The sequence below is a fragment of the Lepisma saccharinum genome, chromosome 7, assembly GCF_977018435.1.
Source record: "Lepisma saccharinum chromosome 7, izLepSacc3.1, whole genome shotgun sequence".
NCBI lineage: Eukaryota > Metazoa > Arthropoda > Insecta > Zygentoma > Lepismatidae > Lepisma > Lepisma saccharinum.
Window position 1 is genome coordinate 10,470,099 of NC_139235.1, and position 246,265 is coordinate 10,716,363.

The 246,265-nt window shown below is 39.3% G+C and overlaps 3 protein-coding genes across 3 annotated transcripts in view; all 3 read left to right on the forward strand.

Moving 5' to 3' along the window:
* LOC145989728 (uncharacterized) overlaps positions 1-1,579 on the forward strand; it is a 36,258-nt gene extending 34,679 nt beyond the window's left edge. Inside the window, exon 8 of the mRNA XM_083124994.1 lies at positions 1-1,579. This exon is cut by the window's left edge and continues 6,717 nt beyond it. The gene's annotated coding sequence lies outside the window, so the exon portion shown is untranslated.
* A 30,935-nt stretch (positions 1,580-32,514) lies between these two features.
* On the forward strand, positions 32,515-33,345 carry LOC145990085 (solute carrier family 2, facilitated glucose transporter member 12-like). Its single transcript, XM_083125738.1, has one exon. It carries the CDS (start codon positions 32,515-32,517, stop codon positions 33,343-33,345), a length of 831 nt encoding a protein of 276 aa, XP_082981864.1.
* Positions 33,346-57,005: 23,660 nt separating this feature from the next.
* LOC145990134 (TBC1 domain family member 30) lies at positions 57,006-242,483 on the forward strand. Its single transcript, XM_083125797.1, has 7 exons — positions 57,006-57,567; positions 125,915-126,079; positions 203,678-203,805; positions 228,752-228,877; positions 233,949-234,134; positions 236,064-236,232; positions 242,308-242,483. The coding sequence occupies exons 1-7, from the start codon at positions 57,006-57,008 to the stop codon at positions 242,481-242,483; spliced, it is 1,512 nt and encodes a 503-aa protein (XP_082981923.1).
* The last annotated feature ends 3,782 nt before the right edge of the window (positions 242,484-246,265 follow it).

The window sequence follows — 246,265 nt, forward strand, 5'->3', positions numbered from 1 at the left end:
ATTTTACGTTCCTGAATTTTACATTTACCCACATTATACATTTAATCTGGGTGGCGATCAAGTTTTTCTGCATTTTAAGTATTCTCATCTTCGTCCCCTGAAAAACGTGAAATTGAGGTTTCACTAGCATCTTAATTCTGCACTAATGCTATGTTCCTTTTTAAGATCCTTTTTAAGAAAGCAATTTCATATTATGTTTCATATAAATTGCAAACAGTTCAGTTAAGTGTAGTTAGTTTTAGGGAGATTTCAGACTGAAGCGACAAACGAGATTAGCCAGTCAATAGCAACATTTCACACTATAGATGCTTGACAGGCTGCACAAGCTTATGTTCAATTGGTGAAATCCTCAAACAACATGTGTCGTCTGTCGCTTATCGCTTCGGTGTGAAATCTCCTTAGTTTTTCATAGATGCTGTCCATATAGTTGAGGTACAGAGTTTACATGTTTGGAAATAGTTTTATTTAAATCATGCTCTCCTAGGATGAGAGCTCACTTTTAAGAGTTCAGTTGTCGTGAAGCAAACCCATGTCAGAATTACTTCTATTTCAGATTAGTTATATGCTGTAAAGATATATTAATTGTGCATCTTCTCTTGCAGAAGACTATGAAAAAAAACTATCTATATGTGGTTACCAGTGCATCTCCTATTTACTTGTAAGAAATTCCATGTCCGTGAGAATGCTACTTTCTGTATGGTTTATTATAATATGCTTTCTTTTTTATTTTTATCAGATGCACTCATTTTCTGTAATAATACATTAATTTTACAGTTAAAACTATTTTAAATGTAGAACCACCTGTTAACATATGTATGTTATCTCTCTTTGTTATATCCTTTCGCTATGCATATCTTGTTGGCTTGTACAGTGGGATGCACAAGTATTGCTTGGAAAATTGTCCAGTAATATTTTTATTAGTTCTTCTCTTGTATTCTACGTATTTGTAGGTAATATATATTTATGTAGAAGTTGCCAGCATCCTTTTCCATGTTTTGTTTCAGTTCTTGAAGCTCTCATTGCATGAAACAAAAAAAAAAATAACATGGCCAATTTGCTTGGTAAAACTTATATATCCCACTGTACCTGAGCGAATGAGTTCTCCATGTAATTTACAATTGATGTGTAATCCCACTAGTTCGTATTTTGTCTCGAGTCATTTGCAGTTAAGTGCGGTAGTGGTGAATTAAAAATGCCATCTTCTTCGCAGATTAATTTTTTGTTTACTAGAACTTGTGAGATCTAGCAGTGACTACTGTTAATCTGTTTGTAACCAATTGTACACCTAGTATGAGTACGGTGATGTATGTTGTTTAGGGTATTTTTTTCCGTATGAAATATTATTCATATCAAGTGGTGAGATGATATCTGTTTTATAGTTTTCACTAATGGAAGAAAAAAGTGTTTGCCATGCAAATACAAATTTTATGATGTGCGTTTATAGGCACTTTTGTAGTATTGTCATGTATGTGTTCAGATTCGACATTAATTTTTTTCTCCCCTTGAATCCAGTGCATTCTTAACAATTTTATTGAATCAGTAGAGGTGGTGAATAAGTTAATTAAAGCATGTTTCTATTTATAAATGTTTGTTTTATTTAATTTATTGCGTGATTTTTTTTTGTGTGCACGGGTGATCATGCATTGCTGAAATCTTACAAAATTGTGTGTTACCACAGATATTTTAGAAATAATAGTGCAATTAGTGTACTTAAAAGTGCATATGTAATACCGTAAGTAGGCCACAAACATTTATTAAAATAATACAAAGTGAGATACTGACTTGAAAACAGTTTTTATTTTGCAACATGATCTCCACCAACGTTGTTACATTTATCCCATGGCTTTATCAGTCTCCCAAAACCTGCTGCATAAAAGTCTTTGGGCTGCTGTCCCCAGCAAAAGTCACACCTTTTGGAAATTCATGCAAATGATCATGCATTATGCTGTAGGCTAAACCATGAGAACAACCTATTGCAGTTGCTATGCTGTCTATTGTCACTTGCCTGTCAGCTTCAATCATCTCCTCCACCCATACGATCTCCACGTACAGTCCTCGAGCACGGTCGCCATTTTTAAACTGAGCTGCCCATGTGTGCGTCTGCTATCTAGCGACTGCTAACTGAATATCAGCAAGCTGTGTTGTGCTGACTAGTGTTGGGCGAAATATCATTCACACGATATATTTAAAAATTTAAAAAATATCATCCAGGCAATATCAACTAGGTGATATATTGTCACAAAATTTTGGCGGCATATATTGTGTCGGCAATATATATCGACGATATTTTAGTGATATATATCATGTCAGCAATATATTGTCATGATATTTGGCAATATATCACAATATTTTAGCGATATATCTTCACGATATTTTAGTGACATATATATCGTGTCAGCGATATATCTTCACTATATTTTAGGTATAGTCTCAATATACCTAGTCTTACCATAAATACTGTCACAAATTTTTAAGTAAATTGACACAAAATGCTGAGATATATATTTTAATATCCTAATAACATTACTGAAATGGATGCATGAAAAATCACAAATCGTTATTCAAAATGGTCACCATTAGCAAGCCCACAGTCCTTAAGTCTTTGTGGTCACTCATCAATTGAATTACGCAACACATAGACTGGAAAATCAGCAACTGCCTTCAGAAGAAACTGCTTGAAACTTTCAATATTGGGATGTCTCTTCTTGCAAGGCATCTCCTGAAGCTTGGACCACAATTTTTGTCCAAAGGGTATAGGTCCAGACTTGCAGAAGGCCAATCTGAAGGGGAAATGAAGTCTGGAACATTTGCTATGAGGGCCGAACGGAGCTGCATTTCTGTGAAAAAAGAAGTAAAAACATCGGCCAAAGTGTACCAGCAGACAGTGTTTGAGACACTAGTCAAGAATCTCAACAACACTCTTCCATGGGCAGAACTGGAGCTTCCAGCAGGATTCAGCCCCAGCACATAAGGTCCGAACAATACAGCAGTGGCTGGAGGCAAATGTTCCAGACTTCATTTCCCCTTCACATTGGCCTTCTGCAAGTCTGGACCTAAACCCTTTGGACTACAAATGGTGGTCCAAGCTTCAGGAGATGGCTTGCAAGAAAAGACATCCCAATATTGAAAGTTTAAAGTGCTCTTCCGAAGGCAGTTGCTGATTTTCCAGTCTATGTGTTGCGTAATTCAATTGATGAGTGACCACAAAGATTTAAGGACTGTGTGCGTGCTAAGGGTGGCCATTTTGTATAATGATTTGTGATTTTGATATTTCATGCATCCATTTCAGTAATGTTATTAGGATATTAAAATATCTCTCAGCATTTTGTTTCAATTTACTTAAAACTTTGTGACAGTATTTATGGTAAGACTAGGTATATCTTGATATTTTAGCGATATGTATCGTGTCAGCAATATATCATCACGATATTTGGCAATATATCTCGTGGAGACGATATGTCGCCGATATCATGATACAAGGAAAATATTGTATTGTCTGTGACGATATATCGCGATATCAAATTTCTGATATCGTCCATCCCTAGTTCTGACACCTTTAGAAACTGCTTGCTACTATTTCCAGCTATCCCACATCAGTTTGTGACCTATTTATTTACGGACTTCCCCTTGTACATGTTCATGGCTCTTTGCTTGCCTATGGCTGTCCATAAACTAGAACTGATACCAGTATTCAAAAATACCAGGTGCCTGTATTAGCAGTATTGAAATATCAATACACCAAAAACTGGTAATCCCAGAACAATGGTGCCTTGCATAACAAATTGCTACCCCCATTTGTGCAAAGGTACATAAATCTTAATTTTAAACCTCAGCTAGAATATGTACAGGGTAGGGTTCTTTGTAAACAAAGAAACCTGACAGGATGCCTTCCAATGGAGACGTTTAAACATATATATTATTCAAACACAGGATACATGGAATTAGAATATTTGCATGATAAGCTACATTTGTCCGTAATTTTCATTCACAGTCTATTTTCATCTCAATATGTTTTTGATTATTTCTTTTCTCGATTTGAATATTCTTCTATATGGACTTCCTTCTTAATGGAGGCCTCCCTGATGTTGCAGTGGTAGCGTCGTCACCTTGTAATCAAGGGGTCCCGGGTTCGATTCCCAGTGGAGGCACATAGTGGTTCGGATCCCACTTTAACTTTAAAAAATAAAAATGTGCATTAAAAATGAGAATCTTGTATAAGACGAAGAGTAACATGTGAGTTATAGAAATGAATAGTGAAAATGCAAGATAATTATAATGCAATTGTCAATGATACATGAGATGATGATGATGCACACACGAAGGTCCCCGAAGTAGAGACAGAAGAAGTGAAAAATGTGCTATTGAATTATAGTAATTCATTTATTAAGAGCATAGACCTCCTTAATCTGTGTTCATCATGTACAGTAAAATACTGATATTCGCCGAAAAGAAATGACTTGGGTGTTACAGAAACCATAGAGAAATAGAACATCTTAGGAGAGACAAACGAGTAAAGACAAGCCAGTTCCTGAAAAGAAAGCAAAGAAATAGAAGCCAAATGAAGATGATGCAAATGCTAAATAGAGTTTGTGAAAAGGAGAGCTGTGTATACATAGGAAGTTTTGTGAATCTAATGTGAAGATCGAAGAAATTTAGAGGGAAGATCTAAATATAGATGTACATACGTGTAAATTAGGAAAAGAAAAAAATGTCTATCTTCATATATGTTACAATGAAAATTTTTTATGACCAACGGGGGGAATATTGTATTACGTACCCAATAGGACCAAGTAATGTAAATAGTTTGCCAAAGAGGAATAGAGATGGCAGCACCAGGCATGCAAGATTAAAAATTAGCATAATATATGTGAATAACTTTATAAATAAGAACAAAGCAAATTGGAAAGATGAAAAACAATAGAATATATTATAAGAAGACAAAGAATAAATATAAAATAAATAAATTAATGTATATACTTGATAAATCAAATTAGTGATCATATGTAAATTGATCAGAAAACTACAGAAGTCAAAGCACTGATAGAAATTTGTCTGAACAGATCTTGAATCTGTCCAATTTGATTTACCTTTCCAATAGTGGAAATTTTGTTTAATCCAGTGGTGGCGCATTCCAGTCTGACACCCCACAGCACTTTTGGTTGCGAGTTTCAGCCGTGGCACCTCCTTAGATGCACCTGCCAGTCGTTTTGGCACCAAGTACAACATAGGTTGGACATATTTAGTGTTGGTGCATTCCAATCGCAGCCACAAGGGAGGAAATTATACCTGCCGCAAAATTAGTTTGGTATTGAGAGCTGAAGGAACACGCGTCACGGTGTTGCCATATCATGCGGTACAGTACGCACTGCAGCCGTCTGACGCTGTGTCGAGGAAAACGTGTTATGAAAAGGAACAACAATGATGAAATGTGTTATTGTTTTTCGAGGAAAATGGAATAACAATGATGACAACAATGATGAATGTGTTATTGTTTTTTCTATTCATTTCCATCTCCCTTACAACATGAACGAATTAATGAAACGAGCATTGTTTACAGGTTATCTTTCCAATCCATTCTGTATATACACTCTCAATAATCATTTCTTTCCAAAGTCGCCGTTAAAGTCTGCCCGTCTTTCAATTATACCGCAACTGAAGTGCACAAAGTCCAGTTGGTGGGGCGTCTGACTTTCACGCGTGAGACCCGCGGTAGTTTGTGGAACTTTTTCAAATATCCCGAGTGACTCCGGGGTCGACTCAGCCCAAGTGAGTACCTGGGGCAAACCTGTGGTAAAGGCGGTTGGTGAATCACATCACCGCATCACCTCCATAATATGGCCTAGGTCGAGGTCGATAATGTGTGGAGCTCTACCTCCACATCTCCATATGCCTCGATGCTTTATTTTGGGTCCATTATTTTTATCTTTTGTATGAGAATCCCAGATATTTTATGACTGTCCTTAAAGATGTTTCCCCACCTTGAAAAAATGCCGAATCTTTCAACGAAACGCGCAGTTTCCCAACAGTGGGATGATCTTTCCTCCTATAATAAGAGTAAATATGGCGAGAATAGCATCTTGCTGAAAAGTATCTAAATTTGTCACGCGTTTACTGATAGCTATTCCTCTTCTTTCCTGGGGTTTCCAATTTTGAAGCCTCGCATTTATTTATTTATTTATTTCTACCACATTATATTTTTCTTTCCCTATGGTAACAATAGTGTTCTTAGACACGCTGACAGCAGCAGCAGTCCTGTCCAGAACTTTGTTTACAGAAATGATTCGACCCCCCATTGTTTTTCTCTTGCTCAAATTATTTGCGCTGAGAACAAACCATCTGCCGCGTTTGGCTTTTGAGAGGAATTCCTTTTTGTTTTAGTGCATGGCCGCTTTGGTACATTGTCATCTCGAGTATTGCCTCCTGTGCTTGACATTCTTCACGCAAGCACACGACACACTCAAGCAGAACACAGAAAATTATGTACAAAAAATAACACATTAAAACAACACGCTATATACAACAAAGAATACTCTAAATTCAATAAACACTGACTGGTTAAAATATCACAGTAACGCAACGCAACGCAACAAACAAACAACACGTCCTCTCCCAACAACATGAAATCTGACCGCAGGAAGAATCGCCCGATAAGCGGCAACACCGAGAAAAACGTTTTCTGTTGCTAGGTAACCAGGGCTTGGGTGAAGCACTGGTAAGATTTTGATTGGCTCGCATGCCAGCAACCCACCCTCCCGCAGTGACGTAGACCCGATTTCAACACGTGGTTCTCAAGTGTCAATACCAAACTAATTTTGCGGCAGGTATAGTATAATTTCCAAAGCCTAAGGGAAAAAAGCTGTAAGAAGGATAATGTAATCCCCAAATTGTAGAAAAAGTGGAATTAGATGGAAATTAAGACGGAAGTCCATATCCAAACCATCTACGAAGAAGGAAGTCCAGATCCAGACTGTACATTAAGAAGGAAGTCCCGATCCAGATTGTCCATTAAGAAGGAATTCCAGATCAAGATCATCCATTAAGAAGGATATCCCGATCCAGATCGTCCATTAAGAAGGAAGTCCATATAGAAGAATATTCAATATATATATGAAGATAGAAAAATTTTTCTTCTTCCTAATTTACACGTACGTACATCTATATTTAGATCTTCCCTCTAAATTTCATCTTTCCTTCATCTATTCTTCGATCTTCACATTGGATTCACAAAACTCCCTATGTATACACAGCTCTCCTTTTCACAAACTCTATTTAGCATTCGCATCATCTTCGTTTGGCTTCTATTTCTTTGCTTTCTTTTCAGGAACTGGCTTGTCTTTACTCGTTTGTCTCTCCTAAGATGTTCTACGAGGGTCACTATTTATATTTTGAGCCTAACAATGAAAAAACAGGAATTTGGCATTGAAAACTGCTTTATTGTTTTTCGAAGTATTCTCCTTTATGGTCAATACACTTTTGCATTCGTTCGAACAATTTGTCAAAGCAGTTTTTCCAAACTTCTTGAGACACCTCCATAATATGGTTTTTGAACGCATCAACGGCGTCTTCCGCCGACGAAAATCGTTGTCCACGCAATTTATTCTTGACATTCGGGAACAAGAAGAAGTCATTGGGTGCCAAATCAGGACTGTACGGCGGATGACCCATCAATTCGATTTTTTGACTGTTCATAAAGTCGGTTGTTAGACGAGATGTGTGACAGCTGGCATTGTCTTGATGAAGAATGATCCGACGGCGTTTGTTTGTTTTCCGTATTTGACCGAAGACCTCTGGCAAACAAATTGTTGTGTACCATTCAGAGTTGACCGTTCTACGTTCCTCTAAAGGCACAGTTGCCACATGACCAGTTTTCCCGAAAAAACAGGCGACCATTTGTTTCGATGTGCTTCGAGCACGAACAACTTTTGTTGGATTGGGTTCATCTTGAAACACCCATACCGTAGACTGCTGTTTACGTACCGGCTCATATACATATATCCATGATTCGTCACCTGTTACAATCTTATATACGTCTTTTGAAGCACCACGATTGTATTTATTGAGCATTTGTTTGCACCAATTGACGCGAGCGTCTTTTTTGAGTTTTTGTCAAATTGTGTGGGATCCAACGAGAACATACCTTTCTCGCAGCTAAATGATCATGTAATATTTTATATATGCTGGTGGAACTAATGCCTATGGTTGCCTCAATTTCACAGTATGTCACATGACGATCTTGCAGTATTAGGTTTTGCACAGCATCAATGTTTTCTTGAACAACAACTGATTTTGGACGACCTTCGCGAATCTCGTCGGTGAGCGAATGGCGGCCACGATTAAATTCGTTATACCAGCGTTTCACAGTGGCAAAGGATGGGGCTTCATCGCCAAATGTGGAAGTAAGTTGATCGATGCACTCTTGTCTTGATAATCCACGTCGAAAATCGTAAAAAATCATCGCACGAAAATGTTCACGAGTTAATTCCATTTTATTGTTGTCGCGCAATCTCCAAGGCAACATAAACAACACAAATGAAGCTATTGACAAAACATTTGAAGTACGTTATGGTCAATAATGCCAGACGATTCCGTGCAAACGTCAAATTGCGCCTAACTTCAATCAGTGTTGCCAAGGCTCAAAATATAAATAGTGACCCTCGTATGTGTCTTGACCTGTTTGTTTCTGCGACAAATTAGTTCTTAATAACTAATTTGATGTGCAAAAGCAAAGAGATGTAAATGCAATGAACCATAACAAGTAGAGCCTCACTTTCCGCAAGGAAATTCCCTCTCGCTGAATCTTAACAAATGGGTGTAATGGGTGCATGGTTACAGTTGTGGCAGTTGCCGCAAGCAATTTTGGTTTCAACTGATGTGTCTATACTGACATTGGACAAAAATGCTGCATACAGAAACTTGAAGCAGCGCTTCCTTTTAACTGTTCACCATTGAAATTATCTGGTAAAGGAGACTTTAAGCAAGTAAGTCCATAGTGATCTTGCAAGATTTCTTTTGAAACGGTTTCACTACGGTTATATACTGCTGCGCTGAATTGTCCCAAGTAGAATATCATCATTGGTTTGAGATGAAATATTTAAGTGAAAAGAAACAATATAAATGTCAGTACCAACATTATCAACATGTTTAGTGAATATTTGTTTCAGAAAAAAATGATGTTTGTGAGCGATTTTATCAGTTGATGATGCAGATTTCTTGCAGTGGGAAAACACTAGTGTATTCTATTTCTGGTTTGATGCCATACCCCAGTTTTTGTCTAATGCTGCTAAATAATAAATAATAATAATAATAATGTTGGGAAAAAAAACATGTACGAGGGTGGTTCAGCATGCTCCGCCCCTGCCATAGAAGGAACCCTCGTAGGAAAACCGAATCACTGTCACTTTTCAAAATAGTCCCCTGCAACATTAACACACTTTTCCAATCAGCCTTCCAGTGCTTCAATCCCAGCAGAAAAAAAATTCTTGTGGTTGGTCCTGCAACCAAGCATTCACAACATCCATAACCTCGGAATCACTGGCAAAATGTTTTCCACGAAGGTGTTTCTTCATGTTGGGGAACAGGTGGAAGTCACTGGGGGTCAGATCTGAAGAATAAGGGGCATGAGGGACAATTTCGAACCCTGCTGCATGAATTGCAGCCACCGCAACTTGGAAGGTGTGGGCGGGAGCATTGTCACAATGGAACAACACACCACGGGCCAAAATTCCGCGGCGTTTCTCCTTGATGGCAGTACGTAATTCTTCAATTAGGGTTGCAAAATAAACACCTGTGATTGTCTTTCCTTGTTGGAGATAATCTATCAAAATGATTCCTTCTGCATCCCAGAACACTTTGCCCTTTGATGGTTGAACCTTGAATTTCTTTGGGGGTGGAGAATGGGGGTGTTTCCATTGCATGCTTTGGCGTTTACTTTCGGGATCGAAGTGGTGAACCCACGTTTCATCCATTGTAACAAATCTCTTCAGAAACTTTGGCTTGTCAGCCTTTATTGTCTGCAACAGGTTCTGACTTGTCACACGACGTGTCCTCTTTTTGTTGACCGTCAGCATTCTCGGGACCCAATGTGCAGAGATTTTTTCATTAACAAATGATGATGAATAATTGAATGCACACTGCCAGTTGAGATGCCACATGTGTCTGCTATATGGCGGACAGTCACTCGCCGGTCTGCCAAAATCATGTCATGCACTTTTGTAATCATTTCTGGTGTGGTCACCGTTGCAGATGAGCCACCACCATGCTCATCTTCACAGGTCTGCCGACCATATTTAAATTCACGGCACCATCTCTTCACTAGATCATATGAAAGGCAAGAGTCTCCAAGAGTCCCCACCATATCTGCATGGATGTCTTTCCGTGTTAGATTTTTCTTCAGTAAATATTTTATCACTGCCCGGACCTCAGATTTTTCCATTGTTTCACATGTGGCTACACTTCTTACTGATCATCAACGTGTAATAAAAAGAGAAATTGTTGTAAATTCTTGAAACTTTGTGGATATTAGTCTAAAGAATGAACAATGTTACATATAAAATTACAGGTCTCTACTATCACTGTAAATGGGTCAGGGGCGGAGCATGCTGAACCACCCTCGTACTACAGGTAGGTTATGTGAAAACAGTCCAGGCAGAAAGAGCAGTGAAAACATTTTTCTCCCCAGTGAAAATAAGTATGTTAATTTTCCCAGGTTTTGAAAATGATGTGCGAATGGTGTATGGTGTTTACCCAGCATTGGGAGGATAATTGGTTTCTCCTTTAAATCAATAATATTGAGCATTGGTCTCTGAAAGCCAGTTAACAGCAGTGATGGGTCTTGATACACTGTTCATGTGCTACACAATGAAAAGCCACTTGGTACACCTTGTTTTTCGAAGGACTGTTTTAGTTTATTGTGTGTGTGCATGAGCACATATTTGCAGTTTGATCTGGTTTCAAGTACCTTTCATGAAATTATTTTACTGTAGTTGCAGTTTTTCATTCTTTCACGTAACCTTTCTACCTGCGTTAGTTGAGAATTTAAAAAGATGAGAGAATAAATACACGGATGCTTTAAACCTGCTTCTCATTGAAGTGTAATAAACATTTAATTATGAGGAGTTTATTGTTGAATGAGATAAAATTGGATACATCTATCTACATCTCATATTTCTACTATCTTTTCTTACATAGATGCTTGAAAATTAAATATTTATTTATCGCCTGAGGCTTCGAAGTATATATTGCACTATGTGAATTGGAGGATTTATTCCTTTCTTATGTGTGTTGAAATAACTATTGTACTTAAATTCTGTGCCCCTATTCTAAAAATAAAAGAAAGTCTAATTTTATAATGGTATTTGTTTTTTCGTAAGTAACAGAAAGTTGAGGCAAGTGTATTACTATTTTTTACTGATAACATGAAAGTGCAGCATGGAACTACAGTAGAGTACTGCATTGAACCACTTTCGCTTGCTTAAACTCGATCGAATCTCGCACACTCGAGCGTGATTCGCTCGAATATATAGAATATCAAATATAATTATAATGTGACAATAATCGTACAAATATATGTACAATTCGTGCTGGTAGTTTCAGCCCATAATCATCTATTCATTCTCATGTATTGGTAAGATAGACTAAATTACATTTTAACATTGAGATGATGACTATGTTCACTTGAGTTTCAATTTCACTGAGTCTTTCACTTCACGAAGCATATTTGAAGGCCTACTGCCACAGACATATTACGGTTGTACGTGAACTACTGAGCTTCGAGTGAATACCGATCATTTTCCTGTTCGAGCGTTATTCGCTCGAGCGAAGTAACAGTCGATTTTGTAAGCCATCTAGTGTCATCCATGCGAACTATTAGACGATCGAGCAAAAAAAGACTCTATGCAGCACTAAACTACAGCCACCTTATGTTAAACACTTATGGAAAAATGTACTATTTAATTCGCTGTTTTGGCACACAAAACCAATAAAAAGTACATTTTTCCTTATTGAATTTTTCAACCAGTTTGGTGATTATCACTATTTTAAAAAGTAGTCTTCCACAATCTAAAAATCCCCAAACATAAAACCGCCTCCTATAACAAGTCCATCATTGTTACAGGGGTCAGAGAATGGAACACACTGGCTGCACCATTGACTAACTAAAGAACTTACTTTGTCCCAACAACAATATTAACCTTCATATGTTAAGAATTGCACCTGCACTACAGCGCCTTGAATAACGTAGTGTGGAAAACGGCACAGTTCTGCGCGCTCTGGCTGGTTCCACTCGAAAATGATCCGCTAGAGGCGCGGGTGTTGAGCCCGGTGCTTGGTATTCGTTTGCTTATAATGGAAGTAAATGGAGTTTTCGCTGCAACGTCTGATTCTTTTACATGAAGCATTTCTATGAATGTGATAATTGCTATGATATTTGGTACAGTGGTCGCGAAGATATTAACGAACATTCTAGACAGTCGACCATGTCCTGTTATCGTCATACTTTCGTTAATAATACGTGAGAAAAAATACGCGTGGAATGCTCTTGGCAACTAAATTTTTGTGTATGAATTAGGTTCATTATTATCATCATCATCATCATTTCTTTTAAAGATATACACACTGAAGCATTTGTATTTTTGATATTTACTGTCTCTTTTCTTCCGCTTTAAACTACTCGCGGCGATGATGATAATGATGATTCCATGAAACGACAAGGGGAACCCCATAAAACTTTCTTAGTGCCATCGACATGAGTGTAAGGCAACTTTCAAACCAATGGGACAAGCGACACGGGATGTTCACACTGTCACATTAGTGACACACACTTCCAGACTGTAAAATAGCATTCATTGCACGTGAGGGTCCAAACAGCAAACGACACGTTCATATGGTGTATTCGCGTACTACTTCGGTCGGAAAGCTCCTTAAAGGAGGGTGCTGAGACCGAAGCGACGCGCTACAGGGGGAGTTCCCAACTAAGTGACAAGCGACATGGTGCCTTCAGTCTATTGGCAAGCGTTCGCTGCTAATTGTGCGAACAAAAGATAGGCGACACGAAAAACCGCACATTACAACAACAGATCTAGGCGACACGATAAGTCACACGTGTTGCTTTGTCGCTTGTGCGTCGCTCAAACTGGGCCATTTTCTCAATAGCTTGCAACATGTTGCCGTGGTTTGTTGTCCGCGCATGCGCGATGCAATGAGTGTCTTGCTTTAGGGAGATTGCGCACCAAAGCGACAAGGGGAACGCGACACTTGTCGCTTGAGGATTTCACCAACCGAACGCTGGCCTGTGCTTCCCGTCATGCCGCTACGATGTGAAATGTTGTTCTTGATTGGCTCGTTTCCAAGCAACATGTGTCGCTTCGGTGTGAAAGTTGCCTTGGACCGAAGGACCCGTGTCGCTTTGGTGTGAGATCCTCGTATCGTTTGTCGCGTGTCGCTTTGGTCTAAAATCTCCTTGAGGAAACTGTGCAGTCAGAGCTTGTGTCCCTACGGTTCTAAAGGCTGCATTGATTACGGACTGCTCGCTTCAAAGCGACACTTGTGGTTTGTCGCCTCGGTATGAAATATCTCTCAGGATACTATTTATATTCTAATAACATAGAAAAATAAAACTCTAGTACACAATCCAACCCCTGACGTCCGGAATCAATTTGCGATGTTTCTTCTTGTGTTACGCATGCTATTTATTTATTAATTTTATTTTACTTTTCTTTCCAAATTAATGTCATTTCGTGACTGCATATCACTCCACAAATATAACTGTTTCCATCAATTCACTTACCGCCTTTCTAGAGAAACAAAGCTACACAATATATTCCAAAAACTAACTAAGCCGCATTACTTTCATAACAAAATTAGCACCTGGGTCGATCGCACTGCCATCTACTTGTCATCGTCTCGGGGAACCAGTTTCTTGGGTCGTTTTCCACACTACGTTATTCAAGGCGTACCTGCACTTACACATCAGACAATGCATACTTATAATTTACCTTCTTTTCCGGAAGAATTTTCTTCTCCAGCTTGCCAAATTTGCACCATCTCAAGGTATCTGCCTTGATATCCTCAACACCTCTCAAGGTATGTTGAAACATATCACCTGGAATACAAGAAAATCGATAGAATAGATGGTAGGAACAAGACTACATATTGGCAGTTTATGAAAGCACTATCAGTAAATTATTGGAGATTTGTACCAATCTGATATTCACATATTGTGTAATATTATTAACATACAGTTAAAATACATTTCTAAATACAAAGTTTTTTTCCAAGATGTTTTGGTTTGGAACAGGGCTTATTTCTGACAATTTTAGAAATGTGCATGCATTGATGATGCCCTAGCAAATTATATTGTTTTATCGGTTGAAATGGTAAGCAACGTCTACTGTGGGTGTGTGTGGTGCCAAGTTACAATGCTGTCTATTGTTTGATAGCCCGCCAGTCCTCCGCCCCCGGGCCCTGTTATGGAGGTTTGAGTTAAACTGACGTGTCGGATTCGGTAGTCGGAAATAGAGCTGCTTTGTTCTTTGACGTGTTGATCGCGAAAGGTGGTGATGATAGGTATTGCCGAATCGCGCAAGACGCAATAGTAAGTACGAATATCCGCTGTTTTTGTCGTTGCTGGTTGCACCTCATTTACGATCTTGACGGTGAAACGATAGTGCAGTTAGTGTATGTCGTGTGTGAGAACGCGTGCGCGTTTGAGTGTGACAATGTATTGAGAGACTTGTGTATTTGTGCTGTCATCAAAACAACTGGTTTGTCAAGTCGTAAGAGATTTAAAGATTATTTGTTGCACTTGTAACTGTAAACTAAGGTATGTCTGATAAAAGAAAGAAAAAAACTCTCGGGTGCAGAATATCGTAAACGCAAACGAGATGAAGATGATTCGCCTTCACTTGAAGTGTTGCACTACATTATTGACAATTATTTCGCTCCAAATGTATCCCTAGCTTTGAGATTACGGCTTACTGTGCCGGTAACAGTTGCAAGTGGTGAACGTAGTTTTTCGAAACTGAAGCTTATTAAAACTTATTTACATTCAACAATGGGCGAATCGCGATTAGAAGAACTTGCCATTATCTCAATTGAACATGAAATTGGTCAAAAATTAGACTATGGTTGTGTTATTCCGACTTTGCAAATAGAAAAGCTAGAAAAGTTCATTTGTAAGCTTTCCAACTTAAGAAGGGGAAAGGTACAAAGTGAATAGTGTAATCATGAAGAAATCGTGGTTTACGAGGCGTACATAATTGTACATACATAGTTTATTGTAAATAGTGATGAAGTGAAGATATGTTACTTCATATACCTGGAAAATGTACATAATTATGTACAGTATAAATAGTCATGAAAAAATAGTGAAACAAAACAGGAGCTGAGAGTTCTGTACGTCGGCAGAATGTAAATGCAACAGATATTTTATTATTATTAGGTTTAAATATATATTATTTTTTTATTTATGAATAACTTATTTTCCCACATTATGTATTCTTTCATTTTATTATGTTAAAAATTGTTTATACCATGTGAAATTGCCACGGATAACAAGTTAATTGTTCATACATTACGTTCTCCGGCCGGTTCAAATCCGGGAACTTTTCTAACGATGGAAGCGGCCCCGGCGCCCACCCAGCGTCGAATAACATTGGTACCTGGGGGAAACCCTGGGGGGTAAAGGCGGTCAGGGGCGTGATGTTGATCACATCACCTCCACTCACGACCGGGATCAAGAAAGTGTGGGGCGTTACCCCCACACCCCCTATACGCCTTCATGACGTGGTGCTATGCACAGGGGAGCACTTTACCTTTTATATATATATATATATATATATATATATATATATATATATATATATATATATATATATATAAAAATGGATGTATGTGTGTATGCGTGATTGTTCCAGCATAGCTCTCGAACGCCTGGAGCGATTTCAACCAAACTTGGTACACAATATCACTTGCAATCAGGAAGGAAATACTGTGGGGATAAGACACCCCTAGGGGTGAGGGGAAGGGGGTGACATGTAAAGCAACCGATATTTCTGTGGAATCCATAGTTTTCGGGGTCGCTAAGATGAATGATGACACTCCAAATGCCGTTCAACTCCAAGACACTCCTGCCATCCCTAGGGGTGGGGGTGGGAATGGGGGTTACATTTAAAAATAATTGAAAAAGACCGATATTAGTTGGAATCCATAGTTTTCGGGGTCGCTAAGATGCATAGTGACACTACCAGTGCCGTTCAACTCCAAGACACCTCTGGCACCCATAGGGGTGGGAAGGGGGGTGACATGTAAAAGGACCGATATTCGTGTGGAATCCATAGTATTCGGGGTCGCTAAGATGAATATTGACACTCCCAATGTCGTTCAACTCCTAAGTTCATTTTACACTATAGTTAGAATTCATTATTTTCCTGTCTAATAGAAGATTGGGATAAATAAATACACGGGCAACGCCGGACAATCAGATAGTCTAACTATAAAAAAAACAGCTTTTTGTCAGTATATTTTAGCTACTCACCGGGAATTCCTTGAATTCCGGGAATATGCGTGAATTATTGGCTCCGGGAATTGTGCGTGAATTCTACGTGAATTTTTCTCCGTAGACGTGAAAAATTGCAAATTTCATTAATCCAAATCTCAATTTATACATATTTATTAATGCCCTGAGGCAAGTATTTCACAGTTTATTTTTTTACCGAAGAAGAAAAAGAAAAGAAAGCTGCATGGAAAATAAATCAGAATTCTCTAATTTCCTTTGCTTTGTTAGTGTCCTTTGCAGAACAATCTATCTGACAGGCGGAAGATTATTGCAAGAAATCTTGAAGTTGATAGGTAAATTTGAGTTTGAAATTCATATACAAATAACAATTTTTCATATATTACTATATCCCGTAAGTCCATAACGTTTGGGACTTGTGTTTGTAAATGTATTTCGATTATAACACCGTTAAGCCTTGTTTCCATGATATGAAAAACTCAATATGCTGACCAAGGCAGAAATTTATTTTATTATAAAACATAAACTAAACGTAACGTTTCAACCTTCTAGCAAGGTCTTCTTCAGACTCTGCACCAAAGTACAAATGTAACAAGGTACAGAACAGGACGATATATATGCACAAACATTACTCCCCTCCAGACTATTAGGAAGTTGTTTTCCTGGAACATTCTAGCAGGTGGCCTTCCCTTGTCAACTGTACTTTCACCTGACAGGCGATTTAGCTAAACATTTTCTTTCATCTGGAATGTGGTTGGACTCTATCTCAAGCTCTTTTTCCTTTCGCTCTTCATTCTTCTTCCTTCTTCTTTCCTCTTTCTCTATTTTCCTTTCCACTCTTTATAACACCTTCTTCCATTATTTGTTTATCTTCAGTCCCCATTCCAGTTTATTGTGTCTTCTTCACCTTTCTTCTCTATTTCCTTGGCCTCTTTCTATTTTCTCACTACCATTCTCTTTTCCCATCCTATCTGCTTAGCCTCATCCCACTCTATGTCATGTCCTGTTTCTCTCGTGTGTTTAAATATCGCATTTCTCTCTCTCTTAAGTCGTACATCATCACTGTGTTGTTTCAACCTGTCTTTCAGCCTCTTTTTCGTTTCTCCTATGTACACACTCTGACATTCTTTACATTTCACTTCGTAGATAATCCCTTCCTCTTCCTCTTCTCTATTTTCCTTTCCCTTGCTTGCATTCTTCACTATTCCTAAGATGCTTCTCCCTCCCTTCCTGCAAGTTTTAATGCCCGCTTTCCTATGCACTTTGCATATCTTTTCTGTGGTCTTCTCCTTATTCCAAACCTCCTCTTGTTTTCTTTCTCTTCCCATTCTGCCCTGCCACTTTAGGTGTTAGAAAGAGTGGAAAGGAAAAGAGAGAAGAGGAGAGAAGAAGGAAGAAAAATGAAGAAAGGAAAAAGAGCGTTAGATAAAGAGTCCAACCACATTCCAGATGAAAGAAAATGTTTACCTAAATTACCTGCCAGGTGAAAGTACAGTTGACAAGGGAAGGCCACCTGCTAGAATGTTCCAGGAAAACAACTTCCTAATAGTCTGGAGGGGAGTAATTTTTGTGTATATATATCGTCCTGTTTTGTACCTTGTTACATTTGTACTTTGGTGCAGAGTCTGAAGAAGGCATTGCTAGAAGGTTGAAACGTTACGTTTAGTTTATGTTTTATAATAAAATAAATTTCTGCCTTGGTCAGGATATTGAGCTTTTCATGTATTTCGAATGGATTGAGTATGTGACATGGCAAATATAAACTATGCACCTTAAATTAAATATTTTAAATAGTATATGAAGGGCTCGGTGCAATAAGGAGCTAACCCTCACTTCTGTCAAATTGAGATACACCGTGCAGTACGTGCGGCATGAACGTCTGCTGCATTCGCCAAGATGTGGTGCTGGTGCTGTGTCACATTCGCGCGCAATCACATGGTACCCTTCTTCGAAAGGAACGTACGAACGGAAAGTTCTGTGCAACAAGGTGTCAAGCCACAGGAAATGTCGGATAACGAGGAAGGTCTGCAGAGCACCTCCTCATATATTTGTGATTCTGATGAGGAAAATGGCCCTCTGTGCGGTGACAACAGCTTTGATGATCCAAACTATGTGCGTGGAGTGTCGAGCAGCGAAAGCACCGACTCTGAGGTAAGAAAGAAGTTTTTATTTTTGGTATTTTTTGAAAATGTTGGTTAACACCTTATTGTCTCAGACTTGGGCACGGTGAAAACGGTTGGTAAGTGTGCGTCGTGATGTGCATGTTAATGCGCAAATCAGCTCACTATGCATTCGTCAGGCCTCTCGCAAGTTGGTACAGTAAAATCATGAACTTATTCTGATGACAACTGCTGCTAACATAATGAATGTAGGTTAGCACCATATTGCTGAAATGATTAATCACGAAGAAATCGACATTACACACCTACATGGTTCCCTAATAATGACAAATTCTGACAACGTACCATCAAGGACATTGCGATAAATCGTATAGAATAGGAAAGGTGGCCTCCCAGATGGCGCAGTGGTAGCGTCGTCGCCTTGTAATCGAGGCGTCCCGGGTGCAATTCCCGGTGGAGGCACATAGTGGTTCGGATTCCACTTTAAACTGTAGGTCCAGTCCCGATTAGCCTTACTCTGCATAAAGTAGACTTAAAACAACAAATCAATCAGTCAATCAACAGAAAAGGTATTGTAGAAATAATGTAAAGATAAATAATCAGAATTGTTTTGTCATTTGCAAAAATGATGTGTTTCGGAAATTTCTGTTTGTCGAGTGGATTGGACTGTTATTGATTAGTGCTAGTTTGCATTTTCAAATAAATGTGTTACTCTGATCCATTTTAGAATGACCTTCACATCACAAGGACGACAGAGCGATCTCCTGTGAAACATCCTCCAGGGGAGCAGTACACATCCGGGTACACAAAGGATGTTGTTCCAGCCAGGAAGATAGGTGAGCCATGTACTTGTCCAAAGAAATGCTGGAACAAAATTAAGGGGGATGCAGAGTTCATTTTTCACACATTCTAGGACTTGGTTGATTATGCAACACAGAACACATACCTCATGCAAAATATTAGAATTCAGAATACGAAACGTTGCTACACAAAGGGACAATCTTCCAAGAGGTCATTCACATTTTCCTATAATATACAAAATACAACAGATGAATGGGCAGATATGATCAGCAGTGCAAATAGAAAGAAGAAATTTCATGTAACGCGCATGCAGCAAACCGACTTCAAGGATCTCACACCACTTGGCATCAATTACCAAGAAAACCACCACAGATGGTAAGGAGCCCCTCAAGTTTAAAGAGGCTGCAGTGTTCATGATGGAATTCGCAACTCGCCATATTCTGCATGAGAATTATTCATACCAGAAAGAAGCACCAGTATGGGCTAGGTGCACCGTAAAGAAAAGAGGCCGTCCACTGCCAGAGGTACCCCTAAGTGATTTACCATGCAAGTACAAGGAAGAGATTCCTATAGATGTCCGGAAATATTCAGATATAATGTCCCTGTTGGAATGGATCCTTCCAATATACCATAATTTTTATCTCAGCCTTGTTCCGACGGAAGTAGCTGCCGAGGAGAGTGCAGAAATTCTGGACCTGCATTCATATGCCACTATTTGGTGTCAGTGCTGAGAATATTTCGTCTGACACTGAATATGAATTAAACTTGTATGCCATTTTTTTCTCCCTACAAAATTAACTTTGATTTTTCATTCTTATGTATATCTTTTTGTTCACAATATAATGGTCATGCATTCCTGTTTGTTGTTATTCCACAGAACTGACAATGGAGATTGTGATGCAATAAGGATCTAACCAACAATGGGAAACAATGAACTGAAAAAAAACTAATTTAATCATCTTTGCAATAATTGTACCTCATTTGAATGAGTCCATGTAAACTGGAAACTTCAGACATGCTTTTGAAATCAACTATACGACAATACAAACAAAACTCAGATTTATGGATTTTTTCAAACTTTCAAATGCTAATATCTCGAAAACAACTTTTTGAGGGTTAGCTCCCACCAAGCCCTTCATATATACCGTTTAATTGAATTGAATTAGAATTTTTGGATAGGCTACATCGGAATTACACAGATTTGTATTGCTAATATATTCGTGTGTATGGGTGGTGAGAGGCGGTAATACGTAAGGTTGAAATAGAGAAAACGTCTGCTTGTAGCCTTGAATTTGTGGAAAGTTCGCCTTGAAAACCTGGAATTATACTTGGATTTTATCAAGGTCCTAGAGTAGCCACCCTGAGTTATGCAAATTGTATATAGATATACAGAATATGGAAATTAAAAATGTATGTATGTAATTTTAAAGAAAGAAGTAGTAGTAGTAATAATAATAATAACAAAAATAATAGCAACAATTAAAAGTAATAATAGCAATAATTATAATAGTTTCTATGGCCCTGCCTCCCATGAGAGAAAAATCCTGCGGGCTCTCATGTGCAATGCCACTCCGATTGCCAAAATTTTGCTCACGATGGCGAAACATGTATAAGTATAAATAATTTATATACATATTTCAGTAATCTATAATTTACACTAGCCGGCCCCCGTGGCGGAGCGGTTAACACATCGCGCTACGAAGCCAGGGGTCCTGGGTTCGAATCCTGGCCTGGGCATGGATGTTTGTGTGTGTCCATTCATCAATTTCATCGTGTCATCACTCATCCTCATCTTCGCAAATTAGCCAAAAGTGGCACAAAAGCGAAGTAAAATAAAGCAAATCAATAATTTACACTCTTTTTGGGAGGTGGGGAAGTGACTCAAGGGAGGAAATTTGAAAAACTTATCAACTCCCTTTCTGAGGATACTCCAAGCAGGCTCGTTAAAGGTCCAGGAATTTTAAATAAATTCAATTCCGGTCCAGGAGAGAAAATCAGCAACCGTAAATTGGTTCTGAACAGTAAAGAACCTTTTTATCTGTAAAGTATTTCAATTCGGTCCAGGAACCCTTTTTTCCCGATCAATTTATATACGGTCCAGGAACCTTTATTCCAGGATCAATTTAAATACGGTCCAGGAACCTTTTCTTTTGTCCGAATCAGTTTAAATAGGGTCCAAGTTCCGTATTGCAATGAAACAATAAGCAACATGGATCGAATACGGACCTGACGATAAACAATTATCCATTTGTGAGCATGAAAGACTAATCCAGGTGCTGGCTGTCTCAAGAATCTAAGGTACAAGGTAGAAATGGGCGAAACGCAAACGCTGCAGTCACGTTGTCCCTCTCCATGTAGCCCCATTCTCTCGCGCGCGTTCCTTCACTTGGTTGTAGCAGCACTGCCGTTCCCTGTTGTAATATCTGCTGGGAACACAGTAGCCTCACGTTACCTCATCGACGTCTCCCATTGGCTGTGTTCCTGGATCGGATGCCGGAGCAACACGTGACCGGTTTGTTTGAACTCAATGTGACGCCATATAGTCCATTGCGTTATGTACAGTAAATCTTCGACAAGGGAGTTTTTGAACCTGGCGCACGAGAGAACAAGAGCGTTTTGATTTATTCCCTGCGCTACGTTTTCTAAAACCGCAGTGTGACATTCCAATGTAAAACGTAAACCTTTTTTCAATGAAGCAATACGCAAGTTGGACCGAATTTAAATTGCGCGAGAAAATAGGTTCTGGTCCTGCAACGGAACCCAATAGAACCCATTTAACCCTTTAACAACTCTGACTCCAAGGAGCGTGTTTATATTCTTCTCTGGCAGCGAGGTTCTGTGGTTCCACTCCTGTGTTATCCTATTTCATGAAGCTTTTGCAACATATAGTCTCCCCCCCCCCACTTCTTCCAATGGGTGGTGTAGTTCTCAACATGGACTGTTCGTTGCAGCTGTTCAAACCATATTGTGTTGTTGGATCCCACCTGTAGCGCCAGGCTTGGCAACATTCCCTTCTTCAAGCATAGGTTGTTCACCCGTTTTTCTGCATTCATCTGTTTACCCTTGCACAGTTAAGTTTTCTAATGTCAGGTCTCTCTTCTGTGCAATAAAACTTTGAGCTCGTTGGCGGACAGTTTAGATAAAGATAATTTTCGCAACGTCACCAGCTAGTGCGCGAGTCTGGCTAACGAAACTACCAACAAAGTGTAGCATAGAATACTGCATTGGACCACTTCCGCTCGCTCAAATTGCATATGCACATGTCACTGTACAACGTCAACAAACTTTCACATCCTGCAGAGAACAGCAAAGCATGCGTGCGAACACAATAATAAGTAACGGTCATGATTCCACTGCCAACTATCCCAGGTTCGAGTTCTTGTGTGGGCATTGCTGTTCCTTGGTGAGTACAGTATCCCTCCATCAGTTGAAGAGACGAGCTATGTGCCCTCAAAAATCCTTACTTTATTATGTTTGTATACCACCACGCTGCACAAACTCAGGGTTGTTTTTCCGTCATGAAACATATTGCAAGCGAGAGTAGCTTATTGAAACAGCTGAAGAAATCTCAAGAGTAATGAAAATTCTGTTTCAGAGCCTTGTTATATTGCAACAAGACCGTCCAGGAGTTTATTTTGTAGCTGGAATTGTAAAGGTGGCTATTGCCTAGCTGCTTTTACGGGATAGGATACACAATAAAGTGTACGGAAAGTTATTCGAAGACAAAAATGGTTATCGGGGGTTATTGTAAGGGAGTTTTCATTTATAACTTTGGTTTTTCACGAGTTTCCTTGCTGCTTTCATGTAAAAATTTTGATTTTCTAAACTCGGAGGGAGTTGTAGGGCATGAGCTCCCCTTGCATAGTTCCATGTAATACACCTTCGACTGGGCATTGTGCAGACTAACGAGGCTATGACGTCTCGACTCGCAGCCAGTATATTTCTTTGTTCGGCTTGTGTCCTCCCCTGTTTGTCATTTCATCTTATCATTCATCCTCATATTCGCGATTGGTCAAAAGTGCCAGAGAAGAACCAAATCAATCAATTATGTACATTTTCAAATATCATGCTAATGTATTGAACGAAGTCAAGAATCTCGAACATTACGTTTCAGTCTCGACTAGATTTGTGTTTAGGTCTGTCTCGTTCTTAGTCTCGTATGGACAAGGGATGGCCAATCCGAACAAAATTTTATCTGGATATCGGATATTTGAATTATTCGAATATTCTGATTATTCGGATTATCCGAAATGTCCTGATATTTAATTATCCGGATTATTCCAAATATCTGTGCATAATTGTTCAAGTTGTTTCTGTTGTACCCTTCTAAATATAATTACTTGGACATTTGATACTATCAATAATTGGAAAAACAGGAAGAACAACAATATCCGAAATATCCGAATGTGTGTGCATTATAGCTACGGTCCGCATATTCTTTTATTCTTCATGTTTGTATTTCTCTTGTACGGATTCTCTACAAATCGTTCATATAATCTGTTACGAATTCTCCGAATATATATTTTTAAAGTATTTACGAATTTACAGATCTCTGCATTACCAAGGTTAGTGAAAATGCACAACGTTTTGCACCGTAACAAAAAAACGTAAAAGAGTTTAGAATATAATATTTCTCATCTTTATTCGTTAATTATTTCCTTAACCCTTATCCGGGCAAGCTATTATTGTAACGTGTCCGGGTAAGCAGTGTCTGTCGGACACTGCTCTGTTTTAAATGGACCTTACCCTTCCAATACGAGATTTTTATGTTCCATCGCTGTGGAAAGAAGCGAATAGCATGATATTTAATCTAATCATCATTGTTATGTCCATAATTCTGGTAGTCATTTATTCATCATCATCATCACCGTAACTGCATTTTTTGCAGCATAGTATATGAAACATGTTAGGCCGGAAGGTAGTGTGAGGAAATTGTTTTATTTGCTCATATATTTTTATTTTTTTTCTATTTTTCTGTTAATAATATTTTTATGTGATGTCTTATTAAATACTTTATTTTTTATTAAACATTTGATAATACATAAGGTAAAACGAGGAGAGACGCCGCAGGCGGAGAGATGCCGCACATGCTGTAGCTTGCCTAGTACACATCAGATGGCAGTAACATTCTGCAAGGATGTGTAACTGTCGTTCATTCCACCACGCCAGTGCAGTAGAGAGCAGTCAAGTGAAGTGGAAAGGAGTGGGGCGCCTTCATATGAAAATTTCCTGGTGAATTTACCGTCGAAATTTTATGAAAGGTAAGTGTGATAGATCGTAATAGAGCGCACGCTAGTTTCTACGTGACAAATATTTTATAGAATACTTTTTAGAGTATTGCGATTACCTTTCGCACGATTTTGCACCGAAACTACAAAACCAGTAAAAAGCAACTGGTGCGGCATCTCTCCTCGAGAAAAAGGATTGTTGCCGCAGTTACACAAAGGAGAGATGCCGCACATTTTTCTGTTAGGAGAGATGCCGCACTTTTCTCACCCTCATATTATCAGGTGTACAGTGTCATTTATTTCACCTTTTGACACATTGAATATTTTGAACACAGTGTTACATGTACTGTAGGCTATATATTTTAACAAAGAATGCAATACAAACACAACATTATACACATGTTATTTGTGCTTGTATATAAGTTATGTAAAATAGAGTGTACTTAAATATTAAATTGTCTAAAAGTTTCTAAGCACTCGTTTCTTATTCTTTTCAGAATTCAAGATGCCCAACACATACAGAAGAAGATCTGCAGCTTCGTGGTCTGATGAGACCCTGAAAGAGGCATGTACCAGAGTGCAAGCCGGGGACATAGGGAAAAGAGAAACTGAACGATATTACGGCATTCCAGCAAGAACCATATGTCGAAGGATTGAAGAAGGCGATTTCTCCAAGAAGAGTCTTGGACCTGAAGGTGTTTTCGGTGCACATAATGAAAATAAATTAGTTTCCCATATTCAACGTCTAGGTGCAGCAGGTTTCGCTCCAGACAGACAAGCAGTTAGGGTGTTGGCGTACAAATTTGCAGAAAAATCAAATATTAACCACACGTTTTCGCATGAATCGCAGATGGCAGGAAACGTATAGTTAAATTCCTTCCTGAGGAGAAATCGTGAACTTTCTTTGCGACAAGCTCAAGACCTCTCTATCAACAGAGCTCAAGGAATGAACCGTGAAGACGTGAGAAACTATTTTACGTTGCTAGAAAAGGTTATGAAAGAACATGATCTAATGAATAAACCAGGTAACATTTTTAACGTCGATAAAACAGGATTCCCACTCATTAACAGACCTGGAAAGGTTGTGACCTTTAAAGGTTCAAAGACTGCGCCCACATTGACTCCAAAAGAAAGGGGAGAAAATATAATGATGATAGGGTGTTGCAGTGCAGAAGGAACACTTCTTCCTCCTGTTCCTATTATGAAAGGTGTGAATAAAAAACCTGAATTCGTTGATGGACTTCCTGCAGGATCCGATGTCTACATGAACCCTGAATCGTCGTACATCAGTGCTGATCTGTTCATGAAATGGTTCAAAGAACACTTCGTTCCCAGGAAACATCCAGGCAAAACGCTTCTACTCCTAGATTGCCATTCATCACATGTCCATGCATTAGAGCTTCTGGAGTATGCGGCTGAAGTTGTTGTTATCGTTTTGTGTTTGCCAAGTCACACTACACAAGCCCTTCAACCCTTGGACCGATCTGTATTTGGTCCAGTACAATCATATTACAACAAGGAAGCAACATCATGGATGAGAACCCATAAAGACAGGAATATCACAAGATACCAAGCAGGCTCTCTCATTGATGCGGCGTGGAATAAAGTTGCTTCTGTTAGAAATTCCGTTTCAGGTTTCTGAGCCTGTGGCATTTACCATTTGAAGTCAAATGCTATTCTCGACTACTTATTTTCCATTTCTGATGCTTGTCAATCAGGTCCTAGTCCACTTTCATCCACCCGCACCAAAATATCTGACCATATTGATTCGCAAGATCTAGAGTCACCTCCATCGAGTACCTCAGGAAGTCTCTCACCTGTCACAGTTAAACCAACAACCTCGCAAGCAACACAACTGACACCAAAAGTACCTCAACAACCTCCTTTTGTGCCCCAGAATCAATTACCAGGAATAAATTCAAACCCTTCGACATCTACCTGTAGTTCCATGCCCACGGAAAGCCCCAGTAAGTACCTCCGCCAGCTGAGTCGCATTCCAGAAGTTCCTCGCCAAGGTAAAAGGTTCGAACAGTCAGCCGAAGTGCTCAATTCCGCTTCCAGACTTGCAAATATGAAACCAAAAAACTCGCAATCAACTTCCAGGATCAAAACAGGACAGAAAGAAAAAACAACCGGCACAAAGCAACCTGCGCCAGATGCTACAGCGAGTGGATCTGAGCAAGACATCAACAATTGTGTGGAATGCTTGGATAATTACTTCCTCGCGGCTTCCAAATCTGACTGGATCCAGTGTGTTACGTGTTCGAAATGGTTACACGAAACCTGCACTGTGTATGGAACAATGTGTGTGGACTGTGGAAGAAAGAATGTTCGTGAGAAGAACTTAAAGAGGCAGAAGTGAGTCAGTGCGGCATCTCTCCTCGTGTTTTTCATGACACTCAAAATTCAATGCTTTTGTAATTTGAAAAAATATCCATTTAAATTCTTCCTAATGGATGCCATTTATTTTTTTTCTTAAAGTGCAAGGACTGTAGTTAAGTTTTCATGTCAATAAATTTCCACAAAAGCAGAGATGATGTTTTTCTATTCAGTTATGAAAATGTGCGGCGTCTCTCCTCGTTTTACCCTATTCAAGTAATATTATAACTTTTGTTTGTACACTGTGTCCGACAGACACTGCTTGCCCGTTTATGTAAGTGAAATGGAAAATATATTTTAAGCCTGACCTTCTTTAACAAACAAAGTCAAATATTATGAAATAAGAAAAAGAGAGAAACAAACAAAGTCGAAAAATATGTTCGCAGGAAGTCAGTGATGTGCCGTAGACTATAAGTTTACGTCTACATGCGTTGTCTACACGTAATCTACGCGTAGATTACATTGGGTTGTAGTTTACATAGACTACGTAGACAATCTAAACTGCATTAAAATTAATTTTCAAGGGTTTCATGAAAGGAAAGTGACATTTTCAACTAGATTGGTTCCTAAGGAAATGAGAAGAATCCTATTTACAACAAAATTTTTCTTCTCTTCTATCATCAACTATGGAAGAAAATGAATAGTATGGAAAAAAAAAAAAAAAAATCAGATGGCAGTCGTGAGGCAAGAGTGGTGTTTTTCCCATAAAACACTAGAATATTTCCTTTATTAGGTTTCTTTCTAGGTGAGAAATTGTTCCAATTTGGAAGAAAGAATATGAAAAGTTCTTTTCACACATCAGCAACTGATACGCAATATAATTTTCTTTTAATTCCACGGCGCCCTTTGTTAAGTTATCACCTTTTGCCATGTTGTTTACACAGATTACCTAATGTATAATGTATGTATAAAATAGTCTACGTGTAGAATATAGACTATCGTTGTTTACGCGTAGACGCACATCACTGCAGGAAGTATCGTTTGGAGTAAGTGACAAAAAATATAAGCAACAGTGTCTGATAGACACTGGTTGCCCGGTTATTCAGTTAACCAGAATAACTTACTCAACTTGAAAAAGTATCGGTAGGTTCCGATTGCAATAGTTCTTTAATTCAGAGACATTTTGGAACTATATTTTGTTATTTTCTGTCGTCCATAATCCTAAAAGAATGAAGAAAATTCTGTTACACAACCATTACTTGCAAAATGTCTTTGAATTAAAGAACTATTGCACGATCTGAATAGACAGAATATTTGAATCCTCGGATATCAGGAATAGCCGTATTAATCTGATATCCATATATTATCCAGGTATCCGTACTAACAGGATATACGGATATTCGAATTATCCATTGAATCCAAAACGGATATCGGATAATTTGAAATCCGGTTTCCCGTTATCCGGATTTTGTGAATATCTCTTGTATCGACAAGTCTCTAAAGAACTTAGGAAAATAACAGATCAACCACGCCGAGATAAATAGTTAATCTGCTACTGATAAAATTCTGCCTTTCATTGTTAACATAATCTTTTATTGCAATTATGTCTGGCTTTACTTGGACTGACTTTGTGCTTTTGTATGCAGAAGATAAGGGAATCCAAGCCTGGCTATGAGCATACAATAATTGAAGTCACGATCGCCAAAATAATTAAGGAGCAAGCAAGCACGATGAGGTTTTATGACGCTGATTAAGTCGAAAGAACACAGGATTATGATTCCAGCCGTGTAAATTCCAGGCTTGTTTCGAAGGTAAAAATTATCCTAAATATAGAAAGGATGACTCATGCAAGCGTAAAATGTGTTACAACTTCGGATATCTGCGCAAAGGAGAAGGAAGGCAAGCTGCTGTCGTGGTTCGAAGAATCGTCGAATGCACCATTTCACAGCGCTGCACGAACTGCATGCTTCGCAGCACCAACCGAATGCAGTGTTGCCAAATATAGAGTGCTTAAAAGCAGCTAGGTTTATGAAGGTGCGGTCCAGTAACGTGTAGCGAAAAAGCACAGTCTATTGATTTGATTTGATTTTTTTTACTTAGCTTTCTGACACTTTTGACTAATCGTGAAGATGAGAATGAGTTATTATATGATCAAAATGATGAAGGGACAAACACGAACATGCATAGACGATACAAACACGAGCCTCGCTAATCTGAAAATTGCAGGCCACATGGGTGCCCCCCCCCCCAAGACCCATGACGCACTCCCCACAAAATGGTAGAACATTTGCCCCCCCCCCCGTTTAAGCCGAATTAATTACTCAAATTATTTTTGTCGGACAAAATTTGCTGAAAAATATAATACCGGAGGTCCAACCACGAATTTTTGGCTGGGGGGGGGGGGGGCAAGTACCAGGATAAACGTACCAATAATAATAATAACATTAATAATGGCTTTATTACTACTACTATTTTGAATGGCAGAAAATGAATGATAAATGCATTCCGAAGATACATGTGTAACTTTCATGTAAAGGGTCTTTCATTAAGAGTGATACTTTTTAAAATGTGAAAGAAAAATAAACCACTCAACGTATCAAAGTAAATTGTGCTTTATTTTGAAGCTTAGACATTGCAGTTATGTTCTGAACAAAATACTGTTCAAATGTCCACCACGGCTTTGAACACACCGACGCACAGGATAGCTCCACTGATCCTGATTTCAGTGGAAAAATCATCTTCTCAGACGAGGCGCATTGTTGTCTTAGTGGATTCGTCAATACACAAAATTGTTGTTATTGGATCGAGAAGAACCCACAAGTGGTCCATGAGGTGCCATTGCATTTAGAAAAACTCACTGTGTGGTGCGGTTTATGGAGTGGCGGCGTCATTGGACCTTATTTCTCTCCAGATGATGAGAGAAGAACAGTTACCGTCAATGGCAACCGCTACAGATCCATGTTACGCGAATGTCTGTGGCCAGAACTTGACACCATAGATATTGAAAACATGTGGTTCCAGCAGGATGGCGCTAAGTGCCACACAGCTAAATGCTACGCTCGATTTGCTGAGGGAGAAGTTTGGCAACCGGATCATCTCAAGACGTGGATGTGTGAATTGGCCGCCACGGTCGTGTGATTTAACACCCATGGATTTTTTTCTTTGGGGCTACATCAAAGTCCAGGTCTATGCTGACAAGCCATGAACTTTGGAACATTGGAGGCGAACATTCGTCAGGCTATCGCAGACATAACGCCACTAATGTTGGCCAGAGTGATTAACAATTGGAGCTTCGTGTGCGTCAGTGTGTTCAAAGCCGTGGTGGACATTTGAACGATATTTTGTTCAGAACATAACTGCAATGTCTAAGCTTCAAAATAAAGCACAATTTACTTTGATACGTTGAGTGGTTTATTTTTTTAAAAAAAATTAAAAAGTATCACTCTTAATGTAAGACCCTATTGTTACCCTGCCCCGTGTCAGGGCAACAGTGTTTTTTTTCTCTTATTGAAATAATTATTAATATGTTAATTAATTAGGTAATTACTTGTATAAACATATATGTGTTATTAGTGTAAATCAATTTATTATGCATTTTAAGCTCGTATATATTCCATGTATAAAAACCATGTAGCTCTCTGTTCTTTCTTCGTGTTTCGAACGTTCAAAAGAAAGGCGGGCAGTTTAGCTGTTAAAGATTAAAAATTTTGAAAGAAAGGCGGTTGGCAACAGACGCCAACCAAACGTATATAAACTCCCAGATGAGAGTAGGGGTGGTCGGCTGTTGGAACTGAGACTTGGAAGGGAGAGGCTGTTTTTGCTTCGGTTAGCTAGGACCGGAGGACAGGTCTCCCGAAACGGATGCTGTAAGAGATTGGATTGCCGGGCAAGCTAGTGCCTTGGTGTCCAGTTTACAGGTAAAAAGGTAGTTGTACTGGATGTTATTTTGAAGTAATTACGGTGCGCCGGGCAGCCTAGTGCCTTGTCACCGTGGAGGTTGAGAAATGTACACGTCGGGCGGCCTAGCGCCTGTTAAGACGTTTCTTGGAGTAACGCGAGTCTACCTTGTGACAAGCGTACTTCAGATGTAATTCATAAAATGTAAAGCATCCAGGTACAAACAATAGAGATTCCAACATCAAAAATTAGAGTTTTGGCCCGATAAATAATTAGAGAAATGAACGTTCGGAAACGACATGTATATACTTTAAATTTTACGTTAATTAAACTATAGAAATTATCCAAAATTTCCGTTTTTAATTTCACACATGCTGGACAAGGTAATTTATCCCCCTGATCATAAAGGTTTCGCAAAGGTTATCCGTTGTCTCTTGTAGTTAATTATATAATTATGTTGACTTGTAGCAACCCACGTGCACTGTCGTACAAAGAAAGATACCCCTAGACAAATCAGAGCCGAGTACGAATTGCACCGAACCTCGAGTGCGGAGGTAAAGTGTGGGGGGGCCAGGCGAGTAACACTATATAATGTATGTCTTACACATACCTATGCAACATGGAGCGACATAAAATAAGAAAATACATATGCAACAAACTAACACTAAATTGCTTACGTATTCAAAGCTTATTCAATGCAAGGTTGGGGAGGAGGCAATGACCCCTGCCCTCCCTGTGGTTGCCTTGCTGTATAATACAGACATGTTTCAGCAATATATGTTTACTTTAGATACTTTAGGTTCACTGAAATTGTTAGTCAACCTTATTCCGCACAGTTTGTCTGCTCGACTAACCTTGTATTAATGCGAATACCATGCTCCTCCCCCCTCCATCCAAACTGATTCTAAAGGCATAAGAGGTGGTGTTTCATTTCAACCCTATCACCGCGATCACCCACAGGTAGGTAGAAAACTATACATAATAACCAAAACTAAAAATCAATAACAAGTCAAACTATACGATCCCCCCCATTTTTGTGTGACGATATATAGAATTGATATAAAATTTTGTCCCCCCAAAATTCCCATGACGCAGGCGCGTCATGAAATCCCCCTGTGGACACGTAGGGTGTGCTACGTGGAAGAGAGGTTGAGATTTTTGTGTCGGTCACACTTGTCGAAGTTCGGTAATGGGGTAGTTTGGTTTGAGTAGATGTTTTAAGTCCACTTTGTGCACAGTAAGGGTAATCGAGACTGGACCTACAGTTTAAAGTGGAATCCGAACCACTATGTGCCTCCACCGGGTATCGAACCCGGGACCCCTTGATTACAAGGCGACTACGCTACCACTGCGCCATAGAGGAGGTCCCGGTAATGGGGTAGTTCTCAAAATATTCTCTTTTTTAACTCCCTTAAAGTACAACTCTTTAAGTGTGACTCTTTAAGTTTATTTACATGAAGATATGATACGATTGGGACGAACCAGTTTCATATTGACAGTTTCTACCAGTGGCGTAGGGCAGGAACGACAGGAAGGGGGTTAAAAAGTTAGAGAAAATTGTTCTTTAAAGTTGCATGAGGGAAACAAGGCGTAAAACGAACACGGAGGCTGTTTTCTTATACAGGTTCTGGTGAAGAAGATGTCTGATGAAGAAGACACAGTTGTACTTTTAAATGAAATTAGTAACAAGGAAGATGAAGCCATCGAATCACAATCTAACGTGCCATCCAATGATGTCCATAGCAATGCAACGACCAACAGAGATTCATCCCAGCATTATGTTGTGGTTGCATCATGTGTGGCTGCCATTGGAGGAGTATTATTTGGATATGATATTGGGATAATATCTGGTGCCATTCTTCAGCTCAAGGAAACTTACTCCCTGGATTGCTTCCAACAAGAATTAGTTGTTAGTATGATGGTGATTGGTGCTATTCTTGCATCTTTTTCTGGAGGTCTCATAATAGACTACTGTGGAAGAAGATGGTCTATTTGCTTCAGTTCATTCCTTTTCTTGATTGGTGCTTGCACTCTGGCATTATCAAACTCCTATCAGCTTATTTTAGTGGGAAGGTTCATCGTGGGGTTCGCAGTTGCATTATCGTCCATCTCAGAGTGCATTTATATTTCTGAGATTTCACAACCAAGTAATCAAGGGATGCTGGTGTCGCTCAATGAACTCGGAATCACTTCAGGATTTTTACTGTCATACCTTGTGAACTATTTATTGATTTCAACAAAAGATGGCTGGAGACTGATGTTTGGTGTAAGTGGAATACCGGCTGTGCTGCAAGGAGTTGCAATGCTTTTTCTTCCACAAACCCCTCATTTCTTATTCGTCAAGAGGAAGGATCAGGAAGTCGAGAAAGTAATCAAGAAATTATGGGGTTCGGAAGACGTGAGACAAGAGTTGACCAACATACGCCTGTCTTTAGCATCTGAAAAAGACACTTTGCGGATCGGTGGATAATATGTGTGAAGAATGGTCATTGGAATGGGTATAGTTTTTTTTCCAACAATTTACTGGGCAGCCAAATATTATGTTCTATGCGTCTAAGATCTTTGCTTTGGTCGGCTTCTGTGGTAAATCAGCTTCAACTCTTGCAACAGTTGGACTTGGAATAATAAAGGTAGTTGCCACATGCCTATCTTTGTCAGTTATTGATGGAGTAGGCAGAAGACCTGCTCTAATATTTGGTGCAACATGCATGATGACAAGCATTGCATTATTAGGAGTTTTTTCAACTCTGGAAGAGAGGAGTAAGGCATTTATCCAGTCAGAACCCTGTAGCGAATACCTGAGCTCTGTTGACAGCTCGCAAGCAACCCACAAGTTTCACTATGCAAGCTCATGTGTTCCCACCCCTGATCTCCCTGAAGGAAAACCACCCTTTGTAGTAACGCCTCCACCTTTCTCAGATGGTAATGGTACAATTCTTCGAACAACAAAATATCCACTACTGCCAACACTACTACCTTTCAGGATGGCTAGTCCAAGGAACATCAGTCGTGACAATCAGAAGGTTCAATCTTTATTGGCAAGTGAAGATTCATCTTGCCCTTCAGATGATCGCCATGTTGGACTTCGTTCCTTGGCTATGCTGACTCTAATGTGCTACGTGGCTGCGTATGCATTTGGATTCGGTCCAGTAACTTGGTTGGTGCTTACAGAGATTTTCCCGACATCTGTGAGAGGTCGAGCAATGGCGGCAGCGACATCTTTTAATTGGGTGGCTAATTTAATAGTCTCGGCAACATTTTTGCAGTTTGTGGATGCTTTTACCATTGGTGGGACATGTCTATTTTATAGTGTTATGTGCCTGAATTCCATCCTCTTTGTATTTTTGCTTGTGCCAGAGACAAGAAACAAGACTTTGCAGCAAATTTCACAAGAGCTTAAGACTGTGTCAGCTAAATCGAGAATGCGGCAGAATTTACAGGGACTACCTTTCTTCAAAGATAGTAGGTGGACGTTAAGAACTTCAAGGAGCTACTCGCATGTATCTTGCCACAATACAGACATGTTGGTGGAGAGCACTGTAATATGATGTAACTTCAGCCAGTTCAGTTTTGAACTTTTATGTGAAGTATTTGCGAACAATTTGTATTACTCTGTGATATTTCTATGGGTTGTAAATGCAGAAGTATTTTCATTAATAAGTGATTGATATTTTTGAAATCAAAGTTTCTAAGGATTTGCCTGTAGCGGCTGCAGATTCTGAAGGTACAAAGTTTTCTTGTAATTCTTGATTGCTGCTCCAGGTAAATGAAAAGTATCATGGTGCCAGAATCATAACTTTGAGGCATTTCTATGCTGCCATAAAATGTTATTGTTGTTATAACATTGTAGTACTCTCAAAATTTTTGGGTGGGGTTACAGTACCATTGTAAATAAGTCCGAATTGTAGCCCCTTTCACCTCTCACCAAACAATTTGATTTTTGTTAATTAGCGTCGCTTTTCTTTCAAATTTGGCTAATCACGATGATGAGGATGAGTGATGAGTAGATCTCGGATTTTTAGGTTCCTAAAATAGGCTCTAAAAATCCTTAAAAACCTTAAAATAGGTTCTAAAAATTCTAAAATGGGTCCTAAAGTTAGGCCCGAAAAATTGTGAAGTAGGTTTTAAAAAACTTAAAATAGTTCAAAATTCCTGAAAATGCTGATTAGGTATAATCACCTATATCCTGAAATACGCACTATCTTGCATAACGTTACGTGTGTTGCCTAACCACACGGCAATGGCAGAATTTACCATTGGAAACTTGCTACTAAAATCCATTCTTCGCTGTATAGTTAAGCAAAAATCTTTTTTCATGTTTTCCAAAGTCAAACTCCGCAATTTTGTCTGTAAGGATCATCTTATATGCTGAAAATAATCTTTCAACAAAAACATAGTCAGTGGTGCCAACTTCAATGCTGAAATGTTAGTTTGCCACAAAGCACCGAAGTGACGCGAAAGTGAGCAAGACCACACAGATCAGACAACTTTGGATGGTACAGATAACAGTGGCACCAAACATTTTGCTTTGTTTAGAGCTTTGAAAAATCACCATCCACTTGTAGGAATGGAAATCGACAGAGAGTACGATTCAAACACGTTCGTCATTGAATTTTTTCGTGTCCAAACAAAGCAAATACCTCTGTGCGACATAACAATTCTGTAAAACCTTTAAAAATATATAAAAACCTAAAAAAAAGGCTTGATTTAGGCGCAAAAACCTAAAATAGGTTCTAACAAGCAAAATACATTTTTAGGCACTATAAAACTTCATCAGTCGTTGCGTTTTTTAACTAAACGCTGACTAACTAACTAACTCTCTAGCCTTCTTAAACCCGAAGGTTCATGGCTGCAGCAACACAAGCCTTCCATCTTTCCCTATCTTGAGCAAGTTCTATATACTCTTTTCCATCCCTACCGATTTCCCTTAGGTCCATCTCGACGTTGTCCCTCCATCTTCGTCTTGGCCTTCCTACAGGTCTCTTACCATCAGGTTTCCCAACAAGAATCCTGTAAACTCCTCTTTCCTCTCCCATTCGTGCCACATGGCCTGCCTACCTAAGTCTTCTTGATTTAATTATTCTAATAATATCTGGACATGAATACAAATTATGTAGTTCTAAATTATGTAACCTTCTCCACTCACCTGTCTCCTCATCCCTTTTAGGTCCAAAGATTTTCCTAAGGATCTATTTTCAAATAACTCTCAATTTATGTTCCTCTTTCAATGTAAGGGACCAAGTTTCACATCCATATAATACTACAGGCAAAATTACTGTTTTGTATATTTTAACATTTAGTTTCTTAGATATTAAACGAGAAGACAAAAGTTTATGAAGAGAGAAGTAACATGCATTTCCTGAATTAAGCCTACTTTTTATTTCCTCTTTAATATAATTTTCATTTGTTAATATTACTCCTAAGTATTTGAATTTGGAAACTGGTTCAAACGAGTTGTTATCAATAATTAGATTTTGATTATTACCTAACACTTGGTTTCGGCCTGTAAGCATATATTTAGTTTTCTCTTTGTTAACTTCCAAACGTATCTCTTCAGCAGTTTTGAAAAATATTTTAGCATTATTCTTAATTGTATTCACATCATCCCCCAGTAAGTCTACATCATCTGCATATGCATTTAATTTTAGTCCTTCTTTAGTTTCTTTTACCTTCCTAACAGCATATTCTAAGGCAAAATTAAAGAGCAATGGAGATAATGCATCTCCTTGTTTTAACCCATCATGAATTGTAAATTTGTCAGACATATTAATACCTACACGAATTTTACTTTCTGTTTCACTGGTGCATATTTTTATCATACTAACAAGCTTCTTAGGTATTCCAAACTCTACTAATATATTATATAATTTATCTCTTTTGACCGAATCATATGCTTTTTTGAAATCAATGAATAGCCGATGGACATTTTGATTATATTCCCACTTTTTTTCAAGTGTCTGTCTGATGTGAAAAATTTGATCTGTAGTTGATCTGTTACGTTTAAATCCACATTTATAATCACCTATAATTTCATTAGCATATGGTGTTAGTCTTGTTAAAAGAATGTTAGACAATATTTTGTATGTTGTTGAGACTAGAGAAATTCCACGGTAATTATTGCAGTTCATTTTATCACCTTTTTTAAACATAGGAACAATTATGGATTCTTTCCACTGTTGAGGGATTTCTTCTTTATTCCATATTAAACTAATTAATTTATGAATTTGACATATTAATGAATTTCCCCCATATTTAATTAACTCAGCTGGTATTAAATCAATGCCAGGTGCTTTGTTATTCTTTAGCCTTTTAATAGCATCTTTAACTTCAGTCAAGTTAGGTTCTGGAACTAAAGGTTCTGCTGTGTGGACTTCATTTACTTCTGATTTATCTCCTACATGGACATTTAAAAGGTCATTAAAGTAGTTCTTCCATCTATTTAGAATATCGCTTGGGTCAGCTAGAAAATCACCGTCTTTATCTTTTATCAAGTTTACTTTAGGTTGCCACCCCTTTCTAAACTCATTTGCACCTTTATATAAATCTCTGATATTATTATTTTTGCTGTTTGTTTCAATTTCGTTAATTTTGCTTTTCAAGTAATCTCTTTTTTTACTTCTAAACGTGCGGTTAACTTCTCGCTTTATTCTATTATAATTGTTTTGATTTGTATCATTAGAGTTATTTAACCACCTAAGTCCAGCCTGATTTCTTATTTCAATTAGATTATGACATTCATTATCAAACCATGGCTTACTTTTTTTCGGTTTATGGTATCCTATACTTTCTTTAGCTGCTGATTCTATTGCATTACGTATGTGCTCCCAATTCTTATTTACGTCTGTTTCATTTATATTTTCATCATCATTTAAATCCTGCAAAATATCAAATCTATTTGACATTTTAATTTGGTAATCTTTCTTAATTCTTTCATCAGTAAACTTTCCTGTATCAAATTTTATAACTTTTAGATTTTGTTGCTTATGATTTATCACTGCGAGTCTTTCTCTTAATTTAGCAATTACTAAATAATGGTCACTGGCACAGTCAGCACCTCTATGTGTACGAACGTCAATTATACTAGTATGCCTTCTCTTATCAATGAGAATATGATCTATCTGATTATGAGTTTTACCATCTGGAGAAGACCAGGTATATTTATGGATATCTTTATGTTTAAAAGTGGTACTTTTCACAACTAAATTCTTTGAGGTTGCAAAAGTAATCAATCTTATACCATTATCATTACTTAATTCATGAAGACTTTATTTACCAATCGTGGGTTTAAATGCCTCTTCTTTGCCAATCTGTGCATTACAGTCACCTAACAGAATTTTCATATCATACTGAGAAAATTTATCAAAGACCTGTTCTAACTCTGTATAAAAATCATCTTTAGTATTATCATCTTTATCTTCCGTTGCTGCATGTATGTTTATTAAAATAATTTTACACCACCTACCCTGTAAAACTGCATATGATATCCTATCATTAATAAATTCTACTGTTTTAAGAGCCGAGATAATTCTATTATTTATGAAAAAGCCTGTTCCAAAATTATGATTTTCAGTACCACCATAGAGAAAAGTATAATTTTTAGTTTTACAATTCCCTTCTCCTGGCCACCTAACTTCCTGGACAGCTACTACATTTAATTTATACTTAACTATCTCATTAACTGTACACTGAAATGCCCCAGGCCGGTAAAGGCTCAGAGCATTCCAGGTGCCTAATTTAATATCCTTATTCCTAACGTAGATCTTATCCTTAGTCCAGGGACCTCCCAAAGTAGTCCCCACCCGGAGATCCGAACGGGGGACTATTTTACCTCCGGAATATTTTACCTTGGGAACATCCATGGCCTTATATTGCTGTTTCTTGACATGTCTTTTTACAGTGCAGAGTTGTCAGCTCTACGCCTAACCCCCAATATGAATGGAGGAACTACTACACAAGACAAACACAAACACATTAGACAGCACAATTACTACACAAGACAAACATAAACACATTAGACAGCACAACTACTACACAAGACACACATAAACACATCACAACTATAACACAATATAAACACAAACACATCACAACTACTACTCAATATAAACATAAACAAACTACACACCGCAACTATTACACAAGACAAACACAAACATACTAAACAGCACAACTACTACACATACTAAAATATTTTTAGGCTGAGTGAAATTATTAAATATAATTGATACGTATATACAAGGAACAATTTCCGACTCCAAACGAAACAAATTTCGTCGGTTATGAAAGCACATCCAGATTCTCAGGAACATATATTTCACATAACTAAATGCTGACATAACTTATTATTTCTTACATGCCTTTAAAGGAAAAAATAGGTTAAAAACCTAGAATCCGAGGTCTAGTGATGAGACACTCTCAAGGACCACCCATGTCTAGGCCGGGATTCTAAACCGAGACTCCTAACGTTGTAGCGCGCTATGCTAACCACTCCGGCACGTCCGCCCAAATAATTTGAAAGATGCAAGATAGTGCCGGAAGACACTCAAGTGTCAACGTCACTCTGAACTGCATTGTTGTACACTAACGAGGTTCTGGCGGCTGGACTCACAGTCAGTATTGCTACCTCTATTTGGTGCAAGGTGCATGAATCTTAATCTTAAACCTCAGCTAGAATATCTACAGGGTAGGGTTCTTTGTAGACAACGAAACCAGACAGGATGCCTTCCAATGGAGACGTTTAAACGAATATATTATTTAAACACAGGATACATGGAATCAGAATATTTATATGATAAGTTACGTTCTTCTATAATTCTTATTTACAGTCAATTTTCATTTCAATATGTTTTTTATTATTTCTTTTGTTGATTTGTATATTCTTCTCTCTGGACTTCCTTCGTAAGACACGATCTGGATCTGGACTTCCTTCTTGTCTTCTTTGTGAACTTCCCTCTGGATTTCCATTTATTTATGTTCTTGACGATTTAATGAATTCCTTTATCCTTTAAGCTTTGGGAATTATACTAATATCCTCCCTTGCTGCTGCGATTGGAACGCGCCAACACTAACTGGGTACAACAGAGTATATACTTGGTGCCAAATGACTGACACGCGCATCCAAGTAGGTGCTACGGTTGAAACGCGCAACTAAAAGTGCTGTGGGGTGTCGACTGGAATGCCCCGCCACTGATGTAAACAAAATTTCCGCTATGTGAATGGTAAATCAATTGGACAGATGCAATATCTGTTCAACACAGATTTGTAGCAGTGCTTTGACTTCTTTAGTTTTCTGATCAATTTACGTATGATCAATAGTTTGATTTATCATATACTTACATTAATTTATTTTTTATATTTATTCTTTGTCTTCTTATAATATATTCTATTGTTTTTCATCTTTCCAATTTGCTTTGTTCTTATTTATAAAGCTATTCACATATATTATGCTAATTCTTAATTTTGCACGCCTGGTGCTGCCATCTCTATTCCTCTTTAGCAAACTATTAACATTACTTTGTCCTATTGGGTACGTAACAGTATGATCTTCTGCGGAACTTTTGATTGTCCCGTCATTTGTATTTCATCTTCGCGATTAGCCAAAAGTGGTAGAAAAGACAGAAACAATAAAATCAATAAAATAATATCGTTTAGTTGGTAGCCCAACGCGAGGAATTTCCTTTTGTCTACATTATCTCCCTATTCAAAATACGCGTAATCCAAACCATTGTCAACCTATTACATTGATTGTGGTACTAGTTGCATCACCTGGTTTGTGCTCTTCAAAAACTATATAAAGAAGTAAAAACTGTTTAAAATGAGTGCGAAACGATGGAATGAAGCATAGAGCTTATCATATTGACAGTCTGCCAGTGAAGTAGGAACTATTTTTGAATTGTACATATTTTTCAAACCCTGTTATAAATTACCTTGGAAATAGTCATAAAACTCGAGATATTCAAAATTATTTTCTCAATGTTGCTTTTTATTGGCAGGTCATGGTTATGCAAATTTGATCTTAGAAATTGGGAGGTATGTGATCTCTTCTAATACGTTAACTTAATATATATACTGCTGGACAAAAAAAACCGGACACTTGCATTTTTTGTGATAATGCATAAATTCTGATTCGAAGGTTAACTAAAGGTTGCAGAAATTATTGGAAATAAGAAAACCTGAATATATTCAACAGAAGGCAAATTAAAATGTATTGCTAATAAGATAAATTAGAACAAAAACGAAAGTTGCAGAAAACTACCAAAGAAAAAAGAAAAAAGGAAATCTTACCAATATTTTTTTTCATATTGTTAACTGGTACTGTTGGGGTATATAAGCTGTCTAGTAGCGGGTGTTACCTCCCCTGCCATCAATTACAGCTTGTAACCACCGTGGCTTACTTCGAATAGGGTTGGCAATCACTTCTTGGTCCAATTGCTCCCATTCTTCTTGAATAGCACGTTTTAGCTCTTCAATTGTTTCTGGAACTATTGCGCGGTTTCTGATATGTCATTTCAGTTCATCCCAGATGTGCTCTATCGGATTTAGGTTCGGACTTTGTGGTGGCTATTCTAATCGCGTAATCGCAACTTCGTCCAAGTACTCCGTGACAATATTCACAATGTGAGGACGCGCATTGTCATGCATAAAAACAAAGTCCAGACCTATGGATGGTGCATATGGTACTGCATGATCTGCCACACATTCTGTAATATACCTACAAGCTGCCAGTGCCCCATTCTCTACAAACCAACTCTGTACGTCCTTGTAAAGAGATACCTCCCCAGACCACATGACACCACCGCCTCCAAAGGGTGTTATTTCAACGAAACAACATTGCGCATAATGCTCATTAGGTCTTCTATACACATGTTCACTCTCGTCTGATGAACGTAGGTTGAATTTTGACTCATCGGAGAATAAAACCTTATCCCACTGCTCCACATTCCAATGTAAGTGTTTTGTAGCAAATTCCAGTCTTCGCTTCCGGTGACGTGCTAACAACCTGGGACCTGCAGCTGGCCTCCGAGATGATAAACCACTTTCATTCAGTCTTCTATGAACTGTTCGTGAAGAAACCACAGCTCTATGAACATTTCTCTAATGCTGTGCCACAATATTTGAAGTCGTACGACGGTCTCTTAAGACTATGATACGCATTAAACGATCTTCCCGTGCTGTTGTGCATCGTTTCCGACCAGAACCCGGTCTTCTACCATAGGAACCAGTTGCATCATACCGTCTGAGAGCTTCATTGATAGTACTTTGTGCTATATTTAGCACCCTAGCAATATACGACCATCATCGCGAAGAGCTACTGCTTTTACTACCTCTTCACGTCTCATTTTCAAGCTAGCAAACTTACAATACACTTGCAAGATAAACACCAGAAATGACAATATCAATAATATCTGTTACTATGGTTACTATGAACCAAAATTCATGCCTCTCTAGACATTAAACAAAATAATACCAACAGGAATTGAAAATCAATAAATTAAAACAAAATTCCATGAAATTGATTTTAAGCCTACTAGGTGTTCCAAATAAGTAAATACAAGTAAATAAATAAATAAATAGATAAATAATAAACGGAAAAACTATGGAAAATGTTCAATAATGAATGTTCAATTGTTCAATACTTAACTGAGAGCGTAATTCATAAGTAATTGCAATTCAGATGTCAAATATTAAGGTGTCCGGTTTTTTTTGTCCAGCAGTATATATTGAATTTCGAATACAATGACAAAATAATGCTTACTACTAATAATAATAATCGGAGACAATTTTACATCAACTGGAAATAATGTTGTCAGAAATGGAAAATTTTCTATTTAATTTTCTTTTATTTAAAAAAAAATCATGCATATATTCGTGATCCTAACTATCAGTAAGCTAGATAATGAGTAGATGCTTTTATATTACTATTGCTACGCCATATTTTCTTAAAAATATTGTTATCATTGATAGTAATAAACTATGAATAATAATATGGCAATTAATAATAATAAAATAATAATAATAACTTAATAAAAATTAGGGCTCAGATAATTATGTAATTGCATTTTTTTGTATTAACATATACGTATTAAATCAAATCACTGAAATTTTGGCGTCTCATGACAAATTGAGCCTAAAAACATGCATTTTAAAGTCTATATATATATATATATATATATATATATATATATATATATATATATATATATATATTCCTCATACGTACATCCGTAGGTCCCGACATTTTCATGCGTTTTGTAGCTAAGCATCAATGAGAGAAAGCGCCACCATATCTTGATCCAAAAGAGCCACATTGGCAACACTGGCCAGCTGCTCTTCCTGTGTTCTAACGCCTGCCTCCATGCTAGTGGAAACGTGTGCTTGTAGTGTTTTGTGAGCGGCGCGTTTTGTGAAGTCTGCGAGGTTTGTTCAAGCGAACGTATGATAGCTGTGTGTCTGGGACCAGTTGCTGTTACAGACGTTCGTGTGCGGTGTTGGCCATTTTGAAGGAATGGTTCGCGTCAGTTTTTGGATTCTCTGTGGAAACACTTGCTTGGAAACAGGTAACAGCATAGAAACAGTGGCGGGTTAACGATCTCTCGCAAGGGAGTGCAGTGGTGGGCTCAAGGTGAAAATGTAGCGATATGTTATTACAAAGAATATTGTTTTCTGTTATTTGCAGGTTGTCAGTTACAGCAATTAAGAAATTTAAGTTTTCTTACCTTTCTCTCATCTCTCTCTTTTGTTCTTTCTTTCCCTTGTCTCTTTCTTTCTACCATTCTCTATTTTTCTTTATCCCACCTTTCCTTCTGTCTTCCTCTCTGCCCCTTTCTTGCTATCGTTGCATCTTTATCATCATGAACGTCATGAACAAATACAATAATGAGCAAGGCCGTATCGGGGAGGGTTTTAGTCAAAACCGGCCAAAACTCTTCCCATTAGTTTAGTAAAACATTTTGCATTAATTACATAATCAAATGAACAACATATCGTATCATATATTACTTGGAAGAATTTTCTAAAAGTTATTTGTGGTGTATTGATGGTCAAATATTCTTAAATTACAATAAATAATGTTATTTTGTTCATATCCATGAATGTCTGTTTCTTCATTGTCTTCTCTCCATCTTTCTATCTGCCTCCTTTCTACGCTTTTCTATGCTTCTTTGTTTCCATCTTTCTCTCTGCCTCCTTTCTACGCTTGTTTCTACGTTTTTCTATGCTTCTTTGTTTCCATCTTTCTCTCTGCCTCCTTTCTACGCTTGTTTCTACGTTTTTCTATGCTTCTTTGTTTCCATCTTTCTCTCTGCCTCCTTTCTACGCTTGTTTCTACGTTTGTTTTTCGATGCTTCTTTGTTTCCATCTTTCTCTCTGCCTCCTTTCTACTCTTGTTTCTACCTTTTTCTATGCTTCTTTGTTTCCATCTTTCTCTCTGCCTCCTTTCTACTCTTGTTTCTACATTTTTCTATGCTTCTTTGTTTCCATCTTTCTCTCTGCTTCCTTTCTACACTTGTTTCTACGTTTTTCTATGCTTCTTTGTTTCCATCTTTCTTTCTGCCTCTTTTTTTGCTTTTCTTTCTACGCTTTTCGATGCCGCTTTGTTTGAATTTTTCTCTCTGCCTCTTTGTTTCTACGTTTCTTTAAATCTCTCTGTTTCATCTTCTCTGTCTCTTTTCTATATTTCTCTATGCTTTTCTACTTTCTATGTTTATATCTGTCTTTCTAAGTTTCGTTACGCCTCTAAGACGACTTAAAATTAACCAGATTACAAAAAAATGACCAATTATATTCTTGGATCAAGCGTTCTATATTTATTTCCATTGGTAAGATAAATCACCGCAGTCAGTTAGATAAGAAAAATTCCCCATTTAGTTTCGTGACACTGAACACATTTCCGTGATTGAATCCGCCGGAAATATTTTTTTCAAGGTGACGCTGTGTCACGTGTCTACATTTCCTACCCCCTTCCTCTTTCCTACAAAATAACTGTCATTCCACACGGCATTTTTTAAATCACAAGTTCATATTTCACAGTTCAATTCGATCCGTTAGTTTCTTTCTTTCAAGTTTGGAACATGTAACGTTGTAACCTGAGTCGAAGTTTTGTAATGCATGCGAAAAGTAGTAATGTTAGTGTTAATCCACGATGGCTGAATGTTTTTTTTTTCTTTCAATTTTTCTTTTTTTGCCCTGGTTGCAATTTTCTCTCAACAGCTAGGAACGGATTTTGGTTCATGAACTCGTTGTTTTGTTTTTAATGTGCCCTCTTTCTTCGTGTATTGCACCGTTGCGCAAAATGAAGGCGCGGAAGTTTGTGTGTGGGTATCAAGGCCGCCCGCAGAGGGGGACCAGTGGGAGGGGGTCGCTTGCTCCCCATGAGATATCTGGAAATACTATATATAATTCAAATTTTTGGAATTGTAGCTTGAAAACCTGAACATCGAGTAGCCTTAACGACAGCAGATTATTTGCCAATGCAAATTATACTACAGCTGGGGATGCTTTATGAGAATTCTCTAAACTGGTGGGCGGACCTTCCCGATGGCGCAGTGGTAGCGTCACCGCCTTGTAATCAAGGGGTCCCGGGTTCGATACCCGGTGGAGGCAGATAGTGGTTCGGATCCCACTTTAAACTGTAGGTCCAGTCCCGATTAGCCTTACTGTGCATAAAGTGGACTTAAAACACCAACTCAAAAGAATCTGAACTGGGGGAAAGTATCAGCTCACGTTGCCCCCACTTTAAGCAATGCTGCCCCCCCCCAAATCTTGCGGGCGGTCTTGGTGGGTAGGGATCCATACATTGTCGATCTCGGACATGCAGCATGTGTTATCATGAGCACCTCATAAATGTATATATCTGTGTCAGTGACGGCGATTGGGTTCCAAAACCGCGGGGGGGGGGGGGCAAGGTGCTAGAACTGGGGTGGGCAAATACAGTATATTTCCCTTTGTATATAAGGTTTTGCATAGTGCGGGGGCAAAAGTGAGAGGCGAATGCCCCCCTCGCCACCACTGATCTGTGTCTGTAATAAGAACTTTTAAGGGGGGAGGGGGTCCGGACTCCCCCCGAAAGACTTACAAGTACTAAAATTAAATAATGAAAATGTACTTCTTTATCATTTGTTGTTTATTTATTTCCATCGAATTTTCTGGAAGGCAAGGATTAGATTGGGATCATGCCGCTTTGAATGACATCTACCAAAGAATATTTATGTACACTAGTACTTATAATAATATGCACAAGCCCAAAATATTAATCAGGAATTTTACTTTACGTCATCTGGATCTAACACCCATTTTTGTTATTCAATTAATATTCAATTTTATTTCATTTCGACATTAATTTCCTTGCCAGGGTAGTTGTATTTATACAAATTGTGGTGATCTTAACTGCATATAAGCTAGATAATGAATACGTGCTGTTACATCTGTATTCTAATACAGTCTTTTTACATATTATGACTAGACCTATAAATTACATTAACTTATTAATGTAAACATTATTATTAGTAGTATTTCTGTGACACTCTGTTCGGACCCCTGCCGAAATATATTTCTAGGTACGTGCTTGTTTATAACGTAAACATGGACGTTATAAACTACACCCAAGGAACTTGTCACGTGGCTACCACATAACGAGAACAATGTATTACATACGAGAGAAATGGAAATATTACCAGACACAAGTCGATCGTTTTCTAGGCCATTGTGCGTATCCAGTGCGTGTCCTGACGGTGCGTTTCCCTTCAGAAGAACTTTTAATTTCTTTCACTTCCTCTTTGTCTGTCGCCATTTACCCGCCTAAATTCTTGGTTTAATTTATCCTCCCACCTAGCGGTGCGAAATTAAGCCATTATAACCCACTTTGTTATCGGAACAAAACAAAAACAGACAGCTGAAAGGTAAGGACGTTTTATACTCGTTTTTTCACAGTCACTTTTCCAGTTAGTTTTTGTTTTCTTCATATAGCTACGTTTGAACAGCATTAAACCAAATTGTTGATTTGGTTTATTTTACTTCGCTCTTCTGCCACTTTTCGCTAATCGCCAAGATTAGGATGAGTGATGATATGATGAAATTGATGAAGGAACACTCACGAAGAACAGCCATAACCAGAATATTGCTAAGACAAGGAAATACTTTTCTTTGTATTTACGTGTAATTTTATTTAGCGTCACGATTATGACACTTATGGCTAATCGCGACGATGAGGACGAGTGTTGATTACGCGAAAGTGATGAAAAGGCCGGGACTCGATCCAGGGATCTTCGGTGGAGAGATCGAAAGTCTACCACTTAACCCTCTCGGCCGTCAGCCCCCAAATCTTCTTTCTGTCTCTTTATATCTTCCTCCGTTTCTGTTTAGTTTTCTGCATCTTTCTTTCTTCATTGTTTCTGTATCTCCGTTTTCTCTCCTTTTATCTTCAGTCTTTCTTATTCGCTCTCCCTCTGTTTCTTTACATTTTTTTATCTCTTCCTTTCTTCCTGTTTATCCACCTCTATTCTTTTCACCATTCATCTCTCTCTCTTTATATCGTTTTCTTTTCTATCTCTTTATTTCTTGATCTGTTTCTATATACAGTAAAACCTCGTTAATCCGGACTAATGGATAATTTGACCGGTTTAACGAAAGTCCGGATTAACTGAAATAACCTAAAAGAACAGTAGAAAAAGCATTAAAATTCCGTTTATAGCAACAGAACATGTTTATTATGGTGTATTTATAGGCCTAAATACACTATACAGTACAGTAAAATGTAAAGCAATACTGTACATACAATGCAGTACGTACGACGAATGCGATTGTTGACTTCTAGCCACATTTTAAACCTTGCATTCTGCTTTTTTTTGGGGGGGGGGCTGTCCGGATTAAGCGAAGTCTGGCTTATCAGGGTCAGGATTAACGAGGTTTTACTGTATTTTTATTTTTCTGTATTTTCCTTTCTTTATTTAATTTTCTATCTTCCTGTAATTTTTCTGTCTTCCTTTCTATGCCACTGCTAAATTCTCTTCTCTCTTCCTTTCCATCCTTCCTACTCTTTTTCCCTCTCTTTCATTTCCTTTGTCCATCTCTTTAATTACTTCTTACTCCTTACTTCCTCCATTTCTTCGCCAGTTACCCATTATCTTTCTTTATTTTCGTTCTTTCTTCATTTTCTCTCTATTTTCCTGTAACTTTCTCTTGAATTTCCATGTTTCGACCTTACTGATTCCTGTTCTTTTTCTCTGTACGCCCGCGAGATTTGTGAGTATATCCTTTTCCACTCAACACAGCGAAGTTGCTAATGTGCTGATGTCACATTCTATTGCGTATGTGGGTTAATTACATGTCCTGTACTCGAAGCGGATGTAATGATGGCGATCATTGTGGGCTTACGAAGCTTCTGGAATGACAACGAGAGTTTCTAATAATCCAAAATGTCCACGAAAAATAAGTGTTTTATACGCATTACACAATTACTTTCAACACAATTTACAATCAATCTTTATGATTGTCTCATGTATCTTTTTATTGCCTTGCAAACAAGATTAATGATTGATTGAATGAAATACGTTTTTTGGGTGCGTCAACACTTGGGCTATTTGCACCCCGTCATATCAAACGGGGTCCAGCCCCTTATCGTAACTAAAATCACACTCTCTCTGTGAGCACTGAAATTTCCTTATTTGGTTAAAAGCTGAGACTAAAGAGGCACATGTAAGGACAAAGCACAAGATAGCACACAACCGTACAAAACAAATATACTGGCCGTAAGTCCAAGCGCCAGAGCATCGTTGGCCTGCAAGACTGGGGCGTACCACGTGGAAGTGAGGATGACATTAGGGTGCTTTATCAAAAGGCCACTCCTTCCTTACATCAAAATTAGGCCCAGTCCAGATTTGTCCAGATCTGTGCATAAAGCACAGAACTCATCCATCTTATCACCATTCACCTACATCGTCGCGATTAGTCAAAATGGGAAGAAAAGCGACGTAAAGTAAAACAAAATCAATCTACTTCAATCAATAGCGCGTAGGAATGACAGTGTTGCAAGTCTACACTCAAAGAGAGAGCGACAGAATAAAGACAACAATTACTATTTTGGCTGTTTAAACGAAATTACCATCTTTTTTTTCTAATTTTAGCAGTGTTCCGGACCAAGAATGCTTTCAAATTGATATTCCTATTTTGTATCTGCGAAGCAGAAGCTCTTTCAGAAGCAGATTTTTGCGCACGACAAACCACACAGGTTGCCGAGTTCGAAATTTTAATTAAACACTCACCGACTGGATGTCAATAATAATTTCCTTCTCACTTCCGGAAGACCGTAACTTCTAATCCACAGAAACCCATGCTTCTGTGCCAAGAGTTCTTGAAAGGCACTTGCATTGACTTACCAACAAATTCTATGACGTGAGATGCTACCCTGAATTACCATCTGAAGGGTACGAATTCCCCACTCCATTGAAATTGGCATAGCTCATTTCAAGTTAATAAAACAAAAAGCAGAAAGCTTGTTATGTTTTCCGTCAATAAGATAAATAAAGTCCAGTTAGTTCGTCTAACAGAATAAGTAAAATAAAAGCTAAGTTAGATCGACAAAAAATTAATGTACACTCACCGTCAATAATAATGGGACATTTAGATCCTTAATTGCTCGCTTCGTTGCGTGTGTTGCCTAATTCTCCGGCGATAAGTGGATTTTAATACCAAATGGCAACATCTACCACCGCCGTAGAATTATGCAACACACACAACACCTTACAGCGAAGCGAGCTCTTACGGTGAAGAGGGACAATTACGCACGGGTTGTGCATTTATTTCAATATCGTCGGATTGTGCACTGCTATTTAAAAAAGGGATTAGTATGCAAGAGAGTATGAATTTCTCTCTATGTTGCAAGTGGAAATTGTTTTTCTACTAAGCTAGACACAATTTTTGAAAAATATGATTAATAAGTATTTACAGAATCCCGTGTATTCCTTATGGGAAATCAACTTCAACTTCAATTACGGCTAATAAAATGGGAGTTTCGACGTTTTCTTCTATCGGGTGTTCCATTTACAACGCAACCTGGAGTTGGGAATAGTACGAGTTTTGAACCGGAAGTGGTATACATATAATCCTTATACCAAATTGAAGCCTTGTTCATGCATATATTTTTAAACAGGGGAACAACGATTGGATTTCATTTGAGTCCATGCAGTGTTGCCAGATGTAACGGGAAGTGTAAATGAATTTTTTTACAAAGCATGCAGCTGACAACCATGCGATAAGTTTGTTTTTTTATCTGAATATGTAATTGCTGTCGATGTTAATGAGAATTGCTCATTGTGATAAATTCCTGATGCATCGCATGGTTGCTAGGTGCATGTAAGTAACACTATTTCATGAAAATGTCCAAGTTTCTTTTTTATTGTTTTCAGTAATTGCATGATGTATACATTTTTAAAACACACCTTTTGTGGCACTGAAACACCAGCAGTGTTGGCAATGCACAGTCTTAATTTCTAAAAACAACGATTTTTCTACTTTCCCCTTAAAGACGCCTCATCCGATTGGCTATAGGTAGACATGAACTTTTCTTTTTTCACTGCCATAGATGCCGAGCTAATCCACCTAACCAAACTGAAAATTACCGACGGCATGTCCGTACATGTGCGTTATGTGCGATTTTTCATTCTTTGTAAAAAAAATCATTTATACTTCCCGTTACATCTGGCAACACTGCGTGGACACTAATGAAATCCAATCATTGTTCCCCGGTTTAAAAGTATATGCATGAACAAGGCTTCAATTTGGTATAAGGATTATATTTATACCACTTCCGGTTCAAAAGTTGTACTATCCCCAACTCCGGGTTGCGTTGTAAATGGAACACTATGACATAATTAGTTCAACGTGTCCTTTTTCTGTCCATGTACTTTTCTACGTCATTGGATGTTTGATATTCCCGAGAGAACGAATAAAATAATGGTCCCATAAGCCTAATGCATGTCTCCTTGCCTCCTACGGCCATCCTGGCAGTGTTGCCAAACCTGATGTGCATAAAAGAGCTAAATTTCACCATTAATAGAGCTAAAGATGACCTTCAAGGAGCTAGATTAACGAAGGCTGCATAAAGTGCCTCCTAGAGTAATTTTAGGTGTCAAGAGGGGTGGGGCCGCTGCTATTACCGTTAGCTTTAAAGTGACGGCAATTTATTCTTAATTTTCACCGCCTAGATTTGGCGGCATCACCCATCTTAATAATCCACTGATGCTGATATGAAATCGAAAATATTGTCATCTTCACCTTAGCTGGGAAGTAAGAGGGGGCGAGTGGCGCAGCCAATATAACAATATCACGTCACGTGCAAATTCCACACTCACGACAAAAGTTGGTCTTTGTTGGCCGGAGCCAGTGGTGGCATCATAGTGGGGCAGGCGGCGGGTGCCATAGTTTACAGTCAAACGAGTGCACGAAAGAGCCAGATCTGGCTCCAAAAGAGCGAAGTTGGCAACAGTGATCGGCAGCTGTTGCAGCGAGAGAGACCTAGGGGAAATTGTTCCTCTCCCACTTAAGGATCTAAATGTCCCATTTTTATTGGCATTGACTGTACAATACAGGAACCAGGTTGTGGTTTCATAGCCTAACATTTAACCCAAAGAACAAACGGTTGCACAGTTTTAAAAATTCCGAAGATTGTAGTTTTATGTGCGAGTCACACAATAAACTGTAACTGATCTCCGTGGTGGAGTGGTTAGCACAACGCGCTACGACGTCAGGGGACCCAACCCCGAACCCCGACATGGACATGGCGTTCTTTGTGAGTGTCCCTTCATCAATTTCATCATATCATCCTAACCTTCGCAATTAGCCAAAAGTAGCAGGGAAGCGAATAAATCAACAACAATAAAATCGTATGAACCCGATTTAATGCTTGCCTTCCAATAAGTTCAGAGGAAATTCAATAACCATCAATTACACGACAGATGCCAAACAAGTATATTTTCATTATTTAATTTTAGTAGCCTATTTGGTATGTCTTTCGGGAGGGGTCCCGACCCCCTGGACCCCTCCTAAGTACGTCCTTGATAATGTCTAATCAACATCGCATGCATTGTTTGATGTTTTAAGCCCACTTTATGCACAGTAAGGCTAATCGGGACTGGACCTACAGTTTAAAGTGGAATCCGAAACCACTATGTGCCTTCACCGGGTATTGAACCCGGGACCCCTTGATTACAGGTGAACTTGAGAACTCGAGCAGTGCGTAGAAATCATCTTTCAGCCAAGTGAAACTGTCGAGACTTCCCTCATCGTGTAGCAGATGCAATGTGACTCATCGGATCGGGCAGGTGGCTGAAAAAATAAATAACGGGAAACGCACCACGTCGAAAAAAAGCTGCGTCCTTGACAGAGGAGATAATGACATTGGTTCCCTCTACGTTGCAACACTTCTCAGTTGTAGCTTGTAGCCTTAGAATAAAAGCAATTTGGTCAGTAAAATTAAGCCTTATGAAGGAACATGTTGGTTCTAAAATCATTGAGTAACTGTCAGTAAGTTGCTTTTCCAAATAACTGTAACTGGAGTTACTGTCACTAGGTTGCTTTTCGGGTAACTATCAGTAAGTTACTTTTCGGGTAATTATCGCTAAGTTACTTTTCGTGTAACTATCACTGTTATTTTCGAGTAACTATCACTAAGTTACTTTTCGGGTAACTATCACTAAGTTACTTCCGAGTAACTATCACTAAGTTACTTTTCGAGTAACTATCATCACCACGTTACTTTCGAGTAACTATCACTAAGTTACTTTTCTGGTAACTATCACTAAGTTACTTTCGAGTAACTATCACTAAGTTACTTTCGAGTAACTATCACTAAGTTACTTTTTGAGTTACTATCATAAAGTTACTTTTCTGGTAACTATCACTAAGTTACTTTTCGAGTAACTATCACTAAGTTACTTTTCTAGTAACTATCACTAAGTAACTTTTCTGGTAACTATCACTAAGTTACTTTTCGAGTAACTATCACTAAGTTACTTTTCTAGTAACTATCACTAAGTAACTTTTCTGGTAACTATCACTAAGTTACTTTTCGAGTAACTATCACTAAGTTACTTTTCTAGTAACTATCACTAAGTAACTTTTCTGGTAACTATCACTAAGTTACTTTTCGAGTAACTATCACTAAGTTACTTTTCGGGTAACTATCACTAAGTTACTTTCGAGTAACTATCACTAAGTTACTTTTCGAGTAACTATCACTAAGTTACTTTCGAGTAACTATCACTAAGTTACGTTTCGAGTTACTATCATTAAGTTACTTTTATGGTAACTATCACTAAGTTACTTTTCGAGTAACTATCACTAAGTTACTTTTCTAGTAACTATCACTAAGTAACTTTTCTGGTAACTATCACTAAGTAACTTTTCTGGTAACTATCACTAAGTTACTTTTCGAGTAACTATCACTAAGTTACTTTTCTAGTAACTATCACTAAGTAACTTTTCTGGTAACTATCACTAAGTTACTTTTCGAGTAACTATCACTAAGTTACTTTTTCGAGTTACTGTACCTAAACTGCTTTTTCGAGTAACTCTAGCTAGATACTTCTCAAGTAACTGTAACTGAGTTACTTTTCAAATACCTGTAACTGAGTTACTATTCAAGTAATTGAAAGTAAGTAACTGTCATAAAGCTTCTTGTTGAGTAGCTGTAACTGAGTTACTTTCGAGTAACTGTCACTAGTGACTTTTTCGAATGAATGTAGCTGACATTTTCAAGTAACTGTCAGTAATTAACTTTTCTAGTAACTGTCAATAAGTTACTCTCACTGTAACAAGACACTTTTTCGAGTAATTGTAACTGAACAACATAAACAATTCTTCCTCGTAACACCCTGCGATATTCTATATTACAAAACGTTTCACTTTTGAAACTTACAGAATGTGTACCTCCCGATGAATGAACATTTGAAGATTCTATATCGTTTATAATACTGTATGAACGAACAATTGAGCATAAGGAATTTAAGAAGATAAGAACAGACACTCGCAAAGATAAGAAAGAAACTTAGTTAAAGTTAGTAATCTATGTGAGAGCATTGTTCAAATTATCCATTCGAATTTCATTATCTTTCTTTCACTAATCTTCTCATTTTTTACATTGCTTCTTTCTCTTTAACTTTTATTTCTTTAATCTTGTCTCTCGTTTTGTTTCTTTACTGTTTTCTTCCCCTTCTCATTTTCCTCTATTTCTCTCTCTCTCTCTCTTTTTCTTTTTATCATCTCTCTCACCCCTGTTTATCGTTTTCTTTTTCTTTCTCCTTTTCTCCCATCTTTTAATCTCCCCCTCTCTCTGTGCTTCTTTATTATTTTCTTCCTTCTCCTTTCTTTTCAACTGTTTCTCTCTTTCCATTTATCCTCTCTGACCCTCTCTCTCTCTGTTTGTTTCTTTATCGTATTCTTTCTCTTTCTTCTTTCCTGATTCTTTTTAATCTCTCTCTCTCTCTCTCTCTCTCTCAATCTGTTTCTTCATAATTTTCTTTCTATCTTTCTCTTTCCTCTGTTTCTCTCTTTATTATTTTCTCCCCTTCTCTCGTTTTGATATTCCCTTCCTTTTCTCGTTCATTTCTCTCTGTTTTTCTGTATCATTCTTTCCTCCTTTATGTAAACCATGTCCCAGCTAACTGTGCAGCAGGGTCGCGCATAGCGGCAGAGGAGGATGAAGGAAATCGAGTGGTGAAAGCGCAGTGTTGCCAACCGTACGGTCCAGACCTTAGTCCGTACGCTAAATGCACGGCTTGTCAAAATTTACTCTTGCAGTTTCATCCCTAATATTTCCCTAAGAAATTCTTAAACCAATCGTACGGACCTGGAGACAAAATTACGGTCCGTTTGCCACGTGCGTACGGTATTGTCGCTTTCAAAAGTTTGCAACACTTCCAGAGTGAAGCAGTAACTCCAGTCGCCCATTACGCAATCCAGTTTCTCTCACTGTTTATTGGTGGAACCGTCTTGCGTCACTACTTGCGCAGAGACTTGCTCTCGTTCGCCCGGTCTACAGTTAGCTGGTACAGGGTATAGTCACTCGATTGTCGAGGAAGATTTACAATAAACGCTTAACTGAACACCGTACTGCATATAAATTAAAATATAATATACTGCAAATGAAGAAAGAAATTGCTGGCTACAGCGCTGCAATGATAGTCAGCAGTGTTGAAAGATAGAAAATGTCTTCATAAATTTTATCTCTCTCGCTGCAATTCAATTTCCAGAATCGCCACATACAAGCACGGAAGGACCTTGATGTGCATTCGATCTGCGTTTCTATCTATCTCTAGGTAAAACATATATCGACCCTGCTCTTCTGCTAAAATGGCCTGGAATTCATTTTTTATCTTACAATTGAGCTACTTTCCGGTCACATAGCGTAACACTCGAATTTCCATGGTTGAAATTTCCTTGAATGACTCCATTCACAGCATCCTTGAACCACAGTTTCCTACATCTCTTGTTTGCGGCTGTTGCTGCGGTTACCGAAAAATATCCAGAGATCTTCATCTTCTTTGTTATTTTATCGGATTGCAGATTTGGTGCCAACCACACAATCTTATTTGCTATTGTTGTCCAAAGAAGGTCTTGAAGTCGGTAGAAATCTGTTTGTGGCTCAGCAATATTATGGACATAAAGGAGGCTTGGGGGGGGGGGGGGGGGTGAGCATTAGAATCGCCAGAAAATTTTGATTGGGTAGTTTCGAAGGTGAACGACATATTTTCAGAAGAGCTGTGGTTCGGTGACTATGGCTGCTGAACTTCTATTCTCTTCCAATGCTTCTATATTTTTCTTTCTTTTTCTTTTCGTCTGTTTCTATATTTTCATTCTCTCTGTATCTTTAGTCTTTCTATATTTATCTCTTTTTGTTTATTTTTTCTATCTCTCCCTTTCATCTTGTTTCTTCACTTCTTTTTCTACTTATTTTCATCTTTCATCTCTCTCTTTGTTTATTTATCTTTTTCCTCTCTCTCTCCCTTTCTTCCTGTTTCTCTATCTCTTTTTCTCATCATCTTTCTCCCTCTCTTTTTGTTTCTTTATCTTTTCTATCTCTTTATTTCTCTATCTACATGTATTTATTTTGTATCTCCCTTTCCTCATTAAATTTTATATGTTCCTGTAATTTTTCTATCATTCTTTCCATATGATCGCTAAGTTCTCCATTCTCTCCTTATTTCCAACTTCCTTTTCCCCTCGATCAGTGGCGGCGATTAGGGGCGGTTATCCCCCATTTCTTGCCCCGCATAGTGGTATTTTAATGTTAACCTTGTTTACCAAGAGAAAGGAAACTGTTCCTGCCCCTCCCTCCTGTTTTGACACCCTATCGCCGTCACTGCTCTCGTTCCTCCATCTTTTTTTTCTCTCTCTTCCTCCATTTCTTCACTTGGATGCATAAGTGTTACCAAGCAAATTGTCCATCACATAGTTTATTCTCTTTACGCCATGAGAGCTTCAAGAAATGAAACTAACTCTCTAGCCTTGTTAAACCAGAAGGTGGCTGCAGCAACACAAGCCTTTCATCTGTCCCTAGCTTGAGCAAGATCAATCCAATCTTTTCCATCCATACCGATTTCCTTTAGGTCCATCTCAGCATTATCCCTCCATCTTCGTCTTGGCCTTGCTACAGGTCTCTTACCATCAGGTTTCCCAACAGGAATCCTGTAAACTCTTCTTCCTCTCCCTTTCGTGCCACATGGCCTGCCCACCTAAATCTTCTTGATTTATTCATTCTAATAATATCTGAACCCAAGAAATGTAACAGAACGCCAAAGAAGCTGTTGACAACCTCTATGTAAAACTTGAGTCCTGAAAATCACGTAGGATGAGAGAAAAATTAATGAAATAATCACTGACATTTATCGAGCAATACTTGTGCATCCCTCTGTACCTAATTGTTAGCATTCCCATTAAACAAGACCTATAAAACACGTGAAGGAACATTCAAAGCACACACTGCGCATTTCAACTGTTGTTCTTCGCATCGGAATGAAAAAAAGCAGACCTCCACCACTTCCCGCCGTGACAACGTGTACTTATCAACTCCTGTGTAGTTGTGCATGCTGATAACACGCCAGGCTGCCACACAGGCAGAGTGGAGCGTGCAGTGCAGATATGGCGACCGACGAAACAAGGTCGTTCAGCGAAAACGAGTCAGATTCTTCTAATCCTGACGGCGAATTCTCTCCCCCCAGGTTCAAGAGGACCAGCCACTGGAGGTCAATATCGTTGTGCGAAACGTCCCAGACCGAAGATCGACACATGGCAAGATGCATCGGCTGCGACAACGTCGAGACTTTCCACGAGGTGAACCAGTCCGATCGGGAGTGCAGTGATGCGTTGTCCAACGGCTCGGTGCACGTTGGTGCGCGTGGTGGCGACGGTGCGTGCGGTGCCAAGTGCTTGAACGGACGTCCAGGGTTGTCGCGGCAAACGTCCCTGGACGAGGAGGACTGCCGAGAGCGGGTGTCGAACAGGCGAGTGTCGAGTTTGGTGGACGATTTGCTCCTGGAGATCTACGGACGGTGGAACAGTTCCAGAAGATTCTCGCATAGCCTGGACTCGGACAATGCGACGGAGTGGTCGACAGCGTCGGACACCATCCACAAGGCCCACCGCCAGGGGAGGCAATCCTTGTTCACGGAGTCGCTTCACAGATCAAGGCTCATCACTAAAGGTGAGTAGCTTATCAAGTTCCTATTATGCCATACATCTTCTTTCCATTTTTCCGGATCAATCTCGTAAATACAATCCAGTAACCTTTTTTCCGGATCAATTTAAATCCTGTTACGGAACCCACTAGAATGCATGGTTTCCTGGATCTTTAACAACCTGAGGGTTGCTAAGGTCCAGGAATTGTAAATAAATTCAATTCCCGTCCGGGAGAGCAAATCAGAAAGTATAAACGGGTTTTGGACCGTAAAGAACCTTTTTATGTTGAAATTATTTCAATTCAGTCCAGGGACCTTTTTTCTTTTCGGATCAATGTAATACGCTCCAGGAAAAATTTTTCCGGATGAATTTACGTAAATATGGTTCATGAACATTTTTTCCGGCTGAATTTACGTAAATATGGTTCATGAACATTTTTTCCGGCTGAATTTACGTAAATATGGTTCATGAACATTTTTTCCGGCTGAATTTACGTAAATATGGTTCATGAACATTTTTTCCGGCTGAATTTACGTAAATATGGTTCATGAACATTTTTTCCGGCTGAATTTACGTAAATATGGTTCATGAACATTTTTTCCGGCTGAATTTACGTAAATATGGTTCATGAACATTTTTCCGGCTGAATTTACGTAAATATGGTTCATGAACATTTTTTCCGGCTGAATTTACGTAAATATGGTTCATGAACATTTTTTCCGGCTGAATTTACGTAAATATGGTTCATGAACATTTTTCCGGCTGAATTTACTTAAATATGGTTCATGAACATTTTTTCCGGCTGAATTTACGTAAATATGGTTCATGAACATTTTTTCCGGCTGAATTTACGTAAATATGGTTCATGAACATTTTTTCCGGCTGAATTTACGTAAATATGGTTCATGAACATTTTTTCCGGCTGAATTTAAATACGATCCAGGAACATTTTATCCGGGTCAATTTAAATCCGGTCCAAGTTCCGTATTGAAATAAAACAATAAGCAACTTGGACCGAACTTAAATTGTGCGGTCCTGTTGCGAAACCCAATCGAACCCATTACAATTTATGCGTTCCTGGGCTTTCAACAACCCTGCATATGTATGTGTGTGTAAACATACACCCCAAACTCCCCCACCAAAATATATGAAATATACACGAGTTGTATCTAGTCTGGAATAACGTAAGTAAAGTAACTTAGTTATTTTTAAATTTACGGTTACTTCCCTTGTAACCTAGTTACTTTTTGAGCGTTGTAATTATAATCATACCTATTATTTTTAGTAAAGTAACTATTCAAACACTGACCTTGACTTACACGAAATCATTATTGAAATAACTCAGTTCGAAAAGTTTCCCGGACACAGGGAGGTGTGTTCTATGGGCTTACACAGACTTTCTCGATAGAAAAAAGTAGGGAAGGGGGGGGGGTGATCAAAACTTTCCCCCCCCCCCAAAGGGCTAAACAAAACTTTACCAAGGAATATGTGCCTCAAAATTGTGACAATGTTTTAATTTAAAATATTTGAATAACATTATCTTACTTCCCAACGTAAAAAGCCCAATGAGCCAAATTATATTTTTTTCTAATTTTCCAGGGGTGCTGCCCTTCCCCCCCCGGCTGGATTCGCCCATGACGTGTTCCACTTGAATTGTACCTAATTCCTTTACTGATTGATTGATATGGTGTTTTAAGTCCACTTTATGCACAGTTAGGCTAATCGGGACTGGACCTACAGTTTAAAGTGTGCCTCCACCGGGAATCGAACCCGGAACCCCTTGCTAATTCCTTTAAAATAAGTCAATAGTATAGTGGCGATGCAAGGGTAGATGCAGGTTGGCTGTCTTCATTTATGCTCTCATCTTTAGGCATGAAATAATTTTGCTATCAGTATGTAATGAAATTACTAAACAATATATCACCACATGTTCTGCAATAACATTTCAATTTCTAAGATAATGATGCAAGTAAACCTCTTATGATGAACTTTCATAAGTAGGAAAGTTGTTTTCGATATATTTTTTAATGTATATAAGTGTTTATTTCTTCCAATGCTTGCGTATATTTTATACAACGCTAAGAGGGGGCAGTGGCCCACCAAAAATCAGACTGTTCCACCACCTGACCCACCCTGTTATAATGCAATAGGCGAATCCTCGACGAAAGTAAAATGAACGTACACACTTATATACATATACACAGATATGTAATATAAAATTATGAATATGTTAAACCTTTGAAGTGTTTCGAATCAAAAACCTCCAAGTTTCGGAACGTGCTCGACTCCTCTCTGACAATGGAAATCTGTAGTATAATATAAAACATTAATTCCCATATTGCTCATAACATATTATACTGCTAATTAGTTTATAATGATTACTCTATTGCATAATTACTTTTACTTGACAACAGCCACTGCCTTCTGAGTTTCTGATTGGTTCGTGAATCGCCAGTAATAGCACTTCTCAGATTGGCTTCTATTGTAACATAGGATCAACTGTGCATGATTTCTTTAACCTATATTCTTTGAAATAAAAGGAGGCTTCGAAGATATACAAATACTTGTACCGGACTTTCACAAGTAGGAAGTCATAAAGATCTTTACTTTTGCAGTAATAATAAATAATTAAATACTTCAAGAAATGAAAATGATCACAGATTATACAGATGAATCAGTTTCAGTTATAAAGTGCGTAGTAGTTGAGACGACTACAGCGACACCTACTCCAGTACTTAAAGTTCCGAATATTGGTTAATATGTCCTTATTTGTATCTCGTAATAATAATATGTGTATTAAGGTACGTTTTTATTTGAAAGTGCCACCCACCTACATTTTTGACAGGCTTCCAGTAGCCCACCTACACCAGAAAGTCTGACGTTACCACAGATTAATTAAGATATATTTGTCAGCACAATATATTACCTTGGTTCGATTACCAATGTAAGTACAGTCCAGTTTATCCTATCTGGTCATGAAGTGAGCTACCACTTTTCATTATGCTTGTGCAGAACCCTTCGCTTCCAAGTTTTCAAATAAATTTGACTCCTACTTAAGGTTGGGGTGTAAGGAGTGACCCTTCAACGTAGTACACCCAAATGCCAACCTCACATCCACGTAGTACACTGTGGACTGCATTTGCAGACTAACGAGGTTCTGGCGTCTGTGACCATGACCAGTATAATAGGCAATGGAACTTGTGCTGTCCTTATGATTTTGTCCCTTCAACTACTTCATTTTATCACCATTCATCATCATCTTTCCGATTAGTCAAAAGTGGCAGAAAAGGGAAATAAAATACAAACTCTGATACTTTTTGTACCAATCAATCAATCAAATAATCCTACTCAGAGTTTTAAACTTACCATTCCTCACGTTGGAAGCGTGAGACGAGATGAAGTCGGGACTTTCCCGGTTGTTCAAGAGACATACCTATTGTCTGTCTCATTAAGAATTTCTAAGATATTGCCCCTTCAGTTCGATAATTTCACCATAAACTCAATATGCTGACCAAGGCAGAATTTATGTTATTTTAAAACATAAAAGTAAACGTTACATTTCATTTCAACCTTCTAGCAAGGTCTTCTTCAGACTCTGTGCCAAATACAGATGAAAAAATCTTTGGTACAGAGTCTGAAAAAGGTCGAAACGTAACGTTTAGTTTCATGTTCTAAAATAAAATAAATTCTGCCTTGGTCAGCATATTGAGTTTTTCGTTATCATGGAAACAATCAATTTCACCATACCTACAACCATCCCTTGATTTTGAAATTCTTTTGTGGGGGGTGTTTGCCCCTGGTGTGCACCTCCCGGAATTGTGCTGGTGACCCTCCGCACACCCTCGAGAAAGTGGAAAATTTTGCATTCTTTATGACGATTGTGTTTAAAATAACGTTTTCTGTTTTATTTACCGAAGTAATGATTGGTTTTATCTGGTACGTTTATCACATCAGTTGCTGACAGTAATTACACGTTTTCGTTACGTTAGGAGCGTTGGGGTTAATGCTGTTAGAATTTCTACGTGCTCTTTTTTTTTACTTAGAAAACTGAAGTGCTCCGACGTATGACGAATTGGACGAACTCTGGTCACACAGACACTAATGTGTTCACGAATATCCCTTTTCTCCACTGCAAAATAGCATAGCGCAAAATTAATATTTTCCAGATACACGTGTATATTTTTGAACAATGGTTTTCTTTTAGATGCGATTAAATTGGCCTTAGTTGGTTATGAGCAGACCTCGGTTTTTGGGTTTTTAACCTATTTTTTCCTTTGCAGGTAAATAAGAAATAACAAGTTATGTCAACGTTCATTAAAAAACGAAACAACTGACGAAGTTTTATAGTGCCTAAAATAACCTATTTTGCTTGCTAGAACCTATTTTAGGTTTATGCGCCTAAATCAAACCTTTTTTAGGTTTTTATGTATTTTTCAAGGATTTCTGTATCACACAGAGATATTTTCTTGCTTTGGTACCGAAAAAAGTCAATGATTAACGTGTTTAAAACAAACTTTCTGTCCATTTCTCTTCCTTCAAGTCCATGATGTTTTTCAAAGCTCTAAACCAGTAGTTCCCAAAGTGTACACCGCGGTGCCCTGGGAACAGGGGTTCCGCGAAATGTTTCAATCAATGATATGATTGTTCGACATATATGCTTATTTAGTACTTTTACACATAAAATATTTCTGAATTTGAAATATGTGTTTAATTTTGGTACTAGTTCACTATGGGGGTGACACCTACAAAACACTTATTTCGCACTTTTTTACATTGCTAACGTACTATTTTGAAATGCGGAACATTTCCTAAGGTGAAATAATGCATTTCTAACTAAGATAATGTCTATTTCTTACAATTACGAGTACTTACTGTTACTTGTTATTTCCATTCTGCAACATACGTTATGGCGATAGTGTACTGGTTCATCGCGCGTTGTGTGTGTTGCAACCTTGTTCACCGGAAAATACCTACTTTCGTGCCTGGATTTGAAATTATGCTAATACCTCGCAAACCATTGATGTTAGCCTCACAAACCATTGACGTTAGCCCCACAAACCATTTACGTTAGCCCCACAAACCAATCACGTTAGCCCCAAAAACCATTTACGTTAGCCCCACAAACCATTTTCCATAAGGTTAGGTTAGGTTAGGCAAGCATAGTTAAAAAGAAATATTAAAAAATTAAAAATACTCGACACGTCATGTTCTAGTGAAAACAGGGCGAGTTTGAAACACTGATTACGGGGTTTACGTCATCTAACACACCGAACATTGTGCAGAAAGCAAATGGCGGCAGCATAAACAGCGTGTCGGACAGAGATTTTCGCAGAAAACAACATGTATTCGCATTAAAATGGATCAAAACTACATTCACGAACTTCCACAACGCTACAGAAAATGATTTTCATAAGTACTTTCTCCTGTAAATTTGAAGAAATCCGTCACCCCCACAGTGAACTGTTACCTTAATTTTTAATTTACGGCAAGCAACCGAACCACACTAACTGAACGCTTCAAGTGTTACACAAGGCTACATTCTGACTTGGGCGCCGTGAAACAAACAAGTTTGGGAACCCCTGCTCTAAACAAAGCAAAATGTCTGGTGCCACTGTTACATGCACGATCATTCTGTGCTTTGTGGCATTCATGCCTTGCAAACTAACGTTTCAACATTCAAATTTGCACGACTAACTGTTTTTGTTGAAAGATCATGTTAAATACGTAAGATGATCCTCACAGAAAAAAAGCGAAGTTTGACTGTGGATAACATGATTTTTTTTTATGTATTCAGGGTGGTCACTCTAGGACCATGATAAAATTCAACTATACGTACTTCCTGGTTTTCAAGGCGAAATTTTTAAAAAAATCAATTGTACAGGCAGATATTTTCTCTATTTCAATTTTACGTATTACCGCCTCTCACCCCCCGCCCCACAGAAATATATATTAACAATATAAAGGGTCTGTGCGATTTCTATGTATCCAAAAATTGAAATTTTGTTTTTCAACGGTTGCATCTAATCAGCATTTTTCCTGAATTTTGAACCATTTTACATTTTTTGGAAACTACTTCAGGCTTTTTTGAGTATAATTTTAGGATTTTTAGTACCTATTTTAGGATATTTAGGACCTATTTTAGGATTTTTAGAGCCTATTTTAGAAACCTAAAAGCACTCTTTTTAGAACCAAAAAATCTGAGGTCTAGTTATAAGTGTTAGATTTAATGAACTTCGTTATTGTACAGTCAGCGGCAAAAACCTGTGACACCTAGATCCTGCAGTGCATTGTGTATTGCCTAACTATACGGCGCTGAGCAGACTTCAACAGCAACTTTTCAACAGGAAGTTATGCTACCGCCTTAGAGTTAGGTAAGACACACAACGGCTTGCAGAGGTATTTCAGGATCTAAGTGTCCCATTATTATTGCCGGTGAGTGTACGTTGTTAGGTTAGGAGTGTTAGGTTTAATACCAGTAGAATATCGGTGGCTTTTATGTGTGTGTGAATACAATTCACTGGGTTACGGGGAATTGAATATTTAGGGACACTTCTCGTCACATTTCGAGGGTGAATATCTGTTATTTGTGGTTTCCGCAACTTGAAATATATTTGATGATAGTTTTATCACTGAAATATGTGGATTAAAATTAAAAAGAAGTGAAATTTTAAAGAGATCACGTGCGGGAATTGCCCTCCTAAGGATTTCCTCAACACACTCGTAAAAGTTTTCACAAATGCCCGATTTATGGTTATTTTGGCTCCACATCTTCTGTTACAACCCATAAATAACGAACTTGCATCCTCCTAGGTGCAAAATTATGAATAAACCCTGGGTGGAAGGGATGGTCTTATGCTTGAACATGGCGTCAGTGTGCAAATTAAAGGGGGGCGGATGCCACGGATGTTTCCCCCCTAAAATGAAATGGAAGTAAACAGGTACCGTATGGGCTTAACTATCTAAATTGGGAAATCATTCCTGTCCATAATAGTCCAATCGTCAAAGATTTCTTATCGAAAAGTATGCAGCCTTGTGGATTAGAATAAAGGACATAATTCTGCAACTGAACAACGTAACGAATCCGGACAACAGTAGGCTGATTTCTACTTACGATTTCATGGCATAGTGAAGATAATATTATTATTATTATTATTAAAGTGTTCACAAAACTTGTAGGTAGGATAAATGAACATTAAGTTTGAACTTGGTAATCGGTCAAGTTTTCTGTGTTACTGGTTCGATGGCTCTTTTTGTGAGTGAGTTTGGGTTTTCTTAGGATGTGAATATATGTACGAAGTGTTTCTAAATTACGTTTAAATGATATAATAAGATTTTCTGACCTACAGGGTGTCTACCAGTTAAGAGTGTCAAGAAAAGGTCAAGAAATTATTCTTTTGGTCAAGATTTTTTTTTACGGTATAGTGAATTTACATTGTTATATACCTGTACTGAATATTTGTATAAAATCTTTTATAACATCCCAATACAGGTACATAACAATGTAAATTTTCTTAATTTCCAACTGTACCTAAGTAGGGGGCGATTAAATAAATGTTAAGAAAAAAGGGGGAAAAGAGTTGAGAAAAATAAAAGAAAGGCCAAGAAAAAGTCGTGAAAAAGTCAAGAATTTTTACACTGTTGAGCCTTTTTTCCATGTTAATAAAACATTAAAAAATGCTGACCAAGGCAAAATTTATTGTCATGAAAATAATCACTAAAAACGTAACGTTTCCACCCTCTAACTGGGTCTTCTTCAGACGAAGATTTACAATAAATTGATGAAAGATACAACCATCATCTTATACCGGGTGAGTTTTTTAGCTTGACACAACGAAATATCTCGAAAAGTACGCATTTGATAAAAAATAAGTTCTGAATGAAATTTGTTCGTCACGAAGGGGCTCATCCAATGATGCCAAACTCCACCCCCACCCCACCTCCGGGGGGTGGGGCGAGGGGCAACTTTAAAATCTCAAATGGGAACCCCCATTTTTTATTGCAGATTCGGATTCCCTAGACAAAAATACGTAGGTTTTGTCTTAAACCTGTTTGTGGATTTGTGATAGATGGCGCTGTAATCGCAAAAATGAAATATTGCGGAAATGGTACAAAATGCAGTTTGAATCGCAAAATGACGTGAGGCATGTTGAATTTTTATAAGAAACTGCATTTAGCATAACCCAGGAACAACGACGTGGACGTAGCAGTATTTTGTTTTGCTTTTAAGGTGAGTCCCCTCGCCTCTCACCATCGGGGTGCTTGTTTGTAATAATTATTTTACAAAAAGTGCTCGAAAATGTCACCACCCACTTCGATACACTGATTTATCCGCATTTGGAATGCTTGGACACAACTGAGAAGCGTGCCCGGTGTAATCTTTCGACGTGCATTGGTGATTCGCTCAATCATGTTCTCACGCGTTGTTGGCAGTTCATTATACACTTCACTCTTCACGTAACTCCACAAACAAAAGTCAGGCGAAGTATGATCTGGCGATCTTGCAGGCCAAGACACTGGACCACCTCTTCCGATCCACCGACGGTTGTAACGCGATCTAATACTTCCCGTGCTGCAACGGAATAATGTGCTGGACAACCGTCATGTTGAAACCACATTGTTTTTCGCACGTCTAAGGGAAGGTCTGCAAGCAATACTGGAAGTTCGTACTGCAAGATGTTTCGATATTTCTCACCATTTAAGTTCCCATCTATAAAATATGGAATAATAATGTATTGCCAATTATTCCACACCAAACATTTACATACCAAGGGCGCTGATGTTTAACTTGGCGTAACCAATGCGGGTTTTCGACACTCCAATAATGCATGTTGTGTCGATTAATCGTACCGTGGTTTGTAAAAGTCGACTCGTCAGAGAACAAAACTCGATTAAAGAAATTGGGGTCTCCTTGTATTTGCTGAAGCGCCCATTGACAGAATGTCACTCGGTTCTGAAAATCATCGCCATGAAGTTCTTGATGATATTCCTGCCACTTTCTCCATAAATGTACACCATTTCAATTTTCTCTTACATCGTTATAGCCTGCATTATAACCACTAATGGAGTCAAGGAAGAAAAACACTACTTCCGTCCTCTTCTCCAGGCTTCGTGGCAGATTATGCCGTGTCTGTTTGACTAGGAAACAATGGGCTTTAGGAGAAAACATGCGGTCTTGAAACATGCTCGGCAATCTGTTCAAAACGTTATTAACCACTTATAAAACTATAAAACCTTGAAGATTGCAAAGCTCCGTAAAAACAGTTAACCATGTGAAAATAAACAATCTTACTTCCGCGGAATGGATCGTCGAGTTAGTCGTCTTCACAGCTAATGTTGTGCTGCTGATGTGCTGCCGATGGCTGGTACTGGCCCCGCCCACTTGCTTCCTCCCTCCTTTTCCCCGCTATTCCTGCATTATTACGTCATCCCTCCGCCTTGGAACTCCTCTATCATCATGAACGCTCGTGTCATTTCTTTCGTTACATTAAAGCCTATTTGTTTTTATCTTCTTCCATTTTGTTAACATCTTTACCCATCTTTCCTCTACATTATCTTTCTTCAACGTTTGCAGTTTTATAATTGGTTAACCTCGTTGTTAACAGATGGCCGCATGTTTTATCTTACAAACCATTACACTTTGTTTCCTGGTCAAACAGACACGGCATAATCTGCCACGAATCCTGACGAAGAGGACAGTGTATTTCTCGAGAATTGCGTCAAATCTTACTTTTTGCGATTACAGCGCCAGCTATCACAAATCCCAAAAACCGATTTCAGACAAAACCTACGTATTTTTGTCTGGAGGATCCGAATTTGCAATAAAAAATGGTGGTTCCCATTTGAGATTTTACAGTTGCCCCTCACCCCACCCCCGGAGGTGAGGTGGGGGTGGAGTTTGACATCATTGGATGAGACACTTCGAGACGACGAAATTTCATTCTGAACTTTTTTTGATCAGATGCGTACTTTTCGAGATATTTCGTTGTGTCAACTACAAAACTCACCCGGTATATACACTCCCAGAACAAGGTCCAGGTTTGTTTTGTATAGAACAATTCTTCTAAGGTACTTAGAACCTCCAGGAAGTGGTTTAGTTTACTATATAAACATATACAAATTTGCATAACCCCCATGAAAAAAACTACCCCCTCCACCGAGGATGAAATCAGGAATACGCCACAGAGTGAGCACCCACCCCCCCCCCCAAAAGCAAAAATCTTCGCACATTAAATGGTGCCCATCAGATAGATGGGGAATGTTTTGTGCAAGTTTTCCTAGCTGGGTGGCAAGATATCATTCCCCGCATCCCATCATTTCTACCATTGCGTTCAAGTTTTGTAATTTAGGCAAAAATGAACGTTTCTCATTTAACTACTCAATTTCAGAACTCTGTAGCACATTTTCAAACTTGCAGAAAACATTCAGCCTACAGAATTAATTCTCATCGTAAACGTTAATTCCACACACAGATCTTCACTGTGTATTGTAAAACAAAGGTTGCTTTAAAGCCACTTTTATGCTCAGATAAGCTTCTTTGTTCTTTATCTGCTATTGCAAGTGGGAATACAGCGCATGTGATACCACCCAACCAGGAGCGTATATTGTAGGCTAGCTAGGCTATCTGCGAAGCCTGAAGTGTCGAGAATAAAATTCAGGAGAAAAATCGATCAGAAATTGTAAATATCATTATTCATATCAGTGAGATGATGATGCTGATTCTGGAGTTGGCAACCTGATTTCTTACGAGTTGGCAACCTCATTTTCCTATGACTTGGCAACCTGATTTCCTATGAGTTGGCAACCTGATTTCCTATGAGTTGGCAACCTGATTTCCTATGACTTGGCAACCTGATTTCCTATGAGTTGGCAACCTGATTTCTTATGGGTTGGCAACCTGATTTCCTATGAGTGGGCAACCTGATTTCTTATGAGTTGGCAACCTGATTTCTTAGGAGTTGCTAAATGTATTTCTATTCATAGCCTAGGATGACGTGACATAGTGATATAGCCCAGATCTTGGACTCAGTATACTCCACTGCACCCAACGTAGTAGTAGTCTGGTCCAAAATTCCCTAAAATTGGAGAATTTAGCAATTCCTCCCCTCGATCCTTATTTGGATGCCAACGGACCTAAAAACACCCCGCACGAAAATTGGGATCTGAGAGACATTTTCTGGTGCCCCACAAGTTTTTACTTTTCTTATAAGGCTGAGAATGTATGCATCCCTGCCGAACCTGTTCGACGACCCTCAAAGTAACTTGAGCTCAAAGGTATGCAGAAGGTCATGTAAGAGTCAAGAGACAAGAGTCAGAGAGTCACAGAATACATATTCATTGCAGAAACATTAGACATTTATATATATCATTATAACAAGATCATGTTAAGAAATGAGTACAAGTCACAACTTGAGTACTTGCTTAACATTAAAAAAAAGTACAAGTCACAACTTAATTGTTAGGCAAGTACTTAACACCATACTCATGAAAGTTGTATTCTATGTACAGGGTGAGTGAAAAGTCCCTTAGCGCCCCCTATAAAAGATAAAGAACTGATGCTGGTTACAATTAGTCATGATAGAAACAGGTCAGACCTAGGGGGAACCATAGTTGATGGTTTTGGCTGATGTGATCAACACCACGCTCTGGTTCGGTTTACCTCTTACGGTTCCAATTAATTAGAGGCTTGGTGAACCCCAGAGCCCCTCCTTTCGGGGATATTGCTGATATAAATCCCCAACTGGAAATAACCGCCTGTCACGGTGACATTTCGATACCATCGTCTGTCACAGTGACATTTTGAAATCACCACCTGTCACGATGACACTCCGCGTTGTAGACTTGCACTCTGTCCCTTCTTGCTTCTTCGCCTGTATTCACTCCATGTAGTCAGGCAGAGTGGAGAAATGTAACGAACACGTGTAGTCCGTGTTTACTGTCTTATGACACAAAATCTCATAATTGCTCTTATCTTCGTACAGGAGGAGGGGCTGCGAATATAATAGACCTCGGTCAAGGAATACTTTCAAATAGTAATGGGTAGAAACAAGAAGCTTTACGTATATACGCATTATATATACAAGGTCTCAGTGGCGGCGATTCGGGGGGCAGTTGCTCTCTCCACTTTCGCCCTGGCACTATGTTAATCCTTATCTACAAAGGGAAATGTACTATTTTTGGCCCCCCAGTTGTGGCACCTTACCCAAGCTCAGGCTTCAAAATACCATGCATTTGAAAAATGTTAGAATATGCTTCCTGTCTGAAATTCTCTCTATATATAAAAATGGATGTGTGTGTGTGGGTGTGTATATTTGTTTGTTCCGGCATAACTCTCGAACGCCTGGAGGAATTTCAACCAAACTTGGTACACGCATCACTTGCAATCTAGAAAGAATACTTTGGGAGTAAGACACCCCTGGCACCTCTAGGGGTGAAGTGGGCATGGGTGACATGTAAAAATAATCGAAAACGACCGATATTAAATTCCGCATAGACAGACATCCGTGACTCTATGCAATCCCGCACAACGATAGTGTTTCTCGGGTTGTCTAACATTTAGGCTGATACGATTTTGTGTTGCGAAAACGTGTGGAATCCATAGTTTTCGTGACACTCCCAATGCGGTTCAACTTCAAGTTCATCACCTATAAGCATGGGGGGATGAGAGGTGGTTAAAAATAAAATGCCACAAATGACCTTCATTAGTGTCGAATACATAGTTTTCGGAGTCGCTAAGCTAATTGGTGAAATTCACGATCACATTTAAAATTAGTTACATTTTACACTATAGTTAGAATTCATTATTTTACTGTGTAATAGAAGATTGGGATAAATAAATACCCGGGCAACTCTGGGCAATCAGCTAGTCTATCTATATATATATATAAGAATGGCATAACTCTCGAACGCCTGGAGCAATTTCCACCAAACTTGGTACACATATCACTTACAATTTGGAAAGAAGTACTGTGGGGGTAATACACCCTGGCACCCCTGGGGGTGGAAAGGGGGTGACATGTAAAAATAATCGAAAACGACCGATGTTAATGTGTAGTACATAGTTTTCGGGGTCGCTGAGCTAATTGGTGACATTCACGATCCCATTTAAAATTAGTTACATTTTACACTACAGTTAGAATTCATTATTTTCCTGTCTAATACAAGATTGATGATATGATCCATATTTTTGTGTGACGTCATCAGTAGAAAATGTGTCACTAATATATTTATTTTGTGAAAGAAAGCGTAACCTCCTTGTTATTCTATGTAATATTGCGCCTTATTAGTCATTTATATCTTTTGTTTAATGTTTATTGTATTTTATGCTACATTATGGGTAATTTAATGTATCTTCATGTTTGCGAGAGTTCACTATACGAATTTGTATTTCTAAACATGTATAGATGTCAGTCTTGTTGTAGTATCCTTTTGTAGATAGTGAGTGATTCATCTGTACTTTAATCTGTGTTCTCAAAAATAGTATAAAAGCGAGGATATCGCGTAAGAATCATCACACTTTCGCCACGGATCGTCGAAGCTTTTTAACTTAAAAAGAACTCCTCGGTGTTGTGCATACATCCTGGTATGGTAGTTCGGGGCGCAAGCTAGGCCTATGTGAACATAGGTACGCCGATAGCCATGCATTGATGATATGCACAATACTGAAACCATTCTACGTTAAACAATAAAGCTAGCCTAAAGATTAATTTGGAAATAAAAGGCTAAAGAGCAAATATTGGCTCAGTTATCATTGCATATCTCTTGGTGTGGTAGTTCGGGGCGCAAGCTAGGTCTATGCAATCATAGGCTTGCCGATAGCCACGCATTGAGTTTATGCGTTTTAGTTGAGTCAATTCATCGACAAAGCGAAATCCTCGCTTTCATCTCAAGTATATTTGCATTATAATTGCCATGAATAAAGAATAAAACCTTTCAGTTTATATATACTGCAATAATTTGATTTTATTTCTCTGTGCTGTGAATATTGTCTTTGCCTAACACTACCCCTGTACCTGAGAGGAGTCTGTGTACTTCACCGAGTCTCATCGTTCACCGCTGAGTATTATTAAGTTAATATTAATAGTAAAATAATACGACGCGTCTAAATAATTGTGCGGTAGAACGTATCAAGTGGCGGGTCAACGTGTTGGCCCGATTTTGTAGTGTACAAGGGCAAGACAATTGTTTAAAGTTGAGATTAATTGTGCAAGAGCACTGAACTTTCATATTTATTGAAAAGCACAGAGTTATTTTGTTTCGATATGGACAAGAAGCATTTGCGTAGCGCAAATAAAAATCTCACTTCGAGTTCAGGACTTAATGTTCCCGATTGTTGTCGGGACATTGATAAAGATAAAACCACATTTCTGTGCAAGAAATGTACAAAGCTTCTACATTTTGAATGTTGTGGCTTAGATATTCGAACTGAAAGCCACGATGCTACCGATTTGGTTTGTAAAGATTGTGAATCATTGTCTACGGATAGTTCATCTGATCCATTAAATATGTTTAAAGCATTAAAAGCCATGATTGAAGGAATTAGCAAGCAACAAGTCGAAAGTATGGAAAAATTACAGACTGATATTAAACAGCAAGCTGATTCCGTTACCAGCTTGAAGGCCGATATCTGCAAACAGTCTGAAACATTGCAGGCTGATATGTGTAAACAGTCTGAAGCACTGAAAGCTGATATTAAACAGCAAGCTGATTCCATTACCAGCTTGAAGGCCGATATCTGCAAACAGTCTGAAACATTGCAGGCTGATATGTGTAAACAGTCTGAAGCACTGAAAGCTGATATTAAACAGCAAGCTGATTCCATTACCAGCTTGAAGGCCGATATCTGCAAACAGTCTGAAACATTGCAGGCTGATATGTGTAAACAGTCTGAAGCACTGAAGGCTGATATCTGTAGACAATCTGACATATTAATGGAAGATATCCTCAGACAATGTGCGTTGCTAAAGGATGATATCGGTAAGCAGCACGATGAATCTATAAAAGTATTAAGAGCTGAAATAGGCGAGATGGCCTGTGAGATTCAACAACTGAAGTCTGAGAACGAGGAAACTAGGGCTCGATTCTCTGAAGAAATCCGGCAGGCTAGAGAGATAGACTTTGATGACTTCCGGCGCAGCTTGGCAGCCGATGTAAATAAAGCCACGGAAAATGTTCGCACAGATGTGGAGGATATTAACTCGAGATTCACTGGAGAGTGCAATAGGATTATCGAAAAACAGCTGACAATGGAACAGATGTTGGCCGAGGCCGAGACTGACAAAATACAGTTCCGGGCTGAGGTCCAAGAAAATATTAGTCAGATTTCAGTAGTTGTGTCTCAAAGAAGCAAGGACGTTGAGGAAATAAAAACTCAAGTAGAACAACTTACGAATCAGTTAGAGACCATGCACGTTACCCGCCAAACGGAAACAGAAACTGGATCTCGAACAGCTGGTCATCCGTCTGCAGTTGCTGAGAGTGCAGCGTTGCCAACCATGAACATTGAACTAAATGAAGCGATGGACAGAGCCGGTGGAGAGAGAACTAGAGAAGACAAACAAGTCTGTCGCCCACGAGTTACTGCTGATTCAAGAGCTAATGAAGTGGCGTCTGCTGTTCCACCTACCTTTAGTCTTTCGGGCGATGACAGAGGTTACAGAGAGCGTGAATCTCGCAGGGCCCGGCACAGTCTTTATGAAGAAAGGACAAAGAGGAAACGTCTAGAAAGGAAGAAAGATCGCAGTTCCTCCTCTTCCAGCACCAGCTCTGACTCTCAGTATCAAGCAAAAATCAGGAAGCGAACACGAAGGCATGGAAATTCAAGGAGCGGGCCAGATGAGTCGCCGCCAACAACTCAGCGATCAGCAATGACTGGAACTCCAAGGATGGCAGACCTTAATTCCTTGTCGAAGTTCAAGGGAGACCTGGAAGCCCAGAATGCTGAGCAATACTTAAAAGAACTTAATATCAATTTTGATTTAATGCAGATTCCATACGAATACCGATTGGAAATTATTCCTCGGCTTTTCAAGGGCCAGGCTGAGCATTGGTTTCGAGCAAACCAGTTAGAGTTCAAGTCCTATTCTGATTTCTGCCGTCGTTTTCGAAAACAATATGCTTCAGAAGAGGCCAAAGAGAGGCAGCTGACAGCAGTGAGATCTCGCCGATACTTAAAGCAGTCTGGTATGAGCATGGAGGAATATGCCTGGTCTATTTACTCAGCCTACCGCAATCTGTCTGCCCGTTACATAGAACCTGAGATTGTGAATTTAATCATCTCCCAGCTTCCATATAGAGCTCGCAGTCTGAGTCTAGCTAATTCTCCTCAAACTGTACGGCAGCTAGCCGACTTTCTGAAAAGGTTCGAGGTGCTTGAGGAACAGGACAGTTGGAAGCCTGTGTGGAATAGGGAAGGTGCAGGCCAGGGAAATGCTCCCAGACAAAATAGAATTGGAAACCAACAACCCAGAGTCAGACAAGTAATGCAGAACCAGAGGAATGGATATTCCAATTACAACAGGCGGCGTAATCCTCCGAGAAGGGATGGCAGGAACAACTACGCACGTGGGCCGCGTCGTTCCAGATCTGATCCAGAAGAACATTCCCGTGACTCTTCACGTAACGCCTCTGAACCCAGTAACTTCAGAGCGACGGCGCCTCCGTTTGAACCTTCTGCTTCACGTTTGACGAACGAGCAACGTCAAAGCGTCGACATGACAAGAGACTTTTGTTGGGCACCATCGACTAGTGCTAATCCGAGTGGTATGCAGTCGGATTTAGCCAGTCGCCCAACGTGAATTCTTCGTTCCCGATCACGGTTGGGCTAAAATCTTGGACTTCTCTGGGAACAGATGACAGCGTTATAAATAGTAAAGACAATCATCTTTTTGTTGTGCTGACTCTCAATGAAGGAGAACAAAGTTTTGATAGAGCACTACAACAGGCAGTTAGAAAGGAAAATTTACCCAGGGCTCCATTAATTAAGGCAACTGTAACAGGCGTCGAGTTTATTTGTGTTCTGGACACTGGCAGCGAATGTAATCTCATGAGCTACGCCATTTGGAAGAAGATTAAAGAGAAGCTGCCGTCATTGCAGTTACAAACATGTCCAGATGTTAGGCTGACTGATTTCACTGGGATAAACAAAACTAGAGTTGTGGGATGTAGACAAGTATATCTGGAGATTGCTGGAAGAAATTTATTGGAGGACATGTTTGTCTTGAGAGGTCTCGAAGCTGACTTTATTTTGGGCTACCCATTCCTCAGGAAATATGAAGCAGGAATTGACCTACAGCGCGAGAAGTTATCCCTCACCGTAGACGGAGTTCCGGTAGAGCAGGACCTCGTGAATAATGGATCTTCGAAAGGGACGTATGTACGAAATGTCCGTGAAGGTTCCCATGTCGATCAGTGGACGGCTAGTCCTGACGACATTCTTCAGAAGGTCAATGCGAATGAGATTTTATGCGAATGGGGTAGATGCCAATTGAAGGAAGTCTTACTGAAGCATAAAGATGTATTTTCCGAGAGACCAGGTACTATTAAAAACTTCCAGTGTGAGATTGAACTCACCACCACAGAACCTGTGTATCGATCTCCATATCCCATACCTATAGCAAAAAGGAAACTCCTGGAGGAAGAATTAGAAAAGTGGAGACAATGGGGTGTTATAATGCCTTGTAATTCCCCTTACTTGAACCCTTTAATTGTAGTCGACAAGCCTGACGGTACAGTACGCCCATGCATTGACTTCAGAAATTTGAATAAAATTGTACGTGTTCCACGAAATTCAGTTGAGCCCATTTCGGATGCCTTACAAAAATTTAAAGGTGCTCGTTATTTTACAAATCTGGATCTGGCTTCTGGATATTTACAGATCCCTGTAAAAACTGACTGCCAACCATGTACTGCCTTCTCCTATAAAGGACGTCAGTGGATGTTTGCTCGAATGCCTTTTGGTATCTCTAGTGCTGTGTCAATTTTCATAGCTGCCATGCATGCTGTATTTGGTCCTGAAACCGAAGAGTATCTAACTCAATATATGGATGACTTGCTGATTTTCGACAAAGAATTCTCCAAGCATCTCGAACATCTGGACGAAGTGTTGCAGCGACTCCAAGAAGTGGGGATGACTGTAAAGCTGCGAAAATGTGAATTTGTCAAAAAGGAAATTACCTACTTGGGTCACATTGTTTCTGGAGATGCTATCAAAATCCAACCAGACAAAAATTCCGCCATTAAGTTATTTCCTAAACCTAAAACTAGAAAGGATGTTCGGAAATTTCTTGGCCTCGCCAACTGGAGGCGGAAGTTCATTGAAAATTTTGCAGCTAAATCTGAACCGCTCACCAAGCTGTTAGGTAAAAATCAACGTTGGATTTGGCGAGACGAGGAAGAACAAAGTTTCCAGCTACTGAAGAATGAACTTGTAAGAGATGCTGAATTAGCACAGCCTGATTTTGAACAGGAATTCTGTATCCAATGCGATGCTTCGGGGAAAGGATTGAGTAGTATTCTTTTCCAAATGGATGGTAAAGAGAGGAAGGTCATTCAGTATGCAAGCCGAAAACTGAAGGAGAACGAACGCCATTACTCCATCCATGAGTTAGAATGTTTGGCCATAATCTTTGGAGTTGAGAAGTATGCTGTTTATTTGAAAGGCAGGCCTTTCACTATCTACAGTGATCATAAAGGGTTGGTATGGTTACAAGACGCCCGTAACTGGAACAGTCGTTTGACTCGCTGGTCTCTAAAACTCCAACAGTACCAGTATAAAATAGTATACGTCTCTGGTCGTCAAAACGATCTGGCAGATATTTTATCTCGGTATCCTGCTGATGATATACCCCAGATTCAACCTGAAAATAGCCAGCAGACATTCAGAATAAACTACCTGTGGGCCTAAAGAGGAGAAATAGATGACGTCGACAAGTGGAGACAGGCACAATCTGAAGATGAATTCTGCAAAAATTTACTCCAATCTCTAAATTCTCAGGAACCTAACCTCAGATTGCATCGTTCCTATCGCATTCAAGAAGGAATTTTATTTAAGAGAGGATCAGACAATCAGTCCCTTTGGAAACTGTGTGTTCCGGTGGTAATGAAGCAACCTCTCTTGAAAGTAATTCATGATGAAGCTGGACATTTTGGAGTATCCAAGACATTGAAGCGACTTACAGTACGATACTTCTGGAAAGGCATGAAGGATGACGTGATACAGTACATCCGAGATTGTGAAATTTGTGCCCAGAGTAAACCAGACAAATTAGGGATACTCAAGGAGACCCTTCATATCAGTCCCAAGCAACCTCATGAGATGCTTTCTCTGGACTTGATTGGGAAGCTTCCTCGGTCTAATGGATACCAGTACATCTTGAGCCTTATTGATGTGGGTACACGTTTTGTCTCCGCATATGCTTTACGGACTGCCAGCACCACAGAAATTATAAACACGCTTCAGAGAGGATAATTTGCTCACTATCCAAACGTTACGTTTACCCTAAGCGACAGAGGAGCTCAGTTTACCTCGAAGCAGTGGAAGGAATTTACCAAAAGCCGTGGTATCCATCATGTTTGCACAACAGCTTACAATCCAAAGGGGAACATGGTAGAACGAGCAAATCAAGAGATAGTCAGATTACTTCGTTTATTTTGTTATCGAGAACATCAGACTTGGTCGCGATACATATCAAAAGTTGTTTGGTTAATTAATTATTCTATTTCTGAAACAACTGGATATTCACCTGCTGAACTATTCTTCAATCATCCTATACCCAGAGAGATCCTAACTCATTTCAATTGGCCCGAACGGGAAGAAGCCCAACCGGATTGGAAGTCCAAATTATTCTTAGCCCAAGTCAGGGAGAAGAAGAAGCTGTCGAAGGATTTAAAACAGAAGGGAAACGCCAAGACAGTGACAGTTGGAGACTTCGTGATGGTTAAAAAACATTCCTTAAGAAGCTCCTCACTAGATAGGACCATTCAAAAGTTATTTATGTTGTGGATAGGACCTTATCTAGTGGACAAAGTGGAAAATAATGTTGTGACATTGCTAATTCCAAGGACTAAAGAATTATATGATAAGGTTAACTTGGATAACCTAAAACTGGTGCGTTTTTCGGAGGATAAAAAGAAAGAGTTTGTACTTTAAAACTAAGTTTCCTCCAGGTAGATAACTTCCTTCCTGAAACTTAGTTTTCGAAAGGAAGGGGCAGATGATATGATCCATATTTTTGTGTGACGTCATCAGTAGAAAATGTGTCACTAATATATTTATTTTGTGAAAGAAAGCGTAACCTCCTTGTTATTCTATGTAATATTGCGCCTTATTAGTCATTTATATCTTTTGTTTAATGTTTATTGTATTTTATGCTACATTATGGGTAATTTAATGTATCTTCATGTTTGCGAGAGTTCACTATACGAATTTGTATTTCTAAACATGTATAGATGTCAGTCTTGTTGTAGTATCCTTTTGTAGATAGTGAGTGATTCATCTGTACTTTAATCTGTGTTCTCAAAAATAGTATAAAAGCGAGGATATCGCGTAAGAATCATCACACTTTCGCCACGGATCGTCGAAGCTTTTTAACTTAAAAAGAACTCCTCGGTGTTGTGCATACATCCTGGTATGGTAGTTCGGGGCGCAAGCTAGGCCTATGTGAACATAGGTACGCCGATAGCCATGCATTGATGATATGCACAATACTGCAGCCATTCTACGTTAAATAATAAAGCTAGCCTAAAGATTAATTTGGAAATAAAAGGCTAAAGAGCAAATATTGGCTCAGTTATCATTGCATATCTCTTGGTGTGGTAGTTCGGGGCGCAAGCTAGGTCTATGCAATCATAGGCTTGCCGATAGCCACGCATTGAGTTTATGCGTTTTAGTTGAGTCAATTCATCGACAAAGCGAAATCCTCGCTTTCATCTCAAGTATATTTGCATTATAATTGCCATGAATAAAGAATAAAACCTTTCAGTTTATATATACTGCAATAATTTGATTTTATTTCTCTGTGCTGTGAATATTGTCTTTGCCTAACACTACCCCTGTACCTGAGAGGAGTCTGTGTACTTCACCGAGTCTCATCGTTCACCGCTGAGTATTATTAAGTTAATATTAATAGTAAAATAATACGACGCGTCTAAATAATTGTGCGGTAGAACGTGTCATTGGGATAAATAAATACCCGGGCAACGCCGGGTACTCAGCTAGTACTAAATAAAATGTGTCCCATCAATATGGGCCACCCTGTATTTAACAATATACATATTTAAATATTTAATGGTTTAATTTTATATGTAAAAATAAATGTGTATTATAATAATTCATATGTAGCAAAATATAGGTATATTTTTGTGTATGTGTGTGTATGTATGTGAAAATTAAGATCTTCCTCCCTCCACCAGCCCCCAATGATTTCGTACAATACCAGCTGCAATATTCTATAATCTCCCTTTTCAGCAAATGTTAGCATGCTGTATAATACATTGTCTTTAAAGAACATCCTTGTGGATTTTCTGCGCTAGTGTTTCGCGCACGGGCTTACAATACGTGAGTTTCCCTACCTAGCAATTTTGCCAAGCAGATAATTGCAAATATTTGCTTTGTGTCGAACCGTTTTAGCCAGCGGCTGAACTTCTTTGTCCGTTGTAGCCGGAAATTTCAAAAGGGCGCTGCAAAGACAAAGCTCACAATTACTAGAACTGGAATTTCGTATGCAGCGGTATCTTCCAGCCTGGAATATCGTTGTCAGACGCAGCGGACGGAGGACTTATATGTCTAAAGTACAACCTCTTTGTAGAAGAACGAAGAAATGGCCTCTGGGTATTCTTCCAAGCTGCATCAAAGCAGAGTAACCTTGGAATATAAATATTATAAAGGAACTGTTTTTTAATTCATGGTTTTAACTGTAGGGGCGTACTGGACGTCATGATAGGGAGGGGGAGGTTCAACTTGATCATTTCTTATGTAGTCACCGGCAATGGATATGGTCCACTGTTTAGAAGTGACTCAATGTGTATTTCAGTCTGGAAATGCCAGGGAAATTTACTGTTTCTGGAAAAAAAATAATAGTGGAAGTGCACTAAAAATAGGTTCTTAAACAAAGAAGAAATATTAAATTTGATGTGGACAAACTATTCTTCAGTTTGATGTACTAGGTATTATTGGTAGTTATAGTAAAATTGTATATTAAATACTCTAGGAAAAGGGGTCATACTTTGAACTAATTTCAACTAGAAATCTAGTGCAGTAAGTGGCTAATGGCATTTATAATTTTTTCTTGTTGCAATTGTTGGTTTGTGTTTGGTACATTTTTCGATTAATACATAAAATACAGAAATACATCACTAAACTTTATTATAATTATGCATTATTTATGCTGTAATTATGATTTTTTGGCTACAGCCGGATTGCGCACACTTTTCCGGTTTTATCAGTGGCATCTGATAAGCCGTTGACAAGCTGTCACAATGTACAGGATTGCGCACAAACAAATGAGGCGATGTTTTCAGATGTAAAAATTCTCAAGCCGTTCTCACTTCTGTTGTGTTTGTTTGTGTGTGGACTTACACGTATTTTTGCAGTCATTAACCTAACCTAACCTAACCTAACTTTTGTTTGAGCGAATTCGTATGATTTACTATTTTATGTCTAATTTCTCTCTCTCTCTTCTTGTCTAAAGAAAAAAACAGTTTTGCGCACAGACTTTAAAGCTATGAAAGTGGCAACGTTCGATCAAAATCTGTGCGAAAACAGGTCAGTGAGATTTGTGCGCAATCCTGGATGTAAAGTGTGCGCAATTCGGTTGAGGCGGATTTTTTATATAAAAAAAATGTTTATCATTAGTCAATACATGGCAAGTATTACATTATTTGTGTTCAGTTCTCCGTCATATTACTTTTAACGTTGTTTTGTTGGTTTCTACGGGTGGGGCTTAGAAAATGTTTGTGTCCTTCTTGTATAAATGTGTAAATACATGAATTTCCCTAATGACTTGGTGTGAATAAAATGGAAAAGCCAGGGAATTTTGTTATCACGAAATTGTAGACACCCTGTAACTAGTAATACCAGCGATTGGGTGCCAAAACTTTGTGTGTGGGGGGGGGGGGGGCAAGGACAGTTTGCTTTTGCTTGGTAGACAAAGTGGGGGAAAACGTGTCGCTCGGACTCTGTTGTTTTCTCAATCCTGTCGTCTCGGTTGGTTGTTTGCGCATGCGCAGTAAACGCTCGCTTGTAGACTGAAGCGAGCCGTGTCGCTTATCACTTCGGTGTGAACCACCGCTGTCGCTTCGCTCTAAAAACTTTCTTAGCGTTAGACAACACACAAGACACATTGCAAGTTCAGTCCGGCTGCCTTAGCTGAAATCATGTTCAGAATTGCGCATGCGCGAACTGGACTTGTTCATTGTCAAAATAGGGGTGTTAAGTTTTCATTTTTGTGAGGAAATTATTTGTACTCACTTGTCGGATGTAATATGTAGAGTTATATACCTCTTAGTAAACTTAAAAATTACAATCTTGTGTGGTGCAATGACTCACAATCTTCAATATAGTTGTTACAAATAGAAATATGAAGGTATGCTCGCCGCCATGATAGTATCGCCCTCTCTACGATATTTTTGACTTAAAGTTGACCCATAAAAAAGGGCTCACGTTTCCGGTCTAGTACCTGGAGGTCTGTGGCAGTAATAACATTTTGGGCAGGTAAAGGTTCTGTGAAAATCGTTTGCTGTGGAAACATCAATGAAGTAAGTAAAGATATATGTTCCAAATTATGGAAGACGAAATATCACAGCGTAGTTTGGCTAGTGCTTCTACCTGCTTCCCCTCTCACGTTTGGAATAGACCTTTCCAGGTAGTTTTGTCTTTCCTGGCTGAACTGTAAGCGTGTATTTCAGGGTACGGGTATCCAATTTTTGATATGAATTTACAATACCGGAAGTATCTTCAATTACTTTCAAATTCTGCATACTCGCTTATTTCGGCCTCGTAATCACGAATCTGCGGTTAGAAATTGCAAAATAACCTTGTCAATTACCGCTATGATTCTGCATACATTAACATGGATACCATGTTTTCTGATATGAAGACGTCTTCCTTTCCGCACAACGGTTTTGCTACCTTGTGTTCTGACGTAGTTACAACACAATGTTGCTCAAGTGTTGTGCAATAAGTGAGGCCCGTTGCATGGAGCGTTGATTTGCATGTGAGAAAATGGCGTCTTGCGTAAAGGTGGAAAACATGTTTGCCCCACGAACCATTCACGGTAAGGTTAGGTTAGGTTAGGTTAGGCAAGCATAGTTAACATTGAGGGTCATTGCAAACATAGTTTTGAAACGCTAATCATTGCAAAAGATAGTTGTTTTCTCCATAAATCAAGGGTGTGTACTCCGTTCACGGACCCACTTTTTTTTAGACTTATTTTGCAATTTCGAGACGTGACTGCCAAATTTTAACTGTAGATTCGTGATTACGAGGCCAAAATTAGTGAGTATGCCGAATTTGAAAGCATTTGGAGATACTTCCGGTATTGTAAATTCGCTCCCAATTCTTAAGTACCAATTTGTTCTTTATATCTATCTTACAAGTTAACCGCCTCTAAATACTTCTGTTTCCAGAATATGTTAATATGGCAACATAGCACTTGGGCGCTGGAATATTTACGTCTGGTACTCTCGGCTTTTCCATGCGTGTCTTCACGCATGTTTGCTTCTCTTTGAGCAAACGCACAACCAATGAAATGACGTTTAGCAGTAGTTAATATAAGATCACGTGAAGCGGATGGATATTTTGTGAATCTAACGAGAAATAAAAATGATTGAAAATACATATTCATTAAGCAGCTTACTAGAACGACATGGAACGTTTTGCTTCATGCAGCCTGATAAGAATAACATATATTAACATTTAAATAAAGGAACCAAGTGTTTGCACGGTATCTAAGCAGCTTAAGCAATAAAATTAACGACGGAATAAATGCTATAGGCATAACTGTTTTCATTGGACAGATTAAAGAAATCCACGTGTTGTTGTTGTGCCTTAACTAGCACTCTGTAGGGCCATGTGCTGGAGGGGGGAGGAGTTATATTTAATATGTGTTTTAATGTTATTTTTGTGTTGTTATAATAATGTAGTAATATTATATTTTTCTCTCCCTGAGAGAAGAAAGGGAAAGAAGGAAGTGTCAAAGAGAACAGAAAGAACGAGGTAATGCAGAGAAAACAGAGGGGGGAGGGATAGAGAAAGAGGGGAGGAAGTAATAAAACAAAGAAATGGAAAAGAAAGTAAGAGAGAGAAAGATAAGTATGTCAAAGAGGGAACAGAGAGAGGAAGAAAGAAGTGAAAGAGAAGAGAACTGAGAGAGGAGAGACAGAGAAGGAACTAAGTCAATGAGAGAGAGAGAGAGAGATACAAGAAAGTGAGACAATATAGAGAGAGGGAGAGAGATAATGAAGTGAGTGAGAACACAGTGGAAAAGAAAGATGTGATTAATTTAAACTTTTTGGGTGGATCGTATGTCTATTTTGCACCCTTCAATGTATACGGGGAAATATCTGAAATTCTTACTTAAAAGTTTAAAACAAGAGGCGTAAGAAGACCCTTGAGAAAAGCTAAAAGTGCAAGGCTATAAAGGGACCTGCATAAGACAAACACAACACATTAGAAAGTAAGAATCAATAGAAACTTCCTCGAAGGCAGTGGAGGAGACCAGCTCTTCATAAAAAGCTAAAAACATTTGTTGAAACATGTGAAAGAGCGAGAAAACGGAAGAAGAGGTAGAGAAAAGGAAAAGGGGAAGAGAAAATGAATGATAAGCGAAGGAAGACAGAAAGAAAAGTAAAGGAATGGGCTAAGAGAGAGAAAAGAGAAGAAACTTAAGAAGAGAAGAAAAGCTAAAGAAACGAAGGGAAAGAGAAAGAGATAATGAAATGGTGGAAGGGAGAAAGAAAGAAACATAAAAGGAGAAAGGGAGATAGAAAGATAGGAAATCGTGTAGGGAAAGGTTAGCTTGTGTTGAGTTCTGTTAAATCCGGTTCATCTGTGTTTCATCAAGTTTACATTTTGTTATGTGAAAATAAATATTTTTGGACAATTGGAATACGAATTTTTGAGGTCAGGGTTGCTACGATTTTGTGATTATGAAATTCCCTGACATTTCCAGGTTTTCCAGTCCAAAAATGATTTTTTTCCACACATGTTTATCATCATGATTTTTGCTTTTGAACCTTGTGTTTTTCAATGAAATATATAATCCGTTAATTATTGTCAATATTCCATTTCCCAATTTTTTAATTGTTTTATAGCAAATTTCAGTCTACGCACGTGAAAATTCGAAGAGTAAAATGTAAAATTACAATCGGCATCAAATGTATTGGGTGCTACAATCACGTGCACCTAGCCTTCAGGTACACTATTTCATCATTAACAGATCTCCACAATATATAAGCAGAAAGAGTTCATAAAACATACACATTTTTTCTTTTTTCTTGGCGGATTTATAGTGTCGTAGATAATACTACTTTTTTTGCTTACATTTATAAGTACACAGCATCTGGAGACATTTTTGTTGCATATAGGAATTCTATAGGAAATGCCAACAAGACACAGATCTATAAAATAATAGACGATAATCTCATCTTCGCCAACCTTTCCGATAATTATGATCATATTGTCAATTTACTTTAGTTATCAATGAGATATCTGACTGCACAAGACTGAGAATCATAAGAACGAAAGAAACAAATTTCTAAACTGAATCCTTTTTGGAAGTGGAATCACAAGAACCGAATCCAGAAGTGCAGACTCTTGCAGACTCCAAAATGCACGTAAATTCCAGACGATCTGTAAAATTCCCTGACATTTCTCTGATTTTTCCCTGACAAGTCAAATTCCCTGTTTTCCAGACGCGTAGCAACCCTGGAGGTACGTTGTAGCTGTTAGAGATTACTTCTCGATCATACATACGCTGCCGCTCTTTGCGGCGACAACATAGACTCGGATACGTAACCACCAGTAGGTAGCAGAGTCATTATTTTCTTTTATAGCCCGTTATCTGCTCCTGCCATATTCGCTCCTGAAGGTTGAACATAACCGATTAAAGGAAGCTCGTATTGTGCTGACTGCGGCACCGTTCAGTCTCCGACCTGCGATAAACACAAGCCACTTGTCCATCCGGTTTTGCGGCAAGCGCAGTCTCTTTTGTAACCACAATATTGCAAGTGACGTTTAACAGTCGTTCATATCTCAGGGAAGCAACGTTCTCATGTGCCTCTTCCGTGAAGCAACCGAATTGAGCAGAGGATGTGCTTTGGCCCCATTGCCAAACCAAAAAGCTTAGATGAGAAAATTTCAGTATCGTTTACAACAAAGCAACAGTCACACGTACAGATAGCGTAGTGGTAACGTCGTTGCCTTGTAATCAAGGGATCCTGGGTTCGAATGTGGAGGCACATTGCACAGTGGTTCGGATCCCACTTTAAACTGTAAGTCCAGTCCTGATTAGCCTTGTGTGAATAAAATAGAATTAAAACAAGAAATGAAATCAACTTACAAAGAGAAGAATAAAGATAAAGAAGCAACGAAAGAAAGGTACTGAAAAAGAAAGAGGAGAGGAGAGAGAGTGAGAGAGAGAGATAGATAGATAGAAATGGGGAAGAAAGAAAGAAAAGTCGCAAATGGATGAAGGAAGACAAAATAACGCAGGAAGAGAATAGTGAAGAAAGCCGGAAGTGATACATAGAGGCAATAGAGAAAATGACATGGAGAAAGAGAAGAAAAGATAAGAAACCTAGAGGAGATACGGGCAAAGATGTAGAGCATCATAAGAAGAGAGCAAGAAAGGTTATAAGGAAGCGAAGAAAGAAAGAGAATGAAGGAGACAAGGGAAAGGATGAACAAAAATTTAGAGGAACGGAAGAAGAGGAGAACAAAGGTGTAGATAAAAGAGGAAAAGAGGAAGTAATAATTGAGAAACTTAAGATGAAAGATAGAAACAGAGAAATGTATGTAGAAAGAAAGGTGAAGACGAAAAACAGAGAATCGAGACAAAGAGCAGAAAGAAACTAGAAGAAAAGTGGAAAAGAGAAGGATAAAGATATAGAGAATGAGAGAAAGGGAAAAACAAGATCTAAGGAAACTGAGAATAAAAGAATACATACAAGAATATGAAGGAAAAAGCTACATTGCAACGGAGGGAAGGGAGAGGAAGAATGTGTAGATAAAGGAGAGCGAAGGAAATATATAGTGAAACGAGGAAAGCGAGAAAGAGACGAGAATTTTAACAGCCATGATTCCCTGCTGAGAGCCCACCTGAAGAAAAAATCCCTGGGAACGCTAATGACTACAAAAGTGCACATTCGAAAATTTGACTTAAGTTGAGCCACATATTTCAGGATTGTTTCATGTCTGGGCGTCGCTTAATTTTTGACTTAAATAAGGATATACAGAGGTAGGAAACTTCTTTATGAACTTCATAATTTGTATTCATCTCCAGATATTATTAGAATGATTAAATCAAGAAGACTTAAATGGGCAGGCCATGTGGCACGAATGGGAGAGGAAAGAAGAGTTTCGGGGATTCTTGTTGGGAAGCCTGATGGTAAGAGACCTATAGGAAGGCCAAGACGAAGTTGGAGGGACAACGTTGAGATGGACCTAAAGGAAATCTGCAAGGATGGAAAAGATTGGATTAATCTTACCAAGACTAGGTACAGATGGAAGGCTTATGTGCCTGCAACCATAAACCATTGAGTTTAAGGCAGCTAGCGAGTTAGTTAGATAGTGAACTTTATTATAATTTAATGAAAGTTAATGTAAATTTTGTATGGTTAGCAATATCTCATTTGTTCAACTTGTTTTGTCATCAAGAATAAAGAAAATGTAGTTGAGCAATCTTTTTAAACACTGCATGAAATTGTAAGATAGATTCAGCTCGTGAATATCACGAGGAAAGATGCAACGGGGGATAAAGAGGTATGTGATAACAGCATATAAAACCACGTCCTTGAATCGGAGTAAAACATGCGGAGTAATGTAAATAATGTGTGCTCATGTGAGGAACAAAGTAACATAAAGCATAACAATACCCTCTTAAATTACGAAACAATGTATTGTAAATGTACTTCGCAAATGCGTTCTCTCTGTATCAACTTGTTCCATAACTGAAACTCCCAATAACAGCAGTTACGATAACTGTGTGTTTGCCGAATATGACATAACATGTTAACTTACATCGAAATCAATGAGAAGGCTGTTAAAACTGAGTCCAACAAAGACCGAACAAGGACTAGATTTCTCTCTGTGGGGAACCCCATCGCATTCCAATTTGTCACGAAGGGAGCTAGGGACCCGAACATTCACAATAGCCTCAACTTCGTGGAGGTGATGTGATCTGCACCACGATTCGGCTACCTTTATCTCCTTGGATTGCCTTGGTGAATCACAGAGCTGCTCGATGCAGGGACACTGTTGAAGTTTCCACCTCAAATCCTCCACCCAGGGAATCGACCCCGTGTCTCCCGCGTGGCTTTCACACGTCCTAAGGGCTGGACCGACCACCCTGCTCCTTCTCTCTCTCACATACACAGCCGACCTCCGCGGCTGAGTGGTTAGCACAGCGCTCTACTGGGTCCCGGGTCCGAAGGCCGGTCTTGGCCTTTGTGAGTATCCCCTCATCAATTTCATCATATCATCACATCCTCATCGTTGCGATTAGCCAAAAGTGGCAGAGAAGCAAAGCTAAATAACAAAAATTAAATTTCTCTCTCTCTCTCCCTCAAACACACACACACACACACACACACAATTAATGTTTTACGTTGCAGAAAACAACGATAAATAACCTGCAATAAATTCGTATACCGGTAATTTGATGCGTGCGAATATGAAGCAGAAATCTATAAATCAAAGTCTTCAGTAATTTTCATTGAATTTCAATTCAAGGAAAAGCTACTCCGAATTCCAAACCCTTCTTTCCTGATCTATCGAAAGGAAGGGGGTGCAGTTATTGATGACCTGCGTAACTGCATACTTTTGTGAAAAATCAGTTTTTGATCATCTTTACCTTACTATTACAATACATTTGAGTATTTTTAGAAATTGTATAATTGTAGGAAAAGACTCCTTTTTGGGCAACTTTAAATATACGAGGGGAAGTCAGTAAATAGGTCACGAACTAATGTGGGACAGCTGAAAATAGTAGCGAGTAATTTCTAAAGTTGTCATTAGGTGGCAGCACAGTCCAGATAGATAATACCAGCGCTAGATAGCAGACGCACACATGGGCATCTCAGTTTAAAAATGGCGACGGTACTCGAGAACTGTACGTGGAGATGATTCGAGCTGACAGACGAATGATGAAAGACAGCATAGCAACTGCAATAGGGTGTTCTCATGGTTTACCTACAGCATAATGCGCGAGCGCTTGAATTTCCGAAAAGTGTGCGCACGGTGGCGGCAAACGTTTCGTAGATGAAGAAGTTGAACGTGAGGTGCGACTGTGTCTGGGACAGCAGCCCAAATTCTTTTATGCAGCAGGTTTTTGAGCACTGATAAAGCGATGGGATGAGTGTATCAATGTTGGTGGAGGTTAAGTTGAGAAATAAAAACGTGTTTCAAGTCAGTATCTCACTTAGTATTTTTTTAAATAAACGTTCGTGACCTATTTACTGACTTACCTATGTACTTGATCGACTTCAATTATATTAAGACCTAGGATCCTCAACGAGAAGTTATATTAAAGGGGGGAGGAGTGAGTGGTAAATGGCTACCAAGTTTGATGAGTGACGAAATATTCAAACCACATACGTATATTTTTTCCCCTGAGAGTTGTACAGAATATACTGTAAGCATAGAAGATGTAACTGTGAACATTTAATATGCAGATGTAGTGTAAGGGATAACCTTTTTGACTAGTCATCCAAACGTCAACCTCGCTTCCACGTAGTACACCCCGGTAATTGCAGTCCAACAGGTCAACGAGGCTCTGGCGTCTGGACCTGCGGCCAGTGTAATCCTCTGTAGGGATAGGGTAGGTAGGGGGAAATCGGATCACTTGTTTAAAAAAAACTCTATTTATGTGATATCAGGCCCTTTATTACAATTGAAATTATATGTATAACAACAAGCAAACCTTCAGCTAATAGACTAATATAGAGATTATTTTGATTTATTTTTATTTACCCAGATATTATAACTTTAATGCAAGTGAAGCATTGATCCGATTTCCCCCACCTCAGCGGGGTAAATCGGATCAGCTGTGGGGTAAATCGAATCTCACAGATTTTGTTAAACAAATCCCACAAATGAACTGCTTTTTACCAAAGGCGTTTACACAGCGCTCATGGAACCACTCTTTACAAGCCTGGCACTGTATCCAATCTCCAGCCTGGTGACGTTTTTCATGGTAGTACGAAATACGGTAGAATCCACACTTCGTTGTTCGCACTTTTTTATACGTTTTACTGCTTGCTTAACCTGTCTCTATCCTTCTCATTCTTCCCCTTATCCCCAGGGTTGAGATAAGGATCATTTTCAACTGATGTCAGACGAAGTGAGGGAAAAGATTTTCGTGTATTTTTTTTCTGCGGCGACTCCTTTGTGGGAAAAGTAACAGCTTCTTCCAAGCAAACAAAGAGAATTTGAATGATCCGATTTACCCCGAAATACACCTTATTAAAAAACCTTTATTTTGTTTGCACTGATTTATGTACTTTGCTTAAAATTATCACAACTGATGGGGTATGCTTAATACAACTGAAAATCAAATATACTTAACAAGCAATGAAAAGAAGCTTATTCCACGACAACGAAACTTACATTTGCTTATAACACCATTAAGCCTTGTTTCCATGATATGAAAAACTCAATATGCTGACCAAGGCAGTAATTTATTTTCTTATAAAACATAAACTAAACGTAACGTTTCAACCTTCTAGCAAGGTCTTCTTCAGACTCTGCACCAAGTACAAATGTAACAAGGTACAAAACAGGATGATATATGTACATAAAAATTACTCCCCTCCAGACTATTAGAAAGTTGTTCTCGGAACATTCTAGCAAGTGGCTTTCCTTTGGCAACTGTACTTTCACCTAAAAGGCTAAACATAATTTCTCCATCTAGAATGTGGTTGGACTCTTTAAGTAGTTGTATTTGTGGTGGGATAAACTCAATTTTAAGTGTAGAAAAGGCGAGGCTATTTGATTGAACAATCAGATTTGCTTACACTTAAAACAATGCCAAGATGGGGCCTGTACCCCAATTCTTCAGGTGTGATATGCTCTGATTTTTAAGAAATTCTGAATTTCTAGTGTAGAAAAGGCGAGGGCTCAACAGATAGATTTACCCATACTTAAAACAATGCCAAGAGGGGCCTATACCCCAATTCTTCCAGTGTGATATGCTCTTAATTTTAAGAATTTTGAATTCTAGTGTAGAAAGGGTGAAGGCCTCTCAGACAGATTTGCTTATACTTAAAATTATGCCAAGTTCCCATATGATCTTATTGCTTATAGTGTGTTTTTCTGTCAAAATCCCGGGAATTGAATTTTAGTGTAGAAATGGTGATCCCCCCCCCCCTCAGATTGATTCTGCCATGTATATTAATATAAAGCTTATAGTTACTGGGTTCTGAGGCCCAGTGGAGTGTGGTGCATAGCCCCATGGTTTTTATTGCCTTGCAATCAGGAGGCCTCTGGGTTTGAGTTCTGATAAAATGTGAAGCCTCTCTTGATGGCAAAATGTTAATATTGTTGCTTTGTAAGCAAAAGGCTCGGGTTTGAGTCCTGATAAAATGTAAAGCCTCTCCTGATGGCAAAATGTTAATATTGTTGTCTTGTAAACAAGGGGCTTTGGGTTCGAGTCCTGATATAAGATTGAAATATATACAACTGCCCATACATAAGATATTCACTGCTAGCTGATAATACAGTTGAGGTTTGTGTGTTGTACAACAGGATAATAGAACAAATATCTTCTAGAACTGCTCTGTGACTCTCTCATTTCTTACATCATAAACATATGATTTTTCACCTATGAGAATGACACTACAAATGGTGTCTTCAGGTAAAGCCTCGTGGAATTCACAGATAATTTTAATGTTTGTTCTGTCATTCACCACAACTTGTTTCCTTTTTGAAGCATTGATGACAAACATGGGTCTCCGTGCTTTGAATTCATCTGGTGAGTAATACATATCAGTACTGCCAGTAGTGACCCTTTTGAAAGCCGAAAATGCCTCATATAATTTAAGGAAATCATCCTTGGAAATGTCTAAATTGTAATTTTCTCTAGGAAAGACCTCATTTCTGCCATTTTTAAGATATATGTTCTTGATGTTGCAGTTATCAAATCTACTTGAATTTTTTTCCTGATTGTTGTGTCTTCCAGTCTGAAACAGTACCACTACAAAATCAGGCATGTCATATTGAATACTGGAAAATGAATTTGTAGCATCAAACTCATAATAGGTGCCAGATGCGGGCTTCTGTACGCATTGATATGTGTAAAATTGCAGAGGAATCTGTGGATTTTTTACTATATCAGCTTTGTATTTAAGAGCGTAACTGGCCTCATATTCAACAACCGGGATTCTTAACTCCATAGTCTGAATAATGCATTTGCCCTCATCAGGTAAGGTATTAGGCAGAGCTTCTCCTGTAGTGTTTAATGTGCTGTACCTCATCAAAGCATTATTATCATTTGCAGCTCTTCTAAATGTAATTCTTAACCCGCCCTTCCACATAATTTCTTTGTAATCCGAGAAGAATCCTGGCAACAGGCGCATGGGGAACAGCACTGTGTGGTTTTTAGATAATATTTTATCACCAGCTTCAAATCCACCGATTTTGTAGTATGATGCTTCGGTTTTGGATAATTTTAATGTAGCCAAAGCTGTGGAGGTAATGCCGGGATAATCTATTCTGTTTATAACAACGCCATGCTTTCTGATCTCAATTTCAGAGAAGAGATGCGGCACAAAATTGTCTACAAGTCTTATATTTGAATTTGCCGGGTAATCTGTTCCATCGAGCTTTACAACATCAAATTTGATGTATAGATCTGCTCTGTGGGGGTGTATAAAGCCATCCCCTACATCAAGATCAACCTCAATCTCTGTGTTGGGTTGATTTAAATTTGCAAATGTCCTCCTGTTTGGGGGGAATGATTGTAGCTCATAACTCTCAATATTTTCCATTGTATGTATTTTTATTTAAATATTAATCTCTATGATAGCAGTTGTTGTGGCTCCAGCAAAATCAACTAATTCTTCTTTTTCATTAGTGACCATCAATTCAATGTAATCTATTCTGTTATGACACACAGGAAAATATAATGTTGGGGATGGATTGTAGATGATTGGCTCCATGAATTCGGAATTAGGTTTGAATGTTGCAATGATGCCAGTTTGTTTGTGAGTGCCTATGCCATTTGATTTGGTGATCATACCCTCGGCCACATTACAGTGAATATTCAGAGTCTCTATGGCTAAGAATTTAGGTATATTAATAGCAGTGTGTTTGATGGCTGGTTCAAGTTTTGTGTTGTTCTCAAAGCCTAACAGCTCTCCTATAGTACCCAGATCCACTGTTTCTGTAGCAGATACAATCTCTACTCTGTGAGTGACAGAATTTTGAGTTAATACTATACCTCTGGGTAATTGAGCATTTAGAGTGGACAGATTATATTGCCCTGGAGTGATGACAATTTTTTGATCCCCTACTGCAATTTTGTTGTTGTGGTGTGTAATATTAGGGATCAAGTACATGCCATAAAATGCTCTGAGAGCTATTGTTTTGGGATACACTATGTCATCATGTAATTTGAGTTTCAATATTGAATTTTGGCTGGTGAGATGGAATACCCCCATGATGTTTCAAATACCACAAGGCCTTTTGAAAATTTTCAATTGATGGTTTATTTATTTGAGACATATATCTAAGAACAGATAAGCACAAATGTCCACAATTAACATCTTTGAAGTTTTGAACACGGGCATTATTGTAATAAAGATTAGCTGATTGTAGATATTTTACTAAATTTTCAGGTGGATCACCTCCAAATGAATCAAACACAAATGCATCATCTTTTAAATATTTAAGATAACAGATCCAGTGAGTGCCCTGATTTTTGTACTCATCCAAATTAACAATGCCACACTCTTTGTTGAGTGGTTGTTCTGGTAAAGAATCAGACATGTACACACCTCTAAAATGTTTGATGCCCAGTGGCTTGATCAAAGCTTCAATATCTTGGTTTGTAAGCGGCTCTTGTTTTTTTTAAACTTATTCATGGCTCTCTTAATACCTTTGCCTTTTTTCTCCATGGCCAGGTTATGGCGCCTCTGCTCATCTAATTCTGCCCTATTTTTCTTGGCATCTATTACTGTTTTTGCTATGGCAGCTGATCCCCCAGCCAAGCTCCCCACAGCCCCCAGTGCTGCTAAGATGGCAGGGATGGTAAATATGAAACCCCCTGTATGCAATTTTTTCCTGGATTGCTGTAATTTTTTTAATTGGGGGGTACTAAGCAACAATTTCATACCATGGCCCTTTGCAAGACAAGAGCTTTTTTTCTTGCGCTGCTTTTTGGTCAAAAGACTGTCAATAGTTTTAAGAGATTTAAGACCTGCATAAGGTATTTGATACATAACACCCTTGGCCTTCATCGTAGGTTTATTATATACATATTCACAACCCCCACCCCAGTTTTTGTTTGGTGCTCATAGCTATGGTGGTTCCCAATGCTGCTATTTTTTCACTCAAAGAAGCATCTTTGCTTACAAATCTACCAAATGCAGCCTCTTCTAATTTCTTGTCTGCAACATGTCTCTTGTCAAGATCAGAATGTGTGTTGTATGCTATGTCATGGTCTCTACAAGCAGCATCTAGAGGATTTACACCAGGATCCCCTCTGTTTAATCTATGATCCAGTTTTGTGCCTGGACCACAATACTGATAGCCTGGAATGTGTAGTTCAAATGGCAGCTTGTTTATAATGTCATTAACCAGTCCCCGGCCCTCAGAGACATTCCAAAATTTAGGTGGTAGAGTATTAATAATTTTTATGAGATATCCAATCCCCTTAGGGTCATTCACTATAAAATTAGACAATTTGGTGCTTATCATGTCCATAATTCCAACCTTTTCATTGTAAAAATTGTGGTTGCCAGCATTTTCCTCCCCAGCTATTACCAATAACCTATCTACAAGTTTCCTGACATCATCAACCCACACAAATTCTTTAGGCAGGGTGTTGTATTGTTTGATTCCACTACCTGTCTTGATCTGTGACCATATGGGCTTGATTAAATTATTGTATTTTGCCCCACTGCTAGACTTAACCCTTTTTTGTGTGGGATCATTGTTCTGGTATAGAGCATCTGATTTTATTAATATTTCTTTGTAATGTTCATAATCTTGATCTGTATAGCTGCCAGGCCTTTTCCTAGTTATCAGTTCCCACAACCCAGGTGTGCCGGGATATTTAACAAAACCACCTTTTTCTCCGAGACGAGATTCTGAATAAACAATCAGATCATCTCCCATAAATGTTACTCTGAAATTGCCAATTCTATGTATGATGCTCCCATCAAGCTCTGTGTCGGCATATAAGCCAAACACCTCATCTTTGTTGTCTTTAGGTGTGGTTAAATATTTTTGAGCAAGAAGACCCAATTCAATAGGATCCTGTGTAGCTTCAATTCTTCTAGGAGCAACAGGACTAGGTGTTGAATACTGGAAAGTGGGGTGAATGGATAATCTAATATATTCCTAGCAGCTACAGGTACAAGCTCTGTGATCAAATCTTGATTTTGCTCTGTAACAGTTTTGATATTCTTACCTAAATTATTAATAGCATCAATTACAGGCTGTTCTGTTTGTTTGTGTTTTTCATAAATTCCCCGGTTCTCTGATTTCCATCCCTTAAATCTTTTTACAAGATAATCTCTTAACTTAAGATCATCAATGATTGGCCTTTTCATGGTTATTTATATATGTTTCAACGTCTAGAAAATCGTTGATTTTATTTCTGTATTTGCCAGTATTAGGTTTTCTTGTCATATCAATTGTGACAAACCCATAACTGTCCTGGTTCCAGCACCTGCTGCAAAACTTGGAAAAATCATTGTAGCTCAAGTCCCCACCTACATATTCATCATGTATGTGTTTGAGGTTGGTATGATCTTGATGAAACACACATATAAAATTGCTGTTGTCTCGGATCAGCTGCTTCGGTATTTTAGAAAAAGTCTGTGCCAGGTAGAAACAATCAATGTTTTTGTGTCGGCCCTGTGTAAAGAAATTCCTAACCTTGTTTTGATTATCCAGTATAACATCATCAAACACAACAACAGAATTATCGAGACATTCGTGAAGTGGCTTAACATCTGATTCAAAAGTGGCAATATCCAGTCCATCATATAGCTTCATCAGCTGCTGATATTTTAATTGTTCCAAGCTCTTAGAAAAGATATACAAATGCCTGTTTTTCCAGTCTAACCAGTTGGGTGCCAATAAAAAATTATCAACCATTAGTGTAGTTTTACCACAAGCAGATGGCCCGACAATAAGACACCTAATATTATCAGGCAGCAGCACTCCATTTATCTTATTCTGCTGTTCAGGTTCTGGCAGCCTTTTTATAACATCCCAGGTGCTCATATTATTATTTTGTTTGCATCGATCCAGCTGTTTTCCGGATGACCCAGCCATTTGACAAATAACTTGTTGCCTTTCCTGCGGATGATTTTTTCTATGAGATATGTGTCAGGCTGTTTAGTTTTGCTGAGTTCTTGTTCATAGAATCTGCCTTTGAGAATTTCTCCTCGGTGATCTTTTATTATATATGTGTTAAGGGTCCCGGGTTTAACTTGAACCACTGTAAATAATTCGGTGCTCCAGTTTCTTGTAAAGCCTCTTTTGAATAAGTGCTTATATTTGCTGATTCTTACTTGATCACCCACCCTGAATTTGGCCTTTCTTGTTGTTGGCTGGTATTTAGGATAATAAACAGTCCTGATCAATTTTTGCTCATCAGATGAAGTTACTTCAGAGGGTTTCATGTTGATTGTGGAATGGACCGAGTTGTTATATTTATGTAGAAGTTCTGGAAGAATATTAAGCCATTTATAATTACCTTGGAGGGTAAATTGTTTATACATAAGATTTTTTAAGGTTCTGTTGAATCTCTCTACAATTGAGGCTTTGAGATCACTGTAACTCGAATAATGTTTTATTGACTGGCTTTTAATAAATTGTTGAAACACTGAATTATAAAATTCTTTGCCATTATCTGTTTGCAAATAGCGCGGTGATCTTCCTGAATGATTGATGATTGTCCTGAAGGCTTCTGTAACACATTTTCCAGTCTTGGATTTGAGTGGAACAGCCCAGGCAAATTTTGAAAATGTATCTATCACAGTGAGTAGATACTTGTAGCCCTTGTTGATTTTGTCTAAGTTTTTCAACTGTCCAGTTGCCATTTCAATCAAGTCGCTTTGCCATAAATCATCTATGCCTTTTGTGACTACTGGCAGTCTCTTATAATTATGTCTGGCTTGTCTGTGTAATTCATCAACAATAATTTGTCTAGACATAATATGTAAACAAGAATATTGCAACTATCGGGTGTTCAGCAGCTGATACTGCAGGATTTTCTAAATATAATTTGTCTCCAATATGTATTTTAAATTCCAAAGTGCCATCATCTTCAGTATAGGCTGTTTCTAATGTATTGGGGTCTGTAAAATCCTCTAACTCTACACTGGTGATTTTCACTTTGTTCTCAGCATTTGTTATTGATAAGGTGGGGTAGTGGTGTGCCTGTGGTTGTAGCCAATATTTGATCTTGATTGGTCTCAGTGTGCCCCCAACAAAAAATTGGTAATAAAATTGTGCAGGGGACAGCATATATATTTTGCCACCTGGTGTAAATGGTGAATCATATTCTTTGTTGGGGATGCTGTACAATTCAAGAATTACTGTATGTTTTTGATTCTCAATTATGCCTGTTATTTCTTTTTCTGCTGTAAGCAATCTGCTTGTTACAGATTCAAGGTGCTCATTGATGGTCCTAACAACATCATCATGGCCTGGCTTGATTTTTATGTCCACAATAAGTTTCTTGTATTGTTGCACAATCTCTTGAAGCTGGGTGGCAAAAACAGACAGAGCATTTGCTTGATTGGATTCCATGGTCCCTAGCTGCTGCTTGATATTAGCTACAATTTGTTGCAAATTTTCAACAACTGCCAATTTAGAATTTTGAGCAGTAAGATCATGGACTTGCCTTCTGATATCATCAAACAGGGCATGCAGTTCATTAATATGTTGATTGGTTGGTAGAGTGGCCACTGTCTGAGTGAGTTGTTTGATCTCTGTCTGGATATTCTTGATATCTTCTGATTTCAATATCCTATTCACAGCTCTCTTAATGTTTTTAAGTTCCTGTGATGTGGGAAGATTTGATACTGTATTTTGCAAAAATTCAAGTGCCAATTTTACATTGTTTAATTCAGAAGCATCAGCCACATTTTGCATAGCATTTTGGAGCAGGGCTATATCTGCCTGAGTGGGTGTTGATCGTTGTAAAATTTCAAGTTTTGTTTGGATATCATCGATCAAGTGATGAAAATGAGATAGTTCAGATTCAGTGTTGAGGTTTTCAAGCTTTGTGATCTGTTGCTGGACACTGACAAGTGTATCTACAATTCCAGGCAGGCGAGTTTCTTGTACATTTGTCAAATCACTTTGCACTGCTGCTATTGTACCTTCAAGATGGGTTATGGTACTTTGAATTTTTCCAAAATCTTCATATGTTTCAAGTTGCAGCTTAATGTTGGCAACACTCCGAGTTATTGCATTCAAAGCATCAGAAGATGGCAAGTTGTTCATAAAATTTTCAAGTGTCTCAATTTTTTCTTTAACCTCGGCTATGGCATTGTGCAGAGGATCCAGATTAGGTATTTGGAGGGATTGAATCTGTTCTTTTAGAGTGGAAATGACTAGATCAAAATCTTCTTGTGATTTTATGCTTTTGACAATTGTTTGGAGCTGTGCCTGGACATTATTTATTTGCTCTTCCAATTGTTGTTTCAATTGCTCAGAGTTGGTAGCCTGGGTCTTAAATTTGGCTTGAAGAGCTGCTACAGCTTCTTCTAAACTTTGAAAATTATCTAATGTTGCCAGATCAGTATATTTCTGAAGCAGCACTTTGAGTTCAGAATCAATTTTGAGAAGAGGGTCCATGCATTGTGATTGCAAATTTGTAATTTCTAATTGAAGACTGGCATTGAGTGTGGTTTGTAAAGCTTGTAAATCACTTCTTAATTTCTTGACTCTGACATCAAGCATCAGAATCTCATCACTGTGATCTTCATGTCTTGTATGGCCAAATATATCATTAGGCATTTTTGTTTTAATGGTTATTTATTATAGAGTATCTGATTCTTAATTCTATAAAAAAGGGTATAAGCTTGTCATAAGATCCAGGGACCTCAATATATAAGCAGTCACCAGCAGAAACAGTATATACAGTGCCAGAAATCATGTTTGAGTGCTTAATTCTATAAATATTTCTCCCTACTGAAATCTTGACATCACCCTCAGGAGTTGTAATAAATTGCAATTGCCCACCTACAGGTAATTGGTAATGATTTAAATTATTGTTAAATATGTACAATGTTTTGCCTGTTTCATCATCATTATCTGTAAGTATGCTGTTCAGATGAATAATTAACAAGCCACTCAGTTTAGACATTACAGATTGTAAATCAGGAGAGGCTTGTGGTGTTGGCAGGTCCATAATAGCCTGTTTTTTGAACCCAAATAAGTTCATAGGCATGTTTATTTATTTCAAATCATGCTCTGGAATTGGGCATTGATTTCCATTTTTCAAATCACGATGCCCCCAAGGTAAAGTATGCATGCCACATGATAAAATGCATCTCTTGTCATCATGTGGGTCCAGAGCCACTTTTCTTACAATATTTGAAGTCAGCAAGTGATTCTCACTCTGAATTCTATTTTCTGATGTTCTGATTGAATTCTGGGATTTGATGCAATTTTTATAATCTTCAAATACAAGCTCTTTTTCAACAGTTACTCTGCCAATGCCCTTGGCCTTTTTGACAACAGCACTACATGTTTTAAAACTGTACATCTTGGCACTTAACCCAGCAAATTCCACAATAACATCACCAAGTGTCTCATCTTTTAACTTGCCAGGCACCTTTTTGTTGTGGGGTTGAATTCTTGTATGTTCACTGGTATCAAAGTATTGAAACAATTCAGGCTGTAACATATCTTGATAAACATCTTCTGTTTGAATATCAAGAATAAAACTATCCGTGTCCATGTACAATAATTTTACACGATCACCATAAAAAGGTTTCAGCACATCATAATACAATGTTAACATACGTAATTTGGACAATTCCAATATCGCAGCCCCTTCATAAATAGGTTTATCAAACTTGATCTTTGTTTTCATCATGTTGAAAAGTGCCATGTGCTCATCATAAATTCTTCTATAATTGAAGTTGGGCTTTGCAACCAATTTTTTGCTCCGGCTGGGGTCAGTAATTATTTTAACATCGGTATGTTTTCTGACATTTTCAATAGTTTTGCCATACACTGAATTCACCATCAATTTAAACAAGCTCTTATCAAATTGGCTTTTTGCAGATGTTCGAAGCTCCGTGTTTGTGTCAATGTATGGTTTCAACCATTCTGAGTGCCTGAACCTCAAGACTTTACCAACTTTGGTTACTTGAACACCATGTTTCATCAGGAACTGGAGGTTTTTATAATATATGACATAACCCTGTTTTGGCTCCAGAGTCATCATGAGCTTCTTCTGTTTAGAGCCAGGTGAGCACTTAACCTCAGGAATTGGGGGCAGATCAGAAAATTTGTTGTGCAAATGATCTGGAAATATCAGTACAGTCTCTAAGAAGAGGCCATATTCACTGTCATCAAAGTCCTGAAGATCTTCAATATTGAAATCTTCGACCCACTCAAGCCCTGCATATGGCAGTTTTTGCATCATGGCATAACCATAGAGGTTGTTTGCATCCACATAAAGTATATAATTTGATGGCCGTGCTGGATCATAATCAGGCATATACTTGTTATTTGCTCTGGCATATCTCTGGGAACATTGCACCATCCCTCCTCTTATACATTTCTCCATAAACAGATACATATCTTGATCGTGGATCAGATCCAATGGCTTTTTGGTGTTGAAAAACATTGCAGACCATGCTAGGCCCGGGGCACTGTAAAAATACACTGGGTCCAGTCCATAATTTTGCATGGAAGATTTTCTGAATGCCTGTATTATATCAGCTGAGAGGGTCACATCAAGTTTCAAATAAGCCATGTGGTAATCACCAAATGTCTTGCATTTTAAACTCTTCCACATCAATTGGGCATGGTGATAATCTTCATCAGTGATTCCAGATCCTCTGATTTTGCTGTAAAATGCTTCTTGTGGTGGCAGGGAACACTCATCAAATTTAGAAAAATCTGTGACATGGTCGTATGGATATACACCCTTCCGCCTAATTAATTTCAGGTCCTGATTTGGAAACGAGGCACGTGTGATTTTCAAGTCATCATCAGATAATTGAGAGGCCAGTGTAGCCAGGCTAGCAGATAAAAATCTGTAAGAATCAAGAAATCTTATGTGAATAGGAACACCATCAACTTTAATTATCTTGCTAATAGATATATATTTCTCATCATTTTCAGCTAAAATATTTAAATTCTGCTTCTCAAACCCCTCGTACCTGATCAGATGATGGAAATCATAATTGGATGCTCCATGGCAAAATATGGGGACAAATCTTGGTCTCTGGATCTTAATATTACAGCTATTACACAGGGCCTGTTTATATCGACCATCTGTATGAGAATGGTGTTTCACCTTGATATTTGTATCTGAAAATTCACAATCACATACCGGGCATTTTTCTGCATTGTTGAAATCCTCAATCTGTTCCTCTGTTAAAGGCAACATAGGTTTTGATTTTAATAAGATGTTAGATGCTATGTCACGGCACTCATTTTCTATTCTTTGTGCAAATATTTTGATGGCATTTGGTCCCATGTATAAGTATGGCTCACTAACAACACCATCCCGTACAACTACATAACAAAAACTGGAAGGTTCATGTAGCTGGTATGGTGTACTTGAAGATTCTTCTGGATCTGGGCTACAGAATGCAAGAGATTTGAGATTTGATTCAGAATCCCAGACAATAAATGCTGGGTGTTCCAACAAGGCTTCATACTTTTTGAATTTGCAATTTTCACTTGGATTGGGCATCACCATATGAACAGGTTTATGGTTCCCACAGTATTTCAGATGCTCAATTAACTTGTTTTTAGCAATTTCTGCACTCTCTTCACAAACACCATTCACCATTTTTCTACCATCAAATACAGTTAAGCATCTTCTGCACAACTTAAATATTTTTTTATATTTGTCTAGTTGTGTTCTCACTAAAGCTTCAAGATTATGTATCAGAGTGTAATGATATGAGCCATCCCCTTCAATTAAGAGCAGATCAATCGGAATTGCAGATTCATCATCAATTGTACTGATTCTGAGAGGTGCTATCGGACAATTGCCAGTGGAACAAATAAATACATTAATAGATAATTGTTTGCCATTGATGTGCCTGGCCCTTTTTTCAAATTTATCAATATTCTGAACTGACATTGGATATTCCAAACCCTCCATTACATCGTCAAAATCGTGTTCATGCTGTTTGTAATAAGTTATTCTCTCAGGATTCCTTGAAACTGGAAACAAAGCAGCTAATATACACCACAAAAAGCATTTCTGGTCGGTGTTTTTTATATTGACCACGGCTCTTTTGTTTTTGATATTAGCAGGCAATGGCGCATAAGTGGATCCTTGTAATGGAGTGAATTCAGAAATATTAACATAGAGCTTGTGTGATGAACCGCATAGGCTCCATCCTGACTCTTTTGCTGCAAATTCAGAGTGTTTAATGTTCAGTTGATTTATCAAATTGCCTATTATTTTGTCTGAATTTGCATTTGAATATACAGGTACAGTTTCTGTTATGTGGGGCTGTGTAAATTTTGTGCCATTTGGCTTCTTATATTGTACAAACAATTTGAGGGAGAGCTTATAAGAGCCATTTTGTGCATTAAGAATTGCCTGGAGATTAGGATTTATACTGTTCAAGAAATTCTCAATGCCGCATCTTGGCTCTGATACAAACCGGTGATCCCTAAGTTGGGCATTAAAACTGCTACGGATGGGTTCATAGCGTGGCTGCTTTGCTGCTCTGGTATTAAGAGGTGCTTCGTGCCTTCTTTTCAGACCAGATGTAGATGGTTGTAAGGGCAATGCTGATGACTGTACATAAGAATTACACTTATGCCATTTGTAATATGCCTTGCTTAATATTTTATGGCATCTTGGACACATTTTTGTGGCTTTTCTGCATTTCTTAGAGTTACAAATACGGCAATGCCTAGCCCAATGAGAACTAGATATATTTTTATTGCATTGGTCACAATATTTTTGATTCGGCATTTTTTTCTTGTTGTTTATTATATACAATTTCCTGGGCTTCAATTCAAAACTTTATACTGAATAAAAAATATCAGTTGGGTTCAGCAGTTAGTGGCTGAGCTGGTGCTTTTATACCCAAACAACAGCAGTAACTAGGTTTTGGTGATAGTTTTGCTGATGTACAACATACAAACCTCAACTGTTTATCAGCTAGCAGTGAATATCTTATGTGTGGGCAGTTGCATATATTTCAATCTTATATCAGGACTCGAACCCAATGCCTCTGATTACAATGCCACAATATTAACACGTCTCCAAATGGAATATGCCCACATTTTACTGGGTTCTGAGACCCTTATGCAGACAAAATTGGATTTTGAACTGCCATAATATTTTCTAAGTCTTTGCCTAGGCTCATATTATCAGAAGAGAATTGCTTTCAGCATGAGGGGGGTACAGTTCATTGCCACTGTGTGAAAATATGTTTTTATCTCAATAATCTTTGTTACATTTTCCTTGTTACAGACATGTTACACGCACAGAAAGATTAATGACCCCTTCAGTGAATCATACAGAAAAATCATTAATGCTCCCTTCTAGCGTGTCTCTTGCGTGCCGGCAAGGCACGCAAACAATTAATTATGCTTACCCGCTCTTCTCCTATTGTATTGAGGAGGTGGTTATAAAACATGAGAAAATAAGAAAATTCAGTTTTTTGTACAATATATTATTGTAAAACACTTTTTACCAGGTTTTCAGATCTGGGAGTTGTATATCAACTATTCTCAAAATCTCACTTGTGGACATATTATTTTGCCACATGTTTTCAATCTTAAATATTTTATGAGGACTCGAACCCGGAGCCCCTTGTTTACAAGACAGCAATATTATCATTTTGCCATCAGGGGAGGCTTTACATTTTATCAGGACTCAAACCCGAGCCTTTTGCTTACAAAGCAACAATATTAACATTTTGCCATCAAGAGAGGCTTCACATTTTATCAGAACTCAAACCCAGAGGCCTCCTGATTGCAAGGCAATAAAAACCATGGGGCTATGCACCACACTCCACTGGGCCTCAGAACCCAGTAACTATAAGCTTTATATTAATATACATGGCAGAATCAATCTGAGGGGGGGGGGATCACCATTTCTACACTAAAATTCAATTCCCGGGATTTTGACAGAAAAACACACTATAAGCAATAAGATCATATGGGAACTTGGCATAATTTTAAGTATAAGCAAATCTGTCTGAGAGGCCTTCACCCTTTCTACACTAGAATTCAAAATTCTTAAAATTAAGAGCATATCACACTGGAAGAATTGGGGTATAGGCCCCTCTTGGCATTGTTTTAAGTATGGGTAAATCTATCTGTTGAGCCCTCGCCTTTTCTACACTAGAAATTCAGAATTTCTTAAAAATCAGAGCATATCACACCTGAAGAATTGGGGTACAGGCCCCATCTTGGCATTGTTTTAAGTGTAAGCAAATCTGATTGTTCAATCAAATAGCCTCGCCTTTTCTACACTTAAAATTGAGTTTATCCCACCACAAATACAACTACTTCTTTACCTTACGCTCTTTTTCCTTCATTCTTCTTCCTTCTTCTCTCCTCTTTCTCTCGTCCTTTCCACTCTTTCTAACACCTTCTTCCATTCTTTGTTTATCTTCAGTCTCCATTCCAGTTCATTGTGTAATTGTGATTCTTGTTTTGTGTAATTCAGATGAAATGTGTAAATATCTGAAAATTTCTGTTGTCAAAGTTAAGCAGTAAACCCGTTCTGTCACCAAGATGTATGTATATATATATTATGTATTATCTGTCTATGTTTGTGAATATATGTGTGTGTAAAGGAGGAAGGAGGGAGAATGTCTATGTGCGTACATACAAGTTTTAAATGAAAATGTAATATTTTTATATTACCTTCTGTAATTGGAGACTTATCTCTGGTGCAGAGTCTGAAGAAGACCTTGCTAGAAGGTTGAAACGTTACGTTTAATTTATTTTTTATAATAAAATAAATTTCTACCATGGTCAGCATATTGAGATTTTCATTACATTTGCTGGTTTTTTGTCGTCACAAAAATACACTACTTCAAACAATGTAATCTAGAACTCTTCTGGTGCCAACCAAACAATGGGTTCTGGCAATTTCCATTTCTTCTGAGACGTGGCAGCACAATGCACACAGCAATAACGCACAAACTTCAGTTCTTGTGTTTGTACGACTGAGTTGTTTTCGGCCGATCCGATTTCCCCCTACCTACCCTATGTGTTGTCCTGTGTTCTGTCCATATATGTACTGAGTGTCCCTTTACAGCCTCAGCTTTTAACATAGGTAGAGAGTGTTTAGTCCTCAGAGACATGCTGTTTCCAGCTACGGCAATGGGTTTGGTCCCGTATAATGTGGCGGCTACCTGCACTTGTATATACTAAAACAGCCTAATAATGTTCACATCAATAAATTATAAGAGTTCGTTTCAAGTCCAGTTTGTGTTCAGATAAATTCATCTGGATAATTGAATTCGAATAACTATACAATGTGCCTGCACCAGGAAACAAACTGAGGATCCTCTGATCATAAGATGATAACTAGGGAGCGAAAGTTGATGACCTGAAAAATATAGGTATATGACCTTTAAAATGTCCTAAAAATTGGAAAATGACGTAAAAAATGCAAAAATGACCATAAAGTTTGTTAGTTTCAGGTTGAAAATTGAAATGAAAAGGAAATTAAACAAAATGCAATCTTGCTTTTTTTTAAAGAAATACACCAAATGATACCACATGCACATTCAATCAAAATATGCAACGAGGATGTCCAATGGAAACAACCGAATAATTTTTAAACAATTTAATGAAAAAGTCGTATACACTGAATGAATTGGTGTAAAAATTCATTAATCTCCCGCATCTGTGCTTGTAAATTTCAATCTTGCGAGATCTATATAGGCCTATGTTCACCTTGGTGAAAAGACTCAAGAATAATACCAAAATGAAAGAAGGGATAAAATATGACGAAACAATACACAAAATATAGCGAAAAATGACAGTAAAATGCCGAAAATCGGGGAAAATTACGTAAAACCTGAAAATTGGCAAGAAATGCAAAAAAATACTCATTAAAATTACCTTTTTGGGTTCTACACGAAGTGCGATATTGTGTATATTTAATGAGCATCGTGTCCGAGATGTCAGAAAAAAATGATATTTCATCAACTTCCGCTCCCTAATGATAACATTAGCAGATTTTTATGAAATAGAAGTATTTCTACGTTATTTGTATTGACATTGACAGAAAGAAATATATAAGTTCGAGACTTCATATCTTCTGGGGAAACTGTCATAAACATGGGAATTGTTTGACCTAGAATTTTCCCGCTATGTGTTATCAGTTAACCAGTAAACGTTATTGTCTTGTAACCAACAAGTTCCGTATTGGATTTCCGGTTAGTGTTGCCCACGAGACGAGACTTTGGCCTGTCTCGTCTCGTGGAAATGCTGTGAAATGCTGTCTCGTCTCGAAAATATTCGTTTGTCTCGGGACACATGATCAATCTCGTCTCGTCTCGAATTTTTAAAAGCCTGTCCCGTCTCGTCCCGTGGGCAACACTATTTCCGGTGTCGACTTATTTAAGTGTTTACTAAATCTAATCTTGATTCATATATTTGTGTTAGACTTTGTTATGCTTTTAATTTCTCCAAAATGATTGTTGGAACTTTTCTTTTCTTTGAAGTATGCTACAAGGTACTTTTACTCGTTAGAATACTCAGCGGGGGACTTATTTTAATAGTGGCACATGGTCTTAGTAATTTCTTTTGAGAGGGGCTTCATACCTTCCGCTAAATCACTGTGGCAATTAAGCTTTTGGCTTTGGGCGGGATGCCTACTTAAAGGTGTATTTGTGACATCAATTTGGGGGTATGTACTAAACTTAAGTGCACGAAAGATAACACTGGAAACTTGACCAAATTTCTATTACCAGGTTCAAACTTAATGTTCATTTAACCTACATACAAGTTTCTTGTGAACACTTTAATGCTAACATTGTTAAGCCTTGCTTCCATGTTAATACGTAGAACATTAAAATACTGACCAAGGCAGAATTTATAGTATAAAAATTACATACACTAAAAAGGTAATGTTTCACCCTCTAACAGGGGACGAATATTCACAATAGATTGATGGAAGATACAAAAATCATCTTATATATACACACTCCCAGACAGGGTCCATACACAAAACTACACGAAGGCACTTCTCCATATCTTAGAACATTTCCTGTCAGGAATTCCTGACCGTGGAATCTCCTGACAGGTAATTGACACTACCTGACAGATGATGGCAGGTACCTGGTGACAGTCTGTGACTTATCAATTCCTCTACTAATGGACCTAGACTGGGCTCCTCACCTTCTTTCTTCGCTATTCTTTCTTCTTCTTTCCTCCTTTCTTTCTCTCATCCTTTCCACTCTTTGTAGCACTCCTCTCCATTCCTTGTTGATTTTCAGTCCTCAATTCCAGTTCATTATTTCATCTTCTCCTTTTTTCTCTATTTCCTTGGCCTCTTTCCACTTCCTCACTATTCCTCTCTTTTCCCTCCCTACTCTCCAAGCCTTCTCCTATTCTATGTCGTGTCCCGTTTCTTTTGTGTGCTTGAATATAGCATTGTTCTCCCTCTAGTTGTACGTCATCCTTATGTTGCTTCAACCTGTCTTTCAGTCTCTTTTTTGTTTCCCCTATGGACACACTATCACATTCCTTGCATGTTCGGTGAGGTTGGTCAGTTGCAGGATGGTGTTCTTTTATCCACAAGGCTGCATACTTTTCGGCAGGGAAATCTTTGATGGCTGGACCAATGAATGGACACGAATGATTTTTCAGTTTTCCATAGTTAAGAAATGGTATATACTCGTATATACTTTCTATTTAATTTTCTTTGAGGGGGATAAAACATCCCTGACGGGGATAATAATAATTTTCTTTTGCCGGGGATAAAACGTTTAAAAGAGGAACATAAATTAAGAGTACTTCAGATTAAAATACTTAGAAAAATATGTGGACCTAAAAGGAATGAAGAATAATTAAATGAAGGGCAGGCAATGTGGCACGAATGGTAGATGAAATAAAATTTTGCAGGATTCTTGTTGGGAAACCTCATGGTAAGAGACCGGTAGGGAGGCCAAGACGAAGATTGAGGGATAACGCTGAGATGGACCTAAAGGAAATCGGTAAGGATGGAAAAGATTGGATTCATCTTACACAGAATAGGGATAGATGGAAGGCTTGTGTTCCTGCAGCCATAAACCTTCGAGTTTTAGAAGGCTAGAGAGAGAAGGGATAAAATGTTTTGTGGGGGGAAGTCTCCGGCATCCAAGGACGTATTTAAGGGGGCGGACCCCACCCGAAAGACTTACCAAGTTCTAAAATTAAATAATGTAAATACACTCGTTTAGCATTTGTTGTGTAATAGATAGTTATTAATGGCCTCTGAACTTATTGGAAGGAAAGGATTAATTGAAATCATACGGCTTTGAATGACATTAGAAAGAAGATTTATGCACACTACTACTCGTAAAAATATGCATAAAATATTAATCAGAAAATTTACTTTTCTCCATCTGCACCTAACATTTTTTGTTATTCAACAAATATTCAGTTCTTTATCTATTTGACATTAATCTCTGGGCACTTGTGTTGATGTAAATTATTCCGATTTTTTATATATTGTAGTTATTTTTAATTTATATATTGTAATTAGTATTTGATTCAATATAATTATTTTAATTTAAACATTATTATTATTCCTGAAACACTTGGTTCGGATCCTACCCCGTCCGAAAAACATATTTATAAATACGTGCCTGCTCCCCCCCCCCCGTTAATTCGCAAACTGAGCTAAATCCGCCAATGCCAAACCGCAACCAAATAGATTAATGATATAGTGCTCGCGTCTTGGAGAACACGCTGTATCAACACGATCCTGCATCGACCTTGTAGAGACACGGCTCTCGAAATGCGCAACATTGTGTGGCCGTGGTGGGCGGTTTCCTCAATCCGTTACGCCATCCAGCTTTTACTGCGAGAGTCAATAAAACAGGTCTCCTTCTATTGTGCGACGGAGCGTGCTTTATGTCTTCTTGGCTGAGCTTCGGAGGCCTCGCAAATCTCTCGACGTGCTCTAACTGTGCACAGCGTTAGCAACACTCTATGCTGTTCTGATAACTGCAGAGTCAACACGCGGGATTTACATAACGCGTGTGCGTGGATAAACGAATTATCTCCGCTTATCGCACCGGAATGAATATTGCCTCATTCGGGAATCGAAGTTATGAGTCGTTACCGTACAAACTGGAGCCTTTATGTTGCGAACTGTCCCTTTATCAGTGTGCGATTTAACGGGGGGTGCCAGGCAGGGTGCGAAATCCTGGGGGGGGGACATGGGGATTTCCCCCCGCCAAAAGTTTGGGCTTCAAAAATCCCCCCCACTAAAACTTTCCGGGGGGGAGAGTGTTTGTTATAAAAACAAAAGGCGAGCAATTAGTTTTTACATCAAATATCCTTTACTCGAAAACACACACAAAGTAATCTGGTTGTGAGTGTTGCATACTTTCTCTCTCTCTCTCTCATCCAAGAGACTATTTACAGATCTTACACCAATAACAAATATTATATTGATATAATATATTCATATTTGCAAGACAAATATAACTATAAAATCTAATTGATTTATACTAATAGAAAGCAAAAACTAAACAAAACTTAAAAGATAATAAAAATATTTAAACTATTTTGTTATTTATTGACATCCTTAACCAGTCAGTATAGGAATTAGTTTGCTACTTTTTAAATATCTGATATATATATATATATATATATATATATATATATATAAAAGTATATGTATATACTTAATAACAATAATAGTAATAATAATAATGTATTTTAAATCTTAATTTATTTGTATATTTATTATTATAAATATGTACAATATTATATGTATAAATATTTATATATTTGTGCATATATATGTGTGTGTGTGTAGATTAAGATCTTCCTTCCCCCCACCAATCTTCAATGAATTCGCACCCTGCCCCCCCCCCCCACCCGGCAGAAGAAATATTTTGTAATCGCTGCCAGGATGTTTTTATCACCGCCAAAGATAATGGAATTGAAAACAAATTAAACCATATCTTGACTATGGTACAAATACCACTGATAAATCATTCTGGGAAACAATTAATTAACAATTGCATCATGCTTAAAGTTCTATTTTTAAATAGCTCATTGTTTATTGTCGTCGGGTGCAGAGATTTTACAAAAAGCTCCCAGAGTAACGCCGTTCCCCTGTCCATTGTTAAATAAACTACGACAGTCCACCATGGCAAGAAGAGCTGATTTCGTCAGCTTTATTCGTTGGAGGTTCGTAGATCACGTATCTCGCCGCACGCCGTCATTGAGTTGAATGTGCGATAGATATCTGGTCAAGTTTTCTCACTGTTACTACTTTAATAGCTCTTTTCGTGTATGGGCTTTCTTAGAATATATGTATAAGTACAATAGAACTCGTGACCTTCGGTATAAATACGGAGATACGTACACCGACCATTACATTCTAGTCCACCAATCAGGTTCATCCTCTATGCCTATCTAATGCTACCCTTCCAGCAAAAACACGTGTAAGTCCACACACACACACACAAACAAACACAACAGAAGTGAGAACGGCTTGAGAACATTTTACATCTGACAACATCGCCTAATTTTTTTGTGCGCAATCCTGTACATTGTGACAGCTTGTCAGCGGCTTATCAGATACCACTGATAAAACCGGAAAAGTGTGCGCACTCCGGCTGTAGCCCAATTGAAGATATTGCTTAAATTTGTTCAAAACTGAATCTTGCCTTTTTGAGTGTGCGGATAACTGACGTTGCGCATAATTGACGTGCGGATAAACGACGTTCTACTGTATATATTTATATATATATCATAAGATTTAATGACCTAGGTACTTAGTACTGAAGGCAATTACGTATATAGTTTACTACCTGGTAATATGTTCAAATTTGCATACCTAAAAATAAAACTACCCTCCCCCCACCCGGAAATGAAATCACAAATACGTACGGCACTGAGTGAGGATCTCCCCCAAAGCAAGAAGCTTAATAAACACACTGCTCTTTATATTCCCTGACTTGCAGATCTGTAAACTTTTCCACAACCATTAAGTTTGTGCAACAGCCATCCAACGTTAGTCATGACTAATACAACTCAGGCAGTCACCCGAGGCCCGGACTTCAGGGGGCCCGCACCACATAAAAAATAATTGTTTGTGTACTGCTTATTATGAATTATTTATTTATTTATTTTAGAAATCCTGAGTACAGAGAGAATCCATTTTATATCAGGATATCAACAGAGAGAGAAATAGAAATTAACAAATAAGAAGGACGCACACACATGTAACAAGAATAATAAAATAAATAATAATAACAATAAAACAATAACTAGGGTATAACATATATTAATTTCTCTTCAGCTGCTTGATGCACGCATTTCTGATAGCCTGCTTAGATAGATGGAAGCCTGGAGGACCATTTAGTGTATTGTACAGTGGGATCCATGAGTATTACCGTGCAAATTGTCCATCACCATGTTCGTGCACTTTATTTGACCCACCAAGAGCTTTAAGAATTAAAATAAAACTCAAAACAAGCTGTTGACAACTTCTGCACCATCATGCATAAAAATCCATCGCTTAAAAACAAATCGCATGTAAGCGAAAAATTAATGAAAATAGTCATGGACAATTTGGACGGTAATACTCAAGGACCCCACTGTACCTTGTTTGTAGCCTATGGAGAAATGACCTTTGTTCTACGGATAGCCTTGAGGCTTTTGTGTAAAAGGAGTTGTTGCATTTGCTGTTGGTACGTGGGATCCGGATGTGAAGATGTGGCAAGAGTTCGTTAGTGAAAATTTGTCCATTCATGATTTTGAAAAGAAATGTTAGATCTGAAACTTGACGGCGAAGGGAAGGATCGCGAATTTGAAGAGTGGACAGAATTTCATGTTTGGAAAAGTTTGCAAGGGCTGGACATCTATGTTTGACTATTCTGATAAAGAAATTTACCATGTTTGTTCTCTTTATATTGCTATCACAGGCCATTGACCAAATACAGGAACCATATTCAATAATAGGTACAACGCACGTTGTAAAGTAGGTTTTGAGGGCAGAAACATGTGTGATATCTGTAAATCTGTAAATTAGCCCAAGGGTTTTCATGGCTCTCGAAGTTATGTAATCTATGTGGTGGCTGAAAGTGAGTTTGCTGTCGAAAATGACTCCAAGATCTTTGTGCTGTTTTACGAACGGGATGATTTTGTTGCATAATCTATAGGATGGTGCTGTAAAATTGGATTTGAGGGTAAACCTCATAAAAACGGATTTTTCGGGATTTATTTTCAGATTCCAGTCTTGGCAGCAGCGTTCAATGTGTGCGAGATTGTCTTGTATGGAACATGTGTCTTCAACTGAAGCGATGTTTCTAAATAACTTACAGTCATCAGCATACAATAAAATTGAGCATTCTGGAGAAATATGTTCATAAATATCGTCCATGAAAAGAGTGAAACACGGGGGCCCTAGAGAACTTCTTGAGGCACACCGGAAACTACAGGGAGCCATGACGAAGAGCAACCGGTTATGATAACCTTTTGCTTTCTATTGTGCAAGTAAGATGAGAGTAATTTAAGAAGAGGTTCGTGAATGTTGAATCTGTTTGAAAGTTTATGGATGAGTTTTGTATGAGGGACAGGGTCAAAAGCTTTAGAAAAATCTAAGTAAACGACATCCATGTTTTGCTTGGCACTCAGGCAGTTAACCGCGTTGGTGAGCAAACAAGCAAGGTTTGTGTCACATGAAGCACGAGGAAGAAAACCGTGTTGAGTGGGAGAGAGGAACGGAGTAGCATGCGCAAGGATACGATTGGAAATTATTTTTTCGGCTAGTAGTGGAAGTGCAGGAAGTAAGGAAATCGGACGATAAGAAGTAGCGTGAGTTTTGTTTCCGTGTTTGAGTATGCGTTAGCTTTAGAACATGAAAGAGATTTTAATAATTCGTGGACTTCATTGCAGTTAGTTGAGATTTGAGAGAGTGTGTAAGGAGTGATGGGCTTGACTTCAGGCAGTGCAGTAGCGGTATTATTTGTAAAGTTGCTGTGAAAATACGAGTTAAAAAGTGATGTGCGCTCCTTCTTTGTAGCAGACTTACCGTTCCAGGAGACTTGAACGGGAATACGGTCGTGTTGTCGGCGTGAGTTAATTAGCGTCCAGAACATTTTGGGGTTTTTAGCAGCACTTTCCGTCACAGTTTGAATGTAATTATTATAGTCTCTTTGCATTAAGTTTTTGCTATGTTTTCTTAATTGAGTGAACGTGTTCCGTGTATGAACGTTTGGGACTTGTTTCCACAGGATCCACGAATTCTTTTTCTTCTTCAGCGTAAGTTTCGTCTCTTCACTATACCACGATGGGAATCGGAATGTTTTTTTTTTCTTTGGGGCACGTGATCTTTAGTTATGGCTTGCACACAGTCCACGAGGAAATCCACTGCTTCTTCCGCTGGGAAGGGGTCCATCATTGTCCACGGTACAAGGCTGGTGACAAGAGAAAGCTGCTACCAGTTGACTCTTTTCCAGTTGTAGACTGGTCTGGAGGAGGGGGAGGGCCTGGGGGCTTTTCCAGGGACTTGGATTTCGGCATGGACGGGGGTGTGGTCCGAGGCGATGAATTGCTCACCAGGCTTGGCCTTGACCTTTGTGATCGAAGACTAATCTAAATTTTCTGACTTCATATATTGTTTTGACACACTTAAAATTATCCGAAATTACTGAAATTATGTTCAACGAAATATTTCATAAAAGTCATGTTCAAATATTTCAATAAATAATAATTAGTATACACTATTCGTTTAAGTAGCAATAGAACGAAACCATAAAGTGAAAATATTATTTTGTGAACGAAAATATAAACTCACCACAGCGTCAAACATTTAATGAAAAGTAAACAAAATATTTATTGATTTAGTTTATTTGAAGATGAGAATCAGTGGCGGCGATAAGGGGGGGGCCGAGGGGCAGTTTACCCCTACTTTTTGCCACTTTTGCCCCGCACTATGCTAAACCTTATGTACCAAGGGAAAGTAAACTGTCCTTGCCCTCTCACTTTTTGCACCTTGCCCCCCCCTAGTTTTGGAACCCAATCGCCGCCACTGATGAGAATAAATGGCGGTAAGAGGAAATGGATGAGAAGACAAACACAAGGGACTTACCATAACACAGACCCCACAGAGGATTATACTGGCCGTGAGTCAAATCACCAGAGCCTCGTTAGTCTGCAGAAATAAAGTCCAGGGTGTACTACGTGGAACTACGAGGGGGTATCAAAAAGTTTTGCCTGTTGAAGTATAATTTGTTTAATAATGGAAAGATTGAAACAATGAACATACATATAGTTTGCTTCTAGTGTCCTCTACAGAGGCGCAGGAACGGGGGGGGGGGGTAAAAGGACCCCCTGAAATTTTTGAAGGGGGTACTGTACCCCCCTTAACCTTTTGATTCCCAAGGCCATTTTGCCATGTAAGTCCCCCGGGACCGGGCAAAGTTTAAGCAAAATGCAGAGTTTCATTTAGACGATTGTAGATCGGAGACTAATTGCCCTAGACAGACGAATGAAGTAACGTTATACGCGGAATATTCCATAGATTCAGACTACATACAATTTATGCACATTGAGTGTATATATGGATGCGGAGGAAGGAGAGGAACCGGAAAATTCCAAAATTTCTGAAGAAAAATGCCCCTTCCCTCCTCCGCCCCTGGAGAACAAAGTACAGGATATTGTCAAAATACACATGTAAATGATCGCTGGCATGTCTGGAACAAGAAAATAATTGCACTATTATGATATGAACGATACAACACGACTTGTACCTCCAAAACGATGTGTCTTTACGACACTGAGCCAAAATGCGCAGTTACCTTGAAACGACTGTAGGTCCGAAGCTAATTGCCCTAGACGGTTGAATCAAGTACCGCTATACGCGGAATGAAGCATAGATTGAGACTACATACAATTTATGCACATTGAGTTTATATATGGATACGGGGGCAGGGGAGGAACCGGAAAATTCCAAAATTTCTGAAAACAAAAAATGCCCCTGGACAACAAAGTACAGGACATTGTCAAAATACACATGGAAATGATCGAAGCAAACTATTCCCAAATCGAGGTTCAACTGCACTATTGGCACTATTGTAGTGGAACAAATATTCCGGCCTTTGTTGGGCACAATGCTTTTTTTTTCTTCTTCAGAAAATGAAAAAAAAAGAAGACGTGAAAAAGTCCTTACGGTGCAATATATGTGTTAACAATAATATAAAAGAAGAAAATCGCAATTCCAACTAAATATAGCGACATTATGACGTAAAAACTACGAACATGACAAGGTATCTTTTAAAAGATAGATGGTACCCCGGCGGTTACCGGAACTTACCTTTTAAAAGATAGGTGGTACCCCAGGGGTTACAGGAAGGTATCTTTTGAAAGATAGGTGGTAAACAAGAGGTTAAACCGTAAATCGAGTTGTACCCCCTGTACCCGCTCCCCCACCTCTGGTAATTTGACAGCAGACGCAAGGGGCTACTGTTAAAAGAACATATTTTCAATTCGCCCATAAAAAAGTGTATATTGTTTATAACTTACAAGCTTTATCTTCCTTACCACAGAAATTCAAACCATTGTAAACTTATTCTACTACATTGTGCTTGCTACTAGTTAATTCATTGACCTATATTCTTGAAAACCTCTTTAAGGAGATGAAAATTGTTTAAAATGTGTGTCGAACGATTGAAAATCAGATTTGCCATCAGAAAATCACGCTGCAAACGAATGCTGCTTTGCGTAAGGGAGTACACTTTTCTAAAGATGTGGTTGAGTCGATTCGAGGATAATATACAAATCTTCATGGTAAGAGTATATTATGACTGATCCCATTTTCTTTTGAATATTTAAAATTGGATTTTCGAAACGAAATACTTAACACGAACGAGACGAGACACGAGAGACCAACTTGGGGGGGGGGGGGGTACAATGTATTCCTGTACCTCACCCACAAATTTCATAACTTTGTAAGAGGGTGTTCGGAAAACTATACTTAAACCTATATATTAAAACATTTTTTTTTTTGAAAATAGTGTCGAATAGCCTATCTGAGCATGAAGTGAATCTATAATAAGTTTTAATAACTTCAGAGTGGAAACCGAAACAAAAATAAGCACAAACAAGAACGAGAAGGACCTCACCACACAGGAGACGAGATGAGGCTGTGACAATTCTCGACTCATCGCATCGCTATATCATTCCTAGGTGAAATGAAATTTTTCCTAGACATTTAACAGGGTGCAATTTGCGATATTATCGGTGGAGGGACTTATTTTTACCTATGTAGTAGGTATACTTATAATTGGACATTAATTGCTTAAAATCTAATTTTGATATCGAATGCAACACAAACACAACACCATTTTAAGTTAAACCCAAAAGTCAAACTGTAAGAAAATTACATTAGTCAGATGAACGCACGAGATAAATGAGACTCACTGCAGGTTATATTGGCAGATTTTGGATTGGATTCACAAGGTCTTTGGGGAGTGAGATGGGAATGTTTGATTGTTTTATTTGGTTTATTTTACTTCGCATTTCTGCCACTTTTGGCTAATCGCGAAGATGAGTATGAACCTCTGGCGTCATAGCACGGAGGCCGGCGAGGTGGGAATGTGTTTTGGATTTTCTTTGTAGATGCGAAAATCTTGAACTGTGACGCGCACATGCTTTTGCTTATATTACAGTTTACCTTTTCACATAAACGAGAAATTGAGATGTCACTCTAAAACACACCCATGTATCTGCCTTTAATACCTTTATATACGAAAAAACACCTTGGTCGGGTCTTCACATTGTCCACCAAAGATTGAAGAGAAAAAAAAAAACTTTTGAGCGTATGGCTTTCCTTGCTTCCTCTGAGATCTGAAGAATTTCGTTTTTGTATATGTACTTTCAGTGCTTGAATAGTGCCATTAGGTACAGCTAATTACATAACAAATAAATGCTTTGCTAAATGTTTCACAAATATTTCAAAGTTTGACTTCCTACCAGTTGATCGGGAACCATCTCAACTCAGTTTTTTTATTTTTTAATACCACGGCGTATAGATGTCTGAGAAAGTACCAAATGCATGGCTTCTAAAAGGCATTGGATGTGGTACACATCTGCCATAAATTGATTAAATATATTTTTATGCGTGCGCTATGAGACTTGAAAAACAGAATGAACTGAACTGGAACTCTATAAGTATGATATATTAAATAATGTGGTTTCTATATCCAGTGGGTGGGAGATGACTGGGTTGGGGTGACTCAAGATCCTCCTCACCCCCTGTAATCTCAACCTGCATTAAAATGAATAGATGTATCTTTGTTCGCAATTTTTACATTTCGAACTCCTGATATTCCATTCTGTTAAATCAAAATAAACCCAGAACGAGGTCCAGAGATTTATATGTTTCAGAATGAATACCTGGTTTTAAAATATGTTAAAAGAAATTCTAAGAATAACAAAGAAAAAATAATTATGCAAATTTTGCATTAAATAACAGGACATTTGTGTGTTTCTTGTTTTTATGCAAATCTTGGCGATATTAACTATACGTAAGCTAGATAATGAATGATTGCTGTTATATCTCTATTATTTTTCTATATTTTACCTAATCATATAATAATAACAATATGAATATGAATTACAATATGAATTAATTTACATATTTAATTAATATTTTAATTAAATATAAGTATTTTAATTATTATTATTTATTATGATCATTATTGCGACACTTGCTTGGACCACCTCCGAAATGTATTTCTAGATACGTGCCTGCTAGGTATAGGTACCCGTGAAGTAGTATATATATATAATATGGGAGGCTGAATTTTGTACCCCTCCAAATGTAAAACGTTCCTGCACTACTGTACCCTTACACATAGTTCCCATCACGGTCGATGCATTTGTGCCAGCGTTTTATCCAACCCTCAAAACCAGTTTGTGCTTCGTTGCATGAGATTCGAGGACCTATAGGAGGTTAAAACAGCTTTGAAACGGTGAGGCAGGGAGTATTCTGTGGAATTCTTCCAAACAGGTTTTGAGGGCTGGAAAAAACGCTCGCCCAAATGCATCGAACGTTATGGGAACCATGTGTAAGGGTAACTCTGAGTAGAGGACGCTACAGGCAAACTATATGTATGTTCATTGTTTCAATCTTTCCATTATTAAACAAATTATACCTCAACAGCAAAACTTTTTGATACCTCCTCGTATGATTCAGAATGTTATTTGCTATGATTATTGATTACCACTTTAAAACGTAAAATAATAGTTTGATATTAAACACATCCAGTTTCGTAATTAAATATGATGATAGTTGCACCATTAGCACATCGGAAATGAAAAGAAGCACAGGGTGTGAAATCGTGGGGGGGACGGGGGGATTTCCCCCTACCAACAATCTTGGCCTCAAAAATCCCCCCGCCAAAAATTCCAGGGGGAGAGTTTTTGTTACAACAAACAAAACATAAACAATTACTTTTATTTTTAAATATACTTTACTAAGAATAATATCGAAAAAACATACAAATTAGTGTAGTTATGAGTATTGAATGCATTCTCTCTCAAGAGATCATTAACAAATCTACATCAATACGCACAATTAAAGTTAAACAAGAATGCAAGACATTAATAACTATGAAATCTAATTGATTTATATTAACATAAAGCATAAACAAAACCAAAACTTACACATAATAAAACCACTTCAACTATTTCATAATTTATTAACATATTTAACCAGTTACTAAACGAATTTGTTAGCTGGTTTGCAATATCTGATATGTATAAAAGTAACAAATTAGTTTCCTTTATGTAATTAATAATAATAGTAATAATAATATATTTTTAATTGAGTAATTTATTTTTGCTTTTAATAATACACATATAGGGGGGAGAGGGTTTGTAGATTAAGAACGTTATCCCTTCACCAGTTTTCAATGATTTCGCACCCTGAAGAAGCACTAATTTAGGAACACTCATGAGTCTCCCAAAATTATTAGTTTTACCTTCATCATGTTCTGCTTATTCAGGGTGTCTACTAGTCATGACAGTCAAGAATAAGTAGAGAAATCAACAAGTAGGTCAAAAAGTCAATATAAAGTCAAGAAATTATACTTACGTATGGTCAAAAATGTTTGCTATCTCAATGACTTTCATGCCACTTTTGCTTAATCCCGAAGATGAGTTGAATGGTGGTATGGTAAGATGGACGAAAGGAGGATCACAAATGTATAGGGACGACAACACAAGCCCCACATAAGATTATACTGGATGTGAGTCCAGATGCCAGAGCCTCGATAGTGTGCCAAATGCAGTCCAGTATGCATTAATAGATAAAGCAAGTCTTGATTCTATTCTTAAATACAGCTTCAGTTATAATCTTGACTACGTAACGTTCTACCTGTAGAACTGGGGATCGAGCCAATGGGGTTCTGGCTCATCCTTAAATTACTAAACTTGCTGGCTGCGACGGCCCTAAAAGGGCCAGATGTGAGGTACTAAACTAATGCGTAATTAAATGATATAACGGATGTTTTAGGGTAACAGTTTCATACATCGGAGACACATTTCTTCATTTTTACAGAAGAAACTACTTACGGAAATGAGTTTCTCTAAGGTTTCCAACGTTAGTCGAGGTATTTTCTTTCATCGTGGTATCTATTTGACCGGGAAATCATGTCAGTGTTTCCAACTCCCCCTTTTTTTAACTATGCTTGCCTAACCTAACCAAACCTAACCTAACCTTATCAAATGGTTCGTTGGGCTATCCGTTAGTTACCCGTGCATAATGTACAATTTGCACACGTGACGAACACGATAGTAGGTATTTTTCGGTGAAGAAGGTTGAAAACACTGATATTCGAAAACAAAAGAAGCGATATCATTCGCAAAGTAAGCGATATCGCACCGTTACGTGCGTTCGTTAGCACTTAGAAAAATGCGTTATTTTAGTAGAAAAAGTGTTTGTTTTCGTGTAAAAAGCATAATGGTACCTTGAACTATGTTCCGCAATACACAATTGGTAAGTACAAACCATGCGAAACACAATTTATCCGATTTTAATGTGTCTCCGATCTATGAAACTGGTACTGTACCTGTTTTAGTCCTAATACTTCTGACTGAGAATGACAGGTTACAGGAATAAGGAATAACTTACCCCGTTCGGTACGAATAGACTCTCCCCTAGCAGTGTTCCTCCTCTCAGGGATGACAATAAAAAAAAACCTGCTTCCTAGATCACCTGATTTTGTTCATGTCGCACCGACCTTCATTCACCTGGCTCAAGGTGAGCCACGGCCGCTTCCTGTGTAAAACTTCTCTTTCTCAGCAACATCTGGAAGCAAGTCTAGGCAAGAATCTACTCGTATGGTGTATGTTACGACTAGCCTTTTGGAAGGGGTTTTTCCATTAAATATATATTTATTTTCTTAATTGCTAATTTGCAACTTTACCTAAGTAGGGGCAGAATGAATATACAAGTAGGTTAAGATAAACTTTAAAAAAAAAAGGTCAAGAAAAAGTCATGAATTTTGGATTTGTTTTATATTATTCCTTTACATATATTCTGGGTAATGGTATGTTGTTACAATATTTTTAGTACTCTATATTTTATAATAAAAAAATATCTCCATCGAAGGAATCGATATGGATTAAAAGTTTTAACTTTAATATTTTTCTTAAGGGGGCAGAGGAGCGTATCGTACCCAAGGTATTAGGTAAGAAGTATCAAGTCTTAACATAGCAGAGAAAGGAATGCTGAATAAGTAATCAGGCAAAGGTTAGGTTATTGACTTGAGAGGAGTATGTGGCATGAGAGTTGGAAGGGAGAGAGAATGGACAGTTGGCGAGTGGACGGGACAGAGCAAGGAAGTTGGAGGGACGATTATTGGACAGTGGTGCATGAGGAGAGTGAACTCTGACTGGGAGGTCAGATATGTGTGTCAATTACCATTATTGAGAGGACAATCTATGGAATAACATTCATCTAGTTGTGAGGCAAGTATTATCCTCTTCGTATCAATATCCACATCGGTTCAGTCATGGAGAGTACAGAAGCTCAATTACTTTACGTGTGAATTCTTGTGCCATAACTTCGGATGTAACCTTTCGCATATATTATACTTTAGGCTAAGCGAGTGATAATCATGTGAAAGATGAATGATGAATAACTACACCACTCAATACAATCTAAAGGTTCTTGGTTCGATCCCAAACGCAGAAGTAACATTCCGTTACGTGATGTAAGCTGAGTTACGGTATGGTAGACATCCTGTTAATGCTCTTAGGTATTAATACGAAATATATAAATGTATTGTGTATTTTGTGTATTGATTGTTGATATTATTATTATTATAGGACACGTGTACTACTTCAGACTGAAGAACAAAATCACTCTGAAAATTGGTGGTTGTAGGCCACGCATGCGCAAACTGGAATAGTCCAGTGGAAAATAAGGGTGACAGGCTGCAAGAATAACGCAGATGGGGAAGCAGGTTCAGTGAAGACCGCCTTTTCTAAACTTCGAAAGGGCTTTAACAGCTCACACACACACACTAAGACGAGCAGTAATAAGAGACCCGAGCACGCACAAGTGAAATCCTGATCTAGAACATGCAGCATAGTTTCATATGTGTTTCTGCGTAATTCTTTTGTTCGTTCTTATTACCAAACTAGTACAACTTTCTGGAAGTGCCTTGTACTATGAAAATCTAAACGAGAGCCGCCGGTCTCCGTGGCGGAGTGGTTAGCACAGCGCGTCACGACCCCCGAGGTTGAGGGCGTCAATTTTATTGTCATTACTAGAGCCCGGAAGTTCAGGCATTTATTTTCGTTAAAATAGGCAGGCAAAAAGGCATTTATAATGTGGAAAATAGGCACTAAAAATGAAAAAAAGGCAAAATAAACCGAAAAAGGCACATTTGGAAGTCGCTTACTTTTATCTATAATTTCTGGCAAAATGTTAAGATCTACATTGGGAAGAGCATTTCAATTTTCTCCGTCTTGATTGCACATAACTACAAGGTGTTTTTTTAAGTTCTCAACATTCATTGATAGTCGTCTATCAGAGAGAATGTTTTTCATAATAGAAATTGATCTTTCTACTTCGACAGAAGTTATTGGAGCATACATATAACAAGCTAATGTAGCTGGACTCATTTTGGTAACAGCATTTTCACCTTTTAGAATATCACAAATTGTTTTCAATTGTTTCAAGTCCTAATTTGCACTCACTACCCGTTAGCACTTTTCCGCAACAGCTCACCCCTTTTCTCCTGGCACTCCCATCATCTGCTGCATAGATTCCTCGAAGATTTTCATGGATGCTATAATTGTAATTGTCTCTGGCAATGCACCATAATGTGCAAAAGTAAACTTGAATAGCACAGGAGTTTTTTCACTTCACGAATTGAAGCCGCTTCATTTTCTGGAAGAGCATCTATCACCTCACTGATTTTTTGAAGGTTGTTAGCATAATATATAGCTGCTGTTATCCAGGTTCCCCATCTGGTCAAGACTGGTTGCGGAGGAAAACTAAGCTCAGATGCAACTTCCTTAAATTTCTGGGTTCGAGAGGGAGATTTCAGAAATATTTTCTTTGTGTTCGAAATCAACCTGTCCACTTCAGCAGTCAATCATGCACAAGGAAATGTTAACCGAAAGGCAATATCCTAACTGAGCATAAAATACATTTTTCTCACACTTTTCTCCTTCAGCAATGTTGAAACATGCACGAGTTCAATATTACTTAAATAAGGCGAAAATTATTCACATAATAAACGGAAGAAAAATAAATGCCAACAACGTCTTTTGGGAGAAAAATAATTTATATACACATTTTTTAAAAAAATGGTCAAATTTCATTGAAAAAGGCAAAAAAAGGCATTATAATTAAAAATAGGCAGTGGGGTCCCAAATAGGCAAAATAGGCAAAATGAAAAGGCTTCTAAAACATTCGAAACATAAGAAACGTATATCCGGAAAAATTTTATCAATGCAGTAGATAAAAAGAGGAATTTTGCCAAACCTCCGGGCTCTAGTCATTACTCATCCTTATCTTCGCGATTAACCAAAAGTGGCATAAAAGCGAAGTAAAATAGATGAAAACAATCAATCTAAAATAGAGCTTTGTGCCTAGTATATGAACGCTATAATGTTGAGAACAGAGAGTTGGATTGGTTCAACCCTAGCAGAGAAATCCCCACCACATTAATTCACATTGCCCATTGATCACAAAGGGATTACGTTAAATTTTATTTTGCTACATCAACGCACACACGCACAGCACAATTGGTTTCGCGCCAAACGTACTTTATTCCCGAAAGCGTGAATTGCTGTTGACACCTCGCCCTCCAGGCAAACCGCAGGATAATGATGTGGCTTTCTGCGACTGACGATGAACCGGATCCGTGTGGGTGAGATGATTACACTGCGATGCCATTGGCTGTTAGAAAGACTGCAAACGAATAGGGGTTGGGAGGAGAGGAAGGGTCAGCTGAATAGTAGCTAACTTACTTAGTCTCTGGCATTCCTAAAATCGAAGGTTCGTTGCCGCAGCAACATATGTTTTGCAGCTGTCTTTATCTGCGATGTCCCCACTCAGGATGTCCCAATTCAGGAACCGCTGCTAATTGCCTCGGTAGGCAGGGTGCGAAATCTTGGGGGGACAGGGGGGATTTCCCCCCACCAGCAATTTTGTCCTCAAAAATCCCCCCCCCAAATTTCCGGGGGGAGAGTTATTGTTATAAGAAACAAAAGATAAGCAATTACTTTTGACTTCAAATATACATCACTAAGAATAATATCGAAAACACACATAGTAGTGTGGTTGTGAGTGTTGAATTCTCTCTCTCTCTCTCGAGATCATTACCAGATTTACGTCAATACGCATAATAAAAGTAAAACAAGTATGGAAAACAATAATAACTATGAAATCTAATTGTTTCATATTAACATAAAGCAAAAACTAAATAAAAGCTTAGAAAAAACACCAACTATTTCGTAATGTAAACAGTTAGTGAAGGAATTAGTTTGGTATCTTATAAATATCTCCCATGTATAAAAGTAACAAATTAATGTCTTTATATGCATTTAATAATAATAATAATAATAATAATGTATTTTTAATTTAGTAATTTATTCTTATATTTAACAACATAAATATATATATAGTATAATTTATAAATATGTGTGGGGGTGAGTTTGTAGATTAAGACCTTTCCCCCAACCAGTCTTAATGATTTCGCACCCTGTCGGTAGGGGAGGGAGCTAAGGATCGATTTTTGAGAGGATCTTATCCTTAGCCTGAAATACTACATGTATCCATTATAAGAAAAAGTACTGTGCTTTATGGGAAGTTTTTTTTTCTTTCCTCTGATATATTTTGAGTATATTGCACATTTTCCCCCTCATTTGTTAGTGGCTGGAAGTTGCGAGAAAATAATCTCTCGTTTATTGCAAGATGGCAAAGGCAAATCCATAACCAATTGGAGCAGTTTACGTCATTATTACAACCCATCATGGAAGTACAGCGCCACATTTCAACCTGGTGGCGGAACATTGAAATAGTTTTTTTTTTTTTATTGATATCCTCTTCCCCATGGTTTGCATAGTGAATTCACCAAATTTCAGAGTTGTACGATGCCTCAAACAGGCTACAGAGAGCTCTGAGTTACGTAACTTTAATTCTGCCCACCCGGTACCAATATGAGATAAGATACCTCGGTCCGGAAATGCACCAATAGAAAGTTATGAGACAAGACATTTTGGGGGCTTCCTTTGCCAGTGGACTAAGACAACTGAAAGATGCGGCCTGTAGATTTAGTACGGTGTATGGTAGCACTCTATGACGAAAACGTTACAGTAGGTGTTCAAAATGGCGGCCCCAAGTGGCGAAAGAAGCTCCGTCGTATCCGCTCTGGAGTTGTTCTGACGATAGCGAGGATTCTTGCCAACAGGTCCTCCTCACTCAAACGATTGCCGATTGGGTGCTGAGCCGAGGGACACTCTTTGCACCCCCTCCTGGCAACTATCCTTGCTGCCTATAATTTCGTCAGAATCACTCCTGAGATGTTACAGTAGATGCGACAGAGTTTCTTGCGATGCTATCGTGCCTGCATCGACTCGGGGGGCCGCCATTTTGAACACCTACTGTAACGTTTTTGTCATATAGTGCTACGATACACTGTAGTAACGTTCGTATTAAATCTATAAGCCGCATCTTTCACTTGTCTTATTCCACTGACACAGGAAGCCCCTAAATAGTTTTGTCCCATAACTTTCTTATGGCGCATTTCCGGACCGAGATTTCTGATTTCATATTGGACCTTGGGTCAGTCTCCATCCAGCCTGCAAGTTTGGAACAAGGTCACTGAAACACCCTGTATATTGCCTGCCACACCCGTCTCTTTAATTTGATGAAAATACACAGTTCTTTTACAAAAAGATGTTACAATATATGATTGTATCTTAGTCTCCAAGTCTCTTGTTCTATCATTGGTCTATAAATCCTTCTTAAATTTCCATCTCTACGGTAATCTCAGATGTCTCATTCGATGACCAGCTATCACTTCTATAATATAAGAATGGTTCAATATTATTTCATATAACTTTTTTGGTGTTTTTGAGTTCTTAAATCCACTGGGACTGGACCTACAGTTTAAAGTGGAACCACGATTTGCCTCCAATGTACATGTAATTTTGTTTTAATGCACTTCACTAGTTTTAATTATTAGCAGGAGAGAAAAATAACCTTAATTCACCTGATCAATTCTCCTTTTGACTTTACCGTTCTCATTTCTCTGTATATCTTTGTCTAAATCTTTGTCGATATTTTAGAAACTGGTAAATGTGAAGATCTAAAATTTTCTGAATTTAAATATCTTGATATTTGATATCTGATAACGTGATATCAGGCTTTATTTCCGTCCATGACAAAGAATACTTTAATTGCGTCTTAAATATTTATAAACCAAGAATTTATTATAAAAACGTTAATCAGAGAATGTAAACATAAATTATTTAACGAGAATTCAAAATCAATATGGATATTTGGATATTTTCCCAAGCATACGGAAAATCAAAATTAAAGTTCAGAGTTGCTTTAAAGATATGTAAAAGGTGAAAAATGCCAACGAAAGTTTATGTAAATACTAATTGTCAGTTTTAATATTTTATATGTTTGTACTTTTGCATTATTTCTATTTTTATATAGTGTGTAAGGTTTAATATTATTTATCAATTTGTTTTTTTTCTATTTATTTTGCAATATTTCGATTTTATTGTAATTTTCTCTGTTTTCATTCATCTTATATATTGTGTAATATAATGTCATTTGTTAATTTTGCTACCTTCTGCTTTTCACTACGTATACGTATTATTATTATCATGTTCACTATGTTTCACTCCTCTCATATATAGTGTAAGATAATTGTCAAATGTGTGAAGTTGCTTCATCTCTGTGATCTAGTGAAACAGCTGTGGGTAATGCCAACGAATTCTCTGTACCCCTCTTCCATAATGTGGATTATATGCTTACCTCAAAATATTGACTATCGTCATTGTACTCACTTGTAATTCCACATTTCTCCAACAGATGTCACTGAACTGAGCATCATGGTGGCGACGCTAGAGACACATGTGCACTTCGCGGGAAGCTTGTTAGTGCGGCAGCTCAAGCGGCGAGACGGATTGGTTTCCAAGAGGGACAAGCAGTATGACGTCATCACAGCTTTCCTGCAAGCCTTGTCCGAGAAGAGAAGTAAGTGGGGCATTTCTTTTTCATCTCCCAACAGGAATGGCAGCGTAATAATGACTAGATGACTGAATTACCTCAGAATATTGACTCAATTACCTTAGAATTATAAGAAAATGACTTTAAAAATAGCTACGCTGTACTGTACAAGGTCAACGAAGTTAGTAGTAAGATGTGTTTTATACAGCGTATATTGATACACTTGTAAGTTGAATTGTATCTGCTCCAAATATGCTGTATAAAGAAACAAACTGCCGGAGTACTAAGTGAGGTGAGTGTATCAGATATGTTGTAGTATCCGTAGCAGGCCCGTAGCCAGGAATTCTTTGCAGGGGGGGGGGGCAAAGTCAATCCTAGAGGGGGCAAATTTTAAATATATTGTCACATTGGCAGATATAGCAGGGTACACAGAAAAGGGATGATATCTTGAAACTGGAAAAAAAAAAAAACTTCGAGCAACATCAAATAGCAATATTTCGATGATGACCTTTGCAGATTGCTAAAGAATATAAAGTTTAACATAAATAGGCTAATACTGACTGTATCTACTTGATATTTACAGGTCGATAATGTTAAAAGACGAGTAATATGTACCAACAGCTTTGGACCTCTCTGCAGAACTGATTAAGCGTGCCCTTTATAAATCATGCTTCATAATGATTCCCTCTAGTTTCCAGTAGGCAAGATTTTTACGTACTACAAAGGAATCTAACGAGAATCCAACACCATTGTGTTGTGTTATGCAAGGAAAATCGAATGAATTAAATAATAATGGTTGCATATTATCAACACTTGATGAATTGTGTAAAAATTTGAAATACATTTTTTTGTACTTGCTAAAACATGAAAACATGGGTCCCTTAGTCCACCACGGAATCTATTTCCTTCAAAGGGGAGTCTCTTGCATCACTACAGACAATGTTTGCGTAATGGTTACGTTAACCATTTTGCAAAATATTGTGTGAATTGTATTACATTATAGTTGAAATACATGTTTTGACACCTGGGAAACAAATAAGAATCCCTTGATTGATCAATGAGTTCTTGGATTACAATGTCATCATTAATATTTCATATTAAGTTTCATAGAAAGAAATTGTTTTAATAGAGCGCAAATAATTTTACAGGACGCCATGGAGAACTTAAATTTCTTTTTTCATATAGATGGTTTGGCTCCCAGGGCCGACTCCTGCCGCCCCTTAGCTATCTATGGCTCTGGACTTGGACTATAAGAATAAAAGGAAATGCGAGCGAAGCGAGCAAGAAAATTTTAGGAGATGTATTTTTTATTTGTATAAAATTTGAAATCGAGGGGGGGGTGCAATTGTCCCTCTGTCCCCCTTGCAAGTGCCCTTTGCCGTCTGGAAGAAAAATGCAAGAAACACGTAAAAACTAATTCCATCATGAGTATTCAATTGTCCTGCTATTCTTAGATTCTCCTAGTCTTGTTATTTTACTTCAATGTTTGCTTCCCCTAGAATGGATTTCCGTCCAAGGTCGGTGGGGGGGGGGGCAATGTCCCCTGCCCCCTTGTGGTTGCGGCACTATTTATGAGTGTATCTTCATCAATTTCACGTCATCACTCATTGTTGCGATTAGCTACGTGGCAGAAAAGCAAAGAAAAGTAACAAAAATCAAATATCCACTCCCTCCTCTCTCTACCATATGAATCACTATTACCAAAAGGTAGACTTGGGAAACAAAAATTTAAGCAGTTCCAAGTTCATAGCAACACATCCAAGAAAAACATCCGAACACATTAGGCACCTTTAATATAAGACTACTCAAAATGTCACAACTGTTCTAGATACTGAAAATTGCGAAATCATTTCCCGAAGTTTGAATCTGGAAGTGAATTTTCCCCCCAATCCTGATACGACATTATATGGAATCCCATGCACCCTAATAATGATTGATTGATTTGGTGTTTTAAGTCCACTTTATGCACAGTAAGGCTAATCGGGACTGGACCTACAGTTTAAAGTGGGATCCGAACCACTATGTGCCTCCACCGGGTATCGAACCCGGGACCCCTTGATTACAAGGCGACGACGCTACCACTGTGCCATCGGGGAGACCTATATACACCCTAATAAATCACAAAATCAATAAGTGTCTTTGTTATGTTGCTAGAGTAACACATGATATAATTTTAAGGATTAGTGCGAATTCTAGGTAGGAATGTGTTCTGCATTTTTCACAGGGGGGCAAGGCAGGCTCTCAGGGGGGCAGTTGCCCCCCCTGCCCCCCCTCTAGCTACGGGCCTGATCCGTAGTGTGCCCTCCCCTTTCGCTTAGGCTCTTGCCTCTCTGAGGAAAGTAAGCGATGTGATTTGCCACTTGCGGGGTTGCTTGTCCTACGCGTCACGGCAGGTGCTCGAAACAGCGAATCAGACGAGAATGTTCTTGAAATTGCCCGCGCTCTTATGCTATTGGAGGCCGGAAATAAAACCGGTAGTATAGATCTACCAACTTATTTGAAACCCTGGGCAGAAACAAGTGGCGCTAGTGTCGAATGTTTAGGAGGGGAGCTCGGGAACTCTGGGCAAGGGAAGGGATGGCAGAAACACGTGTTTTCCCCCCTGTGTTGCCAAATCTAGAAGTGGGCGTGTGCCGTGAAAGGTTTGCAAGTAAACAAATACGTTTCTAGACGTGGTAATTCAAATAACATAGCATAAGAGAGAGGAGGGGGGGGGGACACTAAAGTTAAAAACGCCAGCTGTCTCGCAGAAGGATATCAACAATTTAAACACATAAGATTAATATTCTAAATTATGTAAACTATAAAAAAAAAATATGTAAAAAAAAAAAAAGAAAAAAGCATGAATACAAGTTTCATCAATGTAAACAACAGGCCTCCCTTCGTTGCGGAACCTGTTGATCGCACGAAGATATCTTGCTCTCCAAACCACAATGTTGCTTCGTTCAACCAGAGCTAAGCGAGAGTTTCTACATTTTTTAAAATTTAAAGCCTATTTGTTTCATAATTTTCCGTAATGTTTCTCGCCCCCCATGATAATTAATTTCTTCCTTAGCAATAGCTAAAAGTTTCAATATTGTAGGAACTTCTCTTTTCACTACGTACATTTCATGGACAATTTCTGGTCAGGGGTTTGTAAATCTTTTTTCTCTCTTTTCAGTTTTTTAAGCAATGACTCCAACCGTCCCGTTAGATATTTTGATTTGATTTGATTTAGTTTATTTTACTTCACGTTTTGTGCCTCTTGGCTAATTTGCGAAGATTGGGATGAGTGATGAAATTGATGAAAGGACATTCACAAACAACCAAGCCCGACCGGGATTCGAACCCGGGAACCTTGGCGTCGCAGCGCCCGTTAGATATACTGCTCTCTTTAGGGGTTGATCGCGAGGATAATTCCACCCTTCTCTTTTCTCTTCTTCACACTTCTCGATGATTCGTAGTAGCAAATTTCGCTCACTGCTGTGCACAACTTTCGACACTTTACACTTACTCAAAAACACGTCTACGCACATCAACAACACTCCTCGAATTCTTGAAGAGAGTAAAATTAGCAACACTGTGTCAGCGGAAGTGGGAAGGTCCTTGCCTGACCAGCGCCAGAGCAAACACCGGGGATGAAGGAAGGGGGTGGGGGAGGCTGGTTAGTTCGCATATTTTCCGAGGTTTCAGAAAGCTTGGTGGATCTATACTTTAGAATGTAAGTTTTGAATAAATAAGCGCTGAAAGACTCGTTTACTTGCGAAAGTACTTGAATGATCTAACACGTCTTTATGTCATTTCTCTTAATTCAAATTTGTCTTTTCACTTTGTAAAAGTTCATTGCCTCTTCCTCCAAGTTATGAGGCTATTGAAAACTCTGTTTTTGTGAACGTAAAGCACTAGTCCCAACGTAATTAGATTTAAAATTTCGTTCATTTATTTACTTTGTTTCAAATACAGTACTGAAATACCATTTACACGGAAACTGTAGCAACAGGAAAACAAGAAGAAAACAGGACGATACAAGATGGCACAGAGAAAAATTAAGTTACACGTACAGTCAACGACAATAAAAATGGAACACCAGCAATGCGTTGTGTTCGTTGCCTAACCTCACGTCGATGACCGACCTCCAGTGGCAGCGATTAGGTTCCAAAACCGGGGGCAAAGACGTTATATCTCCCTTTGTAGATAAGATTTAGCATAGTGCGGGAGCAAATGTGATGAAAAGTGGGTGGGAAACTGCCCCACCCCCCTTTCTCGTCCCATCTAATTACCGCTCAGTAGCAAATTTTCAAGAGGAACTTCTGCTCTCGTCGGAGAGTTAGGCAACACACATTACATGGAAGCCAGTATTTCAAGCAGAGTTTTTAAAGGTCCAGGAATATTAAATAAATTCAATTCCGGTTCAGGAAAGAAAATCAGCAAGCGTATATGGGTTCTGGGCCGGAAAGAACATTCTTATGCAAAAGTATTTCAATTCAGTCCAGGAACTTTATTTGCGGATCAATTTAAATTCGGTCCAGGAACCTTTTTTCAATGAAGCAATACGTAACTTGCACCGAATTTAAATTGTGTGAGAAAAAAGGTTGCGGTACTGTTACGGAACCCAAGATAACCCATTAAAATTTATGAGTTCCTAGAGACCTTTAACAACACTGGATTGTCGAAAACTGTGTTCCGACAAGAAAATGCCAATATTTGCAAGTACGTTAATATGTAAGTAGGATACCTGTAGAACGTTTTATAATGAACACTCAACTTCTGTTTTAAATAACCAAGAAATCTACGACAAATTATTATTATTAGTCGAAGGAAACCTTCTTATTTCTGACAAAAAGACAAAAACAAAACAGAAAAATCGAGGTCTCTAATAATTGTTTTTCTCCATATATAATTGACTAATTTAAACCATAAGCATGGTTCGAAAAATCTAGTACATTTTCAATTTTAATGCATATATTTCATGCCTATTCCGGCACGAAACCTGGTGGTGTCCGGCAATAACTGAGTAGAGGCTGAATAAAGTGCAACCAGGAAAAATGCGAGATACCACTCAGAATTCAGATTGTCCCAAATGCAGGCAGTCACGTTATGGGCAAATTACCACGCCCCTGATTTCCCACAGGAGAGAGGCTATTCATTGTGTATTCTTGAATGGGTTTTTACATGCATACGACGTCACATTCCCTGCGAATGCTCCTTCATCATGCTGAAATATTGATGGACCGAAATCGGTACTGGAATTTCAGAGTACCCGGAGAATCGATATTTTCAGCGCGGAAATAAAAATGCTCTAATTTTTTGTTTCGTAAAGGACTGAGTATTGTTGATAAGGTATACATTTTTCTTAATTTTTTTTGGATGCAAAAGTGAATATTGATATTTTTTCTGCCATCGCGTTCATTTGAGATATATGCAAGACTTTAAAACTTAGTATTTGGTACAAAGTTGATTGGTTTAAACATTTTGTGTCGAAAAATATACAAAATACTGATCATGTTAACCGTATTATCATTAAACTGAAAAGCTCAATATGCTGACCAAGGCAGAAATTTATTTTATTATAAAACATAAACTAAACGTAACGTTTCAACCTTCTAGCAAGGTCTTCTTCAGACTCTGCACCAAGTACAATTGTAACAAGGTACAAAACAGGACGATATATATACACAAAAATTATATTCTGTGTACACATAACACTAAGACACATAACGCATAAGACTATAGTCTGGAGGGAGTAATTTTTGTGTATATATATTGTCCTGTTTTGTACCTTGTTACAATTGTACTTGGTGCATAGTCTGAAGAAGACCTTGCTAGAAGGTTGAAACGTTACGTTTAGTTTATGTTTTATAATGAAATAAATTTCTTCCTTGGTCAGCATATTGAGTTTTTCATATCATGGAAAGGCTTAATGGTGTTATAACATTAAACTGTAAATAAACATGGAAGCTGATATTTTGCAAATTATTATTAAACAGATTGCCAAATTACAGCTACAAAGACTATAAAAATATTTTAAGTTACAATTATATAGTACATCCAGAATGTTTTATTTTCACTGGAAGAAAAATTACTGAAGTTATTATAGTTTCATTAACACACTCAACAAACACTAGGTTCATGCATGCAGTATCAGAAACAGAAAAATGAGTATTTACATAGACTGAATAACTTTTTATTTTCTTTAATCAAACTGTTCAAATATTTTACAATATCCTTTACCAGAAAAAAACAACAGCATGTGTTAATATGCATGGTGCCAAAACCCATACAAGCAATTTTAAGCATGTTTTTTTTAAAAATCGATTTAAATAAAAAAACACCAAAAATGATTTTTTTAAATAAAAAAAACATGAATTTTATCCACCGTGATTTGGTACACACAGGAGATTTAAGCGATAAATGCAGGTTTGACCAGAACCCGTTCCCGGGTCTCTGCCATACCGTGCCATTGTACAAACTGAACTACGGGGTAAGGCCTGGTTTCGTCTGAGTTTCCGCCGAAGTTTTACCTGTGTGGAATTGTCTGTGTCAGTGCTACCGCAACGGAATCTGTTGCCTTTGAAACACTGACACAATGGCATTGTATACCAGAGAGCCGGGTTCGAGTCCTGGTCGAGCCTGCATTTTTCGTCGAAATGTCTATGTAAGACTGTCAAAGATACATTTTCTAAATGGTAAGCATTACGCTAGAATCCACAAACTCCCACACTTTAGGGCCAGGGTGTAGTTTGTAGATGACATTGTGATGAAGAGACATTGACAGAGGTTCAAGCACGTGCAGACTGGAGTCTGTGCCGGCCTTCGTGGTGGAATGGTTAGTACAGCGTACGTGCTACGATCCCATGAGTTCGAATCCCGGTGTGGGTGTTCTTTATGAGTGTACCTCATTCTCATCTTCGCGGTTAGCCAGAAGTGGCAGAAAAGGGAAGTAAAATAAATGAAATAAATAAATCAACCAATCAAGCTACCGTTGCGGCTACATGGTATTCTGGCGCAAAAAAAATGATTCTATCCTGCTGAAGTGGCTATGTGAGTTGATCTTTCCGTCGGATTCCCGGCCTAAACGTGTATGTTCCATGGTACGAGGGCAAATCGAAAAGTCTTTGTCCCTATTTTTGTTCAGCCGAAATATTAGTGTCATTGAGAAATCTTGTACATTAAATGCAATAGGTTTTTCTTGGAACGGCCCAGCGTTAACTCTCTGCTGCTCCGCGGCACGGCGCTGCTGTCAGTTTGCAAAGATGGCTGTAGTGCTCAACACGTCCACGTCGTATGAGTAGCGAAGTGTTTGTTTTACTTTTCTATGAAGCAAGGGACGAACGCCCATTGAGATCCATAGGGAAATGCAGCCCTCGCATGAGAACAAGCGTCTCGCTTTGAGAAGTGTGCGGTTGTTGTGTTGTGAGTTCGAAAATGCCTAAGAAGACCTTCATGACAATGTGCGGTCCGGGCGTCCTCGCTCCTCGCTCACAACGGAAAACATTGCCACAGTGATGCTCACGGTCTTCATGCCACGAGGTGACACCATCAACGCTGACAGCTATTGTGGCACACACACTCACGTCTGCGAGCTGCCATCACGAAAAAGCGCCAAGGGATTCTAGATGTGGACAATGTAGTTATCCTCCACGATAACGCCAGGCCTCGAATGGGAGATTCTCGAGCATGCACCGTATGGTGCAGACTTTGCCCCCCCCCCCCCAAGTGATTTCCACGTGTTCGGTCCACTGAAGAAGTTCCTGGCAGGACAGAGGTTCATTTTAGACGATGAAGCGAAGACCGCTGTCCGGCAGTTGTTCCACGATCAACCGGCCGAATTCTAGAACGGGATCTCCAAACTTGTGGTGCGATGGGACAAACGCCTGAACCGCTGTGGTGACTATGTGGAAAAATAGTGCAAGGTACATAAAACAATTCCTATATTTTGATATCCCTGCATGTTTATTATATCGGCTGAAAAAAATAGGGGCAATGACTTTTCGATTTGCCCTCGTATTTTATTCCTTCATCAGTTACGTCTACTCCATGCCTGGGCAACCTGTTGTATTTGTGGAAGAGCGCTCTTGTATGCACGTGTGGACTCCAGAGCGAGGAGCGCTACTGTAGCGTGGTACGAGAAGTATAGATCGACCACAAGGAAAAAAACCTTGGGACGAGAAGTCCCCGCGCAACTTTCCCTTCTTCCCTCCACCTCGGGCCATAAGGAAGCATGGTTAACTCTCCCCCTCCCTTACTCGCGGGGGTACGGTGTACATGACTCGCGGGTCTGCGCAGGTTGTTTTGCTCGTGGTTCCACAGTAGGAAGAGAGCGGGGCAGGATTCTTCGTCGGTCGCGTTGTGTAGTGGGAAACCTCTCATCGCCTGATTCGTGAGTAACATTACAGTGTAGCGTTGTAATCATGGCAGAAGAAACGGGAGGAGGTTCCTTGTAAAGGAGGGCGCCTTCCCCCTCCCCTACTGCTCACTGTTATTGAGGTGGAGTGTACAGCCGTGAAACTCGCACCGCACGGAGCACCCGCTGCCATCCACACATGTACGCGACTTACTCAGCTTTGTCTACTCTTTAGTCATCCTCATCGTCGCGATTAATCTAAAGATGCTCAAACGCAATAGCAACCCTTCTACGTTAACCCTTCTTTTAGTACGAGGAGTATTGTTAACTTTGAATCGGGACACTGAGGAACGAGGTCCTCAAGCTTCCTCTCGCCACTCCCACTATGCAACCCTTTCTCTTGGTATACTTTTGCGTAGATTGCTTATCATAGCTGTTATTTCGCCAAGAGCGGTAGTGTCCCGTTTAGGATTGGAATATGGAAGAGGATTCTAGTATTTGTAGGGAGAAGTTTCTGACCTTGGTGCCTATTAATAAAACCAAGGTGTGTGTATATATATGTTTGTGTTTTCTAAGATTATTTTACTTGAGGAATAAATATAATAAAATAAAAGTATATACAGAATATGAATATAAAATATAACAAACAAAATCATATATATGTTTGACCAGTGTTTACAAAATTTCTAAATTGACTTGTATATGTTAAGGATTTGGTTGGTGCTGATTTTCAGCTTGAAAATCGTACGGAAATTTATAATGATAAATATAATAAATAGAGCCCGGAAGTTTGGCAAAATGCCTCTTTTTATCTACTGCATATATTGATACAATTTTCCCGGATACGTTTCTTATGTTGTTTCGAATGTTTTAGAAGCCTTTTCATTTTGCCTATTTTGCCTATTTGGGACCCCACTGCCTATTTTTAATTATAATGCCTTTTTTGCCTTTTTCAATGAAATTTGACCATTTTTTTTAAAAAAAAATGTGTATATAAATTATTTTTCTCCCAAAAAACGTTGTTGGCATTTATTTTTCTTCTGTTTATTATGTGAATAATTTTCGCCTTATTTAAGTAATATTGAACTCACGCATGTTTCAAAATTGCTGAAGGAGAAAAGTGTGAGAAAAATGTATTTCATGCTCAGTTAGGATATTGCCTTTCGGTTAACATTTCTTGTGCATGATTGACTGCTGAAGTGGACAGGTTGATTTCGAAGACAAAGAAGATATTTCTGAAATCTCCCTTTCGAACCCGAAAATTTAAGGAAGTTGCATCTGAGCTTTGTTTACCTCCGCAACCAGTCTTGACCAGATGGGGAATCTGGATATCAGCAGCTATATATTATGCTAACAACCTTGAAAAATTCAGTGACGTGATAGATGCTCTTCCAGAAAATGAAGCGGCTTCAATTCGTGAAGTGAAAAAACTCCTGTGGTATTCAAGTCTATTTTTGCACATTATGGTGCATTGTCAGAGACAATTACAATTATAGCATCCATGAAAATCTACGAGGAATCTATGCAGAAGATGATGGAAGTGCCAGAAGAAAAGGGGTCAGCTGTTGCGGAAAAGTGCAAACGGGTAGTGAGTGCAAATGAGGACTTGAAACAATTGAAAACAATTTGTGATATTCTAAAAGGTGAAAATGCTGTTACCAAAATGAGTTCAGCTACATTAGCTTGTTTTATGTATGCTCCAATAACTTCTGTCGAAGTAGAAAGATCATTTTCTATTATGAAAAACATTCTCTCTGACAGACTACAATCAATGAATGTTGAGAACTTTAAAAACACCTTGTAGTTATGTGCAATCAAGACGGAGAAAATTGAAATGCTCTTTCCAATGTAGATTTTAACATGTTGCCAGAAATTATAGATAAAAGTAAGCGACTTCCAAATGTGCCCTTTTTCGGTTTATTTTGCCTTTTTTCCCCATTTTTAGTGCCTATTTTGCACATTATAAATGCTTTTTTGCCTGCCTATTTTAACGAAAATAAATGCCTGAACTTCTGGACTCTAATAATAAAATACTAACTTGGAATATATGATATTATCTAGTAAATTTATTGAGTAATATAGGTCCTTAGACCTTAAGCCTCCCAAGGAACAGGAGTTGCAAGTATCTGGTCTTCCAGAAGTAGGACGTTCCAAAGGCTTCTTCTTATTTTGCTTTCAAGGAATTTAGGCTATCTTCTTCATTAAGAATAAATAATGAATAAGTAATGAAAGATACATTTTATATATATTAAATAATTAGAACATACCAAATTATAAGTCCTTAGACCTTGAGCCTCATAAAAGAATGAAATGAAATGGACTTCCAGAAGAGAAGGAAGTTCTAAGGGCTTCTTCTTCATTCCATATAATGATTCTCATCATACCAAAGTTCACACTATACCAGTTCCCAAATTTCCATTATTCACTTCGCGTCCATACATAGTCAAATCTTGATAGAACCACACTTAATTCCACTATCAATTCGTTTCACAGGAACGTCAATGTCCTCACAATCGCTAATTAGTTTCCACCAATTACCCAACGACTTTGCAAGTCACTAGTTTTTCGAAGTTGCACTGCCTCTTAAGGATTTTATGTAGAACTTCCTTCGATTCAAGGCGGTTGGACCCTCCTCATAATATCTTTGTTCATTTTGTGTCTGTCCATTTTCTTCGGTCTTCTGTTTTGACGATGGGATCTTCCTTTGTCTGATTCGGCTACTTCTTCTTATTCCAACTTGTCGGGTGGTACTTAATGTTGAAGTCTCATTTCCAGAACTAACTCGAGATGCTGATTTGTAGTCCATTTCTTCTAATGACGAAATTAGTCCAGCCAGTCTGTTAATCCTGCCGAAGGTCTTGATGCTATGGATTTCCTGTGCCAGTGTGACCTCATCTAGACCCTGCCTTAATCGTGGTATCAGACTATCAGAATACTTTTTACAGCTGACTATTGCATGTTCCAGTTTTCCTTTCACCCTACATGTTAAGCACTGATCATCATTGCTAAGATTAAATCTTCGAAGATAAGTCCTACATGGGCCATGACCCGTCATGAAATGGACCATACTCCTGCTTGGTTTGAAGAAGGAAAGTTTCATCCTATCCTGTACGTCCGGTTCTAGTCTGAGCAGATTCTTGGAGTTGACTCCACTCTTCTTGCCAAGAGTTCCATAAGTGTTGTTTAATTTCTTGGATGGAATTGACCCGAGTTCCCAGCAGGTCATGTGCCTTTTCTTTTAGTCCCTTTTTCCACCAGTAACAAGCGGTACTTTGTCGAACTTCAAAGTCTAAGGGGAGTACCCCAGCACCAGCTATTATCGAAGTCTTGGATGTTGTACTAAACGCTCCGAGGATCCTTAACAGGACATTCCGTTGTGCAAATCTGAGACTATCTCTGATTTGTTTTTGCGCTGTGAGATGCGCCCAGACTGACGCAGCATACCATATCACTGGCAGGAAGTTTGATCTATAATAGATCATCGAAACATCAAAAGGAAGTTTATATGCCGAGTTCCCCATATTCAAGATATTGTGTAGTGGGGCCTTCGCCTTAGAGGAAACCTCCTCTATATGTTGTCTCAATCTCAATTGAGCTTCCAGGAACACGCCAAGGTATTTAATTTTAGTAGCTTGTTAACTTATTGATAGCATTTTGACGGTGTTCCGAGTTCGATACCCGGATCCAACTTATGCATTGACATCGTCTGAAAAAAAAATTCACCTGACCACGTACAACAGGAATGGAACCTAGATCCCTTGCGTGGCAGTCAGACAGCCTGCTCACTGGAGCACCACCTATCCAGATGACGCTCATATGAAACATAAGGGAAAGATTTCAAAACCCCTTGTACCCACCCTCCGAATGAGTGGTTCTTCCTCATCGCCGCGATTAGCCAAAAGTGGCAGACAAGTAACGTAAACCTTAAGAGAAATGCATGTGTAAAATCAACAAATTCTTAGGCCTCTGAAATGTTTAGGTAGAATGGAAATCTGAACCAGTGGCGTATCTAGGAGGGAGTTGATGGGGGATATAATCCTTTCCCTTGGCCCAGTTTTCCTTAAACTACAGTAAAGAAGGTAAAGTGCTCCCCTGTGCTATGCACCACGCCATGAAGGCGTATAGGTTGTGTGTGGTTAGGGCCCAACACTTTCTTGATCATGGCCGAAGGTGGGGGGGGGGGGTTATGTGATCAGCACCACGCCTCTGGCCGCCTTTACCCCCCAGTTTCCTCCAGGTACCCACTTTATATGACGCTGGGTGGGCACTGGAGCCGCTTGAACATGTGTAAAAATCCTGGTTCTCCCCCGCCGGGATCGAACCCGGGTCGCTCGCCTTGTAGTCAGACGCCCTAACGACTTTTTTTTATTAGAAGGAAAGCCTCTACGCGGCAGCTTTCCCCTTCACACGTCATTCACTCATATCACATTTGACTCAGTTCTCTATATCATTTCTTTCATGACAGACAGCATAAACATCCATGCCCGAGCCGGGATTGGAACACGGAACCCCTGGCGTCTAAAGATTCCACATTTGACAGGATTCGATCCATGGATCTTTGGAAAATGGAGTAGCTACGCTAGCCACCAAGCCATGCTACTACCTTAACGACTGAGCTACCAATCCATTGAGAAACAGTATAATGTAACACTAACTACTTGAAAGAAGAAACTCCCTAACTTTCGAGTACGAAGATTCATGAAAATATCAGTTTCATGCTGTACACGCGAAGTTAGCAAATATATATTGCTTGAAGAGGCACCTGTACAGAGGTTTGAGTAAATGTTTACTTTTCGCGAAATGAAATTCTGCTTTCGCATATCGCGTGAATATACTTTTATCTTTGCCGTGGTTCATCCTCGGAAGCACTAGTGCAAGAACCGATGATGACATTCAAGCAACGAGGGCCCGAATCAATAAGAGCAGGTTTGCGCGTGTCTCCGCGCATGCGCCGTGGCGTAGAACTCGTCAGGCGAGAGAGCCGAGGGGGTGTAGCAGCCTGGAAGCGAAGTGTGCTGGATTGATTGTGCCAAATATTTTCCATATGCAACACCAGTGTGGGTGCCCGATAGTCGATTCTGTTACTTACACGTCTTGTAATCGTCCAGTAAAGTGTTGGTTTGGTGCTGGTGCACGCGTTACGGTGCCAGAACCGACGGAAGGGGGTTTGAGTGAAGTCACGCCGTGAGTTTGCTGCAGTATGTCACATCGTTTCAAGCCAGTTTAACCAAGTTATGAGTACAGTGCAGCGTCGTATCGTCCCTTATCAGTGCGTACTCCTGAGCAAGGTCTGAACATTGCACCACATGGTAGCTTGCAAGGGCTAATTCAGCCTGAACATGTGTGCAAGACCTTTGCTGGTAACAGTAATGTCCTTGTTGTGGTTCTACCACCAGCACCAGTAGCTAAAGGATGCGGGGATTGAAGCATGAGGTCATCAGACGTGAGAGATTAGTGCAAGTGCTGTGTGAGCGTAGTGTACGAAGCACCACGTGACTTCGAGAGGCGCACTGGATACGCAACCCGAATGAGCGGTCTACTGAATTCCCTTTGGAGCCTTGCTGGCAGTAAGCAGTGTGAGTACAGATTTCAGTTTCCCTCCCTTCTAGCTTTTCTCTATGATTTATTCATGATCTATTCCCTTGCGACACCAACCCTAGATGGCTTATCGATTTCCTCCAACATAAGAAGCCTTCTCCTGCTAATATATGCAACCCATATCCGCAATTACCGCACACAAGCATTCTTGCATATGCGACCGATAATCAGTGTGCGAAATCCTAGGGAGCACTGGGGGGGACTTCCCCCACCAACTAAAAAATCACACAACCAAAATTTTAGGGGGGGAGATTTTGTTATAACAACAGAAGATAAGCGATTGGATTTGATTTCGAACATACTTTACTAAGAATAATATCGAGAACACACACATACGTAGTGTGAGTTAGTGTTACAAACTTTCTGTCTCTCTCTATCACAAGATCATTACAATACCTACATCAACAGCAATATATAATAAAAGTAAAACAAGAATCCAAGACAAATATAATTATGAAATCTGATTTATTGTTATTACTTGAAAGCAAAAACTTATACATAATTAAACTACTCAAACTATTTAGTAATTTATTTACATCTTGAACTAGTTAGTATAGAAATTAGTCTGCTATCATAACTATCTGATATATATAATAGTAATAAATTAATTCCCTTATAGGTATTTAATAATAATAATGTATTATTAAACATTTAGTAATTTACTTTTATATTTAATAGTATTATTAATGTGACTATCATGTAATAATTAATTTGTGTTTGTGGATGGATTAAGTTCTTCCTTACCCCCACTAGTGTTCAAAGATTTCGCACCCTGGCGATAATATTGCCTTGACGTCAGGGGAGACAATTATACTCCTAAAATTCTTCGATCACATTCCTCCTTTGCAGAGGCATTATTAACTTCATACAAATATTACGGGGGAACAAGATTAATAATAATATTTTTTATGTATAATGTATATACTTCTTGAGGAATTTTTGAGGGGCAGAAAGTGCCTTGGCCCTCTAAATTCGGCGCCCATGACCCCTTGTATCCACCCTCACATAATTTGACAGATGTAAGAACTTCTTCAAAGAATCTTGTTTTCAGCAGCTAAAACATGAAACGTTTCTTTTGTTTTCAGTACCTAAAACATGAAGAGTTTCTTTTGTCTACATTATCTTCCAAAGAATCTTGTTTTCATTGGCTAAAACATGAAACGTTTCTTTTGTTTTCAGTACCTAAAACATGAAAAGTTTATTTTATCTATATTCTTCCTATTTAAAAAGAAATAAACTTCAAACCTGCCAGAACTTATTATATTACTACATTGTGGTACAGTGGGATGCACAAGTATTGCTCGGCAAAATGTCCTTGATTATTTTAATTAAATTTTATTTTGAATCATACGTGGATTTGATGACTAGCTTTTTATGTATACTGGTGCAGAGGTTTTGAGCAGTTTGTTTGGCATTTTGTTGTAATTCCTGAAATCTTATTGCGTAAAACAAGGATAATATACATGGTGATGGACAATTTGCTAGGTAATGCTTATCCATACCACTGTACTAGTTATCTCACTTGATCTGTGCTCTTGGAAAACTTTATAAGGGGGTAAAAATGTTTTATATAAGTGCAAAATAATGGAATTTTGCCTAGAGCTTTTATCAGTTCCGGAATAGTACATACTAACCCTATTGAAAACTATCTTAAATATAGCCATACTTTCCTGTAAAGAATTCAAAATTATTTTGTGAATATTACTTTTTATTGATACTACAAGGACCTATAGTGGTAACGTTGTAGCCTTGTAATGAAGGGGTTCCGGGTTCCATTCGTCCGGATCCCACTTTAAACTGTAGGTCCGGTTGGATTTGTTGTTGAGCTGTTATTTCAACAATTAAATGGAATGGTCCATCTTTGTGTACACCAATACACGCACACATCTATACTTATTGCTGTGTGGTTTTTACGCACACAGCTGGAAATTGGAAAGTATGTATGTAAAAGTGTATTTCTTGTAACATGCTCTGACCTAAGCCGCTCGTCAAGTCAACCTTGCAGCAGGTTTTCGCATATGTAGATCCAAACGTGCGCGCAAGAATATAGTTCCACTGAGACGGGTTCTATTCCGACACAACTGCACACTTGCAAGAAAACAGTTATTTAATTTGTAATATACAGACAAAATAATACATCCATTAGCAGTTATGGACTTAATTGGTTGCAATCACTGTGCAGACGAACTTAGAGCCGCAGATTCGCCAACTGCAATGTGTATTGCGTTGAAGAGACACTGAAACTTTAGAGCGAGTCGAGCGAGACTGAATGCGTTGCAGAACGCGTGGAATCGGTGATACCAGTGTTGCACATCCCACTATTTTAACCCTATGTTTTTTGTAGAGCGGCGAGAATGGCTGAATTTCCTGTTCAGCGCGCGGTTTTACCCGAATGTTATTTTGGGCTTCATCCGAAGGGAAATGCTCTTCAAAGACAAGCAAGTTGTTTTAAATGCATAATCCTCCTTGCGGCAACAAGATGAAAGTAAAACAGGGCGTGAGGTGAATGTGCGCACGAATTGTATCACGGGTGTTGAATAATTTGCTGTTTGAGTTTAGCAAGAGGAAACGATTGCTTGTTTTTTTACGACAAAATAACCTCCGCGGTATTAAAAGATATCGCAGTGAGAAGAAACATGTTTATTATTTGGACGAGAAGTCCTTCAACTTGGTGGGTGGGGGAAGGGGGAATAAAACATGGAAGGATACCACCATGCAAAACTACCGCCAGGGCTGAAGAAACCGACGATGAGGGGAAGGGGGAGGTTTATTGTTTCACCCACTGGCGGCAATGAAAGCTTTGTTGAAGGCGCGTATTTACTGTTCCGCGCAAAGAAAGGGAAGGGTGATTATCAGCAAGTAATGGACAGACCAAGATTTGAATCCTGGTTTAGTGAAGTGATTCATAAATTGAAACCAGAGTAATAGCGACAGACAATGCACCTCATTGTATATATCACCAATAACAAAGCATGCTTTTTTGGTGGTATAACTTGATTTGTGTGTGTCTTGCAGGAACGGATGTATTGCGGACGAAGCAACCACGTTTTCCATAAATGTATTTCTTTCTAAACCAAAAACAATAATTTGTCATTAAATTCAAGAGGGGCCTATCGTTGTTTACTTTTATCTCCGTTTATTTTTCGTTTTGCGTGCTTGAAATATACACACATGCTCTCATGTTTAGAAGTTATTTCGCTCTTATATTAATGACACATTTATTAAATAATATATGCGCAGAAAGTACTTTTAAAATTTTATGTTTCAGGAGACAAAGAGAAGCAAAAATACATTCCACTTGACATGCATGCGGGTTTTGATGTGTTGTGCGGTTGGCAATACTGTGGATTTTCTCAGTGTCTGCGATGTAAGCAGCTCGGCGGTTGAGGAAAGACTGGCACGGAAGATTCTGAGCTCAGTTCTCGCGCGGATTGATACATAAAACCTGCTGCAAACTTAGCCTGACGCGCGGCTTAGGTTGCTTTTTGCCCGGTAGTCGGGGAAGCCAACAGTTGGGTTCCCTCAACGGCTTCCACGTTTGAAAGGTAACAACAATAGGACCTTGCCTCGGTGGTTGGGGGCGGGTCGTTTGTCGGAGGTGTAAATACCGGTTTCGACTTGTTACGGTCTCTCTTATGCTCTCAGATCGCATAAAGTGGCAGTCGTTCAATGGATTAAGATAGTTTTTTGGATGCATCGATACACACAGAGAGTAAGCGTCGTATGTGTAGGGACCTCTGCGTGATAAACTGCGGGGCGGGTTAGCGCTATGCTAAATAGTGTGCTCTTAGAGTGAAAGTCTTGATGAGTGCAATTCTCTGTGTTATGGGGCAAAAGGCAACCAGGAGCAGTTGATCATAGGCGTAGCTACGGGGTGTGCCAGGTGTGCCTGCACACCCTAATGGGCTGCTTTATCAAAGAGAATTAAAGACAGATATTTCAATGAGAGAGAAAATAAGCGGCAGTTTGTAAGAAGTTGAAAATGTCATTACTTGGTACAAACATGTGCATTATCGCTGATGAAACGAGTGTCTATAGTTTTTCGATTTTTTGATGTCATTGGAGAAAGAAGATATTTACCACATTCTACTCTGTACTACAGTGCTTTTCTTCTATACCTGCCACAAGCTGCACGTGTGAGAGAGCTTTCTCCAAACTTTCCCAAGTTAAAACTAAATTAAGAGCAACTCAGAAGCAGGATAGATTGGAAGCCCTGCTCTTGCTATTTGTGGAACAGAAAAAGCTTAGTCTATTGATGAGTTTAAGAACATTGTACCTTTTGACAGATGTCTCTCGTTATAGATGACGTGTATTTCGATGTATTTGTTTGTAACATTTATGAACATTTTGTGTGTTTCTAATTTCTATGCAATTTGATTTTTTCTACTACATATATTCAGAAATTTCCAACACTGTCATTTAGTGAATTTATATTCCTTTACAAACATCAGTACAGTTAAAGAGCCAAGTGATTGTGTTGCAAAATATTCTATTAAAAAGGTACGACACCATTTTTTTTCTTTGTGCACACCCAAATATAAAGTTCTAGCTACGCCTATGCAGTTGATATTGGATTTGTTATGAAAAAATGTATATACGGCGAAGGGTAGAAGTGTAAATAAATGTTGTACATAAAGAGAGACCTACAGATTGTCCGAAAAGTCACGCAACCCGGTGTTTACGACCGTATAACGGAATAGCGAAACGGAATGAGAAGAAACGCTTTCTGCCAAGAGAATGCCCTGTATATTGGGAAATTTTAGAGAGACAAACATATGTAAAACATGCATGTTTTAATAACAAATAAGCTAAGTGTTGCCAAAGGCGGAAAAAAAATATTTGCAAATCGTGTGTATTGATGCACAGAACTCACAGAGGTAAATTATTGCAACATTTCACAATACCAACGAACAATTTGGTTGGCCATCTATTGAATTTGACAGAAAAAGAACTCTGACGAAGTTTCAAAAACATATAAATGGACTGTTCCAAAAATCGATGTTTTCACAATATTAGGAGGGACACTGGCAAAACTGTTGCTGTCACGTGTCACTAACAGACGTGTTTCACCTCAGGCTATCACACTAAGGCACTTTTAACGACAAAGGAGAAAGTTTGTTATTTTCGAACGTGAGATGTTATTCTTGTTAACATTATACACGTAAATTAATATATAGTATATCCAACTTTGTACACCTCCTAAATCAAAAACGTCGGTGGAGTGTAAGGGGTGACCTATTCGGTAAACACCCAATGTCAACTTCTCTTTCATGTACTTTACCCTGGACTGCATATTGCAGACTAACGAGGCTTTGGCGTCTGGATGGACAGCCAGTATATTCCTCTGTATTGTATACTGTCCACATGTGCTTTTGGTTGTCTTTTCAACAATTTCTTATCACCATTTATTCTCATCTTCGCGATTAGCCAAAAGTGGCAGACCAGCGACACTAAATAACTGGTGCTTGACGTTCCTCGTCCCGTCTCTGCCGCCGAGAAGAAGTCATCATAACGCTGCTTCTAATCGGACACAGCCGTCTCGCACATCGTCATTTGCTGCAAAGCGCTGTGCCGTACCAGCAACGTTGTTTTAAGTGTTCGGCACACTGTTCCCGAATGGGCGCTATTCTAATTGCCCCAGACAGAGTTTTAACCTTTCCAACGATATAACACCTATGCAGGAAGACGATGGCAGTGTTCTATCCAATCTTTTTAAGATTTTGAGAAGGGAAGGCCTTTTACACTGTTCCTGAGGTAGTTAGACTATCCCTACCTCTTTTAATGTGTTCGTTTGTCCCTTTACAACTTGCATTCTTAACCTTTCTCTAGGGGCTCTTTACAACACCCGCCGGACTCTGTGGTTAGCACATCGCGCTGCGACGCCAAGGGTCCCGGGTTCGAATCCCGCTCGGACTTGGTTGTTTGTGAATGTCCATTCATCAATTTCATCAATCATCCACATCTTCGCAAATTAGCCAAGAGGCACAAAACTTGAAGTAAAATAAACTAAATCAATTAATCAATCAATCTTTACAACACCCCTTTTTAAATGGGACCGTTCATTGCCAAACTTTTCCGGTGGCAGCGCCACCACTGTTGTGTCCCTAAAGAATTTCGTTCGTCATTTAGTTGCCCTAAGCTTTACATTGGAGCGCGATGGGATGGCTACTCAAACGTTATTTTAAATGAAGATAATAATTTCTCGTGCAAATCGATAATGAAAATATATTTAGCAAACCTTTAAGGCTCTGTCCGAAAGGTACGAAGTACGTACTTGAAGCATGGTTTTGGCGGAAGTGACGTCACCTAGCACAGTTCGAAAGCGCCAAGAACAGAAGGACGCAAGTGCACATCTCGTAGTGCAGATGGTTGCTGACTAAGTCACGTGGTTTTCGCACTCGTTGTTCATTTGTGAAAATCACGGAGGTAGAAAGCCAGCGACACAGGTTAAATATACGTTATGGGCCCGCAAGTTGTTGGTTATAGTTCTTCTAATGTGTGGAAATGTATATGTACGAACATTTGAAAATGCAACGTGATTTCTATGGTGAAAGACGAGTGTTTAAAACCTGGGGAAAACAACGAGTACTCAGTTTTATCAACTGATCGTATTTGGCGCTGCAGTCGAAGTGCAATTGGAAAGACTTTCACTTCCAGTCCACGACTTGAAGACCGCACTCCAAGACCATACTCGGAGGATGCTCGCTTCAAGTACGGTCTTGCACCTTTCGGACACGGCCTAAGATTATATAGCAAGTCATAAGTTTCCGGAAATTACATTCTCCTAAACCTAAGAATTAATTTATTAAAGCGCAACGGCAGGGTAGCTCAGATGGGCTAAATATAGTATGTTTATGCACAAAGAGCACTAAACTTGACGTCATTTAGGATCGTCCCTAGCTGCCATGGGTCGATAATACAAAAATTTAGATTTTGACACTATGCTTAATGTTCTTTCTGGTTGCGAGGATGTGCAATTCAACGGCGGTAGTAATCGGATAAACTACCCAAATTATAAAGAAAATATTACTAAGTGCATAATCGCATGATATTTATTATTATACATTATGACACTATGCCCCATTCGATAACTTAACGTCTGTTTCCTTTGTATTAAGCAGACACTTTCCCCTGGTATTTTTGTTACAACCCTCTAAAAATTATAATTCCTGTAACTAAGAAAGCCCTAGAGATTGCGAGACATGAAACAGAAGATAAAATATTATTTGTAATAACTATTCATCTCGATAAATGTGTGTACATAAAAAAGAGAATCATATTTACTAGTCATGCGGAAAAGTATGATATCACGTAAATAAAAAAGTCAGTTATTATTAATAACAACTATAAAAATAAAAGTACAGTTGTATCGGTATATTTTGTGTTTTTAAGCCGATTCTCAGCAACATACACAATATACACAACCATACATTTTGAATCCTTGTCCCGAGGTTCAAAACTTGCAGTACCTGAAGTTCTGTGGATGCTAGTTTAGGCAATAGACACGTACCTCTTCAAATTACAACTTAACGCCCATTTCCTTTTAGATATATATAGGTTTATTCATATTATATTTACAGAAGTTAATTCTTGGCCGTTATTCGCACAATTACATTTCGGTGTACCCTGTCCCCCCTTCCCGAAAAGAGTGTGTAGACTCGCGTAGCCACTGGCTCCACGAGTAAAAAAAAATATAACCCTCAGTACCAAAAAAGGTGGCTGAAGGTATGTGTGTTGTGTACCCGGTTTCCCACATGAAATAAACTATTGGAATAATATGAAAAGAGCAAGTGTGTGTATTAAAAGAAAGAAAGTTAACATCCCCGCCGTCGGTTCACATAATAAGGAAAGAAAGCTCGCCCAGCCGCTCCCCTCAGAGAAAAAAGATACCTCTTACATTGCTGTACTCCGCCAAACATCTGAGGCCGACTGCTCCTCTGCCCTTCCTATTTATAGGCCCCGCTAATGACCTAAACCGTTACTGGAAACTTACCGCTCCCCAACGGCCAAGAACCCAAACGTACAGGACATAGACATAGGCATACACAATTTATAACATAAAAAAGGATCCAGTAATGATCGCATCATTACATAGTCCCCCCTTCCTGAAGAGAGGAAAATCAAAGTTCTGTAACCTAGAAAAAATAATAATAATATACACAAAGCACTTGTCCGCAGTTTCTGTTCACTACAAACCCACTTTCATTAGATCACACGACACTGACAGTCAATGTTCACTCTAATTTTGTCCACAAGTGTACTTCGAGATCCGCGATCTTCCCTCAGCACTGGAGCTGGTTAACCTACGTCGATTCTTACCCACTCAGCATCTCTTCCATCCTTCCTCCTGGACCAATGAGAGACAGTCTCCTGGAAATCCATCCAAGTCATCAAGGCTGCTGGTTCAACTCCCGGCAACGCCACTGCTCTGCGCTCCTGCCGAGATCGGAAGTCACCGCTTCGACCGGTTTCCACATGAATGGATCGAACTGGCTCTTCGTCCGAAGATGTCACTGTTATGCCCGGCGCTAGAACTGCGTTCACTCGCCACCGAACTTCTCGAACTTCTCGACGAAATTACACGGTAAAAGAATACGCACTAACTTTGCGTTACTTTCGCGATGAAATTGACTGCGGAACGGCACTTTTGTATGAGTACTGTATGAGGTATGAGGTAGAGAAAATAAGTGAAAGATAGAATAAAGAAAAGATAGATAAGTCCCTATGTACAATATTTACAAAAAATCCCCCTTTGAAATTAGACTAGAATCTGTTTCTCAGCTTGTAACGCATCCGGGATATATCTTCGTCTTGCACCTCCTGCCGAAGTTATGTGCGCTCTCTTTGCTGAATTGGGTTCGGCTACTTTCCTTGCAAAGTCAGGTGGCGAAGAATAAGGCTTTAACTGGTCACTCTTGGCTCTCAATATTCTTCCGTCCCCGCTGTGTTTCATTTTGAAAGTATTTGCCGAAGTTTGCTCCACAATTGCGTGTGATCCAGAGGACTTCCCCGAGAATTTACTGGTTACTCTGCGGGCCTCACCAGATATAGGATGTTCCTTAAGCCAAGCTTTATCCCCCACCTGAAACGTGCATTTGCGGCGTTTCCTATCACAAGCTTTCTTCTTGGCGTCTTCCATCCTGAATTTCGTTTCCTCCTTACTTGACATGAAATCTTGCTTATTCCTGTCATCTTTTAATACGCAGCATGGCTGGCACGACTTACAATACTGGATAACGTATTCAGTTAGGCCTATCCAAGTGTATTGTTCCCTAACCTTCGCTAACGTTTTCAATCTCCCAGGATGACAAACGAATGCATTATCATGCAACGACACGAGAATTTGCGAACGTAGAGAAGTAGGTGCCCATATTTTCCCTTTTCCCTTCTCTTTGTACTTTTCCGTAGGCAAATTTCTCCTAAGAATTCCCTCGTTGTCGAAATACGAAGAGTTGGCCTGGGTCTTCACCTTTTCCTTGTACTTCTTCGTTCCTTCCACCTCCTCATTCCTTGTAGCCCTCGCTACGTCAGCAAGAAACGTGTCTTTCATTTGCTCGGAAATGAGGGAGGCTGTGTCCAGAAGCCTACGTGGCTCCTCAGAATTGTATTCTTCATTTCCCTCAGTGGCAGAGAATGGCAACAATGAAGAATCTTCCATATCTTTACTTCCAGAGAGACGAACCATGGGCAGTTTTGTGCTCCGAAGCAAATTTTCCCTCTGTTTCTTCCTCATTTGCTTCGCACTTTCTGCAGTACACAAAGCGCTGAAATCTGCAACTGATTTCTGCACAGTGTCAGTCGAACATTCAACACGGTCAATCATGTCCTCAGTTTCGGGGTGTGGTTTGCAATTTCCCATCGTCGCGGTTGCTTCAGCAACAGTTTCATTTCTTTCCATCGTCGCAGTCATCGTCGCGGTTATCCCAGCTCCAGCTTCCACAGTCGACGTCCTCCCCTGCTGCGAGAACGGAAGCCTCTTTCCCACTTCCCTCTTCTCCGCAGAAAATAAATGAATGACGTTACTGTTCTCAAAACTGTAGCCTCCCTGCTTCAAATGTAGCGATATGCCGGCCTTCCTTATGAACCCACGACCTGCGATAAATCCCGTGAAACAATTGCGCAGAACGACGAATTTATGCTTAAATTTCATCCCATTCAAATGTACATTAAGATACATTTCCCCACATGATTGTACAGAGCCTACTGCCAAAGAAATATTAATACGTTTATTGTTAATCTTATTTCCTTGTTTTTCAAGTTCTCTTGCGATCTCAACAGACACGGTGCTCACAGACGCACCAGAATCCAAATATAGCGAGAAGTCCTTTCCCTGAACCTTACAGGTGACTAACGGTTTTTTGTCGCCAGAAGTGAAATTTCTGCAGTTGCGTATTTCCCTATTCCTCCCCCTGTTTTGCTTTCCTTCTACGTGTGCAAGAACCGGAGTTATCTGTTCTGGTCTAACGGTATCATTAGAAACGGAACAGGTGGCGCCTTTCTGTAGACCATCATACCCCCTTCTCCTCGCCGGTTCTTCTGTTCTCGACGGGGTTCCAAAATTCCCGGAAAGACTTAGGCGGTTGAAAAGACCTGGATTTATGGCACTCATTGATAGCTCTGTTCCGATGAGGTTGAAAGGGTTCGTTGTCCCCGCGGCAGCTAATTGCCTTGTGCCACTCCCCGAAGTCGACGCGGCGGACATTAAGGGTAAACTGCTGTCTCTTAGTTCTGGACAATAGTAGAGGGCTTCTGAATACAATCTCTTTTGAATGTCCATAGAATGGGTTTCCAAATCTTTGATTGTTGCGAATGTTCTGTTGTACAAGTGTGTTCTGAATTTAGGATGGGAAAATTTTAAAACGTGTTGGATGACCTCGTCTTCTGTCCCCCGTTTCTCTCTCATTGCGAAAAGCTTCCTGGTGTGTCGAATAAATGCAAGAAGAGACTGGTCTGGTGACTGGTAATTGTTCTGAATGATCCTTGCTATTTCCGAGTCGTAATCGACACTAAAGAATTCTTCCAAGAACGCCTTCTCAAATTCCCTAAAAGTGCCGAATGGTCTCGAAAATCTGAACCAATCTGCAGCGATTTCCTTCAACGAAAGCGGCAAGATTCTATCTAAGAGAAAAGTATCCCCAATTTCCATGATTTCCTGATAATTGCGTAATTCATACAAATAATCGTGTGGACTTACATCGCCGACGTTTCCTTTAAAGATCGGAATGTTAATGTTGCTTTTTTCCAAGATTTTGTTCATTTTCTCCTCGCCCGTCCTTGGCGAAGTTCCTTGCGTAAGGTTTAGAGAAAGTCTCTCAAGTTCCCCAACAATATCTTCCTCAGGCCTTCCCTCCAAGTTCGCACTGCCTAGCAACTTGCCAATGAGCTCCCTGTCTATTTGAATTGCCATTTTGTCTTCTATTACTTTCTTTCCACTTCGCAATAACATATGCCTTCAGTACTTCTCACAAAAAAATATCCTTGACTGAGCCCCCAGTATGTAACGCTATATTTTGTGTTTTTAAGCCGATTCTCAGCAACATACACAATATACACAACCATACATTTTGAATCCTTGTCCCGAGGTTCAAAACTTGCAGTACCTGAAGTTCTGTGGATGCTAGTTTAGGCAATAGACACGTACCTCTTCAAATTACAACTTAACGCCCATTTCCTTTTAGATATATATAGGTTTATTCATATTATATTTACAGAAGTTAATTCTTGGCCGTTATTCGCACAATTACATTTCGGTGTACCCTGTCCCCCCTTCCCGAAAAGAGTGTGTAGACTCGCGTAGCCACTGGCTCCACGAGTAAAAAAAAATATAACCCTCAGTACCAAAAAAGGTGGCTGAAGGTATGTGTGTTGTGTACCCGGTTTCCCACATGAAATAAACTATTGGAATAATATGAAAAGAGCAAGTGTGTGTATTAAAAGAAAGAAAGTTAACATCCCCGCCGTCGGTTCACATAATAAGGAAAGAAAGCTCGCCCAGCCGCTCCCCTCAGAGAAAAAAGATACCTCTTACATTGCTGTACTCCGCCAAACATCTGAGGCCGACTGCTCCTCTGCCCTTCCTATTTATAGGCCCCGCTAATGACCTAAACCGTTACTGGAAACTTACCGCTCCCCAACGGCCAAGAACCCAAACGTACAGGACATAGACATAGGCATACACAATTTATAACATAAAAAAGGATCCAGTAATGATCGCATCATTACACAGTCTAACGGAATTATTATGTATTATTATTTACCGTATTCACAACAATAAAACACTTAAATTGTGAACATTGCAAGTGACGTAAACAAATGCTGCACACATTTTTAAGCTTTTTTGAGTTCCGATATCTTTTCTGTTGTTGACGATTGTCTTTTTAAAAATCTTAGTTTTACAGCACTGATTATTCATCTATCATGTTCAGACATAATTTCTGAGGATTAGATTAAATTAATCTTGCAATTTAATGTAATAGCAGCACCTTCAGCATCAAATTCCCCATGTATTTAAATGGGACAACAATTGCCCATCAAAAGCGTGGGGACACAACAGGGGTGCTGCCACCTGGAATAGTTTGCTTGGACCAGGCCAATTTTGAGGTATGGAAGGGATTCCCCCTCCCCCCCGGAAACACTGAAGGGTGCAAAATGGCCATGCGTGCCGACACACCCAAATTTTTTAAATCAGTCAATCAAAAATACAATACGGAGAATTGTTTATGCCTTGCAATGCAGCTATAGTATAACTAACTGTAGTATTCCTAAACCAGAAGGTTTTATTCCCACAGCAACATATGCTTTCACATGTCCCTGTCCTGCCAATCCACTCTTGTCCATCCTTACCAATTTCTTTCAAGACCATCTTAATATTGTCATTTCATCTTCGTCTTTGCCTCCCCTTCAAGCCTCTTACCATCAGACATCCCAACAAGAACCCTGTAAGCTTCTCTCTATCTCCTTGCGTGTGATTCATGGCCTTCCCACCAAAATCTTCTTTAATTTTTCTATAAATATCAGTGGATGAGTACAGATGGCGCCCTTTTGTATTTCATAACTTCTTCATTTCTCTGATGTTCCATATCTTTTAGATCTAATCATCTTTAAAAATTTTATTTTCCGAAAATATTAGTAAGTATATGTTTCTCTTGTAGTGTAAGAGACCAAATTGAGATCCATACAAAACTACCGACACTATTAATGTCTTGTTCATATTATTATTTAGATTCTTCAATATTTATATTTTTTTGCAGCTGTGGTATATACCTTCATAATGATTTCATTACTAATCGGTGTATTACACCATCATGAGCAAAACATCTGCAATATCTCTTCTAAGCACTAGAGCCTCCCCGATGGCGCTGTGAAGCGTCGTCACCTTGTAATCGAGGGGTCTCGAGTGGAGGCACATAGTTGTTCGTGTCCCACTTCATTCATTCATTCATTCAACTGATTCTTTTAAACACTAAATGCAAACTTCCTCTAACTTTTACAGTAATAGCTCTGGTTAACCCAGCGAACAAGACAATGTTTACCTCTATTTATTTCCAGTTTCATGGGGCCCAACACTTTCACAGGACGCAGCGACGATTACTATCTTCCATCTTTTTACACGATCGGCGCCCCTTCTACTTCGGCGCCTAGGGAGACTGTTCCCTGGCCCCCTTCCCGTAGTTATGGCCCTGGATCTACTAAGTATTTGACCTAAGTAATTCAGTCAAAGGGAATAGAAATTACAGTGCCATTTATTTAAGTCTCTGGCTACCAATTTTGTTCAGCAATACCAAATTTAGTTACGCACACTTCACCAAATGTTTAATGCTTCCGTTTTTTGGTACCTTTTAACGGATTTTTTTTGAAGCAAAGGTTACCAAATGTAGAGTTCTTGATCTCAAGTAAGCTTGTAGGTGTAGTCGTAACATACCCTTCGGTATACGGGATCGAACTGGGTTGATGTAGCTCACTGATCATTCATCCTTGATTGTGGAGCAATTCGCTACTCATGGTGAGCTTGATGGTAAAGTGCGAGAGGTAATACGCGTAACTATACACTTGATGGCAAAACACAACACTTGAGTTTAAACCCCTACAGACTGGATCAGCATGGTGAATGGAAATACCTGTCTTTCACTGCGTGGAAGTACTCCCTCGACGTGTCGAACCACGGACTGTGCTACGTCCCGCGTTGCGGTGCACTTCACAAGTACACTTACCTTATAAGCTCAGCAGAGCATGCTGGATAATCCCAGGGATCGGGCTAAGTTACTGCGTTCCTTCCCCTTGGATCCACAGGTGAAGTCCAATGACAACCCACGAGGTTGTCCTCCTGATGCAGGTATCCACGAGTACGAAATACACTTTCGAAATAAAGAAAAACCGCAATATGTTCAACTTTACGTTTATTATAGACACGCACGTATATCATGTAAGACTAAAATTACAATTCAAATACTTTCGAACGGTACAGCACGAGATGCGTAAGCCTATCTTTCCCGTAACGCGAAGCACCTCTTGCTACTTCAAATCTCTCCGCGCAACTACTAACCGTTTTTCTGGAAGGCGAAAACACTTCCTCAGTTACACAGTGTTACCAGACACAATCACCTTTTAATACTAGAAAGTTTGATAAAAGCCAACAGTAATATATTAGAAATATACAGTAATCTGGCACCGTGAATTTAGGTATGTGGTGGCAACAATGCAATGAAAAGCGCGTGATCTTCTCACACCACAAGAGTTTAAATAAATCAACAATGGCTTTCAAAATATAAGAGAAACGAACAGCGTTTGCCAGAAACATGAAACAACAAATAGATATAAGGAATTTAACTCAGAAATTATTAACTTAGGCTTCACTAACTTGATTAAAATGAAACTTACAACGAAACCACGAAGTAATGGCAAACTCGGGGTCATTACAATATCCCCCCTCTTCCAAATAAAAAAATATTTAATGAGAAAAGCGAAGAAAAGTATTTATATATATATATCAAACAAATATAAAACTTGTCTGTGCCAGAAAACATACTAACAACGAAGTATCTTAACATTGATTACACAAATGTTTTACAACGTATTCACAATAAACAGATTATGGAGATAAGAAACCAAAGTTAGTGTACTATTCCATTCTTGTATATAAAAAAAAATCATTCAAAGCATTGTTACAAAATAAGCTTCCAAAATAATTTGAATGTGTGCACAGAGCTTAATCTTTAGCTTGCAATACGTAATTCGTGTTTTTCTTTTGACAATCAAAATATTCTAGTTTTAACTTACATTAGAAACATATACGATTCGTAAATACAAGCGGTTCTACAATCACAGAAAACAATTACAAAAGGAAAAGTTGTCGGCACTTTGACAACCATCGCCGAACATGAGAAAAAGTTACCAATCTAAGCATTGTTACAGTCATGCTTCTCCACAAAAGAAAACAAAACCAAAAGAAAACATTCAAATATTTACAGGAAATCACAGTCGTAAGCTTCATTCATTGTTACAGGCTTTTACAGAAAAAGCGCGTTCTTGCTTTGAAGAGAAATAAACAGATATCTTTCTTATACTCTCAGTTCTTTCTTTCTTGCATTTCAACCTAAGATTTAACAGAACAATGGATTCTTTTGTTTGGCAGTACTGAGTAATGAAAAGAACAAAACAACAATTGAATCTATAAGTTCATTTGCACTTGCGGGATTCTTTCCTTCAGTCAAAATGAATCCATTTGTGAGTTGTCGGGCAAGGGTCGGATGACTTGTGGGATCGAATGTTTTAGAGCCAAAACAATATCAATGATGAAATTAGACCACAATCGGTGATTCGTGTCGACAATAAAGGTGCAATAAAACATTTCTTAAATAACTCTCCATTCCTTCAACTGTTCTAATTCTTTGTTGAGTGCAGTACGTTTGGAGATGGGAATCGGATAAGGCTTCCGAAATACAGGAATTTGATCAATTAAATTTATTTCACATTCCAGTCCTTTGACCGTTCCTGGTCTGTCAGAAAACGTCGGTTGATATTTTAAAATTAAATCTAACAGTTCCTTTCGTTCTGAAAAACTCAAAGTAATACTTTCATCGACCTTGCATTTCAAATCCTCCTCACTAGCCATCCACTTGTCATACTGAACGTGGTGCACAGCCTTCCTTTGCTCATTTGCACCCACGTTAAAAACTATATTCTGAGACAAGGATGATTCATCATCGAGGCGAAGTATCAGCTGATTGGTTTGAAAGTCCACATTAGCCTTGTAGTCACGCAGAAACGGAACTCCTAAAAACATATCTGCCGGAAGGTTTTTAATCACAAAAATGTCTACTTGAACTTCCTGCCCATCAAATGATGTTGTAAGTTTTCGTTTTCCACACACACGTACGTGCTGTTTTCCTGTAAAGTCTGTCAGCCTAACTTGTGGTTCTTTTGTAAGTGTCATACCACTGAATTTCTGCACTAAACGTTCCCAAATTTCATAATTCAACAATGATACCTCGCTTCCGGTGTCGATGACACAAGATACAGGAAGTCCAGCGATGTTACTATTCACGATCGGAGTGGTGCTATTTGAAGATAAATTTTGAATTTTAAATACGGCACCTCGGATCACAGCCTTTTCAGTTTCAGTTAAATCAATCGTCGTGGTCACTCCAAAAGATCTCGAATCACTAACGTGGGATAGCTCCTCAAGATGCCCTTGCCCAACACGGAGCTGATCAATTAAGCAAGGTGAGAGTTTTCCGCAGAATTCCAAACTGCTTGATTCATGTTCCAGTAGTAGTTTCGAGTGTCATTTATGGCCTGTTGCTGTTCGTGACTTAACGGCGGCTCATCAGTGTTTGTTTCAGGGTTCACCATCGGGTTATGACGGGGAGAGTCCGATCTTGACCGTTGGTAACTAGGCCTGTATCGCTGTCGTCGACGAGCAGGTGGTGTCCATTGCCTCGTTCTTTCTGACCGCTCATCAGTTTGAGACGTCCGGTTCTGTTGATTCTGCCGTCGAGAAGTATTCTACGGATGAAATGAATTTTGGTTTTGATTGTTAGGACGGTTATTTTGTCTTACCATCCTTACTTGTGGAGCTCTGTTATTTTGTGTACGACGAAAGTTAGAGTCTTCCTGTCCTCGTACGCCAGCCGTGTTGTCGTACGTTTGCCAACCCATCGGTTCTTCGCACACTTCGTAACTTTTAAGAAATGTTGTCAGGTCACGAATGTTCCTAGGAGCGTTGGCAAGGCACAGATGTCGCACTCGAAAAGGGAGCTGTTCGATTATCAAAGTCACCACTTCATTTTCCCGTAAATTGTCAGACAGGTTCTTGAAAGCAGCGTAGGTACTCCAGGCGTAGCTTTCCATGGACGAATTAGTTTGCCTAGAATAACGACGCCGTCGCAAAGTAGCAAGTTGTCGTTGTTTAGCTTCCGGGGAAGCAAACTGTGCCCGGAACTGTTCACAAAAGTCCTCATAGTTTCGGAACTGGTCACGGTTCGCGGAAAGCCAATGTTCAGCCGTTCCCACAAAGATTCGAGACAGCAAACCTACTCGACACTCATAAGGTACATGCATTAGGCGAAAGCTAAGGTTTAGGTCTGTCAGATATTTTTCCGCTGAGTACGCTTCAATGTTTCCTTCAAATTTTGGTAACTGGTTTATGTCTGTCATGCGTGGCAAACGAAGATTCCACTCCCTTAAAGGAGCACTATTCCAATCGGACACTTCATCATTTACTCGCGGTTCGTCAACGTCGTACTGTCCAACACGAACTGCTTCTCGAGCAGGTACGGACTCGCGCACAGAAGGTCGATGATCTCTCTCAATGTGCAAGGACTGCTGTTGTACGTACATTCCTGCAATGTGACGGGGCGACGAGGTAATGTTGTGGCCCATGTTTTCGCCTACGGGAGGGGTAACAGTTTCCTCTCGAACAACTAAATTTGTCACACGCTGCCGAAGGTCTGCAATGTCGTTTTGTAGGTTCGTGTGGGTCTCCGTCACAGTCTCCTTTAGCTGGGTCCGCAGACCAGAAATGTCCTGCGAAAGTTCGGTCACTTGATCCTTCAACACGCCTACATCGGACTCAAGGACAGTCTGCTTGAACACTAGACCCTGTTGTGCTTCTTCGACTTGCCCAATACGTTCAGATGTAAGCTGTATTTGAATAGGAAGAGCACTTAGTTGTTGCATAATGTCACCAAGCTTTCCCGCTATCTGTTCATTACTCTCCCTTTGTTTTTCCGATAATGCGGTGACGAACTGTTCTTGTCGTTGCCGGTCTCTCTCTTCTCTCTCACGTTCCTGAGCTAACCTGGCCTCTTCTCGATCACGTTCCTTTGCTAACCGCTCCCGTTCTTTCTGTTCCATGGCGGTGACGAACTGTTCCTGTCGTTGCCGGTATCTCTTCCCGCTCACGTTCCTGGGCTAACCTGGCCTCTTCCCGGTCACGTTCCTGGGCTAACCGCTCACGTTCCTTTTCAGCAATGGCAGCAATCATCTTATCCTGTCTCTCCATCACGGCCTTTATCCAATCCGGGATCACTGACACGGTGCCTAGCACAGGTTCCACCGGTTTCATCCTCTGTTCAAAGCACGTTTGACACAGCAACTCCTTGTCATTCTCGCCGACCACAGTCTCTGCCCGTGCCACACACCCCGTGTGGAAAAATCTGTCACAATGTTGACATCGGTATCCAGATTCTTCTGTCCAAGTAATGCTGCAACACGCCGCTGTTGTCTCCTGTACTACGCTGCGTGATTTGCTCCTTAGGTTCTTCCTATCCATCTTCTGGGAAAGTGGCATGAATTTTGGGAGGACACAAAACACTCGGGACCACTGGGAAGCACTTCACACAATGGGAGAAAGGACAATCTTCACTCTTCACGAGCCCCGCGATGTGGCGCCAAATACTTGCTACGTCCCGTGTAGCGGTGCTCTTCACAAGTACACTTACCAGAGCATGCTGGATAATCCCAGGGATCGGGCTAAGTTACTGCGTTCCTTCCCCTTGGATCCACAGGTGAAGTCCAATGACAACCCACGAGGTTGTCCTCCTGATGCAGGTATCCACGAGTACGAAATACACTTTCGAAATAAAGAAAAACCGCAATATGTTCAACTTTACGTTTATTATAGACACGCACGTATATCATGTAAGACTAAAATTACAATTCAAATACTTTCGAACGGTACAGCACGAGATGCGTAAGCCTATCTTTCCCGTAACGCGAAGCACCTCTTGCTACTTCAAATCTCTCCGCGCAACTACTAACCGTTTTTCTGGAAGGCGAAAACACTTCCTCAGTTACACAGTGTTACCAGACACAATCACCTTTTAATACTAGAAAGTTTGATAAAAGCCAACAGTAATATATTAGAAATATACAGTAATCTGGCACAGTGAATTTAGATATGTGGTGGCAACAATGCAATGAAAAGCGCGTGATCTTCTCACACCACAAGAGTTTAAATAAATCAACAATGGCTTTCAAAATATAAGAGAAACGAACAGCGTTTGCCAGAAACATGAAACAACAAATAGATATAAGGAATTTAACTCAGAAATTATTAACTTAGGCTTCACTAACTTGATTAAAATGAAACTTACAACAATCTTTAGAACATTTAAAGGCAAATATATTTATGAATATATATATATGAATTTAACTGTATAATAATAATAATAATATAAAATATAATAATAATAATACCACGAAGTAATGGCAAACTCGGGGTCATTACAACTGGTTGAGACGAGGTGTCCCTTTGTAGTGCCAGAATGACAGGCCAGACTTCACCTTCTTTCTCCTCGACTTTTAGCGCGTACTTCTGCACCCTCTAATTGCTAGCTTAGAACTAACCACTGACCCCCGTCCTCCCAGACATTTATTCCAATCGAATTTACTTAATAATGCCGAATCGGTTGCCTGTAGTCTCTTCCTTGATTGCAATTGTTTACACCTGTTTACAACGATGGCGATCAAGGAAGCTCGGCAATGTCATGACAAGGCATTCCTCAGATGTTTCTAGCTGTTTCCTGTCTGGAAAGGTGATGGCTAAATGTCGGGGATTTGGAGTTATTTGTATTTTACATTTCAAAGATTTGTTTTTCTCATAGTGGATATGATGGCCAATGGGCGAATGTAGTTGGGTAACGGTAAAATTGCAAAGTATCCTTAAAGGCATGAAGCAGCACCCCACACATTCTCAATGTCGGCCATGTTTGAAGCTTATGTGAGCAGCACCAGGCTCCGGCAACCTTTATCTACCAGGCTTGCCGCCTGCTACCTACTTATTAGAGCAGTAGGAACGCGTCTGCCGGCAAAGTGGATGCAACTTCCGCGTAACTATGTAATGAAATCAGCTATACTCGTACAATTACATTGACAGTTACAATAAAAATGAGCACGTACCTTGTTACAAGAGGTGTTGGAAATGTTGTCCTTCTGCATCCACACATTTACGGTGGTATTATTAGGCTGCAGGAAAGCACCAGTAATGCGTAAACTAAATCAAAACAATCTAAAACACTTGTTATCACCTTAACACTTCACAATCACATGCAAACCGGACACCAGCCATCTGAATACTGAAGCACTGATGCGTCCAGTGCCTAGGTTAGCGTACAGCTGTGCTTCTAAATGCCGGCAGATGCGCTCTGACAGTCCGGCGCAGTGGTTGCGCCCTCGCCTTGTAAACAAGGGGTCCCGGGTTTGATACCCGGTGGAAACAAATAGTGGTTCGGATCCCACTGTAAACTGTAGGTTCAATCCCAATTAGCCTTACTGTGCACATGGCGGAGTTTGAGATTTTGCTTTGGGGGGGGGGGCAGACTCTGGGAGAAGCATATGATGTACCTGAGGGTTATTGAATATTCCCTAGTTTATAAGGGGTCCGTAGGCCTTCCCCCTGGAAATTAAAAAAAACAACTACTTAAAAACATTGAGTTTTAGGCCTTTTAGATTTGATAATGTTAAATATCCTCGCTTAAGGCGAGGAAGGACAATTACGCACTAGTTGTGCATTTATTTCAATATTGTCGGATTTGGCACTGCTATTTAAAAAATGGTTTACTATGCAAGAGAATATGAATTTCTCTCCCTGTTGCACGTGGAAACTGTTTTTCAAGATGATTAGTAAGCTAGACACGATGTTTCAAAAATATGATTAATAAGTATTTACAGAATCTCATGTATTCCTTATGGGAAAGTAACTTCAACTTCAAATTGCGGCAAATCAAATGCGAGTTTCGACTTTTCCTTCTACTATGGCATAGTTCAACGTGTCCTTTTCCGTCCATGTACTTTTCTACGTCATTGGATGTTTGATATTCTCGAGAGAACGAATAAAATAATGGTCCCATAAACCTAATGCATTTCTCCTTGCTTCATACGGCCATCCTGGCAGTGTTGCCAAGTGCATAAAAGAGCTACATTTCACCATTAATAGAGAGCAAAATATGACTTTCAAGGAGCTAGATTAACGAAGGCTGCATAAAGTGCCTCCTAGGGTAATTTTAGGTGTCAGAGGGGTGGGGGCGTTGCTATTGCCGTTAGCTTTAAAGTGATGGCAATTTATTCTTAGTTTTCACCGCCTAGATTTGGAGGCATCACCCATCTCAATAATCCAATGATGTTCATATGATAGAAAATAAAGGATTCCCGGATAACAATATTGTCATTTTCACCTTAGCCACAGCGCTATATATAAAAATACCTGGGGAGGAAAGAGGGGCGTGGGTGACGCAGCCTATATATGAATATCACGTCACGTGCAAAATGTACACTCATGGCAAAGGTAGGTCTTTATGGGCCAGAGCCAGTGGTGGCATCATGTTGGGGCAGAGGGCGGGTGCCACAGTTCAGTCAAACGAGTGCTCGAAAGAGTGGCTTCAAAAGAGCGCAGTTGGCAACAGTGATCGGTAGTGAAAGACCTAGGGAAATTTGTCCCTCTTCGCCTTAAGTAAACAAATATTAATTAGTATATTGGTTGTCAGTTTTAAAAGAAGCAAAACAGTACGATTATTGCATTTTGCATTTCATTATTTTTTTATTGATACAACACTCGTATTACTTTAAAAAAGTTAAATTGAAAAGTTTTTTTGATGCCTCAACAGTAACTGTTGACTCAATACAGTCATGTAACGTTTTTCTTTCTTCAAACTGTACACATCAATCAAATTGTCTGTTAATTTTTTAACAACATCTGCATTTAGAGTATAAGATCATTAAAGTGTGCAATTTCTATTGACCCATTGTGCAACGCAACCAGATGCGAATTCGCCTCAGCAGAAAATGTCCTCTCACAAGTGCCCACGTGTAAGAACTACTCGCTATTGCGGCGCAATTACCGCACATGCCATCATGCCAAACGTCAAGATTTGCGGTATGGTTTCATAATAAAAATGTAGTAAACGAACTTAATCATGTGTTATTTTTTTTTAGTATTTTTTAAGTTGGGAGGCCAGGCCCCGCTGGCCCCCGCCCCCCAGAACTCCGCCTGTGCTTAAAGTGGACTTAAAACACCAACTCAATCCAATGCAATACAAAATAAATATCATCAATCTCACGATGCTTTAAAGATAAATAAGATATTAGGGAAGTAGTTTCATTCTTGTCCTCTATACGCTGTGAATGTTCGTCCCTGTATAGCAGCATACTCTGGCAATGCACTTGTACAGTTATGTGACTATATTTATAACACATTTCAAGGCCGAGTACATTACCATAGTGTGTAAGACTGGAACAGACAGGCTGGAATCATTGGCATCGATTGCGGGTAATTATGTGTTACAGAAGCGGGAAGTACGAGCATGCAAAGGATCATTGTACCCCTCCGGCACGACAACGCGTGTAGCTAATTGATTTGCAATGTTTGTCTGTTGTTACTAAGCCTTTGCTGCCTTCAGCGCTTCCAGAGTGGAATCAACCACAGCAATACAAACCCCCCCTTTTTTTCCATTCTCGATATGAGGAAGTTCTGTACATAGTAAAGTCCCAGTCCTCATTCGAACGCCACTTCAAAGAAAGTTCCTAAGGATCAGTTTCACTATGACAACCATATGTTAAGTTCACGTGGAGCCAAGTATACCCTCCCCCTCAAATCTTTGCCACCAATAGCGTCCGTTTTAGGAAATGACAGTACTTGTCAAGTCCACGTGGAGTAAATGAGATGTTGCCAATCCAGTTTCTTTATACATTTCTCAACGTGGGTTTGTGTTATCTTTGCTAGGTTGTGTTGTTACGTTGTGCTATCGTAATAATCCTGAAATATTGAAAATACATTAGATTAAAAACAGCTCAATATCCCAGACAGTAGCTATCATTTTCCAGATAGGAACTTGTCAATAAGGAATGCAGTGTCAGACATTACCTAGGCTCTTCCTGGTCACCAACGGCGTAAGCATGTGAAACCCAGGAAGATGATACAGATGACTGATTCCGCATTGCTTAGTAAAATCTATGACGATAAATATCTGGGGCAAGAGAGGTCATTGGTCAGTTTTAGAGCAAACGTTGAGAGGGGAAGGAGTCAAACTCTTGAGATACTGTACAGTCACGATCATAATTACTCACCGCTGAACTCTTCCATCTCCAGGCAGAGACAGGTATACTTTTCCATTACCATGCTGATCCATTCTTTGAGGGTATTAAACTTAAGTGTTGTGTTTTGCCATTTATGTGTGTTTTATCACCTCTCGCACGTAGCCATTAAGCTCACCATGAATAGCGAGTACACCAGTATTGAGGATGAATGATGAACGAGCTACACTACCGAGGTTCGATCCCAGTTCCCTTGAGGAACATTACGTGGTGGAGAACATTACGTACTCTATCTACGATTTTTCTCTTCTGTTACTTCAATGCATTTTTTTTTAACTTACTGCTCTTTCCTGATGTTATTGCTTCCTTCGGGCTTGTTTTGTTCGATTTTAATTACATTTCGCCCTGGAGGGATTTTATCGTGCATGTATTGAAGAGGACACGAGTCTGAAACTGAGCTGGGCTTCTCCCTGGCAGCTGCGGTTTGGTTTCAGTCGAAACATGATCCTGCTGCCCTGAAACGGACAGGCCGGATTGCGCAGTGTTTGTGGCGGGAAACCGCAGGCTGTTGGCGGGAAACTCTGGACAGGGAAAACCCTGTTTTCCCGCTTCGTCCTCATCACCCTGTTTGCAGCACCCAGTTCGACATCTTGTGTTCTTCAATGAGCTCTCATTGTTCACTAATTTTGTTATTTCCGTGGGTAACAGAAGATTCGCCAGTGACGCAATGAAATAATCCTGTGATGTTTAGAGAGGAAAACTGTTTTTCTCAGAGACTGGTGGGAAAGAGAAGTCCCCCCCCCCCTTTTCTTTCTCACACACACACACACACGCATTACGTGTATTTTTATACTGTAATCTATATTATTGTAGAAATGTTTTTGCTATCTTTTGTCATTTCATTGATCACTTTCATTTTTAATGCGGAGGTCAAAGCCATAAACACTAAAATTATGCCCCTCCATGTAACCCTACTACAATTAAAATAATTAATAATAATAGTAAAACTATTTTATCTTTTGAAGGTCTATTAGTTTCTGAGTCCCTCACTGTGGCCGTGCCGTCTAAGGTGTTAGGTTTTGGGCATTGGCTACGGGACGCGCGAAAATTCGAGTCTCCTAGAAGTAACCATAACAACTTTTCTCTTGAGATTTCGGCCAGTTTATGGGACTGGTGACCACCCACCATCGTGAGGAAATTGGGGAGCTACGAATTAACATCGTAATCCTGTCATGGAAACCTACAACAACGACTCTGGGGGTTCATCGTGCTGACCACGACTAGTTGTTTGATAACCCACCTCTGCTGTGTATGTTGGAGTGAGGAAGGTAGTCGGCCCTGCCCCTCATAGTCTGTGCGCACGAGTTTATTAATTTCTGTACTAACGATAGGTTACCGTAGTGTAACTGTTGTCTTAAACCTTTGATTCCAATGAAGAGATCACATTTTGATAGTAATTAATACGTTTGCCAATCCACCAGATTTTATCTTCAAAGTTCTAATAGATTCTGAGATAATGATAGCCGTTACTTGAGGGCGCTTGTTGTCTTCCGTTCTGGTAAGTGCCCCAGAACTGAAACTTAAGATCACAAGGCCTAACTTCGGTATAAGAACTTCAGAAGATTCTTTGAAGTTCTTCTCAGAGCTCCATTAGTTGCTTCAAGAATCTGCTGGTTGGATTTCCCAACGCAAGACAAAAGAGACTTTTCTCTCTCGTTGAGAAGCAAATGAGTAAGGAAGGAATGGGATAAGTTACTCAAGTTTTTCAAGTTGAGGAAGAAAGCCAGAACTCTCGTAGTGAAAGAGAGATGCGTTGCCTAGAGGTAACTACATAACTTTGACAACATCCAAGGTTATTCAACACAGTTCATCCCGACTTCAAAAGACTATATTCTCGAAGTTTGCAAATACGTAGTGAGTTTTTCTGCCACTTTTGGTCTAATCGCGAAGATAAAGATGAGTGATGATATGATTAAATTGATGAAGGTACACTCACAAACATCCATGCCCAGGCCAGGATTCGAACCCGGGAATGCCGATCTTCGTGGCGGAGTGGTTAGTACAGCGTGCTAAAACGCCAGGGGTCCCGTAAACTTGCTGGTGTGGAGGCATTCTACGAGAGATTGAATTTTGATTTTCCAGAGAATTTCTATAAGTTGGAAGGCTTCCAGAAGGCAACAAACCACTGTTCTTCACTGGTGCAAATGTGTTGAGGAGAAGCCATCTTTAAAATGAATTACCTGTTCCGTATATCGGAGACACATTAAAATCGGATATTTTGTGTTTCTCATGGTTCGTACTTACCAATTGTGTATTGCGGAACATTGTTCAAGGTGCCATTATGCTTTTTACATGAAATCAAACCCAATTTTTCACATAGAGAGTAGTTGTTGTTGTTCCTTTTTTCGCTTCCCTAACACACAATATGGCGGGCACAGGTTGACTACGGTTGTGGGTATGCAGTGTTTCCAACCTTCTTTACCTAAAAAACCTACTATCGTGTTGTCACGTGTGCAAATTGCACATTATGCACGGGTAGCTGACGGATAGCCCCACGAACCATTTCCGATAAGGTTAGGTTAGGCTAGGCAAGAAGAGTTAAAACAAAAAGGGGTTGGAAACACTGACAGGGGGTTACGTCATCAAACGTATGGAGCATCCGGTTCACGTAGGGGAAGTAAATGAATGCAATGGCTATTGTGCGTTGGTGAGATATTTCTCTTGCAAAATACATGATTTCCCGGTCAAATAGATCCCACGATGAAAGAAAATACCTCGACGAACGTTTGAAACCTTAAAGAAACTTATTTCCGTAAGTAGTTTCTTCTGTAAAAATGAAGAAATGTCTCCGATATACGGAACTGTTACCTAAAATGACAAAAATGGCGTTCGGAAGCTCACTTGATCAGTGTTGCAGCCTTGAGGTCATTTGGTAAATAACAGTTGGTACCTCATGTAAATTTAAGCTGAATACGGTCTGTCCTATATATTTTTTTCGGACATTTAAAGTTTCCACTTCAATCTCCAAGCCCACCATATGTGCGTGGCGTTTCTCGTCCCGTCCCTCTCGTCGAGAAGAAGTTCTTCTCACTCGATTGCGTAGTGGACACAGATGTCGAACCCATGGCCACATGCTGCAAGGGCTGGACCCTCCGATGTGTCGTGCTTCTAATGTCGTTTTAAGTATTCGGTATATTCTCGTTGAATGTGCCGATTTTGCTATCCTCAGGCAGACTTTAAATCTTCCCAGCTCTTTGTTATCCCTGGTGGGAGATGACGACAGCATTTTATCAAACGTTTCTATCTTTTTTACGAAGAGAATCTTCCACTGTCTGTGAGAAATCTTTTAGTTTTTTCTTAGTTTATAATGTATTGTCTTGTCTTATTCAGGCCCTTTTACAACCTTGCACTTTTAACTCTTCCCAAGGTGCTTCTTACACCCCTTGTTTTAACATTTTAAGTAAGAATTTGAGTCTAGTCCATCATCCTTTGGAAAATACATTAATAGGTGACTGAAAGTTATGTTGTATGAAAGTTAAGTTGTACGTAACTCGCTGATCTTAGAGCGTAGGCTGCAAGTTCAGTTTATATAATATATATATATATATATATATATATATATATATATATATATATATATATATATGTATATTTGGTTGTAGCTTTTCAGCTGTAAACCACTTACATTTGTTTTACATTTCATAATTTTACAATTTCATAATAATTTTATAATACAATATTTTCTCTCACAATATAGTTGGTCTCGTACATATATTATTTTCTAAGTTGGGTTACTCAAAAGCGTTGACAAGGCGTATGCGCCATTATATCCTGCTTCTTTTAGATCTCTTAAGAAATAATCACGTGTAGTTACATTAAGACGACATTCAAATATAATATGATCAGGTGTTCCTTCAGTTGCACCACACTGACAGATTGGGGATTGCACAATCTTCCTAGTGTACAAGTCTTTAGGGACTAGGGTGTAATTTAGCCGACATCTAAGAAGGTTTGTTAAAGAGTTTCTTGAAAGATTAATATCTTGATACCAAGGTTCTTTAAGTATAAGTGGTTGAATTGAATAATATTTTTTCCCATTAGTCTTCCCTGTAATTGTCCATTGTTTCTGCCAACTTTTCAACAATTCTGTTTTAGCATGCGACTCTAGCGCTTTTGCAGAAAATTTAATCCGAAGCGATCGGTGACTTGATTCTTCAGCTGCGTACTTGGCCAATGCGTCCGCTATGTGGTTTCCTTCTATGGATGTATGCCCAGGAGTCCAGACAAAAGAAATACTGTAACCTGAGTTGGTTAGTTTGTGATACAAAATTTTTAAGTTAACAATGTACCAGTCTACATAGTAATCAGCTGTTATCGACGCCAGGGGGGTGTAAGACTGACGCTGAATCAGTGGCGATCACTACCCTCTTGAGGTTTTTCTCCTGTATATAAAACAATGCTTGACGAATAGCAAACTGTTCCGCCGTGAATATTGAAAATTCTTCTAGTAATGGGTAGATTCTGTATTCCATTAGATTATTGCAATATATTGCAGCTCCAGTGTTACCAGCTGCGGACTTTGATGCGTTTGTGTGTGTGTGTGTGTATATATATATATATATCTTCATGCCCTACAGAGTGTACATATTTAATGAATGATATGGAGAAAAGTGAACGGGAAGTATTTTAAATTAGCAAGTTCAGTTCAAATCTCTGATATTCTTTTATTACCAGCGTGATATTTATTTAACAATGGCCGGTCAATTCTCAGACAAAAACCAAGACAATTTCAGAAAGGAACAGCAATGACCGTCGCCATGGAAACAAGAGGCTTTCATGCTTTGAAGTGCATTCGGCCTCGATGAATAATAAGATTCAATATAGATTACACGCTTCTGTTCACCCCCTTCTTTCCTTGACAGAGCTAACAGCCACTCGGATACCGACTCGATTTCTCCATTACCTTCATTTTTACTCCTTTCGTGTAGGCAGATCGAAAGAAAACTCATTTGGATAACTCCCACCCCTTTTTCCTTTAATCGGATCGACGTTTACCGTCCTCTCGAAGGCTATTGTGTTTCAATGACGATGCCTCTGTTTGTTTCTCTCCTTCCTGTACCACGATTGATTAAGTTTCACATGAGTAAGATCGCATAAAACGAATCTAGATTTTGCCAGTGACGCATTTAGGGATGATTTCCGGGGATTCAACTTTCCAGAAACCCCTCAACCGCTTGAAGTAAGTTTCCAAAATCCGTTTCCAATCCTTGTGTTGAACCATGTTCATCGATTGAGACACCCAAATGGTAACCTCACTTCCACCTAGTACAAAATGCAAACCTCACTTCCACCTAGTACAAAATGCAAACCTCACTTCCACCTAGTACAAAATGCAAACCTCACTTCCACCTAGTACAAAATGCAAACCTCACTTCCACGTAGTATAGAATGTTAACCTCACTTCCACCTAGTACAAAATGCAAACCTCACTCTTCGACGTAGTACAAAATGTTAACCTCACTTCCACCTAGTACAAAATGCAAACCTCACTTCCACCTAGTACAAAATGCAAACCTCACTTCCACCTAGTACAAAATGCAAACCTCACTTCCACCTAGTACAAAATGCAAACCTCACTTCCACCTAGTACAAAATGCAAACCTCACTTCCACCTAGTACAAAATGCAAACCTCACTTCCACCTAGTACAAAATGCAAACCTCACTTCCACCTAGTACAAAATGCAAACCTCACTTCCACCTAGTACAAAATGCAAACCTCACTTCCACCTAGTACAAAATGCAAACCTCACTTCCACCTAGTACAAAATGCAAACCTCACTTCCACGTAGTACAAAATGCAAACCTCACTTCCACGTAGTACAAAATGCAAACCTCACTTCCTCCTAGTACAAAATGCAAACCTCACTTCCATCTAGTACAAAATGCAAACCTCACTTCCACCTAGTACAAAATGCAAACCTCACTTCCACCTAGTACAAAATGCAAACCTCACTTCCACCTAGTACAAAATGCAAACCTCACTTCCACCTAGTACAAAATGCAAACCTCACTTCCACCTAGTACAAAATGCAAACCTCACTTCCACCTAGTACAAAATGCAAACCTCACTTCCACGTAGTACAAAATGCAAACCTCACTTCCACGTAGTACAAAATGCAAACCTCACTTCCTCCTAGTACAAAATGCAAACCTCACTTCCATCTAGTACAAAATGCAAACCTCACTTCCACCTAGTACAAAATGCAAACCTCACTTCCACCTAGTACAAAATGCAAACCTCACTTCCACCTAGTACAAAATGCAAACCTCACTTCCACGTAGTACAAAATGCAAACCTCACTTCCACCTAGTACAAAAAGCAAACCTCACTTCCACATAGTACAAAATGCAAACCTCACTTCCACATAGTACAAAATGCAAACCTCACTTCCACATAGTACAAAATGCAAACCTCACTTCCACATAGTACAAAATGCAAACCTCACTTCCACGTAGTACAAAGTGTTAACCTCACTTCCACGTAGTACAAAGTGTTAACCTCACTTCCACGTAGTATAGAATGTTAACCTCACTTCCACGTAGTACAAAGTGTTAACCTCATTTCCACGTATTATAGAATGTTTACCTCATTTCCACGTAGTATAGAATGTTAACCTCATTCCCACGTAGTATAGAATGTTAACCTCACTTCCACGTAGTATAAAATATTAGCCTCACTTCCACGTAGTATAAAATGTGGTAAGCGCATCGTGTCCCACCCGCGCTTTTTTCTACCTGTCAAGACAGTAGACCATTACTACTTCAGTACTTCTCTTCCAAGTAGCTCCCCCAATCGTTCCCTACGACGCTGGGTCAACACCAACATTTTGGGTGTTGACACCGGAAATCAACCCGGAATCTCTCGGACCCGGCGAGAGAAAATACCGCATTACACACTAAAATTTGGAAATTTTATCAATGTAATTTTAAGAAATATTTACGAATATTTACTCGGATTGCTGACACTTGGCAACAGACAGAATTACTAACAGCGATAATTTTAGACGTAATGTTTCATTGGGCTTGTGAAGTAAGGATAAAACTTATTTCTGAATTTTTTGTGTATTTGGTACATATTAATAGTTTTCTGCGACAAGGTTTTGAGAAGACAAGAGTTTTAGAACTTAGGAATTTTAAGTGTATGGTGTAACGAAAGAAAAAAAATAACAAGCAACCGAGTAATATTACAAGTTCCGAACATAGACATAATTACAGCAAACATAAGTCCCAAAGCTAGGAGTGTTGTGCTGGCATATTACATTTTTGTTATGTTTTTCTCTTTAAAATCTTTGATCATGATAAAGTGACATGTTAAGGCCTCTCCACGTGCCTTGAAAAAGATGATCTGATTTTGGTAGTAAACAAGGATGAAGGGGTCGGAGGAAGGGGGCGTACTCCCAGCAGGGGGGTCAAGTTGATGAGAGTAAAAATTGCTCTGTTTACGGAAAATGTCCTGGTCAACAAGATAGTAAATTTTCAGGATGGGTAACCGTGGGAGAAGAACATTGTAAGCAGATCTACCGTTTCATTAACCAGCCCGTTAAGTAAGCAAAAAGATTTCATCTTGATGTTAACGACTAAGAAATCCTAATCCGTAACACTAAAAAAAATAAAACCTTTTTGATAGCAAACACTTCAAACACAAGTTGTCGATGCAATTGTATTTTTTCAGTTATTTGCCTGTCAACTGATACATTGACATAGTGGGAGGGCACAATATTTGCTACTTCCGCCAATTGAAATAACCACATTTAATATCGGCCTCTGACACTAGGATCTACGATATTTTATCCATCAACAGTGGCGGCGAATGGGTTCCAAACCTGGGGGGGGGGGGGGGCAAAGACAGTATGTTTCCCTTTGAGGATAAGGTTTAGCATAGTGCGGATGCAAAAGTGGCGAAAATTGGGGGCAACTGCCCCACTCGCCCGCCTAATCGCCGCCACTGTCCATCATTATCGACGTTTTCCGAACTTGTAACCTCTGTCTTGTTCTTCTTTAGTAATCTTTATTTATTTGGTTTATTTTGCTTTGTCTTTTTGCGACTTTTAGCTAATCGCGAATATGAGTAATGATATGATGAAACTGATGAAGGGACACTCTCAAACAACACCCACGCCCAGGTCAGGATTCGAACCCGAGCCCCCTGGCGTCGTAGCGCGATGTGCTAACCACTCCGGCACGGGGGCCGGCAAAGTTTCAGACAAGTTTGAATAGGTAATATAATTATTCATTCGGGTTTTTACTCATACAAGATATTCACCATACAATACGGGCATTACTAGCGTATTCTCCATGTTATCGCGTTTATCGCCTATAAACCAACTTTGTAAATATACATTAATAAATTTAGCTTCAATGTATTTATAATTGCTCATTATATATTATGGAAACAATTAAATCAAGCTTCTAAATCAGAATTTAAGCATTTAAAGAACTATTTTTGCGTACGCCACTGGTCGTTGTATAACGCACCCTTGTGACGATCGGGTTTTCTCCCCGGTTGTACGCGGGGAGGGCGGGGGAGCCGAATTGAGTGGCTATTTAAAAACACGCGGCCTCCGTGTGATTAGTTCACCGCTTGAAACATCGTTGCCGGGAGGAAACTGCTTCTTCCTTCCTGCTTTCTGTGCCTCCATTGGCAGAGGCAGTGTTGCTACATGACGGGAAATTCCCTTTTTGCAGGGGAATGTAGGTCCAATTTTAGGTAGAAAGAGAAATTTTATGAAACATTTCAAAATTGAGTGAAAATTAAAGGTTTTTGGACTTCCGTTTTTGTTTTACTTCAAGACACCCTTTATCATTGTATTTCTCGAGAAATTCTAGCCTGATTTGACACATCACATCCCCCCTTTCCATTTAAAACTTTTTACTTGAAACCAATATGGCGGCCAACAATATGGCGCTAGACCCAGCATAGCTCCTTTACATTTTATAGAAGGTGTAAGGAATACCCTGTTGATGTGGTGTATAATAAATATATACAATGAATACGAACTGTAGCGGTAAACTAGGTCAAATTTCAGTAAAGAAATCTAAATGATTGACATTATACTGAATCAGGAAGTGGTATATGTAAACCGTGACGCCTCCAGGGCGAAACTATGGTCTTGACTTTCTCAAACCATTCATATATATCTCCAGACTGCCTTGTCAAGTGTGCATGTGTTTATGATTAAACATTTAAGGGAACCGAGTCCCTGGCAGCGCCAGTGCACTTATCACGAGAAAGCTCAGGGATTACACGCGTTCTTTTCTTGCATAATGAAAGTCTCAAAGCCTCCCTTCGAAGGACGTGAGGCGATGCAGAAACATTTGAATTGCAAAAAATTCCTGAGCTTCTGTCATGGATGGAGACAGACTTAGGCTGTGTCCGAAAGCTGCAAGACCATACTTGAAGCGAGCATACTTCGAGAGCATACTCGCAGTGCGGTCTTGAAGCCTGGAAGCGGAAAGCTTTCGAACTGCACTTCGACTGCAGCGCCAACACAAGTGAGGAATGCAACAAAAGTTTCTTCGCACTCTTGTTTTCCGTGAACAACACACACATGACTCGGCGTGCAGTTTATATAACACAGCACGTTATTAATTATAGAAATATGAAAGAAATTTGCTCTTTCAAATTAATTTTCACATATTCCGCAACATGGTTTACGATCGCGGGAAAAGAAATTGTTTTCTCACTTTTAAACACCCTCTCACTATAGAAGAAAGAAACCACGCATATATGAATAAAACCAATAAATAAAATTACATAGTATTTTAAAAACTTGTTTACTTACATTTCCACACAATGGAAGAACTACAACTACCAGCTGATTGACTTCAGACGTCCATTTTTTTTAACAAATGAAAAGCAAGCACAGATCGCAAGTGTGCACCGCTCGTGTGCTGCGTCCTCTGGTCTTGTACACTCGTTTGCTTGGCGCTTTCGAACTGCACTAGGTGACGTCACTTCCGTCAAGACTGTACTTCAAGTATGTACTTTGTACCTTTTGGACACAGCCTTAATCTTAACAACGGTGCCTGTCTGCTGTATTGCTTTTTTTGAGAAAAAGAAAAAGTGATGAATGTTAATACTGTCGCACATGATAAGGGCTGCAAGAGGCGACATGAAGGCTCAGGTCTTTATCTTGAATTGCTACTACGTATCCACAAGGGTTTTAGTCTTACAAACGCAATATCTAACTGAATGCAATAATGTTTGAATTTCATCTAGCTTACAAGTGATGGTCTAGTGTCTGCTACGCCGCTTCTCCTCACTTTGTATCAATTTCTTCCCTTCTTTCTATTTCTCCTGTCGTCCTGGCTGCAGTGATGCCAGTACCATAGTGTTTCTCACTAGATCACTTTCCCGTAATCATATTTCAACAGTATTCGGAAAGTCACTTTTAAAAAGGTAACTAGTTACAATTACTTGCTTAAAAGAAGTAACAGTTACAGTTACTCGTTTTGAAAAGTAACTGAGTTACATGTACTTCAAAAGTAACTGTGTTACTTTTACAGTTACTTTCTGCTGAAAGTTTTCTTGCAACCAAATTACACAAATCGACCATTAATTGTAATAACATATTTTGTGAAGACTAACATGTCTTTTACTTATGTTACTGGTACATAATATAAGTCTTCGTATATTTATATTTATTACGAAATAAAGTGCTCTCCTGTGCTTTGCGCGACGCCATGAAGGCGTATAGGGGGTGTGGAGTTAGAGCCCCATACTTTTTTGATCATGGCCGAAGGTGGGGGTGATGTAATCAGCACCACGTCCCTGGCATCCTTTACCCCCCTTCCTCCACAATTTCCTCCAGATACCCACTTTATACGACGCTGGGTAGGCGCTGGAGCCGCTTCAACAGGTGGAAAAAATCTGGGTTCTCCCCACCGAGGATCGAACCCGGAGTCTCTCGCATGGTAGTCAGGCACCCAAACGACTTTTTTTCCCCCAAGGAATACCACTATGCGTTAGTATCCCCCGTTATTAACATTTTCTCAGTTTTCTCGTGTCAATTTTCTGTTTTCTGTATTCTCATTGGAACAAACACAAACATCCATGTCCGAAACGAACTAGAATCCGTGATCCCTAACCACTCCGACACGGAGGTTGACCTGAGCATTGTTGTTCTTAAGGAATGTCCATTGGAAAGGGAGGGTCTTGAAACTGTATAGAAAGAGAGAGAGAGAGAGAGAGAGAGAGAGAGAGAGAGAGAGAGAGAGAGAGATATCACTCACGTAGAATATATTCTAAGAAGGGAGGTCTGTTTCGCATAAAGGCCGTGTCAGAGAGAAATAAATTTGTTGTATAATTTCAAGTGTTTATGAACCAGAAAGGGATAAAAATTATAATGTAGTAGCCTATAATTGTGCGTTATCAATGAAGGTGAAAATGGCATTTTAAACGTATCCCTTCTGTTCTCTCTAAGAGGATTACACAAGCAAGCAAGAATGATGGCTAGGGTCTTCCTGATTCGTTAGTTTTTCACTTGAGTGTTGTAATTCACTGTTGTATCAATAATAATGGTGAGATCTGTCGTATCTCTTGTGTTCAAGAAAATGGATTTTAAATTAAATCTTAAACGAATAGCACTTACCAAAATACAGGGTGGCTCAAAAAGTCACTTAACACCCTCGGTACAAGACCACTGCAGCGCGCAACTGTACCAATTTGCTCATTTTCGAGGTGTTGAACATAAACATTAGCCTTGTCACTGTGAAGGACTTTTAATTCAATGGAAGCGTCACACTGTAAATTGTTCGCGACAACCATTCATAATGCGCAGCTCTTCGTGGATGTATCTGATTAAAATTTTGTGCAATGGCATGCGAACTTCTCTCCCTAGACCTCACTTTGATCTCGATGTGTTACCGATGCGCTAAACAAATTTTAAGGCATTTTTCTAACACCTCGAAAAGGAGCAAATTGGTACAAGAATTCAGTCATAACTTTTTACTGGTTAAAGATACGTAAAAAAAACCTTCACCATTGCATTTCTCGTGAAATTCTAGCCTGAGTTGATATATCATATCATTCCCTTCCCATTTAAAATTCCGAAGTTGAATTCAAGATGGCTGACTTCAAGATGGCCGCCGACCACGCGGGTGGCGTCAATGTGGTTCCCCCTTGGCGATTGGTCATCACCATTTCCATGTTGCGCGCTGCAATAGCTGGGGGTGTTAAGTGACTTTTTGAGCCACCCTGTATATTACTTTTTCAAAATATCCAGAAATGCTGAGTAATCGTAAATAAGCGAATTCTAACCGAAAATATTCTTACTTTCATTTTTATATTATTAGGAACTGAGATAAATGAAATCACACGGAAACATTTGGATTCTTTTCCATTCATATGCGCGATTGCTATTGCTCGCCTCCTTCAGTTTCGTTCATACTACCAGTATCGTTGAATTCTTTCGTAAAAACACTGAATATTGCAGTACGTCCTTTTTTCCCCTTTTCCGATGTTATAGCAAAGGAAGAAACTATGGGATGCTGCTTACAGAAGGGGGAAGATATTTACTGAGGAACACCACAGAGGAACAAACTACAGAAACAAGACACACTTCACAGCACACAACTGACAATGGCGAACTGTCAGCAATAGGAAGGCATTCTCCTCCTAAAAGCTTATCTTCCCGCTTGTGGGAAACCCACCCCTTTTCCGAGGTGTGTATATCGCTTTGGAATTCAGGTATACCAAACAAAAGATGAGACATACGATAAACCTTGAAATTCCTGGCACCTGGCTGGAGTCTACAGACTGACCACCGCCAGGAGACAAATTTAATACAACCACTTTCTCTTTTCCTCTTCATCTATTGTTTGCAAGAATTAATGTATCAATGATTGGCTTTCATATCACAGCAGAAAGTAAATTCCAGATCACTTTGAGGCCTAAATCGCCAATAATTTATGAACTTACATAACAATTTAAGTGTCGCAAAGTAACTGTAGAAATAATTGTTAAAACGTTACTTCTATCGTAAAAAGTAACTCAGTTACAGTTACTTGATTTTAAAAGTAACTAGTTGCAGTTACATTTTCTCAAAAAAGTAACTTTTACTTGTAATTGAGTTACTTGTAACTTGTTACTTCCCAACACTGTCTTTCAACTTCTCTGCGACACATTGGCATACAAATTGTATGGATTTTGGTTACGTAAGTTTTATTTACGAAATTTCTAAATATCTCAAAAAAACTTTCTTCACAAAATGTCCAAAAGGCAATGGTAAAATATGGTGGGATGATTGTTCAGAGCGAACGGGAAAAAATCACCACCTTGTTAGTGCTGTGTTTTTCGTTAAGCGTACAGTGACAAAAATTTGACATGACTGTTTGAACGAGCCAGATATTTTCCGTTATGTGTACGCGAGTTACACTGTTCACAACTTTCGTGAAGACGGCCTACTTGGTGTATTTCGACATGAAGTTAGGTTACCATGTAAGTCGTGGGCGCCCCACAGGTCTTGGACAATCGGTAAGAAGAAAGGCATACATTTTGGAAAAACTATGATAATATGGAAGGAAGCAGAAGTTACATGCAAAGATCCACGTCTCGACTCTCATCCTGAGTTTTTCCCCACCAACCTTGGTAACGTGGCGGGAAATCCTGACATCATGGGAAAAAATGGATGCCATTTCACTTCGTCACATATTGGTTTGGTAACAACCGTAAAATTTTCCTTGTATAAATTTCTTTTTTTGTGTTCTGTAATAAATGTAATGTTATGGCGAATATGATAATTTGTCAAAGATATTGACGTGATCGGAAAAAATGAATGCCATTCCCGTGATCAGCATTCAAAATACTTAGAAAATCGCATATTGATAAACAACCGATTTTCTTTTTGAAAATGTCGACCAATTTTACCGTGTGAATATAATTGGGATAGAAAATATTTTAAGAAAATATTATGATAAATGTTACGAATAAAATTGTCTCGATTAAACTATCTGTGTTTAGAGTGGACTTCAAACTAAAACAAAACAAGGAAATTTTAAAGCAATACTTACTTCTGTACTTGGGTTAATATTTTTTATACATTCTGATAAAAAAAGATATTGCAATATAAGATATTCTTACATAGCTGCATGTGCTGTCATCTAGTGTGAAGGACTTATACAATATTGTATTAATGTTTTTAAAGTGCTTTACGTTACTAATTATCATAATTAGTGGGACAATCAGCGATATTTTTAAAATTACATGCGAAATGTTTGAATTTTAAACTCTATACATAATCTCTTAGTTGGATCTCTTTCAAAGAAGTCCTTGTCAATAATTCATAGTTTTAGGTTTTGTTATTCAAACGTTGTTAGAACTCTATTTGATACTCGTACAGATTTACATGCAATACGAATGTTTAATTATTAATTTTCTACTTTCAAAGTTTATAGTTAAATCCATTGGTTCTGTTACAAAGTGTACGTGATATTAGTTCATAATTATTAATTTTCTTCTTCAAAGCCTGTCAGCCAGAGCTTTTGCTTCATTTTTGCAAGTTGTACATTTTTTGTTTCCGAGCCTGTTCTGTGCAGTGATTGGTTGGCTTTCGATGAATCACATCAAAGCAACTCGCGACCTTTAATTTTCAGCTTTGCTCAGAAGTTTGGAACTCGGAACCATTGCTCGATACAACGGTGTAATTTTGAAACCAGTTATGCAGTCTGTGTTTCGTAGTCTGCATACCCCAACCGATGCTCGGATCGGATCCATTTTGTCTGACCCCAAATTTAATGAGGCAGGCTCATTATATATGCTCACTACATCTCGCTAGCTCGTTACCTGTCGGAGGCTGTGATTAAAAATTCATGTCCCTGTATGCAATATGGATGGGCGCGATTCTCTTCGTTGATTAGACCCTTGTGGAAGCTGCCTACGACGTGGTGCCTTAGGCTCTCTCTGTAGCATCCCAATGAAACTTGACTCCTATCAAAGATGAGAACAGCAGAGCTTCGCGAGAGAGTAAAAGTTGGCACTACTTTTGCATTCACTTCGTGGTGTTCATACAACGATCTTTCACTGCAAGGAAATACATTTTTTTTGCAAACATTTGGTAGACTACACCTTCATGGGAATAATGAATATCAGAAGTCAATTTGTATACCTTCAGCACACACATTTTAGTTGGAGCACACTTTCATTTCTTGTACACTTTATAACAAGTCATCAGTGGTGGCGATTGGGTTCCAAAACCGGGGGGGGGGGGGGGGCAATGTGCTAAACTGGGGGTCAAAGACAGTATATTTGCCTATGTAGATAAGGTTTAGCATAGTGCGGGGGCAAAAGTGACAAAAAGTAGAGGGGCCAACTGCCCCCTTACCCACCTAATCTCCGCCACTGCAAGTCATTTACTATTCTCCATCCGCTGAAATAACGAAGTTAATGTAAAGAAAACCACGTGACTTCTAAGAAATAGTTCCTTTAATAAATGTTTGGAGTATTTTGCCTGTGAATATATTGATCGTAGCTGTACAGCTCGGAATATACGAGGGGAGACCCAAAAGAAACCGGAATTTTGTAATAAAGAAATGTGTATTTATTTTTAGGTGTTACACATTTAATCTCCTACACACATTGATGCAACGCACCGATCTAAATGTGTTTTCCACTTTTCGAAGCAGTGCTGAAACTCTTGCAAAGATATGCCTTTCAATGCCTCCGTCGTTTTTTTCTTCACCTCCTCCACGTCCGCAAAACGTTTTTCTTTGAGGACTTTTTTACATTCGGGGGAATAAAAAGAAGTTGGACGGAGCGAGATCGGATGAATATGCCGGGTGAATAAGCCGGGTTAGGCTGTTTTTGGTTAATGATTGTTTCACCATCAAGGCTTCGTGCGCTGGCGCGTTGTCGTGGTGAAGCCAGCCCTCCCAACTTTGTCACGACTCGGGGCGTTTTCATCTCATTGCGTCACTAAAACGTTTCAGACAAATCGACAAGTTGGTCCGTTGTTCTGCGACGGTCTTCCAAGATCAGTTCACGAATTCTTGCTATGTTTTCATCCGTTCGTGGGGTCGAGGGAGAGAGGTTGGTCTGAAAGTGACAATTCATCATTCCAGAAGCAGGAAAACCACTCATAAACTTGTGTTTTTTTCCTTGTAAGCTATTTCAAGCATTACAACTGTTTCCCCTGCCGTTTTCCCTAACAGAAAACAGAATTTCACACCACGCCTTCGCTCGACGACGTCGGTCGGCAGAGGCATCTAGCGGCGGAAGCATGTACTATTACAGAGAACGATTCCGGTTTCTTTTGGACCTCCCCTCCTACAGTAAAGTCAAGCTAGGAATTGGTGTGAAATCGCAGCGCAGAACGGTTCTTTTGACAAAATCCTCTTTCCCTATTGGCTATTTTGGGGAGGGGGGATTTTAACGTTGTCGGCTCTTGTCCAAGCGGTGGGCGTAATTTGGCTGTTTGACTGCGAGTTCCTTCGCAGGTAAACGCGGCAACAGGCATAAAGGCGGCCTCCGCGCCGGAAGATACCGCGATTTCACAATAAGCTTACACAATTTCGACACTGCAGCTACGTTGAGTGGAATGGCTTTATCATATACAGTACATTATATTCCTATGTAAGATTCCTGCACAGTGGGACACGTTTATTTGTTCGCATTGACTTCATTCTTACAGAAGACAGGGAATAGTAGAGTATTGTTTATGTTCAACACCATATTATATTTTTGACAATTCAAAACTTGTGGCTGTGGCATCAAATTGTGAAAATGTATGAGCTGTGGCATCAAATTGTGAAAATGTGAAAACAAATCCTTTTGGAAAGTAAGTTTTCGAGCCTGAAAATATAACACGTGAATGTATTGATTTAATTATATTCGAAGTTGGTCTCTGAGACTAGATTATCGTATGAATCGAATGGTGGATATTCTCCACAGGCTTTGAATTTGAGATATCTAAGAAACTTGGACTGAATACGTTCTAGTCTATGAATTAAGTCTATTTGAGTGAGATTCCAGATTACTGACGCATAGTATTCTAGTTTTGAACGTACGAAGGAATAGTAAAGTATTTTCACTGGTTTTATTTTCGTGAAGTCGTGGCTTGACCGGATTATAAAACCTAAGTTTCTGAAAGCGTCGTTAGTAACAGTTTCAATATGCTTATTAAATTTGAGCTTGGTGTCGAAGGTCTTTAATTTCATTTTTGCACGTGATTTGTACATTTTTAATACTGTATGGAAACACACAAGGATCTTTGCGTTTTGTGTAAGTGACTACGCTGCATTCTGTTGGGTTAAGATCCAACTTGTTATTTTTACACCAAGAAATCACTCTGTCTACATCTTCCTGTAGTTTCAAGCAGTCGTCAGAGGTAGCTATTTCGTGAAAAAGCTTGAGATCGTCGGCGAAAAGCAACTTTTGAGAATTTTGTATGCAATTTGGCAAGTCGTTGATAAGTAATAAAAACAAAAGCGGTCCAAGATTGGACCCTTGGGGAACACCAGAATGTGGAGTGAAGGGACGACTTTTGATTTTCCCGTATATTACAGTTTGCGTTCGATCGGCTAAATATGAAGCAAAGAAATTTAAAGTATTAAGTGAAATATTGAATGAAGCAATTTTCTGTAGTAATATATCATGATCAATTTTGTCAAATGCCTTAGTAAAATCGGTGTATATTGCATCGACTTGTCCTGTGTTATCTAGTACATTGCATGCGTAATGGGTAAAGTTAGCTAAGTTTGTTACGGTAGACCTCTTTGGAGTAAATCCATGCTGATAAGGAGAGATAACTGGATTGACGTGTGCTAACATCCTCTTGTAAATAATTTGTTCAAATATTTTAGCAAGACTAGAAAGGATTGCTATCGGTCTATAATTTTCTAAGCTTGATCTTTGGTGAGACTTGGGGATAGGACAGACTGACGATGTTTTCCATCTTGAAGGAAAAATATTGGTATCGAAGGAAAGGTTAAAAATTTGCAGCAAGGGATATTTTAAAATATCGCAACATCCTTTTACTATACTATATGGTGGTATGTTGTCGGGGCCGGTCGTTGATTTGGATTTCAAATTCTTAATGGCAGCTTCTACTTCGCTTACGCGGATGTTGCGCAAAGTGAAAATACCAAGTTGTTCGTTAGAAATTGCTATTTTCAGATTATTTACGTCTTAATTTAGCACTTTCGGTTGCGTACACAGAATGAAAGTAAATTGCAAAGGCATTCGCGATGTCATTTTCGTCTGTCAATATGTCTGCGCCGACTTTAATAGCTTCGCAGTTTTGATGGGACTTTTTACTTTTGATATAGGACCAGAATCGAGAAGGGTCCACACTTATCTGGTCTTCAGACTGTTTTATGTAATTAGTGTGAGCTACAGTTATGTCTTTCTTAAGCTGTGCGCGGAGCAGAAGGAATTTTTCCCTATGGTATTCTTTGTTTGTAATATTTTTCTTCCATTTTAACCTGTGGTAAGATTTAGCATTAATTTTTTTCACTATAGCAGGCGTAAACCAGCAAGGGTATTTTGAGTTGTGTAATTTTTTAAGGGGAACGTACTCATGAAATATGTCATAAACTAATCCGTAGAAAATATCAACAGCTTCATTTACGTTATCGGCGCTATTTATTAGCGTCCAATCCGTTTGTGATACCAATCTGTAGAGTTTTGAATAGTCGGCTTTCTTAAAGTTGTAGGTGGAAAAGTTTTGTTTTGACTTTTTATTTGATTTTAAGGAAAGGCATTGGATCTCCGTTATTATTGAGGGGTGATGTGTGTCTTCCGGTAGGAGAGGGTGCAACTCTCTGCTTACATCTACGTTACTAACATTCGTTAATATAAGGTCAAGTAACCTATTGTTTACATTTTGAATATTGTTTGCGTTCCTGAGAGCATGGTAAGACATAAAAAGTTGTAGATCTTGACACACAGGTGTAAGACTTTATAAATCTGCGTCTACACTTGTAATATCTGGTAAATTAAAGTCACCACAGAATAGTATTTTGTCTCCTGGTTTAGTATGGGTTTCAACAAAGTCGTAAAATTTGTCATTTAATGCCTTACTTGATTTGGGGGTGGGGGGAAGTACACAACACCAATATAGATAGGAAATTTCTTGTTAAGCAATACTTTAACTAAGATGGAGTCGGTTCTCCTACCAAAAAGGACGGATGGTCGTTTTTTACAGCCACAAGTGCACCACCTCCACTCACTTTGCCACTAAGGTCACGGCTTCGATCACATCTGTACACAGTGTACCGGGAATCAAAGTATTCGGAACTCAGGTGAGACGACGTTAGTATTTCCCAACTTCTGTTTTGGCACGTTTGGGGTCGAAAACGTATGGATACCATATCGCTAAATACAGTCTCCAAAATTTAATGTTTGAACTGCTGAAATCCCTTGACAATCTAAGATTTAACACTTTATCAAGAGCTTCATATCTCGCCCTTTAAATTTAGTACTCAATCCTACCAACAACATTTTCATGCCAATTTTAGGCTTACTGTTGATTTTGAAGAGTGGATATTGATTGTCTCCTCCAAATAATTAATTCTCAGTCTCCACACCAGAATTTCCGCAACAGTCTAAGACAATAGTAATATACAAGAATTGGATACCCCCTTCAATTTAATGCTCAATGCCTCTATAACTAAAATAAGCTAAGACCTAGTGTTGGATACTGTCTCCCACAATGTTTAATTCAGATTCCCCCCCCCCCCCCAGAACCCACGTGTCAATTAAGGACAATATTTCTTCCCAGGCCTTCGATAATGCCCTTAAACACTTTCTTTTCTTCGTCTAATGGATTAAATATGATGTACTTAAGGTGTAAAATTTTACATATATTTTGGAAATATATATATAAATGTGGAATTTTATCTTATTTGAAGGGAAACCCCCCCCCCCTCCTAAACCTCGATGGCGCAGCCTGCGCCATATTGCCAGGATGTAACACACGATCCTTTCTTTTAATTTTAATCCTGAAAATTGCGACTTCTTGCTTCAGCTGCTCGACAAGTTTCTTTTTTACCCCCTGCATCGCTATTTTCCGCTCAGGATCCTGGGAAAATGACGTCATTGTACTTCTAATACGTTCCGGAACTTCTCCATCTTCCGGTCGAGTAACTGGGAAATTGCATTGTCGAAGGTTCAGGGCGGATAACCCAATTTACTCGTTTTGCACCTACGTGCAACTTTTCCCCAACGATCTCATTCTGCAGTCTTTTCTCCCCCTCAAGCAGATGAGGCGGATCTCTTTGACTCCTGCCGAACCATTTTCGAATTTCTTTATCGGAAGAGGTAAACACTTGGGAGTTCTAGTTGGGTAGAAAGCATCCACGCTGGTTTCTAAGTTGTTCTTGTTATGTGCCGGAATTATTATTCAAATGAACCAAAATATGTACTGCAAACTTTTTTCTTCGCTCATGCAATTACAACATTTTGCCCCAAGTGGGCCATAAAAACGCAGTACGGAAAAGAGGATTAAAATGTGTTGCCCCCCCCCCCCCCTCAGACTGTGCCTAGTAGGTGGGCAGCAGGTAAATGGTAAAGTTACCATATAGGGAATGTGAGGCTACGGTTGTTACAGGTCCAGGAATTTTAAATTCAAATCCGGTCCAGGAGAGAAAATTTGCAAGCGTAAACGCGTTACCCCCACACCTCCTATACGCCTTCATGGCGTGATGCTATGCACAGGGGAGCACTTTACCTTCACTTTACGGGTTCTGGACTGTAATGAACCTTTTTATCTGCAAAGTATTTAAGTTCGGTCCAGGAACTTTTTTCCGGATCAATTTAAATACGGTCCAGGAACCTTTTTTCAATGTAACAATACGCAACTTGGACCGAAAGGAAAAAAAGGTTCCGGTCCTTTTGCGGACCCCAATAGAACGAGAACCCATTAGAATTTATGATCCCCCGGACCTTGAACGAACCCACCCCACACATTCACGATCTCGCCCCTTTCTTTTGGATGTGATGTGAACAGCAGCACACTCCGGCCGCCTTTAGCCCCTAGGGTTGATCCCAGGTACCAACTTGTTTGAGGCTGGGTGAATCCCAGAGCGGAGTTACATCACTCACTCCGGAATCGAACCCGGGTCTCCAGCGTGGCAGTCAGTGGCCCAAACGACAAGACCACCGCGGCTCCAGACCTTGTCGAACTTCCTTCCACGTAGTACACCCTGGGCTGCATTTTCCAGGCTACCGATACTCTGGCGTCTGCACACACCGCCAGTATAATCCACCGTGGGACTTGCGTTCTGTGCTGTCATTGTGTTATTTTGATTGTCCTTGCATCCATTTCATCATATCACCGTTCATCCTCATCTTCGCGATTAGCCAAAAGTGGCAGAAAAGTGAAGTAAAATAAATCAAATATACAACAGGTAGATAGTGATAAATTATGGTGGTCTGTAAATGCAAACGTTGTACATTTTACGGACATGTGTCTGTACTCTGTTAACCCCCTACATGCTTCAATCTTTCTACTAATCCCGTTGCTCTTTTGTCTCGTAGACGTCCAACGTGGCGGAGTGGTTAGCAGAGCGCTACGACGTCAGGGATCCTGGGTTCGAATCCCCGCCCGGGCATGGGTGTCCTTTGCTATTTGATTGAGTTGGTGTTTTAAGTCCACTTTATGCACATTAAGGCTAATAGGGACAGGACCTACAGTTTAAAGTGGGATCCGAACAACTTTGTGCCTCCAGCGGGTATCGAACCCGGGATCCCTTGATCACAAGGCGACGACGCTACCACTACGCCATCGGGGAGACCCGTTCCTTGCTAGTGTCCCTTCATCAGTTTCATCATATCATCACTCATCCTCATCTTCGCGATTAGCCAAAAGTGGCGGAAAAGCGAAGTAAAATAAATCAAATCAATTATCTTTGTAAGAAGTTTGGTCACCACGTGTCCTTTCAGTGTTGCCAGTTCTTGTAAGGACATCCACGTGGACATGCGGTGACCTCACACCTCTTCACGCTCCCGTGAAGATTATGAGCAAGATTATGTCCTTAACTGTACGTTGAAACTACTGCACAGTCACAGACAATAAAAATGGTACTCCTATATCCTCAAATACTTGCTTTCCTGCAAGGCGTTGTGTGTGTTGCCAGGCACGTATCTAGAAATATGTTTCGGGTCTCAGGAATAATGTTAATAATAATAATGTTTATATTAACATAATTATAAATCAAATTAATACTAATTACAATACATAAATTAATATTATACTTTTAAATACTATAAGAATAGAGATATAAGAGTGCATATTCATTACGTAGCTTACCTGTACTTAATACCGGAATAATGTACATAAAACAAGTGCCCTGGTAAATGAAATTAATGTCAAATAGATGAATAATTGAATATTTATCGAATAACAAAAATGTTACATGTTTGGAGAAAAGTATTAATATTTTATGCATATTATTTTGAGTGGTAGTGTACATAAATCATCTCTTTGTAATATCATTCAATGCCGTATCTTCCCAATATAATCCTTGCCTTCTAAAAAGTTCAGAGGAAATTAATAAAGAACCATCGATAATACAACAAATGCAAATATTTCTATTACTTAATTTTAGTACTAGGCGAGTCTTTCGGGAGGTCTGTGCCCCTGGACCCCCTTTAAATACGTCCTTCTTGTCCTTCAAAGCCGTATGATCCAAATGTAATCCTTGTCTTCCATTAGTTCAGAGGAAATTATACAACAACGGCTAAACAAATATATTTTTCATTATTTAATTTTAGTACTTGATCCAAGATTCAGAGGGGGGGTTCGGACCCCTTGGACCCCCCCCCCAATACATCCTTGTTCGTTGCCTAACTCTACGGTAGTGGTAGAAGTTGCAATTGAAAATTTCCTATTAGAATCCACTTATCGCCTTAGGGTTAGGCAACACACACAACGCCTTGCATTGACGGGAGTATTTCAGGATATAGGTGTCCCATTTTTATTGTCGGTGAGTGTACGTCTAAATATTATCCATCCATTCTGTGACCCATCTCGAACATAGCGGAAAAGAAGAGAAGGAATGAGCGAATGGGATTAAAATTCGACCTATTCACGGATGTAATATGAGGCATCATTTGGGATTCATGGTCGTTTCTGTCCCCCCCCCTCCTACTCCCCCAAGTCATCTATCGGTTCCGATGAAGGACGATCGATCCATCCTTTCTCATCCGCTTTCTTCCAGTTTGGACCTGAAGGTTTGCCACCGTCCTGCCAGTTCCCTGTCAGCCTAAGACTATCCCCCCCCTCCCCTCCCCCTCCCCCTCCAAGACAAGGTTTTGGCGTCGTTTTTCTGAAAGGATGCGTGTGTCAAGTTTCCTCCCAGCGAGTGATCAATCTTTTTATTCGCATTTCAACATTGCTTTTTTTCCCATTGAAGATACTTGACACTCTTACCCATGTAATTCACACGTGCAGCACGGAAGGGGTTACAAATCCCTAAACGTGTTCGTATATGGAATACGATTTTAATTATTGAATTTTCTTAAATTTAGTTCGCTTTTCTGCCACTTATGACTAATCGCGAAGATGGATATGAGTGATCATATGAAGAAATTGATGAAGGGACACACACAAAGAACACCCATGCCCAAGTAGGGACTCGAAACCAATACACCTGTTGTCGTAGTGCGTCGCGCTAACCACTCCGCTACGGAGGTTGGCTTGACAATTAGACATGGTACCGAGACAAGACTTAACAGGATCTCGTCTCGGTCTCGATCCAAAAGTCTCGACTTTGTCTCGGATATCGAAATAAGAAAAACAAAAATTATGCCTTATTAAAACAAAGTAATATTTAACTATTTTATATATACAGGGTGTATCATAAGTAATATCACAAACTGACACAGTTGAAAGTACGCGATAATAGAAGCAAAAAAGTCTCAGTAAACATTGGTCCGCAAACGAGCCGTTTTCGAGATAATTGCGAATGTGTGGTTACAAGCCGCCACTGACTTCATTGTTTGTAAACGTCGTCCTAGTTGGTAAAATGCTAATAATGTGTGCGAATGTGTGGTTAGAAGCCGTCACTTATTGCTTTTTGTAAACACCGAGTGCTTTACTCCTTGCGCGTTCCGAGGTTTGCTCTTTGTTTACGAAACAGAACATTTCCGAGAGGTGGCGTTGTAATCAAACAGGAAGGATACAATCAGTACAGAGAATTGTTCATGCTTGTAAGTAGAATGTTCAATAAAAGCAATGAGATCTCCAATGACTTTTCTTACTGTATTATTAGCATTTTACCAACTAGAACGACGTTTACAATGAAGTCAGTGGCGGCTTGTAACCACACATTCGCAATTATCTCGAAAACAGCTCGTTTGCGGACCCATGTTTGCTGAGACTTTTTTGCTTCTACTATCGTGTACTTTCAACTGTGTCAGTTTGCGCTATTACTTACGATACACCCTGTAAATATGTGTATGTTTAATTACATTGTAATTTACTTTTATGTGTATCAAAATACAGTAAAACCTCGTTAATCCTTACTATACCGCGTTTGTTACAACCTGTCCCGGTTCCCGCGCTAGGCGATCGCTGGCTTCTCTCCGTGCTGGGGAAAGTCAAAGCCAGGCAGCCAATTAAAATACGCAACGTCGGAACAGCGCCTACGTAAGCGCCTCTCTTCTGGCTTCCATTCGCTCCTCGCTGCCCAGCAGACGATTTTTTCCTCGTTTCTCATTGGCACCGAAACTGTCGAGCGCTCCCTAGCGCGGGAAACGGGACAGGTTCTACCAAACGCGGTATAATGGGAGGATAAGTTGACCAGTTTAACGAAAGTCCGTATTAACTGAAATAACCTAAAAGAACAGTAGAAAGTGTATTAAAACTCCGTTTGTAGCAACAAAACACCTTTATTATGGTGTATTTAAAGGGCATAGGCCTAAATACACTATACAGTACAGTAAAATGTAAAGCAATACTCTACATACAATGCAGTACGTACGACGAATGCGATTGTTGACTTCTAAGCCACATTTAAAACCTTGCATTCTGATTTTTTTTGGGGGGGGGCTATCCGGATTAAGCGAAGTCCGGTTTATTTGGGTCCGGATTAACGAGGTTTTACTGTAATAAATAGATATTCATACACATACATATATTTACCCACACACACATATATCAGCGTGTATTGTCTGTGTGTGTGTGTGTATGTGTGTAAATTAAGGGTTCCTCTCTCCCTACGGTCTTCAATAATTTCCCACCCTGCCACACACACACACACACACACCCACACACACACACACACATCGTTGCACATTATAAGGAGAGAAACTGTCATATATTGCTATGTTTCAAAACACCAGCAGTTAGATGAAACTCCATCTGTTGTATTGAGCGCAAAATCTAGTTAATTTCTTTTCCCCCCGTTACCGATTGCCTCTCCCGACTCCTGCCAGGAAACAAGTGAAGTCAAGTGGGGCGCAGCTGTCGCAAATATCCCCTGCGTTGAACGAAAGTGGCGGATAAAGGGGGAGAAACATCTTTCCAATTGCCTTTCTCACGTCGAGTTCTTTCCCGACGAAAATGAACATCGCATTTATGTTTACCACGTGCAGAATGTTAAACTAGTGTGCTTTCATATGTTTGCCTGACATTACGCTACACGATGTTGGACCCCTAAAACATTTTAAGAGTAAAGTGCTCCCCTGTGCTTTGCACCACGCCACGAAAACGTATAGGGGGTGTGGAGTTAGGGTCCCACACTTTCTTGATCACGGTCGAAGATGAGAGTGATGTGATCTGCACCACGCCCCTGGCCGCCTTTACCCCGCAGAGTTTCCTCCAGGTACCCACTTTGTACGATGCTGGGTGGGCGCCGGAGCCACTTTAACAGGTGGAAAAATTCCAGGTTCTTCCCCGGGCGGGTTTCGAACCCGGTCTCTCGTATGGTAGTCAGGCATTTTAAGAGGAAAAGCAATAGTATTACAACATACTCGGAAGAAATTTTTATTGGCGAACATGGCTCAATGGAAATGAAAACTAGTTCTTGCGTGTTTTTGATAGCTCCGTCCAGTTGACTGCAACGATTCTTATTTATTGTATATATGTATTTATTATGTATTAATTATATGTAATAACATCGCGCTGCGGCACCAAGGTCCCGGGTTCGAATCCCGCTCGGGCTTGGTTGTTTGTGAATGTCCATTCATCAATTTCATCACTCATCCCCATCTTCGCAAATTAGACCAAGAGGCACAAAACGCGAAGTAAAATAAACTAAATCAATCAATTAATCAATTATATGTAATAAAAAGAAAACACCATTGCAGTAATGCCCTCCGTGACCGTGCTGTCTAAGGCGCTGTGCTTTGGACTCCGATTGCAGGGAGGCATGGGTTCGAGTCCGCCTCGGTTCAGTCTCTGGGTTCTCGGCCTGTGTATTGAACCGGTGGCAACCAACCATCGTGAGGAAATTGGGGAGCTACGAGTAACCAGCGTAACCCGGTCTGGAATATATCCTGTAACGGCTGAGGCTTCGACGTGCTGACCCCACGCCACCCCATTACTGGGTGAAGATCTCCACACCTCTAGGTAGGATTGTGGGAGGGAGACTGGCAGTCGGGAGATAGGCCAAGGCCTTTCCAGGGCTATAGAGTTACGGGTTATTTTATGCTACACCAATTAATAAGAATTATTTCATTCCTTCTTTTCTTTACCTCACTCGTCTTCCTGCCGCAACCGCAACGCGTGCCACGGTTGACAGTCAAGAGCGTTGCCAGATGATTTCTCCCTTTCCGTCTATCAGCAGCCAGGCCTCCTCTGCGTATGGTCACTGCATTGCCCAGCAGCATGTAAAGTGCTAGTCTTGAACGTATCACGAGTTCGGCATCTTTGGCAGAACCCCAGAGGAAGCCGATCCGGTTTCGAGCCACCACCTGTTTTTCGACAAAGCGATGTTGCCAATTTTGTCTGCAGTGTTTAGACATTCATTTATTCATTGCAACGTGTTACTCCCAAGGTCTTTAACATATATTGTATAAAAAAATAGCAAAACACAATAACACAACCTAGCAAAGATAGAGAACCGCAACCTCGCGTTCAGAAATCTCTAAAGAAACTGAATTATCAACATCTCATTTAGTCCACGTGGACTTGACGAAAGCTGTCATTTCTTGGACGGACGCTATTGGTGGGAAAGGTTTCAGGGAACGATTTATTGCACTCCACGTGGACCTGACATGCGGTTGTTAGGGGGGAAAACTGATATTTCGGAACTTTCTATGATGTAAAGTGGTCATCCAATGGGGACGACCACTATAAGTGAGCGAGGAATGAAGACAAGAACGCTAAAAAACGAAGGGAGACTCTCGAAAAATACAGAAGCGAACAAGGGAAGAACCTACCCTCTCCCTGTCCTGTTTTAAGGGCGGGGGTGGGAGTGGCAAGACAATTGGCAACTCTGAACTACCTTTCTTTGTCGGTGTCCACTACCCCCTAGATTTATGGCTGTCGTTTTCTCTCGGATTGGTGAAACGAAGGACGTTTAGGTACGGAAACAAAGCGTGGTGTTGGTCAAGCAGCCCGTGCTAACGAATCAAATGAACGTTGGAACAGCCAGAGGGCATTTGTTGAATCTTCAGAACACCAGTGTTCTTGTGCACAACGTCTACGGTGGGACGAATAAGTGTTGCTCAGCAAATTTTCTACGATTATTTTCACAAACTTTTCTTTTGCATCCTACGTGCTCTTAAGAAATAGATTTAAAAGTATTCTGGTGCATGAGTTTTCTTTCGATTCTTGAAACTCTCCCTGGATTAAACGAAGGGAATGAACATGGTGATGGACAGTTTGCTTGGCAATATTGGACTCAACTTCTTAAATGAAAATGTAGTCATGGACTAGAATTTTACGAGAAACACGATAATGTGCCCAGTTTTATCGTAACTTATGTCATTCTTATGTAATTGTTTGCTTCATGTACCATGACAAAACGAAGTAGAGTCCAACACAGATATTTCTGCCGTGCGATGCGCGACACAACTCAAGAAGCAGTGTTGCTAATGGAGCAGATCGAAAAATCGCTGCAGTGCGCCGATGCACAGCTGTTATGTACAACAAGAAAATTAGAGAATTCAGGTCTATCTAACGTTGAGTTTTAAACGTCATGCATTATACCAGGACTAGGATTAATATGTACTAACAAGTGGCTTTGTATGTAGCTACATACATATGGACTAAAAATTTGCAAAATATGAACTAACACATACGTAAAATTACCAAAAATGCTGCAAAGAAGACTTCTTCATAGGATTCCTTATTTGAGTGATTTCAAACAAAATTAAAAAAAATATTGTTTTCCATTGCATTAATGTACTGGTGGTGTTCTAACTGTTCACTCCCAAAACCCGTATACACTGGTACGGAACTGCAACGGCAGATAATAACATGCCAACGTGTTAAACCGCGACAATTGGACCACAACACTCCTCCTCAAGCAGTATTATTATTTCCTCTCTGTGATCGGCGACAGTCGGTTGTGTTTGTTGTACATTTACAAACGATGCCGGCTTCCACAACAATAACAAATACATATACTGCCACTAGACGATAAGCTGCGCGGCTTTTTCTTTTGCTATGAACCAGGGCTGGCGCTAGTCATTTTACCTCCCTGGGCGGTGGTGGCAGATGCCGCTCCATTTCGAACCCCCCCGTCATTACGCAGCAACGGGAAATTGAAAATCAATATATTCCTATGTAAAACATCAAAATATAAAATAAATAATGAGACTTCTTATGCTATTTCAATACTATTAAGCGCAAAAGAATATCTCGCTCGACCAGAGTTTTCAATAGGCTTATTTTTTCTTCTCTTCAAATTTTGCCGCCCTGAAAATTTGCCGCTCTGGGCGGTGGCACGGTTCGCCCTCCCCTTCCGCCGGCCCTGCTATGAACTTGGTCACCCATCAAAGCATGGCAATTTTAACACAGAAAACAATATGCATCGCATTAAGCAGCAAAAATGACAGCCTCTTCTATGCAATTTCTACAAGAACACGTGCCGGAGCCAAGAGTTGAAATCCTGTTGGAGCCACATAATTTATTTATTTTGAACAATTCCACAATTATGAAATATGAACAATTTGTGAATTAAACCTGTTGAAATATGTAAAATTAAGTATATTTTCCTTAAATATGTAAAAGTAAGTATTTATTAAAGTTAGAAATATGGAAAAATATTGACAATAAAATGTACCTTAAATCACTACAAACATTACTATTCGCAAAGATATCACAAAATTTCAGCGATATTTCGTCAAACTAAAAGTATGTATTTACCTATAAATCCTAGCCCTGATTATAACCAGTAGATAACATTGAACACAGCTATGGGTTCGGTAAATTGTCTACAGTTCAGAAGCACTCGCACACAAGGTCAAACCGGTCAAATACTTAGTATAAAATAAAAATATGGTGCTTCCAATCCAACAAAACTCACCGTCACTTTACCTGCTTTTCCCCTTCCGTGACAGAAATAGTGCTTCATTATTACAGTTGGCAACACTAGTTACTAGCTAGCCAATGAACATGCACTGCATAAAAGAAGCAACCACTACGCCGTGCTATATTGCCACATTACCGTCCCTGCCGAACGGTGTGAACCGCTAGCTGGATCGCTATTCAATTGTTTTCAATTATGTTTGCGCGAGAGTGTCCAGGAATGGAATGACAATATGGTGGCAACAATGGCTAAGGTTGGCAAGCTGCGTAGAACACGTGATGCTAAGAGCGAGGGAGACGAAACGAAAAGTGGTATCTACGCAACGGCAAAGATATGTGTGTTATACTCTACAATCGTCATACCTTACAACCATGCAAATGTCAACTGTCAATGGGTTTACAATGAGAATCGCACTCGGACCAAAGGCGAAAGCACTAACAAATTTGGCTACATTGAAGCCCCCGTTATGTATTCAAACGAGAAAAATAAAGTTAGTATTAAGGCTGATGAAAATGTAATAAATTAACTCTTTAATTGTAACTGCACTTGTAACTTCCCACGAAAGAAAAATTCTGGATACCAAGCCCATACAGAGCCACCTATTATTAGAAAAGTGATTTATCTTTCGGAAGGCAGGCTATTACTTGAGAAGAAAACTCCACTTCCAGAGCTATAAGACACTCTGCGGGTAGGCTTATATTCTGGGAGCTTATAGGGCAATTAATCTTCACCTGAAAAGGCCATTTGTTAGGAAGAGAATAGGAACTAACGAGAATGTCTTTGATGATCCCAGAATACTGTTCGGCGACTTCCGGTTTGATCGTTTGATGCTAGCAGCTCTGAATCCGTATCCTCTGTAATTAACAACAGTGTATGAAACCAACAATCTTCTTGTGGCAAAAAATTCTGCACCTGATTACGACAATGTTTCACAGCGATAGATCAGATTGGACATTGTCCATTTCCTAATTCTTTTTACTATACTTATTCTAACACTTACGCTTCAGACCTCGGATTTTTAATATAAAACCGTAGCTCTAAAACCAACAATTCCAAGGCCCCTCCAGCCTCTTCGTGCGTGCTCCCTGTCTTGGATTCATATTAGAAATATCTGTGTAGTGGCTTGGATGCGCAGGTCCGAATCTTTGATGATTCGGACATGGATCCTAATGGATTCAGATACCGGAGATTCAAATATGGAATTCGTGATTTGGACATGAGATGTAATATCAGAGGTTCGGTCTAAGTAGGATTCAGATATAGAATCGAGGATTCGGACATACGACCCTAATGGGTTCTGATCATGAAAATACAGATATTGGATCTAGAATTCGGGATTCGGAACAATAATGCTAATGGAATTCGGATATCGACTCCACATTCTTTATTCAAACATCGGATCCGAATAGATTCTAATAATGCACTTCTGATATCGAATTCAGGAATTGGTATTCGGACCTCGGATAATGAAAATTGTGATGATGGGTCCAGGATTCTGGATTCGGACACCGCAATAATCACTGAGGCATTGGATGACTAATCAAGATTCCGGATTCGGATAATAATGGATTCATTATGCAAACTTCAATTTCGGATCAAGGATTCCGGATTCTGACATCGAGCTTAAGATATTAAATATAAGATCCGAATAACTATGGTACGGATATGGGACCCAGGGTGTGATTAATTTTGGATTTGCATTTGAAGGCCCACCCCTCGTTGAATCAACTTGAGGTCCAGTAAGCTGCAACGATAATTTATTTTGTTTTCTTCTCTGTTAAGAATCGCATCTTTTCGACATGAAAATTTAACAAGAAGCTCTCACTTCCAATTTTGTAGATCGGCCAGAAAATTGTTTCACGCAAGCCTTGATAGTCAGACCTGTTTACCTGCGCTTTCGCGATGAACACACCTAAGATACACCGAGAGCGGTTTAACCTGGCGACTTCCAGCCTCTCGCTCACCTCATTTTTTCGTCGCCCCCAGAATTCAATTTGCATCTCATCACGTCTTTCTTGGCGCGAAGAAAAGAAACGCCCTTCCGGCGGGAGCGGAAGTATGCGTCTCTCAAATCTCATCCAGCTTCTCCCAGAAGGGAATGCCAATAGAGTTCGTGGCGAGGCGACTGTCATTTATCAGGCAGAAATTCCTTCAGACTTGCATCAACACTTTTCAAAGTGACAAGTGGCTCGGTGAAAACACCACTTCTGCGAAGTTAAAGCCAAACGTTTTCTTTTTCCACAACAAATATATATATATCAATGCCATCAGTTCTGATAATTTTGAAAAAACACTATTATTTACTCGTCTAGTAAATCGAATACATATGGAAGAGTAGCATTTATTCCTCAAAAACAAACGAAAACCTAAAAAATCAAGCCTTTTGGGCAGTTTTCTGAAACTAAAAACTGGATCTGCTCAAATGGAAATTCTTGCGACCCATTTATTTTATGAATACGTTTGATACATACCTTATAAAATATTTGATCGTATTATAACTTTAGCATTTAAAGAGTACAGTGTAAAAACCTGATATGTCCAATCTTGTCGATTATCTGCACTAAATCGATTGTCAGTGCAGTTCTGTATGTTGTTACGGTACAGTCGAAAAACTCGGTAAGTCCTAGGAAACGTTAAAGTTTTAAAATACGATAGTATGCAGGGGAAAGAAGTGAGTCTTGAATGTTTGAATTTGAATGTTTTTCTGGAGGATCGTTCGAAGTCCTTTGTTTGGAACCCTTCGGCCGCACAAGTCTTTTCTTGGAAAAAGCCTTATTATTCTTTGTACAGGCCTCTACAATTTTTTTCGTTTGTAGGGGGAGCTTGTGACGATGGTAGCTGAACCTCTTCGAGCAGATGTTGAAGGCTGAATCGCTGAAACTAGTCTGATATCTTTAGGAGTGACTGTGCTCTGCTGATCTTCGGACTCGTTGGTTGTTGACGGTTGATCAGCAGCACAGGTAGTAATAATGGGAACACATGTTGCTTCCTGATGATCGGTTAGGGACTGGAAGTGACCCAAAATATCCGCATCAACAAAAACATTTAGATTGAAAAGAATGATCCCTGTTTTGCGAAATCCGTTGACAGCAGTTTTCTTGACTGCGGCACGCTCGTAAGCTTCATTGATCAGCCTAGCTAACTGGAGATTGATAACTATGCGACCAGGATGGTTAATGAACCATCTTGCGCACTGCATCAATCGCTATCATCATTGCATCCTTCCCGAACCCAGGCGTGCTGGCGCCGATTGAACTTCTAGCCACAGGACCGATAAACCGAGGGGGACGAAATTGTTGCCCCCTACCTGATCTCTTTTCCCCCTGGGCTCTTCATATAAAATACTTAATTTCATAATTCACTGTGGCAAGGATTTTTGTAACTTGAAAGCATTAAAAAAATCCTATATTTATTTATTTTGTCCTAAGTACTTGGATAAGGGTCTGTAATATAGAATCCATTATGGAATCAGATATTCAGAAACTGACCATTACTGTCATTGAACTGTAAGGAGTGACCCTTTTTGGAGCCACCCAAATATCAACCTATCTTAAACATAGTACACCCCTTGGACTGCATTTTGCATACTAGCAAGGCTCTGGCGACTAAACTCACAGCCAATATAATGCTCTATGGGACTTGTGACCTGTACTTGAATGTTTGTCGTATCACTTTTTATCCCATCTTAGCGATTAACCAAATGTGTTAGAAAACAAAAACTGAACTCCATGGAGCAACAGCTCTAGAAGCTAAGACCTACCAGAGCTGCTTTTCCATTGGGTGTACCATGGTCAGCGCCTCTAGTCCCATTGCCGCCGCCGTTCTGTGTTTCTGGACCGGAGCCCACCATTTAGCTCCTCAATTGACCTCGCAACGATAGGTCAACGCCGAAACTTTGGGGGCTTCCACCTTGAATCGAACCCGGGGCAGTTTGCACCAAGGGCGAGAGCGCCAACCATTTGCAGGAAAACGTGGCGACTTAAAATAAAACCAATCAATCAATCAACCACTATAATAATGATTAATAGTGATAGACAAATCAATTAGGTGGGCTCGACCCTCACGTGCCCGTGTAGCTTGGCGGCAATTATGAACAGACCCTTGCCTTATCCGAGGTTCGAACCTGGGATATATAGCATCCTAGTGTGTCAAGGTGACCATTCTTCTAACGAGGCGTTCATTGGCTAATTTATTAACAACTTCTGCAAAGTTTTTATTTCTATTTTTTCTGTCTTACGTCACGTTTCTGCAGTGGCGTGATCAGGATTTTCTAAAGGGGGGTTACGCATATTTTTAGTCTGCCCTCATTTTACCATCATTACCTGCCTTTGACGTTCATTTTTATAGGAATACTGGGATAAAAAGGGGATATGAACCTCACCCACCTTCTCCTGGGCACACGACTGCTTTTCTGCCATGTTAGATCAATTGCTGTGGTGAGGATGAATGATGATTGTGAAGAGACAGTTCTCGAACCCGGAACCTGCCGTAGCAAAGTGACACCCATATTACTCATATATTGCCCTTCAAGAAGTGCCTGTCGACGTTGTTCACAATAACGTCTTCCTCTGCGCTCTTTCTATACCTAATTATCTTCAATTATTAAAAAGAACTCTTCTTCTGGTAGACACAAATTACGTCCGTACGTGTTCGCTAAATTGGATTACCCTTGCCATAAAAATTTCGACATTCATTTGTTCCCTAGGAACTGGACGTGACCAGCACGTTCATTAGGCATTTAGCTGGAATGAAATTTCACCTACCAACTTATCTCCATTGATCCTCTTTCGTCTAAAACTGCCTCGCTCTTGTTCTGAGCCTTTTTTTAAAATGGCAATTCACGACTTGATCCTGTGTGTCAAATTAAATTGAACACACAATGCAGAATCATAATAGATTTTACGTTCACCGAATTACTGAAATAATTTTTTGACAGTATGTTATTTTCTGTGAAAAATATATACAGGGTGATTCAGATTTTTTTACGGTTTTTATGTGGTCTATAGTTTTCAAGGACGTCATAGGAAAGTACTAGCTAAATGATCTAAAACCGTCAATTTCCGCTGCCAACTAACCTGTAAAAAGTTGACGGGATTACGATTTGATTTTACAAGTAAATGTATGTCCGATGCTTAGGCACATGATGACTATGTCTATTGACAAGATTTATGATTGCTAGTGTTGCCAGCTAAGCCGATATGCCTCTAAAGCAGTCCTAAAATCATTAAATGCTGAGCATGACCACATTGGTCGCAAATGACATGGCATCAGGCGTCGATAATTTCTTACGTACCTTTCTCACCCGAAAGTGACATAAAAATATAACGCCGACTTTAGAAACTGATTAACTTATAGAATTTCTTGTATGGAGTAAACTGATAATATTAAACTTGGAAAGATATCTCAATGGATGAGGCTTTATAACGTAGAAAACAGATTGTGTAAATATCTTTTACGGTTTTGAATGTCACGTGCGATCAAAGTTTGGGTTGAGCGACTTTTGAAACACCCTGTAGTTGCTATGCATAAACACTTGGCCATAACTGCTTAATACAACATATTTGAAATGTCATGTTATGGTACATAACAGAAAATGAGGTAGATTAAAAATAAGACAAGTCTGAGAATTCCAGTTTGGGGTTGCTTGTTTTAAATTCTTCCTTGGTTCACTTCATTCAAGCAGCTGGTAGTATGCTTCCCTGCCGAACTATACGCTGATAAGTGGATTTTAATAGCATATTTTAAATGGACATTTCTACCAACGCCGTAGACTTAGGCAACACACTTAATGACTTGCAAGGATGCGAGTATTTCAGTATCTAGGTGTCTCAATTTTATTGCTCGTGACTGTACACTACGACAACCTAATATATGAAAGTCGGTTTACGAAGCTGTGTCATAGAAGAACGTTACAGGAAATAGTATTCTTGTGGAAGTTGTTAAATAATGAAGTAGATGCTGAACATCTACTCTGCCAGATAAATTTTCGAATCCCGTCGCCAATAATTAGAACAAAGTTTTTCTTATAAAGAAGGCTAGATCGGAAATTAAAAAGAAATCTCCATTGTGGAGAATGTGCACCAGTTACAATAAATTGTTAATCAAGAATAACACCATTGACATCTTTTCTATGAACCTAAGGACCTCAGTAAAGCCACTATTAACACAATGACCTAAGCTTAAACACATAAGTTCGTATTTAAATTGTGTGATAAAGTGTGTGTGTATATATATAGGAAATAAATAAATAATAGTTCTGAATATTTAACACATTTGAGTTCCATTGGACTCATCTTCGTGATATGGTAGAAATCGTTGATTTTAGGGGAAGAGGGGAATTCACCTGCAGACAGGGGAGGTATGAGTGGCAGTTGATGGAAATTCCATCCATAAAAAAAGGACGTCTGGAATCACGCCAGGGGTCTCCCTTGTCGCACAACACGCCAGCAACCATGACGTCAGACGCGGAATGCCTCCGCGACAGGTTAGGTTTGCAGCAACTTCTCGCACATATAGACCCAATACTGTGGATTTTCTCACTGTCTGTGATATGAACAGCTCGGGGCTGAGGCAAGACTGGCACGGAAGATGCTGAGCCCCGGTCTCGTGTGGGTTATTACTATACCTCGGATTTTAGTTTTTTTTAACCTATTTTGTCCTTTACAGGTAAATAAGAAATACGAAATTATGTCTACGTCTCATTAGAAAACGCAGCAACTGACAAAGTCTTATTTTGCTTGTTAGAACCTATTTTAGATTTATGCGCCTAAATCAAACTTTTTTTTTTTAGATTTTTATGTATTTTTTAAGGTTTGTAAGGATTTTTGTATCATCTTGCTTTGGTACCGAAAAAAGTGATGAACGTGTTTGAAACAAACTTTCTGTCGATTTATCTTCCTACAAGTCTATGATGTTTCTCAAAGTTCTAAACAAAGCAAAATGTCTGGCGCCACTGTTTCCTGCACGGTCCAAAGTGCAAATTTCTTATCGGTGTGGTGTTGCTCACCCAGTTCTGTGCTTTGTGGCATCCATGACTTGCAAAGTAACGTTTCAACATTCAAATTTGCACCACTGACTTCTTGTTGAAATATCATGTTAAATACGTAAGATGATCCTCACAGACAAAACGCGGAGATTGACTGTGGATAAAATGAAACAAATTGTTGTGTGTTCAACTAGAATTCCTGGTTTTAAAGGCGAATTTTTTTTAAAAATTCAAGGGTACAGGCAGATATTTTCTAAATTTCATCCTTACGTATTATCGCCTCTCAGCACACACACACACACACACACACACACACACACACACACACACACACACACACACACACACACACACACACACACACACACAATATACAGAGCATTCACTGACATTCGCTACGAGACTCGGCGGCAAACGGCCCGGCATCAGCGCTTGTCTTTCTTGGTGAACGGGTCCGCGACAGTCGCACGCTACGGTCTGTTTTTTTTTTCGCTCTCCCTGCCTTCGCTCTCTTTCCCTTTCTGTTGACGTTGCAGACTGTCGGCAGTATAATCCTCCCTCGGAAGTTGTGCTGTGTCGTGTCCGTGTGTTGAAGATTGTGGCTTAATATGGCACCACACAAGTTTACATTACAACAAAGGATATATCTTGTCGAGTGGTACTTCGAAAAGAGGAATTGTGAAGAAGTGCGACGACGTTTTTCAACGAAATTTCCTAGTGTTCCTGTTCCACATAGGACCAGTATATTAAACCTCGTAAAAACGTTTAGAGTAACAGGGTCAGTTCTAAATAAAATTGGAAAGAAAAATGGGGAAATCTAAAAAATAAAGTATACAAAGACAATCCGCACACCATCCGTGAGTTAAAAGAGAGTATTGTACGAGAAATGGGGAGAATTACAGTAGACGAACTTGCACGTGTAAATGCCAATTTCCTTGGGAGATTCCAGGAATGTGTTGCAGCGGAGGAACATAATTTTCAACACCTTCTGTAGTCAAGTTTAGTACACAATGTGAAAACTGTAATTTTAAAAGCCGACTCTAGCGACTGTCGCTGACCCGTTCACCGGGAAAGACAAGCGCTGATGCCGGGCCGCTTGCCTCCCGAGTCTCGTAGCGAATGTCAGGGAATGCCCTGTATATTAACAATATGAAGTGTCTGTGTGATTGCAATGTATCCAAAAATTAAAATTTTGTTTTTATCGGTTCTACCTAATCAGTATTTTTCCTGAATTTTGAACCTTTTTACATTTTTTGGAACCTACTCCAGGCTTTTTTGAGGATAATTTGAGATTTTTTGAACCTATTCTAGGATTTTTAGAACATATTTTACGATTTTAGAACCTATTTTAGGATTTTAGAACCTATTTTAGGATTTTAGAGCGTATTTTAGAAACCTAAAGGCACTCTTCTTAGAACATAAAAATCCGACGTCTAGATATTACTAAAACTTGCTGCACAGTTAACCTGTCGCGGGGTTTACGTTTTCAGGTTAGGTCTTGGTTGTGTTAGATAAAATACACTGCAAACGTATTATTTGTGCTAATAGAACTAAGCCTAACTTAACAACGAAGCCATTTATCCTAACAATGAAAATATTCCGCGTTAACGTCAGAACGCGGGGTTGCTAGCGCGTTGTGCGAAAAGGGAGACCCTCACACCAGAACACGTGACGAGCCATCGTGATGTTCCGAGTGGAAGTAGTGACACATTTGGGTCAGTCTCCTTCCGTGCAGAACCAGTGATCAGAGTCTTTCTTCCGTTGAGACTTCGAAATGAAAGAAGCGAATTGCCTCGATTGAGCGATATGGGGTGTTTTGTCTAGTATTATCCTTGAGCAGAAAAGACAACAGTTTCGTGAATGTAAGTTTGTATACCGTTGCTCAAGCGGTGTGCAATCGGTATTAGCAACCATAAGCGAATATTAACTTGATATCGAATTCCTATCTCGCTCAGAGTTGCAAAGTTACTTTTCTTTGATTAACATTACCAGTTCTGTAGTCCCAAAAGTTTCGCAGGGTATGTGCTAAGTTTTGTCAAGCGTTAAATGGAGACCTTGTTTCCGTAAACTTTGGATTGTGTTTCCATTAAAAATATGGATGAAAGCATTTAACTTCTACAAAAAAATGGTGAAATATTGATGATGATATACCCATAAATTTCATAAAATAGGCATTTTTAAAATAAAAAAAATGTTAAACGCGTAACATGTTATTGTGTTTTATTTTCTTGCTAATATTGCTTTCATGAATTATCAGTTTCTATGAAAAACCTAAAAAAAATAACAGAAAAGGCAATAGTTTTCTCATTTATTGCAATTTCCGTGTTTACTGTAATGAAACAGACCTCAATTGGCGCGTTTATTTTATAGCCTTTATTTATAGTCTGCGGCCAATTGTTGTGTAAAGAGGAACAAAAAAATTGTTGAGATTTTCGCATAAGACTTACTCGATCGAAATCTCAAGTTATGCAACATCAAACGTCCACATTGGTTTTGATAACAAAAGGCAGATCTCAATAAGCTCACTGGAGTTATTGCCAAATTACATAAATAAATATAAACGAAAGGAAAGTAGAAGGTATTCGCCGCGAAATGCTGCAATAGTTTGTCTGCTAGTAGCGGCGATTAGGGGGGCTAGAGGGGCAGTTGCCCCCCCCCCCCCCGCTTTTCGCCACTTTTGCCCCCGCACTATGCTAAACCTTATCTACAAAGGGAAATATACTGTCTTTGCCCCCCAGTTTTGGCACCTTAGCCCCCGGTTTTGGAACCCAATCGCCGCCACTGTATGTCTGCGCATGGTTTTAGATATGATTGTCCGAAATATGTGCTTATTTAGTACTTTTTATGTAAATACAGTAAAACCTCGTTAATGCGGACCCCGATAAGTCGGACATCGCTTAATCCGGACAGGCAAAAGGCAAAGAAAAGAAAGTAGAATATGGATATCGCGTATGAACGTACTGCATTGTATGCACAGTATTGCTTTACATTTTACTGTACTGTGTATTTAGGCCTGTGCCCTTTAAGTACACCATAATAAACCTGTTTTGTTGCTATAAATGGAGTTTTAATGCACTTTCTACTGTTCTTTTAGGTTGATTTCAGTTAATCCGAACTTTCGTTAAACCGGTCAACTTATCCCCTCCCCATTAGTACGGATTAACGAGGTTTTACTGTACATATTTAGTTATTTTCACCAAAATATGGAGTTAAATATGGACTTAAATTTGTAAAAATTTACCTTTTCAATAATATAACACTACACAAGCTACAGAAAATACAGTACGCTTACATTGAGATTAATTGTAAAACATCACAAAATATGTTTTCATTTTCTGTTTCCAAAATAATGAATAACAAAATTTGTTGTAAGTGTTCCAATGTGAATTTCCTGCTGTTTTCTCTTAAAACTGATTTATATAATGGCTAAAACTGCGTTCAATAGCGCAAGAAATAATGGGAGTGTTCTTGAAATGTGTCAGTTATTCGCAAGAAATTCATCCAACTATTTCGGACACAACGAGGACACGACATTGTTGAGCGAATATGGAGTATATGTTCTGAAATATGGAAATAATATGTAAAAATAATGAAAGTATGAGCAATGATGCACAAAGTATAACTGATTTCAGCTTCGTACATAAATATGTATTTAGATACTAAAATATATAAAAAATTCTAACACCTTTTTAATTATCCTTCATATTCTTTCAGCTCAAGACACGAGGATGAGGTTCAGCGTGGTTCCTTTCCCAGGGGACAGTGGCTTCACCCAGTGGCACGACGCCATGAAAATGGTTGCTCGGCTGCCGGGAGGGATACCTGCGGAATTTAGGAGACGGGTGAGTGGTACAGTCAGCTTACTTTCATAAAATCTGTGCTGGTACCTTTTGGTCATAATTAGAGCTCACCTGCTTAGAATCCTCTCGAGCCCGTTCGATTGCGTTGAGGTTACGAAGACCATGGGGAAGCGAACGCTGACGTTAAAAAATAGTTCAAATTTTCACCAACAGGTGGAAATATGGCGTTAGAATAACGACAATGAGAAATCTGACATGCAAAACACTTGTTGTCAGTACAGAAGTATTGAATGTGCACATCGTTAACGTGAATGACCCTTTCGAAACGTTAACACAGCGTGGTCAATGATTCAACAGCAGGATGTTGTTCACTGTGCACCAGATTTCAGCGCCACATTTCCACCTGGTGGAGAAACTTTGAACTTTTTTTTCGTTCCCCTTTGCTTCCCAATGTTCTCCATAGTCTCTATACAAAGTTAGGTTCTAAAAAGTGTGCTTTTAGGTTCCTAAAATAGGCTCTAAAATCCTAAAATAGATTCGAAAACCTTAAAATAGGTTCTAAAAATCCTAAAATAGGTCCTAAAAAGCTTAAGTTAAGCTTGAAAAATTCTGAAGTAGGTTCAAGGAAACTTAAAATAGTTCATCATTCCTGATAAATGCTGATTAGGTATAGTCACCGGCAATGAAAATGGAACACTTAGATCTTCCATAACGTTATGTGTGTTGCCTAACCCTACGGCGATGGCAGAACTTACCATTGGAAATTTGATATTAAAATCCACTCTTCGCCGTATAGTTAGGCATAGATTTTCCACAGTAAAACTCCGCAATTTTGTCTGTGAGGATCATCTTATATGCTGGAAATAATCTTTCAACAAAAACATAGTCAGTGGTGCCAACTTCAAAGCTGAAATGTTAGTTTGCCACAAATCACCGAAGTGACGCAAAAGTGAGCAAGACCACACAGATCAGACAACTTTGGATTGTACAGGTAACAGTGGCACAAGACATTTTGCTTTGTTTAGAGCTTTGAGAAATCACCATGGATTTGGAGGAAGGGAAATCGACAGAGAGGACGTTTCAAACACGTTCGTCATTGAAGTTTTTCATGACCAAACCATGCAAATACCTCTGTGTGACATAAAAATCCTGTAAAACCTCTATAAATCTATAAAAAACTAAAAAAGGCTTGATTTAGGCGCATAAACCTAAAACAAGCAAAATAGGTTTTTTAGGCACTATAAAACGTCACCAGTTCTTGCGTTTTTTTTATCGAAACGCTGACATAAGTTATTATTTGTTACATACCTGTAAAGGAATAAATAGGTTATAAACTTAAAACCCGAGGTCTAGTTATGAGTCTCTAATGGGATGTAACGAACTCTCCTAGGCATTCTTAACCAAAAATCTGATTCAGACTTTCACTATAGCTTTTTAAAATTATACATTGTCATTCAATAGGCTTACGACGCCTATAGTGGGCAGTCTCTCGCGTGCGTGTCTAGCTTCTTCGGGCAGGGCTTTTCAAGCGCGGGCTTTTCAAACTTGCCGCGAAGTACAAAGAACAGTCGTAGCTCGAGAACTAATTGTCGTAGAGAAATGACTTTTTTCCCGGAATGTCAGGCCTTTGAGCAGAGATGGAATTTATACTTTGCATCTCCCAACAATGCAAGTTAAATGAACAACAGCAAGATGACTTTAAAGGAAATAGTATTCGTCGTGGTATCGTAGTACATTCGTACAACCATGCGAAGTTTCGTTGAAAAATAAGCAGATACTTCCGGAGGCAAAAATAATCACAAAGTATAAGAACGGCAGCGTTGGCCGCTTACGGTTAGAAACATTCCGAAATTTCCCTTGACGCGTCGGCCGTATGGACGCTGGAAAAAACAAATTTACAGCGAATCACGACAAAAGATCACTCTTTGAAGACATGTAACGACTGTCTCCTAATATCGAAAACACAATTCGAATCATGCAACATCGGAAACTTTTGAAAATTTGGCCATCGCCCGCTAGACCTCAAATTGTAGCAGGTATTCTTTTGGTCTCATTATTGCATGTAAAATTGCCATATATCAGTAAAAAGAGATGGTTGAAGCGTTCTAGCCACACTTTATAAGATCTACCACATCTACAAAGCATCACCCAAAAAAATTCAGCTTGCCATTCCTTGGCCCTTAACCTGTTTGCGCCATCGGAGGTTCTACAACCCGAGCCCCAATCCCATGCGCAATAAGAAAGAAAACGTCGTTTGGCGCATGCTGGGGCTCGGGAGTAAGGAATGCTATGAGCGACCGACCTTGCGATAGCCGTGCGCGGAGCAGCAAGCACACACGGTAGCGCAGGAAATCATACTCACCGTACATTTACAACCTTGGTGACAATGAAGTTCGACCAGAAAGGAATACGTGATTAAATGCATAGAGGCATAGGCGGTGGAATGGGTGACCCGCAGAAGTGACGCATGTGTGTAAGAGGAGGCGTGTGAGCAGGCAAGAATCGTCATCCCAGCATGTTGCACCCAAGGTCACGTAAAGAACGAAAACGGGGAACTATACGCGTGACATTGAACTTCGACCAGGCACCAGACCCATACCAAAAATTCCAGATAGTGGCGCATTCGACGGAAGCATGACGTCACGGACACGATAAGGGAGTCCGCCGTATATAAGCGCGTGCTGTGCACCGAGGAACCGCAGTGCATCATCACCATGGCCAGGGGCAAACCTATTGACAACACCGTGAGGAGAAGAGTGGTGGAGTTGCAACGGGATGGACTCAGTGAACGGGAAATAGGGCGCCAACTGAACTTACTCAAGTCAACCGTCCACTGCATCATCAAACACCACCAAAATACGGGTACTACAGAGCCAGGTAAGGCCCCCGGTCGAAAACGCCTGTTGAGCGTGCGTGACCTACGGATATTTAGGCGCTATATCCAGACCAACAATCATGTTTCTGTGGCCGAATTACGACTGTGGACTCGCGAACGCTTTCACATTAAAGTGCCAACCAGAACCATTCGCCGTTACCTACAGCGATGCGGTTACCGAGTGTACAAGGCGAAACGTAAACCCTTCCTTTCCATGTTGAACAAAGGCAATCGACTACGGTGGGCACGAATGTACCGGGGATGGACATTTCGGCAGTGGAACAGGGTTTTGTGGACGGACGAATCCATTTTCAATGTTGTGTACGGGAAAATACGGAAAACAGTCATTTGTCGGAAGGAGGAACAGAATGAAGCAAAATGTTATGCACGTCGGGTACAGAAACCTGCGTCAGTGATGGTATGGGGATGCATGACGGCATCTGGGGTTGGCCCACTACACGTCTGTGAGGGCATTGTGAATGCACACGCCTATACACGCATACTTGAGCGGCATCTTCCCACAGTGCGAAGGCACCTGTTCCACAGGCTGCGTCTCATTTTTCAACACGACAATGCCAGGCCTCATACAGCGCGGCTGACAAGAGAATGGTTGACTCGCCATCACGTACGTGTCTCCCCGATGGCGCAGTGGTAGCGTCGTCGCCTTGTAATCAAGGGGTCCCAGGTTCGATACCTGGTGGAGGCACAAGTGGTTCGGATCCCACTTTAAACTGTAGGTCCAGTCCCGATTAGCCTTACTGTGCATAAAGTGGACTTTAAACACCAAATCAATCAATCAATCAATCGCCATCACGTGCGAACTCTGCCATGGCCATCATCGAGTCCCGACCTCTCGCCCATTGAGAACGTGTAGCGTGTTCTTAAGCGACGTGTGCAACAGAGGGGACCCACGACAGTGGCTGCTCTTATCGCCTGCCTGCAGGAGGAATGGCACCGCATCGATGTGGAATACCTTGAACGACTCGTCCGCAGCATGCCCCGACGCATTGCCACAGTTATTCGCCGACGGGGCGGCGTCACACCATGGTAAACAGGATCCCCTCTAACAGTGGTCGAACTTCAATGTCACGTGTAGATGGACGAAAATGTTTTATTTTGTGTGGACACCATACATTGCTGCGTTGCAGCGGAAATTTATGTTTTCCTTTGTTTCATGTAGCCTGCTGAATAAAATATGTTCAGCATATGCATGTGTTCTCCTTCTTTCACAACGTACTCCTATATTTGTGACTGGTCGAACTTCATTGTCACTAAGGTTGTACTACTTGATTAATGATCCGCTCATCTTCTCCGCCTACGTCAACATTAAGTTTACGTGCACCATTTCCATTACCATGAAATGTTTTCCAAGACATCGTAGCTTAATGTGAAGTTGCAATAATCAGATTTCTGCTTTATGCAAGGCACATTCTAGAAACAAAACAGCAGCAACTTCTAATGGCGATCCAACATTGTTAATGGAGCATCCTGAATTTTCTCAACGGTTTATCTTGCAGTCTAATTTGTCGGCAAAATTTACTGCTCAATGAATTCTCGCGGTTCCGTGATTATCATCACAGTGTTGGCATCCGAAGCAGAAGTTTCGTAATGTTCCTGCACCATCTCAAAGAGAAAAAGAGACTCAGGAAGACGTTAAGGACCTCCTCTTAAGAAATCGCAACTTCTTCATTCAGCTCTCGCATTAGGGGGTTATTTTCACAAGCCTAACTCAATCATTTGCTTTAACTCGAGTCGAAACTTTTGACGGAGCTAGGAAAAGCAACCGCCATTAAGGTGTTAATGGGAAACTAATCAAGTTTCCTTCAAAATTTCTGGCTTCATGACGTCTTCTCGCTCAGTTACCTTTCCCTCGGTAATTTGTGCGGTAACAAGTCGTGCAGACAGGGTAATCGACTTACGGTGAATGATGTGACAGCATTTTCGGTGATGACGTCACTGCTGTGAGAGGGCAATTTCTGCACGAAGCAACCTGTGATTGGATGCGGTTGCAACCGAAGAAAGGATATTAATTTTCCCGTCGAAACATAAGCGCGATCGGACCAATTGGGGGGGGGGGGGGAGAGATGGTTGGTGACATTTCTCCCATGGTATGGAGAAGGGAGAACTTTTTCTCTGACGGTTGAACCGAAACAAATAAACTTTTGCCAGAAGATTAAATTTACGTTTCTCGCTGTTACTTTTCTACTTTTTGTACTCATCGCGACAATGAGGAGGAATGATGAACTGATGGAATAGATACGACAAATACAATAATAAAACAACGCCTTAACCAGAGTTAAAACTTCGTAGCAGCAGATTGACGGCCCTTAAACACAGTAGGATAATTCGAAGAGCTTGATTTGGTTTATTTTACTTCGCCTTTTTTCCCCATTTTTGGCTAATTTGCAAAGATGAGGATGAGTGATGATGTATTGAAATTGATGAATGGACACTCACAAACAGGCCAGGATTCGAACCCGGGACCCCTGACGTCGTAGCGCGATGTCCTAACCACTCTGCCAAGGGGGCTGGCGATAATTCGAAGAGAGTCGCCCCACCTAAAGAGACAATTGGCTGCAAAAGCTACATTTTGTAGACAAGTGGTATACTTATATTTTTAATCCTACCCTAATTTAGTATTGTTTCAAAAAATATAAATATGCTGACCAAGGCAGTAATTTATTTTCTTCATCAGACTCTGTATCAAGTACAAAAGTAACAAGATACACAAAAAGGGCATTATATATACACAAACTTTACTCCCTCCAGACTATTTGAAAGTTGTTAGGAACTTTCTAGCAGGTGGCTTTCACTTTCCAACTGTACTTTCACCTAAAAGGCTAAACATAATTACTTTCATATAGAATGTGAAGAGATATTCATATAGAATATCTCACGCTCTTTTTCCTTCATTTTTCTCCCTTCTCCTCTCCTCTTTCTCTCTTGTCCTTTCCACTCTTTCTAACACTTTCTTCCATTCTTTGTTTAACTTCAGTCCCCCATTCCAGTTCATTGTGTCTTCTTCACCTTTCTTCTCTATTTCCTTGGCTTCCTTCCATTTTCTCACTAGCATTCTCTTCTCCCTTCCTCACTTAATTACCTAAAGGTAATTAAGTGCTCACTGCTTCGGTACCCAGTGGAGGCACATTGTCGTTCGGATCCCACTTTATAATGTAAGTTCAGTCCCGGTTAGCCTGCCTGTGCATAAGATGGACAGGAAATAAACTTCAAGTAATACACCTCATGTTATATCCGATTCTTGTATATTTTCCCTCAAATCGTAATTCCTAATTCTTGTCTCGTTACACACGAAGGAAAATGCATATAATTACATAAAGACTCAGAGCCTACTCTATAAAGAAGACTTCGCACAGAGGAGTCCGTCACTTTAACGATTCTCGTAATCCTAACTTGATGTCCGTGGACGAATGCGTGCAAGTGTCCAATATATCTCGTGAAAAAGAGTAGTGTGAAGTTGACGACACAGTTAATGGCTGCGTCAAAGTTACTTGAGCGAATCTAGTGGTTCACCTGTCCTAATGGGGACCGTCACGCAAGGAGCTTGGCTTCGATTCGGTGGGTGGACATTTCTCATCTGTAATCACTGTTCCAGTGACATTGACAGCTGGTTTTTCCTCCATCACGTTCATCAATATGCTACACTGGGGTAAGGATCAAAGGTTTTAGATTGTTAGTCGACTTCATGCACAGATAGGCTAATCTGGGCAGGACCTACAGTTTAAAGTTGGATCTGAACCACTGTGACCATACGTTCCGTTTTGAACGGGACAGTCCCGTTTCAGAGGTATGTCCCTGTCGTCCCGTCGATATTATTAAAACCCACTGTTTGTCCCGTTTTATAAAAGTCTAGGAGTTATACCCTGTCCCAGCTAGCTGTGGAGCAAGGCTGAGCATAGCGTCAGAGAAGCGAAGGAAATCGAGTGGCCAGAGCGAAGCACGCTGCTGGGAAGGCTGGTAAGTGCAGTGGCTTTCCTCCACTCCATGTAACCCCGTTCCCTCTCGCGTGTTCATTGGTGGAGCCGTCTCGCGTCACTGCTTGGGGAGAGACTTGTTTTCGTTTGCCTGCTCCACAGTTAGCTGGGACGGAGTATAGCTTGAAATCCAAGTCTAAATTTGAGAGACATTTGATGCTAAAAAAAAATATATTGCATTGCTTTGTGCATGTTCCGTTATTTGCATGGCCAAGAACGATGCATGCAGTTTCCATACGGAATTGCAACAAGATGTTAAAGTTCCTATGTCTTGGAAAAAACTCAGAAGACAAATCTTGTGTTGTGTGTCTGATATGTTGGATAAGGTTTTCGGGGAGATTTATAAACGGTTGGTGAAGAATAAAGCTGCTCTCAAGAATATGGCCTCTTCTGATAAATACATCTGGCTGGCACTCATCAACTTCAGTGTAGGACGAACATCAAAGGTTGACGAGAAGGGAGGAGAAACCCGCTGTAATTCATACCGAGATTTAATAATGAATTACCTTTTGACAACTGGAGATCATATTTCACTTATTGTTTATGATGTCTCATTTATGTGATCCATCCTTTAGTAAATAATAATTTTAATACGTTAATTATAACAATTTTATAATTAGTCGTAACTGAGTTTTCAGAAGCGGGGTAAATTGATCTCCTTGGGTTGTCCCGTTTTTGAGTAAAAATGTTATGGTCACCTTAAATGTTCCTCCTCCGGATATCGTACCCGGGACCCCTTGATTACAAGCCGACAACGTTACCACTACGCCATCGGGAAGGCTCCTTAAGGTTCAAAGGGTCATGCACATTGGACAATGCTTGCATGACAAGGCAAGGATTTCCCATTAATTTGCCATTCCATTAAGTTTACATTAATTTCTTAAGATTGGCTTCAAAGTGAAGCTGCCTAAGATTATGCCAGCCTCTGTGACAGAGTGGTTAGCGTATCGTGTTACGATACAGGAAGTCTTAAGTTACAATTCATTCTCATCGTCGCAATTGACCTAGAGGGGCAGAAAAGTGACGTAAAATACGAATAGAAGTAAGTAGTATTGCGCAATATATCGTCCATACGATATATCGCGATATTGAAAAAATATCGTCCAGGCGATATCAACTAGACGATATATCGTCACGATATTTTGGCGATATATATCATGTCGGCCATATATTGTCACGATATATCGTCACGATATTTGGCGATATATATCGCGATATCAGATTTCTGATATCGTCCATCTCTAGAAGTAAGTTACTTGTTTATTTTAGGTTTCTCACAACTGTATATGACAACATTACCAATTAGTACAAAGTGGCAGTCAAATAACGCTGCATCACTAAAATACAAATACTTTGTTTTGAATATTTCTGCTCAATATCTAGAATAGAAGCGATGTACTTGAGTAGCTACTCAGCACACTTGTTAGTGTTGCCCACGAGACGAGACTTTGGCCTGTCTCGTCTCGTGGAGTCTCTTGGAAATGCTGTCTCGTCTCTAAAATATTCGTTTGTCTTATGGCACATGGTCAATCTCGTCTCGTCTCGAATTTTTAAAAGCCTGTCCCGTCTCGTCCCGTGGGCAACACTAACACTTGTGGACAAGACACAGGACGATATAAACTCACAGATAATTTTACTGTCTGTATGCTCCAGAAGAGTACTTCGTTAGTCTCAAAGAATTCAGTTTTAAGGTTTACGATACTGAAAGAGAGGCTGGCCTCTACGCGTCTTCCGAAAAAGGTCACCTCCCCTTGCACCCTAAGCTGAAAGGTTTAGCACACATGATCCTTGCACCAGTTTCCGAGCAAAGTGTTTACTTCTTGGAGAAGGAGAGTGAGGGTCGCAGCAGGGAGCAACCGAAGAGAAACTCGTCCTTTCCTTTTCAGCGTTCAAGAGCTTTGAAGAGCTCGATTTCTATGGCTAAATTTACCCAGAGTTCAATCGGGAGTGGCTGAACGAGGGAGATTTACTCGAAACACGAGAAAACGTCACTCTCGCTTCACAGAAGGCGGGTTCTGTTTCAGGCCATATCGCTACTCTGCCTTCGACTGTTTAGGGACGGAAATTGAAAATTTCTTCCATCGCCTACGAAGCAGCTGATGGCGTTGACTGTCGCAGTCGCTTCCGATATCGAAAACAGGCGAGTTGGCAGGGAAAAGGTCTGCAAAAGAGATAACGGTGTTTGCAGGTGTAACGGAAACGTTGAGACTTGTGACATCCACGTTCCTGGCAGTGATTGGTGTGGCAGTTGTGACAGCTTTTCATTTCTTGTGTATTGACGCGTTCCTTTCAATTTTATAATAAACATTTTCCCCATACATACTTGAAACGAGAACACTTTTGAATTATGTATTATAGAGAAAATCCATTTAAATTACCTAAGCTAAACTTCTATTCTTTACATATGTGAAACGACACTTTTGAAGTTTGTATTGTAGACACAGTTCCTCTCAATTACATACTACGTGCTAAACCTTTATTCTAATCTTCTCGGGTGAAATCTAGCCTTTTATACTTTCCTCAAGATTAATACAGATGAAACAATTTTAGGTAGAAAATGTGCTTTATGCAAGAGTGACATCTACATACATTTCAGTCCAAGATTACATAGACAGTAATTACGTACTACTCAATACAAAAAAACACGATACGAAATACATAAGGCAATCCATAATAAACCAAAGATATAACGCGACATATATATTGTATGGTACACAAAAAAAGCAAATGTTCTTTCATAACAGGGTACACCAGTAACATATAACGATGACGTAACCTAAAACAAGGTTCATATCACGTGAAAAAACAATTTAAGTTCAAGATGGTGGATGGTTTTACATTCAGGAGACGTTTGTAGATTAAATTGTTTTTTCTCTACTTGCAGAAGCTTGATAATAGGAAAGTTATTGCAGATCAGACAATATTTTGTTTATAATCCTTTTTCCAGTTTCTACGACGTCAGGGGTCCCGGGTTCGAATCCCGGCCTGGGCATGGATGTTTGTGAGTGTCCGTTCATCAATTTAATCATATCATCACTCATCCCCATCTTCGCATTTGAGCCAAAAGTGGCACAAGAAGCGAAGTAAAATAAAGCAAATCAATCAATCAATACTCACCAGTTTATCAGGACTTGATCGGTACCATGAAACTGTGTATATGCGGGAATGAAATCTGTGGTCCTTCAATTAGAAAACATATTGTTAACTAAGGAAATGTTCCAGATAATATTACAAAATAGTTTCGAAGTTGAGATTTATTTACAATATACTAGGCCATTCAAATATGACCGGGACTGATTTTATTTACCAAATCCTTTATTGTCAAATACTTATTTGCACCTTTTAAAGTACTCCCCTCCAGAGTCCATACATTTTTTTTCCAACGTTCTAGAAGCATCTTAATTTCCTTTTCATATACGTTTTTCGGTTGGCTGTGTATCCACTCCCGAACACTGCAGATGACGGCGTTGTTATCCGCAAACCCCATGCCTTCTAAGTCTGATTTAAGCCTTACAAACAGGTAGAAATCACTTGGGGCTAAATCGGAACTGTATGGCGGGTGTGGAAGAAGGTCCCATTTCAATTTGCTGAGTGTTGCCGTAGTTGTTTTGGCTGTATGAGGCCGTGCATTGTCTTGAAGGAAAGCTATCCGCTTTCCACCTCCCTTCCGCTTGGATCGGATCTTTTCCTTCATTTCTGTTGTCAGGAGTTCTGAGTAATAAGCTGCAGTGACTGTTCTGGCATCTGTAAGAAAGTCTACATGGATAACCCCCTGCCAGTGCCAAAAATACGTTTCCATCACTTTTTCTACCGAAAGGGTTCTCCGCGCTTTCTTGACTCTGGGAGACCGGCCGGCGATCATGCGGTTCATTCTCCACGCGCTCTCTTCCCTCTCTGAAGTACTTACACCATTCAAACACACGGGTTCGTGAGACACACTCTTCTCCATACTGTTGTTTGAGTCTCTGCAAAATTTCAGATGGCTGGACGTTTTCTCCAACGAGAAATTTGATTGCAATGCGTTGTTCCACGCTCCGCGGCACCTTCTGTTCGCCCAGCTCCTCTAGCGGAAATTGCCCCATTGAACCACGATTGTCTCATGTTTGATATACGTTAATATTGCAGTGAGCAAACCAAAATAGCAAACAAATATTTAAAAATGCAGATACAGTTCGACGATACGGGACAAATTGCTCCGCAAAACGAAGCATGCTTTCTATTATGAAATATCTTGTGCTCACTTTCGGGTTGTGCTTCGTTTGCTACAACGCGATTTGCATGTTCTTGCCGAGGGTAATCTGCGAGATTGAGCTCTGTACCTGTTGCATTTTTAAGGTAGAACTCGTTCCGGAAGAGTCTCAGTGAGGCTTATCTTGCGGTTTCTTGCCGTGGAAGGAATAATTTATAAGTAATGTCCTTTGCCGGAACTGAAATATTAAATATTCCAAGTTGAAGATGAGTTCTGTAAAGAAAGTGGAAGGTAAGCCACGTGGAATGAAAGAAAATAGTGTGTTCTTTGTAAAGAAGGCGGGAAAATATTGTTGCCGTTGTTATCTTGTTTGACTTTGCTTAATTGGACATCTAGGTCAACGCTGTGACCTTAAAGGGTGCCAGGGGGGGTCATATCCATGCCAGAAAAAAGCTCTCCACCAGTTTTTGAAAAAAAAAATCACTAGTAATATATAATGGCAACGTTTATGTCTTGATAAATGTGCAAAATCAACTAGGAAAGTGGTGAGTGTTGAAGAATAAGTTCTTCTTAGGTATATCTGCTTATTTCTTCTTCTAATGAGGTATTTTTGATATGTAATTTTATCTATTTATGTGCTTATCAACATCCGAAGCAAAGCCTATAGTGGCTTGAATGTAAAAGCAGGCTACTGCTTTCATACTTGTGAATATGTGTGTAAAAGTATCTGTCCTTTTGCTAAACATACATAAACACACACACACACACACACACACACACACACACACACACACACACACACACACACACACACACACACACACACACTCAAATATACAATACATATAATTACAGGATGCCGGATTGAGAGTGACGCATTTTGAATTACTTTAAATGCAGTAAATAAAGGGATATAGTGATACAGTGAAACTAAGTTGTACAATGGGATCCATAAGTATTACCAAGCAAATTATCCATCACCACGTTTACCCCCTTTGTTTTATGCAGTGAGAGCTTCAAGAACTGACAAAAAACACCAAACAATCTGCTTACAAGCTTTGAACCAGTATACGTAAAAATACAGCCCTTAAAAATACGTAGCATAAAGATCAAAATCAACGAAAATAGTCGTGGACAATTTGCTGAGCAATACTTATGGATCCCACTGTGTGATTTTACCTAAGTGTTTTATGTATTATAATGCATAATTAAAATTATATTGGATAAATGCATTCCTATTACTTTCAAGTTTATGAAAATAATATACGATAACTACATTTACTATAATTTACTACAGAGTGAGTAAAATATATATATTGGAATATTACTAATACAGTTTTTAAATTGCAACTAACTACTACTTCGAGTTACTGTTTGTGGCATGCATTTCAGTATTGAATAAACTTTCCGAACGATAGCATATTTCAGCTCTGTGAGTTAACTCTAAATGTAAAAAATACAAAAACCGCATTACCTTTGGCATATTTACATTTTCAACAAATGCATCTTCCTACCAAAAGCCCACGTGACATAATTCGGCCAATCGGACGTTTCTCCCTAGAGGGATCTATTGTAATGACATTAGCTTACAAGCCACAGTTGTTAACAATTTTCGCAGAAACGAGCGTGCAAGAAAATTAAAACAGTCAATAAATCAACTGCAGCTTGAAGCAAAATAATGTGCTACTATCCATGGCAAAAATATTGAGCCCTCTGTTTACGTGCTTGTAAAATTGTACTCCGTGGGAGGAAAGAAGTCAATTACATCTCATTGGAAAGCCAGAAGTGTCTGCTTTTAGACAAAAGCAAGACAAATTGATTTTAGCTCTGTATGTTCTCTATTCAAACATAAATGTTCATAAAAGTGTAGTTTTTTCGTGTGTTTTTTATGCAAGTCGAATTCAATTGTGTGTAGCTTCTTGTAAACCAGTCGTAAAAATATGACATTTCTTGTGATTGAAGCTTGTGTATGTGGAAATATCTCAGTCATATATAATGTTGCTATCATTTGTAAAACAGCCACAATTAATGTTTAATAACAGTGTTGCAATCTCGGTAACGGTTAGCCCAATGGCAATGCAAAGCATATCCAAATGATGAGCATGGAATAAAAATCAAATATCCATGTCTTATCTTTTCATATTCTGCGAATTGAAAACGACAGACAGAATTGTTTTTCTTGGCAACCGGCTCGCGCGTTTTCCTTCTCGTTGCTACGAGGAAGTGGCCTTTGTTGCCACACGCCGCCGGCAGCCCTTTAAACTCTGCTTTCAGCCAGCAGCTTTGACGCGGAAAGTAAGCCGAAAGTTTTGGTTACAAAGCGAATTTTTGTGCACAGGGAAGCATTGTTCAGATACTGTAATTGACGAATGCAAATTTTCTTTATCATTCTTGTGTTCTAACCATGAATTATTGCCTGAACTCGCACACATACATAACATCCCTTACTTGCACTTTTTCTTTCCTGTTTTCCTTTGTTATGAAGTTGCTGTACATCGCAGGCACGTTATTTATTTTATACAGAGGAGACTGCGAAGCCAGAAGTCACGGGTTCGAATATTTGTTAAGATCTTTTATCGCCTTCATCAAATCGTGCTCTTCGTTGCACTTTACTCTGTTGAAATGAGCGACATGAAATGATACAGATACGGAGAAAATGACGTTCGTATAAAGATTGGAAAAAATCTAGAAAATGTAACAAAAACTAATGTATACAAAGAAAATGTCTTTAATTCATAATATGACAAATTGTTTATTCATTATCTAACACTGCTACAATCCTTTGGATCGGACCAACGGAATGCACTTCCAATATTCCCGCAGGCCGTGTAGCGAGGCGGCAACGCTGTGCAAGTCACCTGCAGCCCGCGGAGTCTGAGATTGGCCGCATCTCGCCATACGTCATCTGCGCGTTTTCCATATTAGGAGTGGTCAATAATAATTTATATCTGTGTTCATACTTGAGATACACATGTTAAACTTCTGGATTTGGATCAAATGTGTCATATGAACGGGTTTTTACAATTTATTTGAATTTGCAATTACGCATTTCAAGATTGGACGTTTGCCTAAAATTTCAATTTTTGAAGAATCTAGTGAAGATCTTTATTTGCCTTTTGCCACAGAGGTGCCAAGATAACCAGTCTTAAGTACAAAAAATCTCAATTTTATATCACTAGTTGATTATGAACTGTATGATGTTAAGTTCCCCGTTCTTGCAAAATGGAAGAAAAAACTACACCTTTTAGTAAATGTTTCATTATAATAAGAAAATGCAATGAAGAATAATTTTCAGATGACGCTTATTAAATAATAGATACTTGAAGCTTTCCAATGAGGTAAAAATGGCATCGAAAAATTGTATGACCGCTATAATCGTTGTATCGCCCTCAAAGGCAACTATATATATAACTTTTTTCCACCTACGGAATACAATTTTACAAGCACGTAAACAGAGGGCTCAATATTTTTGTCACGGATTGTAGTCACATATTGGAACAAGGAGCCTCGTTTCTAAATTCTCTCACTAAATTTAAAGTAGGCATGACGAAATAACAGTAGTATAACTAATATTTTATTAGCTTTTTTGGCAAATAAGTAGAGGGATGACCATTTCTGTTTAAAAATATGTAACTAGAGAAGGTTCCACTATAAACGAAAGGAAAACATGTGGAAATGGAGTGTCCAAAACTGTTAAAAACCGTCATCAACTTGCATAGAGAAAAATATACACATTTTGATGATTGATTTTTGCAGGAAACTTGTCGATAGTGTACTGATCCCAATACCTCTGTCTAGTTATGGCTTCTTGTAATGTAAGGTTAATCGCGAGGATGAAGAAAAACGATGAATTTATGAAACGATAGAGACAAAGTCAATGTTTGTGTTAAGTCTACTTTAAGCCAAGATAGGTTAATCAGAACTGGACCAACAGAATTAAAGTTGGATTCGAAACCAGTGTGCAGTTTGCCTCCGCCGAGTATTGAATACGGATTATAAAGCAACACATAAGAAACAAGGAACAATATTTAACGCTAACCACTGTGCCAAGTTTGTCCGTAACCTTTTCCATGAAACTTTTGACTCCCATCATCCTGTTACGGTTAGCTGAACGGTAGAAATAATCGTCGATAACCCATTACTCCCGACTCGCCACCGAAGTTCCCGGATTTGAATCCAGGACTCTCCATGGGTGTTCCATATGAGTGTCCTTTCATAAATTTCATCATGTCGTCACTCACAAGTGGTTCGGATCCCACTTTAAACTGTAGGTCCAGTCCCGATTAGGCTTACTGTGCATAAAGTGGACTTAAAACAGCAACTCAAACAAAAACAGTTCGACAGCGGAAGACAATGTTAGTTCGAATGGACGAGTCCAAACCTAAAAGGGAAAGTAGGTAGAAATATTGGGAAAACCGTGGTATGGATTTCAGATTAGAATTTCCCTTGTATGTCTTAAGTTGTTTATTTTGTCGTTCGTTATGATTTGTAATGTCTGCGACAACTGCAACAGATTTTCACGGAACCTGCTTTCTCGTGAACACATCACCCCTATCTTGCAAGTAGACTCGTCCAGTTAGATACGCATGCGCACTAGAATTTTCCCGCCGAACGCAGACGAACTGTGACGAGTGTTCTACTGTTTCCTTATGGTTTCTTCTCACATTTCATCTTTACGGTCTAGGAAAGCTGTGTAAATCCTCGTGAAAACTCTTGTCTCGTAATGAATTACATCAGAAAGTTAATGCATAAATTTACCAGCTTGTCAGGATCGTGCAAAAGTTCGTTAAATACCGTATAGTGCACACAAGTTGTCAGTCGAGCAGTCAGAGAGAAGCTCTCGGAGTAATGGAAGTGAGCTTTATGGAAGTTTCGAAATTACTTTGCAAACTTCAATGTGCCATTTCGACTTCTCTATGAAGATAGCAAACGAGCAGGTTTGATGTGTCTGGTTACTAGTGTCTGGAAGTAACTAGGTACTTTTTTCAAGTAACAGTTACTGTAACTTTTTTTTTTGCTACCCCTGCACATTGCAACATAAAGTAAAGGGATGTGGAGGCAGGGCTCCACACATTCACAATCTAGGACATTTGCGGAGTGGTGTGATCAGTACAAAGCTCCGGCTGCATTTACCATCTTCCCAGATACTTATTAGAGGCTGGGTGAACCCCAGAGCAAGGACATTGCCTGAAAAATTTCTACATGAAATCGAACCCTCAAGGGTATTACAAGATCAAATAATTGATGTAGGAAAACAGAGTTTATCTTTTGTGTCAGTAATGGTGTGATATATTGCGGGGAATATATACACTGCTCAAAAAAATTAGGGGATCAGGCAGAAATAAGTAGGGGATCAGACCAGATATCAAAACTCATGTAGGCATACTAATACCAGAGCCTTTATTTCATTCTGAGATTTAGTTACAGCAAGATATGCTGCCATCATACCTGATGTTAATGACATTAATGACATGTGACTTGATATGACAATTAGAGCATCAGTAGGACAGCACACAAAAAAGCACAAAAACAGACACAAACACTACAGCAACTCTCCTCTAGTACGGTGTATGGTCTCCCCTAACGGCCAATATTGCTGCACACCTGCGTGGCATGGAATCAATGAGCTGTTGGGGGATACGTCGCCACTCTGCCAGAAGGGCAATTTCCAGCTCTGCCCAAGTTGTGGGAGGTGTTGATCGAGCTGCAACTTGTCGGCCTAGTTCATCCCAGATGTGCTCAACTGGATTTAAGTCTGGAGAGCAAGCTGGCCAGGGCAGATGCTCGATACCCTCCTGGTCCAGCATGTCGTCCACCAACCCAGCTCTGTGTGGACGAGCATTATCATCCATGAAACCGAAGGAATCACCAATGGCACCAGCATAAGGCACGACATAAGGTCGGAGGATCTCGTCTCTATACCTTCGAGCTGTCAAGGTTCCATCGCGGATGATCTGCAGGTCCGAATGTCCACCAATACTGATTCCTGCCCACACCATCAGTCCACCGCCACCATATCGGGAGCGTTCGTGCACAAAAGCTGGGTTGTTTCGTGTTCCGCGTTCCCTCCAGATGAGAGCACGTCGACTGTCAGGTTCCACACTGAATTGCGACTCATCAGAGAACAGAACGGACCTCCATTCGGCATGTCCCCAACCACGATGTTCCTCCGCCTAGTTTCTACGAGCTCTACGGTGTTTTAACGTTAATGGAACACACTCCATGGGCCTACATGCATAGAGGCCACCTTCATGAAGACGATTCCGGACAGTTTGCGATGACACTCTGCATCCCGTTGCTGTTTGCCAGGCACGTTGCAGTAGCGTTGCATTCTGCCCCCTGTTGAGACGGGCTGTGATTAAGAGATAACGGTCCTCCCTCGATGTTCTTGCTCGTGGACGGCCTTGGCCTTGTCTTCTGCGAACACTTCCTGCTGTTTCAAAACGATTCCATAGTATAGAAATTACACTTTGCGACACTCAAATGGCGTGTGCTACCTGGGAATCTGACTGCCCAGCTTCAATCCTTCCTATGGCTCTCCAAGCCATAGCTTCCGATAAATTACTTTGGTGTGGCATTGCCTTTCTCACCTGAACCTTTGCCTTCCCCAACTTAACAGTATCGCTAACCAGAGACGACTAGCATACAACACCAGCACGCACACACTCCTCCCCTCTACCCTTTGATATCACCATTGCAAAGGTTACATCATGTTTAAGGCACTGGAACCTTCGTTTATGTGGCTTTAGCAGCTGATTGTAGCTCATACAGGCGCTGACAACATATCTGGTCTGATCCCCTACTTATTTTTGCCTGATCCCCTAATTAATTTGAGCAGTGTGTGTGTGTGTGTATATATATATATATATATATATATATATATATATATATATATATATATAGACCATACTTGGTTGAAAATCAGGGATAGTCTACCGTAACAATTAATCGCTTTCAGTGTTTTTTGTAAACTGTTCTAATTTGCGTCAATTGAAGTAGACATCTATGGGTGTGCTTCACCTACGTCACAAACTATGGCTTCGAGCAGCCATGATTGAGGCCAGTTCAAGCGGGCGGGGGATACCAACACAGGCAATCGTGATCTAAAGAAAACTTGCAGTTCGTGCCGATGTACAGTCACGGACACTGCCGGCTTGTAACGATTCCATCGGTAGTCAATGAATTCATTACAAATTGGCAGTATCCGTGACTGTACATGATGGATATTTCTTTGCAAACGACAAATAAAACTGGCCGGAAACATGGCGGCTGTGCGCATCGTGACGTCACGTGAAACCCACTTACTGGCTAAAATAACAATGACTTTGTTCATGTAGCGCTTGTAGGAGGAATGTTACTATTTCAGTCCTATAATGAGCAACTGCAAATGTAAGTCGATTACTTTTTTGCAAGTAACAAGTAATGAAATAAACAAATGAACAAACGTATACTTTCCAAAACAAATATAGGGCCTCCCCGATGACGCAGTGGTAGCGTCTTCGCCTTGTAATCAAGGGGTCCCGGATTCGATACCCGGTGGAGGCACAAGTTGTTCGGTTCCCACTTTAAACTGTAGGTCCAGTCCCGATTAGCCTTACTGTGCATAAAGTGGACTTAAAACAACAAATCAAATCAAAACCAAAACAAATATAAGTTTTATCTTCATTTCGTCCCATTTATAGAGTAATATTTTCAAGTATAAAAGTTTACAGGGCCTTCCTACTGACGTAGTGATAACGTAGTCGCCTTGTAATCAAGGGATCCACAGTTCGATGCCCGGTGTAAGCACATTTATGTAGCATCTAATTCAATGAAAATCAATGTTCATTTTAAATGATGTTCGTGAAAAAACTGGAACAACATGTTTGAAGTTCACGAATGAAAATAAGTTGATGAATTGATTGACTTGGTTAATTTTACTTAGCTTTTATGCCACTTTTGGCTAATAACGAAGACGAGGATGAGTGATGATACTGATGAAAGGACACTCACAAAGAGCACACATGCCCAGGCTGAGATTCGAACCCGCGACCGCTACTGTCTTAGCGAGTTGTGATGATTACTCCGCGACGGAAGTGGGCATGACAATATGTTAGTTATATGCACAGTGTGTATCTTCAAAAAAGTAACGTAAAAATAACTTTTAACAATTACTTTTGAAGTAACAGTAACTCGAACAGAATTACTTTTAGACTGGCAACATATTTCTACCTACTTTAAAAATGGCAGATGGCAACACTGGAAGTCATTCGTAAAGGCACTATTCAAGACTTTAAGATTAAGTTAACAAGCTATTCTGCCAGAAGTCTACTGAAAGTTTCAGAAGGTATGAATAAGCTGGCTGGCATTTGTTTGCAAGCCGGAGCTCCGTACGAGTTAAAGGTCAAAGTGCATGAGCTCATGTGGCGGCATCGTTTCACCTTTTGGGACATCTCCTCCCCCCTAACCCCCAGCCTTTACGCTCCCCTACAGGGTAATCTGCAGCGGTTGAAAAACGCCAACGTCCAATTAACTCCCGCGATATTCAGCCATATGAGAACAAGCCTTTATAAAGAAATTCACCGGATATGTAAATAGTAGGCGAAACATTAAAGAAACAAAACAAGAACAACAAAAGAAAACTTCTGCCAACTAACATGCACATTCGTGTCGTTTATAATATTGTTAGTAGAGCTCAATACGTCCGGCACACACATTTTAATGGCACTGCGCTGGCCGCCATATTGAATTTAAATGTGGCGTCGTGCGAGCTACACCTGTCGTCATATATGCTTCGATAAAATAGCTACTATTAGACGTACACACATGAAACCAATGGCAATCTAAAGATGAAATATCATACCACATAATGATAACAAATAAATTGCCTTTTTCTTTGCAATTTGCTGAAAATGTACATGTTAGTTCGCAGAAGAGAATTTCTGAAATTTATTGCCATATTTTCGCACACATCTGCAAATTCTCACTCTATCAAAAGCATGGTTGCACACGCGCGCATGCGATCGGCCCAATCTTCGTAGTGTAATGGTTAGCACAGTGCGCTACAACGCCAGAGGTCCTGGGTTCGAATCCCGGCCTGAGCATGGGTGTTTTTTCTGAGTGTCCTTTCATCAATTTCATCATATCATAACTCATCCTCATCTTTTCGATTATCCAAAAGCAGAATAGTCGATGCTAACTAAATAACAAGAATCAAGTCAAATAATGTGTAATTACTGTGAAGACAGTAAAAATATCATCGATATGTAAATGTGTTAATTAATAGCTTCACATAAGAATCAATAACCCGACAAAAATTTTAAAAGGTTATCAGTAAGTGGTAGGAATAACCCATGTTATTGTTTTCTGATTCTCCTGTTTTTGCTTCCCAGCTTCTCATCATTATTTCCCCTTTCGACACTTGTTTGTATATATAGAAATCATACCGAGAAGTGCAGGCTTGTCCAGAGGTTGAACCAAGGTCACTGGTATAGTCCGCGGGTTTACTTCGCTAACGTCCAAGAACTGAAGGAAGCCGCCGCCACGACCGTCATTTTACTCGTCTACTCCACGTGGATTCTCAGTCACATGACTGCGGATACGCTGTTGCCGTAGTATCAATTTGTTGTTTGCAACTTCAATGTGGAGACCGTGGGAAGGTGTTAATCTGGCGGAGGGGCAAGGTAGCGTTGTGGCAACACTGTGAGTTGAATGTGATTGTTGCAGCTGGTGAGCGCGCTCCGTGGGCTCCAAAGCCAGCCGGTCGTTAACCATGCTAGCGCGTCGAACTGTACAATTGCCTATCAACTGAGCTACGAGCCAGCCCTGACTTCACCTGATTTTTTGCTGTCGCTCTTTTACTTGTGTGGAATTGCATCTCGGTTCGACTCCTGGTCGAGCCTACACTTTTCGGTGAAATGTCTACGTAGTACAGTCACCAGCAGTAGAAATGGAACACACAGATCCTGAAATACTCGCTTCCATGCAAGACGTTATGTGTGTTGCCTAACTCTACTAGATAAGTGGATTTTAATAGGAAATTTTCAATGGGAACTTCTACCACCGCAGAAGAGTTAGGCAACACGCATATCGCTTTGAAAGGAAGCGATATTTAAGGATCAAAGTTTTCCATGTATATTGCCGGTGGCCGTACATCTCTTATGTGTGCCAAATCGTAAGGTTTTTTGTATATGTATTTATCTTATCTACCGCACTCGGCTACTGGCGCTGCTTGCAGTCACTTCGTAATTTTCATCTCCGAAACCTTGCGCACAATTTTCACCGTGTCCTCATACAGGAACACATTGAGAATGAAAGGCAACTTGTGTGTGTAGAGACGTAGAATCCTCAGCGAAGAGCGCAAAAGAGAACGCACAAAAGATAATTAAGACGAATGGGGAGAGAGAGAGGGAGGGAGAATTCTCCCTTAATTAGAAGAGAAGAACAGACTCCGTGGGCGTTGGAACAAACAAGGTGTTATTGTGACCTTTGCTCACGGAGAAAGACTGTAAATTATTCCGCATCACGCGAAAATTTAATTCCACGTAATCCATTTATGATTTCACATGAGCCGAAAGATGATCCGAGAAAATTATATGTTTGTTAAAAAGCGTAATGAAAAATTGGTTTATTTTAGGTAAGGCTGAAGTTAATGAAACCTTGTACACTAAACGCAAGAAATGGTTGGATTCTTTTTACATCCCTGACTTGTTGGTTACCTGGCAATACAGGAGCGTTAAACGTGTTGCAAAACTCCTAGGATAATATACGCCATAGGCTGGATCAAGTCTTTTGCCCAATACAAATGAAACTATAACAGTGCAGTACGCACGATTCCTTTGCCAATATCCGTGTCGGAGTGGTTAGCACAGCGCGCTACAGTGCCAGGGGGGGCGGGTTCGAATCCCGGCCTGGCTATAGGCGTTCTTCATCAATTTCATCCAACCTCACTCATCCTCATCGTCGTGATGAAAAGTGGCAGGAGAGCGACACAAAATAACAAGAATTGAAAAAAAAATTGAAGGGGGAATCCGAAAATGTGGAAAAAATAAAAGATACGATATGCTGTTAGTATATTAGATGTGACCGTCAACGCTATGGTAGTATTGCAGCTAGCCTTACAATTGTAGAGTTGCAATATTATGGTTCAAAGTAACGGATAAATTCAACTCACGGGTGGACCCCCTGATCCGACAATAAGCAACACAGCCACTTACAGACAAAGTGCGTCACACAGCATACAGCCGTGTTTATTTTTTACATTCAATTATCATAAGTAAGGCTCGGCAGTTGAAGACCCATAAATTGTCAAAAAAGACCTAAAATATTAAAAAAGGACCTAAAAACGAAAAAAGAATATATAAATGTGATCCAAATTAATTAATAACTTCAGTTTTAATTACATTTTTAATGAATATGCGCGGCACCTCCTTATCCGACTTGAGATCTTTGCAGGCGCGTGCTGTCTGGTCGTATACACCGTGCTGAAAGCTTCAAGACAAGAGAAAGCTACCACTTACACCTTCCAGACAAGTTACGGATAAAGGACCTTGTACCGTACCTGCTTCAGTCCTCCAAAAATGGTTTTCTCTCGTTTCAGGGATGGTTCAAATATATTTCTTTCTTTCTTTTTTATTTCTTTACTACAGAAAGGATGTTTACGAGGTGATGAACTGATGATGATTCGAATTGAGAATGGGCAGTGAAAACGTTGTCGAAAGAAGGTGAAGTTGCAAAACAAAGCCGTTAAGACCTTAAAAAAGGCTAAAAAGGGACCAATAATCTAAAACACGCTGAAAAAGGCAAAAAAGAACAAATAAAATCCCCTTTTTCTGGCCTACAATGACCCAAAATGAACATACGTATATTATGTTGGACCTCGTCTTCGGACACTAGGAACAAAAAAAGAATTTTTCCTCAACTTCCGAGCTCAAACAATGTTATTTTTCTTACATCAGCACCAATAAACATCCACGATATTCTTTGTTTATAAATTAAATGATACGTATTAGCTATGATTCTTATAATGAAGAACAGTTTTGAATGTAACAACAAAACGGTTACAGTCGGAACAGGGATTATAAAGAATCGGCTTTCACGACTAAATCGTGACGTCTGGTAGCTTTGCATCAATTGTTATAATGTGTGACTAGAATGTGCGAAAGTTTTACCAGGGAGTAGATAGCTCAACTGGACACCCTATTTTCCTCGAGCCATAAAACTACATTCATTGGTCGAGAGACCTATTGACATAAGAAAATAATTACAGTAGACTCGCGATTATCCGAGCTAATTGGGACCGAGACTACCTCGGATACGGAAAAACTCGGATAATACGGAGATAATGTGCTAATAGGTCGTAAATGACGAAACAACACTTAAAACTGTATAGTAATTATTTATTACTAGTACAACATAAATGAGAAGATTACTTTTTCCGCTTAGAATAGGCCTACACGGACTTAAACACCACCGTAACAATCGGATACACCGACAATGTAACGAACACGTGCAGCGCGGACGGTGACATGACTCCAACAAACAGGGGGGTGCGTTATGAAGCGCTATGTTTTCCAACCACTCTCTCCGTTAATCGGGACTCGGTTAATCGTGAGTCTACTGTATAAGCAAGTATTTCGTTCAATTAGAAACACAAAATCCTTTCAATTCCAAGTTTAATAGAACCAGTGCATTCAATTGTTAACAATTTCAAACTACAATTAACAAGAATTTTCATAAATGTGACATCAATATTCAGATTAATATCCAGTAAATAACAAACCTTGACCTGGCCTGCAGTTTATAATTATCCCCCTTTGTATATGTTGAACGCTTTTAGCACGAACATAATTCTTTGCTTTAATCACAAGTAACATTATCGGCTATATAAAGTGTAAGCAATGTAATTTTATTTAAAAATAAAATAATAAGCTGCCACTTTTAAGTAGGCCTATATGGCCGATAAGCACACTAACGCGTAATAGGTTAGGCTTTTAGTTATTATACTTAACTGTTATAATAAATTAAATCAAGAAGACTTAGGTGGGCAGGCCATGTGGCACGAAAGGGAGAGGGAAGAAGAGTTTACAGAATTCTTGTTGGGGAACCTGATGGTAAGAGACCTGTAGGCAGGCCAAGACGAAGATGGGATATAACGTTGAGATGGACCTAAAAGAAATTGATAAAGATTGGATTGATCTTGCCCAGGACAGGGACAGATGCAAGGCTTGTTATGGATGTTTCCCCAAGTGTGTGACGCTTCGCTATCCGAGACCAAGTGGTAAGCGGATTTTCTTGCTCGGACACGAGATCTCGAGATTACGTAGCGTGTGACGTCAGAACATATGATGTAAATGGGGTAGAGGTGATATGTTCTATATCAGGATGTCTACCAGTCAAGAAAAAAATCAAGAAATCAACAGGTAGGCCAAGAAAGTCAAGAATGTATGCTAATATTTAGAGTATAGTGAATTTACATTGCTGTGTAGGCCTATCAGTACTGAGATTTGAAAAAAAAATGAATATTTGGAAATCTAAAATGTATTGAGTTGTGGTTAAGATTTGTTAACTTTGTTTCTTAAGAATTACATTCTTGTACGTGAAGTTTTGTAAAAATATTAAAGTTATGTGGCCATTTCCCATCCAGGACGAAGTCTGAATCATTAATTTTTACATGTATTAATAATTAAAGCAAGCCTAAATCTCTTTGTTAATGCACAGCTTCGGTGTTCATCTTAACCAGCCTTGGGGTAGGGGTTTTTCATTCAATAAAAATATATATTTTCTTAATTTTAAAACTGCACCTGAGTAGGGGGCGATTAAATACATGTTAAGATAAAGGGGGAAAAGGTCAAGAAAAAGTAGGGAATATTGCATTTGTTATTTTGGTAGTTTCCTTGTATATGCTTATAGGGATGAGCTATTGATTCCTCATGGTCTCCATGTTCTTTCCAGCTGTGGCTCACCTTGGCCGAGAAACATCTCCAGGCGAGAGGCGTCGACTGGTCCCAGGTGGAGAGGTTCTGCTTTAACGAGTGGAGCAACCCTGACGACGACGAGCTAGGGGTGCAGATCGTCAAGGTAAAGTATGGTTACATATTCACCCCATTAATGGCCACCCTGTATTAAGCTTTTACTCAGATAATCTGATCAAACAGTTCAGGTTGACAGTTGTGTCAAACACTAGCATACTTTTCATCTTCAGGGAAATAACAGGGAGCGGGATGGGTGTAACTACAATTAAAATCATTATCTAAATTTATGTTTAATAAATTATTCAAATTTAAAATAAATACGTTGTCTGTAACTGTTTTTTGTAAATTAGCAGACACATTGTAAAATTTTAACGGTAGAATACTCTAAATTTACGGCAACTGTCCAATGAACGAAGCCAAATTTTTAATTGATTCTGTCTCACCCCTCATATGTAACTACAAGCTATACGTTACCACCTACACATTGCAACACGTCATTAGAACTAAAATCTTCTCTCAGTATTACATCAATCCTGCTTGGAAAAAAAGAACTTATGGAAAAGCATTGTGCAATTTCCAGGCATCTCGTCCTCTTCATGTGGAATTTCGAGTCCCAAGTTCTTCGTGAGACCAGACGCGGGATCGAGAGATGAACAGAGAAGCCTTCTCCCCTCTGCATCGCATCCGAAACTGGGGCTGACGAGGGAGGACACAAGATCGATGAAGCAGAGAATCGATGGATTCTTAGTCCCCTTGTCTGCTGGCCTCTGGTAATGATCCTCCGCGCTCACGAATTCATGAAGACTCTAGGCTTTAACCACAGGAGAACACGTGCTTAGTCTAGTTAATGAATTCATGAAGACTCTAGGCTTAACCACAAGAGAACACGTTCTTAGACTTGTTAATGAATTCATGAAGACTAGTCTTTAACCACAAGAGAACACGTTCTTAGACTTGTTAATGAATTCATGAAGACTAGGCTTTAACCACAAGAGAACACGTGCCTAGACTAGTTAATGAATTCATGAAGACTCTAGGCTTTAACCACAAGAGAACACGTGCCTAGACTAGTTACTGAATTCATGACGACTCTAGGCTTTAACCACAAGAGAACACGTACCTAGACTACTAGTTTAATGAATTCATGAAGACTCTAGGCTTTAACCACAAGAGAACACGTGCCTAGACTAGTTAATGAATTCATGACGACTCTAGGCTTTAACCACAAGAGAACACGTGCCTAGACTACTAGTTTAATGAATTCATGAAGACTCTAGGCTTTAACCACAAGAGAACACGTGCCTAGACTACTAGTTTAATGAATTCATGAAGACTCTAGGTTTTAACCACAAGAGAACACGTGCCTAGACTAGTTAATGAATTCATGACGACTCTATGCTTTAACCACAAGAGAATACGTGTCTAGACTTGTTAATGAATTCATGACGACTCTAGGCTTTAACCACAAGAGAATACGTGTCTAGACTTGTTAATGAATTCATGACGACTCTAGGCTTTAACCACAAGAGAACACGTGCCTAGACTAGTTAATGAATTCATGAAGACACCAGGCTTTAACCACTAGAGAACACGTGCCTAGTCTAGTTAATAAATTCATGAAGACTCTAAGCCCCTCGACAGGTTAAGTTTGCAGCAGGTTTTATGTATTAATCCACGCAAGAGCGACGCTCAACATCTCCTTTGCCCGTCTTGTCTCAACCGCCGAGCTGTTTATATCATAGACAGTGAGAAAATTGGCAGTATTGCAGAGAAACTATATTCTGCGCGCACGTTTGGGTCTATATATGAGAAAAGTTGCTGCAAACTTAAACTGTCGCGGGGCTTAGGCTTTATCCACAAGAGAACACGTGCCTAGCCTAGATGAGGAATTCACAAAGACTCTAGGCTTTATCGGGGTGTAAGGGGTGCTAATTCCACGTAGTGCACCCAATAGTCAACCTCACTTCCACGTAGTACACCCTGGACTGCAGACTGACGAGGCTCTGGCGACTGGCCCCATGGCCAGTATAATTTTGTTTGTGTTGTCCTGTGTTTTGTCCTTATTTGTGCTGAGTGCTCCTTTACAGCCTCAGCTTTTAACGAAAGTCAGAAGATTTTAATATTTTATGATTTTAGTTCTGCAACGTTAGAGTTGTTATGTGTAACGATAAGGGGCTGCACCCCGTATAGTGTGGCGGGTGCAAAATAGCCTTAGTGCTGACGCATCCAAAATTTTAAATTCAACTTCAAATTCTAGGCTTTATCCAGAAAAGAACATGTACCTAGTCTAGTTAAGGAATTATTGAATAATCTACGTTTTAACCACAAGAGAACACGTGCCTAGTCTATTTAAGAAATTCTTGAATACTCCACGTTGTAACCACTACAGAACACGTGCCTAGTCTAGTTGAGGAATTCTTGAATGTTCTACGTTGTAACCACAAGAGAACACGTGCCTAGTCTAGTTGAGGAATTCTTGAATACTCTACGTTGTAACCACTACAGAACACGTTTCTAGTCTAGTTAAGGAATTCTTGAATGCTCTACGTTTTAACCACTAGAGAACACGTGACTAGTCTAGTTAAGGAATTCTTGAATGCTCTACGTTTTAACCACTAGAGAACACGTGTCTAGTCTAGTTAAGGAATTCTTGAATACTCTACGTTTTAACCACAAGAGAACACGTGCCTATTCTAGTCAAGGAATTCATGAAGACTAAGCTTTAACCACAAGATAACACGTTTCTTGACTTAACTCCACACTATACTCTGGATTTGTAGGCCCAAAAACTATTTAAAATAGGCAAGTAAAACTTTTACTGGAGAAATAGGGGTGGTAGCAGTCAAAATCTCATATTATTTAGTAGTGGGAAGGGTTTGTTTGTGCTTCTAGTACACTATGTGGAAGAAAGTCATTGGACACCCCGATTTCAACTCTGAAACGAACTCCTCATGGAAAAGAGAGTACAGATGGGTATATATACGGCAGCAGGAGGCTTCTCAGATCAATCGCTGTTAAAATGACGAACAGGAAAGAGCTCAGCATGTTTGAAAGAGGGATCATAGTAGGCTGCTCCATAGGAGGCATGAGTATACGTAGCATAGCTGATGCCCGACAGGTCCCTAAATCAACTGTAGCCTTTGTCATCAAGAAGTGGAAGGAAAAGGGACACTGCAGCAATACACCACGAAGTGGAAGACCCACGTAATTGGACGACCGGGACAGGAGAGTGCTGAAGAGGGAGATTCGGAAAAACAGGACCCGTCTGATGCATTCGATTGCAGAAGAGTTTCAAAGTGCGACCAATTTGACTGTTTTGACCAAGACACTTCACAAGGAGGCCCATGCGCTCGGTTATCATGGGCGAGCCGCAGCCCACAAACCCCTGATAACAAAAAAACAATAAATGGTAGAGACTACGCTGGTGTAAAGAGCAGAGAAACTGGACGGTGTTGCAATAGCGGAAGGTCCTATGGAGCGATGAATCACGCTTCACACTGTTTCCAACAGATGGGAGAGTGTGGGAATGGCGATTACCCGGAGAACGTCTGTTACCTGAGTGTGTAGTGCCCACAGTGAAATATGGTGGTGGGGCATCATGTTCTGGGGTTGTTTCAGCTGGAATGGCGTGAGTTCACTGGTACCGGTGTATGGCCACATGACGTCTGCATCCTACCGAGATATTCTCGACAACTCCATGCTCCCCAAGTTGTAGCGTTTCCATGGAAACGAAGAATATGTGTTCCAGGATGATAATTCGACTTGTCATGTTTCCAGAGCTACCACGAAGTGGTATGCAGAAAATAATGTCACCTGACTGGATTGGCCTGCTCAGAGCCCTGACCTCAACCCTATTGAACATCTATGGGATGAACTGCAGCGCAAATTTAAGTCGCGATCGCCTCGCCCTTCTACACTTCCAGGGTTGGTGACTGTACTGCAGGAGGATTGGCGGAATATCCCACTCGGTGTACTACACGACCTTGTAGCAAGTGAAACACAATGTGTAGCTGCTGTTATCACTGCCAAAGGCGGACCAACGTCCTATTGATTGCAAGAAAACTGATGGTATCCGCTGACATGTGGTGTCCAATGACTTTCTTCCACATAGTGTATTACCTAGGTAGTACTAATCAATTTGCATATCCTTCAATCATAATAAGCATAGCTGAGTTTTTTTTTGAACTGAGCATCTGTAACAGAGATTCTTTTTGAACCAAGCAACTGTAGCTGTAACCATGGGCGTCGCCACAAATTTTCCTGGGGGGGGGGCGTCGAAACGAAGATGTCAAAGTTACCCCCTCCCCTCAAAAATATTCTGATATAGACCAGTTGGCATATGAGAAGTTTGTCAAAGAGGGGTTCATTTTCAAAATTATTGCATTATCGATATTTTAAATTACGTTATTATTATTTTTATTACTACTACTACTACTACTACTGTCCTCCTCCGTAGTCGAGCGGGTTAAGGCGTTCACTCGTCTTGAGATCGTTCGCTGCGGGACGGCGTAGGTTCGAATCCGGCTCTGGTCGGAATTTATTCGGCCTACGTATAGGGCCGGTGGCAACCCACCATCGTGAGGAAATTGGGGAGCTCCGAGTGAGTGAGCGTAACCCGGTCGAGAAGACCTACAATAACGGCTGGGGGTTCGTCGGGATTATCACCTGTCACCCCAATACTGGTCTGAGACCTCCACGCTATAACAGGTGACGGAGGAACAGTGTGGGAGGGAGACCAGCAGTCGGTAGGTAAGCCAAGGCCCTCCAAGGTGCTGTAGCGCTGTGGGTTATGTTACTACTACTACTAGTAGCAGTAGCAGTATTGGTTTAGTTTATTTTAGCATCCAATAAGTTTATTATATGAATAATATAGTAATTGTTATAACCAAGATTACATAATAGTTACTTCCAACATTTTACAAATTAACAAAGTTTCAGTGTTGCAATGTATGAAAGTTTCGTACCAAATGTCCAGACCATTTTTAAACAATGACGCAAAATGAGGGGAAATAAAGTGCTTAGTTTTTAAATTGCCATAAATTGAAAAAAAAGTAGATATAAATTTCCAGGGGGGGTCGATCCCCCCTACCGACACCCATGGCTGTAACACATTTACCTTTAAAAAAAGTGACTTTCCGAACACTAATAATGAACTGAGCAACCATCCCTGTTTCCAGGACCTGCATCGGACTGGCTGCAGCCTGTTCTGCGGGGAGGATGCAGAGGAGAACCAGGCTCTGCTCAAGCGGGTGCTTCTGGGGTACGCGCGCTGGAACAAGAACGTCGGATACTGCCAGGGGTTCAACATGCTCGCAGCCCTCATCCTTCAAGTGATGGACCGTTCCGAGACTGATTCTGTGAAGGTGGGTATCCTATAATAAGTGCAGCTGCTAATCGCCGAACATGGGCTGAACATCGCCGGCTCAATACTGCTCTGTCGTATCTCCACTTTTCGTCGGAAGTGAGTTCACTTTATCGTCTTACGTAGCTACATGGTAATGCGTTACGTTCCGAAAATACATGTCTCGTTGTCAACTGGTGTGAATTATCAACATCAACAAAATGTTTTTTTTCAAATCTTGTAGTGAGCTCTCCTGAAGAGTTAGTGCTGATGGGGTTATTCAAAAAGAAAGAGCAGATTTCAAATGTTAATTTCTCACGAACTATAAAAGATAGAAACACGTGCAATACATCAATGTATAGAGGAAGGTTCAAAGTTTTATTATTGAAAGTTTTAATGTATGCACTTAACATGAGCACCATGTGTTGCCCGACAAACACCAAAACGGTACTCCATTTCTTGCCACCCACGAATTAACTAGTCCCTAGTTATTCAATTGATAGCTACAACAATTCGATGTGTATTGAATGGAACTAATAGGCAGGATTATAAAACTTTGAACCTTCCTCTATCCATTGATGTATGGCACGTGTTTCTATCTTTTATAGTTTGTGAGAAATTAACATTTGAAATCTGCTCTTTCTTTTTTAATAACCCTGTATACAACAAAATAGTATTCAGCTCAGGGTTGGGAAAATTTTGTGTTTTTTTAAAGAAACAAAACAAACAGTTTATTGTTTTTAAATGTTTTAAACAGTGTTTTAAACAAGAAGCCAAAAAACATGTTTTAAACAAATAAAACGTTTAAACATAATACCAAGAAGACTTATTTTCTAAGAAAAATGGTTAATAAGAAATCTATTAATCATCCAAGAATGGACTGTGTTTCTATTATATAGTAAACGCTTGACTAACTTCTTAAAATACACATTTACGTTAGTCTTAAATCTCGCATGTAGGTCGCTCGAGAACCTTCAACTAATCCACAGTTACCGAGCCCCACTGAGTCAACATGGTAGCTACTCTGTTTTTGTGTTGTTTTTTTAAATACATTTTATCATGAATGCAACTAAATATTGACATTAACAAAAATGTGCACATTTTGCAGTGTGTTAAGTGAGGAACAAAAGAGTTTCAACCATGTAGCTTTCAATTTTAAACATATTTTAAGCACCTGGTGTTTTAAACGTGACCCGCCGGTCACGATATGTTTCTTTGTTAATTCAAAATACATTTTAAGCCACTTAACAGATTTCTATAAACAGTAAACAGAATGACACGCATTGAATGAAAATGCATAGTTACAAACCACGCAAATAACCGCAAACTATCGAACATGAAGTATCAAAATGTGTTTTAAACAAGTCTGAAAATAACATATTTAAAAAACTTTGTTTTAAATGTTTTAAACATTTGTGAAAAACAAAGCCATGTGTTTTAAACGTTTAAAACAAGTTGTTTTAAACACGCCAACCCTGATTGAGCGGGAGATATAGCACTCATAATTTATAATAATTGAGGCTTTAATGTCACTTACAGATATCTTGATATAGCGATCGTCCTCTGCTCAAAAGTAACTATAGGTTGTTTGTAATTTTAATTTTCTTTCTTTGATGCACCAGAAGCTCATTGATCGATGAAGTGTAGTCTGCTTTTTGTCCTTTGTCAACAACATTTTTGCATATCATTTGTAAAGGTAACGCCAAAATGCATGTTGATGCATCTTGATGTGAGTGCGTGACATTTCTTTCTATGTCGAAATTTACTTTAATGCATCAATAATTGCATTCTTATGCACCTTTCTCGATGAAGCACTTTAAACATTTGGTCTGAGCTACAGACTCATGCATTTTTAAGCTGATGCATTTGTTTTTCTGTAGACCAGAGCTTATTGTGTGTAACTATTAATCTATGCGCGTGGAAATGCTCACCTCCTTTCCTGTGTCCGCAGGTGATGATCTACCTCATAGAGGGCGTTCTTCCAGAGAGCTACTTCGCCAACAACCTGCGAGGACTTTCGGTGGACATGGCGGTGTTCAGGGACCTCCTGCGGCTTCGGCTTCCTGCCTTATCTCGCCATCTGGAGCAGCTGCAGCACGAGGCGGGAGATTCCGTCACAGGTAACAACTCAAGATTTACGGCTCTCGTTTTCCAATCCACTTCAATATATCTTCAGGAGTCCCCTGAAGGAGTAGCGGTAAGGCACTTTAACATTTTTGCTAGCATACATGCCATGTAAATGCTTCCATAAATCTTATAGCAGAGAGTACATTAGACGGAAGCATTTCATGTGACATTTCGGTTAGCCCTTGCGATTACAATGTATAACATATACAGCATGAAAGGCACGTCGAGTTACTCCATCTATGGTGAGTGCACGGTGATTACTAAGAAGCGGAAGTTGATGAAATGTCATCTTTTTTCTGACATCTCGGACACGATGCCCATTAAATATACACAATATTACACTTCGTCTAGAACCCAAAAAAGGTAATTTAAAAGTGCATGTTTTGCCAATTTTAAGGTTTTAGGTCATTTTCCCCGATTTTCGTCATTTTTCCGTCATTTTTCCGTCATTTTTCCGTCATTTTTCGCTATATTTGGGGTATTGTTTCGTCATATTTTATCACTTTTTTCATTTTGGTAATATTCTTGAGTCTTTTCACCAAGGTGAACATAGGCCTATATAGATCTCGCAAGATTGCAATTTACAAGCACAGATGCGGGAAATTAATGCATTTTACACCACTTCATTCAGTGTATACGACTTTTTCTATTAAATTGTTTAAAAATCATTCGGTTGTTTCCACTGGAAATCCTCGTTGCATATTTTGATTGAATGTGCATGTGGTATCACTTGGTGCATTTTTTTTTTAAAAAAAACAAACAAGATTGCATTTTGCTTAATTTCCTTTTAATTTCAATTTTTAACCTGAAAAATTTAATGGCCATTTTTTGAATTTTTTACGTCATTTTTCCCCATTTTTTTAGGACATTCTATAGGTCATATACCTATATTTTTTAGGTCATAAACTTCCGCTCCCTAGTGCTTACATTTGAAACAACTAAACTATTCTTCCATACGTGTACTGTGTACGTTACAGAGTATGTATTTAAGCAGCGCCCTTGTTTTGTACCTAATACTGTTTTGTAGGAAACGTTATTCCTCTCGGTTGAATAGTAATCGTGTTTTAAAAATGTGAAGTGATACATTGTATACATCTCACGCGGCCGCCATTACATCTGCACATCGTGACCTAGAGGTCGCCTCTGATTGGTTATGCTACGAAATATGCTACGGAAATAGGACGGATCATATTCTTGAGAAATGCGATGAAATATGCCATGGCATCTGAAATGCCATAAATATTTATCGCATTAGACGATAGCATTTTGTTCATGGCGTAAATGTTAAGAGAAATGCCTAGGCTTTCGTCTAAAGCAGGGAAAAAGGCTGTCGCCTTGTAATCAAGGGATGCCGGATTGGTTCATTGGTAGAGGCATAGAGTGGTTCGCATGCATATTAAAACCGTAGGTCCAGTCCCGATTAGACTCTCCGAGCATAAGATGTACTCAGATAAAAGTTTGACAAAGGTTTTGACTAAGGAAAGGAAAGGGATTTGCACCTAGCCTTTTATTTTGCCCTTAAAACTTTAGATTCGCGCAACTATGAATGTTTTATTTTCGCGGTTATTTCTTACTATTTGCGATGCGAAATATGTTTAAATTCGCAAGGAATTATATGTATTGTTTAATGCAAAATTCTCGTAGCTTGACGGAGCGCATGCGGTAGGAATTTCTTATAAAAGTGAAGCCTTCCCATTTGCATTCGGCATTCGCCTCACTTAGTAATGCCGCAATTGGCTTCTTTATACAACGTGCTTGTCCAACATTGTTAGATTATTAAAGTACAATTACCTATTACTTTGTGAAATTAGTTTTTTTTTCTTAGAGAAAGTGAAAACTTTTCTCATTAATTCTACAAAACGTTAAAATGAGTGCATCAAAATTTCGCTGTACAAATTACACATTATTTCTAAATCTGTTGACTGTACGAACCAGGGGTTCCCATCCCCCCAAGGTCTATGACGCAGTCACCCCAAAAGGTAGAACATCCCCCCTTTATCCCCAATTATTTACTCAAATTATTTTGGTCAGACAAAGTTTGCGGAACAACATAATACAGGCATATTAAAGCAATATGTTACTTTAGGTATTGTTTGCAATATAACACTTACATGTGTAGTACATATATTACTTTGATATTGATTGAAATACATTTTACATAAATAATAATAATTTCTGACGTAGCAAAGTTCTTGCAGAAAACTTATTGATAATTTCCTCATTTTGCACCTCTTTTAAAATATCGGACTCGCAGTGTTGAATAAAGGTAAGACATTAACCACTCATCAACCATACACGAAGATAGTCTGTTTTTAATGATTCTTGTGACACTCATTGTGCAGGCTCACTGCCATTTAGTGAACTGAACCTTATTTCTAACAGTTTATCTGCTTGGCTGACCTTGTATTAATGCGAACAGCACGTCCCCCTCTTCGAAACCGATTCTAAATTCATAAGAGGTGGTGTTTCATTTCAACTCGATCGCAGCGAACACCCACAGGTACATAATAACTATAATGTGTTCCGTATAGAACGCCGAATTTGAATCGAGTGCTATTGTTTTGTTTCGAGGTTGGCAGACGTGTTCTTACCAATGTTGGTATCTCTTGTCATGCCGACTAATGTAGCCTAAATTGTTTTGACTCGTTTGTTGTGGTTTCCTTCCGAAAATCCTCGAATAAATCCAGGAGCGTGAAATCCATCTATCCGCTGAGAAGGACGGACTGTGTGGTGTGGGTTTTAGCAGGTGGAGTGTGATCTTACACCTGTGATTTCTTCTTATGGGGGTTTGTGAAATCACAGGGTGTACGCTAACTAACCATGAACCCTTTTGGAACTGAAGGCGGAAATCATACGGGTGATTGGAGGCATCGGGACAGACATCTGCGAGAGGGTTATCAATAATTTTGTGGAGCGTATAATTGCATGCAGACTCAGTAGGGGTGGGCATATGCCTGACATTGTCTTTCATACGTAAATGGGAGATGTTACTGCTTACATAAATCTGAAATATAACTTATTTTCATGATATTTTCCCTATTTTTATTTAATTTTCTAATTCCGCGTCCTGTACGGAACACCCTATATAGCTAAAAATCATTAACAAATCAATCACACGAAACTATCCCCCTTTTTTGCATTCAGGTATATAGAACTGGTATAAAATATACTATAAAATTGTATCCCCCCAAAAATTATCATGACACAGGCGCGTCATGAATTTCCCCTGTGGGCACCCCTAGTACGAACGGTACTTAAGTACACAACTACACTGTGCTAAAATTTACATCAATGTTTTTCTCCACTGCGGAATATTTTCTAGACCTCTCCTATGGCGTTTTCTTTAAAATTATTTCAACACTGTACACTAAACAGCAATATAATTATCATTTTATGCACATTCGTTTGGATGGCAACAAAAACATATTACGTAGTATACAAGAGTGTTTAAATTAAACACTTATTAGTCATCCTGACTGACTATATTTTTATTTTCCAACAACGACGAATACAATGTATGGTATTTGATGGTATGAGATTGCATTCATACATTTCACCAAGTTGTTAGTCTGTGTTTTGACGTTCCCGTCTTCATTTGTTCATTCAGCATGCAATGTTATTAAAGATTATCAGTACCATCTTTTGACGTAGTATTTACTTGCAATATCTTTGATTTTTCACTCTTTGCATTGCCTGATTGCTAAATATGCTGGCACTTTGGTCCGGGCTACTTGCACTTGTGGCATGCTTCAAATATGACAAGCGGCATGCTACATGCGGCAATTTCTGCGGCACAGAATAATGTCGAATGCGACCTAAGTGGACAGGTTATGGCAACCGCATGTTGCATGGCTCATTCAGTCGAATCACGCATTTGAGCTTATATAAAACTCGCACGCCTTGACCTATAGGCAACCCAATTTACTTTGGTACGAAAAGTGAGGCATACACTCCAGGATGACAGTCGATAAATTCCCGTTAAGACTCCTTGGTGTCTGCGTGACCTCTTTTGGGATTGTGTGAGCGAGATTTATATTTAAGACGGGGCAATATGTCATCGTTACTTACGGTAGGTTTTTTTTACCCCAATCCTTCATCCATTTTCTTCGTGCTTGGTTATTTTTTCCTCTTTCCTTTGATCTATCGTTTCGCTAGTCAGTACCTTTTTCCCCTGTGTTTTCTTGTTCTCTATGCTTTTCTCTCTGTTGATTGATTGATTGATTGATGTGGTTTCTTTCACTTCGTTTCTCTGCAAATTTTGGCCAATCGCGAAGATGAGAATAAGGGATTATATAATGAAATTGATGGACACTCCCAAAGAATACCTATGCCGAGGCCGGGATTCGAACCCGGAACTTCAGGCATCGTAGACCGGCCTTTTCTCTCTGTTCCCGCTTTGATTGTTTATTTTATTGATTTGTTTCACTTCACTTCGCTTTTATGCCACTTTTTGGCTAATTTCTATACTCTGTCCCAGCTAACTGTAGAGCAGGCAAACGAAAACAAGTCTCTGCGCAAGTAGTGACGGGAGATGGCTCCACCAATGAACACGTGAGAGGAACGGAATTGCGTGGAGTGGGGGAGAGCGACTGCCTTCCCAGCAGCGTGTACTGCTTCATTCTGGCCACTCGATTTCTCTCGCTTCTCTGACGCTATGCGCGGTCTTGCTCCACAGTTAGCTGGGCCATGGTATAGGATGAGTGATGATATGGTGAAGTTCATAAAGGGACAGACACAAGGAACAGCCATGCCCAAGCCGTGATTCGTACCCGGGACCCCTGGCGTTGTAGCGCGTTTTCACTTCGAATTTGTTACTTTTTATCTGTGCGAGTTCGTTCGTTCCTTGCGAATGTCTGTTATCTTTTATCTGCAATTTCTCCTCATCTTCTCTTCATCTTCCGTGCTTGCAGGTAGTAAGAAAATACATAAAAGAAAAATTGACTTCTTATTCCGTGCTACATTTCGTTTCTATATGTTTTCTTTCTTTTTCCTGCATCCTCTTTCTCTCTTTCTCTCTTTCTTTCAGCCACATAGCTAGGTATTTTGGCGCCCTAGGCAGGACTGTGCCCCCCCCCCCCTCCGTACTACCAAGCAACGACACTTCATGTGCGGCCTTCGATATTTTCTTCTTATATCACATTTTGTGATATTTACATCCTACAAAATTTGAAATGACGAAACAAAAAAACACCCATTAAAAAATAATAATAGAGGTTTATCTAAGGATTCTTAGTTTACATTTCTGATTGAAAACAAATTAGCGGATTTAAGAGTATTTCAGTTACGTCTTAGTGTGTGAAGAAAATCTTTAAGAATATTCGATTTGTACTTCTTTGGGGAACAGAGAAAATTCCAGCAGTGTTTTACCAGAATATAAACCAAGTAAATAAATAAAGAAAAAGGTTAATAATAATAATAATAATAATAATAATAATGTGTAATAATAAATACAGGGTGCAGTATGTTCTCAGTAGAAAAAATTGTAATTTAAAGTTATCCAACTCTGCTTGAAAAAAATATTGTTATAAACTTATTTATCACACTATTCTAAGTAAAATTTACAAAATATTTATAAAACCCGGCTGATATATCAATGAAAATAATTAGAATTTAACTTTTCTTGCTTTAATAAAGAAAAATCGTCAATTACCTATCAAAATTGACAAATTTTGCAATTTCGTTTTCAATTGACATTTCTGAACACACCCTAATGCTAAGCTCTCTTCCACGTAGGACACTTTGGATTGTATTTTGCGGACTAACGAGGTCCTGGCATCTGGACTCAGAGTCTGTGGGGCTTGTGTTGTCCTGTCCACGTGTGTTTGTCCTTTCATTAATTCCACTGCATCAGCATTCATCCTGATCATCGCGATTAGCAAAATGGCAGAAAAGCGAAGTAAAATCAATAATCAATTAATCATGTATCTCCTGTTTGTTACCCTCATTCAACGTGATGGGCAAATCTTTGAAAACCATTATTGGCAAAATGGACGTAGTAATTTGTATTAATAATAGGGTAAGAATATGCTGCAATAAAATTTAGGATTCCATATGCTGATTCATTTCAGGAACTAGCTACGAGCCACCCTTGACGAACGTGTTCACGATGCAGTGGTTCCTCACGCTGTTCTCCAACTGCCTCCCTCAGAGCACCGTGCTTCGAGTCTGGGACCTGATCTTTCTGGAAGGGAATGAGGTACTCCTAAGGACAGCACTCGCCATATGGGACAACATAGCAGAGTGAGTAGTCCTCTTACTTATTATTGTTTTTTCGTCCGCTGAGAATGTAAATGTTCTAAATATGTCCAATTTTTAATTTTTTCAGGACAGCCCTTTAAAGTTTGTTATGATATATTTGCTACGTCTCCCGGCTAGGAGTATGAGCACCCTTCTACACCCAGGGCTTGCTGGGTTTAAGTAATAGTCTTAATATGGCATAATTAACGATTTATTGACAGCAATAGCTTTAACTAGCAACTCGTTAACAACACAAGTTTAAAGACACTTCCACGAAGATATTTACTTTACACAAGCCTTACAGACGCCAATCTTTTAATTTTATTCCCGCTCCACTATTTCCAACACATTATAAGCAGTACAATAATCATAATATTACCACAAAAGGACTTGCAATAATACAAACGTAGACTTACAATAAAGTCATCTTTTATATTTTTCTTTCATAACCCAAAAAGCCAGCAAAATCTCCATCTTTTTTCATAGTTAACAACTAGCTTATTTTTGCAGAGTTGTCGGTATGTGTGATAACACTAGATATGACAATAAAGGCCCTCCTATACGTGTGATACACTAACAGAATAACATTGATTCAAACGAATATGTACATAAATTAAACATTTATTCAAACGAATATGTACATAAATTAAACAAATAAACAATAAATCTTTTGCTACGACGTAACTTGGGTCGTTGCATATTTATTGAACCTTTGTCACCATAGAACACCGAATTTTGGAAACGAGATTAAGTAGTTGTTCTGTAATGGAGATGGAACAATTTTGCTATAAACTTGTCATTCGCTAGCAAATTATAAAAAGAAAAAAAAATCAATCAATCAAGTTCTTTGATTCCACTATTATTCAAAACTTTTGTCTCTTAAGAACAAAAGTAAGAACCGAAGTCCACTACTACTGCTAAGCAGCTCCTACAGTGACTTGAGCTTAGAATACAAGTGGTTTATCTCATACGTAGATGGCGCTTGGGGTTGGCTGAGGAAACTGTCGTAAGGTTTCATTGGCTGTTGGAGTTTCCACTCTCAGGGCTGTTTCCAAATTCTGCGCATGGACCAAAAGGACTCAATATATCAATATTGGTTGTATGTATGCTTCAGACGATAGCAGAGATGAAACAGTTGCATCCTAAATAGACCACAGACAAAATATCTCCATTTGCTTACAATTTGGAGATGGAACATTTACATTCACATTGAACGATTTATTTGCAGTAGATCTACATTTGAGCTCACAATTTTCTTCGTTACGTATTTTGTATTAAATATGCAAACTAAGTAAATGGCCCAGTAAATAAAATTTCAAAGACTTACAATTCTAAATAACAATAAGGATGACACGCACCTTGCGATCTGTTGAAATGAAAATAAGTTTGACACGTTGTATTAGCTTCCTTATAATCGGACTTTCCACATAATTTTACGGCCACAAGTTATCTTGTTCACTCATCTATCTTGTGCCCGAAAATTGAAGTCTAAATAGAATGTCCAATTCACTCAGAGAAAAGAAAGATCTTATACAAAACTTTGTCAAAAATTAATGTTCCTTTTCCCATTAATATACATTCAATGTTGTATGCTCCAGATGTTAGAATTGGATATGTTATACTTGCTTTTTTGAGAAAAGCTGAAAATTATAATATATTTCTGTTACTGAATGAGTTAATGTAGTTATATAAAATTGTATTTAAGAGCGTTTATGAACTTGTGTGTAAAATTTATATTAAAAATATATCGTATGTACTTATAATGTATGCTGGGCATAAACAGCCACCTGTAAAGCTGTAAGTCCAATAAATCTTTGTTGAGTTGAGTCTAAATAGAATCTAATCACATTTCCTTTTTTATAATTTTTTGCTCGTCCGGATTGCATTGAAATAAGAAACTGTTAGGTTAGTAGCAAGTCTTCAGCTCTTATCCGCATTAAATACTTTTAACGATAACAACCAACACATACAGCTAGTATAAAATGCAGAAGAAGATAACATAAAAACACTGAACAATAAATATACTGATAATAACACAATAACAAAATTTCACATTTTCAAGCCACCAGTAAACTGCTATTAAAAGCAGTTGTCAAAAAACAGGTAGTTGCATTTCAGGTTAGTCGTTAGGTGTCGGAACAACAAATGCGTCACAGTTCTGTGATTACATATGTCACAATAATAAAGTCGTTACAAGAAGAAAAATATAGAAGCATTTCGCAATTAGCAGACAGGTTGCAATATTGTTATTTACGAAAGTGAATGAGGCCGTAATGTTGAGTAGTTAATACATTTTATTAAAGGACGATGGAGGAAGCCCCTGTAATGACTGAAGAAAAATAACATAAAAGCTTGCGTTAAAAAGGGGACTGTAACACTCGATCACAACTTCTTAAACAATATCTGAACATCTGAAGAAATTGCTTATAGATAATACATCTTAAAACAGTTTGCGAAAAAAAAAATACTATGGATTTCTTGTGTATAACTAAAACCGTGAAATGTCTATTTTTTTCCATGTGTCTGTCTTCGTCGCGCTTCTGCTCCAGTAGGCGCTTATCTTAAGTCACCACAATACGCACAAATCATGAAACTAACACCAGATGATTAGTGTATTGCATAAAAGAACAAGTAACATTCTGTATTCCGAAACCGACATTGTGTCTACAAGAATTGTACAAGTCTAAGAAAGATGGAAGATATTTTGATATATTTTGAAAGGGCAGATTATCCGCATGGCTGCTTCTTTTATGCGTATGCTGAGGAAAAGGACTGCGACGATTCACTGGCATGGAAGAAGAAATATAGCTCTGCAGACATGGAGTTGATCCAAAAGATTCCTTAAGAGACTCGACATTCTGTCGTCCGGATTATAAGAACTGCCTTTGGAAAGATCAACTTGGCTCCGAAGTCTGTTTACTAGGCTGCCAAGAAAGACGACTGCAACCATTGAAATGTAGCCATGCTCTTTGAAGTTCTCAAGACTCTTAATTATTATTGAGGAGAGACTGAATCCCTTCTGGAGTTTTACCCATCCATATTTCTTTCTCGTTTAATCTTTAGCATACATTCATTATTTATTTTGCATTTTTGCTTACCCTGCGGCTTTTCTGTCGTTTTTCGCTAATCGATTCGGTGCTGATGATTGATTTGGTTTATTTTACTTCGCTTTTGCCGTCCTTCGTGGCGAAGTGGTTAGCACATCACGCTGCGATGACACAGGTCCTGGGTTCGGATCCCGAACTGGGCATGGGTGTTCTTTGTGAGTGCCCCTTCATTAATTTCATCATATCATCACTCATCCTCATCAGTGGCGGTGATTAGGAGGGTGAGGGGGGCAGTTGCCCCCGCACTTTTTTCTATTTTTGCCCCCGCACTATGCTAAACCTTATCTACAAATTGAAATATATTGCCTCTGCCCCCCAGTTTTTGGCACCTTGCCCCCCGATTTTGGAACCCAATCGCCGCCCCTGATCCTCATAAATACAGTGGGTCCCGGGTTCGATACCTGGTGGAGGCACATGGCGTAGTGGTTCGGATCCCACTTTAAACTGTAGGTCCATCCCGATTAACCTTCCTGTGCATAAAGTGTACTGAAAACAACAAATCAATTAATCAATCATCTATACGGTGAACCAAAAAGTGACAGAAAAGCAAAGTAAAATAGACCAAATAAATAAATTAATTTACTTCACATTTCTTCCACTTTTGGCTAACCGTGAGGATGAGGATGAGTGATGATATGGAATTGATGAAGGAACACCCAAAAAGAACAGCCAGATTTAGATT

Excerpts from the sequence above, each read along its gene's own strand:
- LOC145990085 (XM_083125738.1), top strand. The coding sequence starts at position 32,515 with ATGTCTGATGAAGAAGACACAGTTGTACTTTTAAATGAAATTAGTAAC.
- LOC145990134 (XM_083125797.1), top strand. The coding sequence starts at position 57,006 with ATGGCGACCGACGAAACAAGGTCGTTCAGCGAAAACGAGTCAGATTCT. Across the intron at positions 126,080-203,677 it reads AGCCTTGTCCGAGAAGAGAA|CTCAAGACACGAGGATGAGG; the intron begins GTAAGTGGGGCA and ends ATATTCTTTCAG. Across the intron at positions 203,806-228,751 it reads CTGCGGAATTTAGGAGACGG|CTGTGGCTCACCTTGGCCGA; the intron begins GTGAGTGGTACA and ends TGTTCTTTCCAG.